Source organism: Megascapheus bottae, chromosome 15 (genome assembly GCF_031878675.1).
Source record: "Megascapheus bottae isolate mThoBot1 chromosome 15, mThoBot2.hap1, whole genome shotgun sequence".
NCBI lineage: Eukaryota > Metazoa > Chordata > Mammalia > Rodentia > Geomyidae > Megascapheus > Megascapheus bottae.
Window position 1 is genome coordinate 43,070,790 of NC_143523.1, and position 262,172 is coordinate 43,332,961.

The following is a 262,172-nucleotide window of genomic DNA, read 5'->3' on the forward strand; positions in this document are numbered from 1 at the left end:
GGAATGCTAGCAGGAATAAAGGCTGACAGAACTGTTCAAGCTATAAAGAGCTCCAGTGGAGAGTTTCAGGCAAACTTCCCATGCATGTGTGGGAGCCCTGGAAGCTCATATGGCTGGTCAATATCACAGCAGGCATTGGCTCTCTGTACTGTATGTGTTCAGTGGCTTGCCTGACAGAAGGACTCATCTGGTCCTCCAGACATCTGAAGGGGCTTGGAGAATGTTCTAGTTTGAACACTAGCTTAATGCTAGGGTCCCCAAGGTTCTGGAATTAGCCAATTGGGACTGCTGCCTTGCTCCCAGTGTTTACCAGGAGGTGGCGCTATGCACCCAGTTGCCATAAGCTTCCAGGAAAGGGACCAGTTACTGCTATCTAGATGTAATTGGGTCTGAGGAAGGCCTTCGAGACCATCTTCCAACCCTTTCCTCTTTGGCATCCTTTTGCTTGGGCACCAAGGGACAGAGGAGAAGCTATAAGCCCCGAATTGAGTCCCTTGGGTTCCAAACCCTTTGTGTGGCCGGTGGACTGGCCCCCAGAGTGTAACTACTTATTCATCTTGGATGAATGGTAGAGATGGAGCACATATAAGAATGGGTAGCATCAACTGCAAAAGATACCACCTGAGCCTCTTTGCCCAACCCTTCCCCCTCCCCCCCAGGCACACATGGCACTTCAGAGGTTTTTCTCAGACCTTCTCTCTTCTACCTCCTCTGTCTGTCTATCTCCATTTTCCCCCTCCTGTCTTCTCCCTTCCCTCTTATCTCCAACAACCCCACATCTCATGTCTCTTTCCTGATTTTTTTCATCCCCACCCCCAACCTGGCAGAGCTAGCTCCACCCCAACATCTCATCTGCAAAAGCAAATAGGGACCAATATCAGAGGGTCTCTGGGATGTGGTTTCCATGGCAACGGTGCATCCTCTGACTCCCTGGTGCTTAGGCCTAGGCAGGTTGCCGTGGAGACTCACCTTATTGAAGAGTGATTTGTGGGACTCGGTGTGTGTGTGTGTGTGTGTGTGTGTGTGTGTGCTGCCAGCCCCAATGGCTCTTCCGCACACCTGATCAGCCTAGGAGCCTCCTCCAAAAGTCCTTCTCTATTCTTGTGAAGGTGTGGAAAACATTTTGCCAACAGGTCTAAGTATAACCTCCCCTCCTCACTGGGTTTGTGAGATAACCCTAAAGAATGGCTGAGGGGCAACGGGTGGGCACAGAGAAACAAGTCACAGCTGACTCAGTTTCCCCTTGAACACAATGCATCTACAACAGCCTATACAATCCATGAGCAGCCACTCATCTTTGGGGTCCAAATGGATTCAGAGAGAGGAATGGGAGATAGTGGGTAGAGAAAAGGCAGCAAACCCAGAAAGATAGATTAAAATAGAAGGCAAGGGGCCGGGAGTTTGGCCTAGTGGTAGAGTGCTTGCCTAGCATGCACGAAGACCCGCGTTCGATTCCTTGGTACCACATACATAGAAAAAAAGCTTGAAGTGGTGCTGAGGCTCAGGTGGTAGAGCTCTAGCCTTGAGAAAGTCCAAGGACAGTGCTCAGGCCCTGAGCCCAAGCCCAGGACTGGCAAAAAAAAAAAAAAAGAAAGAAAAAGAATAGAAGGCAAGCCAGATGCCTGTGTCTCCTACCTGTAATCCTAGCTACTAAAGTGGCTGAGGTCTGAGGATCTCAGCTTAAAGGCAGCTTGGGCAGGAAAGCCCATGAGACTCATCACCTTTGAACACCAAAAGCCAGAAGTGGAGCTGTGGCTTACATGGTAAAGAACTAGACTTGAATGGAAAAAGCTGAGGCACAGCGCTTAGGCCCAGTATCAGCACAAAACAAACAAACCCCAAACCTAGGAGGCTCTGGGGGAAGGGGAAAGGGAGGCAAAGAGACTGGGGAGCTTAAAGGAGAGGAAGAGGTAGAGATGAGAGCTAAGTCAGAAGGAAAGCTCAGCAGGAGTTTTCTCTGGTACAAATACCCTGTATAAATCACTCTGCAGCCCCAAACCCAAAACAGGCCTCCTCTTTCTCTGCCAAGCAGAAAATGTGTGTGTCGACATAAAAACATATTAAGCACATGGTAGCCCTGTTTTCCTCCAAGTTGAAAGCCATTACAATAATTAATTAAGGCAGGAGATTAATTAGTCATTGTCTTCCATCTTCCCTAATAGATCGGTCAGGGGTGGAGGAACATGTGCTGGCTGCAGACAGAAGCAGGGGGCTCTGGAGGAAACCAAGGGGGCAGGGAGTCATTGACAGGCACAGCTGGACACAAAACACAGGGCTGCCAGTGAGACCCCAGGGGGCTGGGAGAGCTTGTGGGACTCCCAGCGGCCTGCAATTGGCTTCCTCTGCAGGTTTTCACAGCAGGAGGGTCTCGGTTACCATGGAAACCAGGCAAAAGAAAGACAGAAACAAATACTAGTCCTGAATTCTCTGTGACTGTGTGCCAGTCCCATGGGACTGCTTTCCAGGTGAGCATTGTCTTTCTGTGGTAAATACGGGGTGAGGGCTACTCCACTGTCCCAGCCTAAAATAAACTGCCAGCAGCAGCATCCTAACTGACCACCAACCCAAAGGCACCTCATTGGCACAGCCTCACCTCACCAGGCCCCACCAGGAGGCAGGGTAGCTGGGTCCCGTGGGAGAGCTGAGGGCACCTTCAACACAGCTTTCTCCAGCTTGAGGTCTCGGTGATTCCCTTCCCCCCTCTCCCCCCTCCCCGCCCACTCCTTCTACTTCCTTTTCCTTCCTTTCTTCCATTCCCCTCCTTTCCTCTCTCCCTCCTCATTTCATTTTTATATAAAGATTTTATTAACATTGATTTTTTAATAGGTATTTCAAATGTCAAGTTTAACAGATAAGTCTTCAAGAATGGGATCTCTATATGCAATCGCTGGCACATAAATTTAAGAACAAAACTAAAATTAAGCTGAGAGTTTGTATGTCATAGATACATATCGATCTGTACAATATAACATTATGCCTATAGAGTATGTACCCCATTATAGGTTTTTATGTCGATGTAGTTACATCTCTAAGATCCTGGGGGGAGTTCATACCTGAGGAGCGGCATGCTTCATCATGGCTGGGAAGTAAAAGGAAGAGAGAAACCTGGTGCTGGTGGCTCACGCCTATAATTCTAGCTACTCAAGAGGCTGAGATCTGAGGATCCAGGTTCAAAGCCAGCCGGGGCAGGAAAGTTTGTGAGACCATTTCTAATGAGCCATCCAGCCCCCCCCAAAAAAGCTGGAAGTAGAGGTATAGTTCAAGTGGTAGAGCATTAGAATTGAGCAAAAAATGCTAAGGAAGAATACAAGGCCTTAAGTTCAAGCCTCAGGACTGGCATACACACAGACAAAGACACACAGACACACGCACAGCAAGAGAGGAAGGGACCAGGGTCTTAACATTCCCCATGACTAAAGACACTGCAAGCTGGAAACTGAGACTTCCACACAGGAACAAATCCAAACCAAAACACCGGCTGGAACCCTCTCTCCCACCAGCCCTTTCTCTGCTGGCCAAACAGCCTAGAAGGAGCTAGACATCCTGAAGCTGGCCCCCACCTTGGGGCAGTGCCTTAGCTGTTCTTCTGAGCTGAGCTGGGTGGGGAGGGGATGGAGGCCATGCTGCCTTCATGGGCAGCAGTATGTCTCAGGCTGTGTGGCCTGATTCCCTGATGCTGTCTTGTGCTCTGACCCAGTTTTTACCAGCAACCCCTGGGGGTGCAGGTTTACACAGCTGGTTTACAAAAGCCAGGGCTGGAAAGTGGCCTCATGACAGGTCGCCAAGGACACGTGACCATGTGCAGTGGTTATTTTTAGGTCCTGGGAGCCAATCTGTCACAGGTCACCGGCCCTGTGACAGGCCTAATGAAGCCAACGGGGGAGTGGCCCAGCTGCTGGCACAGCTGGAACCCTGGGGATTAGACACAGAGTACAGCAAAGGAGATGGTGCAGTTTGCCTAAGGGGTGCCTTTAAGTCTGGAGACCCCAGCCCTTCTGATGTAGGGTGCCATGGTCCTGCCCTGGGCTTTCCTGGGGGCAGGGACAGGAAGAAACTTTGATCCTCACCCAAGGCTGACTTCAGCTCGAAGTCCAATTCCGTGAACTGTCCCACAGTTTCCTGTGGCAGTCCTACAGTCGCAGGGCCTGGGATGCTGTGACTGGGTTGCAAGGGAACACACTTATGTCTAACCTGGCCCCAGCAGGAAGTGCAGGCGACAACAGGGCACCTACAGCCCACTTCCTAGAGTCACAGAGCTATTCTCTCAGCCCTAGGGAATTAATGTGCTGTTTCCTAAATGAACAGGGCAGGCCAGAAACACACACACACACACACACACACACACACACACACACACACACACACACACTCTGCCTTTTAGGGCAGACACACATCTGTCCTATGAGAGTCCTGCTCTGTCCATCATTAAGCAGATACTACCTGATCCCATCCAACTTTGAGGGGAACACAACTCCTGGGAAGAAAGGGGTGTTCTCAGGAGGAAGGATTCCGAAACTGGGTCAGAGTTATCACCTTGAATCCTGTTCAGCTTGGAAGAGCCAGATCTGAGGAAAGTCTCTATTCTCCCGTTATTCAGAACTTCAGGATGGTATGGCACTCTAGTGTGCCAGCTTCTAGAACACCCAGAAGCTGGCTCTGTCTCTATTTCTCGATACTCGGGGATGGTGTGGTCTACTTTTGGCACAGTTCAAGGCTGGCCTAGGAAGGAGTGTAGGAACACAGTCCCTGCAGCCAGGCGGAGTGACAATCCTGGGGTCCTGGGCAGGTCACTGAACTTTTCTGGGCTTCAGCCTCTTCTTTAAAGTGGGGATGATAGCAGAACCACTATGGGCCCAACAGTGAGATGTAAATGGCTTAGCCCAGGGTCTGGCCCACAGTCAGGTTCCCCGGGGGGACTGGCTATTGGGAGTAAAGTGAATATTTGTCTCCAACTTTCCAGATCATACTGGGTGAAGAGGGGCCTCTCCAGACTTCCCTTCTCAGGTCCAGCCTCACAGGAGAGCCATTTGGAAAGCAGGCCAGATCCTGAGATCTGTTCCCCCTCCACAGCAGGCCAGAGGATGTCCTCACCTGGAGAAACCTAATCCCCAAACCATCTCTAGCATCTTGCCATTGTGGTAGACAAAGCTCCACCTGTGCTCAGATGACCACTAAGCCATCCTCCTACAGCGCTGTGCAGAAGGGGGCCTGTGTTGTCGTCAGGGCCCAGGTAATGCAGCAGGCCTGCCTAGGAGTGAGCCTGGTTTGCCTCCCCGCCCCTCAAGCACTCATAAGAGCTGGGGGAGTGGAGAAGCCAGAGGATCCTCAAATGGTCTCCACAGCCCTCCCTAGATCAACTGTGGTAGGGGTTAAGCATTAGAACCACTTGGGAGAACCTGGCTGGGACACTTAGCTGAGCTCTGGCAGGCATGCTTGCCTCAGGAGGGGAACCCTGGGCCCAGAAGTGCCTTTCCCTCCCATCCTCTGGCCTGGCTTCCAGGTCAGTAGTCCAGTTGGGGGTCTGTTTGGGGGGACAAGGAGCTGGATTCCCTGTCTCAGGCTCTGTGCTGAACATATCTACTGTTAAACTGAGCCTCTTTTGGTGTATGTGAGTAGCCCTGGACTATGCCAACCACAGTGACTGAATGTTGAGCAGGCTCTGTATCATGGATGGCCTCTAGCTGACCCAGTCATCTCTGGTCTCTGCCCCTTCCCCCGCGTCCCTCCCCCCATCTTCCTCCCCTCCCCTCCCCCAGTCTCAATTTAGACACGTTGGAAAAAATAGCAAACAAGCCTGAATTCCAGGAGGCACAGGACAAATGTATGACCTTGGAGTGTTTGCTTTTTTTAAACATAAAAAACACACACTTTTAATTTTTATCATGAAGACAATTGTATTTCTAGAATTTCCAGGCGATCCAGAGGTCTCAGCCAGTTCCTCCTTCCAGCTGCCTCTCTAGAGAGAAAAGAGGCAAGATACAAAGAGCTGAGGGAACAATGGCTTGAGGTTATATTTAAGGCCGCATGCCTCGGCCCCTCCTATCTGAGTGCTCACCTTCCTGTCCTTCTGTCTGGGCTCCTGTGGTCACCCCACCACCCACACTTCACTGTCTCCAGTTGTTGGCACCCTAAATGGGTCACTGGTGGAAATCCAGACATGCCTCTTCCAAGAGGCATGGGAACAAACTATCCTGTCTGCCCAACCCAGGCTTCCTCACACCCTTGTGACTTAGGTGACTGTCAGAGTGGAAAAGTGGGTATCGGCAGCACGAGAGACTCTGGGGGTGGAGGCCCTGGAAAGAGAGTCACTCCAGCCTCTGTGCTGCCATCAGCCCTCAGAGATACTGATCCCCATGCTCATTGACTGTGCCCCTGCCTGTGTCTTGGTTAGTCCTCACAGTATGTTTTGAAGCCAGCCCATTTCACAGATGGGAAACTGAGTCTTAGCAACATTGAGGGAGTGAATTGCAGAGTTGTCATGAGTTATAAGAGTCTGTTGTTTTTGCCTTTTAAAACATTTTTTGGACAAGTCAGCCACCTTGGGGTTCAGGTCTCAGTGACCCCAGGGAGTAAGGAGCACACAGCCTGCTCTTGACAATGGTCCCAGCTCAGTTCCAGCCTCTGGGAAAGGCTGAGTAGGACCAGGAGGTCTTGGAGCACTAACAGGCCAGAAGCGCAGACCCCAGCCCCAGTCTTGGCTCTGCCATGGAATGGAGCGCAACCTCTGCCAGAGCCTGAACATTCACCAACATCTCTCTCTGTCTGTGTCATTGGAAGAAGGTCTTTTCTGTAGCTCAGGCTAGCTTCAAATTCTCAATCCTCCAGTGTTGAACTCTTGTGTCCTGGGATCACTGGAGTGTACCACCCCACGAGGCAACAGGGGCTCTTTTTTTAACTGCCTGGTGTTCTAAGTCTTTGATGGTGGAGGTGTGGGAATGGCGGTTGGGGTAAGGGTCAGTGGACAATGACGCGATGGGGCTGTGGAGGGGAGGGAGGCTGAGGCCATGCTGGGGTGGACAGGTGTGATCAACTAGAGGAGGGATTGATTGAGCAGGAAATCTGCTGGGTCAGATCAGAATCTAGTGATGATGGTTAACAGAGTTGGGGAGGGGAGGGGCGGGGCATTCTGTCCCATGTGATGTGGTGTCCCTGTGGACACTACAGTTCTATGCCCTCTCCGGGGAAGCCACACTGCTGTGCCACAACTACTGAAGGAAGTGAAGATGACAGGGAGAACGTATGGATTGGGGCCTCCCAGGGTGAAGTCAGCAGAGGAGCCCCTCAAACTGCCCATGTGGGTCTCTGGGTCCAGGAGGATATAGCCTCTTAAACTCTCAGTCTACCCATCTCCAGGGACAGTAGGAAGGGTGCCTGAGAACAGACCCAGAAACCCAGAGAGTAACTTCACAAAAAAAAACCCCAAAACACAAAACCCCCCTACAAAACCTGAAAAATGGCTCAGCAAACAAGCCCCAGGCAGACTCCACCCACAGACTCCTCCCGAAGCATGGAGGAGTCCACACCTGGGTGGACTTAGCCCTCTCTACTCACTTAGAGGTACCCGCACTCCCACTCCAGCATCCTCAGCCTGGGTCTAATAGCAGCATCTTGGCTTCTGCTCCAGGGGCTTTGTAGATATGACCTAAGGAGAAAGGAGGGAGGGGAGAGTTGGGTGGGGCAGGGGTTCCCTTCATCAATAGGATGACCTGGGCAGGACAAATCAGTGCAGGCAGTGTGGATGCTGGGGTCTTGGCTTGGAAGCAAGGGTTCCCTTGACCTGACATTGGACCACAGAGAAGCAGGCTTGGGGAAGGGTCCTCACCTGGGCCCTGCTTGCCTTCTCTGGATGACCCAGGCTTGATGAACTCAACTGCAGAGTTTCTGCTCTGTCCTCTGGTTTGGGCTCAGAGCTGATGTTGAAGCCATGAGATTTCCATCTTCCTATCTTCTCTCTGTCACTGCCACTGGTTTTGAGTCTCCAGAGATGGTGAATATCTCTCCCATTCTGTCCTGGTGTTCCACAGAGTCCTGCAGTGTGCTGCAGGCGAGCTGGAGGAGGGAGAGCAGGAGCAGACCCATCTAAGATGGTTTCCTGAGACCTAAAGGTGAGGACATCTGACAAGCATGGTCAGAGATGGGCTCCAGGCTTCTTATCCCTTTAGAGGTGTGGGCCAACGATCCTGGCCAAGGGAGGGAAGGGCATGTATGGAGACCGAGCCCACAGGGAGCCTGTCTGTGTTGCTGGGACAGAAGAAAGACCCAGAAGACATAAGCTAGGGCCTATAGAAGAAAGACCCAGGGAGAGATAGGGCCAGTGTGTAGCTAGATGGCTGGGTCCTATCCCAGTCTACCAATCAGAACGGGGCCTGCTTCCCTCTCCTGCCTCTGTGAATGGTCTCCATATGCCTGCCTTGAATGCTGCCCACCCTGGGGCTAGCATTACTCCCTCTACAGATGGGATGTCTGTGAGTGAACACCGTGTAATCTCCTCGGATGCTTCCAGGTGACACGGAGCTTCACCAAGACGACTCTGGGAGCACCTGGGCAGCAAGAGGCTGTTTGATTTTAACCAAAAGGATCCCTAAGGCACAGTTACAACGTAACTGTAACCACAATTTCCCTTGTTCCCACTGAAGGCTTGGCTCTGGGGAGTCAGAGCTGGTGACCCAGGAAGGTGGTGATGCTATCACTAAATTTAGACAGAAAAGTCAATGGAGAACCATGGAAGGTTCTGGAATGAGGGCAGATGAAACTGGTGTTGGATGTCGACTCTATGGGGATGGAAGGAGAGGAGTGAGACTAGAGGAAGAGAGGCCAAGAAAAAGTTAAAGCCAGAAACAATATAAGCTGGAAAGAAAGAGAGGAGGGTGATGAGGCCCCGGGACAGGAAACTCTGATAAGTGGTAATTGCTACCATCCGTAGACCGTATTTCACCAAGCTGCTGTGCACACACTTTATCTCATTTGTGTGGATCCTCTAGGCAGGCCAGTGGAGCAATGCTGGTCACTGGAGATTGCTGCACCCGGTTCTGTGCCAGGTACTTCATGTACACTTCCTGCCGTGCTGTCAACAGCTGCAGAGGGTGCATTTCAGTACCCTTCCCTGCTACAGAAAGAAGAAACACACCCAGAGCCTGCAGTGCAGACCATCTGGCTCCACCACCTCATTTCAACTTTTATAGATGGGGGACTGAGGCTCCAGGAGGGTTCCACAGAACCCTTGATGGCCGCAACCTTAGGGTCCCTTTCAGAAGCAGCTGTTCCAGATGTTTGAAGTAGGCCCACTATAAAGCCCGGAGACTTATGGGAGCTGGTGGTAATCCTAGCTACTCAGAATGCTGCGATCTGAGGATCAGTTTCCTACCACCCCAGGAAGGAAAGTCTATGAGACTTTTCTTTCTTTTTGCCTATCCTGGGGCTTGAACTCAAGGCCTGAGTACTGTCTTTGGGCTTTCTCAAGGCTAGCACTCTACCACTTGGGGTTACAGCACCACTTCCAGCATTTTCTGTGTACATGGTACTGAGAATCGAACCCATGGCTTTGTGCATGCTAGGCAGGCACTCTACCACTAGGCCATGTACCAGGCCCCATCAGACTCTTATCTGTAATTAGCTATCAGAAAATTGGAAGTGGAGCTATGGCTCCAAGTAGCTGAATGCTAGCCTTGAGCAAAAATGCTCAGGGATAGTGCCTAGGCCCTGAGTTTAAAAGAAAAGGGCCTGACCAAAACAAAAGGGCCTGGGTGGTAGACAACTTTCCTGTCTTGCCACATGAGCACCAGAGCTCCTGCATGTAAGGGTTGGGGTTCTTCACTGGGTTTCAAGCTGAAATGCAGAGAAGTTCTCAGGAACACAGACAGCAAGAAACAAGGCAGTGGTGGTGACGGGGGGAGAGCACATGGCCAGGCCCCCAAATCTGGTCATGATCATGAGGGAGAGAGAGAGAGAGAGAGAGAGAGAGAGAGAGAGAGAGAGAGAGAGAGAGAGAGAGAGAGAGAGAGAGAGAGAGAGAGAGAGAGAAAGAGAGAGGGAATAGACAGATAGGGAGACACAGTAGCCCTGGCAGAGACAATGCTCTGAGAACCCTGATGCAGATGTGCGCAGGGGCCAGGCACTCCTCCCCTTGGGTGAGGTGGGCAGCAAGCCAGCCAGACACCGCAACAACTGAGATGCTCCCAAAAGCACAGAAAGTGGGGAGCCTATGTGACCCCAAGTGGACTCCTAATTTCCAGATTCTCCTTGCTCTCTCACCCGGAGAAGCCTGTATTCTCCTCCCCCTCCTCCTTGTCCACAGAGCAGGTGAACAAGACCTCATAAAGCATGAGGTGGCCCTTCCAGTCAGGAGTCCTATTTGGGGGCTTGTACACGCTGCCAGTAGCCAAGAGGCCATCTGCACTCTCCCTAGAGTCTTCACTTCTAAAGAAATGTTACCTCTGCTCCCACTTTTCCTGGCTCATAATCATTTGATAAAGAGAAGAAAGGACCTAAGATGGTATCTGGAGGTGGAATAGGCAGTGGCAGCAGCCCGGATCATATTAGGGACCAAGCAGTCCATAGGCCATTTTGGAGGGCACCGCCAGTATCAGCCCCACATAGCCATCAGGTTCTGGCAGCCACTTATCTGCCCTTCCAGTTGCCTTTCCTGGCTACCGTGTGGGATTCCTTCCCCCTCCCCTGAAGGCAGAGGTGTGTGATCTTGAACCACAGGTATCTTCTTAGCAGGCAATGCAGAAACTGTTGGGGGGAGGGCTGAGTGTCTCTGAGGGTCCTGGCTTTGAGTTTGTCCATTAGGATCTGGAATCTGATGGGAGGGAGGGAGGCAGGCAAGCTGGCTCACAGGGGCTGCTTGGGGCCTGCTCCCCTGGCCATTCCGCCTTGAGCCTGAGCTTTATACACAGAGCTTCCAGGCTGTGCTGTGCATTCACATAGCAGAGATCAGGAGGCTGTTTTGGTTTAGTCTCTTCACTTGGGCCTCCAGGTACCCACTAGGCAACTAAAAGCAGCTTAAGACTTGTCATCTTGTAGATGTTCTTTACTTTGGGTCAGATTCCTGCTCAGTTCACAAGGACAAGTTAGTAATTTAAGGAAGATTTCATCTAACCCTGGCAATTCTTCTTTCCTGGTGTTTTGGCCAAGTTGATGGTTTAGAGAAGACATTTCAAATCATTGTGCAAGGACTTTTGGGGGGGAGGCTGGGGGTGGTGGGCAGGAGAGTGATGATACTGGGATTTGAACTCAAGGCTTTGTGCTTGCTAGAAATGTGCTTTAGCATTTGAGCCATGCCCAGCCTTTCCAAATTTCTCATAGGCCCATATAGTTGTTTTACCTGCTTTTTTTGGTGGTGGGGGGGAGGTCGGTTGTAGGGCATGAACTCTGGGCCTGTGTGCTTTCCCTGAGCTTTGACTTTTCTACCCAGGGTAACTTCCAACTGTGCTCCTCAGACCTCATCCTCCTGAGGCATGAGCCATCAGTGCCTGGCTTGTTCAGTTTTTGAGTTAGTAGTTGACACTTAAGTTGAGAATCTTATATATAAATGCACATTTCCAATTTCTCCAAAGAATTAGATGTCCTGGCGACAGTGGGCTGGAACTGAGTCTAGGGTGCCACTTTGAGCCCCTCAGTCTCCTTTGCTCACAGCCGGTCATCTGGAAACTGATATGGGGGAGGCCCATAGGGGCTGGTCAAGAGGTGGGGTGAGGGCTGTGTGTGTGTGTGTGTGTGTGTGTGTGTGTGTGTGTGTGTGTGTGTATGAGAGACAGAGACAGAGAGGAGATAGGGACAAAGAGAGACAAAGAGAGAGGAGAGACACAGAGATAGACAAAGACAGAGAGAAGGGGGAGGGTGGCTGGGGCCAGAGGCAAGTGTATGTATAGCTGGCCTGGGAGTAGAAACCTCCAGAAGGACCTATAAGGTACCTACTGAGGTGAGGTGTGGCTTGTGAGGGACAAATCCTCTTTGGTGGAGTGATAGCTTTCTCAAAATCAACACACAGCTAAGTGCTAGCCTGAGAAGGAAGGAAGGTTATTCTCAGGTACCTGGATCAGTATGGAGGCCAGCAGGAATTCCCAATTCTAGATTCACAGAACCAAGGCCCTGGGGTGGTAGGAGGCCCCTGTCAGCTGTACATGTGAGGCCTTGGGGACATCTGAGGGGCTCAGGCAGTAACCCCAACTTCCCTGCCTACCACGCCCCTCCTTGGCACAGCCACCTGGGTTTCCCAAAGGGAGGCTAAAGGGAGGGGGAGGGGGACGATGAAGGGAAAGAGGAAGCTGAGCCTCAGTTTGAAGCATGGTCAGGGCTCCCCAGTTGTTAGGAACTTTCTTCTGTACTAGCCAGGGATCCCAGGAGCCCCACATCTGTTTCTCCAAGGGTGGCAGAAGCCCCAGGGACACAGGAGGGGTGTCCCATGAGGCCCATTCTGCTGGTTGGTTTCAGTGCCGCCCTCTGCCCGTGAACCGCGGCAGGAACCTCAGAATACTTTCCTCACTGGACTGCTGGGAGATGACAACTAATCGTTGCTCTTATTTACTTTATTGATTACTGGCTGCGCACCAGGCAGGAAGTTGCTGTCAGTCTAAACATCTGCTCTTTAAGAAAAATGGCATGTTAGCACCTGGGAGCCAAGAGCTGGACCAGGTGTGCCCCTGGGCTTCTAGGACAAAGGCACCTAGAGCAGCTGGGAACAAAGAGGTCAGCAGGAACTGGGGTGACCAGAGGCCCCTTGGTCCTGCAATCACTGCCCAGTTGCTGCCTATTTACAGCCTAAGGGCAAGGAGGAAGTAGAGCCTGGGGTTAGGGACAGCTAGACAAGGCACCAAGTTCAAATGTAAGTAGCACCCTTCCAAGGCCTTGGCTGCATTGCTTGCTCTCAGTAAGCCTCAGTTTCTACATCTACAACACTGGCAGAGTGGTGGGATTTATGCCCCAGTGTCGGGGGTGCGGTTCAATGAAACACTGTCTGATCTGTGCATTTTGTTAAAAAAAAAAAAATCATCTGATCTCCTTTCCTCTATGTCATTCTTTCCTTCCGACCCTTTCCCTCTTCCTGTCCCCAGGCCTTTCGGTGCCCCTTGATGTAGGATAAGGGCATGATAGAGTGGGACAATGAGAAATACAAGGAATCGCTTTCTGACTTCCATTCACAAGGCCTTGATTTTAGGGAAAGCTGCAAAGATGGTAGATTTAGGGGAAAACAACCCAGCCAGACTAAGAATTTCCCCTAGACTCTGCCAACTGGAAAAGTCCTCTCTGGTGGAAAAGGGGAGAGAAGGGAAGAAAGAGAGAGGCGAAGGCCATTCTACTTGGGGTCTGGATCTGGAGCAGACACCTCAGGACCTAGGGAAAGGAAAGGTCTGCACAGGGTGACAGACCCGAAGGCCTTAGACAGCTCCTGTGTGGCCTCTTCCGGTCCATCAGGCTGTGGAGGCTACACATGGTCCCTGCTGCCACAGTGCCCAGATGAGAAGAGTCTCCCTCTCACCTCCCAGACTGAATAGCCACGCAGACAGGATCATGGGACGCCTCTGTGGGGACCAAGTGGACACATGACACGTGTCTCATTGGGTCCCCATCTCTTTTTTTTTTTTTTGCTGGTCCTGGGCTTGGGCTCAGGGCCTGAGCACTGTCCTTGGACTTTCTCAAGGCTAGAGCTCTACCACTTGAGCCTCAGCACCACTTCCGGCTTTTTTTTCTATATATGTGGTACCAAGGAATCAAACCCGGGTCTTCGTGCATGCTAGGCAAGTACTTTAACCACTAGGCCAAACTCCACTAGGCCTGGGTCCCCATCTCTTTAACATCCACTTCCACCAATGGGTGTCCAGCCACCCTCCTAGCCAGAAAGATGGAAAACTCCTGATCTCAGCCTGAGATAAGCCTGCCACTGGCTAGCGGATGGAAAAGGTAGACAGAGCTGATTCACAGATAATGCCAAAGTCCAGTGACTCACTCACCTAGGTCAGTGGATAGAGATTTGTGCTTGCTACACATCCATGGGAAGGAATTAGCACAGTATTTGGGACCAGGCAGGTCCTGGCTTCCAAAGTTCAGGTGCTGTCATAGGCCTGGAGCTGCCGCCTATAAGCTTCCAGCCACCTTCCCTGCTCAGGTGGGCAGCTGACCTCCAGGAAGTGACTACTGAGCCCCGGGACTCCCCAGTCTCTCTGAAATCGGAATGTGACACTCTTCCCACTACAATCCCTTATTCTTCTCTCTCCATCTCCTCCAGCCCTTTGGACTTTGAGGTGGTGCCAGCCTCTCTCCTGTGACTTTCCTGCTGTTCCCTCAAGAGCTCTTACGGTTTTTCCTTCTAGGACCTAAGTGTGTTGGGAAGAGCCCGGTTTAGCACAATTACTGGCAGATGATTGCAGACTGTTGTGGGTTCAGGACAAATGAAAGATACCCAGCCATCACGGAGTCAGTGAGACACACAAGGAGCTCCACACGGGAGATGAACTTGACTCACACAGCCATTGCCACCTTCGCAGCCAGCATTGTCATCCGGGTTGGTTTTTGTGGGTTTTTGTTTTTGTTGTTGTTGTTGTTTGTTTGTTTTCAACTTCAAAGTGATATACAGCAAAAAAAAAAATACAGAACACTCTTAGAACATTGTAAATATTGAGTTCCAAAAGCCAGATTTCCATCTTCATGAAAGCCTTCTATCACTGGCTTGCTATATAGTCCAGTTCAATGAGCGAACGCATCACTCAACCTTTACTACATTCCCACTATAAAATTCAAATGAACATGCCACCCATGCCTATCTGTTAGCTCTTGGAATATGAGTAAAGTATTATTGCCTACGTTCAAAAGCAGAACAGAATATACTACATCTGGCTATTGTCTTGCTCTAAGTTTGCCTCTACCTGCTTGGTCACTTAGACCCTCAACATCCTCGTCTCTGCCTCCTTTGATGAGAAGGAATGCCAATTTTACCCTCTGGGGGTTATTTTGAGAATCAAATACAGAAATGTACACTTCTTTGAAAAAATATGAGTCATCCAGAATTATTGTTGCTTGCCAGTCTTGGATTTCCTTCCACTGATGTGTCACAGTGAACCTCTCTCACGCAGGAGGCTGTGATGGCTATTTGCCTGTGACTGTGACTTTTGTCCGGCACACTGTATTCTGAGGAAAATGCTCCAGTAACTCTCACAAGCTCTTCCTGTGCTCAGGGCAAAGAGCTATATTTCAAATTAGCAGTTGAAGCATTACTAGAAGGTACCAAACATAGTTGCTTATTAAAAGAGCAACAAGGAGCCGAACGTGGTGGCTCACGCCTGTAATCCTAGCTACTCTGGAGGCTGAGATCTGAGGATCACGGTTCAAAGCCAGCCCAGGCACTGTGGTACTATCTCCAGTCAACTACAAGAAAACAGGAAGTGGGGCTGAGGCTCAAGGGGTAGGGTGGTAGCCTTAAGCTGTAGAGCTCAGGGACAGTGCCCATGCTCAGAATTCAAGCCCCATGACCCACACATACACACAAAAATCCATTCCATTTTTTTCCTTTCCTGTTTCCTTTCATTTTATGTTTCTTTGCCAGGCCTTGGCATCCCACTTTATACATGTGCAAACTGAGGTTAAAGTAGTTTCTAGTGACATCTGCAGCGGGCAAATAGTGGAGCTTAGCCTTGAACTTCTGAATTTCCAATCTGCTCTCAAAACGACAGCATGAACTATTTTTGTGCTTCTAAGATTCTTCCCTCTCCCCCAGTCAGCCCCTATAAGATGTGAAAGTGCTGAATAAATAATTGTAGATTGCCTTTTAAGACAAGTAGCCATGACTGATCGATACCGCACAGGAAAATCTTTGCAGCCAAGTCTCACTTCCGGAAATCAGATAGGTCACCCTCTAGTACTGACAACCCCTTGGTCTCCCAGATTCAGGGAAGCGGGGGAGGAGGGCTGGCTGCATTTCTAGCCACCTCAGGACATTGCTCCTGACAAGGTCCCTTGCTTCCTGGCAAATACAGATGCAGAAAGTTCTCCAATCAGAGCAACGGGACTCATAAAGTCCAGGTTATGAAGTGTCACTATGTCTGAAACAAATGCTACTTTATTGCATGAGCACACACCAGGCATCTGTTCATTTCTGGGCAGTGGCTGATGGAAAAAGGAAAACATTGTCCATGTATTTATTATGTGAAATGTAACATATGGGAGAGATGCATAGTGATGGGTAATTAGACATAAAACAAGCCAGACTTGAAGAATGGCCAAACTCTGTGACAGGATAATGCAACTGCTTTGAGTGCTATTGTGTGTTGCACAATCCTTCCTTGCAACCCCCTGCCCCAGTAACCTGTTAAATGGTGGTGGGGCAGCCTTTGGAAACACAGAGCTGGGACTTCTCTGGGTGCTGGAGTGATACCTGCCAGGCACCATCTTCGATTAGTTCCTGAGCCAATGCAAGCATGTATTCACCCTGAGGCCCTGGCTGCCAAGGAGCCAGTGTAAGAGTGTGGAAGTAGATGGTACCAGGCAACATGACCACCCCGGTGGCAACATGTCCCCTGGCTCAGAATGGGCAGGACTTGCTTTTCACATCAGTTCTGTGGCGATCTTGCAACAGGGCCTTTCCAGATCACCAGAATTCCCTGGCCTCAGTTTCCTCTTCTTCAGGATGGGGAAGACCCACGACCCACTCAAGAAACCCAGAGCAGATCAGTGGTGACCGCAATGAGGAGATGATTCTGCTCTCGTGGCTCTTCCCTGATGACTCCATGACAACTAAACAACCAATGGAAAGAGAATCTTCAAAGAGTAAATACCTCTATCTGGGCATACCTAGCCTCACAATCAGAGAGTATGGGTGTGTAATAAGCTGTGTCCTATTCAAGGAGGTCAAGGCAAAGAGAAGGTTTTAAGTATAAAGTAGAGAAGGTAATTAAGTTATTTGAAACAGTTATGTTGGCTCTCCAAATCAATAGAAAGCGTGGCACCAGACCAGATTGACTAGGCAGGGTTACCCAAATGTCCTTGCAAGTTTTGTTGGTCTTGGGGTTTAAACTCAGGACTTGGGCGATGTCCCTGAACCTGTTTCTTTGTGTTCAAGGCTAGTACTCTACCACTTGAACCACAGTACTACTTCTGGTTTTTGAGTGGTTAATTGGAGATAAGAGCCTCATGGTGACTTTTCTGCCCAGGCTGGCTTCAAACCATGCTCCTCAGATCCCAGTCTCCTGAGTAGCTAGGATTACAGGCATGAGCCACTGGTACTAAGCTGCAAATGTCTTTTTTTTTCTACTTTTTTTTTGTGCGCTGGTACTGGGGCTTGAACTCAGAGCTTAGCACTGCCCCTTAGCTTTCATACTTAAGACTAGTACTCTGCCACTTGAGCCACAGCTCCACTTGCAGCCTTTTCATGGTTAATTAGAGGTGAGTCTTACAGACTTTCCTGCACAGACTGGCTTCAAACCTCCATCCTCAGACCTCAGCCTCCTGAGTAGCTAAGATTACAGGTGTGAGCCACTGGCACCCACTAGAAGTTTCTTGAGTGTCAGACTATAGTTGTCTTTGTTCATGGTTGGTCTGGCAGAGTCTTTGGTGGCTACCAGGCACACATGCATGTGCGTTCTTCTGTCACAACCTCTTGGCCTGATTCCTTTTGTGCAGTGCTGCACACTGACTCTGTTTTGATGTTGCTACTTTCTCCACCTGTCTAGCTTGTCATTCTTCACCACAGGTGCATCTCAAGCCTTTCCAATTAAAAACATGCCAGAGCAGGCCCGTGGGGGTAGTTTATTTTTACATTAACTTTGAAGGTCTCCGACATGTGCCCTGTCACTTAGCAGGTACCCAAGATCAGCTTGGCCCTTGAAAATCACAATTGGCAAAATTCGTGGCTGCAGCCCATTAATTAATTAATTAATTAATTTTTATGGCTTGTAGGGCTTGAACTCAGGGCCTGGGTGCTGTCCCTGAGCAGTTTTTCTCAAGACAAGCTCTCTACCACTTTGAACCACAGCTTCCAAGTTTTCTGGGGGTTAATTAGAAATAAAAGTCTGCCCAGGCTGGCTTTGAACTGTGCTCCTCAGATCTCAGCCTCCTGAGTAGCTGGGATTATAGGCATGAGCCACCAGTACTCAGCCACCTCTTTTTCAAACCATCCCGACCAACCACTGTAGTCTGGCAGGACAGTGAGCTATCTCTGTGCCTCCTCTCGCATCCTCTTTGTCCTGGCCTGAGTCCCCAAACTCTGGCTTCTGAGCACCCCTACTCTTGGTGCCGTGTGTTTGCAGGTGCCATGGATGGCTCCAAAGGAGATCTAAGGGCTGGACCTCGCTCTGTCCTCTTTCTGGGTCATGTTTTGGGGGTGGTGGCACCTCCAGAGGTCTGGTGGCTTCTGCCGGCCATCCCTCCCACCTTTGCCAGCTCCAGCAATGGGGTTTCCGGCTCTTGCCTACTGTTAGGAATTTCAGAGCCTGGGGTGTGGTGGGGGCGGGGGCTTCCATTATTTTTTCTCCCCTTCCATAAGCACTGAGGTTATTTGTACATGAACAGAGCCCCTAATCAAATGGGATTCCCCCAGAACCTTGAGTACAGATGCTGGATCTGGTTGCATGCATGACTCCCAGTGCACACCTCAAGCCATACCTCCTCTGTGCCTCCCACCATCTACGGTCAGTATTAGGGTGGCATTTCTACTTCATTTGCTCAGCTCTGGTCCCCTTCCTCTGCTGTGATCATTCCCTGGCAGGACAAGCTGTTCTCTCCAAACACAATCCCCACCACTCTGGTCTTCCCCAAATCTCCCCAGCTCCAAATCTCCTTCAAGGCCCCCTCCTCCATAAAGCCTGTGTCTCCTTCCAGATGAAGCAAGGCTCCCCCATCTCACCTCCCAGGAGATATTAGGTTTCTCTCTTGGTCACTAATCCTTCCTCAACTTGAATTAGAAGAGTTGATATACAAGCCACATCTTCCCCAGTGGCCTATAAATTCTGACCATGCTGCTTTCATCTTGCCATGGATCGTTATTAACCATGTGGACTCTGGGGCCAGTGCTTGGCTCTGCTGTTTTCTGACCACACGAACTTGGCCCATGTCTGCTATCTCATTGTTCCTTTGTAATGTGAGGGATAGGATGAAGTCAACACCTGTCTGATAGAGGTTTGGAAGATCACTTGCGTTAGTACATAGAAAGCACCTTGCTAGGGGCCATTAGCTCATACCTGTAATCCTAGCTACTCAGGAGGCTGAAGTCTGAGATTGTGATTCCAAGGCAACCTTGGCTGAAAAATCCAGAGACTCTTATCTCCAACAAACCAGCAATGTGCTAGAAGTGGAGGTGTATTTCAAGCAGTAGAGTATCAGCCATGAGTAAAAAAAGGTAAGCAAGCGAGTCCCTGAGTCCAAGCCCCAGTACTGGCATACACAGAGGGTAGGGGAGAAAGCACTTCAAATGGGGCAATACATGTATCTTCTTCTTAGTATTCTAAGCACTACATGGATATGGTGTATGTGCTGTCAGAGATAGATAGTAAGAGAGTAGATGGACTTGTTGGAGATTTTGAATGACTTTTTTTTTTTGGTCATGGAACCCAAAGACCATGGCCAGGTAGGCAGGGATCAGGTGAGAGAATTCAGAGGGGAGGGTCATGTGTCTTAGCCACCAAGAGCACAGGGCAGGGAGATCTGGGAAGAGAGAGACTCCGGGGCCGGGTAGTTGGTGATGTAGCAGCAGTATTGGGATGGGCAGCAAAGAAAGCTATAGCCCAGCCTGGCACTCCTGCCTCGCTGCCTTCTGAATATTCTAGAAAGTTTCTCCAACCCATCAAGGATGTTACCTCATCTTTAAAATGGAGTATTCGACATCTGTTCCTGTTTGCTAATGAGAGAAAGTGAACAGATGGGGGGCTTGGAGAGTGGAATAGATTCAAATTCTGGGGTTACCACTTAATGCTGTGTGTCCTTGAGAAACCAACTGTGGGTTTCCTTATTTTCTTTACAAAGTGATACGTGGCAATGTCTGGCACTGTATCTACTGCCATTACTAGCAAAGCAGAGTAAAGACTCAGTAAATGTTTAGTGAATGGATGCTGTGCCGAAACTATTTGGAAATGACCAAGGCCCATGCACAAGCAAAGTGTTACTCTCACATCCAGACAGCCAGGTGATTCAAGGTAGCAGGTGGAGGCTTTCATATTTGGGGTACTTCCAGCATTCTTAACACCTCAGATTGGTGCTTCATCTGGACTAGAAGGCTGTGCAGCGACTTTTCTTTGGAAGGGAGAAGGCCCCACAGGTATGTGGGTCCCCACACTCAATCCGAATATTGAGAATATTCAGATATTCCAGAATATTCAGTGGTAGGAACCAGAACCACTTGGTACGCTGCCATTAGGGAGACACTAAAATAGGTAACCCCCCATGTCTACCTCCTGACACAGTCTTCTGACTTCCACTCATTGGAGCCCCTGTCACTCCTGTGGGAGATAGGAAAGATGATCAGGACACAAAGGTGACAAAACCCAACTCTGGCCATGGCCACCACACACATAGTGACTTCTGTCTGTGTGGAGACACAGACTCATTCTGAGGGATTATTTATGAAACCTCTGGAGGGCTCTGGCATTATAAATATGAATCACATTCTATCCCAGCAAATTTGTACTCTGGAACTTCAACAACATGATGGTGAGTGTTTCCTCTTCTATGAACAAAGCCAAGAGAGTTCTGGAGAGACATATAGTCTGCTGAGAGAATCTGGGAGGGCCTTAAAGAAGAGGTGCTATTTGAGCTGGGTGCTGAAGGATGAGAGAGTTAAGGTGAGCAAGTCAGACACTTGTTAGGTGGTGACTGCTCCAGGAAGTCTCTTTTTTTCCCTGCCCTGCTTAGCTGACAGATGTATATGGGGGTCTCTGATGTTGATAAGTTTTGCATGTCTCAGCCTCTGTGATCCAGTAAGGGCAGGGCCTGTGTCTTGTGCCTTTTGCTTCTGAGTGCTAAATAAGCACAGATAGGAAGGAGGCATATGTCAGAGTGCAGCATATGCTGAGGTATACTGGGTTACAGAAGGGCATGGCTAACCGTGGCAGCCCTCTGCCCTCTCTTAATACAGAAGAGCTCACTCAAGAGGCAGGGATGAACAGTCCTTGTATGTATATTCTCCCAGGCTTGCCTTACCTACCATCCTGAAGAAGACTAGCAAGGCCAATGTTACCAGGAGAATGGCTCAAGGTCAGGAACAGGGCCTTGTTCTTCCATTGCCATTGTCCACTGGCCTAGAGACTGGTGATTCCAGAAGAGATGTTACGGCGATGGCTTTTCTTGCCCTGTTTCCCTCTGCAGGTGAGAGAGCCAAGCTGGCTGTGAGTGAGACTTGTAGGTAAGGTGGGGACTCAGCCCTGTCCCTGGGTCTGCCCTTCAAGCCCCCTCGCACGATTTCCTGTTGTTTAGTCTGGGTCTCACAAGTGTTCCTCATCTGGCCAATTTAGGGCAAAAGCACTTGAGGCTCAGAAACGCAAGAAACAGCAACTACTTTCAACTAACTTCTCAGTCAAACCAGGGAGGAATCCAATTAGGTGGGTTGAAAAGTTGGAAAAGTCAGATGACATCCGACTTTGGTGAAAACGTCTGCAAAATCCATCAGAATCAGTCAGTTCATCTCCAAGTCCTGGGAATCTAGACACAAGTTCAGACTTCACAGGGACTGTGGTAGTTAGAAATTTGGTGAGGTTGATTCAAAATTCAGCAAGGTCAATCCAAAGACCAGGTCAGTTCAGAGTTCAGGCAAACATACAAGCATTGTAGTAAAAGTATTAAAGTTGGATCTGTCTTCTCATCGGCCCCATCAGTTGGCATCACCAAGCCCCACACCAGGTGTGGGGCTGAGCCTGTGCCAGGCAGACAGAGGCAAGAGCACTGGCCATGTGTGTGGGCTGGGGAGCCAGAGCAGAAACTGAATTGTACTGCCTGAGGGTTTCTGGAAACATCTCTCCCAGCAGCAAAGGAAATGACAAGGCTGATATGAGTGTCAGTCGCAGACAAGCCCCTGCCTCAAGGGTCCCCCTCCTTTGACCCCAGTGACCCTGCTGAGCTGACAGGCCTTCTAAAGTCAGCCCCCCCCCAGACATCAGCCACTGGGCAGTCAGCCAGCCAACGTGTCCTTGCCGGAAGGACACTGACAGCATGCACACACGTAGCACACACTTGTCCCCACACGGCCAGCCTGCCTGTTCTCCCAGCCTCTTTCCCCCTCTTAGGCCAGATCCAAACAGGCAGGCAGAGAGCTGTCGGGGCGGGGGGGGAGGGGCCCAGCCTGTGGAGGTGTAGCTGGGCTCTGACCCAGCGCCTCAAACAGGTTCCATATGGCCCCTCTGGCCGCCCTCTTTCCCTGTCTCCACCTGAGCTGCTCCTGGGATGAAAATCATCTCCTGATTGTCAGTGAGTAGCCACGGGAGGAGCTGCAGGGCCGGGTCACCTATGAGGCTGAGTGGTGTGGAATTCTCAGGGGATCCAGGAGAAGAGACATGGAGGAGACACATGGCCAGAGCATGGGAGTCACCCGAAATATAAAGGAAACCCCAGAACACAGGTGAAGATGGACAGCTCTCTAGATCTCCCTGATTTCTCTGTAAGACACAGAATATCCTCTGCAGTGGAAACAGCCATAATGAAAGCGAAACAAGAGATAGCTGGGATGAGAAGGGACTGGGGGGCAGTGTACCCTTAAATGTAACCACCAGTGACCCTGACCAATAAACAGGGATGCCAGTGGAAAAGGCTACCCCTGATGAGCCAAATATCCACTCATGGGTTGCAGGGGCCATGGGAAAGTCTTGGGACTCCTGGAATACTAGGGTGGGATGAACATGAGAGATGCTGCTGTACTCGGGATAGCAGCTTCTTACTCTTGGTATGGAAGTGTTTTAGTAATTTTGCACCAGCCCTAGAACTGTCAGCCATGGTTGGTCCTTCATAGCAATCTCTGCTCCATTCCACCTTCTTTTCTGAAAAGAACACACCTGCTGTATTGAAACACACTCTGTCCGTCTGGGTGACCTCTTTGGGCACCCAGCACTTCTAAATATGAGGAACCCCATCTTTCTGTGGCCCCCTTCCCCTTGTACTTTGCTATCCTGCATCTCCTCTCAGTCCCTCCAAGTCCAGAGATGCATCCAGACACAGGGACACAGCTGATCCGCCTGAGCCCCTGGCTGAGCTGTGTCCTGGGCTTCTTAATGCTTATCCCCCTTCTATCCTGTTACAGGCCCTGCCAGTGAGCCAGCCCTGTATCTGAGACTCAGGGCATTGGAAGGCTCCCCATTTGAATGTTCTTCCAGTCTCTAGCCGTTGCCCTGTGAAGATCAAAGCAGAATCTGCCGCTGTTTTCTGTGATGGTGCCTGGCTGCAGCAGGTGGGGGCTTAGAGTCTCAGCACTGGCAGAGCCTAGGGACCTCTGTCCTGCCGCTGGCACATTTCCCCCACCCCCACTCCACCCCCAGCCTCAATGGAGATAGAAAGGGGCAAAAGGCACTGAGGTGTGGCCTTTCACCAGCAGAATCCTCATGAACTAAGCGAGAAAGGAGGCAAAGAGAGTTAGCTTAGCCAGGACGTTTCCCTCCTCTTTGAGCAAATCGTGGGTGGAGGGAGGAAAGTCCTCCTCAGAAATGGATGTCTAGGGACTCATATCGTGCTCATGCCCATGTGTCTGCCACCTCTCTGAATCCACACAAGGTTCCAGGGCTTCATGATGCTTCAGGGACTCCAAGATGCGGCAGAACAATTTCAAGAGCTTCAAGAAGCAGGATCTATAAGGCACTCAGAACAAAGGAAAGGTCCTGGATAGAGGGCCCTAGATCTCCGCAGTCTACCTTCTTCTTACCTCCTCTTTAGTTGTCAAAGCTGCTGCCAGATATATAGAGAGAAGGCAAATTTACTGGTTTCTCCTTTGAGGGTGGAACTGGAAAGTCTGGGGCTAAGGAGGGAACAATCATGGCTACAGTTGGCCTTTGTGACTATCAAGGAGTGAAGTCTGACTTTTCATTGCTCACCCCCAGGTGTCGATCTTTCCAGAAGCCCTTTCTGGCAGGCCACCTGCTCATGTTCCAGCTCTTATCTGAATGGGAAACCCTGACCTGTCCTGGCTCTGTCCATCTTCCCACTTTAGGGCCCTGCTCATCAATTTCTCCTCCTAAGACATCTTTTCAGAGGCCTCCCCATCCTTCCAGTCCTGCTTGACATCACTGGGGGCCCCTGCTTTGCTGAACTACTAGCCACAGTGAATGAGGCAGGATACTCCTGCCAGGCATGTGAGCAGCTATTCTTCCTCAGGAGATCTGCACTATCTCCTCCACCCCTCCCTCTAACCTAGAAGCCTGAAATTAGGAAGAGGAGTAGGGAACATGTGTGTGTGTGTGTGTGTGTGTGTGTGGTGTATCAGTCTTTTGGCTTTGGATCCTCACACCCTAGTTATCAGAAGAAATGAAAGGGTATGGAAAGGAGTCTGCAAGAATAGGCTTTGAGCTGGAGGGGGGTGGGGTGGAGATGGGGATTCCTCAGGGAGTCCTGGGAGAACGCAAGGCTCTGGGGAGAGCCCACAGGCCTGACTGACTTCCCATGCCCAGTGAGGTCTAGACCTGAGATGTGGCTCTCAGAAGGATTATTAATCCCACTCCCTCAGGAAGCCATTTTGGAAGGGGCAGCTTGCTTTGCTCTGGCCAAAAAGGCCTTGATATCCTCCAACTCTGTAGACAGGCTTAGGATATTTGCTTTCTCCCTTTAGAAAGCCTGAGATTTGTGTATCAGGGCTCCTAGCGCAGTTATAATCAAGTATTTCTCCAGTACCTGTCCTTCTTCTTGATGAGGATAGGGTCCCCATCTGTCCGATTAACCATGTGTTCTCAGACCAATTCCTGAACATATGGTCTTGTGGCTCATCCACTCACTCTGATGGGTGCCTTGAAGACAATCAGCTACCGGGACACAGTAGACTGGTGTCACAGGCTTCACAGGTGTAGACTTGGACAGGAACCTGGAGAGGTTGATTCAGGAAGTAATCAGCCTTCTGTCCTGGGAGGAGAGAAAGCTCAGGCAGAATACCTCCACTGCAGAGGGAACCTGAGTTTCCGGAATGGAATGAGTGCTTCAATTGATTGAGCACAGCATGCTTGAGGAGTGACCACCACTTGAAGAAGATGTACACAGTTGTCTGGAGACACCAGGATGCTACACGCGCATTCTCCACAACACAGGTTCCCACGTGGTGTCATGGCCATTAAAAACATTATTCGTGTTTCCTCGATGCCACGCATAAAGTTTCCACTGATTACGAAGTGAAATGAAAACAGCTCCGTGTGTATTTCTGTCTTAACAACTTTGCAGCCTTCAACACAAAATTAATAGGATAAATGGAAGGAAAAACATTTTTCTCTCTCTCCATTCTTAACCAGAATTATTTGCTAATAGGATATGTGCTGGGCACTGCACAACTTCTCAAACTTTGGACTTGTATCAGACACCATCACCTCATTTCTTGTACTGCAATGGTTTGCACATGATGTTTGCTTTTTATCACAGCAACCACCAAAAGAAAAAGAAATAAAAGCTTTTAAGAGTGATGACATCCTTGGAAGGAATGCAGAGGACTCTGTGTCTGGACCTCCAGAGCCAGCAGTTCTTGAAACACCCAACAGATGTCGCTGTATTTCCCACAGTAGGGAAGCCATTTGGAGAATGGGTTGTAGAGCAGTAGGGCAACTTGAGGCACTGTTTGGAAGCCACGATGTATTAGTCTGCTCATTGTGGTTGTGTTCAGGGGGTTGAATTTTGGATAACTTTACTCCTTTCCCTCTCCCTTCTCTCCCTACATCTCTTATCTAACACTTATAAAAGCAGTATCAGAGAGACACAATGTGAATGTGAAGTTACCAAATATCCATACTGATCACATTTGTGTTTCATTTATTATTATTATTATTATTATTATTATTTACCACAAAATCTCTCTCTCTCTCCCTTTTTTTTGTGGGTCATGGGGCTTGAACTCGGCCTGGGCACTGTCCCTGAGCTCTTCAGCTCAAGGCTACCACCTTATCCTTGGGCCTGGGCACTGTCCCGGAGCTCTTTAGCTCAAGGCTACCACCCTACCCTTGAGCCTTGAGCCAAGCCCCACTTCCCTTTTTCTAGAGGTTAATTGGAAATAAGAGTCTCAGGTCCTTTTGTGCCCGGGCTGGCTTTGAACCTTGATCCTCAGATCTCACCCTCCTGAGTAGCTAGGATTACAGGCATGAGCCACCGTGCCCGGCCACAAATATCTCTTTTTAAAAATCAAGGGAAAAAACCCTCAAAGAATCACATTTCTGAACACTGTAAGCTCCTTCAGGGATGTTGGGTGAGAAAGGTCTGCAAGTTAGAGTATTACAGGGTACCTCATAGAAACCTCAGCCCTCTGCCTGCTTCCCTGGAAAAAGGGGTCTGCCCCCAAACCTTCCCACCACACAGCATTCCCCCATTTTCCATAGAAGAAGGGTTCACTGCCATCCACTGACCTTGTTGCTGGGGTCCTGCAGGCCATGCTCAGGAGGAGAGGGGAGGAGGCAAGCGAGGTGGTGGGTGGCCAGTGGTCTCCCCATGCCACACGATAGAGGCGGGGCCTCTCAAACACACGCTCCCATTACCCATGCTCCACTTGTCTCAGGCATCCCCCAAGGCCACGCAGAGGAGATGGGGGCTGGCTCTGTGTGTGGTAGAGTGTGCACACCTGCCCTAAGAAGCTGCCCTGCACCTTCCTTTGCTGGATCTCCAAGCCTGTGTCTGGACTGCTCACTACCCAGAGAGAGAAGTGGGCCAGGAACAAGCAGCCACTAAGCCCATCCAGACAGAGGCACAGGACAGGGACACAGAGCAAGAGATGATGATCTTAGCACAGTGCCACCTGCTTCTTGGATCTGCTTCCTTTCCAGTCTGGGGACAGGTTCCTTCTATCTCTCAGTTTCTAGGAGGAGGGAGAGCCGGGGCTGCTTGCCTGGCTATTGCAGATGGAGACACCCGTAGGAGGAGAGTGTTCCTGCAGGGATGGAGAAGCTCAGATTGGGGGTGGGTGAGCCAGGTGGGGTCTAGCCCCAACTTAGAAAATAAAATCATGGCTGTCAGTGATTTCAGTTAATCTCGTAGGTTTCCCCAACTAACACATAGCTGAATATTTTATTGAAAAAAAAATAGCCGTTACCAAGTCATAGTTATAATGTGGTGGTCAAGGGCCTAGGCTAGAACGCTGGTTCCGCCTCTTGTGTAATGGTGGGTGAGTTACCGGGCCTCCCTGTGCTCCAGTTTCATCACGTATGAAGTGGAGATCACAGAGTCGTCAGGGCAGGTACACTGCCAGACTTAGTTTCCTTTAACCCTAGCTTCAATAGTTCTCAAACTTTTTAGGATGAAAAATGAGAACCAAAGTACAGGTTCAAAATGCTTTTATTTATATGCACCATGGTTACTAATAGTCATCATTTTAGAATTTAATTTTAATCAATTAAAGCAATGTCTGGGTGTGATGGTACATGCTTGTAATTCCAACATTAAGGGAGGCTCAGGCAGGAGGATCATGAGTCTGAAGCCAGCTTGAGCTACAGTGAGTTCAAGGACAGTCCAAGCTATATAGTAAGTCCTGCCTCAAAAAACACAAACAGGCCAGGAGTTTGGCCTAGTGGTAGAGTGCTTGCCTAGCTTGCTCAAAGACCTGGGTTCAATTCCTCGGTTCCACATACATAGAAATAAAAAAGCTGGAAGTGGTGCTGATGCTCAAGTGGCAGAGCTCTAGCCTTGAGAAAGTCCAAGGACAGTGCTCAGGCCCTGAGCCCAAGCCCAGGACTGGCAAAAAAACCCCAAAAGACAAGAAAAACCCACAAACAAAACAAGTGTCTTAAAACCCCCAAAATGGCTCTAATGTTATTTCATGACTTCACTGAAAACTAACAAACTAATACATGTTAGCATAAATAATGTATTTTTGTGAGAAATACCTACAGTTTTCAAAATATAAACATCAGTGGGAAGAGTGACATTGTTTTACATTTTGACAAATCTCTTAAGTCCAAGTTAGGATGTGGAGCTGTGGACCAAATGGCTGCAACTGGATTTCTCATACTGGTTTTGGCAGCTAAATGGTTCCTATACATTATTTTTGGTTGAAGTGAATGATCAAAGGTAGTGGCTTGGATCTTTGTGTGTTTGGTAATGTTTGATTGTGAGTTCATGTATTGTTAAACTTAACCTTTGGTCATGATGGGGTTGGGATTGCCTCCATTCAGAGAGGACTTGTTTGTGAGTCAGAGAAGTTATTTCTGAGTTGGGATCAGCTGTGTGTGTGTGTGTGTGTGTGTGTGTGCGTGTGTGGGTGCGTTTTCTTCCACACACACGTGCATGTTTCTCTGAATAGTCATCATTGTGTACGCTCAGAAATGTGCGAGTGTCGTAACTATCTAGAATCTAGTTCTTTAGGAAGAGATTGTCTATCATCTCATCCTTTCTTTCCTCTATCCATCTTTGGCTCTGATTTATTCCTTATCCCTCTTCCTTTAGTCCAGTCCCCACAAGATACTTCAAAGAAAAGTCTCCCCCTTTTAGAAAAAAAAAATCTCTAACACACCTACCTTCCTTTAGAAAGCTCCTTCCCCTCCTGCCTGCTCCCTCTCCCTTCCCCCCACCACTCTTGCCCAGCTCTGTTCTAACCTTGCCTCTCAGGACCACTGGGCAAATTGCCCCAGAGAGGGGAAAATTCCTTGCTGGCTTCACACCTTGATCTGCACCTATGTGGGCCTGGGGCCATTCAGGGCCTGAAGTTGATGAGGCTATAGGAAAGGGGGCAGAGGCAGAGGTGTGGGCACTGGGTGGAGGGCCCCCCCAATCCGGAATATATGAGTCTTGAAACCAAATCAGCAGGTGCAGCTGGGACCAGAGTAGCCCTGGGAACATATGTTCCCCCGCTCCCAGAACAAGCTTTGCTTTTTAAAGGAGCAAAACAAAGCAGCCCATCTTTCTCTGAGGGGAGCTCACATAGCTTTGAAGAGCGGTGGCTCGTGGAGGGTCCTGGAGGCGGCTGACACTTCGTGTGTTTGGTCAGGCTGCCTGCCAGCTCATGCCTGTGTCCTGCGCCCCTTGGTCCTGTGTTTGCAGCAATAAATCATCCACATGCTCCCGCCAGGGTGCAAGAAGCATGGGGTGTCCTGGGCTGCACAGAGAGAAGCCTCCCAGGGTCTCCAGCAGCCTCTGAAAGGATTTGGGAGAGGGTGGAGGGGAGGGGGTAGATGGGAGGTGTCATTTCTGCTCCCTGGCCCCTCCCCACCGGTGGCTTGAGGCCCAGACAGGATAGAGATCCTCTCAGCTAGATAAAGGAAGGGTTGATCCCACCTTGAAACTAGAGGTCTGTGGCTAACTAATTTGCACTCAGGGGAATGGCTGGAAAAGGCTTCATTTCTTGCTTTCCCTAGATATCTTTCCACAGTAGGTGGGATGTGGGAGGGGGGTGGGGAGCTGTGTTTTGCTGCAAAGGACTGACAGTGGCAGAACTCCAAGGAGAAAAAAAAATGATGGTCACACTTGATCCAAATGCAATGCTATCCTGTTGCAGCAATTTCATGCCTCTGGCCTCGGTGTCTTTGCTCAGAATTCCCAGAAGGCCTGGAGTTTCCATTGCTCTAGAAGGTTCTTGTCCTCCTCACATCTCATCTGAGTGGAAGAGGCAGCTGGGAGCCCCCACCAGTGACCCAGAGCTGTGGCTGAGGACGGTGGGAATGAGGTGCTAATGCCCAGACTTGAGGAGGTTTCCCCAAAGGCCCACACATCTGGTTCCCATTTTCCTCTGCAACAGGCCCAACCCAGTAGACTCTTTCTCTTCGTATTTCTCCAGACATCTTGTCAAAGGGTTGGGTTGAGGCCATCTCCATCCCCAGTCCACCGAACCTTTCTTCAGAGATCCTCCGCTGCTCTTTTGCAGGGGAGCATACGGGGGAGGCCAGGTAGGTGAGGGGGTCAGAGGGAGGTGTGTGTTGGGGTGGGAAGAATTGATTGCTTGGGAAGGAATCTTATGTGGCTGGGGCCACATAAGAAGGCAGGCATTTGGGGAACAAGGGGGAACTAGCTTTTCCAACACCAAGTACTATGAGGAGGCGCTTGTCCCTGGAAGAGCCATTCAGAAGTCCCCTGCTTGTCATAAAGATGACAAAATTAACATGCTCACCGTCTGGAGGATCCACCAGAACCCCGTGTTATGAGGCAGTGATGTGGTGGTAAGAGTATTGGCTCTGGGAGTTCTCGTAGACCTAGGCCAAATACTGACCCTGATACCCCAGGTGAGTCATGAAAGCTGCTTGAGCTAATTGACTACACAAATTAGAAGCAATAAAGGAAAAACAACTGGATTAACACAAGCAAAGCACTTTCCTCGCATTAGCCTAGGACCATTAATAAATGACGCCTGACAGCTATTATCTAATTATAGCCCATTCACTCCCACACACATTCACCTATTGGATAATCCATCCATCTATTCATCTATCTACCCATCTATCCACTCATCTACCCATTGAAGATTCTACCCATACATCCACCCACTGACTAATCTACCTAGTTAGTCATCCACCTTTTGAATTCCCTTCCCTCCCTTCCATTTTCCTTCCTCCCTTCCTTCCTCCCTTCCTTCCTTCCTTCCTTCCTTCCTTCCTTCCTTCCTTCCTTCCTTCCTTCCTTCCTTCCTTCCTTCCTTCCTTCCTTCCTTCCTTCCTTCCTGAACTCTCCCTCGGGGCCCTAATTGATGGAGTTCATGGTGGGGCTCAGGGCCCTGCAAGGTTGACCCGCCTCCTGCTCCTCAGATGCGTATCAAGAAAAACTCACCTCACTCTGTCAAGCAGGACACTGAGGCAGAAGAGTGACTGCCTTAGGCATGTGACCTGGTAAACCTCACAGCTAGGGACCCTGTCTGGGCTCTGCCTGCTCCCCCTCCACTGTCTCAGTGAGTGTGATGGTTAGGAGTGAGTGTGACTGAGAGGCCCTGAGTGACACTGGCAACCCTCCCACCCCCCTGCCCTGACTCCCACCCTGAGCCTGTCGGGGACTAAGGATTTATTCCTCAGCACCAGCTTTCCACCCTTTATTTCCTGCTTTATTTATGTCCCTTGCCTTTCATCTCCCGCCTGGCTGGACCACAAGACCCATTATGTCTTGTTGGCTATGGCCACATCAATCTCAGCCCCGGGAGCTGCGCCCCCTCCCTACCGTACATCCTTATTATTTATTTCCCAGGTCCCCCTCAGGCCCAGTAGCAGCTGTTGGGGTGCGTGGATGGCCCGGCTGGCGTTCCCCTTAGAGAGAGCCATTGTGAGGATGTCTTGGGAACATTAGGTCATGGGCCGTGGGCGGCTTGTCTGGGGCCCAGGACCTTTTAGGAAGTTGAAGGACAGGAAGGACAGTGGCCTGGCTGTCAGGACCTCATGGCCCTGGCCTATAGGCCAGGCCAGTGACATCCTGGGTGACTAGGATTTCGACGCTCCACTAGTAGCCTTTACCTTAAAGATGGGGGGCAAGACAATCCTAAAAGTTTCTTCAAGGACTCCCCAAACTGTGTGTTTAAACTAATAAAACACTCTTGACAAAGGTGGGAACACAGTTCCATATGTTCCAAGTTTGAGAGATTCTGAGTTGACCAGAGGTGGAGGGAGTTGAATGCTGTCTGGGACGCCTGTGACCTGTAAAAGTATCTTCTTAAACACAACCAAGTCAAGGATCTCAGGATGCGAGCATCCTGGATTGAGATGAGTGACACGCAAGGATGGAGGGCTGAGAGGAGAGAGCTAGCCAAGCCAGAGTCCAACAGACAGGGGTCATGCGGCCTGAAGCCACAGGATGTCTTCTAGTGTCTGAAGGGATTGGAAAGATTTCTCTTCTCCTCCTGGGCCTTCAGAGGAAGCATAGCGCTGCCACATCCTTGATTTGGCCCTCTGGCTTCCAGATTTGTTAGAATCACTTCCTTGTTGTTTCAAGTCTGGTGATTTATTATGGCAGCACTGGGGAAGTAATACAAGACGACTACTGCTTTCTTCACTGCAGGGCTTGTGATGCATCTGAGTGGCTACCATGCATGAGGAAGGGAGGGGAGCAGAGGGGAAGGGAGAGGGCAAAAGGACAAATGAGGAGAGGAGAGGAGGGGAGAGGAGAGGAGGAAAGGAGAGGGGAGGGGAGGGGGGAGGAGAGGAGAGGGGAGGGGAGGGGAGGACAGGACAGGACAGGACAGGACAGGAGAGATATTTTAGGAGTCTAGGCAAGGGAAGTTGCCATGCTGCTAGAACCACTTCTAGCAAGGTTTGGGTTGTAGGGTTGTAATGAGGGGCTGCTGAAGGACCATCTCTACTGACCCCCCCTTCCAGCCTACAGACAGAGCAGGCCACTCCTGTCCTGACTTCCTCTTATACCTGCCAGAGTTGTGTGTGGGGTGATTCATGCTCCCTAGATTCTGCACTCTGATGAGTCAGACATAGTAAGTAGCCCAGGGAGCTAAGGATTAACGATAATTTTAGTGATGATCCCAGTGGCACTATATAGACCTTGCTAAGGGTCAGGCCCTGTGCTGAGTTCTTACGTTTATTGATTAATTTGTTTCACAGTACTCTATTGGCCCATTTACAAGTGAGGTATGAATAGCTTCAGTTCCACAATGAATAAATGGGAGGCCTGGGATTCAAACCTAAGTTGTCCGATTACTTCTAATGATGTCACAACATCTTTCCCCCAAGTCTAGGGCTCTGGGAGCGAGAAAGGATGGGTATGAGTGAATTCCTTCCTTCCTTCCTTCCTTCACTTATTCATCTATTCAACATCCTGGTCTGCCTTTGTCTACTAGTGGCTGAGCTGATCTTAGCCCTCAGCCGGGAGCCTGGAAGCCCCAGGCCTAGAGAGCCCTTCCTTCTGCAGGCTGGTGGGGAAGGTGGCTAGCATACCAGAGATGGCAGTCTCTGGCAGTATTTGTGTGGACAATGGGCACAGGCTGTTAGCAGGGACTTCTAATCTATCCTGAGTACCTAGGGACTAGGTTCCAGAGTGCAGTTTCTGTTTTACTAGCTGAGCTAGGTTTTCAAGGACAAATAGGAGCCAGCCCAGCAGGAGGGAGGTTCCAGATGGAAGAAGTCTTTGACCTGAAGCTGGTGCCATCTTCCAGGCACTGGGTCCACTTGCCCAGGCTAGGGCAGAGAGGCTGGAAGGAGTTAGACATAGCACTCTGAGCCACGGCAAGAGGCAGGCTGGGAGTCTGACTGGAGTCAGGTGACACACCCTGACTCCAATCTCAAGGCTCCTCCCCTCACATGGGTCTCTGTCCTGGCCACAGCTCCATGAATCCACCCCACTGTTTACCAGACATTGTGCTAAGCAGGCCATAGAAGTCATTTCACGTAATCCTTCTGAAAACTCTGATGATGCAGCAGGGTCAACTCCATTCAGCATGGGGGAAGGAAGCTACCTGTGACTACTCCCTTTGACTACACTCACTCTGTGGGGTGCATGTGGTCTGTTCCACCAAGATCTTTCACCATGAGGTGTTCAACATGTGAATGCAGGGATTTCAGGGACTCTGATCTGTCAGTTAAGCTGCTTCCAAGGAGCCTGTTCGATGTATGCTTCAGGCCAAAAAATACCCTTAGAATTATATTGCAGAAAGAGCAAGTGTCCCCCCAAAGTAGCTATTCCTTTTCCCATGACTGGGTTCATGTCTACTCGGTGTAGGATTATGGGGTCACTTTGGTTCCATATGGTCCTACATTCTCTTCCATATACAGTTCTCAGGACTTCAATCTTTTGGTCAGTTGTGGGACTTGAACTTGGGGTCTGAATGCTGTCTCTGAACTATTTTGTTCAAGGCTACCACTGTGAGCCACAGCTCTGCTTCCAGTTTTCTAGTGGTTAATTGGAGATAAGAGTCTTACAGGCACGAGCCACCAGTGCTTGGCTTCAGAACTTTGATTTACAGGGCATTCTGGTGTTCAAGAATCTTCAATGGCTCCTAGGTGTGTGCAGTAAAACCCCACTTCTGCCTGACCTTTGGCAATCCCTGCTGGCTCTAGTCTTCCTCTGCAGGTGGGTTCCTTTCCCTCTCTCACAGCAGGCCCATCTCTAGGCTGCTTCCTCTCTCTGTCCCCAACATGTCACGTGTGCCCCTGCCCAGAGCTAAGCTGCTCCCCTCCTGAAATATCTCCTCATCCTCTTCATGGGACCATCCTCATGCCTGCTAAAGCTACTTCCACCCAGAGGTAGATGGCTCTACTTCAGAGCCCACCACCCCTCAATCATCCAGTTCCAAGTCCTGCCACCAATATCTTACAGCACCCAGGAAAGGCAGCTGAGCCCGTCAGAAAGCACGGGGCGCCCTCTGCTGGGACATTGGCACAATCTCCCCCCCTGATTCCCAGGAGGGAAGAGACTTGATTCAGAGGGTAGGAGTAGGAAGGGGTGCTGGTACCTCTTGTCTTCCTGGAAACAAGGAATATCAGGGGAGGAGATGACAGAAAAGACTGTCCTGTGTCTGCAGATTCCAGGCTCCAGAGAACTGGAAGCTAGGTCAGACAAAGTGTCACAAGGTTGCCACTTGGCATTCAGCTGTTTTTTATTTTATTATTATTTTCTTAAATATTTTAATTTAACTTGTCAACTCATAATAGCATGTGCTCAGAGGAATTAGACCAGATGGTAGCTTTGCTACACCCCCCAGGAAGGCTCAGCTGCTCTGAGTACCCACAGTACTCTTTCTGGTCTCCTTTGTGATGTACCATACACCAGGGTCTCTGTGGATTTGGTGTTGGCAGGTAGTTGGTAGTTGTGATGGGCTCACCATGCAGCCTGGGGCTAGGGCGGGGCTCATTCTAATGGGAGCAAGCCTAATGGGTCCACAGTCCAATCACCAGTGGGCAGGTCCATTTCCCTGAAGGCCAAGGTCCTGTAACTGCCCACTGTTAAGAAGGCTGCGCAGAGAGCCCCGGTAGTAAAGGAACACAGAGAAAGTGGAGGCTGTTTGCTTCTCAGCTCCCTGGGGCAACTACTCCAAGCCTTTACAATGCTTCCAGGCTCATGGTGCAGGGGCAGCTCGCAGGGATGGAAGTCAGCCCTTGGGGTTGGCTTCACAAGGTCTCAGTCCTAGAGCGGCAAGTTTTTGTAATCTACTGCATTTCTTGGGCCTCCTTTGTCCTCACCCATAAACAGGACCAAGTGAAAGGGGGCAATAATCTGCACAGTTAGCAACCCATTCTCCTACAGAACATGTGAGTGAAAGTTGGGGTTTATCAGGTCTCTGTTGTGGGGTGTTCCCAAATCCACCTAGGTCTGTGTGAGCTACGTATGTCCATCGTTCCCGTCAGATCAAAGGCTCTTAACCAAGAAGACGTCAAGCACTGAGAATCCTTGCCTAACCCATTCTAAATTTTCAGGATACTTTCAAAAGCTTTCTTTTTTAAAGGCAGAACTGATAAACCATGTGTATTTTGAATGTACAATTTGACAAATTTTGACATGTCTGGGGAGTGGTCTCCACGATCAAGATAATGACACTATCACTCTCAGAAATGGATCTGTTCTACTGCCTCTATAGAAGAGTTTGTGCTTTCTAGAATAGTCCATGAATGGGACTCAGTAGCGTGTAATCTAGGGTGTCTGATTTTTTTTTTCACCCAGTCTAGTTATTTTGATAGTCATCTAGGTCACTGTGGCCCACAAATAGTTGATTTTTTTTTTATAGCCGAATGACATTTCATTGTGTGGGAATGCTACAATTTGCACAGCCATTTGTCTATCCAGTCTAGGGCTCTTACACAGGAATCTACTAAGAACCTTCATACATGCATATGCCTTCTTTGTGTGTGTGCATAAATGCCTCGGGGTGGAAAAAACTGTCATACAGTTGCTTTACAGGCTGGTAAGTATTTGGCATGGTTAATCTTCTGGCATCCTACTGTGCGTTTAATTGATGCTGGCCAGCTTTTTAAATGTTTATCTATGTGTGTATGTTCCTTTTAGGTGAACCGTCTGCTCACACAACCCAATTTGAAAGTTGGGTTGTTTTTTGTGTCCTTGAGTTGTAAAAGTTCTTTATATAGTTTTGATGCAAGACTTGGGATGAGTATGATTGCACATATCTCCTCTGGTGTGTGGTTTACCCCTTCATTTGTTTGTTTGTTTGTTTGGTCATAGGGGTTTAACTCTGGGCCTGGATGCTGTCTCTGAGCTCTTCAGCTCAAGGCTAGTGGCCCAATACTTGAGCCACATTGTCACTTCCGGTTTTCTGGTGGTTAATTAGAGATAAGAGTCTCACAGTCTTTCTTGCCCAGGTTGGTTTTGAACCATGATCCTCAGATCTCAGCCTCCTGAGTAGATAAGATTACAGGTATGATGGGGCCGGGAGTTTGGTCTAGTGGTTAAAGTGCTTGCCTAGCATGCATGAAGACCCGGGTTCGATTCCTCGGTACCACATACATAGAAAAAAGCCGGAAGTGGTGCTGAGGCTCAAGTGGTAGAGCTCTAGCCTTGAGAAAGTCCAAGGACAGTGCTCAGGCCCTGAGCTCAAGCCCAGGACTGGCAAAAAAAGAAAAAAAAAAAAAGATTACAGGTATGAGCCACTGGCACCCGGCTTCCCCTTTCTTTTTATGACCACATGTATTGAAGAACAAACTTTTAAATTTTTATGAGGTCTAATTTATCCTTTTTCTTTCATAGTTTGTGCTCCCCGCACCCTGCGCCCACGTTGTATATACAAAGTCTTTGATAAAACTCAAAGTCACTAAGAGTTCTCCCATGTTTTCTTCTAGCAGTTTTATAAATTTAGTACCTCTGTTTAAGTCTATGATCCACTGAGCTAATTTTTATACATAGGTCAAGTTGTGAATTCAAGTTTGTTTTTATTTTCCCTCTCTACCTATTTTTTCTCTCCCTTTCTTTTTCTCTGTCATTCCTTGCCTTATCTCACCTTACCTTTTACAGATGAGCATCTAATTGATTTAGCACCATTTGTTAAACACATTATCTTTTACTCACTGTCTGGTACTTCCATCAAAAAATCAGTTAACCAGCACTGCCAGCATTGCTCAAATGTTAGTGCACTTGCCTAGGAAGTGTGAGGTTCTGAGCTCAGAAAGCCCAAACAAATAAACAAATGAAAACAAACAGAAACAAATCCACATGTGCAAAAATCCTACTGTGAAGCCTGATGAGATTGGATTTGGGGAGGCAGAAAGAAGGTGAGAGAGAGTGACAGAGGGGTGGGTCTGATTAAGGTACATCGTATGCAGATGTGGACATGGCCAAACAAACTCCTTTGTACCACCAACCAATAAAAAGGTAAAATAATCCATTATCCATTTATGCATGGATCTACCTGTGGAATCCTCATTCGTTTTCATTGATCACTTTGTCTTTATTACAATGCCATATGGCCTCCTTATAACTCTGTAATAAGTCATAGTGTCAGAATAAATCTTTCCATTGCGCTCATCTTTTTCAAAATTGTTTTGACTATTCTGCTTTTTGAATTGCCATGAAATTTAGAGTCTATTTGTAAATGTCTGCACAAAACAACCTGTTAGAACTCTGGCTGAGAGTTCATTAATTTTAGGAAAAGTCGAAATCTTTACAATCCCGAGTTTTCACTTATTTGGTCTTTAATTTTTTCATCAAATGCTTCATGGTCTTAAGTGTATAAGTCTTACAAATCTGCTGTCAGATTTATCCCTAAATATTTTATTTTATTTGTCAGTGTTGGGGCTTGAACTCAAGGCTTGAACATTGTCCTGGGGCTTTCTCAAGGCTAGAGCTCTACCACTTGAGCCACAGCATCACTTCCAGCTTTTTCCATGTATGTGGTACCAAGGAATCAAACCCTGATCTTCGTGCATGCTAGGCAAGCACTCTACCACTAGGCCAAACTCCCAGCCTCCCTAAATATTTTACACACAGTTGATCATGCCTGTAATCCTAGTTACTTAGGAGGCTGAGATCTAAGAATTGTGATTCAAAGCTACTATAATAGGAAAGTCCCTTAGACTGTTATCTCCAATTAACTACTAGAAAACTAAAAGTGGCACTGTGGCTGGCCTTGAATACGAGCCTTGAGTAAAATAGCTCAGGGACAGCACTCAGGTCTTGAGTTCAAGCCTCATAACCAACAAAAAAATTACATATATATATGTGTGTGTGTATGTGTATACATATCACATTTTCATACTGTTGTAAATGGTAGTGCTTTCATAATTTCTGGAATTGTTTCCTTATATAAACAAACACACATATACATATATACTATATATATGTTTTTTAATCTTGATTCAAGAATTCACTCAGTAACTCTGGTAGCTTGTTGGAGATGCTACAAGATTATCTATACGGACTATCACGATATCTGAACATAATGGCAGTCACCTCTTGCTTTCCAATCTAGATGCTATGTATTTTCTGGATTCATTTCATTTTCTTGTCTTATTGCTCTGGCCACAACCCCAGTGCTATGCCAGATAGGAAGAATGGACATCCTTCCCTGTTTCTACTCATGGGGAACCAGTTGTATTTTCAGTATTCCTCTCATCTCTGGCTTCTATCCACCTTGGTATGCTCTAAGCCTTTAGACCTGGTAGGAGAACCTGGAGCATGAGCTGAATGTTTCGTGTTCATTTTTCTGTTGTTTTGCTGTGATCAACAGATTTCCAATGCCTTGAGGGCAGGGATAGTCCATTTCTCACTGCACCTGGCACAGTGCTCAACACAACAAATTCTACTTTCTCCCAGAAGAGGATCTGTCCCTTTGTCCCCAATCTTCTACTTTCCTCCAGGACCAGAGGCAGTCCAGCTTCCCTCCTTGCCTTCTTTCCCCTTTCAGAAACCTGAATGGAAGGAAACATGAAAGAAAAGGGCTCTGCTTTCCACCGCATCAGGTTACCTCAGCAGTGTCCCCATTCAAAAATAAACCTGAAGGGATAAGGAGGGGGTGGGGGGCAGGGTGAGAGAGACAGGAGGGAGCTGTTAGCATAGCTCTGCTTCCAGGCTGTATTTTTAGGGCTGGTATTTAGGCTTGGCCTGGGGACAAGGGGCTGGAAAATGCAAGGCATTTCCTCTTCCTGTCCGTTGAGACACTGTGTGTGTGTGTGTGTGTGTGTGTGTGTGTGTGTGTGTGTGTGGTGTGAGAGCACAGAGCACAGGGCCCTGCTACCTTCCCATTTAGCACCTTCAGAATAGCAAACAGCCTTTACTCATGTTTTTAAGCCCGCCCCCTCCCTACCGCACTGGCTACCACCATTCATCTCAGGACCACTGAGTATGCTGATTCTTCTGGGAAAGGAGACCCTTGCTCCCTTGGGTAAATGCACTGTTGACATATGAGAGGCTGCCCTGGGCATGCTCTGGAGATTTTAGGAGGAATCCTTAGTAACATACCAGGCTGATCAGCTCCTCATATAGTCATGGCTAGCTGTGTGTAACATGTCACATGTGAGTTATTTAACCTTTCTGCGTCTTGGTTTTCCAGCTCAGGTGCAGACTTAGGTCTGCCCTTGAGAACTATAAATTCTCCACATGTCCCAGGGTGAAAAGTCTCCTTTCCCTGCAACAAGGTGACCAGAGACACAGGAGGGTATTGGTGATGTGGACATTTTGTGGGAGACTGGCTGGTGTGGCTTCTTAATTGTGAAATGATTTCATTTTCTTGATTTGTAAACTGAGAGGAAGAATATACATAATGAGGGAGGAAGGTTAAGAAAGAGCAGCAGAGGTAAATATGATCAGTTTGTTCTATGCATTATGCAAGCACCAAGGTAAAAACAATTTGTACAGTTAGTGTAGGCTGACTTAAAAAAGAAAAGAAAAGGAATAAAACAAGAAAGAAGTAAGGAATATAGGAAGAAAGAAAGAAAGAAAGAAAGAAAGAAAGAAAGAAAGAAAGAAAGAAAGAGAATGTTAGTTGTGGACATGACTCAAGCCATGGCTGGAGGCAGAGTGTCTGAATAGCACACTGGAAGCCCTGCCTTCATACTCCAGTATGATACCCCCAAAACAAAGCAAAACCCAGCAACAACAAAAGAAAAAGAAAAAAAATGCAATCCAACATCAGGACCTCAGGAGGCTGAGATCTGAGAAATACTGTTCAAGCCAGCCCAGGCATAAAAGCTCATGAGACTGTTTCCCCCTGATTAACCACCCAAAAGCTGGAAGTGGAGCTGTGACTCAAAGGGTAGAGTGAGAGCCTTCAGTGAAAAAGTGAAGTGAGAATATGAGTCCCTTAGTTCAAACCCCAACACCACAAAAAGTGAATGAACAAACAAGCAAACACCACACAAGACAAAAATACACAAGAAGTTTACCCTGCACTGACAAATGAATTCTACATTCATTTCAAAATGGTTAATGATGAATATATTTTATTATTGTCATTCTGCTTATTTGAGTTTTGGAATTGTATAATCCGTGTGTGTGTGTGTGTGTGTGTGTGTGTGTGTGTGTGTGTGTTGGTACTGGGGCTTAAACTCAGGGCCTGGGCATTGTTCCTTAGCCATTTTTTTCCCCTCAAGGCTGACATTCTACCACTTGAGACAGAGCTCTGTGTCCAGCTTTTTGGGGATTTATATGAGATAAGAATTTCACAGGCTTTCCTGTCCGAGTTGGCTTCCAGCCACTATCCTCAGATCTCTTGAATAGTTAAGATTGCAGGTGTAAACTACCGGTGCCAAAAATATGTGATCATTTTTGTGTGATCATCAAGTCTCAAGATAAAAAACAAAAGTAGAAAGGAACTGCAATACATGAAAATCAAAAGGGCATATCTAGTGAAACATTTCTCAGCTTCTTGTCATGGTTTTTTCACTCAGTGCTGGAGCTCTATCATATAAGCCCCAGCCGGATGAAGTTTTTACTAACTTTTGCATTTTAACTTCTATTGTTATTATAACATACATTGTGACATACAGAGAAGTCACAGTTATCTAAGTTAGGTAATGAGTACAATTCTTTAAAATACAATATCATTGCTATTATTCAGGACTTGAACAGGGGAGTTCAACCGTTTCATAAGTCAGATAATGAGTGAATTTCTAGTTTGGACAATGGTACCCCATCCTTCACTTCCTTCCAGTTTCCTCCTCTGCCCCACCCACCAGTTGCACAGTTCATTTTCCACATAGTGGAAACTAAATAGCATGACCGTATTTGTCCTTGCATGTTGTTCTTACATGGGGAAAAGAGTTGTGGAGACAGATGATGGTGATAGATGTGCCTTGTGATATATAGGTACAATATACACGCTCAAAAGTTATTATTCTGATAATTTCATTATGGGTATTTTGCCACAATTTAAAAAAATTAGGAACAAATGAATAGGAGAATTGTTAAAAATGGATGACCATCCAGATCTATGCCAACTCTTTCTTCTAAGAACTGAATCGCTCTCTTCTTTCCGAATCTTCTCCTCTCTGATCACATAAGTGTCGTGGCTGCCTGCTCAGGCGCCCAGCTTGTACACTGTGTAACTCCAGGGCACGCTGTTCTCCAAGATGCTCATATGATGGCAGCTCCTGCAGGCAGGCAGCACCCACCAGGCTCGCTCAGCTTCATAGCAATTGGCTGTTGATCTGGTCAGAAGACAGATTTCCTAGCATCCCATCTCCTGAGTTTATACAAAAAGAAAAATTATCCATTATCAAATATGGATAGGGATTAAAACAGATTCACCTGACCTTTGGAGCTTGTCCTGCAGTTAGTCTTTTTTTTTTTTTGACAGTCCGGAGGCTTGTACTCAGCCTGAGCACTGTCCTTGAGCTTTCTCAAGGCTGATGCTCTATCACTTGAGCAACAACATCACTTCCGGCTTTTTCTATGTATGTGGTACTGAGGAATCAAACTTCGGTCTTCATGCATGCTAGGCAAGCACTCTATCACTAGGCCAAAGTCCCAGCCCTAGTTAGTGCCTTTTATTTAAGACTTAACATGCACCTTTTCACGTTCTTGGCCATTTATTAAATATGCACAACAGGTTAGGCACTACTGAAATGCCAGGACGTGGCTGAGGGATGGGGTTCTTACATGAAGCAGTTTGAGGAGACAAGAATCAGGCAAAAAGAAAAACAGACAGAACGACAGACAGACAGATAGAAAGAAAGAAAAAAAGAAAGAAAGAAAAGATTGGCAAAGCCGTTGTCTATGAGTGTTATATGCCATGTCGACAGTCCCAGAGGAGGTGGGCTGGGTGGTGTGTGGGGTGGTTTCAACCTGTGCCAGTCCTCTCTTGGAAGGTGATAGTAGAGTTGTCATGCAATGAGCTGCCAGTGTCATGGACAGAGTCCTCCCAGGTCCCCAGCCTAAGGTCTAGAAGGAAGGTGAAGTTTCTGCGTTTCCTCCTCCTCTCTCCACCATTGCTTGCTTGTTCTCTGCACTGCCTCTACCTCCTCTGCTTAGGAGGCGCCCTGCAGCCTTCTACTGGCTGCCAAAGAAGACTTTCTAGGTAGAGGTTCACACATCTTCTTTCAGACCAGAAGTTACCCTCATCAGCGGAGCCTAGCAGGTGTTCGGAGTGGGTCTCCCCATTTATCCAGCAATCACATGGATATTTGAGGGGCACCAGAAGAGAGGAAGCCCTCCTACTAGAAGGCCACCTGGGAAAACTGGGATTGGTAGGTTGGGCTGGTGAATTAGAGAAGCCAAGAACTCAAGATGGGAGCACAGATGTTAGAGCCCGGTGAATGTCAGTTCAAAGCCTGTTTTACTCAGTCTTTTCTGGTTGGGGTTTTGGGGAAGGCACTTAGCTACTTTGTAGCTATTTTCACACTCACAATAAGGGGTGAGAATAATGGCCTCTGCCTCTACTGGGGGCTGTGAACAGCACATTCACAATGTCTGCTGGACGAACCCATCTATTTTCTTTCTTTCCTCCCTCCCTCCGTCCCTCCTTCCCTCCCTCCCTCTCTTCCTTCCTCCCTCCCTCTCTCCCTTCCTTCCTTCCTTCCTTCCTTCCTTCCTTCCTTCCTTCCTTCCTTCCTTCCTTCCTTCCTTCTCCCATCTGTCAGTCAGTCCACAATCCATCCATCCATCCATCCATCCTCTGTCCATCATTCAACCTCTATCCACCTGTCTATCTGTTCATCCATCCATTCATTCTCTGTCCTTCCACTGCTCCATCCACTTAACATTTTCTAGAATCTACTTTTGCTGAGTGCTAGTTTGTAAATGTGAGTAGCTCAGCCTGTGTCCCCTGGAAACAAAATTTGCAGCCTTAGACTCTAGGGCTTCCTTGTGGGACAACACTAGGAAGTAGTGGGAAGCAAAAGGCAGGAGGGATAAGAGGAAAGGAAGTGGAAGAGGCTTGATTTGAGGGCTCTGTCAGGTCCTGTCTCAAGCCCCTCCCCTCACGGCTTCATTTAGCTCAGCTTCCTTGAGTCCAGCCTTGTTCTCCATGGGGATTTCTTTTCCTTTATCTTTTAAAAGTATCTTGAAATAAACATTACCATTTTAGCTTTGCAAGTACACAGCTTCCACATGACAATGCGTACATTCATGTTATCATGCAACCATCACTGTTCTCCACCTCCAGAACTTTTGACATCTTGTTGAATTTCCCTCTGCTTCCTCCCTGCTCCCCAAGTCCCTGGCATGCCTTGTCCCTGGGCGCCAGTGACCCTAGCCACTACTTTACAGAAGAGAAACCACATGGGGTTTGGTTTAGCATCATGTCCTCTAGGTTGTGTACACTTTGACTTTTGCTGGATTTCCTTCCTTGGTAAGGCGAACTCGTATTCCACTGGTTGTTTTAGCCACAGTGGGACACTCCCCCTCTTGGAGTGGGTGAGTGTGCACGTCTGTGGGTCCCTGCATTCCGTCCATTCGTGTGCACACACCAAGTGGGATCTGCTGATCACCTAGTGAGTGTATATTTAATTTTTAAAAAAGAAACAGATCCTATTTTCCCCAGAGGCTGTACTGTTTCACCCTCTGTGGGGCTTTCTTTCAACCAGAGGCTGGATTGTGAATGTCAGATTTCCCTCCTCTTCCTCACCCCCAAAGAAGAACCTGCCACACACACCTAGTTTCCTTCCTTCCTGCCTGTAGTGGCGTAGGGCCATTCCTATGCTCATTACCTGTTGCCATGCTGACTGTGAGGTGGTATCATTATCCCCTGTTTATAGGCCATCCAGCCCCAGTGTCTATGGTAAACAGCTGCTGCTCTGACTGCCCCGCCTCCACTCACCTTCTGGCTGCAGCTCCTATTTCCCACTGGAAGCCACTATTTCCCCATTGCCAGGGCACACTGGGCCAAGAAGGCCAACCCTAGTCCTTGGCTCCAGGGACAAAGCAGACATCCCTTTCCCCTGGACATGATGACCTAGCTTCTGGACATGAGCTTTTAGGTAGCCATTTCTGCCACCCTTTGTAGACTGACCACATCTGAGCATAAAGCCAACCTGAAAACATGGAGCCAAGAGGTGAAAAGAGGTAGACTCCAGGCCAGGTTAACTGTACCTGAAGCTGTTAGATCTGCTTATGGATTTTTCAGTTATAAGAACCAGTAAAAAAGAATTTAAAAAAAATCTTTTTTAGCTGGAATAATGGAGGTGAGATGCTTTTATACTCGAAAGGAATTCTGACCAATTTGGAGAAAATAAGAAATATGCCCCAGACGAGTCAGGAAATAGTAGTACCCCAAACTCAAATCTCCAAATGAGAGCTGATTAGATCTGGATCCCAACTTAGGATCAAGATCTCTTGGAATGAACTCTCTTTTAAGATTCTGAGATGGGCATTTTGGGACAGGAATGAAATTGAGGAACCCCTGAATTTCCATTGGAGTTGACCAATTAGAGCTCGAGGTAAGTTCAACCCACTTCCTGGTTTTTGTCCAGCCTACCAAGTGAAGAGGGCTTTCTACAGTTTTAAATGGTTGAGGGAAAAAACAATCAGAAGAAGTCTATTTTGAGGCATGTGAAAAATTACATGAAATCACATTGCACCGTCCATAAATAACATTTTATTGGATCACAGCCATATTTCTTCATTTGCATATTGCCCAATTCTGTTTTTCACACGGCAATGGCAGAACTGAGCAGCTGCCAAAGACCGCCTAAAATATTTACTATCGGATCTATTTAGAAACACTTTGCCCATGGCTGCCACAGCCCTTAGCTTCCTGTGGCTCTCTTTCCAAGTTGCTCCTTCTGTCCTTTCCTGCTTTCCCTTTGGCCAAGCCTGGGTACTTTACAGAAGCAGGACCTCCATAAAACCAGCAAGTGCACAGATGCTGCAGCATGCAGGCCTACTCAGAAAGTGTGCCCTGACTCAGTTGTTAAACATAGATATGGCGGCTCTGTGTCCTGTCTCCACTCACTTCCTGTGTGACCTTGGGCTAGTTGTTTCACCTCTCTGGCCTCCGTTGCTTCCTGCAAAATAGAAATAATAATAGTACCTACACTCCTCCCCTTGTCTCTACCCCCTACCGCCCATGGTGTTCTTGTGAAAATTAAATTAGTCATTTCACAAAATGGGCTTCAAAGAGTGCCTGGCATAGCAAACACGAGATAGAGTCTTACTTGTTGTTCACATTGGCTTCATCTCTTTGGAAGATACTGGGATCTGCTTAAAATTGAATCTGGCCTTTTTTTTTGTTCCCGGGTCCCCCACAAGGACAAGGCAGTGCCAAGGGTTGAGAACTGACCTCCTGCCGTGGTGGTTCAGTTCGGGATTCATGATTGGGCTGAGATGAAGTCTTAAAGGTGGGAAATTCTGAGCTTGCCCCTCACCAACAAATGGCGTGTGTGTGTGTGTGTGTGTGTGTGTGTGTGTGTGTGTGTTCATGCAGCTTCTCAAGGAATTCATTTGGGGAAAATAAAGAGCAAGTAGGTCCGTTCCAGGATGGCTATCACACCAGATGGTGGGCACGTTCCATGCTTGAGAAAACCATGGAGCTGCCATGTGCCTTCGCCTCTACCTGGGGGGCAGGAAACAGTACTGCTTCTGCTGGCACTTTGCTCTGCCCACTGCTGGTCTGGCATTCCAGGGACTCTGTGGTGGACCATGGCCCAGGACAATCAGCCAAGAGGAGCCAGGCTCCCTCCCCCCAACTTGTGTCTCAACCTGCGGGAAGAAAGCCAGAGAGAGATGGCAAGGGCCATATGAGTAATGGAAACAAGGGGCTCCCAAGATGCTCCCTTTTCTCCCAGGTCACGTAGGCCCAAGAGTAGGTTGAATGGAAAGGAGTGGAATTGAAAGTCTGCCCAGCCATCAGGTTGCCCTGAAGTTCTGGAGGTCCTAGGGAAGGAGGTCAAGATCTCTGTGAACCTGCTGCCTCCCCTGTGCTAGCTGCATCCCACAGGTAGAAGGGGCAGATATGGCAGTGTCCTCCAGGAAGCACTGTAAGGTGACAAAGGAGCAGTGAGCATTGAAGATCCCAAACTTGGATGTTAATTTTGTGCATGTGGGTGTGCATGCGCGCACACACACACACACACACACACACGCACACGCACACAACACTGATGACATACTTGCACTCTCCTCTGTCTGTCTCTCTCTTTCTTTCTGTCTCTCTCTGTCTCTCTGTCTGTCTGTCTGTCTCTCTCTCTCTCTCTCTCTCTCTCTCTCTCTCTCTCTCTCTCTCTCACACACACACACACATATAATACAACACACACTCCACACTCATAAACAGAGCCTTTAGCTCCAAACCTCCCTCTTGTACTCCTCTCCCCACCCCCAAACACAATGTCACCACAGGGAAGCTGTCACACTACTCCCCAACAGCTGGAGGAGGCTAAAGTCAGGCTCAGGAGTGGCTGAAAAGAAGCCCCCAACTCCTGATCCCCCTAAAGGGCAGGAGGTTCTCCCCACTGCCATGCCTGTAGGTGCATCTTAGTGTCTTTCATGTAAAATTCCCAGAACCAGTTCCCAGCTGTCTGGGGAGGGTTTGGATAGCAGATAAGAGGGCTGGGACTTAACACACCTTCCAAGAGCTGATTAAGCTCAACCCCCTGGCTACTCAGGAAGGGAGGAAGAGCTCCTCGATAGCTTCCTAACAAAGGAACTCGTGGGTCTCAGTTCCCCTGCCTCGAAGGCAGTGCTGTGGAGCAGAGGCTGGGGAGGAGGTCCCCTCCTCCATGTGGAGGGCCTGTTGGGAGGCCCACCATAGGGAAAGGCAGACTGACTTCTCCACAATCACAGATGTTCACGGCCACATCCGCGCCCCACCCCACTCCTGGGGAGGCCGGAAAGGGGGTCCACACACCGCCCAAACATCTGGACTCGACAGAAAGCCAAGACACATCAGGCAGATGTTTTCAAAGCGTGGCGCTGGGTGTTTGCAGAGAACAGACATCTGGGTGCATGTTGGTGTTTGTGGCGAAGGGGATAGGACCAAGTGGAGGTGCTGGAGCAAAGCTGAGGCAAGGCAGGCGGCCGCCCTCACCTGGCTGACTTACAGAGTTGAGATTCAGACTCCAAGAGTGGCAGTCAGGTGGCCCTGACAATAGCTACCATTAAAGCAATTATTTTGATGCTAGTACTAGGTCTAGAATTCATGGCCTGGGTATTGTCCTTTAGCTTTTTCACTCAAGGCCAACCTTCTACCACTTGAACCACCCCTTCCCTCCACTGCCAGGTTTTTGATGGCTAATTGGAGCGTAAGCGTCTCAATGAACTTTCTTTCCCAGGCTGGCTTTGGATCATACTGGTCAGATCTCAGCTTCATGAGGAGCTAGGATGACGGGTGTGAGCCACTGGTGCCTAAGAATAACTGCCATTTGTAGAGCAGCCACCATCTTTGCCAGGCCTTGTTGTGCGTTGTGCATACATTAGCTCTCACAGCAACAATACTGTGCATACCTTTAACTTTAACAACAATCTGACCGGCAGATACCACTTCTGACCCACCCTCCAGGGGACTGAAACACAAGAAGACCATGTTATGGATCCCAGCTATCTAGTGAGCTGGAGAAGTACCAGCTCATACAAGCCCATGTAGGCCACTCACTGTACAGCCCTGCCCCATCTCATCAGCACCTGCGATGTTTTCTGGGAACTGATTCTGGATATGCTCACTCCCTCAACATCATGTGCACAAGGGGAATTTTGTATGGAGAAATGCGCTTCTAGGAGCGTGGGTTTTCCTCTGCCAGAGCCTGGGAGGAAAGGGGTTGTTGTGGAAGCCACACCAGGCCCTCCTCCCAGGTCAGTGGGTGGGTGGAGGTTGCCAGTTCTCCCATGGCTTCCAAGACCACAGGCTGCTGCTTCCTGAAGGAAAAGTGAGCTCCCTGCCACAGAGGCTGACTGTGGCCAGAAGGGCTATTTATTTTTCTGTCCCTAAGCCTTTAAGTCATCTGTTTATACAAGGAAGACAAGAAGCTGGGCCATGTCCCTGCCCAGTGCTCTTTCTCTCCCAGTCTGGGTCTCACAGGCTGAGTTAGGGACTCCAAGAGCCAGTGGTGGTAGTAGCACCTGGTAGTCTGGCACCTGACCTCCTAGGGCTAGGATGTGGAGTGGGCCTGACTCCTGCATCCCCAGACTCCGGGAGATATCCTCAGGCTTCGTGGCTGGGCTGAAGCCATGCTGTGGCTGTCACTTTCTGTACCACCTCTCACAGTGCCCACAGCTTTCCTTGCAGGCATCCAGGCTCTGTCTCTCCCCTTTCCTCATCCCAACTCAATAGAGACAGGAATCAGCCATTTATGGCCTGAAGAAAATGCTTGCCAGCTAAGCTCATTCTTCCTTTCCCTTCCCCTGACAAGAAAGGTCGTGTCCTCATGTCAGAGGCCATCAAAGAGCCTTGGTCTGCACATGGATGGAGCCAGGAATGGGATCGGGGGAGCTTTCTAAGCTCTGAGCAACGCATAGAGACCGGCTGTGCTGCTGTGTGCATTCTACCGATGGATATTCCAAGCAGAAGGGGCAGCGTGAGCGACGGTCCTGAGGTGGGCAGGAACTTGCTGGGTTCAGGCTGGAGGAACTGTACAGACAGCACTCCTCAGCTGGGGCACCAGTGGAGACAAAGAAAGATCTCTAAGGCCCTGAGATACAGCATTTCCAGATCCTGCAGCCTCTCTACCCGGAAATGCTGGGTAGAGAGTAGAAACAGAGTGATCAATTAGGGTTGAGAGGTGCTTCCCCTGGCACATGGGCTCTTCTCTCTTTCTGGGTTCTGTTCCAGGGAGAGGAGGGTGACTATAAGAGGGAGCTGTCTACTGAGGACACTGGGTGTGCCTGTCCAGGCTCTCCCACTCCCTGGCGTGGGCTTCTGCATGCCCTACCTCATTTCTGGTGTGTTTTGAGCCACATGAGGTCAGTGCCGGGCCCTGTGTTCTGTTAGAATGACCTCCTGCTGCTGGAGAGCCTCCCATGTGGCTATGCACGTGGTTGCCTTGGCCCAGGCCCAGTTTCTCCCTCACCAGGCCTGGTCCCCTGGACAGGCTATATGGAGGGAGCTGGGATCCAGGATCTGTGACATCATAGTGGCTTTCACCTGACTGGAAGTAAATCTCTGTCCCTGTGTGGCACCCCTTGACCTTCAACTTGTGGGAGGAGTCAGCCAGCCTTTGCTAACCCAGATCTTGAAAGAACCATGGATCCACAGGGCTCAGGCTGTGTCTTCCAAAGCATTCTGGGCAATAGGAAAGGAGGGAGAGAAGAAAGGGGGGAGTCTTATCTTTTCTGGAAGGTAGCCCCTTCTGTGGGCTTTACTCTGGGGACTGTAGCCTGGCCTTCAGGGATTCCAGTTGTCCCCTAAAGTGACAGCTCACCAGTCTGACCCATTTCCACCAGTTCAAGAAGGCTGAGGCCTAGAACATTCCAGCTCCATGAGTCCTGCAGTGCAGGTCTGGGGCCAAGGAGACAGTGCTGCTTCAAGAAGGTAGTTGAATTACAATACAAAATAGATGAAAAAAATAAAAAGGTGGCAAGCCCCACCTTCTCCAGGGCCTAAAGGGAGCGTGGAACAGAGGGAGCAGCAGGGAGGGGGACAGAGGTTCTACCTCATCTCCTCCAGCCCCTGGGAACTGTCCAGCTAGCAAGACTGCAGGAATTTGGCGCCCAAGGCTCAGTTCTGATTCATTGGGGGACCTCAGAGAGGCACTTACACCCTCTCTCTGCCCTGTCTGTCTCTGTCTCTGTCTTTGTCTCTCTGCCTTCTTGAAAAAGTTGCAAGAAGAATTCTTGGCTTTCTATTTTCACTTTAAAGGGAAGGAGAAAGGACAGGCTTTCTGGTCCATTCTTTTTATGGAGCGAATGATGACACGTTACAGATGCTGCAGGGCAGAGATGGAGGCAACACCCCCCGATCCTCCTCAGAAGCCAAGAACACTTATGCACATGCTTATGAATGCATACCACATAAACACAAAACACAGACACACACACACTCACGTGTGTACACACAGACCGAAGCACAGAGCCAGGCATTCCCGTGTGGGGGCAGTGGTATAGGTTCAGGTAACTGACAATGTTAGTCATGGAGCTAATAAAAGTTGTGGTCTTAAGGCTCCAGTAATCAGCTCATTTTTAAAGTCCTAATGTGTGTTTATATGCCCATTCTTGTTCTTAAACTCAGGGCCTGGAACTGTTCCTTAGATTTTTTTTTTGCTTAAGGTTAGTGCCGTCGAGTCATAAGTTTACTCCTGGCCTTTTGGTAGTTAATTGGAGAAAAGAGTTCTATGGACTATCCTGCCCTGACTGGCTTAGAACTGTGATCCTCACATTTCAGCCTCCCGAGTAGCTAGGATCACAAGTATGAGCCACCCCTAACCCTTTTCTCCTAATGGAAGGAGCCTTTTCTTAATTTGTGAGTGGAAGGGTGGATCACCGGTCCAAGTGTTGCAGTTGGTTTGGGAGAAACAAGCCTGGCTGGTGCCTTTCCCTGACTCAGCTTCTCCTTACCCAGATGTCCGATTGAGACAATCTGAAGCCGGCTCATCAGATTCAGGGTCTAGCAAGTTGGGGATAGCAGACAGACCCAGAGGAGGAAGTGGCTGGAAGCAGAGGGGCTGCAGAGTGAGCTAGTGGCAGTCCTCAGTGGCTGTGCACTTGGTGGTCCCTGGAGTCAGGCCAGCGGAGCAGTTATGGTCTGAGAGCTTGCCTTGCCTCTTACCTAAATGCCTGCAGGCTGGCAGGCTGGCAGGCTCTGGGCTTCTTCTCTGTTAGCCAACCCCCCCCCCACCCTTGCAGCACTATGAGGCTATCCTCATCAGCACAGCGGATACCCAGGCCTTCTTAAAGTGAAAGGGCCCAGCCACAGACTGTCCAACTGTCTCTCTGCTGCCCTGTGGTCAGCCCATAGTAGTCTGATGTCCCCATTCGGCCACCTGGCAGCCCTAGGGAGCAGGGGCATGGCATGAGCTTTCTTTCTTCCTTAGCCTCTAATAGCAGGAGACACCCCATTAAGAACTGTTCATTCTTTTCCCATCCTCCTCCCTCTCACACTTCTCTTCCATGTGCGAGGCAGTGCATACTGGGAGCAGAGGGGCTCTTCCTGATGCAGACCAGCATCCAGCTCTTTGCTGGGACTATTTTTTTTTTTTTTTTGCCAGTCCTGGGCTTGAGCTCAGAGCCTGAGCACTGTCCTTGGACTTTCTCAAGGCTAGAACTCTACCACTTGAGCCTCAGCACCACTTCCGGGTTTTTTCTATGTATATGGTACCAAGGAATGGAACCCGGGTCTTCATGCATGCTAGGCAAGCACTTTAACCACTAGGCCAAACTCCCGGCCCCTTGCTGGGACTATTAAACCGATGAGTACAGCTTGGTACTTGTGGCTTCTGCCTATAATCCTAGCTATTCAGGAGGTTGAGATCTGGCTGGGCAGATAAACCCTAAAGACTCTTATCTCCTATGAACCATCAAAAAGCCCAAAGTGGAGATGTGACTCAAATGGTAGAGCACCTAACTTGAGTGAAAAAGCTAAGGGATAGTACCCACACTCCAAGTTCAGGCCTCAGCGCGCGCACACACACACACACACACACACACACACACACACACACACACACACACACACCACTTCATGTATTCTTTTTATTTTTTTTGCCAGTCCTGGGCTTGAGCTCAGGGCCTGAGCAGTGACCTTGGACTTTCTCAAGGCTATATGGTACCGAGGAATCGAACCCAGGTTTTCGTGCATGCTAGGCAAGCACTCTGCCACTAGGCCAAACTCCCAGCCTCATGTACTCTTATTGTGTGTCTCAGTTCTTCAGTGACAAGTCAACACCAGCCAGGCTGTCCTGGTTGTGGCTGAGATCCTCTTGTAAAGCAAGCAGACAACTGAAGACCCCAGGAGATGCCACAGGCAGGTGGCTGAGTGACAGGAATGCTGGCATGTCTGTCCTCTTGGTCTTGGTGAACTAGAAACAATTTTAGCTCATTCCTGTGCCACTGACCAGTTCTTGGTTACTCTTCCTAGAACCTCCACACATCTCTGAGTGATTTTCAGAATCCCGTGGGGCATGGGGTATTATCCTCATTTCTTGGCTAGGGAAAAAAAGGGCTGGTTGAGGTTTAGATGCCAGCAGTGGGCTGTGCAGTCCTATCTCAAGCATTCATTTACTTTTGAGGGCTGGTATGGGGTTCCTGGGTGCAATCTACCTGTGTAGCTAGGATAACAGGTGGCACCCCTGTGCCCAGGTCTTCAATGAGAAGGGAATCTTGTGAACATTGCTTTGTCCACTGGCCTCAAGTTGTGATCCTTCCTATCTCAGCCTCCCAAGTGGCTGGGCTTGCAAACATGAGCTACTGGCACCCAGCTCTGCCTGCAAACTTCTCTGCACACTGAGGTAGTGTGACAGCTTGTTAGGAGCCTGTTCTGTCTTGATTTGGCTCCTCAAACACTTCCTGCACAAAAATCCTATTCAAGCCCAGGTAGATATCCAAACTGTTGGCCTCCCTGCCACGCCCTGCCCCTCGCTCCTCCCACTGCTTCATCCAGTCTTCCCATTCCTCCCTCCTCTGCTGGAGTCCTGGCAGCCAGGGCCAGTACAGATCTGCAGGGCACAGTGCCACCCTCCCTGTGGAAAGCCACCCGCTGTGGCTTCTCCCTCTCTTCCTTCTCCCCAAACAGCTGAGCCCGTGCAATGTGAGAGGGCATGGGCTTGCCAGAGGTTTCCGGACAGCATTCAGAGGTCAGTCTGAATGGCCAGCCCTGACCACCACTCTGAATAGCCCCTGCCCTGGCACTCTCAGCAGCCTTGGATGAGGCTAGCTGCTGGGTCTGAAGCTGGTTTGCTACTGCAGGAGGCCACCAGAAAGTGGGGCATTTGACTCAGTAGCTGCCAAACACCAAATGCCAAAGGGGGGATGGAGTGGGGACCCGTATTCTTCATGGCTTCTCACTAGCCAGCTTTCCTAACCTCTCAGCCCTGACCCCCACATGGCCAGTCCTTGGTCCAACCAGTATTGGCAGCAATGCCCAGGACCTTCTCCCCCTTCACACCCGCCTTGCTCGCTTCAAGCCACCTTCCTTCCTCCAGTCAGCAATACCCCACTCATGCCTGACATGACATCCAGTCACTGATTGCTCCTTTATGCAGCAGTCATGGGTCTATTGGAGCTTACTCAGCTCGTGTGTCTCTGGCTACACCCTCTCTTGCCTTCATTTCCTCTCTTGTACATGGCTGATGGGCATCAGGGGAGGGAAGAGGAAGGAAGTTAAGAAGGGCAAATCGGATCCAAGGAAGGTGGAGAGTAGTAAGACCGGGTCTCCCCTAGAAAGCTCAGGCCAGCACCCAGGGGTCTGCAACAAAGCTAGTCCCAGCTCACAGCCCCAGGTGCTGAATGTATGCTACCCATTGGGCCTGGTTGGGCCATTCCTGTATTGCTGCTGCTGCTGTGTGCGTGCGCACACACACACAAACACACAAGCACATGTGTACTTGCAAATGTGGGGGTCATACTGCACAGTCCCCCCGCTGCAATATCCCCAGGGGGTAGAGTTTCAGCTCAGCCTATAGACCAGTCTTCGCATTTCCATTGTAAGAGGCCACTTTATCCAAGAAGCAAGTAGTCCAACTGCCTGGGTGTCAATCCTGGCTCTTCCAATGTCTGACCATGAAGCTTTGGGACAAAAGTTTCCCCACCAGATAAATGGGGTACTGGTAAATCTGGGGACAAAGGAGCCATAGTGTCTATAAAGCAGGCCCTTGGTGCCTTTCTGCTCTCCTTACACTAAACAATGGGGTCGCCCCTCGGCCAGATGGGGAGGGCAAGGGCTGGAGGAAAGACCCATTTCCCAAAAATATTGACTTCAACCTTGAACCCAAGCATCTGGTCAGAGCTGTGGCCACTTCCTGGGGCTGTTTATGTAGTTGTCCTTGTAAACACAAAGGATGGAAAATAAACCCCGAAAATATTTAAAAATAAATGAAGCAAGAATTGTTTGTGGGTGGCATGAACAGGGCGGGGACAGATGGGGCAGCCATTGGCTTTATGCTGGGGGTTAAGTGCTGGGGGCGGGGAGCTGGCTGGAGAGATCTTCCGGGTCAAGCTTCCCGTTTCAGCTCCTTGTCTGTTCCTGTCTTCCAGAAGAGGCTGAATCTTATAGTACTGTTACTTGGTCACCTCTGTAGAGAAAGCGAAATAGTCTCAGCCTGAAAGTGGTCCAGCTCTGCCTGTCTTTCTGTATGCCCTGGAGCAACTCATATTTCCTCTCTGGGCTGGGTTTCTAAGGATGTGTAGCACCCCTTCCAGCACTGACATTCTGAGGTTCTCTTCTGCTCAGAGAGATCACGAGTTCTTTGAAAGCAGTCTCACCAGGAGATACTTGTTAACACAGGTTGCTTGGAGTTGGGTGTGGGGGAGTAAGGGGATAGCTCTTTCCCATGGCTACTGAAGAAGAATCTTGAAAAAATTTGTGAACTTTCTGTTTAAGGATTATTTGGGCCGTAGCTGAATCTGGATATACTCTGAAATACTTCCTGTGATCTGTGCAAAGAAGAGAGGGTATGCTCGCCTCCTGCCGCAAGGCAGGTGATATGTCCTACCCAAAGAATGGTCCTGGCCCTGCCTTTCTGTCGTTTTTTTTGGGGGGGAGGTGGGGATACAGACTCAGTGCTTGGGAAGTCCTGCCTGTGGCCTCTGGTCTGTCCTGGACCAGAGCAGATCCAATAGCATCTCAGTACGCTTACGTTGAAAATGGAGAGCCCATTGAGGGGATAGAGGCTTTCATTCACTCTACTCAGCTTTGTGGGTGAGGTGAGCATAAGGCCAACAGGGCAGCAGAGAATGGGAAACTAGCAGACCCAGACTCACCACAAGTCCTTGGACTGGTGGGCCTCAGCATTTCCCTGACCTTCATTGCTGAGCATCTGCCTGGTGCCAGGTGCCTGTCAGTGCCGTAAGTACATTGGTAAGAAAGCTTTACCTCAAAGGAGATCACAAAGGAATGACTGCTTCGCTGTTGCACTGGCATTTCTTTCTCTACTTCTATACTCACTGCAGACATCACTAATCAATCACAGCACTGAGTCTCACCACAACCTCAGAATCTCTGCTTCTAATCAACTTCCACCAAATGGAGGCCACCTCCTGCCATGCCTTCTTCACAGGAGTCCTATAGAAAACGAAAGACCTTGTTCAAAATCAAGTGCCACTGTGGTCTGTTCCTGAGTCATCTAAATGTGTAGAGCTTCAGATAAGGCAGGAGGGGGCTCCCTCCCCCAAATATCCTTGAGAATTAAACCAAAGAGCCAGGAGCAGATACATGTGAGGACCATGCCATCCCCCAGAGTCAGACACATGTGACACACACAGCCAGTTCCATAAGCACTGGAGGATAAATGAGCACACTTCATTTTTTTTTTCTCCTGCACGGCAAGGAGGCCATGGTTTCCTTCCTTCCCCAACTCTTCTGGACAAAGTCAGCCCAGGCTAAAGGCTCCCAGGAAGCAGCAATCAGACAGGCAGCTCTTTAGATGGCAGATAAGGCCCCTGCACAGGCAAAGAACAGCACTCAAACCCCTGCAGGCCTCTTCCTTCCGTCCTTGGCCAGAGCTTCCTGGGGTAAAATCAGCTTTAGCAAGTGGGCGTCGCCACTTGATGCTTTCTCCCTCCCACTCACCAGCTAGATCTCTCGGCTGAGAGTGGGAGCCCCCAGGGCGTCTGGGACCTGAGGCTGCTCCCAGAATGTGACAACGCCTGTGCATTAATGGAAGGGAAGGCGGATGCTCTCCAGCCCCCATTGGCCGGGGTTTTCCTAGCCTGTTCTTTTCCAAGGCAGACAGGTGAGGATCACAGAGGTGGTGTCCCCAGAGGGGAAATGGAGTCTGGGTTTGGCAGCCTGGGCTCTGTGTGTTTATCAAGTGGAATCTCACACGGGAGTCTGGCTGAGCAGATTTTTCAACACCTTCTCTCATCCTGTGGTTGATGTGAACTCCATAAAGCCTTAGCCAGAAAGGCCCTGAAACATGGTTGCTTTTCTCTGCCTAGGGGCAAACTGGCTCAGAGAGATGAAGCAACTCATCCTTTCAAGACTGACAGCATATCCATCAGGGCTGCAGAGAAGCCTGAAGGTGTCCAGGGTCTGTGGTCACAAGTCGTTGTCTGCAGGGAGCAGCTGAGAGCGCGGGGCAGCGGTCCATAGCCCGGGGTCAGGCTGTCTGGACCGGAACCACCGATTCTCAACACCTTCAACCTTCAGATCTCTGACACGTGACTTTATCCTCTGGAGACACACTCTCCTCATTTTGAAAAGTGGGGAAAATATTACCACTTCATCATGGTTTGGGGAGTTACACACAGAAAGCATAGCTACAAGGAATAATTTGCTCCAACTGCCCTTGAACTTGAAGCCTACACACAGGTTTCAAATGCAAGGCAGTAGGGGCCCTGATCCACTGCTCTAGAGGTGCTGAGGAAGAAGAACCCAATTGTGGGATAGGAGTTGAAAATGAAGGTGTTGAAGGATGTATAGGAGTTGTCCAGATTGACTCTGTGGAAGGGCATTTGGGGGAGGGGAACCACCTTGGAGAGACATAGAGCCATGGAAGACAGGATGGCATGCACACACAACGGTGATGCTTGGTGTAACTGATACATGATCTTTACTATGGAGAGGGGGCTGGGAAGTTGTGGGGCCAGAGCACGTGTAGTGCTTTGCAGCTGGCTAGGTCTGGAGATGGTGGAAGTGTTCCTGCAGGTGTGTGTATGGGTGTATGTGGGGGAAGAGAGTAAACTGGGATATTCCCATTGGGCCAATGGCTGCTGCAGAGATGCTGGTGTTATTAAGACAGCAAAGAGACCAGCTGGCCAGAGAAAAGACCTAGAACGAGTGCCTGATCTGGGGGATCAGACCACTTGGAGAAGACTGAGGGAAAGAGAGTAGTTTCAGAGCATACCAAACAGAAATGGAAAAGAAAGAAGGAGAGGAGGCTGTGGGTCCCAGAGACAAGTGGGGCAACCAAATTGGGTCTGCACATGGGGAATGACATGGGGAACAGACACTCAGGGCCCTCAGGTCCAGGTCTCAAGCTGCTCAGAATTGGGAAGCCAGTAGGAGAGGCAATCCATCCTTCCTACTTCCATCTCAAGGTATCGACTTCTAGGCATCTGCAGGGTGCTGGTGGTTCAGTCTGTAATCCTAGCTACTAAGGAGGCCGAGATCTGAGGATCCTGATTTAAAGCCAGCCTGGGCAGAAAAGTTTGTGAGACTCTTACCTCCCATTAACTATCAAAAAGCTAGAAATGGAGCTATGAGACAAGTGATAGAGTGTTAGCCTTCAGGAAAAAATAAAAACAAACAAACAACTCAGCAAGCGTGTAAGACTCTGAGTTCAACTGCCAATGCTGGAACAAAAACAACAAAGTATTTAATATTTAAGAAGACTCTTCCAGATCACATTGTTCCATGTGGGTTTTCTGTAATGGGTGAGTGAAACCAGTTTTAAACACACAAAATAAACTAGAACATCAATGTTCGTTGCTTATAGTTAGGTTCCGTGTTTTGTGGCATTTGCTTAGGTGTGTTTTCCTGGTTTTCTGAGTGGCAGAGTTGTTTCTTGCTTTGGATTGTAGTACAGAGGTCCTGTAGTCAAGTTTTGGGGTCTGGGTTGCATGTGAACAGTCTCAGGTGGCTTCCCTGGGCTTCAGGCTCCATAAATCCTCCAAGGGTGCAATAGTTCGAGAGGTGTTCCTGACACCCTCACGGGGCTACTCCTTTCTCCAGCCCTACCCACTGGGGGTTCCCAGCTGGGCAGCCCAGGCCTTTGTTGCTTTCAGGTAATACTCCAGTCATTGTGCAGACCCAATTTGATTGCCCCACTTCTCTCTGGGACCCACAGTCTTCTCTCTCCTTCTTTTTTTTCCCCCATTTCTGTTTGGTTTGCCCTGAAACTACTCTCTTTCCAAGTGGCCAGACAGAGAGTCTTGGAGAATGGAGGCAGGTCCCATGAAACTACTAGTGGGAGGATATCTGCCAGGCTGGACTGGCTATCAACAACCAGCCATGTTGAGTTTCCATCCCACTCTGCCTCCATGATGTCGGGTAAATCACAGGTTTTCAAGTTGCAGTTTCTCTATAAAAATCAGTTAGCCCCATCCAGCTTTGCTCACTGCAGACAGCAGATGGAGGTAAGTTGGATGTTCAAGGTCATTGTCTTGGATACTAGCTGTTTACACCTGACCGGCATCTTTCTCTTCTCTCCTCCCATCTAGTTTTCCTCTGAGGAACCACTTCCGTCTCTGTCGGCCTGGGAGGTAGGTATGATTGCACTGATCTGGGCTTCACAAATCAGCACATTGCATTCTCCTGGCCTAGTGATGCAGGCAATGAGCCCACAAAACAATAAGGCGGAGCCCTGAGCTGCAGTCAGTTCCTACTGTCTGGGCAGCGGAGCTTGTACAGGAGCCACAGCCAGCAAGATCCATCGTCTGGAGAATCAGCTCACCAAGAGGTCCAGAGAGAGTGAGAGAGTTGACATGGTTCCGGCCTGTCAATGCAGACAGACCAAACCAAACTCCACCTGGCCCTTCCAGCTCTTAAAGCCAGTGGTTCTCCTCACAGTTAAGTTAGCTAGGCTTGAGTTTCTTCCATTGGCAGCTGGAAGCCTGACAGTGGCCAAAACATACTGCTAATAAAAGGTACATTTCCCCCACTGGGGCCTCTTTGGCTCTTTACATGATGTCTCCTGCCCTTTGTGGAAGGCATTTCCTTTCTTTGTCCTCCCTTAAGCATTCTGGTGGGGGAAAGACCAGCCTCCCCTCTCCTGTGAACCTATCTGGACAGACTGGAAGAGAACAGGGCCATTTACTGGCTGGAGTTCAGTTGGTCATTGATTTCCTAAGGCAGGTCCCCCCACCACCAGCTTGGCACCATGTTGACTTCATGCCTTTTTTGGGAAGCCCAGCAGGCCTGCAGTCCTCTATGACCGTCTCAATTATGCAATGTCTACACACTACTGAGGAAATTCCTTCCAGTCTCTAAGATGCCCCTGTGTGTGCTCTGTTCCAGTCTTGTCCCATGTCCTCCCACCTGCTTCCTTTCTCTCCCTGATAGTTGGAATCTGTCCCCTGATTCTTGCTGACTCCATTCTGGCCAAGCTTCTTCTTGGCTTTTGGAGGCATGTCAATGAATTCCATATGGCATTCTGTCCTCGCTGTAGGTGATCGGGCCTCCAGTCCTACTCTGGCTCCTAGGACACTGTTTCCATCTCTCCTGGGTGACGGCTGTCAGGCATTGTCTTCACACTGAATTCTTTCTGGTGACACCAGTGTGGACAGTGATTCAGGCTGAGGAGGTGGGGTACTCTCCTCAACACCTCCATCCTGAGGACAGGAGCTCTGTTCCAATGACAGGGAAAGGCTAGTGCTCAAAGCCAGTCATGCTGCCCGCAAGGGATGTGGGCCTGTAGTCTTAGGTCAGCATCAGTTTGAGCTATGGGAATGGGTAAGACGAAAAAGTTCAGTTGAAACTGAATTATAAATAAATGTCAGATGATGATGATGATGATGATGATGATGATGATGATGATGATGATGATGTACTGGGGCTTGAACTCAGGGTCTGGGTGGACTCCTGTAGGTGTTTTACTCAAGGTTGGCACTTCACATGTTGTGCCACTGCCCTACTTTTTTTCTGCTGGCTAATTGGAGATAAATAATTTCATGGACTCTCCTGCCCAGGCTGGCTTCAAACCTTGAGCCTCAAAGCTCAGCTTCCTGAGAAGCTAAGATTATAGGATTATACTTGGTTCAAATATTTTTAAGTATAAATATATCCCATGCCATAGTTTGGGATGTACGGAGAAATGTTGCTGATGTTTTTGAAATGAAAAATCTTACTGGGAGTCCTGTGATTGTGTGTCTGCTTTGACTAAGTCTGAAAAGTCTTAGTGAGGTTATAGGAACTCATAGGAGGAGCCACAAACCCAGGACAGGGCCTGTGGCATTTCCACCCCTGTAGAACTTAAAAGAGAATAAAGAGCATTGCATGTGGGTAGCACATACCTGAAATACCAGTTACCCAGGAGATGGAGGCAGAAGACAGAAAGTTTGAGACCAGCCTGGCAAAGTGAATGAAATACTATCTCAGTAACCAAAGGACTTGGACATAGCTTAAGAGATGTGTGATCCTGGGCTCAAAACAACAATCATGGAAAAGAATACTTATTTTAGAAAACAGATTAGTTCTGTTTGGAGGTGAGTGAGCTCTAGTTCTCTGAGGTGATAACTCCAGGCTCCCCTGTACCTGTACCTATGCCTTGGAGCTCTGGTTGCATTGGCAGTGTCCTTTATACTGAATCCTCCTCAAATTATTTGTGTCTTGGGTTGATCTGGGCCTCATTCTTGTCTGTCAGCTCCAGGAAGCAACTGAAATAGTTGAAGGTCCAAAGGGCCTGGAAAATGAGCAGGGTGGAGGGATGATGGGACTAGAGGTTGGCAGGAAGGGAAATCAACTTGAGCATTCTTTTCTACGCATTGAATCCTAATTTGTCACTGACTTGGTGAAATTAGACATAAATTCCTTTGGAGGGAAAGTTTTTTATTCCAAGGAATGAATGACAATGAAATAACATTTCCCCCAAAGAGCTAAATTATACATTTAAAAGAAAACTATTTTCCAGCATCCTAATGGTAAGATTCAAAATAAGCTGCCAAGCATAAACATAATCATTACAAGTGTGTTTATGTGTTTGGCACATTGTTTTCTAAATATCCAGCGACAGCTTAATTGAGCAGAACGCCAGAGCTCAGCCACCGTGTTTCTCACAGCAGCAGACCTGGCTGTGTTTATTAGCTGTTTGAGTCTCATTTCAGGACACACGGGTAGCTGCTGAGGTTAAGTCATAGGATGCGTGTTTCTTGAGTGTTGGATAGATGTGACAGCTCAACAGGCAAGCAGTGGTTAGAAGGATTGAGATGGCAGAGGTAGAGGGACACATTTCAGACAAGGAATATTTTTATGGAAAGTATAGTTGTTGGGAAATATTCCCATGGAATAATCTAGAAGGTGGATCTCTAGTGTAACCTTAGTATTTTTTTTTCCAGTCCTGAGCTTTGAACTCAGGGCCTGGGCACTCTCCTTGGCTTCCTCAAGGTCAGCACTCTACCACTTGAGCCACAGCACCACTTCCAGCTTCTTCCTATATTTGTGGTACCAAGGAATCAAACCCGGGTCTTTGTGCACGCTAGGCAAGCACTAGGCCAAACTGCTGGCCCTAACCCTAATTTTTGTAATGAGATCTAGCCTCTAGGTAGAATCAAATAAGGCCCAGTTCGATTCATTATCTTTCTACATTTGGGGGTGCGTGTAAAATGGAAGAACAGAGCAGGAAGCCATGGCTTCTGGAAAAGAATCTGCTGGCACCTGGCAGACCCAGACCCTGTAAGACAGTGTGGGAAGTCACATTCCAAGGCCCAGCCAGCACAGGGGTGCAGAGGGAAGCAGAGGCGCAGACAGGCAGCATTGGCTGTGATTGTTGATATTTGCAAGTTTGGACCACAGTGTGTTTTCTCCATTTCTCTCTGGCCCCACCCTACCTGGCTGTCACACCCAATTTCCCCCACTTTCTCTACTTCACCCTCTGTTTCCAGCAGGCCAAGGCAGGGGTGTATCCTGGGCTAGACACTCCCCTTGGCTCTGGTTCCTGTGGTGTGTGGGGTGGGTGGACTGGGGGTGAGGGGCGTGGCTCATGAGGATGGAATTCTTCTCCCCCAGTTTGAAATATTAGTCCCCTGTGTGGGTTGCTAGGCTATTTCTCCAACACGACATACTGCAAAGGCACTAGGATCTTGACTTGACAGGAGGAAGGGTCAGGTGGAGATTTGGGGGAAGGGGTTCAAGCCTCTCCTCTCATTGTAAAGTAAATAACACCTCAAGAAAGAGGGAGGCTGGAGGGGTTTAGACCAAGCCCCACAACTGAGCACAAAGGTGTGAATAAATGAATCAATTCGGAAGAATTCTTGGAGGGAGGGAGAGGGAGGATGTGAGAGAGCTTAGAAGCTTTTGGAGAAAGATAGGAGCTTGGGATTTTGGAGGGAGGGAAGAGGAGAGAGCAGGAGAGGGGGAGATGCCAGGAAGGGAGGCTTCAGGACAGTGGAATGTGAGGTCTGGGTCATGATAGGGCAGTCTCCTGAAGACAGCTCATGTTTATAAGAGGAGAGAAGCTTCCCCTAGACCCGAGTTTTAAAGGCCAGCATACAGGCTTGGTGAAACCCCTTGGTCTGTGGCTTGGACTCAGTTTTTCATTCATGCTTTCTACCTTTCATTCACCACATTTCTACTGAACATCTACTATGTGTGGATCTTGACGCTTCCTGGCTGCAGGAAGCTCCATTTGGCAGAGTCTCCTCTATGCATCCATCTATCCATCTGCACATCTACATATCCACGCACCCATCTATCTCCTCATCTAGCCAGTCATCTATCTATCTATCCCACATCAACCCATTTGTCCATCCACCCATCATCCATCCATCCATCCATCCACCCACCCACCTATCTATCCATCTACCCATTCATCTACCTACTATTTTGGATGAGTATCCCCCAAAGGCCCATATATTAAAGCCTTGGTTCCCAGCTAGTACTGTTGGGAGGTAGGGGAGCCTTGAGAAGGCAGAATCTAGTGGAGGACTTAAGGTCATTGGACGTATTCCTTGCCAGGGATTTTAACACCACAGCCCCTTTTCCTTTCTCCCTGTTGCTTTCCAATCATCCACTGCGGAGTTTTGCAGTGCCAGCTACTCCTATGGTGATGTGCCTTTTCTCTTTATAAGTTGATTATCTTTAGTATTTGTTATAGTTATGGAAAATGATCTAATACTGCCTATCTGCCAATCTACCAATCTCTATCATTTTTCTACCTGCTTACCTAACAATAATCCTACCATCTATTTACCAACCTATCTCTTTCACTCTGTCTGTCTCTGTCTGTCTGTCTGTCTGTCTGTCTGTCTGTCTGTCTCTGGCTTATGTTGAGTGAAAGATTCACCATGACAAAACAACATAGAGTAAAACCTGAGCACTCACTATTTGGAACTGGGCTGATTTCTTTCTAGATTTTTCACTTTGTATGTGCAAACATCTCAAGTATCTATCCATCAGCACTCCTCTATAGTCTTTTCAAAGTTGGGGCCACTTTTTCAGAGTGAGCAGGGCTTTACCCTGAGAGCTGGGGAGCCAGGAGAAGCACCCCATGCTTAAGAGAAGGCCCAAGACACAGGGTTAGTCTTTCTCTGGAGGCAGAGCCAGGACTTTCAGCACGTACGCCTGGTGTTTTCTGGGAGGAGTATAGGTCTGGCTGAATGCAGGTGCCTAGCGCTCCGAAGGGCTCTGTCTATCCAGAGGATTCTGGGTTAGCCAGCTACCACTGCCTTTCCATGAGACAACCAACGCACACAGACCAGCAGGGTCTGCTGAATTAGCCATTTTATACTCATTGTTTACCTCCACCCCCACCAGCCTAGTTGTCCATGTTTTCTGGCTTTGGGCCGAGACTCATTTTCCTCCTAGTCTTGGCTGCAGTGACCGGAGAGGGAGAGGGCATGTCATAGCCCCAGGCACATCCGTAGAGTTACTGGGTAACCCAGCCTTTGCTTTCTGTCCTCTTCCCACCCTGCCCCTCCTCAGTACCCCCATCCTCCTGCAATTGAACCCAGATGCCAGGAAATATCTTGGTTGTATGGCTGAAGTGAAAACACATGGGGAGGGTGAGCACTCCTCAGTTACAGCCTCATTACTGTCCTCCCAGGAAGCTGGCAGATGGACGGGGAGACCTCAGAGCCCAGCGTCTGGTGCTATGTGTGCAGGAGTGCAGCTGAAGCAGACATGGCGGCACACACATGGCCTTGGGCAGAACCAAGGAGTTCTCACCGGCTGCCTGGAATCTTCTTGTGAGGAACAGACAGAAGGTCCTTCACCTCATTGTGGGCTCTATTCTTGTTTCCTTACCACGATACACTGGCCTGTAGACCCTATTCTTGCCTCCTTTTCAAGACGTTTAGGATCCCAGATCCTAGTCCTCCTCCCTCTGCACTCACTGGCTATGTGACTTCAAGCTAATGGCTTCACTTGACGGAACATCATCTTTGAACCTATAAAGTAGTGATTAAAAATGCCTTCTTAAGCCAGGAACGGTGTCAATACCTGTAACCCGAGCTACCCAGGAGGAGGCTGAGATCTGACGATCATGGTTTAAAGCCAGCCTGGGCAGAAAAGTTCTTATCTACCTAACCATCAGAAAGCCAGAAGTGGAGGTGCAAAGCTCTAGCCTTGAGTGAAAAAGCTAATGGATAGTGTCTAGGACCTGCCCTCTGTTCAAGCCCCACTACTAGCACACACACACACACACACACACACACACACACACACACACACACACACACACACGTACTTTATGGAACAGTTGTAGGTCTACCAAAGATATTTTGGGGAATGGAAAAGTAAAAGAGGGGCACAAGGGATTACAGAAGAGACACACAGCCAAGTGCTGGTGGCTCAAGCCTATAATCCTAGCTACTGAGGAGGTTGAGATCTAAGGATGATGGTTCAAAGCCAGCCTGGGCAGGAAAGTCCAGGAGATTATTTTCTTATCTCCAATTAACCACCAGAAAACCAGAAGTGGAGCTGTGGCTCAAAGTGGTAGAATGTTAGCCTTGAGCAAAAGACCTCAGGGACAAATCCAGGCCCTGAATTCAAGCCTTACAACTGACACATACACAAAAAGACCCATAACTCCTGATTCACATTCCCAAACCCCTAGAGCTCTGGGAATCAAAGCGTTTTCAGCTTATTGGACAGGAAAGCTAAGCGGAGCTGCCAGTGAGACTGTTTTCTACATTTCTTTATCCTCCTTAGAGCAAATATTCATATGTTTTGTTGAGAAAGTGTCAGCACGTAGGCTTGCATGGCGCTGTTCCAGACCTCACTCCAGGATAGATGCCTGTCTATATATACATCTCAGATTTTAGTATCTCTGCCTCAAGGGGAGAAGGGCATAGGCAGTGTACAATCTGGTTTGGGAAACCAAGTGGAAGCTTGCCTGATGTCTAAGTTGCACTGGATTTGAGGCCATTATAAAAACTGTACCCTGCCTGATGTCAGCTATGACCCAGGAGTACTGGAGCAATGCTTGTGTATCAGGCATGTTGAGTGTAGGGAGAATTGAAAGGATGGCACACCAACAATCTCTACCGAAACCTCCCAGCAGCCCCACAGAGGTGCAGGGGGTTCAGTGCTCCCTAAGTCCCAGGAACTGGAGAGTGAAGAAGGATCTCTCCCAGCCAGGGTCCTCTGCCAAGCTCCCGACTCTGGTGCTCAGGGCTGGGGCAGCTGAAGGACTTTCTTTTGAAGTTCAGACTGCACCCTTTCCCACCTGTCTCTACCCAACACCTGCTTCCTTTCCCCTTCTGTGGAGTTATGCACTCCCAGATTTACCCTGATTCTGCCCTGTTGGCTGTGACTCTAAGTTGCCTCATCCACTGTAGTGTCCATGAGCCTTATTTGGACAAGCCAAACAAGGGCTCCCAGAGGTCCACACGCCTGCTCCGCCGGAGGTGCCGCAGAGCCTGGCTGCCATGCTCAGTAGCTGCCCTGGGGAGCGGCAGGTAGATGTTTTACTAGGTCCTCCAAGGACTCAACTGACCACTGGATCATTGCGGCCACCACTGGCTGCGCCAGAAGCTCAAGGGGTTCATCCTCGCTGCTGAAGACTCCTTATCCTTCCTAAGGCCAGCCTGAGCCTTCGTGGCAGCTTTGGTTTTTAAAACCATGCATGACAGGAAGAAGAAGAAGAAGGAAGAGGAGGAGGAGGAGGAGGAGGAGGAGGAGGAGGAGGAGGAGGAGGAGGAGGAGGAGGAGGAAAAGGAGGAGGAGGAGGAGGAGGGGGGAAGGGGAAGGGGAAGGGGAAGAAATAAGGAGAAGGAGAGGGAGAAGGAGAAGCAGCAGAAGCAGCACACACAGCTACATACCAGTGGCTCACACCTATAATCCTAGTTACTTAGGATGCTGGGATCTGAGGACCACAGTTCGAAACTTTTCCAGGCAGGTAAGAATGTGAGATTCTTATTCCAATTAAGCAGCAAGAAGCCAGAAGTAGAGCTATGGCTCTACTTGTGCCTTGAGCACAAAAGCTCAGGGACAATGAGTTCAAGCCCTAGGACAGGCACAAAAAATAAATAAAAGAAGGAAAAAGAGGAAATGAAGCACGCAGTGGAGATCCTGCTTCACCTGACCTCTCCTTGGGTCTCCCTGCTGTTCACTGGAAAGTGTGTCCCATTGTAGTCAATTTCCTTAGTGCTTATTTATTTATGTATATCACTTGGCATTTACTTATCTGTGTACATCACTTGGATTTGTTTTGGGGTGTTTTACATATGCACCTCACATAGTGTTCTGCAGCTTGCCTTTTTGTTGCCCCCCCCCACCCCTCCTGCTCTCCATATGTCTTGGAGAGCTTCCCGTGTGTAAGCATGTCTCATATCCATTTCAACTGCTGCCTCTGGACACTGGGGGATGTGAGGACTTACAGAGCCACGCCCCTCTGCCTGACGAGCACACATCAGTCACACCCACAGAGTGTAGCCTGCATATCTGTGCATGTGTGTGCCTACTGTGCCCCCTCAGTGAGCACTCCTGACCATGTGTCCTGGCTCCTCATGCAGGTTAAGGAAGGAGAGCGCTTATGGCACTTTTTATTTTCACTCCTGCCGTGTTGCTCTTTGGAAGGTTGAATTCTGGGGCAGCAGTTCTAGGAGCTGGAGGTCCAGGTGGTTCCAAGTTGATGGAGATCCATCTTCCCTGGATCAATGTGGAAGGAGCATTCTGGAGTGAGCATGGGTCAGGTGCAGACGTTGGTAGAGGGATCAAATACTGCACTGGTGCAAAGCAGGGGTTTGAGTCCTGGCACCACCACCACAGCCAGAAGCTGTATATCTCGGCAAATTGGCTTTTTACCAACTCTTCATCTAAAAAACAGGAATGGCAATCATGAAGCCCTTCATGCAAACAGTGAAAGGGAATATGTAAAAAAGGAAAAAACATACGATCACGACTATGATTTTCTCAATGTGAATGATGACAGTGACGGTGGTAGAGGTTGATAGGAGATTGACATCCTGTTTGCAGATGCACAGTCCTCCTTTTCTCCGGAGGAAAAGTCTTTTCACCAGCCCTCAGCCCTGTGGGCCCAGCTCTGGTTGGCAGGTTGGTGGCTGTCTCACCATGTCTGTGTGTGCAGAGGTCAGAGCCCTAGGGGGATGGGTGATAGTGCCCAGGGGGCAGGACCTGCAGCTCTGGCCTCCTGGCTGGAAGTGTAGACAGGATGCAGCAGGATAAACAGCAGTAAACAGAGGTAGGAAGTCTTACAAACAGCAGCTCATGCCAGGGCAGCTTCTCCCAGATAAACATCACAGAGCCAAGCCACCAGGTGGGAGCGGAGGGAGCCAGGCAGATGCAATGGGAGGGGGTTGAAGGTGGAGGCAGAAGCAGCAAGAATGAGTGAAGTCAGTCCAATGGCGGGGGTTGGATATAGAGGGAGGAGAGAGAGCAGAGGCAGAGTGACAGGGTGCTAACAAGGTGGCTGTGCTACTGGTAGCTGGCATTGGGGAGATAGGATTCTCTGATGGGGCTGACCGTAGGAGTCCTCAGTTTAAATCCCTGCTCTGGCCTTAGGCAAATCCTCCTGCTTGTCTGGTTTGGGCATGTGTAAGATGTGTAAAACACGGCTGGATTGTCAGGGTGCTGTATCTGGAATTTCTCCCGACCTCTGACATGGGTTCTCTTGTCCTGAATCTCAGTCTCCATGGCCCCCATGGAGACCATTCCAACGCGCCATGCCATGGGGAACAGTTCACAAGCTCCTTCCCTCGTCCCTTTCTGCCTCGGAGACCTGGAAGCAGGTGCAGTTGAGATTTAAATCCCATTTTATGACAAGGGACCTGGAGATCACAGGTGAAATGACTTCCTGAATTCCTGAGGCGGGGTGGGGGTGAAGGTTACTGGTGGCCAGTGGCCACTCCTGCACAGGAGCTCTCTCTGCACTCCTGAGCTCCCCACACTGGGCCACAGAGGGCCCCTCACCCTATGATGGTGGCCAGGCCCTAGTCACACCCTCCAGGCAGGAGGGAGGCGAGTCTTACAGAGGCTCTACTACTTAACCAACATTAGCCAGCTAGTGGGACTTGCCAAGACCACACAGGCACCTCCCCTCCCTATGCTTGTATCTGGACCAGCTTGTGCTCTCCCATACACTTGAGAGCCCCTCACCAATCCCATTTTAACCCAACTCCAAGGCCAAGTGTCCTTGTAACTTCCTCCAGGAAGCCCTCTGTCCACTGAAGCCACTATCAAACACTTGTCCTTTCCTGCTCTCACTCCTAAGACCTTCCCATCTGGGTTTCCTGTGACTTTTGTCACACACACACACACACACACACACACACACACACACACACACACACACACGGCTCGGGAGGAAACACACTGTGTTTCCACCATGGGTCTTCCTCTAACCACCACGAGTTTAATGTAATGGCAAAGGGAATATGTGCATATCTTAAGAATGACAAAACGGCAGCATCTTAAGAGGCTACAGCTCCCTCCCCCGCTCTGTTAGTCTTGGATGAACTCAGAGCCTGGATGCCATCCCTAAGGTTTTGTTTGTTTGTTTCTGCTCCAGGTTATTGCTCTATCACTTGAGCAACACGTCTACTGCTGTAGTGGTTTTGGTGGTTAATTGGCCATAAGAGTCTCATGAACGTTGGGCACCAGAGGCTCAAGCCTGGATGAGATTTGAAGATCACAGTTTGGACAGGAAAGTCCAAGAGACTCTTATCTCCAATTGATCACTTAAACATTGGACATAAAACCAGAAATGGTATTATGGCTCCAAGGGGTAAAGCACTAGCCTTGAACAAAGAAGCTCAAGGACAGTGACCAAGCTCCACGACCAACGAAAACAACAATGAAAGAGTCTTGTGAATTTCCCTGCTGACTGGCTTTGAACCATGATCCTCAGATCTCAGCCTCCTAAGTAGCTAGTACTTTATTTTTTTTTATTTTTTATTTTTTTTGCCGTACCTGGGCTTGAGCTCAGGGCCTGAGCACTGTCCTTGGACTTTCTCAAGGCTAGAACTCTACCACTTGAGCCTCAGCACCACTTCCGGCTTTTTTTCTATGTATGTGGTACCGAGGAATCGAACCCGGGTCTTCGTACATGCTAGGCAAACACTCTACCACTAGGCCAAACTCCCGGCCCGTAGCTAGTACTTTAGATGTGAGCTACTGACACCCAGCTACAGCTTGTGTTCTATTACCTCACAGTCTGGTATAGAACCAGGCCTTCTGCAGATAAGAAGTGCTGGCCTACGTTGGCATCTCCAGCTGTAGATTCAGACAGTAGGATTTGAACTCCATCTCATCAGCAGATTTTGGAGTCAAGAGGAAAGGCACCTAGAAGGGAGGCAAGCTGGATTACCGTTTCCTTCTATCTTCTCAACCTTCTGCATCAGTCAGTCAATCGTTACTGGGGTTTGAACTCAGGGTCTACACACTGTCCTTGAGCTCTTTTTGCTCAAGGCTAAGCACTCTACCACTTGAGCCACAGCTCCACTTCTGTTGTTATTTTTTAGTGGTTAATTGGAAAGGAGAGTTGCATGGACTTCTCCTGACCAGCTGTCAGCCTGGAGACTCTCATGGAGGAAAGCGGGAGTCTTCTTCTGGCCCACTTACCGGTGGTCCTGTTGACACGGCTTAGTCTGCAGGCAACTCACACAGCTGTATAGCTGTCAGACTCCCTGGAAGCTCCCTGGGTGGAGAGAATGTTCCAGAACAGCTTGGAGTCATTAGGCACTCTCTGCTCGTTGCCTCTGATGACAGCTGGGTTTCGGACCCACAGCCTCTTCTGCTGCCCCCGCTCTTCTCATTACCCTGCATAGCTGGTGACCTGTGCAGTCCTGTCAGGGAGGAGGCAGGGATGCCATGTGTCACCATCAGCTTGGCATTGCTGTACTTCCTCAGTTGTTTCTCCCTACTGCTCTGATGGCAAGGAGCCACTATGGGCCCTGGAAGGCAATGAAAAGAAATCTGGGCGCTGGCTGGGCATCGCTGTGTGACTTGGAGTGGATCATGTAACCTCTCTGGGCATCTGTGTATTTTGCTTGTCAGCAGGAACTCCTGGTGGCTGCCCTCCTCCTGCCTGGTGGAGATGAGCAAAGCGTGTCTGAAGAACACTGACATGGGAAAGCAGATGCTCACGGAGGCCGGAATACATGTCATGGTGGAGGAGGCGGTCAGCCTGCGGTCATCACAGAGGACACGAGTGCGGAGTTGCGTGGAGATTCAGGAGCATACAGAGATGCCACCTCACCTTAAAGGTGGGGAAACTGAGGCTCAGTCAGGGATTGAGAATGCTGGGGTTGGAGGTCGGCCTTCCCTCCCCTGCACTGCCTGGTCCTTTGATGGGAGTCACAGAGAGCACTGATTTAAGGAGCATTTGCCGGCCTGCACTGCCCCCAGCACTCTCTCTTCACCCTGAGCTGGTGGGTGCAGTGACACAAAGCACGGGGGACTGGAATGGCAGCTGACACACTAGGTTTGGTTTGCCTAAACAGTAGTGCTTTCTGGGTCTTAGAAATCTAAGGAAAGATGATCTGGAAGAACCTTGCTATCCCACTGTGTGACATATAACATAGGGACACTTGGAGCCCAAGGCCAGTCTGTCTGGGGGTCTCCGTGTGTTTGGGGTAGGGACATGAGGTGGGGGCATTTCTCCTATATTCCCCCTCAGCTTGGGTTGGGAGTGGGGAGTGTGGAGCAGGACAAGGGAGCCTCAGGAATAGGACAAGAAGTGGGCTTGGGTTTGAATCCCAGCTCCACCAGTCACTAGCTTTTCTTTTCTTGGTTTTTGTATGGGATTCAAACTTGATACCTGATGTCTTAGTTCATGAGCATTAGTTCATGCCCTACCTTTCAACCTTGGATGCTACAGGGTTTTGCCCTTGGTTTCCCTACTGGTAAATTAATGTCAATAAACAGGCAAGGGTTTGAAAACAAAACCCCATGGGAAACACTGGATCTGGTGAGCCTGAATTCATGATGGTAGAACAGAGAAAAGCAGGTGTGTGTGTGGGGGGGCATATATGAATATGTAAAGCGTGTCAATGTGTATATGTGTATATGTGATTGTGAGTTAAAGTGTGTGTGCTTCTGTGGGTATATGTGAATGTGTTGATATCTATGCATGTGTGATTGTGGGTTTAAAGGTGACTGTGTGTGTGTGCTCATACCAAGGAAGGAAGCAAGCAGTCAGGGCCAGCTGGGAAGAGGGCAGTCTCCCCACACCCCTTGGGCAGAGCTGGCCACTGCTTGGACTCCTCTTGGCTGGAGGATCCTGGAGGTGCAGGTCCAGCCCAGCTCAGTCACATAGGCTCTGACAGAGACCCGCCCTCTCCTCCAAACATTGCTTCCCCAGCCAAGGACAGCAAGAGGCAGCCAGGGAGCTGACAGATCAGGGAGCGTTATCCTGGCTCTGTTCCCATGCCTTCCACATTGGGGTTCACCCTCATGTCTGCCCTGGGCTGTGCGTCTGTGCAGTACCCTGAAAGCAACATCCCTCCAGCGGTCATGCTGGCAGTGGGGACGCAGCAGCCCTGGTGGCACTGGGCATCCTGTGCTGACACTAAAGGGGTTACAGAGTGATGGGACTACTCACATTTTCAGGCAGAGGGCTCCAGCCCAGTGTCGCCCTAACGGAACAGGGACAATGGCTGAGCTCCCCATCCCCAACCACCTCCAAGGGTCTAAGGACCAGTGCACTTCCCAGTGTGGCATATGAGAGCAAGTAAGTGTGAGCACGTGAATGCGTGGCCCTGGATGCCTGTCTGGATTTGATGTACGTGTGTGTGTGTGTGTGTGTGTGTGTGTGTGTGCATCCATGCATGTGTGTCTCTACATGGATGCAGAGGGATCTGGAAGACCACAATGGCAGGGGGTTGGTGGTGGCAATAGCAAGCTGAAAGTCATGGGTGGGCTATCCTCCACCCCAAGCCACCGAATCCTAGAGCCTGTCACTGTTGAGGGCACCCCAGAGACCGTGTGAGGACAGTGCCCCCATCTCTTGCCTCTTGAAATTATATGCTGTTGAGGAGAGACTGGAGGATGCACCATAAAGATGACGTTGGTGGATGAGGATGGGAAGGGAAGGAAGCAGGCTGAAGTGGGGGCGCTCTCTCTCTCCTGCCTACCGCTGTCTGACTTGGGGAAAGCAACATGTCATGAAAAAGAGGGGTAAGAGGGAAGACTCACACAACACTTAGAAGCCCTACCAATCACCCAGCCATGGAGCCTGGTGGTCTCGAATCTCCCCCCTCCTCCCCCTCCCCCCAAACAGGGCATCTGACAGCAAGGGTTCTCTGCTTTCCACTTCAGAGTCTGGAAAGCTTGTTGCTTGGGGTGGGGGTGGAGAAAAGAAGAAAGAAGGAGAAGACTTCATTTCCACACTTTGGCTAATGCCCAAACCTGTCTCACTCTTTTCTTCCCTTCCTCCCCCTCGCTTCCCTTCCCTCTTATCCCCTTATCTTCCTTCTCCCTTTCCCTGCACTTCTCTTTTCCTTTTTTTTTTTTTTTTTTGGTCAGTCTTGGGGCTTGAACTGTTAACCTGGGTGCTGCCCCTGAGCCTCTTTACACTCAAGGCTTGCACTCTACCACCTGAGCCACAGCAATACGTCTGGTTTTTGAATAGTTAATTGGAGATAAGAGTCTCACGAGGACTTTTCTACCTAGACTGGCTTCAAACCAGATCTCAGCCTCCTGAGTAGCTAGGATTATAGGCGTGAGCCAGCAGTGCACAGCTTCTCTTTTCCTTTTTAAAGTGTAGAATGTAGACAACCAGGATTCAGCATGTGTCTTAGAAGGTGGGAGCTGACCAGAGTGACAAAGCTTCAAGGCCAGCTGAGGAGGAGCTGGAGTCAGGGCTGTCCTGGGGAGCTCGTGGGACAATTGCCTCTTGAGATCCACATGCCAACAGAAGAAAAGGCTGAAGAGGCCAGAAGAGAGGACCGAGGCTACAGAGCTTGACTGCTCACTGTGTCCCGAGAGAGACACTGGGCTCTGGGGTATGCGTGTACACATGTGTGCCTTTCTAACAAGCAGGTGTTGAAGAGGAGTGTGGGCCGTGTTCTGGGAGTTTTGGTCCCTTCAGAAGGTCCCTTGGATCCATAAATGGCTCCCTTGTTTCTGTCCAGAAGCCCTAAGGACCACCCTAAACACAGCCCACTGTTGCCTTGTTTCATTCTCAGTGGGATACCTGCCCTATCTCACCTCCAGCAAGGAGCGGGGCTCATTGTACCAGTCATCTGAGATGAGCCTGGATCACAGGAGTGAAGACCCAGAAAAGGCACCATTCTGACACCAGATGTCAGGGTGGAGCTGGCACCTTCCTGAAGGAGAAGGCTTTGAAAGGCTGGGAAGGCTGGGATACATCAGAGTCCAGACAGTTTCTTTTCTCCTCCAGTGAACTCTGTGGACTCCACTATAGCTGAGGTTCCCAGTCTACACGGGGCGACCCTGTGCAACTGTCTGTGATGGTCCCAATTGCCTATGCATCTCCCTAACATGCCACTGCAAGTTACAAGGGCCCCTGGAGTGGAACAAGTGAGAGATTAGGCCACCTTGGGACAGTGTAGGGCCCTGCAGAGGCTGGCATCACATCACTCACCATCAATCAACATCTGTCCCTCCTCCACCTCTCCTAGCTTATGTGCTTGAGCCCTCTCCAGAGTCCAGCACAGAGAGGGCTGGGTTAGACCCCACCCATCAGCTTGGTTTCAGGGATTTCGTTTTCCTTCTATAAGGTCTGGAGTTCTTTGACTGTGGAGAGGGACAGAAATAGGCTAGGGGAAAATAAATTGCAGCTCTACCTTGAGAAGCTGTGTGGCCATGAGCAAGCTGCTGAGCCTGGGTCTCCATTTCCTCATCTGTAAATGGAGGGAGCAGGATGACTGTGAGGTTGACATGAGCCATGTAGAGGTGCTACATCCAGAGACTGGCACATGTTGAGGGCTGGATCATTCTCTCATAGGCATGAACCAGGCCAACCCCAGCTCTACTCCTGGACTTGAGACCTAGAAGGACTTTCCAGACCAGTACGCCTACATGGCCATTTGATAGAATGGAAGAGGGAAACTCAGGTATATGAAGTAGCTTGCAAAGGTTATTATAGGTTGCTAATACAATGTGAAGTTAAGATCAAAATTAGGGTATGCTGGGGCCGGGAGTTTATTCTAAAGGTAGAGTGCTTGCCTAGCATGCACAAAGACCTGGGTTTGGTTCCTCAGTACCAGAGGCAGGTGCAGTGGCTACTCAGGAGGCTGAGATCTGAGGATCAAGGTTCAAAGCTAGCCCATGCACAAAAGGACCTGAGACTCTTATCTCCAGTTAACCTCTAGAAAACGGGAAGTGGGGCTTGGCTCAAGGGTAGGTCAGTAGCCTTGAGCTAAAGAGCTCAGGCGTAGGCCCAGTTCAAGCCCCATGACCTACAAAAAAAAAGGAAAGAAAGAAAAAGAAAAAAAAAACAACCCAGAAGTGGTGCTGTGGCTCATCTGGTAGAGGGCTTGAGAAAGCCCAAGGACAGTGCTCAGGCCCTGAGTTCAAGCCCCAGACTGGCATTAAAAAAAAAACAAAATAGGGTGCGCTGACTCTCCAACTGATTTTCTTTCTTCTCTCCAATCTATCTGGTAAGGAGAACTCAGAAACTTCTTTGGCCCCAGCCTCAGCTTCCCTTCCCTTCCAGCTTGAGACACAATGGGAAGATAGGGCAGTTGCTCTTCAGTGAGTCTCAGAAGTTACCTCCTTCCCAAGAGGAAGTCTGACTGGTGACAGGTGCCTCTCCAGGCCCTGAAGCAAAGCATCAACAAGACAAAGACATCTAAGAGAAGTTGCCTCTGTCACAGCGGCTCCCCCGTTTCCCAAGTCTCCCTCCACCCAGTTCTTTTGTCATCTGTGCTGGGATACTGGGGTGGCCAAAAATCATGACTATAGGCCAGGCAGACACTGGGTCTCCAGAACTTGAGAACAAACTTATTTCTTGAGATCAAGCTATGGAAGCTGGCCCACAGCCTGGGGTCTGGACTGCAGGGGTGGGGGTGGGTGGGTGGAGGGTGATATCCACATCATGGGACATTTAGCATTGATGGAGATGTGGATATAGACAAAACATCCCCCCCTTGCATCTGGAGCATGTCAAGCTGAACCTTCTTCCTTCCTCGCCTTCCTGCTTCTTCTTCCCCCCTTATTGCTACCTCTGCTACCTCTCGTTTGACAAAATTCCAGCAAGATGTCATGCAATTCACATGCGTGGCGCCAAGGGGAAGCAGAGCAAGACGTGGTTAGCATCGACTGATCGTGAGGCATGGGGAAGCAGCAGAAACACTGAGTGCTATCCTAAGCTGCACCAGGAATTCCCTGGGTTAGCCTGGGGAAAGTCACAGCGCCGTTCCTCTGTCAGCCTGTCTATTATCTGTCTTTCTTCCTTTTGTACCAGTTCTGGGGCTAGAACTCAGGGCCTGGGTAATGTCCCTGAGCGTTTGTGTTCAAGCCTAGTGCACTATCACTTTAAGCCACAGCTCCATTTCTGGATTTTCTTTTCTTTTATAGGAGGGGCAGGGGAAGTTATAGACTTTGATACTCAGGTGAATTCTGAACCTTGATCCTCAGATCTCAGCTTCCTGAATAGCTAGGATTACAGGCGTGAACACCGATGCCCAGCTCATCTGTTTGAAGGGCTCTCTGTTCTGACATTCTTTTATGATGTTAGTCAGGCTTAGTCAATATCCAAGTAGTGAGCTCCCTACAAAGGACAAGTGTATCAGTTACCAGTGTCATAAAAAGATTAACTTCATTTGCCAGGAGGCTGCCTGAGGCTCAGCTGAATCTAGGTTAGGCTTAGCTAGTTTGTTCTGCCTCAGGTTATTTCCTACTGCAGCTCTGTGGGTCCCAGAGACAAGGTGTCTCTTCCCATCCCAGGAAAAGGAGTGACTGGCCTACATTCCTCTAATGGCAGCAATAGAGGCACAGAGTCACATCCAGAGTAGGGAGGCAGAGAGACACAGCCCACCATGATAGGGCTGTGGCAGAGTGCGGGATCCATAGTGAAGAATCCAGGCCAGTCTCTAGTCTGCTCTGCCTCATAGAAGCAATCCAGTCTTTTTTGTGTGTGGGGGGGGTCATGGGGTGCTTGAACTTGGCCTGGGAGCTGTATCTGAGCTCCTCAGCTCAAGGCTACCACCCTACCCTTCAGCCAAGCCCCACTTCCCATTTTCTAGGGGTTAATTGGAGGTAAGAGTCCCAGGTCCTTTTGTGCCTAGGCTGGCTTTGAACCTTGATCCTCAGATCTCAGCCTCCTGAGTAGCTAGGATTACAGGCATGAACCACTGCACCGGGCACAATCCAGTGTTTTAATCTGGAGACAAAGCCCTTCCTTCTTGCAGTGTTTCTCTTCTCTACTCCCCACTGCCCGCACCTTCCACTCTGCTTTGTATCTACCCCTCCTGATGAGGGCAGATTCGGGTTCTGACAGTCTCATGCTCCTGGACACCAGCCCAGGATGGCTGTGCCATAACTGTTTAGTGACTGAATGAATTACCAACTAAATCCCTTACCACAGGGCAGGAGTGTGTGTGTGTGTGTGTGTGTGTGTGTGTGTGTGTGTGTGTGTGTGTGTGTGTGTGTGTGTAGGGGGTGGGAGGAGTTACAGAACATCATGCTTGCTTAGTGATTACCCCTCTTGAGTAAGTGGATTAGCTAAAAAAAGAATAAACCATCCTTCCTTAAAAGAAAAATCATTTTCCACCAGCCATTTCCGTTAATTAGCACAACCAGGGAAGGTTGAGTATTTGTGGCGGGGTTTCCACAGCAGCTCTCCCGGAAGGTATATTAGGTTTCCTGAAGCAAAGTATCATGGCTTAGGAAGAAAAAAAATATGAAAAGAACTTGACATGCCCCCAAGTAGCGGCTGGAAGTCTTGCCCAGGCCATGACAATCAGGATTGGCCATGGTGTCATAAAGGGGTGACTGTGAGAGGAGTGACTTGGTATCTGATTGGCCCTTATCCAGTTGCCATTCTTATCAGAATTCTACCATTAGAGATTCCTTTCTTTAACTGTTCCCTTCCTGGGGAATTCTCACAAACCAAATTTCCTGTGGAAGGAAGGTCCTCTCTCCTTCCAGGGATGGTTTCTTCTGTCTGGAAAATGCTGCCCTTCCTATCTTTCTACCTCGATTTTCCTTGTTCTTTGAAAGGGAGATAACATCCCTTTCTTCCCAGGAAATCCCTCATAGATCTGTTCTGAGCTGGCTTATGACTTCCCTTGAGATCAGGAACCACATCTCACTCAAAACGGGTCACTGAGGCTAGCATGGGGTGGGCACTAAGTATTGAAAGGCACCGGCTCAAAGTCCCTCAGAGCACAGACACTTTTCCATTCTGTTACATTCTAGAAGCTTCTGTCAGTGGTGGTTCTTTGGTGCCCTGGTAAGTTCAGTCTCCTGCCTGTGGCAAGTCCTATGCCATTCTCCTGACTGGATACAGGCACGTGTGCCTGGCTGGGTGGTGTGTTCCAACCAGGGGATGCTGTGAGCTTGCCCTCTTGGTCTCCTGTGGGGTGAGGGAGAAGTTTCTCAGGGGATCAGATGGTGAAAAGAACACTCTGGCCCATGGCATGGGGATGACATTTGTACTCCTTTTCTTCCCCTTCCTACAAATGAGACCCACTGCTTCTGGGCTCCTGGAGCTGGTGATGGAATTCTCATGCAGGGTCTCTGAGAGGGGCTGGGCAAAGCCAATGGGTGACAGGGTGGGGTTTCTCTCCGATCTGATTCACTCACTAGGGGTTACCGTAATATCCTAGGTCTGGCTCAATGATGGCCTTTGCTCAGGCAGTGGCGATTTCTTCAAGGGCTACCTCAGAGAAGTAGCTCCTGGACTATCAAACATGCTCCTCAATGTGGTCATGTGACTTGTTGAGCACTCTCCCAACATTCGGGCCCCCAACCTCCCTCATTTACATTGTTCACACAGCCTATGACCTTGGACAACAGGAAATTCTTCCTCACTCACCCTTTTCACAAACCCTGGGCTCAAACACTGTTCTCCTCAAGTGCTTCCACTTCTTGGCCCATCTACTCTTCCACACAGGAAGACCCACTTCCATTGCGTTGAATGCCACAGATTAGAAGCTCTCTCTACAATGGGCTCAGCATGTTTGCAGGCCAGAACAGGTAAATGGAGGCCAAGAAAACCATGAGGCTGCTGTGGAATGAGAGGACGAGCAGTGGCAGTAGAAGAAGCTGGAGAAGGCAGTTCAAACCTTTTCCTTAGAGTCTGGACTTCATCCCATAAATGAAGAGGGCACCAAGAGGCTCCGATCAGGGGATTGCTGTGGTCAGAGCCAATGTGAAAGTAGATTGAGGCTGCAAAGAAAGTCAGGCATCGGCTGGCAGGATGGATAATATAGCAAGAGCTAGGTTCTCCATCATCTAAGGATGCACCCTGCACCAGCCAGAAGGGAGAGGTCAGGCAGGGAGGGCCTCAGGTAGTGCCAGGGAGAGGAGCTGCATTTGAAAAAACAGCAAGACCTGGTTTTTTATGGGTAGGAGGAAGAGGAGAGGAGTGAGAATTCTAGAATGACTGCCACACTTACCGCTTAGGTTTTAGGTATATGGTGATTCACCTAACTGCCCCCCACCACCTCCCCCCACCCACACACATCCTTGCAACTGTGATTGAGAATTTTGAAGAAGTACCATTGATCAAGCTGCTCTGTACTCATAAACCGACATGTTATGCTGTAACCCCTTCGTACAACTACTTAAAGACAATACAATTATAGCAAAAGAAAAAAAAAAGAGTGTTGAAGGAAGATAGTTTAGAGAGAGACAAAAATTTGCCAGTTTGGATGTTGAGCTTAAGGAGCCAGTAAGTGTGCAAACTTCAGGGTCTCCCATCTATAATCCTAGCTACTCAGGAGGCTGAGATCTGAGCGTCGTGATTTGAAGCCAGCCCAGGCAGGAAAATCCCCGTGAGACTCCAATTAACCACCAGAAGGCCAGCAGTGGAGCCATGGCTCCTGGTATAGTGCCAACATTGAGTAAAATACTACAAGGCCTGAGTTCAAGCTCAAGACTGGCACCAAGAAAAAGGAGGGCATTTATTTCACTTATTATTTGTGCTTGGATTCTGACTTCTCCCTCATCTTAATGTGTGTTAAGGACCAATGTTCAGCCACTTGAGTTCATCCCACGGATACAGCCTGCAGTACCATAGAGGATACACATGGTACCCAGCGGAAAGAGTTGGGAAACAATTGGTTAATAGATGCCATGCTTGTCTTTGTCTGTGTTTGGCAAGACACACAGAAATGGATTAGGCTTAATAAAAGAATTGGCTAGTTCGCAAGCAAGAATGAGAGGAAATTAAATATCCACTAATTAGTTCTTATGAGGTTGGAAGAAACAACAAATTCTTTTTTTCTTTTTTTATTTAATGCATTTTATTGTTATTATGTAAGTCAGATAAAGAGTACATTCCTTTCTGAGCAAGTCTCTCCTTTCCTTGCATCTCCCAGTCCTTCCCTTTTATTTATAGTGATGCATGAGTTATCACATGTTCTATGTTGATATTTATTTTGAAATTTCACCAGAAATTTTAATTCTCATGAAATTCATTTTTTTTACAGGACAGGGTATCTTTTATTAAATTTTGACATAAGAAGGAAAAAGTACACAGGGCATTAATGATAAGTAACAGCACAATAAATCAGGCACCTTCCCTCTGTAAAGAACAGGCAAGCAACCCATCATTTTAGCAACATTTTTTTTCTTGGTCTTTCACTTTCAGGATCCTCTTTTCTTGATTTCTGGTTACTGAAAGCACTGCTTTAACAGAATCAGGTGATGGAATAATATTAGTAGATCTATATTGTGATGTGGCTGCAACTGAATCTTCAGCTGAACTTGTCAGGATTGAGTGAATTGGAGACTTCTTAGGAGAAATGAAGGAACGAGTAGTTGAGTTTTTCACAGATGGGCATACTGTAGATGGGAATGTGAAGCAAGTAGGTGGATTTTCCAGGTCTCCTGTGTATAATGTGACCGTCTATCATTTCTCACAGTGGTTCCCTTTGAGAGGAAAACAACAAATTCTTAACCCTAAATGGTAAAAGGTAAAACTGAGAACCACTTCCAGTGAGAGAAGCTGGGTCTGTGTGGACTTTTATAACCGCTTTGGGACCAGTCTCCAGCCACCATAAGCACATAGAAAACACAATAAACTACATGGAATATCCATTTTCAGATAGTGGATAATGGGAAGAACAAGGCTGTTCTTCCTCCCTGAGAAAAGAGAAACAAGAGGAGCTCTATGACTAGACTAGCCAGACTCTGCTACAGGCTCTGACCATGCAGAGCAAGAAGTCTTAGTGCTTTAGGAAACAGAGATGCAAATTCTGAGGTGATGACACTGAGGTTTGCAGAGCTGAAAACTGGGAAGAAGGGAGCTATGCAGAGAAAGAACTTTCAAAAACTGCACACAAGTTATTTTGTGTCTCTGGCTAGACCCTAAGGTATGCATGTGGGGGATGATATGGAGTCAAAGAACCAGAGCTGAAGAAAGAAAGATTCCTGGAAGGCTGTAAGCTGAACCATATTTTGTGCTCAAACAATAGGATATATTCATACATTTAGGGCCATAAGAGTAGAGACATCACTGGGCATCCGGACTACTCAGTGGCAGGCTTAGCAAGCCAAACCTTAGCAGTAGAACTAAACTATGAAGTCCTGGAGTTAAGGCTATTCTAGATCCAAAGTCTAAACAAAGTCTAAAGCTTGTTTCTTGAAAAAAAAAATCAAGCTCATGTCTGAGTAAATTGCTGTAACAAAATTCCATACTCTTTCAAGAAAGATAATAAAATCCAGTATTCAATAAGACCTTCCAATCAATAATTACTAAGATGTAAGAAACAAAGAAATGATATCCATAACCAAGCCGAGCAATAAAAATAGGTCCAGATCCGGGGGCAATGTGGCTCAAGTGGCAGTATTTTCATAGTAAGGACAAACCTGAGTTCAAATCTCAGTAATAGGGGAAAAAATCCTCAGTACCCAAAAACTAAATGAGAAAAGCAAGCCCAGAGACAACAGATAAGTTACTGACAAGATCTTTAAAAAAGGTATTTTAAATAGATGAGTAAAGGAAAACATGGCTATAATATTTGTATAAAGGAACCAATAAAAGCCTTGAAAACAGAAAAATACAGTGTATGACATAAAAGTTTCCCTGGCAGGCCAAATAGCAAATTAGACATGGCAGAAAGAATAATGACCTTGAAGACAAATAGGCAGAAAATGAGGAGGGAGGAGGTATGCTAGGTGCATAGAACATGCTTATAATCCCAGCCCACAAGAGGCTGAAGCAGTAGGATAGTGAGTTCAAGGATAGCCTGGGCTACATAGTAGCCTGTCTCAAGCAAAATGAGACAAAACAAAAACAGAAGCCAGTAGTTCTCACTTGTGATCCTAGCTCCTCAGGATACTAGATCCGAGGATCAAGGTGCAAGGCCAACCCAGACAGGAAAGTCCGTGAGACTCAGCTCCAATGAACCACCAGAAAACCACAAATGGAGTTGTGGCTCAAAGTGGTAGAGTGTTAGCCTTAAGGAAAATAGCTCAGGGACAGCATCCAGGCCCCAAGTTCAAGCCCCACAACTGAAAAATAAATAAATAAAAAGTAACAGAAAAGAAAGAAAGAAAATCTAATAAAAACATTAACAGAACATCAGCAACTCTGCTGGATACATACAAGTAAGTAAGAGTGCCAGAGAAAGAATAGGAGAGTGCAAATATTTGGTCAGGGAGGGCAGGGAGCCAGGATTTCCCATAGGTTCAAAATACTCACCAAAATACTCAGTGGATTTCAATCAAGAAAAGCACAAAGAAAAACCACACTAAGGTACTTTACAGTCAAACCATAGAAAACCATTGATGAAGCAAAAACCTAAAATGTAGCCAGAGAAAGATCCTAGCCTTTGTGGCCAGGATCAAATTACAGTGAGGCCATCATAGCCCTTGTTGAAGGCTCTGAATGGACTAAGGCGTGTCTTTCCTATCAGACATATTGGGGAGGAAAAACGTGAATGAACAAACCTCACACCTAAGCCTGATATGTCGGATTAATTACCCCCAAATATAGCAGCTTAACAGAAATGGGTGTCAATGAGGAAAGAGAGAAAATCGGAACATTTTAAGTCTGTATCTAAAACAAAACCCAAGAAGGTGGCTTATTGATACATGGAGTTGTTCAGGATCATACAGATAGGATCAAATACATCGTTAGGTTAATTATACTGGAAAAAAAGTTACAACCTTGGGTTTAAAAGCCTTTCTTCAAGGCTTAACTTTAGTTGGAAACAGGCTGAGAAAAGTTCTCAGAACCAAGAAATGCCTGCTCTGCAGTGATCACTTTTGATGGGCCCAAGGAGGACAACAGGGGAAATGTGGTACCCAGAACAGCCAAAGCTGTAGCTCCAAGCATCATACTTTGCATGTGGCATATAAAAGACGAAAGGTGAAAGGAAATCTCACTAATCTCCCTCGTTTTGTTGGAGAGAGGAACTTTAGTTAAACATCCGGTCAGTTATCACTCGACCTATTGGCTGAGACTGGATTTTATGCTGTACTCTAAGAGAAGCTGGTCACAGGCGTGTCTGATAATTCCAACCTCCTCTATGCAAGGGAGATTTTTTTCAGCAAAGGAGAGATGGGGTGAGTTGGGGTGATTTTTGGACACTCCATAGTGTTTCCTTTACTCCAGGAATGCTAACAGCAGAAAAAAGTGACCCAGGGTAGAGTTCTCTGGAACATAAATGTTTCAAGGATCTTGATGTATGAGTCAAGCCAAGGGAATCTGACTTGTTTCTGATTACCAAGTTTCCTTTCTTAGTTAAAACAATCCCCCCACCTCCTCCTCTTCCTTCTCCTCTTCTTCCTCCTCTTCCTTTTCCATTTTTTTTTTACTTCTCTTCTTCCCCACTTCCCTCTCTCTTGGCCTTCCTCCATTTTTACTACTTCTCTTTAGTCTTTTTGAGACTAGGGACTAGGATCTTGCTATGTATTCCAGTTTAGCCGTGAACTGACAATCCCCCTGCTTTATCCAAGTGCTGGGATTACAGATGTGACCTATGCTTGCCTATTTTCTCATAAATTCTGAGAGCAAGGAATCTGGGAACAGCTTAACTTGATGGTAGTGTGATCACTGACAGAGAGATCAATCACGATATGGCCATAAAACTGATGAGTGGGGCCACAGCCACCCCATCTGAGGGAGGATACCCTTTCAATAGGGTCCATTCACAAGGCTCTAGGCTAGAGATCTTAATTCCTCACTGGCTTGTAGAAGGAAGATTTCCTTACCAAGCGGTCCTCTCTGAAGGCTGTGGAAGTTCCTCAGTGTATCAGCTGGCTTCTCCAAGGGCACACGATCTATAAGACAGAATGAGAAAGAGACCAAGATGGAAATTCTGTCTTATCTCTTAACCTTGGAGTGCCATGCCATCTCTTCCACCATGCTCTACTAATCCCATTCTCCAAGTCAGTACAATATGGGACATGATCATGAAAAGGTAATTCCAGGAGGTGAGCACGTGGGGGCTGTCCTGGTAACCAGCTATCACACAGCCCTTGAAGAAGACAGAGAAGAAGATCTGAAGGACACTACAGGGCTCAACATCACAGGGACCGAAGAAGCGTTTAGAAGACAAGTGTTCAGTAGTTTTCAAGGCAACAGTGAGGAGCAGCTAAGGATTGAGAAAGACCATTGGGCATCAGTCAGGGTTATCATGAAGAGCAACTTCTTTTGACCAGTTTGCAGCACAGTGAGATCTGAATGGCTGATGTGCACATGGAGAACAAGGGTGGAATGAGAGGGAGAAAAGGGATTTTTGGATAGAAGCTAGAGGAAATATGAGGGGGAGGATTTGGGCCTTGGTTACAAGAAGGCTGGGTGCGTGATGGGGTAGCAGGAAAGCAGCCCGTGGACTGGGAGAGGTGAAGATACAAGAGAGGGAGGGATGACTGATGAGGTAGCCTTGTGGAGGAGACAGGAGAACTGAAGGTCAAAGACACAGGTGGGCTGGCTGGCTTTGAACGGAGACATGTCATCCTCTGGGGCCGCAGTGAGGGAGGCAGGATGAGTTTGGCAGAGCCAAGTCCCAAGCATGAGGATGCCTGGGAATTGAAAACTCATACCTGATGGCCTCAATTTTCTTGGAAAGAGGGGGAGGCAAGGTGGCAGTGGGATGAGTGAAGACTGATGTCGATTACCAGGGTGATTGCTTACATATGAAGGGAGGCTTGGAAATAGCCCGTTCTCACGGGCCAGGAAGCCCTCCCGTGTGATCTCTTGTCCACTTACTTCTCCCTCTCAGCACACTCATTTTTCATAGTTGGTAATGTCTTCAGACAGCCCTTGCACTGCCACAAGGAATGAGCTAGTGGAACTGAAACGAAGGAGGGGTGGGGGTGGAAGACATGGCAAATAAGGAAGATGAAGACTCATGGCCTTTGCCTCTGGCTCCACCATCCATCCTATGGACGCCAGGGACTCACTGAAAGTAGGGAGCCCACTGTCGGGGAGCTCATGTTCTCTGCAGCGATCTCCCCATTTTCATACCAATTCTGAATATCTTCCTGTATATGTGGGTCTTACAGGGAATCCCAGAACAAACCTTCCCCTGCCTGACAGCTCATCAGCCATGAGTAGATGTTCTAGTTGGTTCTATTCCTCCACTCCCTCCTATGAAAGGGTTTTGTGACTCCTTGCCAGAATTCTATCTTTCCCAGATTTTCCACAAGGCAATGATGGTCCTCAAGCTTCCACCATGATTTGGCTCCCCTGCCTCCTTTGGTGCTCTTCCTTGGTGCTTGGAGTGGCAGGGAAAAGCCACTCCATGCCTATATGTCACTGATGGGAACTTGCTCACCCAGATGTCATGACTAGACAGGCTGGCTTGCCGTTCTCCTCATCCTCCATCCAGATGTGTGGGCTCTCCTGGTATGTGTGCCATCCACACGTTTATCCCAGACCCCAGTGCTCTTTACATTCCAGGGCCAAGTTCCCTTCCTGAGTCATATCCTGTATCTGGGCATGAGGATCAAGCTCCACATCGCATTTTTGGATCTGTCTATGTTCTCTTTACAGGTTCCCTATGAGTTTCAGAGAAACCAAATCTCACGTCAGGCTAGTGTTTTGAAATGCTAGTCAATATTTTATTTGTTTTGATTTTTGCCAGATGCTCTTTTTCTTCCTCCTCACCCCTACCCCAACCCTGTCCAGAGCTCATGGTCTCAGGGAGGGGAGGAGTTGCAGAAGACTGAGGAAGGTGTCCCCTGACCTCTACTTGAAGTGTAGGGCCCACAAGGTAGCAGAAAGAACCCATGAATAACAATTTGGAGAGAATCCAAGCAAGGGCAGTATTTCCACCTTGGAGTTTTGCTAGAAGCCCCCTTCTGTGTTGTGGGACAGTGTAGGAAGAGCAGAAAGGCTAGAAGCTACAGGAACCTGGTCATGGTGGCTCAGAGACCATCCCGGAGAAGTTTCGAGGATCCGAGAGCACTGGAGACCTGGTACTCATAGTCTAGAGAGTTCTGAGAAGTGGTATAACCCTAGAGAAGGCATCATGGAATATTCTAGCAGCAAAGCTCAGCAAGCCAAGCAGAGATTTCACAAAGGACAGAACAAGCCAGTACTCTTGAGATCAGTGTGGACAGCAAGGGTCTATGAGGCACACAGGTCATTTCCACAGCAACCTGCTGGGAATGAATGAGGACAAGCGTGGTGATGAACATTGCAAATGGTATTGTAGTAACAGACGCGGACACCATGTAAGCCTCCAGGAAGCTAGCTGCCACCGTGAACAAGGAAAAGGGCTGCAAACTGACCATGATCGCAACACCACAATGAGGCTTTGGGATACAAATTGAGTTGGTTCCTTTGCTATCATGCCTGGCTGGGTGCACTGCTATTGAGTCCTAGTTGCACTGTGCCTACCTTTCACTCTACTCCCACAAGGCCCTGCACCAAGGAGCCTGGAGGTTGCTCTGGAGTCTACAGCCCAGGCAGGAGGAAGTAGATGCACCATACAAGGCTATCAGACACACAGGTCGCAGCCAAGGAATGAGGTGAGACACAGAACACAGGGCCCAGCCATGGCAGGTGGGCTAAGGATGTGCTAGTGAGAGTCCCTGGTTCTCTAGAGGTTGGACCTTTCCCCATAGGAGGAGCTGAGGGTAAGGGAGTCCAGGGTCTAACTCAGAGGTCAAGGCTATTGGGACAGAGGGAAAATGGCAGGTGAGGGTCAAGCTTCTTTAACCCCAGCCTTCTTCTTTTGTGGCCCCCTCCCTTACCTCAGGTCACTTCTCCAAGTGATCCCAGCCCTGACCCAGATACAACAGAGGCCAAGGATTGGGCTATTTTCAAGGAGGCCATTATCTAAGGACCTGTTTGCCTTTCCTCCGAGCTAGAAGGCTGCCCATTTCCTCTTCTGCAGAAGCACTTTTGTGCTGAGCACACCTGACCGCATCTGCACAGATGTCTGTACTGCAAAGTAGCCAGATGTTGGCCCTAGTGGATGCTTGGTTACTTTCTCTACTCCTGCCCCCTACTACTGGGGTGAAGGCAACAAGGGATTCCATTCCACATCCTCCTTTCTATTCCCTTCTGTCTGCACAGAGATGATTCAGGACCTCAAAGTAGGGTCATGGTCAGTCAAGGGGATGCCAACAAACCTTCCCATTCCTACCTCACACAAGGCCTGGTGATCTGGCCTTGACAAAGCAGAGCCACTGGCTCCCACTGGTCTGTTAGTAAAATTAGAAAAAGACACCCCTCTAGATTGAGCAGGGCTATGATGTCACAACTTGCTAAGTGGAGCCTCGATGCATTCACCTTGGGCCAAACAGACACACGTGTGCAATCAGTTTCCAAGATGGTACCCAGTGACCTGGCATCCTCATGTGCATGCCTTTGGCAGTCCCCTCCACACAGACTCAGGGCTGGCCTGGGTCACCAATGGTGACGTGCCAAAGGGAGGATGCATCTGCCAAGGAAGGATTGTGGAAAGTCTTGCAGCCTCCCCAGGAGCTTGTGAATTGCTTGCATTGGAAGAGTTGGAAGCCTGAGATGAGGCTGCTGGCAGCTTATGGAGAGAGTCACATGGTGAGACGCTACTTCTGGCCACTGGAAGCCACTGAACCATATCAGAAGTGAATCCTCCAGCCCCTGTCCAGCCAGTAGATGAGTATAATTCCCACTAACATCTGACCACAGCTCTCCACCCCTCCCTGAGGACACACACACACACACACACACACACACACACACACACTTAGAGCTCAGTCTCTCTCACATTCTTGATGTGAGAGACCTAGAAATGATGAATAAATATAGTTGTTTAAACCTGTAGGCTTTGGGCAATTCGTTATGCAGCATCACTAATACATTGCCTTGCCTCTTAAATGAAACACAGAGATTGAGGAGCAGTCCCAAGTCATACAGCGAAGTTATTAAACTTCAGTATAATACTAGCTTTATGCCACCATGTGGAGGCCGTGGATCAGCAATACCTCTCTATGGAACACTCTCTAGATCACCTCTTCATTGAACCCTGTCCCCCTACTCCACCCCCTAACATAGTCTCTTGGGAGCAGATTTACTCCCTCCTTCTCAAATTCTTTATGTTCACATCCAGCCCTCCTTATCCATGTAAGGGTGGCAGATAAGGTTTGTCACACACACACACACACACACACACACACACACACCCATTTGCCAGAGGGTTCTCATGGAGTAGGCTGGCTCAGAATGTGCAGTGATGCCACGTGACGTTCAGTTCTTGGCTGTGCTTGGAGCTTGTCAGATTGGCCCTAAGAAAGGAGACTCCTGCCCAGAAGAGAAAGAACTTTATTAATTAAGGATAATGTGATCACACAGGCTGTTTCCATCATTAAGCCCCGAGTGTGATGCTTTCTACAGTTAACCCCTTAGTGTTCCAGAGGCAAAAGCCCAGCCAGTAAAGCAATGCAAGGAAGATGGAGGACAGAATGAGTACATGGCCTTGATTCCTCCCATCAACTCTGCTCCTGTGACTCCTCTAGCTCAGACTGCCTGCCAGCCTCTCCGGAGTGAAGCTGACTTGGCACTGGCAGGTAAACCCCAGGTTGGGACTCCATGGATCCTACCATGACCCCACTGTTCTCACATCATCAGATTCCAAATCCCCCAAATCCAAGCTGCCCCTGTTTCTCTCTGCCTTCTACAACCACATATCTTTCCCCCATCCTTCTTTCCCCAGTTCTTTGAGAAGCAAGAGTTCTATGGAACAACCCTGGATATCAGGGTTCACAGAGGGCCTGACCAGACCTGGTCCCACCTGGAGAAGATGCTGAGACGTCTGCTGATGGGACACAATCAAGCTATACAGTGAGAGAGTGGTGGGATTCTTTCCACTTCCGTTCCACTGGAAGAAGGCTTCCATTGGGTTAAACTCAGCTGGGACAGCCGTGCAGGGCAAATGGCCTGTGCAATGAGAAATACATAGCAAAGGCTGTCAGACGATTTAGCCATTTGAGGAAGGGCCTGAGTGCAGCCAAGCTATGCACATTCTCTTGGGAAATATTCCCAACAGCTCAGATTAATTTCCCCAGGGAACAACCAACGTAGTATCCTCTGGAATGTCTTCCTCAGGGGGTGACCTTGCCAGCCTTTCTCTTCTTCCTCCTTTTAGCATCTCCTTCTCCAGCTATTTGCATGCAAGACCCTTGCTTCTCCCTCGCTAGGACAGATCGCCTGAAAAATGTGGTTTTGACCATTACAGACAACTGTTTTTGTTCTTCATGGGCCATTTCAACACTCCACAGCAGAAACATTTGGCAGAGAAACAGCTTCCTCGCTGAGTGCCTGGGCTCGGCATGAGATGAATCAGGAGTTGTAGGCCCGGGCGAGGTGCGGGTGGGGGACTCTAATACCCCTTCTCCTGTTTAGAACTCTGGATTGCCAGGGACTGAATACCCAGTATATGGGGCTTGAGCTAAAAGCAAATGCACTAGAATACATTCCTGAACCATCCAGTATAGTATTGCCTTCAGGTACAGCTTGTTCCAGCTTGAAAAAGTGTCATCAGGGAATAGACTGGGGCTATTTCTTAGCCTTGTTCTCTTCTACTCATCTGCCTTTGTTGTACTAAGACAGCTGAGCTCTGTTCCAAACTACATTTTTCCAGATTCAATTTCAGCAGAAAATGGATTCCAAAGATTGAGTACTCCTATAATGACAGAAAATAAATCTCTAGACTTGACCTAGGAGATGCTCATTGGCTCAGAGGTGATCATGAGTCTGTCTCAGAGCCAATCACTGAAGCCAAGAGAGTAGAATGCACCAACTAGCTAATCCAAGGTCACATGGCTCCATTCAAATAATAAGGGTAATAAATGAGAGGAGTGGCCTGTTCTCCAAAGGAAATATGGGGTACCAGTGTCATAAGCCAAGTGATGAGTCTGTAAGTTGTATAAAAACCAGCACCTGCTAGATGCCTGTAATCCTAGCTACCCAGGAGGCTGAGAGCTGAGGATCATGGTTCAAAGCCAGCCCAGGCACAAAAGTGCCTCTCATGAGACTCTTATCTTTAATTAACCACCAGAAAACTGGAAGTGGCACTGTTGCTCAATGTAGGTAGAGAGTGCTAGATTTAAGCTGAAGAGCTTAGGCCCAGAGTTCAAGCCCCAAGACTGACAAAACAAAAAACTAACAAACAAACAAAAAACCAAAACAAAACTGGGGGAAAGCAAAGAAAGGGTGACATTGTCCAAAAAAAGAAATGTACTCATTACTTGACTCATGAAATGGTAACCCCAGCAGCACCTTAAAAATAACAAAACTATATTTTAAAACAACACCACCAAGAAGCACAGGGCATGGGTGGCTCATACCAGTAATCCTAACTAGTTAGGAGGCTGAGATCTGAGGGTTAAGGTTCAAGGCCAGTTGGCCTAGGCAGGAAAGCCCATGAGACTCTTACCTCCAAATACTCCCAGAAATCCAGAAGTGAAGCTGTGGCTCCAGGGCAGACAGAATCTCATCAGGACCCACTCCCACAACTCAAGGTGAGGAATCACAAAGCTGTGCACTTTGTGATTCTTGGAGCACACTGATTTTACGGATAAAGAATTATAGACTCCACATCCCCATGAAGCATCGGGACATTCGCTGGTTTCCTCTGCCTAGTGGTTCTGTTTTCTGAGTATAGTCACTCAGAATGGTGGGTCCCATCAGCAGTCCATGACAGGGGTCAGGAGAAAGGTTGGGGAGCCAGTGAACATGGCCCCTCCTTCTGCCCATTCCGATCTGTCTAAGTGGTCTTGTGACCTGACATATTCCAATCAGAATGACTCTCAGGCCTGTTGATAAGGAGCCAGATGTGAATGTAGTTCTGGAAGCTATGTGCAGTCATCTTGGGACCATAGGAAAGGGAGGCTAATGCTGCCATACTGAAAGAAACAGGGAAAGGGTAGGAAGGAAAAAAGGAAGAAAAGGAAGGAAGGAAGGAAAGAAGGAAAAACTAGAAAAAGAGTGAAAGAGGGAGGAAGCAAGGAAAGAAGGAGCCAAGAAGAAGAGAAAAGAGGAAATTGAGTCTTTAGTGACACCGTCTAGATAAAACAACAGCTGAGCCAGCCTGCCTCTGGGTTTTTCAGTAGATGAGTTCAGTGACTTCATATTGTTTGAATTACTTCCAAATCTGAGCAGCCCACAGAGTGCTATGTACAAGAATGTATAATGCAGGTGCTGGGACAGATGAAAGGTGGAGGCGGCCTCTCAGAAGGAGAGGCAGGGCTTCCACTCAGGACCCTCAAGCTCCTGGCACTGAGAGGATGCTCCTCTAAGGTCTGTTGATCTGGTAAAAGGGTTAGATTACTTTACTGGTTACCCGTGCACCTGCATCCAAGGTATCCTGTGGGTGGAGTACCTGGACTCAGATGAGGACAGTGGGAGGAGCTAAGCTGCCTGGTTCTTGTTTTCTTGGTTACACAAGTGGCTTCTAAGAGTCAGGTGTGTGCAACCCAGGTATGAGAGCTCTGCCAGAGACTGGAGCTTTTCATGAAGGGTTAGCTTCTGCCATGTCCACCTACTGAAGGGCCAACTTTAACCTTGGAGCAGTAGATACTGGGACAAACCATCTGTCTCCTCCTCTGGGATGGCTCACAGGAGCTGGAAGAGAGTATGACTGCATCCAAGACCAGGCTGTCTTCCTGGTGTCATCCTCACCCCAGGACTGGTGCTGGAGCAAAGGGAACAGAGGCTACCCCTGTGTTTGTATGACTCTGTGTGTGTGTGTGTGTGTGTGTGTGTGTGTGTGTGTGTGTGTGTGTGTGTGTGTACTGGTACTAGGCTTGAATTCAGGGCTTTATGCTCTCACTTGATTTGTTTGTTTAAGACTGGCATTCTACCAGTTGAGCCATACCACTACAACTCTGGGCTACTCTATAGGGCATCAAGGTCTGAGTCCCCCCACAAGGCTGAGGTCTTTCTTGCTACTGTTTTATAATCAAACTTCAGCTTTGTTATGGTCCTGCTCCCATTCCTAGTGCTCCTGTGTATACCCCCTTAAAAACCTGGGCCACAAACTCAGGTGAGCAGATGGGGAGATCAGAGGCCTGAGTGCAATTGTGTCACTAAGTGGTGGAGATATGTCCTGAGAACTGTTGTCAAGTGACTTCCTCATCATGAAAACATCACAAAATGTGATGAAGACACCTGGGACGTCACATATGAAGTGATCCCGTGGGACCACTGCCACGCCATATGTGTGGTTTGTCATTGACCATTGTACTTGGCACGAGTCCTTTTCCTAGATTCACAGGAATTTTGCTCCGCAAGGAAGTGGTTGAGAAGCAAAGACATCTTGCTTCCATTTTAGTTAAAATTGGAAGAAAGCCAGATGTAGGTGGTTCCTACTTGTAACCTTAGATATTCAGGAGACTGAAATCTAGAGGATTATGGTTTGAGAAAAATTTTGCTAGACTTCATCAAACTAGCCAGCCTGGAGGCATTGTTCAAGTGATAAGAGTGTCAGCCTAGCAAGTGAAAGGCCCTGAGTCCAAACCTCAGTACTGCTGTAATATGTGTATGTGCTATATATTATATAATATGTATTATATATATATATATGGAGAGAGAGAGAGAGAGAGAGAGAGAGAGAGAGAGAGAGAGAGAGAGAGAGAGAGAGAGAGAGAGAGAGAGAGCGCCCCTGTCTTCTGACTTTAGATTCAAAGCTTTTCTCCCAGCACTCCTGACCAAGAGGTTGATTTCAGAGTGTCTGAGTACCTGCTTTGGTGGGGCAGAGGGTGTGGGCCTGGAGGAAAGTTCCTAGGCCAGAAACCTTTTTTTCTAGTGCTGGCCCTGCTGTTTCCTTGCTGGTTGACCTTAGACAAGTATTTTCACATAGAAGAGGCCTCTTTGCAGGGTCTATGGGCAACATCATGAAAAGTGGTCAGAATTCTGAAGTGCAATGTCTATAACTGCCTGAGGGGGCGCCACTGCAAAGAAGAAAACAAGGTGGGGAAGTGGCACATCCCTCCCTCAACAAAAGCCAGTATTCCTACAGTAGACCCAGAGTACTGCCAGGGGCACTGTGGAGGGGCCTCTTGGGGCCACAGAAGCCTCTAGCAAAGCCAGAGCCATAGTAGGGTGGGGCCAAGAGCTGGAACCTGGTGTGTCTGAGTAAAGGGCTTAATTTATCTTTCTCAGTTCTCTTTGGCCAAGGGAGATGACAGGAGAATGTTTTACTTTCTTTCTTTTTTTTTAAAGAAAAACTTTCCATTGTGGAAATGGCATGTGTTTATTTTTAAAAATCCAGCCACAGGCTATGTAAGTTTGCAGAGGGGTGTGGGGAAAGCTCAGGGGCCAATACTGAAACTCCTGCCTAAAGTTGGGTCTGAGTTGTTTTAACCATTTGATTCTTTCCTCCTAGGCCCATCTTCTTCCAGGGAAACAGAAATCATGTTAATTGATGAGGAGAATGACAGAGAAAGAGACTTGAGATCCAGGAGGTTAAAATGCCATTACAATAAACATGGCAGGTATTTACCACTTCTCAGGCAATGAGTTAGGTTCTATATACACTGAATGTTCATCGTCTGGGAAACAGGTATTAAGGTCTGCATATTGCAAACAACCCAGTCCCAGAGAAATAGTTACCAGCCCAATGTGGTGAGGTGACAAATACAAACAGGTTTGACTCATCCAAAGCCATAGTGTGTCATCTGACATTATGGTAGAAGCTTGGCATTTTGCCCTCACTACTGCAGGTAGGAGTCCTCTATGCAGAAGGAAGGACCAGATCCAAGGAAGGAGGGTGCTTCCCCAATAACCAAGGCCTTCTGGATATTCTTTTCACAGGAGGAGGCCAAAAGGACATAGCTTCTTCTATAGGACAGACGCAGATTCAACTTTTTCTTTCTGGAAAATTCTTTTGGGTAGAAGAGGATCAAAAAGGAGGCACTGGCCAGGAGTCGTGGCTCATACCTGTAATCCTAACTGCTCAGGAGCCTGAGATTTGAGGATCGCAGTTCAAAGCCAGCCCAGGCACTAAAGACTATGAGACTCTTATCTCCAATGAATCACCAGAAAACTAGAAATGGTGCTGTGGCTCAAGGGTAGGGTGGTAGTCCTAAGCTGAAGAGCTCAGGGACAGTGCCCAGGCCCTGGGGTAGGGCTGTAGCTTTGAGCTGAAGAGCTCAGGGACAGCACCCAGACCTAGAGTCCAAGCCCCATGACTGACCAAAAAAAAAGAAGGAAAGAAAGAAAGGAGGAAAGAAAGAAAGAAAGAAAGAAAGAAAGAAAGAAAGAAAGAAAGAAAGAGAAAAGGAGGCACTTAGGGAAGGGGCTGGATGATGAGGAACTGTGATGAGCTGGGGATTGAATCCAGAGCCCAGACCAAGACACCACCCCTTCCTAACAGTGTGTAAATTGTGCAGCCCCTGGGTTTCCTGGCCTGTAATAGGGGAATAGAACTCTCACACCCGCTGTTGTGAGAGTTCTATTGTGTGCAATAGTACTTGTATATAACACATTTAGAACAGTGCATGGCACGTAGCAAACACTTCCCCCAAACTCACTATTGTTATTTTCCAGAGTTGACTCATTCTCACCCAGCACACCACAGCAAGCATGCATGCACAGATACGCATGGCTGAAGTACAAATGGTCAGACCCAGACACGGTGCTCTTTTATGTTTGCTTTCCCACTGGCTGACGAGGCAGCTCCTACCCCAGCTCCTACCCCTCATTCATCTCTGATGTCTGAACTTGGCTGGAGGCCCTTGGGATTCTCAAAAGGCTCCATTATGGGAGGGAGACCCCCAAGTCTCTCTGTTTCCAATCCAGTTTGAAAGTTTGATGGAGTATCCTCTCTTACCTCTCTCCCCTCCCCTCCTGCTAGGACCAGATTCAGCTAAGTGTAATCAGCCAAGGAAAAGGGCAGTAGTTGATGTTCTAGAAGCATTTGATCTCTCTGTCACCCAAAGACCCTTTTCTGATGATCCTTGTCTGGGTCTCTGGGGCCTTGGTTGGCAAGGATGTCTTCATGGCTATCTCTGTCCATCACATGATCTCTGCCATCCCACTACCACCCTATCCTACTCTGCATCCCCATCTTATCTAAACCTAATTACATCCTGAAATCTCCCTCACCCGTGTGCCCTCCGTGTTTTCATCATCCTGGCCACCGTCCTCACTGCTGAGGCCCCACACACAGTCGTCACCACACTTCCTCCTGCGGCTACAGCCAGTCACACCCGTGCGTGGCAAGAGATGAAAACCCACGCCAATCAACTAAGAGCAGAAGCCACCAGAGCTGTGACTCACACTCCCAAAATGGGAAGGGAAGACAAGCTCAAGGGTCTCAACGTCCAACCCCAACAGGAAGCAGGCTTTCTCCCGGTGCCCCATCCCTTCTCGCCACTATTTACTTCATTTTCCCCAGGGGACAGCCCCATCCACAAACTTCACAGATTCATATGCTGCCTGTGCAGTGATCCACAAGCGAAAGCATTTCCACCTCTCAAGTTCAAACAGAAAACTCCCAAGGAAGGCCCTCGACTGATTTTAGCAACGAGGGAAAGCTTGATGACCATGCCATCATCCTAGGTTGTGTCCACCACCCCTACCACCACCACCACCACCACCACCATAATGATATCACCTCACTACCACCACTGGCAGCACTATCACCATCACCACTACCAATACATCACCATCATCACCACCACTATCACTGCTACCCTCCTCACATCACAACCACCATCATCATTTCACCAAAACGGCTACGTTACCATGATCGTGGCTCTACAACCATACCAACGGCCACCATCCCCATTGTTACCACTAACACCACCACCACCACCATCCCCACCTGCGTTCACTGTCATCCTACTGCCACATTTACCACCACCTTCACTATCTCCACCACCCTGCGTAACCCGCAGCCTCACTCCTTTGCTAAGAACTCTAATGAGCTCATCCTGAGCCTCTCCGTTGGAGCTACAGCAGAACTGAATTTGATGAGGTCTCCAGACCTGCAGTGAGTGTCTCTGGGAAATGCAGTTGGCCTGTTCAAGAAGACAGACACTCACCCTGGACCCCAGGACCAGAGTACAAAGGGAGGCTATGGACACAGGAGACAAGGTCTGTCCCCTGATCCCTGGGCAGTAAGAGTTGTTGAGAACCATCAGGACTGTTATCTGAGGGCCAGGTCATTTGGCAAACTTCAGCCAGTGTCTGGAACAGGAGCCATCCTTCCTAGATGACCATCTCCCATACCAGCCTGTCACTTCAGGCCTACCACAGTCCTTCTCACAGTGTTTGGAGGGGGAGGGGGACGTCGGGGCCTGTTGTTGGCTCCATGCCTTCTGCTCCTGCTCCATCTCCATCTGTTTCCAGATGTTGTCCCAGACCCTTACAAAGTTGAAGAAAGACCTAAGTTATTTATCTACAGCAGACTTGCCTATTGGCGGCAAGTTAATGTCAGGAACGGATCACTGGAAGAAAGCAAGACCCTCATTTCCTGATGGGGGTGGAGTGTGCAGGCAAAACAAACAAGGCAGCGCCCCCTCCCTCCCTTTAGAAATGACCTTAACAAAACAACCACCTTCAGGAAGAGAGAAGGGTGAGAGATGGGGAAGGGGGGCGCGAAGGGGAAAAAGAGGAGGGGGGGCTTTGTGATGAAGCATAGAGGAATGAATGTTCTAGACTTTTAGCTACTGCTCAGGAAATGAAGGAAGAGGAAGAGAGATTCATTAGCCATTCTATAGTTCAGATCCCAAGCTGGGCTTAAACTTGTTGGCATTCTCTATGCTCAGCTTCTGTAGATGACACATAGAATGTATCTAAAGGGAACAGCTCCTAAGAGGAGACCAGAAAGAAGGAAAGAAAGAAAGAAAGAAAGAAAGAAAGAAAGAAAGAAAGAAAGAAAGAAAGAAAGAAAGAGAAAAGGAGGCACTTAGGGAAGGGGCTGGATGATGAGGAACTGTGATGAGCTGGGGATTGAATCCAGAGCCCAGACCAAGACACCACCCCTTCCTAACAGTGTGTAAATTGTGCAGCCCCTGGGTTTCCTGGCCTGTAATAGGGGAATAGAACTCTCACACCCGCTGTTGTGAGAGTTCTATTGTGTGCCATAGTACTTGTATATAACACATTTAGAGCAGTGCATGGCACGTAGCAAACACTTCCCCCAAACTCACTATTGTTATTTTCCAGAGTTGACTCATTCTCACCCAGCACACCACAGCAAGCATGCATGCACAGATACGCATGGCTGAAGTACAAATGGTCAGACCCAGACACGGTGCTCTTTTATGTTTGCTTTCACCCCCAAGGTTCTTGCACAGGAGCTCTGTCTCTTAGGGTGGGCACTCCACTCACCTCTCAGCTCTTAACATCCCAAGCCTAGTACAGGCTCCTCTTCTTCGATGTGCATGCCCCCACTTTTTTCTGTGTTGTAGTACTTAACTGTGCCAAACTGCCTGGTAGGTACTTTGTGTCCCCGGACACCGGTTCAGAGTTCAGCACCAGAAAGGACTCCACAGAGATCAGTTGAATGAGTAGCCTTTTGAGCTAGGAAGACTTTTATTCTTTCTATCACTCCCTATCACTCCCTTCCTTCCTTGTCCATCTATGTCTTACATGCTTCATAAAAGGAAGTAGAGGAACAGTGCTAGTGAAGTACAGAGATGAGAAAAAGAGAGCCAGAACTCAAATCCAGCCCTCCATCCATTCATTTCCCTGCTCACTCATTCCCACCACCATTTCCTGGGCATCCCACATGCTGGCAAGCAGGATCTACACTGGTAAACCAATCAGGCTTTTCATTATCTGTCTGTTGTCAACCCAAACCATCTGTCTCTTAACCCACAATTGCCTGTCACCTAGTACTCCCATCACAGGCTTCCTCTTTGAGCACATGTTTGGGGATGTCCCTTCACTGCCTCTGTGCTGAGGCCCAGATTCCAAATTGATTCCTGTTTCTCCAGGCTGACAGCTCTGAAGGTCAGAGTCTCACTTCTCACTCCTCAGCTGACTGTTCTGCCTAAAAAAAAAATGAAAATGGGGTCCTAATGGATGCATTTGTTTGTGGTTCCTGACATCTGGTTGCAGTGTGACCAACCTATGTTTTCTTCTGCATTTTGTGTTTTATTAGGGTCTCGCACACATGATCTCATTTGAAGGTTTCAGTATTTCCCTGAATAGCAATTATATTCCCCTTCCCCAAACAGGAGACTGTATTCCAGAAAAGTTAGGACCTTAGCTGAAAGGCACATAGCTGTAGCTGGAAAGACCAGAACTTAGAGCTTCTGGGTACTGCTTTTCAAACTCAATTTGGGTCAGCAAAATGGTTTTATGTTCACTGTGTGTGTATTTGTGTGTGTATTTGTGTGTGTGTGTGTGTGTGTGTGTGTGCGTGCATGTGTGTGTGTGTGTATGTGTATGCACATCAAGAGCAGTATTGACTAATTATGTCTGCCAATAGTGCAGAAATAGGAGTGTTTTTGGTATGTGTGCCAAGCATGTCCAGACCATCCCACCTGAAAAGGGAGAGAAGTAGGAGTAATGGTTGCGATCATTAAGTATCCGGAGATTATTCGATACAATCTGAGGAGAATAAGACACAAAGGCATCGAACATCTGCTCTATTTTCCCAGTAGTCTACTCCAACTGCATCCTGCCCTGCTGTAAGGGCTCAACTCAGGACTCCAACTCCATGTCTTTACTGGTTTCCTGTTCCCTTCTCCAAGGGTCAAGGTCTTAGCCCTCTGCTGCCTGATTGGCAGTCCATGCTGTGAGTGACTCCTCTCTCTTTTCTGCATACTTAAGTCCTCACAGAGGAACTGAGGACCAAGAACCCTTGGGAAGCCAGCCCTCAGCTTGGCACCACCAGGAGCTCTGTAACAGAAGTTTGTGGTGAGTGACAGTCCCCCTCTTAGCAGCACTTGTTTGGTCTTTGCCTCTTGTGAGCTTTGTCACATGCTCAGCTCTGTTGCAGTCATTCTAAGGGTGGACTAAGCACAGATTGAACCATCACTCGGCATGTAACGTAGTTTCCAGTCCTCCCAGAGAAAGGAATTGTTTTCCTCACAGCTCTCATCGTCAAATTAGATGCAGAGACATCTGTTAAATTGCCCCCTGTCACACAAATAGTACCCAGGGGGACAGCACCCAAACCTACTCGAAACAGCTTCCAGGTGAATAGAAAGTGAATCCAGAACTATGCATGCCTGCTCTTCCAGCAAGGCTGAGTAGGAGCTTCCTCTAAAATCTCCATCCACTTGGGATTCAAGGGGTAGGGGGCTGTTTGGAGCCTCCAAGCTGCTCCTGGAAGAAGTCACAAAAAGAGAGCTGGTGTTCAAGCTCTAGAGAAGGCCTGAGGCTGATGTTGCGCATGGTTTTTGCTAATGACATTTCCCCAATCCTATGTTTCAGGATCAAATGATCTTCCAGACAGATCCACCAGCCCACCCCCTCAGTTAGTCCTTCCTCTGTGAGGTAAATATACCATGGCCTCTAATCCTGATATCAGCAACTTTGGCTGGTTCTCAGCTTGGTCATGTGACTTGTTTGGGTCAGTGAGACAAAGTGTTACCCATACAGAGGCTTGGTAAGCACCCTTGGGACTTTCCCTTTGAAAGCCAGTCTCCAACCAGCACAGAACTCTCAAGAGGGCCTGCAGAATGTTCAGAGGTGACCCAGAGTATCCCCTGGAGGACTGGAGGCCACCATGGCCATCCTGGACCCCAGCCAAGCTCCCCAGTCCCCAAAGTCCCACAATGCCTCCAACGAATGACTGAGAGCAGAACAACCGCTCTGCTGAGCCCTGTCAACTCACAGCAGTAAAGAAATAAGAAAAAAACATAAGCCTCTACATTTTGGAAGTGCTTTCTCTAGCGCTGTCAATGACTGACACTGTGACTCTCCTTATTGCCTTTGCCATTTTCAGTCATGACTGGGTCCTGACCATTCAAAAGCCTGTATACATTCTTTTTTTTTTTTTTTTTTTGCCAGTCCTGGGCTTGAGCTCAGGGCCTGAGCACTGTCCTTGGACTTTCTCAAGGCTAGAGCTCTACCACTTGAGCCTCAGCACCACTTCCGGCTTTTTTCTATGTATGTGGTACCGAGGAATCGAACCCGGGTATTCATGCATGCTAGGCAAGCACTTTAACCACTAGGCCAAACTCCTGGTCAAGCCTGTACACATTCTTGCATAGCCATCTAGATTATGCACATCCTTTCTGAGTGCATCTATGGGCACACTCCCCAACATGCACACACTCACACACACACACACTCACCCTCTCTTTTACACACACACACACACACACACACACACACACACACTTCCATACATATATGTGCTCTGTAATGCACCTTGGTCACTTAGGATACTTGCACTCCCTTGCATGTGCCTGCTTATAGATACAGGCAGAAACGTGCGTGCTTTGGTGTACCCCCAAACACCAGAGCAAATAAAAGCAACCACACACAGTGATAATCTAAATAAATGACATCTGAGGGACACACACACACACACACACACACACACACGAGTCACTCTTGTCTGAAGCAATAAACACCCTAACTCTTCCAAGCCCTTGGGCCTGCTGACAGGGGTCCCAAAGGTGTTCTCACTAGCATATTCTCCATACTTGGCTCCATTCTTAACTTACAGAGTTTTGTTTGGCCCCAGTTAATGGGGGCAGGCCCTAACCTCCACATCTGCAGTCCCTACTCCTCTACCTCAAGCTGCTCTGCAAGACCACAGCCAGTGATGTCCTTGTGGAATAGGGGAACCATATGAGAAGAGGTGAGAGATAGGAGAAAACATCTCCAAATCTTTGGAGTACAGTGCCAGCTAGGAGCCTCGGCTGGCCATGAGGCACCGAAGTGCTTTCCCCAGAGGCATGTCCACTCCCGTTGCCAGGCTGGGGACAAGCGTGTACCGAGAACACCTGTCTTAATGGGCCTTACAGAGACACGTGCCTTGTGTGCATCAGGGCCTCAGCCCTGGTTCTCAGGGATCTGCAGCTTCCCACATCTAGCACAGGAGTAAAATGCGGTTGATGTTCTCAGGACAAAGTCCCAAGCTCTTAATCATGTCCCTTTTCTTTCGCACATTTCAGCAATGTGGAATCACCCAGGCTCTCCAAAGCACCTTGCATTCTCTCACCCCCAAGGTTCTTGCACAGGAGCTCTGTCTCTTAGGGTGGGCACTCCACTCACCTCTCAGCTCTTATATCCCAAGCCTAGTACAGGCTCCTCTTCTTCAATGTGCATGTCCCCACTTTTTCCTGTGTTGTAGTACTTAACTGTGCCAACCTGCCTGGTAGGTACTTTGTGCCCCCCCAACACCGGTTCAGAGTTCAACACCAGAAAGGACTCCACAGAGATCAGTTGAATGAGTGGCCTTTTGAGCTAGGAAGACTTTTATTCTTTCTATCACTCCCTATCACTCCCTTTCTTCCTTGTCCATCTATGTCTTATATGCTTCATAAGAGGAAGTAGAGGAACAGTGCTAGTGAAGTTCAGAGTTGAGAAAAAGAGAGCCAGAACTCAAATCCAGCCCTCCATCCATTCATTTCCCTGCTCACTCATTCCCACCACCATTTCCTAGGCATCAACACAGGCAAATCCCTGAGGGTGCAGAGGTGGGCCCAGGCAACCCTGTTCTCTATAAGCTAGCTCCCAGTCTCAGAGGGGACAGACATAGGACCAGTTAGGACAGAATGAGGCCACATATGCAGACCTGGATGAAAACAGTGGCTCCACCGAGCTAGGCAATTTCTCACTCATGTAAAAGTCTAGGCTCGTTGGGGAACTTGATTCTAGGAAACCACCGGGTCCCTGACCCCTTTTACCTTGTTGCTGGCCGCTGTGGGCGTTGGAGCAAAGCTGGAAACCTGCTTGATGAAGTTTTGGTGTGTCCCTAGCCCCAGCGGCCTCAGGTCAAGTTTTCTAGTTGTGGCTGCTATGTGGGAGGTTGGATGTTTGTCAAGCTGTGGGAGCAGTGTGGAGAAATCTGGGGCAGGACCCTTTCATAACTGAAGTCTGACTTGTCACAAGCTGCCTTCCCTCTCCGCCTCCCCTCCCCATTTCCCCAGCCACCAGCTGACCTGAAAGCTAACTCTGACTTATTTGCATTTTCCTGAGATCTAGATTGCAATTCTCTCACCCCCCCTCCCCATTCCACAACTGGAAAGCCAGAGTGACTAGGTACCCCAGTGCTAATGTGCATAGCATTTATAGACCACCTACTATGTGCCACATACTATGTGAGTACTTTACATGTATCACCTCAGTTACCGCTCCCAAACAGCCAGGTGTTTTCCTTAGACGCACATAAGGAAGCTGAGGTTCAGAGATGGTAAATCTAGGATTGGTACCTGGGTTTTTCTGATTCCAGGACTCTGGGAAAGCTGTGGGTTTGAACACATTTCCAATGCTGTCAGATCAGGCAGCCACTAAAACCTCAATCACAAAAAGGCTACAGATCCAAACTTCTTCAGGCTTGCTGTTTTAGCATTCATCAGGTCCCCTGGTGCCCTGAAAGGGGAAAAAAATCAGTTTGCAGCATAAGGAAGGAATGAAAGGAACTACCTACTGCAATTCTTCTGTTCAGAGGCCTTGGATGCGTTCCTGGCTGGTACCTCTTACTAAGCAACTCTTTGGCACCCCCTTGTGGTCATTAATGCTACCGTGTCCTGTGGATACTCTTGTCAATGCAACAGCCAAGAACCACTACAGCTGAGATTTGAACCCAGAACTCGGGTCCATGGGCCCTTTCTGCAGCATTGCTTTCTCTCCCTGTAGTCCTCCAGGGTAGTTGACTGACCAAGCAATGTTACATTTCTTAAGTCTAAGAGCTATATTACAATTTCAATACCTTCTATTAAATGTGCCATATTTATTAGATGTGTGTCATATATTAAGCTCACTCTGATCCATCAATACACAAAAGGTAAAATTTCCAGTGCCTTATTATTAGAAAATCGAGCCCCATTACCCCTGTCTCTCCCATTTACAGCTACATCTCAAGTGCCAGACTTTTTTCCCTAGCTTGCGCTTCCTGAGTGGCAGGCTTTCTCCAAAAGACTTGATCCCACCCCCTTATTTTCAGGAAGGCCAAGAGGCTTGGGGAGAGAGTCTCTTGGGACACAAATGTTACTTAAAGTGGGGGAAGGTGACCAAGAAGAAACTGCAGATGCAAAATGTCCTCAGGTCAGGTCACCGGCTTTTCTCTGGAATAGAAAATGACCCCAGGAGGGAGCAGGGTTAGATCAGAGGTGTACCGCACAGGGATGGAAGGCAAGTGCAGGTGACTCGCCTGTGCCCGCAGGGATGCTGCAACAGGTCTAAGGGAGGAGAGATGGACAGACTCCATCTCGGATCCGTGCATGCAAGGCCTGGCCTGTCCCCCCAGATATCCAGGAAGAAACTCCGGCAAGAGGGCTGGCAGAAGCCGGCTCTGTTTCTCTTCCTCTGTACCTTGTGAATATTTGATCCTGAAAGAAAGGGGCGCCAGTTCTGCTTTCCCCCCACACAGGGTTATCTTTTCACCCTCCGTTGGCAAAGCCTCAAGACTAGGAGCAGAGAGCCCACGGCTGGGGTGAGAAGTCAGCAGGAGTGCAATGGTGGCAGACTTTCAGATCATTCTGTTCTGGGGGGGCCGAGGGAGGTTCACGAAGGCGCCCTGACCGTCGCTCAGCCGAGCGCCCCGTGGTGGTGCCAAGAGCCGGCTGGCTTTGCCCGCTCATGGGCGCAAGGTGTCATGACTTTGCCAAAGACGAACCGGGCCCTTGGTGTGAATTTGGGGAAAGGGGGAGAAGCGCAGCCCCCACTTTTTACTCCACCCCCCTTCCTGCCTATAAATAACCCCCATGTCAGTTCAAAGAGGATTGAGAGAGCTGGAGAGGGGCTCCCGGGCGGCGAGCTGGGGCCTCTGCCCCCCCACACCACGCCCCCACCCATGGCGAGTTTGCATAAATAAACAAATCCAAGCGCGCCCCCCCCCCCTGCCGCGCCGTCCTCCTCCCACGGGAGGCGGAGGAGGGGTGGGGAGGAGGGAGAGGAGGAGGAGGAGGAGGGAGGGGGCGGGAGAGATTAGTTTGGGAAGTAGCACGAATTGCTCATCCGATCCGAGCAGCCGCAGCGGGTGTGTCAAGTTACACAGGCGCCGGAATCGGCCGGGCGCTGCTCCGCCGCGGCCACGACCCACCTCGGCCCATGGGGCCCTCCACGCGCGCCCCGCCGCCCGGGGACTGAAGCCGGCTGGCCGCGGACACGCGAGACACCCCGAAGGCCCGACTTTGCGACGCCCGCTCCGGGACCCCGCGGACACGCCAAGGGAGAGCCGGGCGGAGAGCGGGCCAGATTTCCCCTGACTTCCCCGGACTTTGGAACGGTCTTCGAAATAACTTTTTTTTTTTCCCGCTTCACTTTCGTGTACCCCGATTACAGCTGACTGTGATTTGGAGGGAGGGCTTTCCCCACCCTCCTCCAGACTCCTGAGATTTTTTTTTTCGGTGCTCTTTGCGGGGAGTAAAGGAAAGGGGGGCGTTTTCCAGCCATCCAAGCCCTCTTTTCCCTCCTCAGTTGGGATCGCACCCTTTGGCGGCGGCTTGCGCCTTTATTTATTCTATTTATTTATTTATTGGTCCTCCCGAAGCGAGGGGATGGTGGCGGAGCGCGCCCGCGGCCCCGGGGAGCCGGGCGCGCCCGGGGCGGCGGCGGCGCGGGCGGAGCGCTGCGCGGGGCTGCCCAGCCCGGGGTCGTGCGGGTTCCTGGCGCTGGCCCTGTGCGCGCTGGCGCTCAGCCTGCTCGCCCACTTTCGGACCGCGGAGCTGCAGGCCCGGGTGCTGCGCCTGGAAGCGGAGCGCGGGGAGCGGCAAATGGAGACGGCTATTTTGGGACGAGTCAACCAACTGCTGGATGAGGTCTGTGGCTCTTTGTTGCTGGCTTTGATCCCTCCCCGCGGCGCCCCCTCGCGCAGCCTCCAGATTCTCTCTACCATCAGCCCCGGTGCCCACGGGCGCCCCCACGCCCCGCGCCGCCCGGCGCGCCCAGGCCTCGCACGGGTAGTCTACGGGAGGTGCGGGAGTCCAAACCCACGCCGGGCCCAAGACCCCGAGCGCCAGGTCCGGCTGCGTGTGACCACTTGGCGACGCTGCCTCCAGCGCTGGGAGCAGGGCGTCCTGGGTGCGCTGGGCAGGTGGAAGAAGGCCACGTGCTCCGAGGTGCGAGCGCGGATGGGCTACGCTTAATGCTCCTTGGTGTGGCTCAAGTGGGGTGAGAGACCCTCGGTGTCCAAGTGGAGGAAAGCAGACCTGGAGTCCTGGGACCAAGGCTGGCGGAGCCTAGCTGGTCTTTCCCCGCTGTCTCATGAGCTTTTATGGCTCCATTGAGAAGAGGGGTGAGAGATGGAGAGCCATCCTAGGTCTCTGGGGACCCGAGAAGGCTGTTCTTACAGGTGTGGGGGGGGGGAGGGATGGTGTCCTGGTCACTGGTGCGCATTGATCCAGGCCTCTAAAACCCATGAATGGGTTCCCTGGCTCTGCAGTCCTAGCCTGCACTTTTAAACTAGGCTTTCTCACACAGGGGCCTCTAGAACAGCCCCCAACATTTTTGTTCTGGGAAAAGGACACTGAGTCCTCTCCCACTCACCACGGTTCCTTGATCCCAGGTACACTAAGAGCTACTAACGGGTCTCTGAGCCATGACGATATTAGAATTCATGAGGAGATGGTGTCCTCCCCAGAAAGAAAGGATGCTCTGACACCCTCCAGGGGAAAGGCTGGGTCTAGAGGGGCACAGGCTGGAGATTTCCTGAATTTGAATAACACAGATGACCAGGGTCCAGGGAGGAAGGACAGGTGGCCAGAGTGGCAGAAATCTGTGAACTGGTCCTGGCCATGGAAGTTGTCCTGGAGAGACTTGGAATAGAGTCTGTTACTTTGCACAAGGAGTATGAAGTTCCCAGCCCTAGGTTCTATTGGGGCCTTCCGTGCTGTGCCACTGGACCAAATACTCTAACCCCTCTGGGCAGGAGAATGACAGCAGCAGCTCCAAAAATTAGAGTCTATTTCCAGTGGTGCTGGGTGCAACAGCTAGTTTAACAGGGAGCTGCCGTTTCCTCTCCAGTGCCATTCCTCTGCCAGGGCAGTTCCCTGGGGGTGGTCTGGGAGGGTGAGAATCACGGGCCAAAGCAGAGAGGTCAGTCCCAGAGCAGATCGCTGGTACTGGTGATGCCCCGTGCCTGCTGCTGTCTGCTCATTCCCACACTTCTCCAGGCTCCAGGGAATCCACAGGGCTGGGTCAGGCTGTTCATAGTCCCCTGGGCCTGGGACAGTCTCTGGGCTCCGCTATAGCATCAAGGAGCTTTTGATGACTGGCTGAGTGTGCAGAAGGCACTGGCTGAGTAGTAGGAGGGCATCAGACACTTTCCCAGGTACCCCCTGACTCCTGGCTGCTACAGGAACAGTGGCTGCTCGGTGTCACCTAAGCTTCCTCACTCTGCGTGCTATCTTCCTTCCGCTGTGTTCTGCCATCATTTCCTGAGAGCCAGTTATGGGTTGGGCATCACAGGAGATACATTTCTACCTAGCCCATTGTAATGGGAAATGAGCAGAGGAAAAAAATAACTCTAAAATAATCTGCATATCTTGCTGGCAGTGGGGTCTGATGGTGGTAGCAGTCGTGGTGGGCTTCCCGAGAAAGTGATTTTTAAGTAAAGATTTGAAGAGTGACTAGGAATTTGCTAGGAGAAATTGGGGAGCCGGGTGAATGTGGGGCATTGCACTGAGGAGCCAGAGGGCAGCTTCTGAAGCTGGAGCCAGAGGGAGGGGTTTGTGTGGGGAACTGAAGGAAGTCCAAGCCCCTGGCTGAAGAAGGATGTGGCTGAAGAGAGATAGACAGCCCACATCAAGAGCACACTTTAGGACAGATCTACATATGGGCAATGGAAGCCATCAAAGAATATTGAGGGGCATACTTATATCCCTAGAGTGAGAGGTACCTGCGGGTAATCCCAGCACTCAGGAGGCTGAGGTAGAAGAATCATGAGTTCTAGACCAACCTAAGCAACTCAGCCAGACCTTGTCTTGGGGTACAAGTTATAAAGATAAAGCTATGAAGCCAGAGATGTGGGCCAAATAGTAGAGTGCTTGCCACTGTACAGAAAAGATCCCAGTTTCCATCTCCACCATTGCAAAAGGGGAGGGATGTTCTCAAGAAGGCAGCTGGGATCTGCCTAGGGGGAGCAAGCCTAGATTCTCATGTGGCCTTATGCACACTGGGCCATCCTGACACACTTCTGGCTTCCCTGTGAAGCCCAGGCCTACCTCCCTTCTGGGATCATGGTGACATCTGTGTGGATGACAGAGGAGGAAGAGATGCTAAGAAGCATTACCACCATTGACCATGGACCAGAGAGTGCTTAGGGAGGGCTTTGGGCTAGGGAAGCCATCCTTAGGGCACATGAACCTGAGTATACCTTGAAGGAAGAAGGAGGCATTGGAAAGGACCAGGATGGGAAGGTGCCACCTGTGCAATGTTCTGAAGGCAGGAATCCTGGCACACAAGCACACTGAGGGCAGAGCTGGTATCTGCACAAGAAGACAGTGCTGGGAGGGAACATTAAGCTAAGAGGACCCTAGTAGGTCAGGGGGTCTGAGGTGGACAAGCCAGAGGTGGATCTGAAGGGCCAGACTGCTGGGTGCATGGATCAGAGCCCAGAGAGGAGGACGGGGGAACTGAAGTGTGGTTTCCAGACTTCAGCTGACTCTCCCTCCCATCAGTGCGTCTCTCCTGCTCTGGGACCCTTAATGAGCTCTCCAGCTGCCTGTTATTTGATTTTCTTGCTGTGAAGAATGAAGCTGGAATGTCCCAAATGTAGAAAATCAGATGACACCTAGGACTGGGCAGTGGGGGTAGAGAGGGAAGAAGGAATAGGGTCAGAAATAGCGGGGTCCATGTTGAAGTCCTGTGGGGAGCCGCAGAGGGCCTCCGAGGGGAATTCAGGGGTGCCAAGCAGACTCCCATCCTTGATGACAACGATGCAGCTATAATGAGAATGTTGCGCTTGCTAATCAGGTCCATCTTCCAGGGGTCAAGGCCACAGGTGGTTCCAGGATTGCTCTCTCAATCCTCACTACTGTCCCAAAAGACTGGCGTGCTTGTTATCCCATTTTACAGATAAGGAGACTGATGTCACTGTTCCTCCCTTCCACCATCTGACATTAATTCTTCTGGACATTGAGCGGCCCCTAGGAAAGGAAGTAGTTGACATTTCTAGGCTAAGATGTTGATGGACTTCTGCCAGATGAACCCCCTATCTCTAGAAAGGAGAGAGGATAGGAACATCTTGCATCTATAAGATGTACACAGGCCCTTTCATGGGATCTGAAGGGAGAGATCAAAGCAGGAACTGCAAACGAGCAGAGGGAGGCAAGAGGCTGCTGGCAGCCAGTGCCTCTGGGCAATCAAAGAACAAGAGCAAACTGTACACCAAGGGACAGAACTGCCCCCTGAGAGGATGGGTCACTGGGCTCCTGTCCCCCGATCCCTGCCTGGAGGCTGCTGTAGCTAGAGTCCACTTGAGCTGGGCTTTTACTCCCTCCCATGGAGGCAACTTGGTCATGACCTCCGGATCGTCTTTTTCTCCTCGGTCTAGCTCCTGAGGTTCCTGGGTTCCTGGAGGCTTAGTGCTGGGGAGGTCCCAGCATGGCTCTGCCCTCTCCAGTCTCCCCTGTGCTGAGATCTGTGTATGGGGAGGAAGGGCTTTGGAGCCCACTCTGGCCCCAGCATCCCAGCCACAGCCCCGGTCCTCAGGCTCACATCCTCCTGCTGGAGAGCTTGCAGCTCTGTGAAGCTGGCAGCATCAGAGCCCCAGACGCTTCTCTATACTTACCATCCAATGTCCCCTGAGCAAGTCAAAGCACCTCAAAATCAGTGTGTCTGAAATGATTGTCCCAAGTCCGGCCTATACACACCCCTTGCTACATCTTCCAGCTACGCTCCCCTGCCCGCCCTCTGCCACACACACACACACACACACACACACACACACCTGTCCTTGCCCTTCATCAATGCCACTTATGCCTGTCTCTCTCCTCACCTGCTCCTGCCCACTCTGTCCCAACCCTCTTATCACCCCTGCAGCAGTCAGGGTGGCTTTTATACAGTCACACGTTCTTCCAGATTAAAACTACATGCTTTGGTAACTGGACATTGCCCTCAGACCAGAGTGGCATTTTATGATCTTTTTGATCTGTGGGGCTTGTGAAAGGCCCACTCTGCCATCCCCTCCAGCCTTTTACTGCACTGTAGCACAGTGCTACCCTGGTGTGGTGGGAGCCTAGATTTTGGAGCCAGGTTGCTGGGTTCAAATCTAGCTCTGTTAATTACTAGTTGTGGGACCTTGAGGAAGTTGTATGACCTGTTTCTGTGACCTCTCTGTCCCTCAGGTACTATTTAAAATAAGAGTGATGGTAATGAAAATATCTCATGCTATAAGAGTTGTGGGCAGAATTTCAAAAGTTAAAACAGAGCCTTTTAAGGGCCTGGTACTTGGGTTATAGATATTTTAACTTGGAAAGAGCCAAGCTCCATCTGTCACAGATATGGAACAGAGAGCAGAGACTACGGTCCTGGCTTTCTGGGTTCAAATCCTGCTTCTGGCTTTCCTGGATGGGTGCCATCTTGCAAGTTACTCCTTTCTTGCTTTGTGAAACAGGTTGCTCTGAGTGCTGAATGAACAGCTGTATGCAAGATGATTACCTGATTCCTAAGAAGGGCATTGGGATGCCAGCTTGGAGACATTCTCCTGTGCTCAGGCCCTCACCTGGTAGCTTGCCCTGCATCCTCAGTTCAGCTATCACTTCCCCCATGATGAGCCAAACGAGTAGTCTGTGCCCATGCTTGGCTCTCAGCCACAGTCCTGCCACCAGTGTCCACTTTACACTGGCATTGCTATGTGCTATGTACACTAGATTGCTATGTGCTACTCCCTAGAGTCTGAGCCAGCAAGGACAGCCTCCTGTCTCCTTCTCTTAGACACCTGTGTCCAGTGCTCTGCACTCTAGGCATGCAGCAGGTACTCCAGCCAGGGAAAGAACGAAAGGACAGAATCACCTTCCATGGGGAACTCTTGCCCTCCACACTCTCATCCAGACCCTGTCTCATCCAGCAGCAGATGCAGACATTTGCTCCATTGTCTGCAATCTCAAAGCTCCAGGGCCCAGAAAGAAGCAGGCTCTGGAGCAGCAGAGTCTCCGTCAAGCCAAGGCTGGGGTTCCCACAGAGCCAGGAGTCTCCTTTCTATGCCCTTTTTGAACTGTAGAGCTTGGGCCACGTCTGTGCCACGTCTGTCCAAGGTTCTGAAGAAGCAGGGAGGCCGAGGCAGCACACAGTATCCAGAGCACCCTCAGGCCTCTATTTCATGGCCCTGGGAGTCTGTGATCGGGTGCCAAGTCTATTGCACAAAGACAGCTGAAGAAGGGGCGGGAAGACTGAGCCCTGGGCCTTCCAGGCTTCTCTCCCAGCCCCCAGTGTTCAGGCCCCCAAGCAACCTAGAGTCCAGTCTGGGTGGGTGGGGATTGAATGTCTGAGTTTCCTCCGGTTTGATTTCACCCTACTGAGTTGTCTGTGCCCTGTGGCGGGTGTATCGGGTGGCAGCTTCTTGGTATGTTGCTTTAAAAAATACCTTCTGTGGGCCCAGCCCTCTTGGGTGGTCCCTAGGTTTGGCCAGCAGTACTGAGTAGCATGGTTTTGCCCCTGAGCTTTCTTTCCTTAACAGAAGACCCTCTCCTTATCTGAACCCAGCCAACTTCTGCCCAGATCCAACCAAAGCTCCAATTGTCCTGGTACCAAGCCTGGAGGGTAGACCTGAATGTGAGTGGCTCTGGTTCTCATGTGGACCAGAGACTCTGATCCCAGGCTCTGCCTCCCACAGTTGGCCTGGTTTCCAGCCTAGAAACACATACACCGAGAAGGGGGCTCTGGACGAAGGCATCAAGCTGAAAGGTCAGGCATGTGTGCAGGGCGCAGGCTCAGACATCTGCTGTGATGTGGTCAGGTCTATGGCCACCCCCTCTTCTTGCAGCTTCTAGCCCTTGTGGGTGTAATGCCTGGCTTCAGCTGGGTCCTCACTTGCCCTTCTATACTGGGGAAATAGTGAGGGACTAGGGTTCTCAGGAGTGTGTGGGGAGCAGGGTAGAAAATACAGGGCACTCACCCCCTTCTCTATGCTGGTGTGCCCAATGTCTCCAGGGAGCCTGGTCTGCGTCTCAGTGGCAGCTCAGGAACAGCAGTGGCCTTTGCCACACCCCAGGGAACACCACAGAAGCCAAGCAGGTGTTCATTCTTGCTCATGGCTGGAGTCTCTGCTTAAGTCTCTTCATTTAGTCTCCGACCTTCTTGCGTGGTCTAGGAAATGTTATTCCATTCATGTGGGTAAGAGGCATCCTGCCTCTTGCTTCACACAAAGCGAGGATGTTGCAATGAGACCACAAGGCTGAAGCCCTACCATGTTAGCTCAAGCTTCTGTAGCAGATACACACCTCCTCAGCTTGAGGGCAGGGGCCATCTGTACCAACACTCAATTCAGCCCCAAGGGCAGCTGAGTTCTAGTAAGGATCGTACCAAAAATTAATAGCCAGGCACTTGGGATCATAGGTGTAATCCTAGCTACTCAGGAGGCAGAGATTAGGTGGATCACAGTTTCAGACCAGCCTGGGCTAAAAGGTTGTGAGACCCGCCCCCCCACCCCATCTCAGCCAGTAAGAGCTGAGCATGACAATATGAAATTGTCATTCAAGTTATGCAAGAAAGTATAACTAGAAGGATTAAGATCCAGGCTGGCCCTGGGCAAAAATTGAGACCCTATCTCAAAAAATTCAGCGGAGCATAAAGGACAGAAGGCCATAGCTTGGGTGGTAGAGCATCTGCCTAACAATGATGAAGATCTGAATTCAAACTTGTGTGTTATCAAAAAATTAAATAATAATGCGTAGTATGATTGATCATTTCCCTAATACCCTTAGCACAGTGCCTAGTCTAGTGTGAGCTGTAGAGGTGGGCAGGGGGCACAACCCTAGGCTCCCCTGGAGGACAGGTGCCAGGCTCACCTGTGCTCTCCTTCTGAGCTCACAAGACTTGGACTCAGTCCATGGATAGTCGAGGCATAAAAGGGCAGCTGAGCTCCTTTAAGAGCTCTGAAGTTGGGACGAGGCGAGAGAGTGGCCCCTAAATCCTAGGACAGGCTGAATTCTCCGGTGGGGGTGGGGGCGGGCCGCGGGAGTGGCCACCACTGGCATTTTCTCTTTGATACTGATACAGGCATTTTAAGCTGCAAACCCATCAGGGGTGATGTGTCAGTCCTGGCCATTCCAGGAGGCCCTGGCTGCCAGCAGGGATCAGGAAATCTTCTCTGCTTAGTCTGGTGGGGTCCATCCTAGGACCACAAAAGGTCCCCCACCCACCAGCTCAGCCTCAGGGGTTGAGTTGTTAGCTGGAGCAGGTGATGTTGACACTGACGTCTCTTGCTTTGTAAACAGCAAAGCACCTACCATATAGCAGACCCTGTCCTAAGCAGGGGTGTGTAGCAGTGAATAAGACAGCATAGGATCTGGCTCCTTGTGGAACTTCCCTTCAGATGATCTAGGGAGGCAGCAAACAAGATAAACAAGAAAAAACAAGAACTGAGATGGAGAGGGGACGGGAAGTCTGGAGTTTGGGGACAAGAAACAAGGATGCCTCTCTCAGGAGACAATTAGGAAAAGAACAACCCAGACAGAGAGGCTGTGAGTGTGGGTTGACACAAGGGTGAGTGGTTGGCGTGGCTGCAGTGAGTGAGGATGGCAGCAGGATAGAGCAGAAGAGGATGGGAGTGTGCGCTGGAAGGTGTGGGAGTCACTGGGCCAGTGTTTGATTTTGTGCCAGTACTAAGACTTGAACTCAGAGTTTCAGGCTCTTGTTTAGTTTTATTGGTCAAGATGGACACTCTACTGCTTGGGCCATACCTCTTCAGCTGTGTGTGTGTGTGTGTATGAATAATTAGCCTCATGGGACTTTTCTGCTCAGGTTGGCTTGGAACCCCAATCCTCATATCACAGCCGCCTGAGTAGCTAAGATGACAGACGTGAGCCATGGGTTCCAGAAATTCAGGTTTTGAGTAACTGGAAGGTGCAGTTATGTCACCTGAGATGAAGTTGATGATGGGCAGTCAGGGTCATGGGACAGAAATTCAGATGGGCACACAACTGCTATCTGGACTAAAGCTGCATAGTGAGCTCCAGGCTGGAGAGCAAAGGTGGAGATAGCTTAGAAACCATAGGACCTGGTGAAATTGCCACATGGGCCCCAGCTGGGTCTAGAGGGGAATGCAGAGGCTTGTGACACAACATTTTAGCATCAAAAGACACCAATAGGGAACAGCCAGGGCCGTGGGAGATGGAGGAAGAGCGTGGGGTGTCCTGGGAGCCAAGCATGCAATGTTCATGGAGAAGGAGAAGACAGCAAAGAATGCTGCAAGCCAAGGAGGACAGGGACTGACTACCAGACTTAATAACAGGGCGCTGGTCACTGGAGGAGAGCCCTCTATGGGGTAGGAGGAGAGGGAAGGGGAAAAGAAAGGAGGGGAGAAGACGGCAGGGAAGGGAAGGAAGGGAGAGAAGAGGAGGAGAAAGGAGATGAGAGGAAGGGAGAGGAGAAAAGGGAAAGGGGAGATGAAGGGATTGAAGGAGAGGGGAGGGGAGGATAAAAAGTAAGGGAAAAGGAAGTGAGAAGCAAAGGAGAGGAGAGGAGAAGAAAGGAGATGAGAAGGGAGGGGAGGGGAGGAGAGGAGCTAGGGAGAAGGCTTGCATCCAGGAAGTTTGTCCAGGAAAAGCCCCACCCTCAGAGAGAAGCTATTTTCTTTCTCTTGAGGGGAGGACTGGCACATTTGCCCAGTGATTGCAGCAGGATGGGCAAACCACAGCTCAGCCCTTTGGAGCCTGTTTTACAAACCTCCTTTTATGGGACTGTGGCCACACTGATTTGTCTCTGAATCATCCGTGTCTGCCTTCACCTACCACAGAATAGTTGTGCAGTTGTAGCAGGAGCTGTGGAGCACACCGGGCCTAAAACACTTACCAGGAACCTGTAAGGGAAAACGGGAAAAGCGTGTGGTGACCCTGAAGGAGGAAACTGATCAAGCAGGAGGACTGAGGACTTGCTGTTGTGACAGCTCTAAATTCGTTTCTAAAGCCTGCAATCCACTCAAAAATAACTTTTTAACCATCTCTCAAAATTAAATGAAACACACTAAAGGTCAGTTGTAACTACGAGCCTTTGACTGCTTCACCTGAGTCCGGGAATGTGGGATCCATCCAGGTGCATCCTCTTCTTCCCGTGGCCTAGGTTGTCAGTCATCTCCTCTGGGTCCTCATCTGTACCACAGTTCAATAGCTGCCATTGTTCTGAGGCCTTCTAGGTGTCAGTCTCATCTTTTGTGTATATCAGCCTTGCTGGCTCTCTCAAGGTCATAACCACGATCAGCCAGGGTCTGAGCACCACGGGTGAAGCTGGGGGGAGCTGGCTCGGAAGTACCCTGTCAACCCTGTGCTAGTGGGCCACTTTTAAGCACACATCACCATGAAAGCACCATATGTAAGGCCCGCAGCCACACAGACATGCACACGCACGGCCCCCAGGTATGGCCACACAGCATGAACCTGCCCACCTGCCAAGCAGAAGGCTACATCCTTGTTCCAGGAGCCACCATCCAAGAAGGAAAACAATTAGCAGATTGCTGAGCCAAGTATGTGGTTGTGTGCCTGAGTGTGGGGTGCAGAAATGCGGTCACTGGTTTACAGGGCACCATGCTTTCTTTTTCTTTGTTTTTTAATTGTGTTTTATTGTTGGGGTAATGAATAGAGGGTTAGAGTTACATTCATCAGGTAGTGGGTGCATTACTTCTCTAACACTGATACTCCTCATGTTTTTGCCCCCCTTTCTCTCCCCCCACCCACGCTTTCTTTAAGAGCACCTCAAAAACATCACACACTGAAACTAACACTATAGGCCTGCTCTGCTTCTTATTATCCGGACGCCTGGTGGCCAACGGAGGGCCATTAACTGCAAGTCTTTGATCCAGGAGCTGTCCCCGCCAACCCCCCATGTGGCCCCTTCCCCTCTCCCCTGCTTCTCCACCAGCCCACACATGCTTTCGAGTGGATCTCAGTGTTTACCAGCTCCCTGATAGTGACTGGTTTTGTCTGTCTCTGTGCAGAAATGGAAGCTCCACTCGCGCAGACGCCGGGAAGCCCCAAAGATGTCTCCAGGATGTGACTGCCCACCAGGTAAGGAGGCCACAGTTGGATGAGGTTGACATTTGTAGGACAGGTACCGTGCACCAGAGGCCCTTGCCTGTTATATCTATACCCTACCGGGGACCCACTTCTCACTTGAAAGATGAGAATAACTATCTGTAGGGGCTACTTTCCAACACTCACACTGATGGGCCCATGCCTCCAGTCATCTGTCGTCCATCCATTCATCTATCCATCCATCCCCACCCATATCCAGCCATCCAGCCATCGCAAAGTCATTCAAGCATGTGTTCATCCATCCACTCCTTTACAAACCTTTCCTTGGGCCTGGCACTCTTTAAATCAGGTAATAGTGAAACCAGATAACTGGATGGATGTGGCTATGGTTTGAAAATCACAGCATGTTATATCCCACAAGAGTGGGGACCCAACTCACTGAGCTTACTATTGCACCCCACAGCCCCTGGCACATGTACAAAAATGTTATCTAAATGAATGAATGCTACTAAGATTTATCCACTCTAGTTAGCTAGATGCCTTAGGGTAATACCTGCTGGTCGTGTGGGCTACCTGCGCACATACACATGCCCTCACACAAGGGATAAAGCCATAGTTGACGATTTCCAAGTGATACCCTGTATCAAATAAATCCAGTCTAACATAGATTCAAATTCTGCTTTTGCCATTTCCTAGGCTTATCAGGGCAGATCCCTGAGTGGGCACGTCTGTAGTGCCCACTGTTTCATGCTCTGCTCCACAACTGTGCCTTTTCGTGTCTGCTCTGTTCTGGGTTCAAGTCTACAGCTAACATCATTGGTTCTGATGGCTCAGGACTTCCTGGTTTCTCTGGTTATTAAAAGCTGTGAGAATGGCAAGCTTTCTTGTCCACTTACTTGTTGTAGTGTTACCTTGGTAACAAGGTGTTGAGAGAAAAGGGCCTCCGATGTAGGGAGGGAGGAGTAGGGAGTAAAGCACTAACAAAGGGTTGAGGAGACAGGTAATATGCATGCTTACCTAATTGCAAAGAGTTTTGCCCCTCCCAGGGTCGCAGAATACAGGAGACTCAGAAGGTGGCCTCTTGATACCCACTGTGGGTGAATGGTCTTAGAATGACATTCAGTGGACTGGTTGGCAGGTCTTCCTCCATCCACAGGAGCTAAGGGCCCCTGGAAACTTCACACAGGTTCCCCAAGCCAGGAAAGAGGGGCTGACAGATGTTATGCATATGGGAAGGGGAGGGCTTCTTCCGAGGGATGTGAGCTGGCTGGGGTGGGAGGTGCAGTTCAGTCACCCTGGCCCTTGTGACATGCAGTTGTGAAGAGTGTCAGCTGGCCTTGTCAGATGTGGGTCATCCAGGTTAATTAAACGGGTGTCCAGAAGCCCTGGGAAGCTCCCCCTACACCCTGACTTCTCTATGCGCCCAGGGGATTGGACCCTGATGTCTGGGAAAACTTTCTGCCAGATTAATGAGACGCCAAGATTAATGAGACTAGATAGAGACCAGAGTAAGGTGACAGAATGTTTCTATGCATCTGGGTTCCAGGGGCTGCCCAATTTTCAAATCATGTCTGATGTCCCCATAACTCTGGGCAATTCCAGCTGGCTTTTGCTCCCAGGATAGAACGCTGTTTCAGGACAGGAGCTCTGGAGCCATGAAGGTGTTCCGCCTCTGATATCTATGAACTGCGTGACCATGAAAGTTTCTCAACCTATTATAGTTGGCTGCCTTGTCAACAGGTTGAGGTTCAGAGTTGTGACCCCAGATGACTTAGATTATAGGTACTGTGCCTCACCTGTATTGGATGCTATTATTACAAGTATTTCCTTAATTGCCTCTGGGACGTCAAAGTTGCACAGAATTCCTTTCTTCAGACCCCGCCTTCTGGTGTTCAGGACAATGTGGCTACATGTTCAGAGCCAGTCACAGGCTTTTCCTTCTTCCCCGTTCTGAATGGAGAAAGAACCACAGCTGGCTGGTGGCCCGTGGATATCCTGGCTACCTACCATCACAGTGGGCACCTGGCCAATCAGGCTCAGCTTTGTGCTTCAGAACGTCTGGCTCCCAAGAGGCGGAGCTGGAGAAGGAGGACTTGAAGAGAGGCCACATAAGGACTCAGGGGCCTTGGATGGTGAGGAAGGCAGAGGGTGGTGGAGCTCAAGGACATGTGTGGAGAGAAGCAGGGCCTCGAGGAAGGCCTCTCCGTGGGGAGGAGTGGAAGTGGGGCTGAAACGTATGGATGGGCACAGGAGGAGAGAAAGCAGGACAGAGACTCTGGAAACCAAGTATTTCCCAGCCGGCAGTTTGACCCAACAGATAGGTCAGAACCACAGAAAGACCCCAAATGAGACAGAATCAGAGAGAGACTCCTGGGTAGTTGGAAAGCTGGGCCATGGAGTAGAAAGGCCACAAGGAAGGCATCTCACACCATGGGACCTAAGAGCAAAATGTCTCTTCTAGGGTAGACTGAGCCGGGCCCACTGCAGCTTGGACCTGCTTCCCTCTGGCTAACCTGAAATATCTCACCCTGTAGCAAAGGAACTTTTGTGATACAAAACTGACCCATTGTCTCTAAGAGCCATTTTTGTCACAGGCCACCCATGAGCAATTACTGTGTGTTCTATGTTGCTGGCTGGCCTCTCTGAAAGCACTGGAAACAGGTAGGGGAGCTCTGGCATCCCAAAGTCCTCAAATGTATCTGTAAAGCACCCCAGCCAGAACATTCCTGATGACACTCTTAGGGTCAAAGTTCACAAACCACTCTATGGTTCTTGCAAGACTCGGCTACTGCAAAGTGCTGCATACAAATGCTAAGTGGCATTCACTATTGTCTTGCCAACACTGTTGTCCAGATAGATAGTAGTTGCTCAATGAATGTGACTTCATTAATCATTCCTGATGTTTGGATTCTTTCTGGAAGCCTCCATCTGTCATCTGATTGGCTTTAGGTGCTTTGTGCCCCTTCTCCCAAAGTCCCAGTGCTAGGGTCATCACCATTGGAACACAATAAATAAACACATATTCCCCACCCACTGTGACCTTCAGAATTACAACCCATGGCCTCAAACCCACGCTTGTCCCTTTTCCTTTGTGGCCAAGCAAAACTGAGGACAGAGTTCTGTGGTGGGTGTGCTCTTCCTTGTGGTTGTCCTGAGCCCCTGAGTGGCATCCAGAGGGCTGGGGACACATAGTCAGAGGCCGAAAACCTGCCTCCTTCCCTTCCTACACAGACCTCACCAGCATCCTCCTGGGATCCTCCCTGTCCCGAAATAGCCCTGTGCTGGCTGAGCACTGGCTACAGCCTACTGCCTGGCTTCCCACATTGTTCACCAGGGTAGGGATGGGCTTGTAGGACTGGGACAGGATGCCAAACGTCAAGCCTCAGTGAGGGGCCAGAGGAATAGGTGTGGGCCCTTTGTAAAGTCTGATGGGGAACCATATATATATATATATATATATATATATATTCACACAATACACACACACACAGACACACACACACAGACACACACACACACACACACACACACACACACACACACATACACACACACCCTGTGGGACTTCCTAGGCCACTTGAGGGTGAATAAAAAACTTAGGGAAATTAGCCCATTCTCTGTCCCTGTTCTTAATAACAAATGATGAGAGGGACAATATAGATTCCAGCTGAAAGGAAGTAGCTCCTTCAGGCTGGTCTTGCTGGAGCTGGGTGGGGATGGCCTAGGACCAGGGTCAGGCTGAGGCTGTCACACTGGGAGAGAAGCAGAGCCAGCCTCACTGGATGTGTTTGCATGAAGAGGAGAGGCCAGACACTGACCACCAGGCTGAAGGGCTTGAGCTGCCCTGTGCAAAGAGCAAGGATCTCATTGGCATCTGGGTGAATAATGGGTAGAAGGGAGGGCATTGTTTTAGCAGGCTAATGGGAGACACTGTGACTATCCTGTAGTTTAGAAATGCTGGCAAGGGGTGCTACACATGTTTCATTGAAGGGGGAACCTGGTGATCACCTTAGGGAGCCAGGAAGTAATCCCTGAATATAGAGATTCTCTTACTAAGCAGGCTAAGGGAGCATGGCCCAGGACTGGGAGGTGTCTCTGCCATCTTCATCTTCCTGGGCTTCAGACAGCTGCAGGATGTGAAAGGCAAAGGGACTAAGGGAAGTTGAACTTGAGAAATAAGGAATGACCAAAACTTAGCTACATTGCTTAACAAGTCCACAGGAAACCAGATGGAATTTTTTTGTAGGGGGATGGCTGGGTGGCCAAATGCCTGGGAAGTACTTTAGTACCATGAGAGATGGAGGAACAGATACTGGACACATCCAACAGTCAGCACACAAGCTTTCCAAGGACATGTCAAGGACAAAAGGATTGAGGAATAAGAATCAGGTAGGTGTGCTCCAAGACGACAAGCAGTTTAACGAACTTGGAGCTCAGAGTGGTGATACAAAATAGTGGACAGGGAAGAGGGTGAAAGAGTGTCAAGACTTTAAAGAGCCAGGCTCTCTCTGTTTGAATGGTGTTCCTACTGAGCGTGATTAGTAATGGCGTCTTGTGTCAGCTTCTGAGGCTGTATCCAGGCTTGGTAAAAAACGTGGAGATCACTTAGTGACGTCTGCCATTGCCTGTGCCCTGGCTGTGTTCACCTCACAGAACACGGTGACATAGGGCAGGTTTGGGAAATAGATATTCCAGAGCAACAATAACAGTGATATGGAGGATGCCTTCCTTGGGAGGGAAAACATCCCCTTCCATCAACAAAACCTATCACGCTGTAAGCTAGACTCTGTCTTCTCCTATTTGTGTTCTGGTGTGTCATAGCCTCTCTAGCTTGGTTTTCTTCCCTAGATGGTGGGAGCTGTCGCCTGCACATCCCAAACCCTTTCCTTTGGCTATCCTTGCCCTGTTTTTCCTGGCACTAGAGTTTGCCCCCAATAGCCTCATGACATTTACAAGGGCAGAGCCTGTGGCCAGGGCTTTGCTCTCCGCTGGACTCCTGTCACTTCCCTTGTGCAAGCCCATAGCCACGCACTCTTTCTCTTTGTGGTCCTCAGTTCAGACTCGCCTAACCCAGAAAAGGGAGGATCCCGTGTCCCATTAACAAAAAGGATGGTAGAGCTGATGTATATTTCAGGAAGAACACTTGAATTAACGAAATATTGCCTACAGGCAGCTCAGAAGCCCGGAGTCACTTGAAGGGTTATAGGTTACTTTTGAGTTCTCCTTAGAGGATTTTTTTTGGCCAGTCCTGGGGCTTGAACTCAGAGCCTGGGCACTGTCCTTGAGCTTTCTCAAGGCTAGCGCTTTACCACTTGAGCCACAGCACTTTTCTATGTACATGGCACTGAAGAATCAAACTAGCTTTTTCTGTGTATCTAATACTGAGGAATCAAACCCAGGGCTTCATGCATGCTCGGCAAACACTCTGCCACTAGCCCAGGCTCTTGGCCCCTGAAGGATTTTTTAAAGCAGTATCTCCAGTACTATTGTCGCTGATGTGAAAATTCTCATCTGTTCTGCTAACATCGCCAAGAGTACGCTTTTGCCTGCGATGACAGGCTCATCCCTCTTCGCCCCTATTCCTCTTCCTGTCTCTTCTTCTCCTGACCATGCAGTCCTGAGCAAGACCTATCTGATCTCCTGGCAGCTGGACTCAATACCACAGCAGCACTGGCAGTGTCTCCCTCACCCTTGCCTATTGTTGGATCTTGTCATTTCCTCTCTATTCTATTCGAATCCCAGTGACAGGACTACTATTTCTCCCTAGCCTCATCTGTGACCTGCTGCCTTCTGCGTCTCCTCTCTCTTCCTGCTGCTCCCACACCTTGGTTCTTCCTTTCTACCTATTGAATTCTTAATCTTCTCAGACTTGCTACATCATTCATCCCTGCAGGTCCCTCCATCCATGCTCTCTGTCTTCGGCCTTGTCCCTTAGTTCTGCTATTTGGTGCAGTGCTAACAGAGTACCTGGTAGATGCTCATTATATAAACCAAGCAAAAGCGCCTACCAGGACAGGCAACTCACCTCAAGTAAGAAGTACGAACAGACCCAGATGCGCCAGCAGAGCCCTCCTGCCTACAGACCTTGGCATACCACCTGCCTGTCTTACAGTTCACCCATCCTCACAGTGGATACTGAGCCAAATTCTGTCCCCTGTATCTGCCCTTTCCAACATTCCCCCTATCTGCCCACACCTAAGGTGGGTCCTAGATACTACATTTTCTCCTGTCCCAACACTTACTAGTTCCATGGGTTCTTCTCTCAATCCCTTCTCCCTCTCTCACAAGATCCCCCTCTACCTTCTCCCCCACCCCCTCTCAGCACCGAAGCCAAAAATGGGATTTTAACCCAGCACTTGAGTGCTTTGCTTCAGCCTTAGGCTAAAGGCCACCTGTCCAGTCCCTGGCCATTAATCTTTCTGAAGTCTTAGCTGGCTCCCTGGGGACACCAGTGGTCCCCTGATCACATTGGGAGGGAGGGGGTACCAAGGCTGTGGGTAAGGGCAGCCTTCGCCAAGGGAAATGGGGTGGTGATGGTGGTGGTGGTGGTGGTACCATGCTTTAGCCATCAACTAACTAGTCATCCATAAAGTTCAGACAGTAGCTCTAAAGAGGGTGCTCCCTTGCCCCTCCTAGCCCCTTCTCCACACTGCTGTCTCTAGAAAGGAGGTTCAGCCCCACCCATGCTCTAGTGCCATGGCAACCCACATTTGCTGGGAGGTCAGGAGCTGTCCAGCGGTGAGCACTGTGCCATCTGCCCCTGAAAGCGCTTCCTCATTCCAGACCCGCAGCCTGAATTTTAGGGTCACCCAGGCAGAGGGAATCCTCTGAAGCTAATTTCTTGCCCATTTCCTCTCTAAAGCACCCCTAGATCCCCAGCCCTCCTGGACAAGACTGACAATGCGTTTCTCCTAGATCAGCTCTGATAACATCCGGGTGGTCACAGAGACTTGTAGGGAAATAAGGAAGTGGAAGGTTCCAGAAAGGCTAGGAAAGCCCCAGAATGGAAATCAGTCCAGCCCCCTCCCCTGAAAGACTCTGATAAGTTTCTCTCCTCTCTCTGGACCCTCAAATCCACCCTTGCAGAAACAGATGGTGGAAAACTGTTTGGCAGTGTCTGATGAAGCTGAGATTTGCCCCACAAAGCACAGCCGAGAAAGCCAAGAGAGGCAGAGAGAGGGCTAGAGTGCTCAGGGCTGCGCAGTCTCCCCTCTATATCTGCCAGGAGGAGAGTGGACAGATACACCAGCAGGCATTGAACTCTATTACTTACATAGAAATCCTATCTGTAAGGAACACAAGTCAACTAGACTAGGACCAAGTTGTACCATGCAAGAAGAATCACATCCTGGGGCGGGGGTGGGGGTGGGGGGAGCAAATGGCAAGAGGGTATTTACAATACACAGAGCTAAAGACATAAAACAGCACCATGCACTGTTCAGGCCATAGAGACAGAAGTTATAAACACAAAGAAGTGCACGGAGCCCAGCACTGGTGGCTCACACCTGTAATCCTAGTTACTTAGGAGGCTGACACCTGAGGATCAAAAGATCCCCAGTCAGATTGGGCAAATAAATAAATAAAGTAAGTAAGTTCATGGAATTTGTGTCTCCAATTAATTGGCAAAAAGGCTGGCTCAGGTGGTAGAATGCCAGCTTTGAACAGAAAAAGCTAAGTGAGAATTTGAGGCTTAGTTCAGCTCCGGTACCAGTATATGTACAGAGAGAGGGGGAGAGAGAGGGAGAGAGAGAGAGAGAGAAAGAGAGAGAGAGAGAGAGAGAGAGAGAGAGAGAGAGAGAGAGAGAGAGAGAGAGAGAGAGAGAGGCAGAGAGACAGAGAGAGACAGAGACAGAGAGAGACAGAGAGAGACAGAGAGAGACAGAGAGAAAGAGACAGAGAGACAGAGAGAGAGAGACCCAGAGTAGCTAAATAAACACTTGTTTCCAACTCACCACACCAGTCTATCAGGAAAGGAAAGGGGCCTATGGCTAGATTCCTGCCTGCCTCTAAGCTGCTTCCACAAGCAGCGCTGCTGCAGTGCTGTGGGAACAAGGTGCTCAGATATGGCCATCCTGAGACATGTTAACCTGGCAGAGATGCCTCCTTCAAGAAATGCAAGGACAAGCCAGTCGCCAGTGGGGATGCCTGCTATCTCAACTACATGGTAAGCTAAGATTGGGAGAATCACAATTTGAGACCAGCTCAAGCAGAAAGGTCAGGAAAACTCCTTTCCATCTCATAGCTGGGTGTAGCAGTACATCCTAAGGCACATGGGATGCCAAGGTGTAGGCGGGTCATAGTTCAGCCCAGGGGCAGAAGAGTCCGTGAGACTTCATTTCAACAGAGGGAAGCTGGTTGAAATGATGCTTGCCTGTGACCCCCACAGGAACCTTAAAAAAGCAGACAGATTGCAGTCTAAGGATATGTCCAGTGAGGAAGTGAGACCCATCTTAAAAATAGCCAGCAAAACCCACACATGGTTCAAGTCATAGAGCAGCCTGCCTACCAGGTGTGAAGCCCTGAGTTCAAATCCCAGTACTGTCACAAACTAAAAAACAGAAACGGAATACAATAAGAGAAGTGGTTAGTCTTTCAGGAAGAATGGAGAAAGGCTTTATAAAAGAACAGCATCTGAAGCAGGCCCTGAAATGCAAGGAAGATGTCAACATATGAAAACTGGAAATGTGACTTTAGTGGTAGAGCATTTGCCCAGCATATGCAAAGTCCTAGGTTCAATTCCTAGTGCTGCTTTACACCGCTCCCCCCAAATCCCCTCTTCAAAAAATTACCGATAAGGACTTTTTCACAGGGAAATAATGTCATAAAGACTAGACTCCTAAAGGATCATGGCTTTTCCTCTCCTCCACTCGAGGAATGGAGGAATGACATAGACCGGTTAAAACAAATCCCGTGGAAGATGGAGCTAGAGATGAGACGGGGGAGGGAGGAAAAGCTGGAGGCTGGGGAAAAGAGGGCACAGAGGAAGATGGTCAGCCACATTTGGTGGGCAGTGGAATTCGTGGACGGTCTGTCTCTCAGAAGGGAGGTGACATGATCCAGCTGTGTGTGGTTGCAGTATAAAGGATGGATGAGAGGAGGGAGAGCCGCCAAGCCAAGGCTATGAGGTTCTGCCAAGAGAAGAGCATGGGAGGGGGACAGAAGAGTGACGAGGGACAGTTGGCAAATGCTGAACGCTCATTAGGTAACCAATTATGATCGTGACAAAGACATAATTAAAAGATGACCTCGTACCTACTGCTTAAATACAGGGTTGCTTACGTTTCACCCCAACACCCTGCCATGTCAGACAGAGCTAGTCTCTTTGCTGAGATGAAGAAACTGAGACTTGCAGACAGTTATAGATCATTCAAAGTCCACAACTGAGAGCCAGAGCCCAGGATTGGAGGCCAGGACTTGAATGGCAGTGCCTGGCCCTCAAGGCAAAGGGGAACTAGAAGGGGGGAAGTTTGGAAAGGAAGGACACTGAGCTCTATTTTGGAAAAGCTGAAGTAGGGGGTTGGGGGATACAGGAAGCCCCTGTGGAAGTGCTGGGAGCCCTGGAAGGGCTGGTCCCGGAGAGGTTTGAAGGTCAGCTCTGATCTGGCAGCCTCAGAGAAAAAAGGGCCTTCATTAGCCATTGTTGGACCAGCATCAGAGTTCTGAGTAGAGAAAGACAGGCGCATCTTACTAGAGAGCCAGCTGGAGGCCCGGAGACTGGAGATCTGCTCCAGGAGAGGCTCTGCTCCTGGTGGAAGACTCAAGGCTGTACCCATGGAGGGCTCTTTCACTCAGTCTCTCACTCACTGAACGGGGCTTATGCCTTGGCTGTGGGCCAGGCTCTGTTCTCAGGAAACAGGGAGACACACTCATAGCCTGGGGGGTGTGGGGTGTGGGATCTTTCCCAAGCTTCTGAAGCTAGGAGCTCTGTACCCTGATTCAGTGGGGGCTCCCTTGGCTCTGCCTGTCCTCAGAGTGGGTTCCCACGGTGATGCCACATTACAGAAGAGGGTCCAGGAAAAAGGAAGGCACCGGGGGGGCAGGGAGGCTGTCCTCTTGCACTTATAGGTGACTAGAAGGAGAGCATGGCTCACATGGAACAGCCCCCCAGCCCGCCCCCTAAAGCCAACTGGCTTCTCACCCTGGTGGCTCCCATCCTGTGAAGCTGTCAACGCAGCTGGGGTGGTCTCTGCTGGCAACCGTGCACTTTACCCTCACTTTCTGTATCTGCTCATCATCTCACAGAGATGACTTTTTAACCAAAGAAAATTGTGAGGCTCAATTGCGCGCTTGAGGGTACAGGGTTTGGAAACGATGGATCTGGACCAGAAACAAGCTCTGAGCAGGCACGGGTCACTGCTATTCTGTGACTTGAGAGCAACTCTGATGCAGGTTGTCAGATAAAGCAGGAGGACATTAAGGTGTGACACTCACTGCAGCCTGTATTGAATGCTGCCATTTAATACAAGGCTTGGTGGGCAGCACTTTATCACTCACCTCAGTGGATCCTCATCAGTACTTTATGTGGCAGGAACTGTGGCTCAATCCACATTATACCTGAGAAGATTGAGCTTTAAAGAGATCATACAATGTGGCCCAGACCACAGAGAAGCCAGAATTTCAATGCAAGTAGTCTGCACGTGGAGAGTGTAATTGTGAGCGGCTCTCGAGCATTGGCCCCAGGCCTTGCCCTATCCACAGGAAACAGAGAGGAACTTCCAGGCTAGATAAAGGGGTACACAAGGAATGTGGTCTCTGCTCCAGAGACTAAGGGTTCTGGTGTAGACTTGAGGGTACCCAGTGTGGGTTAAGGTCCGTGACACCCCACTCCCTGGACCTCCAGTATCCTGCCCCCCAAAAGGATGGCTAAAACTGAAGCATAGCCAGAGTCCTACATGTGGGCAAGCAGCTTGTGCCATTGGCATTTGTTACTAAGCTCTAGATCTGAGTTCAAAAGGGACCCAAGTCCCCCTCCCTGCCAGCCCAGTTGGCTAAGCTTCTTGGAGTAGAGTCCTTTAGTGCCTTGGGGAGCAAGGTGGGGAGGGAGGGAGAAAGCTAGGGTGGGGGCAGGGCAGGGAGGGGAGATGGCCAGGGGTCCAAGCCTCCAGTCGGTGAGTGGCAGCAAGGCTTATTCATTCTTCCTTTCTTTTTGAAAGTTCTTTTTAAGCCATTGTTGCAAAGGTGATAGAGAGAGAGAGGTCAGCCTGCTCATTCTTTTTTTTTTTTTTTTTTTTTTAGTTTTTTATTGTTATTATGAGAGGTCAACCTGCTCATTCTTCCCAGCTATCTTTACACATTGGATTTCAGCCTTGCTTTCCTCCCTGCCAGCTGCAGGTATGCCAGGCAAGAGTTGCAAGAATGTCCCTAGTGGGCTAGAGACTGAGGTCTGGAGCCTGCACAGTCAGAACTCCTCAACTTGATGCAGACACTTTGCAGAGCCCTCTAGAGCCTGGAATGGGAGCTGAATTTGGACAGGGGCTCCAGAAGTGCCTGTCCACCACTTTAAACCCTAGTTGGAGGAGGAAATGTGATGAGCTGGGTTGGCACAAAGCCATAGGAGACTGTCCAGCAGGCAGCGGGTGTATAAGTGGATACCAGCTCCCTACATAGTTATGTGAGCTGTCACCCAGTGGCCTGGCATAGACTGACAGGACATCAGGGCCAGCAGGGCAGGGTCCAGCCTGACAGCAGTAGACTGGCCACGTGGACCCCCAGATCAGCTCAAATTCTAGATCGGAAGGGTCTGTCTCCAGGCCCTGCCTCCAGGTTCCCCTCCATGAAGAATTTGTCTTTCAATCGGGTGCTTGTCTTTCAATTGGTGGACATCTCTGGGTCTTTACTGATGGACCCTGGCAGCTGCTGGTTGTGACAGAGGTTTCTCTGTGCAGTTCTAAACCCAAATACATGAGCGCAGCATCTGGCTTGTTGTCTTCTGCTGACTGACTCTCAAGAGGCATGGATGAGCTTGGGAGATTCTGAGTTACTTCAGGAGATAAGGATAAGGAAGAAACTTAATACTCTTAGGCAAAACACTGGAAGGTCAGAGAAAGCTTTTGAAAATCTCCATGATGCTACTACTATTTTGAAGTCTTGATCCCTCATCCACTCCCTTTTCTCCTAATAGTGGTTGTTTTATATAACCGAGTTCTTTTCTGGTTAGTAGAGGTTAGGTGTGTCTAGTGTTCCATAGAGCTTATTTTTATTTGATTGTTTATTCATTCATTTTGTGCGTGTGTGTGTGTGTGTGTGTGTGTGTGTGTGTGTGACGGTTTTAAGTCAAGGTTTTAGCATTGTCCCTCAGCTTTTGTGCTCAAGCTGGGGCTTTACCACTTGCACCGTAGCTCCACTTTCAGCTTTTTGTAGTTAACTGTAGGTAAGAGTCTCATGGATTTTCCTGCCCAGGCTGGCTTCAGCCATGATCTTCAGGTCTCAGCCTCCTGAGTAGCTAGGATTATAGGCTTGAGCCATTGTTGCTCTGCAGTAGACTTTATTTTTTTCTGAGATACAAATAATTTATTTATTTATTTTTGATATTTTTTATTGTAATTAATAAAAGGGTTACATGATATTTGTCAGATAGAAGGTGCATTAATTCCCATACATTGATACCCTTTCACATGTCTTGGTCCCCATTACCCTCCCCCCCACCCCCACCACTTGGTTTCCCCCCTTTTCTATCCAATTTCAAATAACCAAATAAAATATATCCGATATATCAGGTAACAAAGTGAGATACTGTAACAATATGAGATAACCAAGGGACAGCAAAAGAGCTGAGAGATAACATAGTACATTAAAGACAACAATCATTCATTATATGGCTTTTGTTTCTATATCCTAGAGGTCCTTTCAATTAGCGTCATACTGTTTCTTCTTCTCTGTGAATGTATGAGAGAGAATTTGACTTTGGAAAATCTATTCAACTATAGAAGAATCTAGATCCCATTTCTACCAATGATAGCACAGTGTCAACTCCCCAACTTACCTGAAGAAGGAGCAGGGATTGCCCCCCCCCCCACACCCTTGGTGATCTGCTAGGAGAGGAAGAGAGGACTTTAAACTATTCAGCAATGTTGGCTTCATTCTGGTTCTAAGTGACCACTTGAACCAGAAATGGAAGAGGGAGTTTCTGCCCCTTCCCACCCAAGTCCTGTGAGAGCCCAAGGTAGCACGGGCCTCTTCCTCACAGCAGTGTAATCGGGATTATGAACCCCGAAGAGACATCGCAGGTCTTCTCAGGCAGGGAGGGCAAGACAGGGAAGGCCATCCGGAGCTTTGCTTTGGGGTTAGTCCCACATGCAGTCCAATACATGATTTGCATCTGTGTAAAGGACAGCCTGAGCCAGGGCATAAGGAGAGGTAGAGTGCACGGTGCCCCGAGGGGATCCCACTGGAAACTCTCTCCAAGTACTCAAGAAACCACACATCAGCTGTGTCCACTCAATGGAAAACCCATGATGTCATCCACCCCCTGAATTGTACAACTGAGGCAAAGAGAAACTGCTGCAACCCACACAGCTCCTGTCACAAGGACAGAAGCACGAGCCAAGCTGGCCAGGGTCCTCTCACCCTGTCTTCCTCTGAATGGACCCCAAGCCACTACAGAGGCCATAGAGAGGTGGCATTTGATGGAAACTGAGGCCAGGTAAAGGGTGTAAAACAGCCCAGATGCAAAGTCAGCGAGTGCCAGGGGCCCCTGAAGGTCCTCAGGGCAAGGGCTTCAGCCAAGGCAGGCAGATGGTTCAGGATCCACCCTTAGACAGCATGTCCTTCCTACAAGTGACACCTGTGGTGACATAGAATCAAAGATGTTTCCACATCCTTAAAGCCCACTGGCCTGCAAAGCCACCACCCACCCACAGCCATTTCTAGGAATGAAGTCATGTCTAAGTCTTGACTACTACCTTGGGGCGTTTTCCCACTGTCCCATCTCCCTGTGTCTATGGGGCACAGCAGACTCTGCATTTGGCCTTGATCCCACTCTTCTCCATTCACCAGTCTCACCTGTGAGTGATCAATCATTCTGTAGAAAAATGGACTTTAAAAGATTCTGTTAGGCCCAGATGCCCAACCATAGGTGCAAGGATCAAAAAAAAAAATATGTATACACAATGCCATTGGCAGGGAAATCGATGGACCCAGAATGAATCATGCTAAGTGAGGTAAGCCAAACCCATAGAGACAAATAGCCCATATTTTCTCTCATATGCAGAGACTAGGCCTGATAAATTATGTGGGACTTTAGGCATTTACATATAGTGAGACCAGAGGAGGACAGTCTTAGGAGAGAAACATGAAGGCACAATGTCTATGTACCTCTGATCATATAATAATAATACTTATCAAAGCGAACTCCAGGAAATTGTTTATGTATCTCTCTTTGGGAGGGGAAAAAGGGGCAGAGAAATGGAGGGACAAAGGGCGAACAAATGCAGCAGTGATATTCACTAAACGCTGTATTGAAAATGAACTATACAACTTATGGATGGGGATGGGAGAGGAAGACTGGGAGAGAGCAAGGAAGGGGCAACACTACCCAAAAAACAAAACAAAAACAAACTATATTCATTATCTGACTTATGTAAGGGTAACCCCTCTGTACAATACCTTTATAACAACAATAAAAATTGTTAAAGATTCTGTTAGGAAAAATAAAGAGAATAGATACACGGAGAATGAACCAGATCTTATTATTCAAAGGAATCTCAGGTTGAGGTTCATTTTCTAGTGGGGCTGGATTTTCCTCAGAGCTATAAAAATCTCTCTGTGATATGAGTCTTTTTATTTCCCCCCAGTCCAGGGGTTTGAACTCACGGGCCTGGGTGCTGTCGCTGAGCCTTTCTGTGTTCAAGGCTAGCTAGCGCTCTACCACTTGTGCCATCGTGCCACTGCTGTCCTTTTCTGTTTAGGTGAGACTGAGGAATTGAACCTAGGACTTCATGCATGCTAGGCAAGCTCTCTACCACTAGGCCACATTCCCAGCCCCTAATGAGTCATTTTCTAAGTCTTGAGAAGCTCTTAGATCTCCCAGCCATGAATGACAAGACCTGGTCCTTGTCATCAAGCCAGCACAGGAGGTTAGGGCCCTGTAGGTTGGCTGTCTCTGGGCACTGCAGACAAAATGGAGTCCATCCCACTCCCAGGCATGGAGGGACCCCTCCTCTTGCTGGTAGGAGTCTCGGGAGCCAGCAGCAGCCACTTACTGCTCCCGTTCTTGCCCCACAGTGCCAGAGCTGGGCAGGCCTACATAGGGTCTGATAGAAACCTGAACTGCACAATCTAAAGCCCAGAGTAGGCAGGCAGCTTTATCCAAGTCACCCAGCTGCTCCTGAAAGTGCTGGGGTAATAAGCTGCAGGATGATCTATTGGCTGGATTCCAGGATCTGACTGAGTTACCATGGGTGAGTTGATCTCTCAGAGCCTCAGCTTCTTCAAATGTAAAATGTCATTATCTAATGACAACCTTGGCCTTACCCTGTCGTGGGGAGTGAGAAGATGCACAAAAGCGCTCAATATGGTGCCTGGCACCCAGAGTCCTTAGTACTAATGAAATACTACTAGTCATTAGTAAATGGTACCCAGCTAGTGATACCCGGATCTCAACCCAACCCACTGTTCTTTTGACCACACCTACCACCCCTCCTTGCAAGTCTCTGAAACATCATCGCTCAGGGGAGCAGCTCTTCCAGGGCAGAAGCAGCTCTGAGCTGCTGTTGGCTGCAGTTAATGCTGCTATCGCTCTGGGTTCCTGCTGAATACAGACCTAGGTAAAGGCTCAGATCATCCTGAGAGGTCTGGCTAAGCCTAAACTTTGTACACACGGTGGCCTCAACTCTCCAGGTCCCTCTTCCACATCTGTAAAGCAGGGCTAGCAAGGCTTCACGAAGGATCTGCCAGAGGCCAGAGAGTTCATGAGTGTGAAGCAACTTTGAAGGGTCTCAAGTGGTTTCTGTCAGGGACAAATGTGCCAGTTGTTATTTTTGTAGTTACATGATGATAGACAAGACCTGACCCCTGCCTTCTAGAAACCCTCCCTTGATTGGGCCTCTGAGCCATGTCCACAGGAAGTATCCTACCAGTTATAATCCTGTGGTCTGTACATGGCAGCTGTGGAATTTCAAGACTGCTGGTCTCCGAGGCCTCCCTGGGGCAGGTGACCCTTCGTTCATTCCCTTGGCAAGTGTTTATTGCCGCCTGCCAGCCTGTGAGCTCCAGAAACACAAGGGCCAATTTGACAAATAGACCTTTCCCTCTTGGAGCTTCCAGTCTACTGGGGAGACGGACAAAATGACACACAAAGATACAAAGAAGAAAGAAAACATGGTCGATTATTTTGGAAAAATATGAAGGAAGGGGAAAATTGGTTTAGTTACTTGGGTTTGAACTCAGGGTCTCACATTTGCTAGGTCAGTGCTGTACCACTTAAGCTATACTCTGGTCCTTTTGCGCATACAAGTGTGTGCGCGTGCGTGCGTGCGTGCGTGTGTGTGTGTGTGTGTGTGTGTGTGTGTGTGTGCGTGCCAGTCCCGGCCTAGGTGTTGTCCCTGAGCTTTGTGCTCAAGGCTAGCATTCTACCACTTGAGCTACAGCTCTACTTCTAGCTTTCTGCTAGACTCTCCTTCCAGATCTCAACCTCCTGATAGCCAGGATTACAGGCTTGAGCCACCAGCACCTGGCTTCTTTGCTTTTGTAGTGTGCTTTTCAGAGAGAATCTAGTGCTAACTTTGTCAGGGATAGCCTTAGACCTTGATCTTCCTACCTCTGCCTCCGCTGTAACTGGAATTACAGGTGTACAGCATCATGCATAGCCTGAAAGCATTTTTTTGTTTGCCTTACTGGTCCTCGTGCTTGCTAGGCAGGTACTCTAAATGCTAAGCCAAGCCTCCAGCCCTGCTTTCTGCTGTAGTTTTTGAGATACAATTCCAGTTTTACTTCCTGTCTAAGTGCTTAACTGAGTACAATCCAGCAATGTTAGGCTTCCTAGAAGCTAGGATAACTGAGAAGCACCGCTGTCCAGCTCTTCCTTGAGAAGGAGTTTCATGAACTCTTTCTGCCAACGCTGAGCTTGAACCACAACCTCAACAATCTTGGCCTCCTAAGAATTTAGAATTACAGATATCACCTGGTTCTATGATAGCTCTCCCCTCGCAAGCTTTATTGATGTAGAACTGATCAATAAAATTATATATATTTAAGGTTCATAACCAATCAAAGGGCTATTTCCCACAGGCCCTATGGGAGGCAGTGCTATATACACTGGCAGAAGTCAAGGAAGGCCTCTATGTGAAGGTGACATTTAGAATGACAAGCTGAGCCAACTAGGCAAAGAGTTAACAAGTGACTCAGGATATGACAGCCTGGCATGGAAGGAATTGCTGTTATTTTAAAGTGTCCATTAAGTAAGTTAGAGAAGGAAATCTGAAGATGCTATTTGCAGTCTGAGCAACGAGGTGATCAGAAACAGGTTGTGCAAAGACCCTATGGTAGGATAAACTTTGTGTGTGTGACAAGAAGAAAACAGTCAGATGAATGAGAGTCTGCAGCCCTCAGGGAAGTGAAGGGCTGCGCTGTGGCTCCCTGTGGAACCTTAGCTTGTGAAGCAGGAAAACTCTGGAAAGTTCTCAGGGAGTAGGGGTGTACCACTGGCTCTGGGTTCTGTTTCTTGTTCCTTTTTGGCTGGGTGGAGAGTAGACGAGAGGCAGAGTGGAGAGGTAGGGAGAGAAGAGAACAGATGCCTTTGGAGTATGGCTTGAGGTAGCGGTGGCTGGCCTTTACTGATAGCTGGCAGGAAGTTAGAGACAGTGACATGCTAGCAAAAATCAAGGCTTTTTGACTTAAGCCATTGGCTGGGCAGGGCGTGAAGGAACACAGCTGAGGAACACTTGAGGCCCCTGTGCTGGGAAGGCGCAGGTTTCCTGGGAGTGTGGACGGGTTGGAAGATGCTGCAGGTCCAGATAGTGATGCAGGAGAAGCTGGCGATTTAGGGGTCCTGTGAGTTACATCTCTGCTGTAGAGTTCCTTGCTAGAGAGAGAAATCAGCTGGTTGAAGGCTGGGGTTCACTTCCAGGTCATAAGCATGCCTGGCTTGGGAGCAAAAGGGAGCCGGGGCGCTGGGATGGAGGGCCGGCTGCCAGTCTGTGGTCCTGGTGGAAACATGACTTGTTGCTGTAGGACGGAGCGGGGTTCTGGAGCCAGCTGTCCTGAGATCCCCTTCCTACCTCGGCAGCTTGGGGGGCTCATTTCCTCATTCACGAAACCCTGAAGTGTTAGGATGAAACTTGAGTGAGGCGAGTTTAGGACACATGAAAGGAAGCGTTGCTTCTCACAGTGACTCCAGGCCTCTGGGGACCTGTTACCCTGAGTGGTGGTCCTGACTGGCAGTGACACAGGAGCCCTAAGGGAGCTGGGTAAAGGAAAAAAAAAAAATGAAGGGCTGTAAATGGCCCCTGGGAGGAAAGCTGGGATTTGTGTGCCCTTTAGGCTGACGTCAGGGAGGAAAATCAGTCTCCTGAGGCCTATGCTGGCAGCAAGGCAGAGCCATCCCGTCCTGCCTGGGGCTCTCAGACCCTGGGCGCCAGACTGACTATTTAGTCTTTTCCTTTTACCCAGGAGGACAGTCCTCTGTCAACCCTCTGCCTGAAACCTCGCAATGACACCAGGACTTCACACTTACAGCCAAACCGGCCCATCTACCCTTCCCTTGCCCAATAACTACCATGAGTCCTCCCCACAGCCCACATGTCCTGACCCTTATGAAGAGGGTTCTCTCGCTGCCTGGACTTTGTCCTCACTTTGCCCTCCTTTCCACCATCCATTCTTCATCTTTGCCTGTTAATTCTACTCACCCTTCAGTTTTAGTCTTAGCTGGCATCTCCTGGGTAGTGGCCCCTGATTTTCTGGCCTAACTCCCCAATTTCAGGATACTCACTACCAGTCCATCACACCTGAATCTATCCTTACCTACCCGGGCCATTGTGGCTCATTTATAATTTTGCCTACACAGCCCCTGTGACTCCCCCAGCATACTTTAAGTCTTGCTTCTGCTGAGCCTGTGACCCCCATGGAGAAATCGTGGCATGTCCAAGATAGAAGGAGAGATTGTCTCCCCTAGCACTCGCTGTCACAGCAGGGCAGGGACCCGAGACAGCAGAGACCCAGCTGCAGCACACTGCCCTGTGGGCAGAGCTCTCAGCCACCAGCTGCCCTGTAGCTGGCTGGTGATGTGAGGTCCCGTCAGTTCTATGGATGATCTAGAGGCCAGGAAAGGAGAATCAAGCACTATCATTCAAAATCAAACTTTTAGAGTGAGCAATACCCAAATCCTACCTTGGTCACTTGCCAACTTCAAGCTCCTCCTGAGAAAGGATGTTTTGTTTTATTGTTGTTGTTGTTTGTTTTTAAACATCTTGAGTCTTTCTTCACCTTTACTGGAATGTCTACTCTGGCTGCCACTATAGGCTCATGACTCACTATCTTTAAGTTAATTGAAATAAAATTTAAAGTTTAGTTCCTTAGTCACACTAGCTAGAATTCAAGTATTGCTGTGTCTTATGCCTATTGTATTGGACAGCGCATGTTTACAACATAGCCAGGATTGCAAGATGTCCTCTGGTTAGCTTCCATCTGCAAATGAAGATAATGAAGACTTATTCTTTCCCTCTCTCCCTTCCTCCCTTCCTTCCTTCTCTTCCTCTTCCTCTCTTTAAATTTAGTGGTACTGGTGTTTGAACTCGGGCCTCACACTTGCAGGCCAGCACTCTACCACTTTGGCCACACCCCTAGGCCCTTTACATTTTTTTTTTTAACTCCAGATAGTGTCTCATGCTAACGTTGCTAGATTTAGTCTTGGACTGCAATCTGCCCCAATAGTAGGAATTACAAGTATATGCCCCTAGTCCTGACTGTCTTCCAATGTCATTACTGCAAATGGGACATCCAGTCGGTGATAACCAAGTCCTATGCTGTAGTAAGAGCTTCTGGAATACCAAGATTTTCCAGAGGTTCTTTTCTGGAAAATGTCAACCAGTCCAGACTTCAGGCCTTCCCTGCAGCCTCCTGTGACATCCGGTTCCCAGGGACCTGCAGCCTGGAAAGAGGGAGGGTCACTCAGGGGCAGTCAGATGGAGGGGAACGATGTGCCATTCGCTGAAATAGCTGATGCCCTGGTCTTCAGGTCTCTGGAAGCCTCTGAGCTACCTTTAACCTTGTCCTTCACTGGCTACCTAGTACTTGGAGGCTAGATTAACAGCCCTAATGTTTTCCTCTAGGCTCATCCAGTCAGAGGTGTCCCTAGGTCTCTGTCTCACTGCCAAGCCCTTTTCTACTCTTTGGTTTAACATGACCCATCTCCCACCCCAAACGCTGCTATTTCTAATGCCCTCTTCCAATTAAGTCAGGCCCCATGAGTTCTAGATCTTGCTCAGTTCCAGACACAAAATAGGCCTTCAGTGTGAGGTGATTAAGTGTTGAATGATACGTTCTTGACCTTCAGTACATGTCCTATTTGGCTCTAAGTGGTCTGACAATGAGAGAAGATGAGGGGTCACATGTGCTCTGTTGAGGTAGGGTGCAGGCCAGGGGCAGAGGGGACAGAAGTAGGCAGAGTGTCCAAGTTTCTTTCAGTAAGACCTTGCCCCTCTGTGGGACTCAGTTTCCCCATCTGTAGGATAGTGTAGGGTACCTCTGAGTCCTCTGTGTCTGTTGATCCTTTCTGAGTCAGATCCAGGGTTGGGGGGCAAGTGGGGTCCCTGGTCATCCAGGCTATGCCCGCTGGCTTCTCCAGATTCCCACCGCAGACCACCTTTCTCCTTGAAATTCTAAATTCTCAGCTCATGCCTGAGATGCTGGGGGAGTCTCAAGCCTTGCTTCCCTACCTCCCACCAGCGCTCTAAGTGACTTTTGCAGCCTATTTCTGCTCCTTAGTGATTTCTTCGCACCTAATCACTCAGTTTCCATGGAGGTTTTGTTGTTATATCACAACATGGTAGATTGTCACCAGGACCTTTTTTTTTTTTAAATGACATGAAACAGAACAAAGAAAACAAATGGAGAGATATGAAGTGCATTGTATGTAGTCAAGGAACACCACTTTCTGTGCTGTGCCAGGCTGCCATTTTCTTATAGAAAGGCAAACATGGCAACACCATAGGTATAGCTTCACAATCTTCCATATTTTTCCCCTGCATCTAGATCTTCCATTGCCCATCTATACTGGAAGCTTTACCCACAGGGCTCCAAGCTACTGAGTGCAAATAAAAATGTGCCATTCAGGGGATATGAGGGGGGAGGGTAATGGGTACCAAGACATGTGAAAGGATATCAATGTATGTGAATTAATGCACCTTCTATCTGGCAAATATCATGTAACCCTTTTACTAATTACAATTAAAAAAATGTGCCATTCAGGGGCCAGGAGCTTGGCCCAAAGGTAGAGTGCTTGCCTAGTATGCACGAAGATCCAGGATTGATTACTTAGTAATTATAGAAAAATCATACATAGAAAAAACCAGAAGTAGTGCTGTGGCTCCAGTGATAGAGCACTAGCCTTGAGAAAACCCAAGGAAAGTGCTCACGCCTTGTGTGCAAGCCCAGGACTGGGAAAAAATCCTCATTCCTCCCCTGAACCAGCCTATGTTCCTACATCACAAGCCTCTCTCCCAACTAGAAACTCAGGGAACATTCTGAAACTTCCTCCTTCTCCTTCACCTGTCACCCGTGCCAGGTCCCCTACCCTGTGGCTTCCACCTTCTTGGTATCACCATGCCTGTCCCTACTTGCATCTCAGCCACCAACTCATTTCACCTACCAATAGCCTCCTTGCCTCAGCCTTGCCTCAGCCTCTTTACCCCTTCCTCGTCCATGCTGTCTCTCCACTATTCTCCATGGTTGGCTGCAGCTAGGACAGTCTTCCAAAATGCAAGTATGGCCCAGTCTTCCTTACTTTATGCACTGAATGGAGATCCATCCAAGAATGCATGTGCCCTTCTGCTCAGACTAGCCTTGTCATGCTCCCCAAAAGCCTGGAGCTGTGGTTACACCAAAAGAGGTGGCACTACAGCCAGGCTCCAGTGGCCCATGCCTATAATCCCAGCTACTCAGGACACTGAGATCGGAGAAACTTGGTTTGAATCCAGCCATGGCTGGAAAGCCCATGAGACTCTTATCTCTAATTAACCACCAAAAACTCAGAAGTGGAGGTATGACTCAAGTGGCAAACCAAAAGCTAAGCAGAAAAAAGTGGGGGAAAAAAAAAGAGGGACATCGCTCTGGTCCTGAGTTCAAGCCTTAGTATCAGTACAAAAAAATGGAGGGGGGAATCACCTGGCCCACCAGCCTGCCTCTCCTCTTCCTCCTCCTCTCCTTCCCCCTCTTCTTCTCCTACCACTGTCATCACTACCACCTAAGCAGGAAGCAGTTTCAGGGATCTTCCTGTAGAAAGGTTTCCTGTTCCCCACATGGTCTGCTGTCCATCTTAACTCTACATTTCAGACTCTCTCCAATTAACCCCAAAGCCTACCTGTGGTTACTTGCTCTGCTCAGAAATGCAAATGAGCTTGTTGGTGGTGGCTTATGCCTGTAATCCTAACTACTCAGGAAACTGAGATCCATGGAATATAGTTCAAAGCCAGTGTGTGCAGAAAGTTGGTGAAACCCTTTATCTCCGATTAACTACAACCACAAAAGCTCAGGGACAATGCCCAGGCATCCCAGGAGGACCAGCAAAGAAAATAATAATAATAATTCAGATGAGCAGGCTCCAACTCAGCCCTGTAACGTGGTAATCTCTAAAGCTGGGACTCTGCCTTTAGATCAGTGGTCCAGGTTATTCCTTCATCCACCAAGTAAAGAACACCAACATTGCGCGTTTCCTTCATCTATATACCTATCTCATCTCTTTCCCCCTTTGCACAGGAATCTCCTGGGGAGCAGAGGCTGGGGCAGATACAGGGATCATGCCTTGCTACCTAGAACTAGTGCCAGTGCCCGGGCAGCTCTGAATGAACCATTCCTGGACATGGCCCCATCCTCATGCTTGCAGTGTGTCCTTCCAGCCCATGTTGGAAATAACCTTTTATGGATGCTTTTGCATATGGTTTTTGTGATCTCTTTGGGAGGTAATAGAGGTTTCCCTCCATAGGGAAAGCCAAAGTGCCACCCAGCTCTGGGTGAAGAGGGGGTCTGAAGGAAATGGAGGGAATGGGGGAAGGGGTCCTGCTTTCTGGTCAACAGGAAATGCCCTCTTCCTCCAGGATCACTTTCCAGCCCAGCTGTTTGGGCAGAACCTGAGCTGGGGCCACAATGGGGGATGGGATAGGGTAAGCAGCAGCAATAGGCAGAGAGGCTGACAGAGATGCTAGCATCTGGACAGACAGCCGGTCCAGATGGCCTGCCAGGCTCCCACTTGTGCACCTCCAACGTCTGGGGAAGGTCTGCTCAGGGAGCAAGCACCCTCCTCTTCCCGCCCCAGCCAGCTCTCCTGGCCTCCTCTGCTCTCCCCCAAGCTCAGGGACATTCAATCCTTTCTTTGATGGACATCCAAGAAAAAACTTCTCCCACATCCGAAATTTGTTAACACCCGCTAATCATCTTAACCTCCCTCCCTCCTGGGCTCCTTAAAGACACCGGATGATATCCCCTCACCGCTTCTCAGCAGAGAGCCCCAGGGACCAAATCCCCACAGGGCACAGAAGATTCTCTTTGGAAATGCTTGCTGTGTGCAGTGGAGGCTGGTGGCCCCTCATGTTCAGAATCTGGAGTGGCAGCTGCCATGCTGCTTAAGCAGAAGGTCCTCCTTAGGGGTTCTGCTGGGCCATTGAAGTGGCCAAGCCAGGGCGAGCAGGCAGAGGATCTCCCCAGCTCAGAAGCCCTTTGAGGCTGTTATTTTAGCTTAACTTCTGCCTTTCCTCCGGCCTCTTCCTCCTCTACCTCCTCTGACTGCCTCCATCTATGAAATGCCCTATAATGAACGTACCGGGTGCAGTGCTAAAGCAGAGACAGCATCTTCAGAGCTCTAAACCGTTGGAATTCTTGGCCCCAATGTGCAGAGGAGAGAGCCAAGGCTCAGGGAAGAGGAATAGCGTGTTAGTGTATATCAAGTCAGCCCCTACCAGCCAAGCTGAGCTTACTGCTGATCATCACACCAGCCTGTCTCCAAAACATATGCTCGCACACGCGTATACATTCAGTCAGAGTCACTAATTGTGACCTGTTGAACAATGTCAGGCCACATGCATCTTGTTCAGAGACACACTCCTAACACATATGCATTCTTTCCCTTCATCCTGCGTCTCTCCCCTCTTCCCTCTCTTTCCCCTACACTTTATCCTTCCCTCCCTGCTCACAACCCAGGTGAGAAGAGCCAGGACAAGGAGAGAATGCTCTGTGGCCTCTGGACCTCATGCTGGCCCCGAGCCTTCAATAAATCACAGAGTCTGTGTTGAGCCTGGGTTCTGCAGCATCTCAGCCTGGAAGACAGGCACTTTGCTTTGCTAGCTGAGGGATTAGGAGTCCAGTGAGGCAGGGCCAGCAGCCCTTGCCAAAGCAGCAGGGGAGTGGTCTTCAACCACTCTTCCTTTCTCTCCTCCATCTGTGACGCATAAAGGCATGGCAGGCCCCACAAAATCAGCTAAGAAATCTAAAGGAAGTTCTCCACCTCAAGGACCTGACAGGGAAGGAAGTGGAATGGCCAAATGGGGGGGAAGGCAGGAGCTCCACAGGGTCTTTTCCCCTGCAGAGTGCTGGCCCCTGGCCCCAGGGAATGAGACACCAGTATGCTTGAAACTAAGGCAGGAAACAGCCCTGTTGTCCCCTGGTTCCACCCACTCTTCTCTTCCCAGCTTTTCTGGGTTCCCTTTGTGGAGTTATGTGGCCATGTGGAGTCTCAGTCTCTGGTCATTTGATGGGGCTCTGTAAGTCAGAGAGGTAGAGACTCCACAGGCCTACCTGAGACAGTCACCGTGAGGAAAGAAGAGCAGGAGAGAGGTGTCCAAGAGGAGGGATCAGATGGCTCCACAGTGTCACAAGGCAGTATAGCTGAAGTTGCTGGTGAAATGTAGCAAGCTGGAGGCCTGAAATGAATTACAGTCACCCTGAAGCAAACATCCTAGACCCACACAGCGGCAGGGACTCTAACAAGAAGCAAAGTTGCCACTTATGGTCTATTAAGTGCAGGACCCTTGCAGATGTGCAGATGCGCTGGCCTGGTAACTGTCCCAAAAACTGCTCAGTCCGTTTCCTCCCAGGGAGACAGAGGCTCTGTGATGCTACAGGAACCTGCCTGGTGTTCCAGCAGCTGGGGCTTGAGTTTAGGTCTGCTTGGTACCAAGCTCACATCCCAGGATTCCTCTGGCAGAAGAACCTCAGCTACAGTGCTAGGAGTGGTGCAGATGGAAAGCTACGTCCAAGCAATGGGAGCAGCCAGAGTCACACGTGGATGCTCTGCCCATTAGCTGTCACCTCTGTCACCCAGCTTCCCCACTCCAGATTCGGCTGTCTTTTGGAGGCACAGGGCCCAGATGTTTCACTTAAATAGAAAGGGGATGTCCCCCCCACCTCTACCCCATCACCACACACACACACACACACACACACACACACACACACACACACACACACACCTTAAGAACAAAGCCAAGCCTTCTTCACAAGGAGAGGACAGCCCAGGCACCACTGGTAGTCCCACCATCACCTCTGACAGTCCCCTCTGACAGCTTACCTTTTCCTTAGGGCCCTTTGTACAGCCCCAGGATTCCATTTCCAGCTACCATTTGCTCCTGGGGATTCCTAGGGGTTGCCTTTGTGGTGTTTTTTTTTTGTGTTTTTTTTTTGTGTTTTTTTTTGCCAGTTGTGGGGCTTGAACTCAGGGTCTGAGCACTGTCCTTGGACTTTTCTCAAGGCTAGTGATCTACCACCTGAGCCACAGCCCCACTTCCAGCTTTTTTCTATGTATGTGGTACCGAGGAATTGAACTTGGGTCTTCATGCATGCTAGGCAAGCACTCTACCACTAGGCCAAACTCCTGGCCCCTAGGGGTTGCCTTTGTACCCAGACATCTGGGTTATCACGATTCCTTTTTCTAATTTATCTCCATGTTCATGTCATAGAACTTTCCAAAGGTTCCACCTTACCGTGTTTACAGAAGGTAGTTTCTGATCCTAAGCCTGGGGAGGGGTGGTCCAGGTTCTCAGAGCTTCCCTTGGCCCATCAAAGATGGACAGAACAACCCTCTCCTTGACTCCCTTTTCCACTGCTCCTAGAGTCCCCTAGCCTGGTTCTGGAGGGAGGTTGTACTCACACTGGCCCCCCACCCTTGTTGTGTCCCACGATGCTGTCGTGGAGGCCCCTGGCCTGGTCCCAACTCGGCGACTCTCCTGCTCTGTCTTTGGGGAGGGCTGGGGTTTCATTTCCTCAAAGTGGCAGACTTTCACTTTTATTTGTTTTTGTTATAAGGAGGTATTTCTTTTCACATCGTCTTTTGATCTTGGTCCAGTTCTTCCCAGTCCCTAATTCTGCAGAACTTACTGACTCTGGTGGTATATGGAGCCTGTTTCTTTAGAAGTCAACTGATTAATAATCTTCTGTCAGGGGCTGGCAATAAGGATGGTGCCTCTTGCCCTCTTCCAGCTGTGCCTCCATCTGTCCCTAGGGAAATGGCTGTTGTGGCCACCAGAGACTCCACTTAGTGTAGTCACATGGTTGCTTGTCCAGGCTGAATTGTCCAAGTGACTTGTCCTACCCGCTGCTTCCTGAGATAGCAGGGGTCCTATGGCCAGCTTCTGGGTGAGGCCAGAGGTCAGGATTGATTGGCCACTGTCACCCTTTGGGACTATCAGCATATCACTGCCCTATTTGTTTGTAGAAGCTTATCTGTCATGCATTAGTGTTAGCTGATAGCCAGAGCCCAGCCATAACACTGCTAGGTGAGGTCGTTGGAGGAAGGAGGATCTCTCCTCAGTCGTGGACAACAACCAAGGTAGACGGTCCAAAACCCACCTCTCTAGCCACAGACTTCCTGTGTCTAGAGCTATCCTGAAGCTGGGGCTATGCAAGCCAGAGTAGAGGTGGGGGGGAGCGGGATTGGGAGACAGTGAGGCCTGGGTTTACATCCTCACTAAGTGAGTGACACCCTCTTGAGTCTATTCACCCAATGCAGTAGGCTCAGTGTGAGACTCCTTGGAGCCTTTCTAACAGTGACCCTCATTTTAAAGGGGGCTTCCTTCTTAGAGGTCCCTGCCAATCTGATCAGGGTCCTGCTTGGTCTAACCTTTCTCTTTCTTGAGTCCTGAAGTGTTTGCTACCCCACAGGGGCAGGCTCTGGCCCTCAGCATCACATTCTCAGGACACTCACTGTTATGCCAGGTACCGGTTTAAGAGTTCTTGGGTGTGATCTCACTTCATTCCTATGCTCCCACGAGATGAGATAAGTGCTGCTTCATCCCATTTGACAGATGGGGACACTGAGGCTCAGGCTGAACTGACCAAGGGAACAGACAGGTACCTGTCTATTCCCTCTGTAGTCTCATCACGACCTTAAAGGAGCTCCAGACACCTAAGCCAGGGATCCATGAGTCACCTTTGACTGAAACTGGCTCAGCTATAGCAGCGCTGAGATCTCAGGAGGTGGGAGGTGGGTAGAAGGGTGGGTAGGAGGCAAGGATGGGAAAGTGCAGGTGTGGCCTTCAAGCCCATCATCCTATTCTAGAGCCTCATCACAGTCTTCTTGGTATAGCTGAGCGGAGCTGGAACTGAGGGGGTTGCTCGGCCTGTTTATTGTGCTTTCCCAGTGCCTGGGGCAGACAGAGAGGGGAGCCAGTTTCCAGACCACCCAGCCTCTTCCTCTGTGGAGAGCTCTCACACCCACCTCCCCTTCCCTTCCAGAAAGAACCCCCCCTCTCTGTCCTGGATGTCCAGCTGTGGGGGTTGGAGGGTCCAGTATAAGGGTGGAGAGGGATAACTCGGAGGCTGGGAACTCCGTGGGAACCAGCTCTGATAACACAGCCTGCCTGCCCCTGTGTGGGGGGCCTACCATACCCCATATTCTCCTAATTAAAGAGCCATCTGGGAGGAGGGAAGCCACCAGAGAGGCTGTGGCCTCCTCTAGTGCTGTGACACATTTTCACCAATTCCTGTGCCCTGTTTCCCCATTTTCCAGGCTCTCCATGCACCCAGGCCTTGAAGGTCCAATAGAGCTTGGGATAAAGATACGTTAACTGCCAGCTCCAAAGGCTTCTTCTCCGCTGGATGACCTGGCAAGAGTGTCCTGGGCTTCCAGCCTCAGGGCCCTGTTGGGGAACAGGAGGAATGAGCCCTCCTGGTGGGGCTGTGGTGTTTGGAGAACCACTGTGCTCTGGAAACGCCCAGGAGTCCATGCATGTGAGGCAAAAAGCAAGTGTGAAAGGCTATCATGAAACCTGGGTGCCAGTGGCTCACACCTGTAATCCTAGTCACTTAGGAGATAGAAATAGGAAACATGGTGTTTCAAGAAAGGCTGGACAGCAAGCTCACCAGACCTATTCTCAGCCAGGAAAAAGCTATACACATGTTAGGCCTGTAATCCTAGCTACTCAAGAGGCTGAGATCTGAGGATCATGGTTCAAAGCTAAGCCAGGCAGAAAAGTCTGTGAGTGTCTTATCTCTGATTAACCACGAGGAAAAACTGGAAGTGGTGCTGTGGCTCAAAGTGGTAGAGATATAGCCTTGTGCAAAAGAGCTCAGGGAAAGTGCTCAGGTCTTGAGTTCAAGCTCCACAACCAACAAAAAAAGAAAAAAAAATTAAATGCTGGGTAGTGGGGGAAGCATGCACAGTGGCACAGATCCTACCTCAAAAAATAACCAGAGGGCTGGGAGTTTGACCTAGTGGTAGAGTGCTTGCCTAGCATGCACGAAGACCCAGGTTCGGTTCCTAGGTACCACATACATAGAAAAAAGAAAAAGCTGGAAGTGGTGCTGAGGCTCAAGTGCTAGAACTTTAGCCTTGAGAAAGTCCAAGGACAGTGCTGAGGCCCTGAGCTCAAGCCCAGGACTGGCAAATAAACAAAAAAACAAAACAGAAAATAACCAGAGAATAAAGGGCTAGAGTATGGCTTGAGAAATTGAGTTCAAATCCTACTATCAATCAACCAACCAACAAACAAAACAACCAACTCTTAACAGGGATCCTGCCACTCTCCTACACTGATTCATAAGTCCCTTTCCTTTACCTAAGGAAATAATTTATTAGAGAGGAGAGGAGATAATGGAAATTATGATGTGTGAGAGCCTGTGGGGGGGGGGTGGTCAGGATTGATACTTTTCTTCCACAAAATGTCCCTCAACATTCTTAACTGCTTTAACAATAAATAAATGTCAGCAAAACAAACCAATCTAAAAAAAGAAAGAAAAGCAAAGCCAAATGTAAGACACAGAGTTTTTCTCCTTCCTCAGTTCAGATGGACCCTGTGACACCCCAGCTGTATACAGATCCAACAGGAGGCCACACAGCCAGCTGTACCCCCTTGAGCCCAGCACCCACCCATCTGGCCCATGAACCACTGGAACCTCACCTCATCCCTACTTTCCTCTGCCCTTCCTTCCCCCACACACATAAGGCTTCTTCAGTGCAAAACACTGTTGAAAAGCCAGTGCCAAAAAAAAAGTTCCTGCCCACCCTACTGGCCACCAGATGCTGGTCAGGGCTTCTGTATCCTCAGTTTCAAAAATTCATCCACTTGTAGTTTATGTAGAAAAGTTGGCCAAAGGTGGCAAACACAACAAAATAAGTTTCTCACAGGATCCAGCTCTGATTGATTAGTTGTGGCTGCCCAAAGCACAAGACACAGCACAATAGACTAGTTATGTCTGCCATGGGTCCTGGATAGAGGTATTGGAATGTATCCTAGGTAAGAGCTATCCCAAAGTAGTCTGGTAGGGAAGGCAGGACTCTAATGTTTAAGCTTGTGGATCACAAGCCTTCTAGTACATTCTGGAGAATGGTGGGCACTGCACAGCTCAGTGCCATGGACCAGGCCAGAATCACTTACTGGTTATGTGATCTGTGATAATCTACCTTACCTCTGGGGTTTGGCATTTTCCATCTGAGAGGTCAATGCTTATAGGTCACTGGAGTTGCCAAGATGAAAAGTATTGAGTAGAAAGAGTCCAGGGTCTTTTGTGCAAGGAGGAGATGTTAGATGATGTAGGCCTTTTAGGGTACCCAGGACTTGGTGGTGCTTGAAGGGCAGGTGGTCAGGCAAAAGACCTAAAGAGGGACACCAGGATGGTGACATAGAGGCTGTATGGCAATTAGGTGCACTCACTTTGATCAAATTATATAGCTAGCTGCTTGAGGCACAGTTCAACTGAGAGGTAAAGGAGAAAACTTGACTATGAAACGGGAAGTTAAAATGCTGTACTGTAACCAAGTATTTATTATTATAAATAACGTACAATTGAAAGTAAGATCTAAAGAAAACACAATGACTATTCATTATTCTCTGTCTCTGATCTGAGTCACCCAGCTTTACCATCAGGCCTGAAGAAAATGCATTCTTCCAAGTCACGTGACACGCAGGGACTGTTCTGTGGCAGTCTTCAGCTCCAGTTCCCCACACCCAATTGGAAGGAGGGAGGAAGGATGGGGTATAAGCACATGGAAGGATGGAGGCAGAGCCAGACAGTTCCACTGTTGGGTCAGTCTAACTTTCAAGCCCAAGTTCAGTTTCCACATATTCTTAGGATATACTTCCTTCAAGTGGGAGTCGTGGGCCTGCCACTCCTCATCCACTCCTTAATTACTCCCTTGCGAAGTCATCAAGGGCTTACTACACACGCACACACGCGGTCTGGGCCAGAAATCTGCGCCAGAAGTTCTCCACTATGACACTGGAGGGGTTCAGGCCTGGGAGGCCCCTCCAGAGAACATGTGGAGAATGTGTGTTCTAAATTAGCAGCTTCCTCCTAGACTTTTGACTTGCAGAGTGGTTTTTGAAACATTATTAAATTAGCAGCAACATGTAGGAATCAGAATTTGCACAAAATACTCTACTTTTCTTGAATAGTTTCAATACTTGGTATAGAAGGTTGAGGCAGGAGGATCTCAGGCCCACCTGAGCTACAAAGCAAGATCCTATTTAAAAATGACAATAACAGCAGCAACAACGACCACAACAAAATCTGCCAGTAGCACGTCTGGTGCTGTCTGGCTGCAGATGAGCTGAAGTCAGTCCGTTGCAGGTGCACACAAGCAACCTCGTGGTACTTTGCCACAGTCCTCACCACCCCACTCCCAATGCTTGGTCTACTTTAGTCATTTGTGAGAGAATTCAGTGACCTTCCCCTTGCTCCTCCTGGAATGACTGAAGAATGAATGCCTGCAGCCATCATGAATCTCAGTCTAATGGGAAGGAAAGGAGGAAAACCTGGACTTGTCCCCCACATCGAAACAGGAATATAAGGAACAAGTGCATCAGTATCAGAGGCCACTGCCTGGAGAAGGGGGGGCGCTATGGTGTATACTCTGTCACCCTTGCAGAGGAACTGATTTTTGCCTCTTGAGTATGTACAAAAAGCCAAGGTTTGCACAACTGCTGACTTCCTGGAGAGGATTGAGGTAAGGGCAGGGGGTGAGACAGGAAGTCACTTTCCTTTGTGGGGCAGGGAGCAATCTTTCCAGGTCATGTGGGAGGATCTATCTGCTCCTGGGAGGTTCAGTCAAGGGTGACAAGTTCAAATTCAGAGATCCAGAAACTCCAGATACTTATCAGAGTAGAGTTAAAGAGTTAGAGGAGGCTGTCTAATGGGAGAGACAGAGAGAGAAGCAACTGTGATTCACGTGTGCATGGGACATAGGAGAAATGACTTGATCAGAGAGCCCGGCTGGCCCGCTGATCTCATTCCTGTGTCTGGTCTCCATGTGTGCTCAGCCAGCCCCTCAGCCCTGTGCAGAGGCCATGCAGGAAACAGCTCAGTCTGAGAACAATGCTTGCCCTTGGCCTGACGCTGCAGAACCTGCCTGTAATCTCTACTAGGGAGATCTACAGCAAGATTCCCACCCTACAGACCTCAGACTCTGACCCCAGCCTGGAAATGTCAGGGGCCCAAGGAAGCTAGAAAAGGCAGCGTGTCCCACCCGCCCAGAGTGTGACGCTAATCTGCTAATCCTCGCTGTTCATTCAGTGTTCATCCATCCTGCCCTGCTTATCTCGACTTCTCTTGGGCTGCCTACTTGTTTTCCGGTTTCCAGGGCTGGAGGTGGGGGAGGGGGGCGGGGATAGAAGGGGTTCAGGGAGTAGAGTGGGGCCTGAATCAACCTCCCCTGGGCAGATTGAAATCCCAACGGGATATAGTTTGTCTCCCTGCTTCAGTTTCCTCATGAGTAAAGTGAGAGTGATAACCCCGATGTCCACCCTATAAGGCTTAGGAGAGTAAACAAGGCATTATCTGTGGAAAGCCTCAACAGCAATGCCCATTGTGTGGGCTGGACACTTCACGTGTGAGTTGTTAGACTGCAGAGGAAGCTATCACCTGCTTCTGGGATTGGAGATCATTTTCCCCCCGCTTCGTAACCACAATGAAGGCCACCCATCTTTTGCTGCACACTGTAAGCCAGATACGGTGGAAACAGACTTGTATTTTCTCACCTGATCCCATGAATCCAGCAAAGTAGATACTACTATTAATCCTGCCCCATATACCCACATTTTACAGAGAAGGACACAGGAACTCAGACGGTCTAAGCAACTTGTCAAAGGTCACACAACTAGCAAGTTACAACATCAAAGCTCTAACCTGAGGCTTTGACTCCAAAGCCACTCCTTTGGGTCAGGAACCCAATTTCACTGCTCCTCTGTAAAGGCAGGGCAATGAGACAGGCCGAGTTGCTGGTTGTCCAGGGCCCTTCCTCTGAGGGGCCAAGTCTGGATAGAGCTCACAGTCAGCCCTCAGTGGGAGACTGGAGATCTGAAGTTGGCCCAGGGATGGGGTCCATGTGGTCTTCCAAGGGACTTGAAAGGACTTACTACAGATTTCCCTTCTGAACCTCCCCCCTACCCTTGTCTAAGTCTTGGTGGTTCTTAATTTGCTTTCACAGCTGAAGCAATAAATGTTGGGGTCAAGAGGGAAAGTTTTAGAACATAGCTGATTCCGAATGTTGGCTCTACCACTTACCAGCTGTGTGACCCCAGGCAAATTATTTAACTTCTCTGTGCTGCAGGAACCCTTCTTCAAGATGGAGCAATAAGAGCATGAATCCTCTCAGGACAGTGAAGTAAGACCAGGTACACCATACCTGGGCCCCAGCTGTGCAACTGCAGGCTGCAGGCTTAAACCTCAGTGATTCTGTGGTTCCATTTGTTCCATGTAGATAGCAGTAGTAGGAACTTACAGCCCTGTTGCAAAGAGGGAAAGAGACAGAGCAAGGCAGAGCTTTCAGTTATGCCAGTGTATATGGGAGTAGTGAAATACAAGGGCCCCAGAAAGAGGCTCTTCCCAGCAGCAGTGGATTGCAGGGCCTGCCAACACAGATCCCAAGTGAGATGGCCGAGCTGCCCCAGGCCAGGCCTCACACTGCAACCTTGGATGCTGTGGTAAGATCCGGTGTCAGGAAGCTACATGGGTCAGAGGTGGTGTTCCAGAAACTTGTCCTCTGCAGGAGCCAGTATGACACAGATGGAAGAAAGCTACCTCTGCCTCAGAGCCGGGGAGCTGGAGCTGGAGGTCAGGGGCTTTGCTGAGCCCACCCACCCTCCAGGGTCTGTGCTGGCCATGAGACCTGTGACCACAGGCAGGGAACTGTGGCAGGCTGGTGCCGGAGGAGACTGGGGCCCATGGGAATGCTCTAGAAGGTCTGGACAGCACCTTCCATCTGTACTCCCGCCCCAGTTCCCACTCCACCTTGCAGGGTTGTTTTGTAGCTCAAAGAGGCTAAGATAACATAAGAGCCCCCCCACACCCCAAGAAGGCAGAAAGACTGAATACAGATAAGCAGGTCCAGTCACAATGTGTGGGCATAAGGACTAAGCTGATGGGAGGGAAAGAACTCAGCATGGGCCTGAGGCCAGCAGCGACAGCAGCAGCCAGCCAGCAGAGCAGGAATCTGTCCCCAGAGGCAGAGGCAGAGGCAGAGGAGTGGATCAGGGGATTCTGCAAGCAGGGATGGGACCCGGGGAGGTGAGCCCTGCTCACTTCCCTTCCTCCCTATCCCTCTTTATTGTCAGACCTCCAGTGTAAGGGTCAGGGGTCAGGGTTCTTGGGCAGGCAGAACTCTGACATCCCCTAAGGACAGGGGCAGTGTCTGACTCTGTGCATCTAGCATCCGAGCCCTCACGTAGTGGGCACTGAGCACTAAGGACACAGCACCCCCCCCATCGTAGGAACACATGAAATCACCTTGGCCAGGAAGTGAGACCCTGTCTCAAAAAGAACTAGCTTGCTGACCACTAGAGGCTCATGCCTAGTAATCCTAGCTGCTCAGCAGGCTGAGATCTGAGGACTGAAGTTCCATGCTAGCCCAGGTAAGAAAGCCGTGAGACTCTTATTTCCACCAGAAAATGGGAAGTGGTACTGTGGCTAGAAGTGATAAAGCACTAGCCTTGAGTGGGAAAGCTCAGGGACAGCATTTAGGCCCTGAATTCAAGCCCCACAAACAATAACAATGACAAACAAACAAACAAAAAAAACCCCCAGCTAACCAGAGCAAAAGAAAAAAAAAAAAAGAAACAGGCTAGAAGTGTGCCTCCGTGACAAAGTATCTGCCTAGCAAGCGTGAGTCCTTGAGTTCAAACCCCAGTACCTACTCTCAAAAAAACCTCTTCCATCCTCAAAGCATAATGACCATTTATTATTCCCCTTTCGATAGCCCAAGCCCCAGCATAGTGATTGGCACACAGTACGCATTCCTTCGTGTTTGTTGAGTGAATGAATGAGTGCGTGAATTCCAGGGGTCCTCACTGCAGACTTGTCTGGTGAGAGTTGGCAGAAGATGATGGGGTTGGGGAAGACAGCAGTTGGATCCTCCAACAGGCCTAAGGATTTCCTAGGAGGCACTGTAGAAACGAGGATGACCTCACTGTTAACAGAAACATTTGTGATTAAAAACCCTTCCTGCGGCTCCCAAGTCCCTTCCCCTTCTCATAGCACAGGGTCTGCACATACAGCCTTTCTCCTTGCTGATACTCCTGTTAAGTAGCAGGTGGATGGTGGTGAATGAGTTGGGCATCCCAGGGAAAGAGGGTTAGGAGCACGCTGCCTGCAGGCCACTGGGATGGAGTGGCTGCTTTCTGAGTGAGAGCAAAGAGAGGCCCTGGCTGGCAGAGGCCAGGAGCACCACCAGGTACTAACAGTGTCCTAGGAGAATTGCTTGATCTTTCCCAGCAACCCAGGAATGTTAGACCCCATTTTATAATGGAGAACACTTACATCTGTGCCTGCTCTGCAGTGATGATGGTGGTAGTGATATGACCTTCCCTCTACCACACAGTAGCATTTATTTGTTTGTAGATTGGTTGGTCATGGGGCTTGAACTCAGGGCCTGGGTACTGTCCCTGAGCTCTTTTGCTCAAGGCTAGCTCTCTACCATTTTGAGCCACAGTGTCACTTCCTGTTTTCTGGCAGTTAATTGAAGGTAAGAGTCTCATGGACTTTCTTGCTTGGGCTGGCTTCATACCGCAATCCTCAGATCTCAGCCTCCTAAGATCTGTGGCATGAGCCACCACAGTGTTTATATCCTTCAGGCCAGACCCAGAGAACTGCTCTCCCAGGACCCAGTTGACTGACAGCTTGTGTCAGCTATCTGTGCAGTTGAGTGAGGCCATCTGACCATGGGCCTGTATCACCAGGGACCTCCTCCTACAAGGAGCCAGGAGCGTGACAGTCCCAGGAGGCCCAGGGTATCTTTCATCCATATGGCTCTACCATCCACAATTTGCCACAGGTTGCACTTGGCTATCAGTTCTCATACCAAAGACACATCTCCCAAGTCAGGAGGCCAGAAGTTCCTAGCCTTTCCCCCTCCTCAGTCTCCCTTACCCTGAGCAGGCAATACTCAGGAGATATTTTCAGTTTCTGGGTGACATTATCCTGCCCCTCAGCCTAAAAGGCACCACATGTTTCCCCTAGACATGCCACATGGTCACTGGCTTGTTCCTAACCCTGTGTGCAGGCTGCCCACACCAGCCTGTCAATGCAGTGCTTAACGTCCTTGTTGCTTTAATTGAAAACATTTTGTTCCCCTCTGACATGATGGCCTTCCTTCTGCATAGGGACGAAGACAGAGAGGCAGGCAGACAAAGGAGAAGGAAGCCAGTGGGTTTGAGAACAGGAGAAGCAAGGGAAACCATGAGCAGTCTTTATTGGCTAAGTACGAGAGAAACATAGGAGTGGCCAGTGAGTAGACACAGCCAGGTCACCAGGGGCTGGGCGGCTGGGAATCCCAGGGGCCCCGGCTCACCTGCTGCAGGAATGTCTTCTGGTTCTGATCTTTAGCTCTTTTGTTTCTCTGTCTTTCGTTCCCTCTCCCTCTACTCCTCCTCATGGGACCCCTGAATTTATCATTCTTGGGCCATTGCTAGTAATAAATGTGGCTGCTGTTAAGGTCCATGAGCAATCAGGAGAGTGACCCGGGAAGAGAAGCTATGAGAAGGGAGGGACCGGGGCATTAGGAGACCAGCAGTGGGCTACAGATCCAGGAGGGCAGGCTGCGTAACTCAGAGCCTAGCAGAAGACGTGGCAGCTAATAGAGGTCAGGCAGGGAACAGAGTGAGAAGCTCTGTTTGCCCTGCTCCCCGCCTGCCCCTTCTGCTGCCTTTGTATGGTGAATATGGGAAACTACCAACCATTCTGAACTCTCTGGGATCTGTAGTTGTGATCTCTGTCTGTGTGCCTTGGTATCCTCTGCTCTGCGCCATGTAAAGCAAACTGGAACATGAGTTCAAACAGGGAACAAAGATCTCATCAGAGGGCAGGAAACTTGAGGCTTGGGGATCCCTATTAGGTCCCCCAAAGGGCTGATCCTGGGGTTTCCCATCCAATAATAGAAATAAGAAAGCAAGAGCTTACACCAGTGAAAAGAGAGCTAGAAAGCCCTGTGCTGAAGAAGTCATGGGAGCTGCATCTAAGGTGGCCTCCCCACCCCTGCCCCCTCATTCCCCCTGCTGGCAGCAGTGACACTGACCAGGGCACTCTTTCTCTCTTTCAGGACCTCCTGTAAGTATGCTGTGGCCAGCCGGCTCGTGTCTGAAAAGCCTATGTCATCTACTGGTAACAGGGTCCTGGGTGGGACAATGACAGCCACCTTTGGCTGTCTTTTAGGGGATGCCTGTGCTGGCTGCTTTCGGGTTCCTTCTGGGTCACTTCTGGAAGTTCACATGGAGAAGGAGGTCCCCACTGTGCTTTGCACATAGCTCCTGGTACACAAATCAATGGCTGCCACAGGGCAAAGCAGGCCCCAGTTTCATTCTGAAAAATTGGTGTCCCCTTGTTGGATAAACTGCTTTGTCCCCCCACCCTCCCCTCCAAGAAGCAACTTCAATCAAAGAAGCAACAGGTATTAGAAAGGAGCTCCCTCTTGTTCAGTTTTACCTGCCCCCCTCTCTGCCTTGAAAGTCTCTACCCTGACAGAAAATCAGGTCAGGGTGTGGCTCTGTGTGTGTGTGTCCACACCCCTGCATGAGCAGCTCTGTTCTGATCAGGTCTCCTGGGATAGGTGGGGCCTATGGTGGTAGAGGTAGGCATGTCACCCACTCTTCTTCCCCGTCCTCACTCCCAGGGTGGGTGGGAAGCTGAGCCATCTCCAAAGAACCTGAGAAGAGCCAAGGAGCTGTCTCCCTGAGGTAATGGATCCAGAGAATTGTAGCACGTGCTTTTAGAGGGACAGCACCTGATATCCCAACAAAAGATGCAGAGGGCCCTGGGGGAGCTGGGGAGTGGAGATAAAAGGACTCAGCCTCGAATCAGATCTTTCTTAATGTTACAGAAATCCACCTCTTCCCATCCCTCACTCAGGGAAGTCATTTCCATAATTGACTTCCCCCCTCCTATACCTAGAGAGAGCAGCCTGGAATATTCAATAATGAGACCATTATTGAATATTCCACCAAACACCCTTGCACCCACAGAGGGTGGGTGCAAGGAAAGGCTTAAGTCTGACCTTAGGCACATTGTTCCTCATTGAAATATAAGCAGGCACTCACTGCACGGTGACCAACATGGGCTCTAGCCAGACCTCTTCCTGTGCCCAGTCCCTACCCTGTGGACTTGAAAATTCATTATTATTATTGTTGTTGTCGTTGTTGTTGTTGTTGTCACTAGTCATGGGCCTTGAACTCAGGGCCAGGGCATTTCTTCTCAAGGCTAGTGCCCTACCACTTTGGGCCACAGTTCTACTTCTGGTTTTCTAGTGGTTAATTGGAGGTAAGAATCTCACAGACTTTCCTACCCAGGCTGGCTTCAAACCTCAGTAGCTAGGATCACAGGCATGAACAACCAGTACCCAGCCTCAGCAAATTATTCATTCTTCCTGTGCCTCAGTAAAATGGAGTAGTAGTGCCTGCCTCACATGGTGTTGGAAAGAACGTATATGTAGATGAATTCTCTTTCTGTATATATTTTCTTAGAAAACATTAACTTGCCTCATCTTAGGAACACGTGGTCATAGATCATCCACAAGATTGGTATGAGCCTTTCATTTGGAGGAAGGTGACCTGGAGGCGTAGCTCAGTGGTAGAGTACCTGCCCAGCCAGCAAAAATAGACCTGATTTCAATCCACAGTAATTAAAGAGAAATTATATTCTGTGAGCTTTTGGTTACTTAATTTCATTTCTAGCCTTCCTCATTCCACAAAGAGGATTTTAAACTAGATAAGGAAGCAAGAATGGAGAATAGAGGATAGAGGCAGGAAAATTTGGCTTTGAGTTCCATGATGGTCAGAGCAAAGAGGAAAGCAGGGTTTTGCAAGACCCAAGCTACAAGAGCATACAGAACTCCAGTGCATTGTGCTTTGTCTATATTATTTCACTAGCCCTAGAAGACAGGTGATGATTATTCTGCCATTTTTCAAGAGGAGGAAACAGAGATGCAAGGAAATCAGAAGAGAGATGGTGCCTTAATATCAGTAAGATTGAGCAAAGTCAGGCTGACTCCAGCCTGGATTCATATGGCTGGAAGGTGCCATCTCTCTTCCTGTCCTGGACCCCAGTACCTCCTCTAGGCCAGGGCAGAGTCTCAGTTCCTGAAGGTCTCCGCAAGAGTCTCTCCTTTCTTTGCAAGGAGTTCATAATACCGCAGGAAATGGCTGTTTGGGCAGCTTCTCAGTCACCTCTTGGGCCAGATCTAAGTGGAAATCAGAATCCAGAGCTAAAAAGGCATGATGGCCAGGTGCTAGTGGTTCATGCCTCAGATCTCAGAAGGCTGAGATCTGAGGCTCTCAGTTCAGAGCCTGTGTGCCAGGCTCCAACCTCCCTGATTTCCCACCCTTCCCTTCCAAACCCACTCATGATGGAATGGGTGGTCCAACGCTGATCAGACACCCCACAAATGTCATTTTGCTTGTTTGTGAACTTTGGGGGATGAGCTCTCCACCTCCGTGGTCAGGAGCCGTCAGCTCAGATGTGGCAGCTCCATCAGTAACTTCCAGGGAACTGCCACACACCTCTGTCCTGCGTCATCCAGAGATGACTGAGTGAGACAGGGGACTCAGAGACAGGGGCGTGCTGCCCTCGGGATCACCGAGGCGTGAAGGGATCAAATCTATTTCCTCTACCTACAGCCCCCAGTGACCCATTATTTTGGATGGGTGGGTGGATGGATGGATGGATGCGTAATAGAAGAGAAGGAAAATCTACCTAGTGATCGTTTCTGTCATTAAGTGACAGAAATTCCTAATGTACAGGGAACCTGCCTGAGTTATTTGACACCGGAATTGACTTCATTCTTCACCCTTTATTTCAGGGCCCCACTGGAAGACCCGGACTCCCAGTAAGTAACTTCCCTCTCTCTTACATGCTTTGCTGGGGGATTTTCCCCCTCACACACTAGGTGACTGCTCTAGCTCTGGGCCACTCCACTTCCTCAGCTGCTTCTTCTCCACCTCAGGGATGTGGTGGGTTCTCCTTCAGCTATCTCTGGGCAAAGCCTCTCCCTGGAGTCTCTAACCCAAAGCTAAGAGTGAAGCCCACCCCAGCCCCTTGGCCCTGGATCCCTAGAGAACCCTGGGTGTTCCCAATGTTATCTTGGTGGTCCTCTGGTGGTAGACTGGAAGGACCAGCAAACCACTCTCAGATCCTCTTGCATCCCTCCCAGTAATCGCACAGACCACCGTCTTACCCCCTTTCTCCTCTGGCCTCTGCTCAGAGTGGACTGAAAACAGGTGTTATCCCCAGTTCCATTTCTGAATTCGAGCAAGACCAGGCCAAGTAACCATGAGAACACTGAGATAAAAGCAGATATAGTCACCTCTTACTGAAATTTTCATAGGTACCAAGCACTTGGGCTAATCATTCCTCTGGCTTGATTCGAGTTGAGGAAATCCGAAGTTCATAGAGATAAAATCCCTTGTCTAGCTGCCTGAGCTTCAGTGATAGCATTTCCTCCATTTCCCAAATGGTGTGACATGCCACACCTTCCACACTGGGACTTTTTGTAGCTCATACTTAACATTTGAGAGCCATCTTCTAGGAAGTTATTCTGTAACATGCAGCCCAGAGCTGAGTTTGAGTTCTCTGGGCCTTTGAATTGATAAGGAGCTATAGCCAGGGGGAGAGCCAAGATTGGGTATGGAAGGGGTCCTGGGGCAGCACCTGTCTTCCCTGTGTCTTTATTCAATATTTTATCCATGGGATTCCAGAGCCTTTTGTGCATCCCTCTTCCTCACTTCCTCCCCTTTTGGATGTAAATGGAGCCTTCTGACTACTCCAGCAGCATCCAGAGTTCACTGCAGCGGCAACTCTCTTAATGAAATGCATGTGGGACAATATTCAGCCTTAAAGTGGAAACTCTCAGTAAGAGTGAGCCCCGGTGCTCAGGAGGATGGGTGGACCAGACCCTTGAAACCCAAGGAGGGGAAAAAAATCAGATGCCTGAGGGGAACGTGGGCAGATTCTTTTTTTATTTTCTTACAACATGCACCTTTAAAAAGCATTTAGGGGGCAATTCACAGAGCAAAGACTGTAGCAGTTTCTAGTCTCAGGCCACGCCACACTTGTCCTTAACCCGAGCATTTTATAGGCAGGACTGCAAAGAACATTAGTTTAAAAAAAATGAAAAAGAATCCAAAAACACACATCCTGAAATACCATTCAGAAGCCCAAGAGTGAGTGAACCGTGGGGATGTCACAGCCAACAATCATGGTTAGCCTGGGGTTCTTAGCAGGAAGTGACCATCACAGACCCACACATTGCAGTCCTGTGCCAAAGGTGTGATGTACAACTCACCTGCCCAAGGCCAGGCTGAGTACCACAGATCTCACTGACCCAGCACTTTAACAGGAGCTGGGCACATGCTTTCCAGATATGCCATTGTGCAGGATCCTCTTGGCAAACCTGATATAGAAACTCCCACATTCCCCTGCAAAGGGGCTGATCTCAGAACCTTGCGGGTTATACCTGTGCCACTACCTTACCAAGAGCAAAGACATGGTACTTTTGCTCAAAGACACCATTGATCTTGACATGCCCCAGGAACCCTAATTTCAGAGCTGGCTGCTGTTTCTGATGTACCCCCACATACATCTTGGGATTCTCCTGTCCCTCAAGGCAGCTTGCTTCCATGAGATCAGCAGAGTTACCCCAGAAATGCCTACATCATTCAGAGGAGTGTCAGAATACAGTTCTCTCCTGCCCAGCCAACAGGACAAACATGATCTTATTTTCAGCACCCCATTGCTTCCCATCCTTTCAAACCCCACCCCAGGTTTTACGATGTCTGATGGTATAATTGCAAAAAAATATTTTCTACCAAAGGCTGGCGTGTGGTGGGTGTAGGGTGGGGAGGCGGGGGAGAACAGAAATTCATAAGCAGATTTCCAGAGTGAGAAGATGTCACCCCTGGCTACAAAACAAAGCATCTTCCTCAGAGCATCTGAAACTCATGATGTGGCTGAGTCCACGTGGCCCAGGGTCCTTTCTGTCCATGTTGGAGATGGCCATGAGGAGGGAGGGGAAGAGCAGGACTCCATCCACCCATAGCCTCTGCAGACGGGGCGGGGAGAACACGGTCACTGCTCCCAGATCTGGCAGACAGACCTAGAGTGTGTTTCACCCAGCTCACGTGGGAGCTGCCAGTCGCCTAGCTCTGTGCCTTGAAATTGAAGGCAATGAAGATTAGGCACATTCTGGCCATTGCTGGAATGGTCAGCTCAAGTTGAAGGGAGTGAAGTCCTTGGAAATACATAGAGAAACTGAAATCCAGGCAGGGGGACCTTGGAACTCACTGCAGAATAGCATGCCTGAGCGCAGGAAACGCTTAGATCACAGGGGCCGCCTGGGAAATGCATCCACTTGACACGTAGGCATCGTGCAAGATAGTCTCCCAGCTGTCCCATAGACAGTGGGCTAGCTGTGCCCTGATCCAGGTGCACAAATGGCCCACAGGACACACTGGCCTGCTCCAGTCACATCTGATTGTTTCTACCTCCTTTATCAGGGGAACAAAGGCTCCATTGGAATGCCTGGGCGTGTGGTGAGTTGGCCCAACTAGCCTGCTTGGGGGCCATTGCTTGTTTCTCCATGCCAGCTTGTCTTCCAACATGCCAAGGCTTTGCCCACCCCAGCCCCAAGAAGGAAGTGGCTTCAGGGAGAAACAAGGAAAGAAAAGCAAGACATTTTTTATTCCAGTCTCCAGGCCTCAGCATATGGCTTTACCCACAGCTGCTTCAGTTTCTGTGGTGAACCATACTCCAAAAATATTATGATACCGTATGATATTTAGGGAGAGACTATATTTGCACAAATATATATATATATATATTTAGAGAGAGAGAGAGAGAGAGAGAGAGAGAGAGAGAGAGAGAGAGAGAGAGAGAGAGAGAGAGAAGCCAGCCTGGGCAAGAAAATCTTTGAGACTCTTTGTATCTCCAATTAACCACCAAAAAACTGGTGGTAGCTGTAGCTCAAGTGGTAGAGCACTAGCCTTGAGCATAAAAACTCAGGGGATACCACCAGATCCTACTAAGTTCAAGCTTCAGGTGTGTGTGTGTGTGTGTGTGTGTGTGTATGTAGGAAAATTTCACTTGTATGCATTAAGACCTGGTACAATCCACAGTTTTTCTAGCATCCTCTGAGGGGTAAGCAAGGAAAGCCTAACCTATGAGATAGCGGCCATTGCAAAGGAGAAATTCCAGAAACATTGCACAAAGCTCATTGCTGATCTCTGTCCTTGGTAACAGGTGGGGTATGAGTCTAAGCACCTACACAACACTGCCAGGCCACTCACCCCGGGATTTCTCTCTGCTTCTGCTAGCATTTCCCTGTAGAGGGGAGTTTGCAGAGATGCTTTCTGTAGATAGAGACACACTCAAAGATGATGAAGACAGGGCTTGGTCCTAGGAGGGGCTTCCAGATTCTCCTGATGAGGTTCTGGAGGCCCCAGTGTGAAAACCCTTCATGTTTCCTGCTAAAAAGTAGAGCTGGATAAAGGGAGATGAGCAGAGTTGGGGGGAAGAGTATTTCTCAGAAATGGAAGGCTGGCTTCAAGTTTGATTTCAGCACCTGGGTTTCCCTAGCAGTCTCCAGAAGACTAGAAAGGCAGCAGCCCAAGGCAGGGATGGGCACATGCCAACTTTACCACAGCACACCAGGTCTAGGATGTGACCAGGCTTTTCTCCATCTGACTCCCACCAGTATTAACCTCTGCCTCCAGCTTGATTGCCAGCACCAGGCCCCTTCGATATCTTTCCTGGCTTTGCCTCTAATCTTGCATCCTGGTCTGGGGTTGTCCTTAGGCAAGGCTGCCACATCCAGAGGGAGAATGTGCCTGGTATGATTATAAACCCCTGGCACCTGAACATTCACCAAGCCCTGCCAGAGTTGACATCATGTGATGTTAAGGGCCTTTAACCATGAGGGGCCTCTGCCTGGCCTGGTCACTGGTCTGCACAGCAATCTCTGCCTGGTCCAGAGATTTTCCTGCACATATGCCCAAACTCTTTTCAGCCTCCACCATAGCCCATGAAGATCTGACTTCATGGGTGAGGATGTGAAACCACAACTTGCTCGTGAGGAGGGTAGGGCTGGGGATGGAACCCAAACAGACTGTGCCACGGTCTTTGCTCAGTTAGGTAGGCCTCAGGTTCTCTCCAAGCAGAAAAGCTGTAATGTATAAAGTCACACCTCCTGCTGCCTCCTATCTGCTCTCTACCTCAGACCCTCAGTTGTCCCCAGGAAGCTCCCGTCCATGTTTACTATGATTCTTGACAGTAAGGAGAGATAGGGGAGCCGCGGGAGGTTTCTGGCTTCCTTCTGAGAAAAAAATCACTTTCCAGCCTCAGCTGGACCATTTTAAATGTGACAATGGGTCCATTTGGCTCCCCACTAGGGGTCCTGGCATGAGCCACCTGATAAGGACCTAAATGACCAGGGGGTGTGAAATTCCCATGTCATTCCCATGTTTCACCAGAGGTGGCGCCACTGTCCTATTGGGAGCAGCGTGAATTGGAGCTATCCTTCCACTCGCTGTGATGACAAGAGAGCTTTAGCCAGATACTCAGTTTCTTTGCATCCTGACCCATTCTCTGTCCTTTCAGATATGGGTGTCCATCCTCTTATCTGTCCATCCATGTCCCTCTGCTCCTCCTGCTACCTGGCCTGGCTAGCCCTCACACCTAGACCTTCAAAACTCCTTCAGCTGTGCCTTCTACCAAGCATAGGCCCTGGGAAACTACCAGACCCCCCAGGCCCACCTGAGCTGTCTGGGTTTCTTGTCTCCTTTCTCTTGACTCCCTCCTCCAGTCTCTCTCTCTCTCTCTCTCTCTCTCTCTCTCTCTCTCTCTCTCTCTCTCTCTCTCTCACACACACACACACACACACACACACACACACACACACACACACACACATTCAGGGATTTCTACACCCCAGCCACTGTTCCTCTGTGAGTTATCCAAATGGCAGGCTTGGCTAGAAGCAGGGGGGTTACAGTAAGCTTTGCATGCTCTGCTTGCTGAAGTGGGATCTGTCACGTGTCTGCATCAGTGTTCCGTTGTGTTTCTTATTTCACGGTGATTTCTTTTGTTTGGTTGCTGTACCATTAACACGGATTCTTGTGTTGGTGCCTCTCTCATCCTGTCTTCTCTCTCTCTCCCACACTGTCTCCCACTCTCTCTTCCCTACACCCTGTGTCACTTCTGGCTGCTGCCCAGGGAGTCAAGGGCCAACCAGGCGAGAAGGTGAGTCTACACCTCCCCACCCCCACCCCCTCGTTGACCTAGAAGCTTGAGGAGAAGGAGAGTCCCCATTCCCCCCAGACCTCCCCAGCCATGGGAACTAGGCACAAGGCCTCCTGCTGTGCCTAAGTCCACTTCTGGCAGCTGGGTTCCTCACAACTTCCATGCCACAGGGCAGGAACCAGAATTTACATGCATGGCCCCAGCTGTTCTGGCTGAGTGGCTTGTTCGTGCCTTGTTTTGACCACATGGGCCTTGTGGCTCCCATCCTGGGTGTGGGCACACCCTTTCCTGAAGCCAGGAGACTAGAAATGCTCAGGGGACCTAGCATTAGAGAGAGCTCCCTGGGGTGGCCAGGAGGCCATCCTGAAGCCTCAGTTCAGGTGGGTTCTGGGAGATATTAAGAGCACAGCCTCTCTAACTGGCTCATCTGACACAAGAGTGCTGGCCTTGTCAAGCTCCCAGAGCCATAGTGATGAGCAGGGATCAGAGGCCAGACCTGTTGGCACCTAGCTGTTACTTCTTGCCTGCATGTGTCTAGTCTCCAAAATAACAATGTGGATCATCAGAGCAGCTACCAAGTGGCAAGCCATTTTAAGTATCACTGTCTCTTTTATCTCAGTGAACACTGACATCACCCTCCTAGGGAAACTTAAATACTTCCATGTACCTGAGACACACAGAGGCCAAGACACCAACAGCACACAGCTTGGAAGTGTCAGAGCTGGAGAAGAGCCTGCTGTATAAAACTTCAGGGCTGAGGTCACTGACTCCTTTTCTGGGTTTTCTCCATAGAAAATGAGTCTGTGAGTTCACTTTAACTGGGGCCAATACTGCCCAGGAGAAAGACAGATGACTCTTCTTCATGTCCCAGACATTGTTTTATACACCTTACAAGAATGAAATCTTTATGTGTGCCTAATGAGTGTCACTGTCCCTGACACATCTGAAGACCAGGACCAGGAGCGTTGAGCTGCTTGACCAATGTCACACAGCTAGTGGGGAGCAAGGCAGCCGCTTAGCCATTATGTATGCTACGCTGCCTCACCTGAAAACCACTGGCTTATTGAAGTTGTGTAAATGGTGACTAATTTGAAATCACCCCTGCCTTCGTGGAAGGGAAAACATTTTACAAAATATATTTCTGTCCCTTCCCTGTGAGGCCTGCAGAGCAAGCACTAAGCATCCTGTTACCTAGGTGGAAGTGTGGGGCTCTGAGAACTGCTATGACTTGACCTCGGGGCCCTGGGCCTTTTTACTCCCCTGCCTGCCTCATCTGAGGGAGGTGGTGTCCTCATAGGATGGACAGACAGCCCTCCACCCACCAGTCAGTGTTAGAACTGTTCTTCTCACTTCTGTCTGTTTCCCGTGCATCCTTCTTCTTCTTCTGTGACCTCCCTTTCACACACACACACACACGCGCGCACGCATGCACACGCACGCACGCACGCACAGAGGCACGCAGCCCTTATCTAGCTGGCTTAGCCAGCTGTAATGGCACTCAGAGCTCCTGGTCTGGCAGTGCCTGCCATCTTCCTGGGGTTTACCATTAGGCCTCAGCCCTCCTCAGTGGTATTTTTCAGGGCAGTCTGGGTAGACACAAAGCCCCCATAGCCAAAGCGCATCTCAGATCCCAGTAATTTTCACAACCTCACACTCAGTCCAGATAGCTTGCTGTTCATCATTATAGGGTGTGTGGCCAGATGGGTGCTGGAAGGAGACTCTGGGGGTGGGGTAGGAGTGCTTTGAGACCTGGGTGAAGCCTGGGGTTTGGGTATCTATTGTGGAGCCTCCCCTCCCCGCGTCTCCTCTTGCCCCATCCCTTGCATGAATCCTGCCTCTCCCCTTCTTCGGTTTCTGCATCTTATGACCTTGCTTGTATCCCTCCTGTCTTCATTCCTGCCTTTCTCCACCCTGCTGATATGTTCCATTTACTGCCTTCCCCTCACCTGCCACTCCTCTGGCCTCCCTCTGATCCCACCTCTGTCCCCTGCCAGCTCATCTCTTCCATTTCCTTTTCCCCCACCCCTACCTCTGCCCCATGTGCCCTCTGCTCCCTTTCTCTCCCCACAGGGTTCCCCTGGTGATGCCGGCCTGTCCATCATCGGTCCCCGAGGCCCCCCTGTAAGTCATTCTCCTTTGGGGGTGTGAGGGAGTGGAGGTGGATGAGAAGGATCTGGTGGGGAGGGGAGATGAGGGGTGGGCTTCTTGGCTGTGATTCTGGGTCTGGTAAAAGCATATATGTGGTCAGCCCTGCCTCCCTACGTCCCCATCCCTGTCCCCATGGCTGCTGTTGATGTTAGAGAAAGAGGCTGACTAAATATACCTAAATTACAGCCTGGGGGAGGGTTCCGGGCCTGGGCTTTAGCCACAGTCTCCAGTGGCTAGGAGGCATGCAGGAGGGGTGACGGGGATGGCTGGCTGTCCAGGGAGAAAGTGCTCCAGCCCCCTCCTCCTGGCGGCTCCAGCTTTCCTGGGAACAAACCTTTGTTTCTGGAAACCAGGGAGCAGATGGCCAAGTCCAGGTTCACCGACCCTAACACTCCCTCCTGGTCTTGATGGGGCTGCAACCCACTGGGGCTCCTCAATGTCTGCTTTCCATGTTGGCACTGGGTCCCCTGGTGACAGAGCTGGGAAAGTCAAAGCATCTTCCTTAGGGCCTGGAAGGGGACATGGGAGCGAGCGGGAGGGACACAGCAGCTACAGGTTTCCCCAGGCTATCCACCCATGCAGCTTCCACCAAGTCACCCAATGTCATAGTCCTGCACAGTTTTCTCAGAAGAGGAAACTGAGACCCAAGATGGAGAAAGGCTTGGCAAAGGGACCCATGCAGAGGCTGGAGCATGCTCCATATCTTGTCTGCACTTTCTCTGATCTGCCATGGGAGGAGACAGGGAAAGCCAAGGCTAGCCGAATGAATGGATGAAAGTCAACCTGCCCATTAGCCTATCTTCTGCAGAGCTCTCCTGAGGGAAGCAGAGGCCTCTCCCTCCTACTGTAAGGGGCAGAGGACAAGTTGCTAAGATATGTCCAAGGGCCAGGCCAGGCTGAGGAGTGAGCTAGGATATGGGACAGTTGGGGCTGCTCAGAGAGCAGGAAAGTGAGAGAAGGAGAAGGAAGGTGAGAGGATAAGCAGACACACTGGGAGCCAGGGAAAGCACAGAGGTCAGGAGCCTGGCCCTGGCGGCATTGAAACAATCCTGGGGTGCAGGCCCTTGGCACTGTCGGCATATTGTCCTCCTGGATTCGGACCACACAATGACACAGAGGACTGGTGCTTAGCCCCTTGTCTCCAGCTACCAGTATTCTGTGACTCTCACACAGACTAACTCCCTTAGTACACACACACACACACACACACACACACACACACACACATACACACGCACGCACGCGCACACACACACGCACACACATGCCAAGGAATAGATACTGGGTTCTTCATTTATTATTTTGGTGCCTATCCTAGGATTTGAACTCAGGACTTGGGCATTGTCCCTGAACTGTTTCGCTCAAGGCTAGCACTGAACCACTTGAGCCATAGTTCCAGAGGTGTGTGTGTGTGTGTGTGTGTGTGTGTGTGTGTGTGTGTGATTAACTGGAGATAAGAGCCTCATGGACTTTCCTGCCCCAACTGGTTTCAAAACTGTGATCCTCAGATCTCACTCTCCTGAGTAGCTAGGATTACAGGTGTGAGCCAGTAACATCTGGTTGATAGTTTTTACTTCCCTGTTACTGATGAGAAAACTAGGGCTCAGAGAGGCTGAACGACTTGCTCAAAGTCACAGAGCTCCACTGTGTTCACGCTGAAGGTGATTACCAGCCAGGCTACTGGGCTCCAGAATCTCTCTGAACCTGCTGCTGTAATGGCTCAGCCCAGCTGTCACATGTCCTTGTCACATGTGCTCCTGGGCTGAAAAGCTGCTGCCTTGATGGGTTTCAATCTTCTCTGTGTCCAGGGAGCCACGATGGGGAAGCCCTGAGCCCACAGGTTCCTGAACAAGGTGGTGATGGGAAAGTGCCTTCATCTCCCAGGCACTGACCATGCACTAGGCCTCCCCTCCACCCCACATGGAGGGAAAGTAGCCCTCCACCTGCCCGTCTCACAAGAAGAATCAGTCACGCAGACTAAAGCAGTCACCTAGCTAAGTGCTGAGCCTGAATTTTTGCCCAACAACCTCTTCCATGTTCAAAGCCCCACTGACAAAAGGTCTCCACCTTAGGAAGGCAGTGATTCCAGTGGGTACCCGCCTTGGGGCTAGGAAAAGCTTTTCTAGTGCCAGAATATTGACTAAGCTATGGGCCTCCAGTGTCCGCCTGTGTGGGTGACCACATCGTGGCTTGGACACCCAGGTTGAGCCCTCAGTCCACTGCAAGCCCACCCCTCACCTCCCCTGCTGCCCTGGCCTGGTAGGAGCCAGGGATTATGGGAACATATGGTTTTCTGTTCAGCCAGGAAGGATTCCACATAAATACTGCCAGTCAAAACTAGCCTTGCAGCTCACTGGGGCCATGTCCCCATGCTCCTAGAAGCGGATAAATGGTCAAGTGAAAGGAACCATCCAGGTACCTTTGAAGAAGGACAGCTTACGCTGCAATGATACAAGAAGCTGGAGGGCAGTGTTGAGCATGCTGACTGCTGGGGGAGCCCCATTAAACTGAGGGGAGAGAGGGAGCCCCCATTCCAGGACAGATCATCCCCTAGAATAGACAAGGCATCTCGGAGGGGCTATTCTCCTCCTGAGCTCCCCAACTGCTCAAAGGCCATCTTTCCCTATAGTCCCTTAACTCAAGGCCAGTGCAGAAAGGGAAGCCCCGCCACTTTCTGAAAATGGACTGCCGTGTTACTGCTTCCACTTTCTTCCTATCTGTGGTGCGGGCCAGCTGTACTGCCATAGACAGGAAGTTAGGAAGTTATCCATGAGGAACTACTCCATGTCAGGTAGATGACCCAAAGCATTCTGGGAAGAGAATGGAACCCTGAAGGCAGCCTGCTTGGCCCTGCAGGCCTGCATCTAGTAGAGAGAGACCAACATCCAAAACAGACAGAAATTGCTCAGAAGGGGACCCTCAGGCACTGGACTTGAGTCTGGGGCCAGGCAGAGATGGCTTCTGGGTGCAGGGAAAACTGAGCTTCACTAAAGAACTTATAGAGGTCACCAGGGAATGAGGCCTAGGAAAGGTGCTGGTCCCCCAAACCCGGAAAGGCCTCTAGGAGTTACTGAAGAATAGGGAAAGCCCTTTTAGGAAGAGTGGAAATGAAGCTGGAGAGATGAGCAAGGACCTGATTTGACCTAAAGTCCCCAGGGGCAGTGGGGAGCCCTTGGGTTGTGTGATGTTGATGAGTGGTTTACAAGGGGTGACCTCCTCCAGTAGGAACCCCATTTAGAGACCAGGAACTGGATGGAAGGAGTCTGCCATCACCACAGTCCTTACAGAAGCAGAGCCAGTGACCGGAGGGGAGGGCTGGACAATTTGAAGATGGAGGTGATAGAATTTAGTGATGGCAAACTGGAGGTAAAGTGGGGCTCAGGTGGCTGCAGGAGCTCAGAACTCCCCACACCTCCAACTTGAGCAACAGAGTACAGGGGGAAAGCCAAGGGAAAGGGAAATGTGTCAAAGTTCAGAGTGTCTCAGGATGTTCGAGGGGGACAATCCATCAGTGTGGTACACCCAAACCCATGAAACAGCTGACTGGACCTTCCCATTTCACTCTGTGACACCGTACTAACAGCTTACAGTCAGCCATGATGAGAGAACTGACACCACAGGCGCTGGCAGAGGCTGTGCAAGCAGGCTGTCTCCTCTCCCATCCAGCCAGTATTCAGGGCCCAGGCAGATACATGACAGTTCCTCTTTGGAACATCAAAGTAAAAAGAAAGGAGACTCCCTAACTTTCTGTCTATGGCAGTACAGCTGGCCCGAACCACAGATAGGAGGAAAGTGGAAGCAGTAACATGGCAGTCCATTTTCAGAAAGTGAGGGCTCCCTTTTCACACTGGCCTTGACTTAAGGGGGGTACAGGGAAAGATGGCAGAGATCAGCGGGTAGCTTGCCTCCTTCATTCTGGTATAGGACATCATATTAATCCATGAAGCAGTTCTTCAGGTAAATCTATCATCTATCAGTGGAATGTGCTTTAAATTCCAGTGAACTTTTTATGAGATTTTGGAGTCCAATAAAACATTGGCTTTCCTTCTGGAACAACAACAACCCCCCCCCAAAAAAAACTTGTAGACTGTCAGAGAAATTCTGAAAACCAGAGAAAGGGGGATAAGAAGATGGGACTAGTCAGTTTACTAAGAGGTACCAAAATGTTTTATAAACACAGGATATGTGGAGCTATCAAAGAGCTAGAATGGAGAAGCCATGTGCAATCAGAGTTTGTACCTGGGGAAAGTTTCTTTCCACAGTGTAAAGAGAAAGGCAGAGGGCCGGGAAATTAACTAGAGCAAAAAGTTTTATTATTATTTTTAATAGCTGAATCTCTATGCCATTCATTATATTAATATAATGTGAATAGAATGTTTAACTGTAAAACATGTAACCATAAAAGGAAATCACGACATGTGAGTGAGTGTTTTCTTATTCTATACTGGTGAAGGCCCCTTGGAAGCAGGGCCAACCTGCTGGTGCCAGTCCCAGATACAAGGGAAACATAGGTCCAGGGTTGGCCCCAGGAAAAGCACAAGGAGGCCTCATCCCCAAAAAATGAGCCAGAGACAAGTCTCAGTATTAGAGTGCCTATGTAGCAAGCACAAAGGCTTGAGTTCAAAAAATTAGGAACCAGAAAGAAAGAAGGAAGGAAGGAGAGAAGGAAGGAAGGAAGGAGAGAAGGAAGGAAGGAAGGAAGGAAGGAAAGAGAAAGAGAGACAGGGGAGGGAAAAAGAAACATGACATAAAACCCTAAAACCATGAGTAAACATTAATAAATTTATCTGTATAAATGTAAAACTTGGAAAGAAATAGACCATAGACAAAGTCAAAGTCAGTTTGAAATCATTTGGAACACATAAGGACCACTAGCTGTTGTTTTTGGTTAATAACTTAAATCAAAAGAAAAAGAAGGGGCTGGGAGTTCGGCCTAGTGGTAGAGTGCTTACCTAGCATGTACAAAGACTCAGGTTCGATTCCTCGGTACCACATACATCGGTACCACATACACCGGTACCACATACGTAGAATAAAGCCAGAAGTGGTGCTGAGGCTCAAGTAGTAGAGCTCTAGCCTTGAGAAAGTCCAAGGACAGTGCTCAGGCCCTGAGCTCAAGCCCAGGACTGGCAAAAAAATAAAAAATAAAAAAAGTTCAAGGATAGCCTCAGTTCCTGAGCTCAAGACACAGGACCAGCACCAAAAAAAGAAAAAGAAAACAGCCTAGTAGAAAATATATTAGGAAAACTGCTTGAGTCTAGGAGTTCAAGGCCAACCTGGGCAACATACTGAGGTATCAGTACAAACATAAATGACTGTGTGTACTCTTTACTACCATATACACCTGTAAAACATATATGCATCTTCACACATGCATATGTACGTAGATGTGTAATTGCTACCGTGTATGCTAACAGATACTACATATTGGTAGAGAGTGTACACCAGCAGCTCCCTGGGTTAGAACAAGGGCTGACCAACGAGCTTGGACCAGTAGCATTGGAAGGAATATTTAGGCTCAACACATAATTGAGATGTTGGTTAAGGAGGTGCAGTTGAAAGTTTCCCAAGTGCCTTCTCTACACCCAGTCTCTACAGGAAGTGGAGTTCCAGTTTCCATGTGGTCAGTGACAACACATCCCTCCCAAGTTCCCTGAAAAATCCCCAGTTAGCCCTGGGCTTGGCCCAGACTTGAACAGATGCACCCTGCTACCAGGACAGGCTCTGTAATTAGCAAACCGTGTGATTACCCTTCCCACGTAAACAGTAGCCCAAGTGGGCCTTGAAGATGTTTCTTGAAACTTTCCTCTCCTGACCTTTCTCCAGGCCTCTCTGCCTTCAGAGTAGCAAGCTTACACTGCAAGATTTTAGAGATTACATTGCTAGGTTTTCAGGGTTTCTCTTTCAGGCTATTTCTCTCTCTCTCTCTCTCTCTCTCTCTCTCTCTCTCTCTCTCTCTCTCTCTCTCTCTCTCTCTTTCTCTCTCTCTCTCTCTCTGTTCATTCTTTCATATATCTATTATTTTTAAATTATTTTTCTCATGTACTTTTTGTTGCTATAAAGGTGATGCACAGAGGGGTTACAGTTACATAAATCAGTTAAAGAGCACATTTCTTTTAATAATGCCCTTCCCCTTTCCTTGCTCTCTATCAGTTTTTCCTCCCATTCCCACACACAAGTGGTGTAGTTCATTTTCAGCAATGTCTAATGTGTATCACTGCTGCATTTGTTCACCCTTTGTCCCTCCATTTCTTTGCCCCTCTTACCTTCCCCAAGATAGATAAACAAACAAACAAGAGAAAAACAAAAGAAAAACAACAACAAAGAAAAAAAACACTTCTTGTTTCCCTCTCCTGGAGTTCATTTTGATAAATATTATTTTTTATGATCAGTTCTTGAGAGGAGAAAAAACACTGCACCGTAGCAAGACTTCAGCTTGTTCCTGGAAAGAACAAGTGACATAGCAGGGTCCTCAGATCATCTGGTAGCCGTAGCCCCTGGAACTCAGTCTGAGTACCTCTTTCCATCCCATTGAACCTCTGGGGAACCGGAACCCCCACAGATCCTAGGGGACCCCCTGGTGGGAGAAGCCTGCTGGTCAGGGTAAGGGGAATGAGCAGGCTGACCTGTTCCAACCTGAAAGCATACATTCGGAAGGCCAATATGCTATCAGCTGAGATCCAAACCACCCTTAGATAAGTGTCCATGAGCAAAGCCTGTGAATGAGTAGGGCACGTTGGCTCTGGGTCCAGAACTACAGCGCATTGTGAATACTGCGGGCTGATTCCTTGCTGACCTGGCTGTCCATTGGCCTATCATCTAGTTTCAAACCAAGCTACAGAGCAGCCACTGCAATGAGGAGCCACGTGTGTGGCCCATACAGGAGTGAGGGGTGGATATCCTTGCTCATCCTCACCGTCTGTATATTTTTTTCTCTTTTTCCAGGGCCAGCCGGGCACTCGAGGCTTCCCCGGATTTCCGGTACGTGGGGAGGGCTGAAGTTAGCTGTACCCAGGTGGGCCCTGGACCTGGTTGGTGAAGTTACATCCACCAAGGTCAAGCTCGATGCCATTCTTTTCCTTTCAAACCCTGGAGACCACTCTGGGCCAGGCTCTGAAGGACGCCCATCAGAAAAGTGGTGGTTAGAAAGCCATCTTAGGGCCCTATAATTCAAGTCCACAAGGCAGAACCAGGTTCTGCAGGACTTTGACCCCCCCACATCTTACTTGAGACAGTGACAGGGCCATCCATGGGGCTCTGTTCTGCCCTGGACACCTAGTCTGTAGCATTCTAGTATTTGTGTTTCTATCTTAGAACACTAACTTGAGGCTCACCTACCATCACCTAACAACCTGGTCAGTCGATGACCCTAGCTCTAATAGGGTGACATCTGACCCTGTGCCACTAACCCCTGGCCAGGCCACCTTTTGGTCAAGAGGTCTGCATTGTCCAGCTTCACAGCTACCTTTCTGTTTGCAGGGTCCCATTGGCCTGGATGGCAAACCGGTAAGTGGACTCACAGCCGAGCTCCTCCATCCAGCTCACTAACCCTGACTTGCTTGGTGCTCTGGAAAGACTTGGACCCTTTGGAAGATGCTTTTGACAAGAAACAATAAAAGGTGTCACTCATGGAGTAGGAAGGAGGGGCTATTTGAAGAAATCACCCCAATCTCAATGGCTTCTAAGGCACAAATCCTAATTGCCCAGGGCCTGAGATAAAAGCCATCCCTGCTTTGGTGACTCGGTGCCATTTCTAGAAGCATCCCAGGGCAGGGATGAAGCTGATAGGCTGTAGGGAGGGCAGGGGTGGAGCCCTGCAGGCTGACCTGAGAAAGAGCTGGCCATTCATTACACCCCAACCCTGGGCCCCAGCACCATCAAGGGGCTCCTGTGTCCCCAGCTCCTCCATTACTGAGGCACTGCATGACCTTAGTTCCACATGGGAGACTGAGTTCCTGTGACTCCTCACCCAGCTCCTCCCTCAGTTCATTTAACTCTCACATGAGTATTCTGGGGGAGAGGGGAAGAAGGCCCTACTCCATGCCTACGAAGGGGTGACCCTCCAAAGAAGACCCGCACAGGTTCAGGACAGAATAACCCTCTCAGTTCCTCAGATTGATCTAGAGAAGCTGTGTCTACTCAGGTGGGGCGCAGCCTTCTGCCCTGTAGGCCAGCAAGCTACGTGGAGGTCTTGGGGTTGTGTCTCGGCATCTCAGAAGACTAGACATGCCCTTGAAGCTATCATGGTGGGTGTGAATGGGGTAAGGACTGGCCAGGGAGACCACCCCTATCTCTGTTATCCTCAGAAGTGCAAGAAGCTGGTGGTAGGGCCCAGGAAAGGGCAGGGAGAGAATATCTGCCCTGGTCATCCAGCAGGTTAGGAACAGGATGGACAAGGGAGCTATGAGGTGACACGTGAGAAAGGAAGGACAGCACATGGCAGGGGTAGAGAGAGGTGGGAACTTCCACTTGACAAAAAAAAATGGACCTGAAATTCACCTCTTCTTCCAGGGCCACCCCGGACCAAAGGGGGAACCGGTAAGACACCTGCTTTTCAACCTTCCACAAATGGGGAAGGGTCACTGCCTAGTAAAGGGACAACAGGGATGGCTGCCCCCTATAGTCACTGCCCATTTGTGTCCACCTTACATCCTCGGCTTCTGCAGGGAGGGAAGGGGCAGGGCTTCTCCACCTTATACTAGACGACCAGGTGCAGAGTCACACCTAACTGGTGACATGCACAATGGTTGATTGGCTTAGCGCCCATGCTGCACTTTTGGGCCCCAAGACAAGAGCAGTCGTCAAACTCTCACAGAGGATATGTTCTATAGGAGATGGTGGCGCTTTGTCCTTAGCCTTATCCTCTTCCCCTAGCCTGCCCTGACTTGCCCTGGGGCCTTTAGTTACCCAGCCCCCTCAAGGGCTACACCTGGCCTCTGGAAATCCATTCTTAGATCTTGACCTGCCACAATTTTTTTTTTCTTTTCTTTTTGTTGTTGTCATGGGGCTTTAACTGTGAGTCTGGGCACTGTCCCTGAGCTCTTCAGCTCATGGCTATTGCTCTGCCACTTGAGCCACAGTACCACTTCCGGTTTTCTGGTGGTTAACTGGAGATAGGTGTCTCACTGACTTTAGTGTCTGAGCTGGCTTTAAACTGCGATCCTCAGATCTTAGCCTCCTGAGTAGCTAGGATTACAGACATGAGCCACCAGTGTCCAACTTTCTGCCACAATATCTTACCTGCACAGCCATGCATGGCTTAACCACAGTAAGGCGTTGGTGACCCCAACCCAGGTCCTTTTAAGACTCCTTTGACCAACATAGAAACAGAGGCTCAAAGCATACTTGTCTGAAGTTACCCAGCTAGGAAGCATTCCAAACAGGATCCAGACCCACTCTTAAAATTCCTCTCTTCTGGGCCAGGAGCATGGCTTAGTATGCATGAAGACCTGGGTTTCATTCCTTGGTTTCACGTACATGGAAAAAGCCAGGAGTGGTGCTGTGGCTCCAGTGGTAGAGCGTTAGCCTTGAGGAGAAAGACCAAGGACAGTACTCAAGCTCTGAGTTCAAGCCCCAGGACTGGCAAAAAAAAAAAAAAGTCCTCTCTTCCTTTGCACATGAGTGAAATAACAGAGACAAGGCCCCACTCCCATTGTTTGACAGGGAGAAGGGATTTGGTTATTAGAAGTTTGAGGTATTTGTCCCGTTCAACCTCTTCACCACATCCTTCTCCCTGGAAGATGCAGCTTAACCCTACCATAAAGGTGCCCCTGGCACCCTGGGAAGAATTATGTTCATCCAGTGTGCTCTGCTCCATAGTCCTCAGAAGAGCTTGACAAAAGGGGAGACTGAGGTAATGAGTGGCTAGACACATAGGTCACACAATTCCAAAATACCCAAACTGACATTCAGCTCTCCATTGTGTGTGTCCTTCGTCTTCAAGGCAAGAAGTTTCTACCACGGGTAAGGAACCTCTTTTCTGCCAAGGACCATTTGGACATCATCAGAACATTGTTCATGGGACATACAAAATTATCAATGCAGACAGCCGCTGAGAAGCACACATCTGTCCTGTCATGTCCCCTGCCCCTGCAGGTGGCAGCTTTCTTTTTTTTTAATTTTTATTGTAATTAATAGAAGGGTTACATTATATTCGCCAGATAGAAGGTGCATTACTTCATAAACATTGATACCCCTTCTCATGCTTTTGTCCCCATTTCCCCCCCCCCACGCCCTCCCCTAGCTTTCAATCATTCCTCCAGCCTCAGTCCTTTCCCCAGCATGCTGTGTAGGAGGCTGTATCGGGATGTCAGGTGGTGGTATACTCAGAGGGACCCAATCTCTTGGACCCTGTGAACCTCAGGACACTGGCAGGGCCTGGTGTTTGCCCTCCCAAGCCTCAAGGAAACATTTGGACAAGAGAATTTCAGGGGGCATGGGGGTGGGGTCAGGGCACTGCTGACCATGACCACTGAAGGTGAAGCAGCTGGGGTTGGGTGGGCAAGTCCAAACCACCTTGCATGCACTGGGCACAGGGAGACGTGGCTCATTCTAGTCTTCTGGAGCTCAGGACATTCTGAGAAGCCTCTGGAAGCCCAGCCCCAGCCCCACTCAGAGCCATGTCTCTGATCTGCCCATCCTCAGTCCACCCCCCTGACCTGTGTGTTTCTCCCCCCAGGGCCTGGCGGGACCTCGGGGACTGCCGGTTGGTACCAGCTTTTCATCTTCTCTAGAAGGCAGGGTGGCAGGGAGTTGGGGTCATCTTGTGTGTCTTGACACCTAACTCTCTCATTTCGGTCTCTCTGTAGGGCCCTCAAGGACAAAAAGGAGAAAAGGTGAGTACAGTGTGTTTCCCAGAACTCCCGTGGCAGACTTGGCCTTCCTACGGACGAATGGGGGCAGAATAGCCCTCTCACACTTGAATTTTTTTTTCTGTCTACAGAACCAGGATGTAAGAGACTCAGGGAAGCTGGCCTGGGTGACATTCTTTTCCTGAGGCCAACCAGCCCCTTCCTCAACCCCTCCCACTTCCATCACACCCTGTTCTCTGACCCTGAGCCTCTAGCATTTTGAGAGATCAACTTGTAAACACTGTTCTGGCCTCTAGCATTCCCTGTCATGTTGACAAGAGGAGAAGGCCTGGCCCTGGGTGGTGATGATGTGGGCTAGAACACTTGGTTCAGAGCAGATGTCCCTGGAGTGCTGCTGTCCCCATTCCAGAGCCATTGGATGCCTGTCCAGAGGCTTGATCCCAACCAGGCCTGGAGTATAACTCCAGACTTCACTTTCATGGCAGGTGGTGTGAATTCTGCCCTGTTGTCTCATGTAACCCCTTCCAGGCAGGCCCTGGAGGTTTCTTCCCCCATAAGCACTGGAGATGAGAGAGAACATTGATTTTCCTGCCTCTGAGGGCTCAGATCCAGACTAGAGCAGCAGGGCTGGTGGATGATGAGATTAATGCATCCAGTCCTCTCGGGGGTGCTCTTCAGGACAGGTTCCTCCAACAAGTGTCTAACACCCCTCTCCTCTCTTCTCCCCAGGGTCAGTGTGGCGAGTATCCTCACCGGGTAAGAGACTCTACAAACTGGGAGGGGCCCTCTGATCCCACCTGAGGACCACCCCCCCAGCCTCATCTTCTAGGATCTCTACCTAATAGAGCTGGGGAACCAGAGCCTGCAGTGCCCCCCCCTCCCGCCCCCATGTTCAGCAGCAGGAGAAGCTGGGGCAGTGGGGGGAGAGGCAGTATTCTTGACTGGTGCTGCCAACTGTCAGCATCAGGTTACCTGTGGCTCTGGATGTGTCTTCTCAGGAGGCTGTCTTCCTGCTGCCTGGGATGACTGTGTGTCTGGGGAGTTGTTGGGATGAATGTGCCTCACCCTTTCTGTTGGCCACAGGGCTGGGAGAGAAACCTTCTCTAGATAGATGGATAAAAGGGATTTGGGAATTAGTTGCTACTCAAATGACCCCAGCGTTAAAAGAAGAAGGATGGGGGCAGAAGGAGGGGCTGCACTGAGGGGGATGAAGTTCTCCTCTAGAGCACAGGGAGTGTTCCAGGCCAAGATGCCTCCTCCATTCCCACTTGGTCTCTCCTTTTCCTTGCTTCACTCCCAAAATATGGAAGCCAGAAGGCTTGGGTGGGGACTCTTTCCTTGGGCTCCTGCTCAGGACAGGAGAGGTGTTCCTGTGAATACTTTCTCCAACAAGGGCTCCAGAATTAATTGCCCTGTGTTCTAGCTCCTCTGTGCCCAGGACAGGAAAGCAAGCAAAGACAGACATCTTAGCCACCATCTCCTTGACCAGGGCCTCATTGTGCCCCCAGGCATATGTGTGACTTCCCTGGCTTTCTCATGGCTGCCATACTCATCCTAGGAGCAGGGATTTGGGGGCAGAGTCAGATTTACCTGCCAGTCTCTGATCTCCTGGGTCCTAGGTTGCAAGGAGGCCACAGTGGGCCTGGAATGTGGGAAGCAGAGATAGATTTGAAGCCCAGCTGGGCTAGGCCTGGGTCAGGAGTGCACAGACAGAGCTGGGTTGTGGGGTAATGAGTGGGGCAGGGCCCTGGTGTTCCAGCCGTAATGAGTGGGGCAGGGCCCTGGTGTTCCAGCCAGCCTGACCTTCATACAATAATAAAAGGTTAGCTGTAGTTTCTATGAAAAGATGGGCTCATAGACTTGTTAGATTATCCCAAAGACAGACCCCTGCCTGCACAGGGAAAACACAACCACAGATGCTGGGTGAAGTAGGCTCTGCCACTCAGCCCAACACAAGAACAGGGAAAGGAAGCGGAGCACGGTGGCTCATCCTGTAATCCTAGCTACGCAGGAAGCTGAGATCCAAGGATCTCGGTTCAAAGCCAACCTGGGCACTAAAGTCCTCAAGACTCTCATCTCCAATTAACCATCAGAAAACTGGAAGTGGCACTGTGGCTCAAGGAGTAGGGTGGTAAACCTGAGCTGAAGGGCTCAGGGACCTTGCCCAGGCCCAGAGTTCAAGCCCCACAACCAACAAAAAAAAAAAACAACAACAAACAAACAGGGAAAGGAGCAGTGGAAGGAGGTTCTAGAAGTACAGTCTAATTGTTGAGCAAGACAGTTTATTTAGAAAAAGGTCAAGACAGCAGGACATTCATTCATCTAGAAGCCTGTGGGGGTTCCTAGCCAAGGGGTGTGCAGGCATGATAGGGATGGCAGGTTCTCAGAGAGCCCTGCTGGTTCCTCTGGTCCAGTAGGGGAGAAGAGGGATGGGGAGTGGGTGGCATGGGGTCCCCTGGTACAGGGGTTTGTGAGCTCTCTTCCTCACTCACCCTGTTATGGTGTCTCTGTCACTCTCATCTCCCCTTCCTCAATCCAGGAGTCCCTGAGCGGCACTCTAGCAGCTCTACGCTCCAACCAGATAATTACCCTGAAGGTTTGTAGGTTCTGGAAGGCCTCTGGCCCTCTGCCTAGAGGCTTCCTGGACATGGAGCCTCACATTGCACATCCCCAGGCCCCAGCTCAGGAGTGTGAGGTTCTATGTATGGCAGCTGCCCGCACAGTCAGCCAGGGTGATCTAACAGGGCCAAAATTGTGCCAACTCTACAACAGGGCACATTCAAAGCCCATGGGGCAGCTGTCTCAGTGTTCCTCACAGGTGGCTCACACGAGTTCAGGCTGATTCTATGCCATCTTCATTTTCCATGGGGAGCCCTCCCCCACCTCCCTAAAGCAAGGATTGCTTTATCGTCCCTGGCAAGAGGAAAGCAACAAGAATTTCCAGAAATGGAAATCGCATTGGATAATGTGATTGCACATTGCCTGATCCCCCCAAAAAAGTGGTTGACCATTCTGGAGCCATCTTCCCCCCAGCCTCTTATTTTCCACACGTGCCAGGCCCAAAGTAAGACCTCAGCTGCATTTAATGGGGGCACACCCTTGGCCAGCTTGGCCTGGGAGCCAAGCCGTGACCATCGTGCTCAGATCCACTGACATCAGCCTTTCTCATCTTACCAAAAAAGAACCCGATGGGGACCGCACACCAGCCTGGCTCCAAGTACCAATTTAGCTAGTCCTGCGGCTCCTGAGGCAGAGCGGGGCCAGCAGAGCAATGTGATGCTGCATGCCAGGATACTGCCTCAGCCCAGCGTGGCTGCAGAGGCAGACCTGGCTGAGGAGGATCCCCAGCTCCACGGCTGGTGGCCGAGACCGCCTCCAGACTGAGGGTATCGCTTCTGGAGGATGGTTGCAATACCCCACAGCAAGTTCGGCACCGCACCCTACAAGCCAGAGAGGGTTCTGTCCACTCCCGTTTCCCTGCCCCAGACTCACGCTAACCTCTTTTCTTTCCTCCCTCTCTTCCTCTCTTCCCCACCGTCTTGGCTGCTTGGCTGCTTGGCTTTCCTGATGACTTTCCACATACATCCTTATGAATGCTGTGATCTCTCACCTTTGCCCTCTGGCCTTCGAACTCATCTTCCTCTCCAGCTGCTGCCTCTTCTCAATTCAGTGCGGCTGGCTCCACCTCCTGTCATTAAAAGGAGGACTTTCCAGGTAGACATCTTGCTTTGCCAGACTGTGGGTAACCAACTGGGGCTGTCTCTGAAGCCATAACGCTCCCCTGAGAGACTTAAATTGGACAAACAGGGCTAGGCCCTGAGAGGTTCACAGCTTCTACCACACCATAGCACTACAATAGCCACTGGCAGCTCTCCTGTCACCCATTTCACAAGCCTGATTTTTAGTTAATTCTCTCAATGGTGATGAATTAAGCATGATCATCTTGATTTCGCAGATGAAAGAATCAAGGCTCAGAGTCGTTAAGGAAATTGGCCAAGATCACATGGCTCATGCATTACAGAGCAGGGATTTATACTCAACTTTTCTGTTAACAGCTGGGTGATTTTAAGCAAGTGACTTGACCTCTCAGTGCCTCAGCTTTCTCCTCTGTAAAAATAAGGGTTACTAAGTGTCTAGTGCCACAGGGTAGATGGACGCGCAGAGCACTTGAAATCGTTCCAGGTACAGTTTATTTGTCATCATCACACTACTGTCTGTATTTTGGAGGCAGGGAAATCAAGGCTCAGAAAGGTCAACTGATTTGCTCGAAATCACACAAAGAGCCAGGGGAAAGACTGGAACTAGAAGCCAGGACTTAGCACTGTTCCTCTGACTGCCTCAGTGGAACCTACATCCTGTATTGCTTATACATGCAGGCTGCTGCTGGGAATGTCACTCAGTGACATAACCTGCATGAGGCCCTGAGTCCCATCCACACATTTCAAAAAGAAACAAGTACAGATTGCTTAGGATCCATTACTTATAGCCTGAGTTTGAGAACCGAGGACAATTATAGAGAAACATAGTCCACAATCAGCAAGTATAATCATTGCAAGAAACTGCTTCCTTCTTCCTGCCTTCCTAACCCAAGGAGGCTGGGCTACAGTAGATTATGAAAAATAAAGCAATCTTACCTTTGCTTTCTAAGAGGTCAGCAGCTGGGTCCCAAACCAGGATATCCACCTTGCCCCCTCACTTTGCTTACAATGCACTGAGGAGCCCCGAAGCACGGGGAACTGGAAGTGGCAAAGCATTGAGCTGCCCTCTGACAAGCTTATCTTGGGAGTCAGGAACCCAGAGGCTTGGATATTTGGGCTCTTGATTGAACAAGGCTAAAAATACAGAAGGACACGTGATGTACCCGCCACCCAAGCCTACAGTTGCATATCTCATTACTCCAGCTAAATCCTCGAGAGCCCCATGTGCTCACCCAGGAGCAGACTGCCCAGGAGGCTGGCTGGCAGCTCAGACTAGCAGCAAAGCTGCCCTGCTGCCATACACCCCTTCCTGTGCCAGGCCCCACGGGCCAGAGCTGAAGCAGCCCCAGCCTGGCACGCACAGCCACCTGACACACAGCTACCACATGACCTTGGCTGTGTTATCTGTCTACCAAGTCCTACTGAGGGGTTTCTTTGCTGCCCAGACCTAGAATGAAAAGCATATGGCCCCTGGGGAAAATTATCATTTAAAAGCAAGCCCAAGCTAGACACCCATGGTTCATACCTATAATCCTAGCTACTCAGGAGGCTGAGATCTGAGGATCAAGGTTTAAAGGCCTGTCTTTAAAGGCGGGCAATTCCATGAGACTCTTACTGTCAATTAGCCACCAAAAATGAAGCAGTGGCTCAAATGATAGTTTCCCAGAGTAAGGGTGTTACGCTATCGGCCATCCTGAGACATAGAAAGTCTTGTCCACTTCCTATCAAACCCCAATATTGCTTTCACAGGCTCCTCGAGATGTCTAAGCGTAGTTGAAAGAGGAAAGTGGATACAGGAGTGATGTGCTTAGCAGATGGTGCTGGGGGTCATCGGCAAAGCGCTCACAGTTGGGCGGCAAGCCCTGCCCAGCTCAACAGTGAGCCAAACACAATTCTGTGGCCTCCGACCTAGGAATCTCATTTGACCCTTGAGACCAAACAATCAAAAAGTGGAGACAGGAAACAAGAACTGAGAAGCCAGGCCTTAGACAATATGGCTTGCCCAGGTGACAAGGCGACAGAGGCAGATCCGGACCCTAGACACCTGGGCTGCCTGGACTGGAAGCAGGCCTGGGTCGGGCGGGGGTTGCCTCTGCCTCTGTCTTCACCACTGTCCTCTGCCCCGGGGCCTCGCTGCTCTAGGTCGCAAGTCTGCTCTGGAAGCCCCATTGCTTGGGGAGCCGATGTCTTGGCCCTCTTCTCACTGTCACCAGCCCCTGCATGCGGTCACTGCCACAGCAGCGTCACATCATGCCACCATCCACTCACCATCACCTCCATCTTCCAGCAGAAAGTGCATGCCACTTGGCAGGGGGGGAGGAAGAGTGGGCTACAGATGGGGGGGGTCTTCTCTCTAACCCTTGTCTCTACCAACCTCAGGGTGAGCAGGGCCAGGCTGGTGTCCAAGGACCACCAGGGCCACCAGGCCCCCCAGGACCAAGTGGACCACTGGGACACCCAGGACTGCCAGGGCCCATGGGGCCTCCAGTAAGTATCCCTTTCTCTCACTGATGAGTTGTCCAGAGAATCTCCAAGCCACGAATATACAGTGGGGACCTGGGTTCCCCTGAGAGAGATGCCTTGGCAAGAGCTTGGGCTGGAGCAAGCAGGGCCCAGACACGGAGCTGTGCACACCCGTCACCCTTCCGCTCTGAGAACCCTCCTGTGGGGCCGTGTCCACTCTGCTCACAGGGCAGCACGATGCAGTGGTCCCTTTCTCAGCCACCCCAGACAGGAGTGTAAAGAGGAAATCCCCAGCTTTCCCCGATCCTCCTGAGCTTAGACAAACCCAAGTCAGAGGAGGGGTTCAGGAAACACACAAGGGGCGTACCACCCGCTGACAGACTCACCTTTCTGGGTATGCTGGGCCACCTTCCAGCCAAACTAGGCCCTGCATAGAGCTGACAATGGGCAAGGCCTCTCCCCTCCCCTCCACTCTAAGCAACAGATTAAACAAGGGGCCACTCCCTTGCTCATCCTCAGGCTCTGGCGGAATCAGTAGCCTCCCGTGATGTCAATTTGTGTAATGTGTCAAATGCTATATGCTGGCAGCCTGGGTTCAGGAAACACATATTGGCGCCACACACATTGCTGGCTTCTCTTGGATAAAAGGGCTGATCAGTGTAATCCTGACACACAGCCCTCGGTATATCTGGCCACATTAAGGTCACCCAATTTCACCACTGGACCCCTCAGCTGCCCACCTGTCCATCTTGAGGCTGGACATCAGATCCCTCTGGCCCCTAGGGTCTTCAGCCAGGCAGACATGACAGATGCTTCCCCCTGCTCAGCTTGGCCCTTAACTGAATCTTAACTATTTCCCTCATTCCTAGCCAGGACTCAGGAGAAAGAGATTAGTCTCACTTCTCTCCACCTTGGGATAAGAAAATGGAAAACCTGAAAGGGAGTAAATTTAGCACACTGGGTCAAATCAAGCCGAGAAAACAAAAAGAGTGCTCAAAATGTGCTTTGCTCATGGCTCCCTCGTGCTCTGCCCATTGGGCTGTAGCTCATGGGACCCAAGCCAGGTGGTTTTTTTGTTGTTGTTTTTTTGTTTTTTTTTTTCTTTGTTAGGTTGTTTATAAAGAAAAGAAAAACAAGAACGCATTTTTTTTTCTAAAGCAACAGAACCAGAGTGGTTCTAGACAGCATGGCTTTTCCTAACCCACCTATGCTGCCCAGATCTCTGCCCAAGGCTGCAGTTTGCCAGCCACCCCTGGCCTTTCCCTCAGGCTCCCAGAAGCCCCTCGGTGCATCTCACCTTGCTATCTAGCTGCTGCACTCAGTGTCCTGGAAGGTGGGAGACACTGGGCCTCTCTGCAGGCGGGCCATGCCTAGGGGGCCTTGTTGAGCAGGGCAGGGTTTTGAGGAGGTGGGTGCGTGGGTGAAGACCTTGACAAAGCACATCATCAAGTCAGCCTGACACCACTGACCCACTTTCCACTGGGCAATCACAGCACAGTTGCCCAAAGGTACCCACATGGCTCCAAAGAGACTGTCCCCACATGCCCTCCCCTGGCTTCAGATATCCCTTCAGATACTCTGGAGCCATTCTAGCACAGGTAATGTCAGTTTCTTCTTGCTCCCACAGGGCTTACCTGGGCCTTCTGGACAGAAGGTAAGTAAGAGCACCTGCTGATGTGTTGAATGGCGCTGGGGGCTTGGGGCAGCGGGTGGGGGGAGGGAAGAGAAGAGGAGCACTGAAGATGACGAGGGAAGATTGAAAGAAGAACTGTGGCTCCTCTCCAAAGCCCCTTTTGCCCCCCTTAGAGACTGCTTTAATCCCAGACTCATTCCAGCACCTATGCTGACAAATGCACAGTCCCACCCACTGAGGTTCCCAAGATAGAAACCTATGACATTCTCAACTGTCTCAATGTTTTTTTAAAGCGGTCCATAAGTTGAGACTGCCAGGGTCATCCAGTGTCCTATGAAACCTTGCCCCCCCCAAGCCCACAATGACAAGAAAATTGTCACTTTGAAAGCCAGGGACCCCAGACTCTGGGAATCAGACAGCAGCTCTGCCTTTTTAATACACATATTTAAAGCGGAGTGTCCTGGGGGAAAGGGTCTGGTCCCGATTCAACAGAGTTGTTGGTAGAACCCAAGTGGACAGTCTGGTGTCCTGGGACCCATCAAACTAAGCCTTCCCAGCCCTCCTCAGTTCTGCTGGGCTTCAGGGCAATGTCTGCTGCCCTAGGGGTAGCGAGAGAGGGAGCTGAAGACTCAGGAGGGTCTGGAGTCATGGAAGGGACGGTGTGTGGAGAGGAATACCCAGTTTGATCTTGGAACACTACCTAAATGACTTTCCTGGTTTTCCTCCAGGGAGACCCAGGGATCCAAGGCTACCATGGCCGCAAGGTAAGGAGAGGGGCGGGGAGAAGCCTGCCTCTTTGGTGAGACCCCAGATGGGGCCTCACTACTGTGCACTCAGGGCTGTGTCCTGCACAGTGTATGTTTGCACCACCCAGCATAGCCTCATCACCCCTGCAGGGCTGGCTGAGCAGGGCTTAGCGTCTCTACTTAGGGAAAGAGGAGGACCAAAGGACTGGGACTGGTGAAGGTCAGGGGTCCACTTGGACCTCAGATCTAGGAGAGATCCTCTTGTCATCCTGCATGGCTGTGTCTGGACTGAGGTAGCCAGGTTCTCGTTGGCCCCTGAAGGTCTCACAAGTGGAAGCCATATTTGTGGAGGCCCTTGGGTGGATCTTCATGGGGGATTTGGGGGAGTAGGGGTATAACAAGCTCAGTCCTGCTCTCAAGACAGCTCCCATGCCTGATGATAAAGCCTTCCTGCACACCCTCCACCCTGGTAGAGAGAGATCATGTTAAGTACTACCACTGCAAAGCATCCTGTGAGGATGTGATGGAGACAGGGACCCCAGGTGGGAGGAATAGGGAAGTCTGCTGGGAGAAAGAAGACAACCAAGAGCTCAGCCCTGATACATGGGCAGATGTATTCTCTAGTGAGGGCTGTGTAACAAGTTATCCCAAACTTACTGGCTTAACACAATGATTTCTCATGACTCTGGACTGTTGGCCTAGTGTTGTTTCCCTCACCTGGGGTCTCCTCCTGCAATCACATATCAGATGATTAGTAGGGAGGATTGGGTGGAGCAAATTGACCTTCACATGTCTGGGAGGAAGGGAGGCCAGGACCTCTGTACTACACATCTTCCAGCAGGCAGATTCAGAGCAGCCAGTGGGACGAGATATGTTCTCTACAGTCTGATCAGAGGGATAGAAAGTCATTTGTGGCCATTATTAATGCACCACTGTGACTCTTTACCAGCAAATTGTTTTGCCAGTCCTGGGGCTTGAACTCAGGGCCTGGGCACTGTCCTTGGGCTTTCTGAAAGCTAGATCTCTTCCATTTGAGCCACAGCACCACTTTCGGCTTTTCCTATGTATGTGGCACCGAGGAATCGAACCTGGGTCTTCGTGCATGCTACGTAAGCACTCTACCACTAGTGCCAGACTCCCAGTCCCTTCACCAGCAAATTTGAAAGGGAAATGGTATTTTAGGCAGGGAACCCATTTGAGCAAAGGCCCAGAAGCAGTAATACAATAACTATCTCAGCATAATCATTTTTGCGTATGTCAGTTCTCAGGCTTAAACTCAGGGTCTAGACACTGTCTCTTAGCTTTTTTGCTCAAGGCTGGCACCCTACCACTTGAGCCATACCTCTTCTTGTGGCTTTTTTGTGTGTGGTTCATTGGAGATAAGAGTCTCATAGATTTTCTTGCCCCAGCTGGCTTTGCATGACAATCCTCAGATCTCAGCCTCCTGAGTAGCTAGGATTTCAGGCATGAGCCACAGGCTCCTGGAAATAGCATACTAATTTCAATAATAAGCACTACTTACTGCCACGAAACATGTTCCATCATTCAACACGAGCTGCATTATCGCTCATCCTAGGCCACTCTGTCTTGATCCTACTTAGCAAACAAGCAAACGGAAGCATCCGTGAGCCTCTTAGCTCAGAGGGAGCAGAATAGGAATTCCGGCAGGGTCTGTGTTCTTGCCCTGCAGCAGGGCTGTCCTCCCGGCGGGGAAGGCGCTAGAGTGGAGTAAGAGGCTCACTTGCTTCACACAGTACAGTCAGGCGGTTGCCATCACTCCCTTGTTTTACGGGTGAACTGGTGAGACCTGAGAGATCTTTAATTAGTTCTGCACAAACTGAGAAGTTTGTGTTGTGTCAGGAAGTGGAAATTATAGCCCCTGGGGTTGTCTCCATCCACTCAGGCAGACTCACAAAATTTACTGCCTCTTGGCGCAGCACAAGGTCGGTTTTCCCATTAGCTGCTGCAGGATTCTTTGTGAAGGGGCACAAGAGGGGTTCCTGGGGTTCAGGGTGGAGCTCTTGGCTGGTGTTGTATCCTGATGGGTGTCAGGCTTGCAACACACTCAAGTTTGCTTGCTCCATGGAGAAGTCTGAAAGTTGGTTGTCCTGGGACTGGAACAGCCTTATCCCAGGGCTGGTGACATGATGCTGGACAGCCTGAGTCCATGATGCACCAGCTCAACTCAGGAGCCATTCAGCCTTGGGGGAGGTGGGGAGGGCAGCTCCCCAGGCTGACGCTGGGAGGAGAAGAGTCTGGAAGAGAATCACACTGCTTTCCCATGGCCAGGGAAGGATTAATGGGGGTCCTTCCAGGGAATGCAATCCCAGCTCTGTTGGAGAGACCCTAATGTCAGGAGCCTGGAAGGATAGAGAGAGGGAGGCAAGGCATTCCTTTCCCATTGTGCTCAAGTAGTGTTCTGGGGTCCCAGCTAAATAGGGTCAGGCATTGTAGAGCATACCTATAGGACCCTGTCATGGCTAGTGACATACCATAGCTATTCAGATGGCAGAGACAGGAGGCTAGACTGGGTAAAAAGTTAACAGATCTCATCTCAACCAGCAACCTGGGTATGGAGCTGCTTACCTATGAGCACAACTATAAAGATAGAGGGGCCTACATGATCAGGAAAACAAATAACAACAGATGCTGGAGGGGATGTGGCCAGGAGGGATCACAACTACACTGTTGGTGGGAGTGCAGTGTGGCACTATGGAAAGCAGTGTGGCAGTGCCTCAAAAGGCTAAACATAGAACTCCCCTGTGACCCAGCAATTCCACTACTTGGCATTTACCCAACCATCCAGAAACAAGGACATACTAAATCCACTGCAATGTTCATTGCAGCACTATTCACCATAGCAAAGATATGGAACCAGCCTAGATGTCCCTCAGTTGATGAGTGGATCAACAAGTTGTGGTATTTGTACACAATGGAATTCTATGCTGCTGTCAGAAAAAATGACATCGCCCCATTTGTTAGGAAATGGAAAGTCTTAGAAAAAATCATATTAAGTGAAGTAAGCCAGACTCAAAGGAACTTAGGCTCAATGGTTTCCCTCATTTGTCATAATCAGTAGAAACCTTGGGCTCTACTAGCAGAGATCTGCAATAGAGCAAAACCTTGATACATAAGGCCATATAGTATGAAGCTAATTGAAAAGTCCTCCAGGATATTGAAACAAATGCCATATAATGAATGATTGTTGCCTTAATGTACTATGTTATCTCTCATCTCTTTTGCTGTCCCTTGGTTATCTCATATTGTTATAGTATCTCACTTTGTTATCTGATATATTGGATATATTTGTATTTGGTTATTTTGAAATTGGATAGGGAAGGGGGGAAAACCAAGACGGGGGGGGTGGAGGAGAGGGTAATGGGGACCAAGACATGTGAAAGGGTATCAATATATGTGAATTAATGTACCTTCTATCTGGCAAATATCATGTAACCCTCCTATTAATTACAATAAAAATTTTTTTTAAAAAGATAGAGGGGCCTAGATAGGAAGAGCTCAGTCTGATGCCCATCTCAGGCCAAAAAAAAAAAATCCACACACACACACACATTCCTCTCCCCCCAAAAATCACTAAAGAAGTGCAAAAGCTGGGAGACTAGGGATTTGGCTCCTGTGGGGCCTTGAATTCCAAACCCCAATTCTTGGCCCTTGTTCCCCATCCTCCAGGCATCTCGAGGGATGAGGCCCTGCTCCTCCTGCACTGCCTCTCTGGGTCCCTGCAAGGCCCCCCTACACCCCACTCCACCCCTACACCAGCCCCTGGGCCTGTAGGTGATATCAATACCTGCAGCACCTCACCCTATCTCATCCTCATGGGCTGAAGCCCCTGTCTTATCACAGCTCCCCAAGGCCTCCTAATCCACCAGGGACTGATGGTGAGCAGCAGAATACCAGCTGTTCCCACTGCCCAGCTCCATGGCATAGTGAGTGTCTTGGACCCCAGGTCCAGGCAGAACTTTGGCTTTTCACAATTCTGATGTGGAGTCATTGCTTGCCTTTGATGCCCCAAGATAAGAGCAGGCATATTTCATGCCTTTATCTTACCTATCTCATTCTGTTCTTTCTCTTTTTTTTGCCACTCCTGGGACTTGAACTCAGGGCCTAAGCATTGTCCTTGGGCTTTCTAAAGGCTAGAGCTCTACAACTTGAGCTACAGTGCCACTTCTAGCTTTTTCTGTGAGTGTGGTACCAAGGAATTGAACTCAGGGCTTTGTGCATGCTAGGCAAGCACTCTACCACTAGCCCATGCTCCCTGACGTTCTTACTATGGCCAGTGGTCAGGGCTCATCATCCCTACTGGACAGATGAGAAGCTCAGAGACATTAATACTTTGCCCAGGCTGCACAGTTGTTTAACAAGGCTGATATTAGAAGTTATATCATATGATGTCATCCTTCTGCACTTTCTCCCTCCCTTTTCCCCTCAGTCCTCCCTTGCCCCCCCTCTCATTCTCTCTCTCTCTCTTCCCCCTCCTCCTCTTCCTCCTCTTTCTCCTCCTCCTCTGTCTGGAATAAGGCACTCTAACTTGTACTGAGTTTGGGCACAGATGTTGAGAAGATGGCTTCGCTCCCACTCCAAGAAGTGGCCACCAGTGGGCGAAAATACTGAGCTGAGCCAGAGGCCACGTGGCTGCCCCTTGTGGTCAGAGTGTGAGGGGGACCCCGTAGCAGATGGCCCCTCCAGATGGGCTTTATTTGCTCTGTCCCCAAGACTGGATGGGATGCATGTGAAGAGAGTCTCTCTCGCAGCATCGGATAGAATTTAACTTCTCAGCCAGTGTAGTTTGCTAATGATTAGTTCTGTCCACTGAATCCCCTGCCAGCTGGACTGGGCCTGGCTTCATCTCAAAGGCCAGCCAGCTCCTAGAGATCAAAGCCCAGTGTGGCCAGCAACCTCATACACCCTCCCCCCACCAAACCCCGCATGCTCAGGACCAGCCTCCTGCCAAGACACTGCAAGTATTGTTGTGGGCCCATGTGGTACCTATTTGATCCAAATTTATGGCATGGATCGACTTTAAATATGTTGCAAGATGCAAAGTGTGTTTAAAACATTATGAGCTTGGCTCTCTTTCAAGAGGATTGATGAGTATTGTCAGGCTGGTGGGGTCACAAAACCGGACAGAAGCTTATCTCTAAGTGCATCGCTGCTTGTCTCCACAGTGGGCTGCATCTGACAGCCATGTTGGTGAGAAACACACACTGCTGTAGTTATACAGCTCCTGCAGGCTGAGGATTATAGTATCAAACCAGAGGGTGAGGAAGAGAAGGAAAAGCAGGAGGAGGAGGAGGAGGAGGAGGAGGAGGAGGAGGAGGAGGAGGAGGGGATAGTGGTGGTGGAGGGAGCAAGAGTCTAGTGCCTGAGCTGTAGTAACTGTCCTTAATCCTCCAGGACAGTCTCCACAGAGAATCACCCAGTGCAGGAGACTCGGTAGGTCTCTCTCAGTCCTTTGCTTAAAGACGTCATGGCAGAGACCCACACATGTGGAGGGCTTCATTTTACTTTCTAAGCCTCTTCTACATCCAGGCTGGGTACCAGGCTCTCCCAGGCATCTATTTGTCCCTTCTGTAACAGCCATGGTTAGCAGGGTTTACTCTTGTCCCAAGTTACAGCTGAGCAAAGAGAAGCTCATAAAGGCTTCCCTCAGTCCACCATGAGTCTTGTATACTCCAAAGCCCTGCTGGGAATGACTTCCCTCCCCATGTCTTTTGGGCCCAGGAGTCATGTGGTTGGCAGCCAGCTTGCCCCTCTTCACCTGCCCTAGAAGGAAGCAGGTAGGAGCTGAGCTGTTGTCCCTGTGCAGAAAAAGTTGCGGCCAGGCTCAGGCTCACCCAGAGTCTCCAGCCTTCTGGTAGCTCGCATCCTCAGGGCCTAAGGCAGAAAGCAGGACTGGGCATGGTGCTGGTTTCATGGAAGGACTGGAAAGCAAGATGCTTTGCCTGTGGTCACTAGGTTTGTGAAATGATTCCCCCAAGGAACTGCACTGGTCCCTGACTTACAACATTACTAAGTGGGGGTCTCTCAACCCCCACTGCAATCACTAAACTCTCTAAACATCCCCAGAGGGCCTGAACGACTCCAGGATGCCAGTGGGAAGCCAGTTCTGGGCCCAGAGGGGAGCCTGGCAAATAGGGTGGGGGAGGGGCGGGGGGACAGCGTTTGCTATCCAAGCCAGGAAATCCCAGAAGAGACATTCAAGCCATTTAAATTAAAGCATAGGCCCAGATCTGAGGCCTGGAGGGGGCTGACAGGACTCTAGCCCCCACCCTATGCTCCCTGAGCCCTGCTTCTTTTGCCCTCCAACGTCCTCAGATTAATTAGAGTTGACTTTTTCTTTTAGAACTAACTACAAGATCAACCGATCTCCAATTGAGATTACAAGCTAGCAGCCCTTCCAAAGCCGAGGCCTTGAATGGGGCAGCTAGACCCTGGTAATTCCCTGAATCACTTCCTGCCTGTCCTAATTACCGGAGGACCTGGGATTTCTGTGGTTCGGTCCTCACTCTGAGAACAGGAAGCTTGGTGGGGACGCAGGAACTGAATGGGCATTTTCCTGGAAGGGTGTCCTGGGATCTCTTCACTGACAGAAAGGCATGCCCATCCCCACCCTGGCTCAGCTTTTCCAGCCCAGGTCAGGGCCCTGATTTAGGTCTTTGCTGTGCCCTGCCCTCCATCTCCCACCCTCAAGACTGGCCTTCCCCTCCCCGCAGAGAACAAAGACTATGTGCATGGCCTCCTGCCCAGGGCCCCCCCACCCACCCAGATAGCCTGCAGTTAGGGGGATCCATTCATCTCTCCAGCCCTGCCTGACCTTTGTTTGGCTGGGGAGCTGCCCTGAAGCCCTGGTCTCCCTCTGGACTGTCTTCTTGCCAACTCTCTGTCCAGCTTGTTCAACAAACAGTAAATCACCAATTAAGAGGCCACTCCCACAGGGCCAGAACACTGAGGCAGGCTCCATGCTGTCATCTCTGTGAAGGATGGGCCTTCCCACCTGGAAGTTGTGCAGAATAGAGTTCTATGATTTCATATTGCTGCAGGGATTGCCCAGGTGCAGGGATCCCAGGGGGCTCCTGAATGACAACTCCTAAGTCACAGCTTGGGACAGATCTTCAAGGTCATTCAAGGCAAACCCTGGCTACCCACCTGTGCTCAATCCCCTTCTCCTTAGCCTCCTCCTTAGCAGCAGTCCACAACTAGGCCTTATTTCTTGTCTTAGAGGTGAGAAGCAACCTCCACGGGGATGGCTAGCTGCCTGGGCCATCTCTCAGTGCAGGATGGTCTACATGAGAGGTAAGGGCTCCTAGGGAAGCCTCTGGGTGCCTCTGAGGTCTCCACTGGGAGGTCCAGGGAGAAAGAAATCAGGACCCGGAGACTTGGTCAGATGGTGAGCACCAGATAGATCTCTGAAAACAAGCCAGTGAGTCTAAAGGAAGCACAATTCCTAACCTATGTCTTGGAAACAAAAAACTTAAGAAGGATAGTAGAAAAGAAAACTGCATGTCACAAAGACATGCCACATGGCATGGCTCCAGGAACAGAAGCAAGGCTGATGAAGAGTCTTTCTTCATCAGTGGCCACCCAGGGCCATCACTGTCTCCTACAAACAGGTCTTGGCCACAGAGCCCAGCATCCTGGTGCATGTTTATAGGCCCTCACACCTCACCCATAGTCCAGGAAGCAAGATTCTGCATCTAAGAGAAACCAGCCTTCCCAGGCTAAAGGTCAGGCAGGGCAAGCTTGCAGACTGGAGCCGGGAGCAGTGAAACTAATGAGAATAGAGTGAGCTGTGGGGTGGGATCAGCCAGGCGCCCCTACTTCCTGCCCAGTACATGCATGAGGGAGAGGGGGGTTCTGAGATAGGCATCAAGGGAGGCAGGGTCATGTGCAGAACTAAGAGATTGATCCAGAGGGGATGGAAAGGGCGGGGGTCAGCTTCCCTAGCAAGGAAGGCTCTCTCTGTCCTAGAGCCTTGCTTCCCTTGAGTGCAAGCTGTGCCCCGATAATCTCAGACCAAGGTGAACTGAAGACAACTCCAATTAGCCTAAAGACCCTCACAACAGCACCCGGAGACTTGGTCTTACAACAGCACTTCACTCTGAAATTTCTTCCGAGTACCACCAGATTCCAGTCTTTAGCTGCTGGGCTTTTCCTCTGTTGAAGCTTCCTGAGGCTTTCCTCTGTTGGCAGGATGAGAAGGCAGAGCCTGCTAAGACACTCCTAGAACTGAATTTTTAACCATAGCTAAGATGCCCTCCCCATCTTTTCTTCGAGCTGTCAATAGACCAATGTCACCTCTCCAGCTTTAGGCCTGAGGGCCACGGGGGGAGCAAGGACCAGGGATGGGGGATCAGGTTTATTGAATCTCACTATGCCCCCGAAAGAGAAAGTGGCTTAAGAATAGTCACACAGACACTTAGCCCAGCTCCCTTCCAGAGAGAGAGACCTAGGGAAAGGAGAAGAAGTAGCAGGTCAAACTGGAGTCCTCAAAACAGTAAGACTTCCTCCCCATCTTTCACGGGAGGATTCTCTCTGAAAAACTCCAGGCTGAGTCAGCCTAGTAGGGCCAGATGTAATGGTAGCAGAAGTCCTCGTCTTCCTAGGAAAAGTGTGATGGGGGGGGTGTGTGTGGAGGGAATACTCTTAGTTGTCCATCCTTTCCTTCAAAAGGCCTTGGAAATACTTGCAATGGCGGATTTCATGTCAGATCCTGTTGCGCCCTCTGCTGGCAGCAGAGCAGATCAGTGCATGAAGACCAGATCCTTCGAGGTTCACAGACTTCAGGCCTCAGTAGAGAGGGGCTCCTCCCTATTTCAGCCTACGGAGCTAGTCTGATGGAGGTGGATGGAAAAATCAGGATATCTGCTAAGGAACAGCCAAGAGAAATGAGTACCTGGATTTGGGCAGACATCAAAACTGATATTCCAAAGCCTATTCTGCACATCCCTGGCAGTCATCCTCTACCTCTCTAACCACTGTTTACAACCTGAGAGCCAGGAAGACCGTCTACTCCCAGCTAGAGGGAATGTGTGGCACAGAAAGCTGGAAGCACCAGAGACAGGGCAGCAGAGAATCTTGCCACTTGAGGAAACTTAAGAGCCAGGACAGACTCAGGCACCTTCTTTTGTGGTTACTTCCTGCTTTATCACCCCATCTGAGGGTCACTGGTAGGTCAGAGGGGAAGAAGGCTATGGGCCTCTGGAGCTAAAAACCTCCGGCCTTCTGCAGAATTCAGAAACAGAGCCCAAGGATGATAAAGGTGATTCAGTGTCTATGGCAGGCAGATGTGACCCTGCCTGTGCAAGACCCAGCACTGAGCCATGAGCACGGCAAAGGACATCATAGAAGGATGGCATGGAACCAGAGCCCTAGATAATGAATAGGGCTCTGCGTTGAACTAGCAGAAAGCAGAGTCATGAAAAGTGGGCAGTACATCCAGATCCAGGTGGGGAGATCAGGAAAGAGGCAGGCATCAGAATACCAGGTCCAGGAGCCTGGTTGCTTTTTCTGCAATCAGTGCTATAGAAATTGGACTTTATAATTCAGCCCGTGTGTTGGGAAGGACACAGCATGAAGGAAGAAGAAAGAAGCTGTATGGCTTTGGCCAGAAGAAAGGACCTGGACCTTCTGTAAAATGTCAGGGAAGGGAAGAGTAGACATTTGAAAAGCTGAGACCTTTCAGCCTTTGGTGATGCCAAGAACAGGGTCTTTCAGGGCTGTGTGCTTCCCACCGGTAGGAACAAACTTTCAGATGGAAGAAACTGCTGGAGGCTAGCAGCTGTCACCTGTCACTGGGCAAGGGCCTGTGGCAGCCTCAGACTTGTATCATGCAGGGTTCAGTGTGGAAGTCAACCGCTCTCCATCCTCCTTCATCTGGCTTGTTACCATCTTGGCTCTTCTGCTTCTGGCCTCATTTATAGCTGTCCTCTCCATCTCTGTGTGTGTCCTGTCCTTCTTTTTGGTCTTACCTCCCTCCCATAGATCTGGCATTTGGGGGGTGGGAGACCAAGGGGTTGAAGGTAAAGAGGGACAGTGCTGAGAAGCCAGAGCAAAACTTATGACACCTAGAAAGGCCATGGCTTGCTGAAAGGCAGGCAGAGCAATGGGCAGCCATAGACCCAGGATCACAGGCCCTTAGAAGTTATATGCAGGAGGAGCTAGAAGGAGAAGCATGCTCAGATGAAGACAGGTGGGGGGGAAGGTCCTGGGTGGCCCTGCCAATAAAATTAATGGAGTAAAGCAAGACCACAATGTCATGAGCAGGGCTGGAGAGAGAAAGCAGCCCCGTGGACTGTCCTTGTCTGGTCCTGCTCTACAGTGAGCTCCAGACCCAGAATGGCCACCAAATGGTGGTCGATCTTAAGAAAATTACCCACCTGACTAGATCACTTTCCACTGGTTGGGTCTCTGTCTGTCTGTCTGTCCCCCACCCCTCTTTTTTTCTCTCTACCTCTGGAACTGTGGCTTGGCTCTTCCTGCAGATTGATATGACAGGGAGTAACCCATGTGGCAGAGGCCTTGACAGGATCATCAGAGCTCACAGAGCACTGAATAACCGCGCACGCTTCCAGCCCAGGAGCTCCCGCTTCACCTGTGTACAAGCCATGGACCTGAATTTCATCATGTCTTATTTTTTTTCCTCCAGGGAGAGCGAGGCATGCCAGGGATGCCAGGCAAACATGGAACCAAGGTACCTTCCCTTCCGCACCCTCACAAAATCCCTAAGATTCCTCCCCAGGGCCCATCCCTCTCCCACTTCCTCCCTTACGCCCCATACTTGCCTGTCTTTCCAGGCAGGGTCAGAGCAGGGCTCACGTGTGGTCCTGAGCCATGTCTCCTCAGGAGCCCCCCAATGTGCACAGGCCTCCTCCTGGGGTCTCTGGATCATTAAAACGCCTTCTGGCGATAGTCAGAGACCCAAATAGGGAATGTGGGGCCCTTCAAAAATCACCTTCACCTGGGATTTACTCAGTGACACTTTAGGCAGCGTAGTCACCTCCAAGTATATAGCTTTGGGCTGATAGAAAAGTGGGGATCTCTCCCCAAACACTTAACCCATAATGGCAGAGATCCAGAGAGAGAGGTAACCCCATTCCACATTCAGGGTCCACAGTACTCATCAAACCAGGCCTTTTCACTTGTCTCCTGGGGAGCACCCCTTCCTAGGGCTCTAGATTGTACTCCCCAGTCTTCTCCTCCTCCTGATTCTGTGTCTAGTGAATCCCGCTCTGCCCCAGGATTGTCCTTTATCTATCTATGGGCCTGTGAGCTCCTCTGTGTCTCCCAGTGGAACCTGGAGATCTAGCAGCTGGGGGGTTGTGCCTGCACTCTGCCATTGCCCAACTCAGGGCCTTCCCTCTCTCCACCAAATTCTGCTGACTCCCAGCCAACAGAACCACTCTTCACACTCCATACCCCTCACCTCCACTCCCCACCCCAGGCTAGACTGCCTAGACTGCCATAAGTCTTCACGCTTCTTTTCTTTGTCCACCAGGGGGCGCCTGGGATCGCTGTGACTGGCATGAAGGTTAGTGGACGCTGTGATTTCACACATTAGGGGCAGCCTAGAGGGTGGGCTACCCAAGCTGACAGGGAGGGGTGGTGGGACAGAGGCCAGAGAGAGTGGCTGCTGTGCTAAGGAGAAGCTGGGAAGTAGGAAACATTGTTCTTAAAGGCAACACGTATGCCAAATGTGTGACCTGAGACAGATGTGTTCAGTCTCACAAGGAACAAAGGTTTACCTGTCTCAGAAAAGGCCCAGCTAGCTTGCCAGTAAGGAAAGCCTGCACTTCCCTGTGCACTCCAGAAGCTGGCAGCCACTGGCTTCCAAAGCTCTAGGGAGGAGGGCAGCCATCTTTCTACTGAACCCCCACTCTAAGCAAGCAGATGGACGGAGGCTCCTGGCAGAACAAGTGGTCAGTGTTCATCTTTATGGGTCTACTTCCCAGGGGCGCCACATGCCCATTCCTCCTTCCCCTCCTTCCTCTGGGATTGCCCACCTGGTTCCCACCTGCCGTGCTCCCACCAAGGGGCAGAGGAGCTTCTGAGGGCCAGCAGCCCAGAGGCCTCCTTTGCCTGGTGGTTTCTGCTGAGCAGAGGGGTGTGGATCAGCCACGTCAAAGTGGGCCCAGGCTCGTGGGTCATTCTCTCTCATCTCCTCACTGATCTCCTTTCTTTCCCCTCACAGGGCGAGCCAGGAACCCCAGGAGCCAAGGTACTGATGTAGAGGGGGTCCCTGGGCTGTCCAGGGAGGCCGGGGGGCTGCTGGTCCATGCTTGGCCCTTAGAGGCTGGTGAGGACTGGCTGAGCAAAGAAAGGAACACACCTGCCTGAATCCTGGCCTGCATCCGGTGACTTACTGTCCCCTGCGCCAACACTGAGTCCTTTCATGTCTAGCACAGTAACCACTGTAAAATGGAAAAAAAAAAAAAACAATTTTCATAGGCAAGTAAGCTGGAGAAATATTGGCATTAAAACACATATGTGTCTTTGCTGCAGGCCTTCACAGAACATTTAATAGACTCAGTATGCATTTAGATCTCCTAAAAAGGCAATATCTTATGCAGCCTTTGCAAAATATTTTTGACCAGAGCACCCTTTGCTTAGGAGGAGGTGCTTAAAGGGACAGTGTTCTAGGAACTCTGGTCTCTGCTGGCCCTTATCTCCCCCCCCCACAATCTTATCAGTGATTTCCTGTTAACCTCAAAGGGACATCCAGAAGCAGAATGGAATAGGGGCCCCCAGTTTACTAGGAAAGAAGCGACAGACCATTATTTGAGTGTATGAGCTCAGCCTGGCCTCGCTGGCCCCCATCCCCACCTCATGGCTGCTCTGGATACCAGGCTCTCGGAAGATAGGCATGTTGGCAGCCCCCAGAGCTGCAGAGACTGCTCAAGGAAGCAAGCTTCCTAGAAGATTAGGAGCTACTCGCTGCCAGGAAAATCCCCATCAAGGGGGAGCCCCTCCTCATCCTTGCTCCTTGAGGATGCTTGGAGGCAGGTCTAGCATTGGTGGCCCTTTATCCACCTGTCTCAGGATGTCCAGAAGCAGCCTGCATAGGCCGACAGTGGGGCTCTCCCTTTCTCCCAACTCTGGGCTTTTTCTCACTCTTCTCAACCCCATGGGTAGCCCACAGGCTTTTGTACCATCCAGTCTGTACCCAAGGCTGGGTGGTACAATGACCAAGTTATGGCCCACGTGTCCTTTGGATCCCATGTGAGAACTGCATTCTTCAGTTCCATGGAGGCAGGAGCTTCTCTTACCCACCAGAGACCACGGTGGGTACATTTAAGATGTGTTCCTGACCTTGGCAGCTGACACTGCTATAGACTGAACTCACTGAAGCCCTAACCCCCAAGATGACTATAGCAGAAGACTTTTAGGGGGGTAACTAAAGTGAGGTCACAAGAATGGGGCCTCACTCCAACAGGACTAGTGGCTGTATCAACAAAGGAAGACAGATCTCTCTTCTATATGAGGACACAGTGAGAAGGCAGCCATCTAAACGCTAAGGAAGAGACCTTCAGCAGACCCCACCATGTGGCATACCTAGCTCAGACTTGAGCCCCAGAACTGTGTAGAGACACCTGTGCCATCCTGTGAAGGCTAAGGCCATGGTGGACAGAACAGTGATGTGGCTGTCACAAGTGGAAAGTGGCCCATGGAAGCACCAGTCGAGGTAGAGGTTCCAGAGAAAGTTGTGCCATAAAGAAGGTCAGCTAGTCAGGGACAAGGAAAGCCAGGCACTGAGCTGGGGGGGAGGAGGCTGGTGTGCTGACAGGCTTCATGGAGAAGCAGACCCTAACCCTGCTCTCTCCGCCTCTTCCTGCAGGGTGAGAAGGGGGCTTCTGGCCCACCTGGACTCTCTGGGCTCCTGGGACAGAAGGTATGTGTGGACAAATCTGCTTAGAGGCTTCTCAGCCTCAGGGTCCAGACATTGTAGATGCCCCTCTCTTAGCTGAGGGAGGGTGCCTAAAGCAGAGTCAGGCTAGGGGAAGGGTGTTAGAAGACAGACCCTGACTGGTCCCCCCCCAAAAAAAAATGTCCCAGTTCAAAGAACAGAGTAACCTTGGCCTGACTGGATTTTTTAATATATGTTCTAAAAACCTGCCCTAAACCCTCAAGGCTTTGAAATGTAGTACATGTTAAGTCGTCTTTTCTTGAGTCTCTTTAAAAAGACTTGAGATTGACTAAATCTGGAGAGCAGCCTAACACAGACTCTTTCCCCCCACCCCCATGGATGGCCCTGGGGCTTCCCACCGAGGCCATAGCAGAGGAGCAAGCAAGGCTTCTCATTGCTCTGCACTGCTCAATATCACTCAGCCACCAACATGCATGTCACACTGCAAACTTCGCCAACCCACTCACAGACAGTGCTCAGCTATATACCTATCCCTGCACATCACCAGGGTCGCGCTCTCCTCAGTGCCACAGCCAGGCCAGGCCTGAGCAGGGTGTGGGGAACCCAGAAGACCATGGGCAGGGAAGGGAGGCTGCCTCTTTCCCCAGCCTCTGGGCTATGAGAGGCACAGGCAGCAAGCCAGCAGTCAACCAGATCCTCCTGGGATCAGAAGCTTGGCTCAGTGGGTAGAGCACCAGCCAACGAATCTAAGTGTCAGGTACTGAGTTTGAGTTCTGAGTTCAGACAGAAAATAAAATAATATTTAAAAAAAATTCTGCCTTCTACCCTCAGGGAGAGAAAGGTGATGCTGGCAACTCCATTGGAGGAAGCAGAGGGGAGCCTGGCCCCCCAGGACGCCCCGGGCCCCCGGGGCCAAAGGTATGTCTTCCAGGGATCAGTAGAAACAAGAGAGATACATGCCTATGTGCCTCTCGGACACTCTCAGTACTGGACCGCTGGCTTTCCATAGCCTTCTGTTCCACACACGTGGTTTCACCCAGTGGGTTCTGGAAAGATCATGTGACCCAGGCTCCTGCTTCCAGAAGCCACACCTCCCCAGGCAGATGGACTTCCCTGATGATTCAGAGGGCCAAGATGGACTGGAGTCAGAGACTGAGAGATGCTGGACCTTAGCACAACCAGGATGCCCCTCACCGTGGCTTTGGCTAGGCTTGCAGATCAGTGATCAGCTAAGCCCACCTGATGCAGACACACTTGGGGGTGGCAGCGATGGGGCAGCTGACGGTAGACTGCCCGCCTTCTCCTTTTACTGGAAACTGCCGTGGTGAGACACGGACTTCCCAGAGCTGATGCTCTTGTGCAGCTCCTGGGTTGCTGTGTTGGTTTCTGCGGTGCAGGGATGAGAAGGGTCTCTCTTAGCTCCAAGTATGACTTAGTCTCCACATTGTGAGCAAATGCTCTCATTCACTGCATCAGTGTTTAACAAGAGCCTGCTAGACCAGGCCCAGCCTGGGCAGTAGGGCTACAGAGGAGCTGACCTAAGACCCACAAGCCACAGGGGTACAGTGTAGGCCTCACAGGTAAAAGGAAATGACAAACAAAATGCCTAATAGGCAATGTTTGAAGCAGCCTTCTCCCACCTACCTCTCCCTGCTTCTCCCATCCTGAGAGTCCTAGAGCTCCCTCCCCAGATACCCAGGGCCTTTGCACACCCCTCTGTCACCCAAGCAAGACCCAATAAGGTATTGTCCCAAGTGTGCAAGCCACCTCCCCCCACCCCCGAAAAAAGAAGTCTGGTGGCAACCCAGTCCATTCAGATACCACACACTGGGCCTGGAAGGCAGCTGAATAGTAAGTAGTCAACACCCAGAACTCCAAAGGGGAAGGACTGGATGCAGAAGAGAGACATGCAGAAAGAGGAGCAATCTGGACCGGGCCCACAGGGCTTTTAGACTCTGCTGGGCGGGAGGCTTGGAAGAAACCAGCAGAATGGGAGAGAGACCATCGTCCCCACCCAGAGCATGCGTGACAAGACCATCTCCTGTTCCTCTAGCAGCAGTTCTAGCTGTCCTCAATTCACTTCTCTTCTTCCCAGGGAGAAGCTGGTGTGGATGGGCAGGCTGGGCCCCCGGGGCGACAAGGAGACAAGGTACAAAAGCCCAGAGCTACAGGATGGGGATCGTTTGAGAGTTCAAATCCCAGCTCACACACTGACCATCCCTAGACTGGATCCCAGGCCTGTACCCCAGGGCACATGAGTCCTAGCATCAGGGTTTCCTGGTGGACTTGGGCCTCAGAGAGCTGTCCACTGAAATGAAGTCACTTATACAAAAGCCAGCCCAGGGAGGTGCTACTTAGGCCGGGACTAATGCTAAGTCCTGACCTCTGGTAGCTTGCCAAGCCATCTGTGCAGGCAGGGCTCTCCCTTCCCTCCTACTACTCCCTACAAAGGGCTGCATGGCACCCATAGGTGCATGGCACCTGTGAGGTGGTGGGAAGTCCAGGAAGATCAGGGACTCCATGGGGCAATGCTGTAGCAGACACAATCATTAGAGCTGAGTTACACCAAAGCGTTCTTTCTTTCTTTGTCTCTTACTTTACTCTGTGTGTGTGTGTGTGTGTATGCTGGTCCTGGGGCTCAGGCCTTGATGTTGTCCCTTTGCATTTTCACTCAAGACTCGTGCTCTACCACTTGAACCACAGCTCCACTTCCAGCTTGGGTTTTATTGTTGTTATTGTTGAATGTGTGTGTTTAATTGGGGATGAGTCTCATGTTGGCTTCAAACCTCCATCTTCAGATCTCAGCTTCCTGAGTAGCTAGGATTACAAGTATAAGCCATTGGTGCCACCATCTTTTACTTTCTTGTTTTGGGGGGGAGCGTGTGTGTGTGTGTGTGTGTGTGTGTGTGTGTGTGTTTCTTTTGTCTTCAATACTAACATTACCCCCCAGAGGGAACTAGATGTAGGATTTGTTTTTCATAGTTAACATCACTGATTTGTTCTCCATCTCTTAGTCCTGCCTCCAATAAGCACCAGCCTCCCCTCACCCTCCCGTCCCCCTCCCCTCACCCCAGGTCTTACCCTGCCCGGGGTTGTCAGCATGCCTCCTCATGTTTTATCTGGAAGCTCAGCCTTTCCCTAGCCCCCAAAACCCCATATGATCCTTCTGTGGCAATTACTGAGAACCAGACAAGGAGCAAAAGGGAACTGAGTCCTTTCTCTCCATGCAGAATGGAAAGCAAAAGAAGCAAGGGCTGGGTCTCTGTGCCTAAGGAGGTGTGTGACATGGAGGCCTAGGGAGAGATGAGACAAAGGGGAGTCACTCACACCTAACAGAGCAGGAGGAATCTCACTATGGACTGAGAGGACTCAGAGAGAAGCGTTGCAGGGGTTTGGACCCCCTGAAGGGTCAGGACTTGGGCACTGCCATGCACAGGGAAATCTATGTCCTGTAGATCTAAGCTAAACTGGCCCTTCCATAGTCCCTATTGACCCAGTAAACCTCCTCTAGTTTGCTTACTTGATTAGTATGCTTAGTATGCTCTTCTCCTAGGCCACACTAGGGTAAAGACAGTAAATAATCAACTCCACCTCCCCCCCCTTCAGGGTGTGATGGCACTCCTTTGGGGAAGCTACAACCTTCAGGTTGTAAGAAGCCTACAAGACCCCTTATCTGCCACGTGGGCAGCATCCATTAATTTTTACCCACCATGAGAAAGTCCCTGGCTCACACATCCATAACTGGGTCCCCACCTCCTAGCCCCTGCTAGCATCTGTAGGTCACCACAGACAATAGCCAGCTCTTCTCTCTTGTGAGAAGGGGTCTTGCCAGCCCCTTTGTTGGCAATAACCCTTTCATTTGTTCTTTGTGCCTGGATGTCTGTGTGGTTTTCTGGCCAAGTCCAATTTTGTCTAACAGTGCCAAACATATGGCCCGTCTGGGGACATCAGATTCTCTCATACCTAGCTTTATCAGCACATTTCCTTCCCACAACAGGGGCAGCCAGGAGCAGCTGGAGAACAGGGACCGGCTGGCCCAAAGGTATGTTTCTGCAGTCATAACATGAAGCAGCTGGGGTCTTAAAAGGGAGGGAGAGGAAGGACAGGAAAGAGGCCTCCAAGGCCAGCCTTCCAGTGATTTTACTTAGCCTTGTCCAAGCCTGTCTTCATCCCAGTGGCTCAGGTGAGCAAGCCTGTCTAATCCCAGCTGCTCACTTGTTCTGGAACCCTGAGCATCCACTGAGAATGTCTGGAGTCCTGACAGGTGCAGCTGCTCTGGGGTGCCCTGCTTTGCAGGCAGGGGCAGCAAGTGCAGCCTGCAAGCCACAGGCTTCTCCTACTCCTAGCCCTCATTGAGATCTCATCTGCCTTCTAGGGCTCTAAGGGAGAACCTGGGAAAGGAGAGATGGTGGATTACAATGAAAATATCAATGAGGCTCTTCAGGTGAGTGGGCTCTAGTCCAGCGGCTGGGGATCTGGCGGGCCTCAGTCCTGACCTTCAATGTGGCAACTCTTGGCCCTGTGGCCAAGCCATTCTGCTGAACCTCCAGGAAAAAAAAATGTTGCTCCCTGGTTTTCCACCGTGGTGGGTTACGGGCAACTAAAAACCCTATTAGAAGAACCCAGGCACCCCACCACCTGCTCTACAGTCCTCTGATCCCCAGAGAGGGGCGCCTTACTCATCTCTTAGATACTCTGCAGTCCAGTCAAGTTGACAGAGATGTCCATTATCGTGCCTGTCTATGTTCACTGTGGACAGCCATAGCAGCACTGGCCTTCGGAGATGCCCAGCATACAGCATCTGGGAGGGTATGTCAGGCGCTAGGAGCCAGGAAGCTCTATGCTCTGCTTCAAGGGGCCATGACGGGACTGAGTAGACCTTCCCCATAGCCCCAGATTCATTCTTCCTCTAACTATATGGTGCTGTTTTCCAGGAGATACGAACGTTGGCCTTGATGGTGAGTCTCCTCCTTCTTCCCTCACTCCTCACTTCCAGTTGGTGTGGGGGAGGTACCAGGGTGCAGGGTTGGGCACAGAGAGCACAGTCTGAGAGTAAAGATGGGAACTCTCACCTCCACAAAGCACAAGCTGAACTTCTAGGCCATTCTGAGCAGAGGGTGAACTGAGCGTGGCAGAGCAGTACTGAAGTGTCTCAATGCAGCCATCATAATATAGGTCATGTCTGGGCACTGATAGCTCTTCATCGATCCAGCTGTGGTACAGTGGATATTGTAATTCTAGACTCTGCTTACAGTTATGTATGGTGAGGGAGGGGTTCTTTCTTTTTGTCTGGCCCCTTCTCTAAAACCAATCTGATGTTCTGCACTTGGAAACCCTAGGGTTCCATGCTTGGTTCTGCACATGTGCCTCTGGCCACAAGCTCCTAGGAAATATTTGTATTTAAATCAACCACCAAGTCCAGCTTCCATAAAGGAGAGAGGAGGTATGCCCATAGCCCTGAGAGTGTAGAAATCTCAGTTCATTTAACACTTTCTGTGGCTAAGCACAGAGAGCTGGCATACTATCTGTATCTCAGACATTGTTCTGGAATTAAATAAGTATCCTAGACTACTATATGAAATGATATGGGAGAAATGACAACTGTTTTCTTCTTTTATAATCAATTTTAGCTGTGTGCCAATGGCTCATGCTAATAACCCATTCAAGGAAACCAAGATCTGAAGGATTGAGACTCAAGGCCAGCCCAGGCCAAAAAACAAAAAAGGATATGAGACTCTGTCCCCAAAATAACCAGCAAAATAGCAGGGCTGGAGGCGTGGCTCAAATGGTAGAGCTTCAGCAGAGCAAACACAAGGCCCTGAGTTCAAACTGCAATTTCCCCCTACACACACACACACACACACACACACACACACACACACACACATTTTAAGTACAGAATTTGATGATTTTCACAATTATATATCCCATGCACACCAGTAACTGCTAAACACTGTGAACTGCGTCATTAATCCTACCTGGCCTGTCTCAGATCTGTAGCTCAGATGTGTCTTTTCTAGTGTAAAGCAATGGGCCCACACAGTGTACCTGTGTCTAGCTTCTTTGCACAGTATGATGTGTGTGACATTTGTCCCTGTGGTTGCTTGGCTCTTTTCTCCACCTAGTAGTATGTATGCCATTATTGGAACATTCCATGCCTTCACTTGTTGGTGAACATTCAGGTTTTCTCCTGGAGACATTAGTCATTGTCTGGGAAGGTCAGGTTTATCTCCCTGCAGGCTGAGGAGAGAAGAGAGAAGGTGTTGGCTGTGGCTCTCAGCCCACCCCACTCCAACCCACCTACAGTCAATAACTTACATGGCTGTGTTTTGAGGTTCCCTGTGTAATTTGTTTGGAAAGATAAAAACATTTGTACTATTGGGGAAATGTTTGAAAACAGCGGTATGGCCCTCTGTATGCCAGGCCATCCTTGTGTACTGCTCCATATGCCTTTCCTTTCTTTCCTAGGGTCCTCCTGGCCTTCCGGGGCAAATCGGCCCACCTGGAGCTCCAGGAAGCCCAGGCCAGAAGGTAAAACTTGCCTTGACCTGAGGAGGGAAGCGGAAAGCCTGCCAGGATGCTGTGTCCCTGAGCATGTCACCCCAGGGCCACCTCTCATCTGTGACCCTGTCATCTCCCCAGGGTCCCCCATACTCTGGCCATACTTCCATGGCCCATGGACCCTGTTACCCATACCTACCAGTCTTTCTCCCTAGCCCTGGGCTCCATCCACAGAGGAAGCATGAATAAGAGGGTTACTATCTAGGTTGACTCAGGCGTGATTCCACGTAAAAAGCAGAAAGGGATAGGGGTATAGTTCAACTAGTTGAGTGTCTAGCTGCCTGCCTACCATAAGACTCTGAGTTCAAACTCTAGTAACTACCATACTGCCCCCCCCCAAAAAAAAGTCAATAAATGTTTATCCCAGGACTGCAGTGAGACTAGAATGCCTGAGAATTAAATGTCTGAGCTAGGTGGAAATGCTTACAGAGTGCTGCCTGGCCCCAGAGAAGCACTCTGAAAATGAGAGGAAAGAGGGAAGGAAGGAAGGAAGGAAGGAAGGACGGAAGGAAGGAAGGAAAAAGAAAGAATACTGTTATCTGCTGTGAGGGTCACTTTTAGTTGTTCTGGCTGCAGGGGGAGATTGGACTGCCAGGCCCTCCAGGACACGATGGGGAAAAGGTAAGAAGAGGCTTCTCTAGCTGGACCTCTGAAAAATGTCCTGCCCTGAGGGCCCAGCAGGAAGGCTCTGGAGTAGAGAGCCCCATGGAGAAGGAAGGGGAGTGGAGGGGGTTTCTGTGCTGCTGGCCCCAGGAGGAAGGGCAGAGCCAGCCCAGAGAGTTCTCCTCACTAAGCAATCACGTGAAATCCTCCCCCCCCCCACATCTTTTTTGCCCTCTAGCCCTCTCCACTTCCCCACCCCTTCCCCCATGACTAAGAAGCACTATTCATGTTTTGTAAAGGGACCTCGAGGCAAGCCAGGAGACCTGGGTCCTGCAGGTCCCCAAGGACCCCCAGGAAAGGATGGACCTCCAGGAATGAAGGGAGAAACTGGACACCCAGGGAACCCTGGGGAGAAGGGAGAGAAAGGGGAGACGGGACAAGCAGGCTCACCGGTGAGTGGCAGGGCCACATCCTAGCTCTGCATGCGTCCAGCGGCTCCCGGAGTCAGGGACTCACTCAGTTACCCCCATAGCTCGAGGGTTCTCAGTCCTGTTCTGTCCTCACCTGTCTCTGCCCTTGGGAGCATTCCTGAGCCCCACAAGCCTCACTTTCCTCATACCTGAAGTGGGGCTAAGGACTCCTTCGCTGGGCACCCCTGTGGATATCTGGAAAGGGCTAGTCAGAAGTGAAAACTACCTTTTTAGAACCCCAACACCTGGAGAGGCTGCATGCATAAAAGAAGGGTGTTGGCCTGGTTCAGCTGGGCCACTGACTTGACCTGGAAGCCTTCCCTGGGCCTCAGTGGTTTCCATCTGTGAAATGGGCACCCTCCTGTACAATTCACCCTTAGAGGAAGGGAGCCAGGCCCGTGCGTGGTACCGATGATCCCAGATGCTCCACAGGATACCCTGGGCTTCACTAACAGAGATCTTTGTCGGTCTGTAGGGTCTAGACGGCCCAACTGGGGAGAAAGGAGAACCAGGTGACCAAGGGAGGCCCGGAGCGACAGGATTGCCAGGCCCGATTGGGCTTCCGGGATTTACAGTAAGGCGAGAGGACTGGGTGTTGAGGGTGTCCGCAGGAAGCTGAGGACACAGGAGCTAGGGCCTTCACTGAGGCCACCAACCTAGAGCAGCCCTGTAACAGGATACACTAACCTACCCACCTCCTGGCCTGTGGGCCTCTGGATTGCAGTGACTATGCTTGGTGCACACAGGGATCAAGTCTTCTCAGATCACAACACAATGCCACCGAGTTCAACAGTGCTGGACTCTGAGATTTGGAATCCTACCCCTCCCCCATCCCCGGAAGTAGAGCCTCAGAGGTCAGCCAGGCCCTTGGGTAACCCAGTACTGTCAGCCAGTTCAGACAGGCGCTCTCCCCACACGGCCACTCCAAGATGTAAGCAGCTGCTAGGTGTGTGGGGAAGCCTCAGCCTTCCTCCCCGCTCAGACGCTCTGCACCCTGGAACCACGCATTTCCTACAGTCACCACAGACTTACCAGCCTAAAACAACACGCATCCGTTATCATACATGCTTCTTGTGGGTCAGTAGGCCAGGCATATAGATTTAGATGTCAATCCAAGGTCTTACAAACTTGTGATCAAGAGGTCAGCCAGCAAGACAGACTAACGTGTGTGTGTGCATGCATGCATGGGTGCATCTATGTGTGTGAGAGAGAGATGTGTGATCTTAGCCTATGTTGTATGTTTTCACACATGTAGCACATATATGTGATGATCTGTAACCAAGCTCAGTGAGAGAAACAGCCACCACCTTTGCCACATGTCATTGGCAGAAACAAGTCACAGGTGCACCATGCTCTGTCCACTGCAGAAATCCTACCACGCACTGGCCCCTCCTCCCACTGCTAACACTCAGATCCCTGAAGATGGGGGCCACAGTGCCTGCCCACAGGCCCCTGTTCTGCAGGCTGGCTACCTGCGTAGCCTCGATAATATGTCTATGCCTGTGCCTGGAACAGCCTAGCCCCAGATGTGAGAGTAGACCTGTGTCCGGGCTCCTAGGCGCTGACCCTTATGCTCTGGTGGTTTGTGTCCACAGGGAGAGAAAGGAGAAGCTGGGAAGAAGGGCGATCCTGGAGCAGAGGTAGGTCGCAGCTACTCTTCCTGTTAGGTCACAAGCGATCATTTGTCAAGGAACTCGTCAGAAACAACAGTTCTCTAGGATTGCACAGCATCTCTATGCCTAGAATGAAAGGCAGCACCTGACCTGGGGAAGGCAGGAAGCTTTCAGAGCAAATATTGGCAAATATTGGGTGCTGAGTCCCCTGGCTGTCTACACTCTCGTGTTTAAGCATGAATGTTCACGGAGAGCTGGCACATGCTCTCTTCTGCTGCTTCAGCCTGGACATGGGAAAATAACCAACCATCCCTCAGCTGCCACTCAGGGATCCAGATGAGCATCCCAGGATATACGCCACTCAAGCAGTAGGGATGTCTTTGTGGGAGTTTGTCACAAAGTGTGGGAGGGAGGCTTTCCAAAAAGAGGCATGATTCTTTCTTTAAAAATCTTTTCTTGTAGTCATATTGTTTTTTGACTATTAATGAGGATGGACCTCTCTCTCTCTCTCTCTCTCTCTCTCTCTCTCTCTCTCTCTCTCTCTCTCTCTCTCTCTCTCTCTCTCTCTCTCTCTCTTTTGGTCAGTCCTGGGGTTTGAGCTCAGAGCCTGAGCACTTTCCTTGGGCTTTCTCAAGGCTAGACCACTACCATTTGAGCCACAGCACTTCTGGCTTTTTCTATGTGTATGGTACTGAGGAATCGAACCCAGGTCTTCCTGCAAGTTAGGAAAGCATTCTACCACTAGTCCAAGCTCCCAGCCCAGAGGCATGATACTTTGAGAAACATGGCAGAGGAGGGAAAAGGAGAGGTGGCAGAATGGGGAGTCAAGTGGGAAGGGGCTGTGCAGGAGATGAATGGCAACAGGCATATTTGGAAGCTCCGAAAGGAGCAGGCACCATAGACCAAAAAAAAAAAAACAAAAAACCAACAACAACAATAAAAAATCTGTGCATCAGAGACAGACTATATAAGGCACCAACCATCTCTGTAAGAGAACAAAGTAGCTGGATTCTTGGTCTGCCCCATCCAGTCTGATGGAATCTGTCCTCAAGGGTCAGAATTCCTTCTGTCTTGTCTGCTATAGGCAGGAGTAGAAGGACTTGAAAAACATTCCTCAGTGACATCTCAGCCTTCTTGCCAGTCCAGATGGTCCAGCTGAGCAACCCTAAGCCAAGGGTCTCAAACCCAAATGCCTACCAGGACCTGACAGATAGAAGGCCTTAGTTAAAGATAATGGGAAGTGATAGGGACTGGGATAAACTGAAGATCCATGGCCCACCCACCCTATGGGAAAGTTCTTATTCCCCTCCAAGAAATCATGAGCCTGCACAAGGATGGCATGTATCTAGTATTACTTGATAGCCTGTTTGTCTTTTTTTTTTTTTTTTTTTGCCAGTCCTGTGGCTTGAGCTCAGGGCCTGAGCATTGTCCTTGGGCTTTCTCAAGGCTAGCATTCTACCACTTAAGCCACAGCACCACTTCTGGCTTTTTCTATGTATGTAGGGTGCTGAGGAATCGAACCAGGTCTTCGTGCATGCTAGGCAAGCACTTTAACCACTAAGCCAAACTCCCAGCCCCCGGTTTGTCTTTTTTAATTGTGGTTGTTTTTTCCAGAAATATCCAGAAGAATCGATATTCTAGGGTTATTTCCTGCCAATGTCTTTGTTGTTGTTTGTTTTGTTTTATTGTCCAGCATTGCGCAGGCCAGTGGATTATAATGAGTTGAGTTTCTGCGTTGGGCTAAGCAGGGTGGAGAGGGTGGAGGCAGGGTAGGGGTTGCTGGGCTGCTTTCCATCCGCAGTTCTCCTGTGGTCTTGCAATCCCAGCTGAACACTGGTCTGTGTCAGGAGAGGAGACTGCAAAAGCATAACAGGAATTCTCTTTGGCCTCTAGGTTCCTGGGCCACCAGGGCCAGAGGGGCCTCCTGGACCTCCGGTAAGTTTGGAAAACTCATTGACACTTCAGTCCCCTGTGCTCAAGCCCCTCATGTCTCCTCCCCATTGATGGTCACTGGGTTTAACTCCAACCTTAGGCCACTGTCACCTCCTCCCCAAGAAAGGATTTCCTCATCCCTGGACTTTCCCTGCTCCTCTTCCCTCCCACAGAAAACACAGAGCCTCTGTGTTGTTGGGATGGAAACTGCACAGTGGCCTGGCAGTCCGGAGCTGGTCTTTCCAATGATAGTTACTCAATCTATTGACATCAGATACCTGCTCCTCCTCTTCCTCCTTTCTACTACCCCACCAGCAAGAAAGCTGGATTGAAATAGAAGTGATGTGTTTGCTGGGGTGCTAGTAGCTCACATCGATAATCCTAGCTACCCAGGAGGCTAAGATCCGGAGACCACAGTGGAAAGCCACCCCTGGCAGAAAAGTGTTTGAGACTCTTAGCTCCAATTAACCACCCAAAAGCCAGAGGCAGAGATATGGGTAGAGTGACAACACAAAGCTGAGTTCAAGCCTCAGTACCAACACACACACACACACACACACACACACACACACAGTAATGTACAGTAATGTATTGACACTAGTTCCTTGGGGTGGCTTTTTATGACTATGACCCCAAGACCCCTTTGCATCTCAACTAGAGGTCTTCACACACCCCGAGCAACCGATGCTGGTATCTGCCTCTCCCTGATCGGCCCTGGGTATCTCCCATTGTCACTGATAGAAGTTGAAGTAGCAATAGTGAGGATAACCAACATTTATTGAAACTTTCTATGTACCAGATTATTCTCTGCATATGTCTTTGTGTTTAAATTCTGTGGTTTCCTCAGTCTTCCCTTCATGAGATTTGGAGCCAGTCATGGGGACCACAGAGAGGTTTTCTATCGGCCCGTGGCTGGACAGGGCTCCCACAGCACATTGTACCCCAAGCTCCGGCCCTTCAGGAACCCAAGCTGTAGACATGAAAGTGAGCTGGAAATATAATTCTAATCTACCTTGTTTTGGTTCCAAATGCAGGGCCTCCAAGGTGTTCCCGGACCAAAGGTGAGAACAGCTCGTGTGCCAGGGGCTGGCAAGGGAGGGGGCAGGGCATATTAACCAGATCAGAAAAGGAGGACAGTGCTCCAGGCGGGTTAGCTTATCCCGCTCTCCAAATAGCACCATGTGACACTCCAGCCATTATAGTGCTACCAGGGCCTACCACCCCTTTATCTTCTAGCACTGACATGCAGTATGCTTAAGAAACAAGATATCATCTATCCATGTACCCCATCAGATGATAGGTTAAAGTCTCAGGAGAGGATGAAACCTTTTTCCCATCTCACTGTCTCAGACCCTTTACCACCCTGAAGTCTAGATGAGAGCCAATGACCTAGTATGGTCTCCCATTGAGAGAGCTAGGGCTCTCCCAATCTCTTCCAAAGTCTTGCTAGCAAGTAAAAAGGGCTGCTATGATGGTGGCCTTTGTTCCCTGCTCTGGCATCCTTCAGTAAACTTTGGGGACATTTCCTTTCCTAACTAGATTGTGAGCTTGCAGCTTAAGCATTTGCCAGCAGATCCTGCAGGGTCCCAAATGACCACCTATGTGACTTCCCATCTGTTGTCCCCACCTCAATCTCCTTTTCCCTCATCTTCAGAGTACCAGAAAAAATGTTAACTGAGACAGACTATTGACTCAGGAGCTAGTGAGGTCCCCACACTGCCAACCCTGGCCTAGCCCCTCAAGTCTCCCCTCTAGTTCCATCCCATCTTGTCCTGTGCCCCTCACCCTCACCCCCGCCCCATCTCCACTATCCTAGGACACCAGAGTGAGTTGTCTGGGCCAAACCCCTTCTGAGATCTCCTCTCTCCCTTTTGTCCAGGGAGAAGCAGGCCTAGATGGAGCAAAAGGAGAGAAGGGTGCCCAGGGAGAAAAAGGAGACCGAGGGCCTCTGGGATTACCGGTGAGTACCTCACAGCCACCTTACGGAGCTGTGTGGGGCTCTGACAGGCCAGGGATGCAGGGCAAGGAGGAGGGAAGATGCAGCTGGGAAACACTGGTCTAATGATCCTAGCACTGCAAAGCATCAGGTAGACTTCCTCTCCCACCTAGGTAGGACCAAAGGTGCTCAGGCTCCTTGAGGCCATCCTGGCCAAGCCTGGTCTTAGTACCGGAGAATGTGAAGCTAAGACCTCTTTTTCCAGTACACTCGGGTGGAGGGACAGAGCACCTGAAGTCAGCCTCAGGACCTGCTGGGGCCTAATTGGAGTGATTCGAGGGATCAGGAGCCATGGAACAGGACATTCTCTATCTCCCCTTATTTCCCGAAGAGAATCCAAGCTCTCTCCTCTTGAGCACACGCCACAGGGATGAAGCATGTAAAAAGCAGGATCCTGTGGTCCCAGCAGATTAAGCCTCTCCCACCTGGGACTCCTCAGGGACTGATGTCAGCCCTAAAGGGCTGCTCAGGAGGCATCTCCTTATCCACAAGTAGGGGTAGAGCTGGACACTCCCCTTTGCCCCAAGCTCCAGGGACCTCTTCACCGGTCTCCCTCCTGAGGCCAGTGCTCTTTCAGTTTCATATTCAAGGGCTAGAAGAGACTAACTCACCATGTGACTGTTGGCCATTTGAATTCACATATGAAGTTGGTGAGCCGAGGCCAGAGGCAGCTCATCCCTGCCTTGCAGTAAGGCTCTCTTTCGCCCCTTTGGACAGGCATCCTCTGTCCCCAGAGCAATGCCAGTCTGGAACTCAGGAAGACATTAAGAACAGGGAATCATAGGAAACCAACTTCCTGAGCGTGGCAGGGCTGGAAGGTCTGGTTACTGTAATCACGGCAACCTCACAGCCAAAGCAGAAGGTCCAGTTACACCCTCATTAGTGCAGCCAGTGTTGAAGGATTTAAGAAGCTGATTCACTTGACAGATTACAGAAAACTGATGACTTTAGCAGGCATTTTCCATGGCATAAGCTGGGTTCGGAATGATTAAGTACTCCTTCTTCTGGAAGTGACTTCCTGCCTCCTTCAGCCACGAATCTCCCTCCATCCACCTTCCTGGGCCCCAAACCCCAGGGAGCACTGCAGCATTTAGTTAGAAGTTGGCACTCAAATAGCACAGGAACTAGCAGGTGTACCAAGGGAAAGATCATATCTACATTTACTTCTCCAACTTTTGAAAAGAGAGATCTTCCATAGTTTCAAAATATCATTTCATCAGGTTCGGGTGGAGGCAGTGGAGACTGTTGAAAGACGTGACACTGACCAAGATGCATTGTATTTAAACTGCTTTGTTTAATGGCAAGACTTTTGTACAACTATTTAAACTATTTAAAAATAATTTAAAAAAAAAACAGTTTCACCAAACAAGGATGTGTGCAAAAGGCAATTCACATCAACTGGAGGGCCACAGTAGGAAGTGGTGGTGATTATAACCACTTGTGGTCCCTTACAGACGTGTAGCCCTTCTTATAGAGTATAGCTCCTTCTCAGCTCAGCTGCCTAATGCCTTGGGAAGAAGAAGGATCCAGCAGTTCTGAACCTTCTGATTTTTCAAAGGCAGCTGACACCTGCAAATTTAGAGGAAATGTCTTCATTTTCTAATATTAGATTAAAATTACATCACAGTAGATCAGACAAAATGTGCCAGGGGCCCACGGAAATCCTGAAAGTCCTGGGTTTGTGCCCTCTGCTCCAGGCCTCTCAAAACAACTAAATATTAAATGCTGTGTGGAGGAAATGTGTGGTGTTTAGCTCCCTTTCTATTTTTAGGCTACACCTGGGTGACTAACAGCTATTATGTAGCCTGGTTTTCCAGGCATTTCCTAATGACTTCCTCCCATCTGCCCTCCAGACGAGTTTCTCAATACCAGAAGCACGCTGGAGTCACCTAGGAGTTCCTCAAATACTGTGACCCGGGCCTCGCTCCTAGAGTCTGACTGACTGAGGTGGCCAGGAGGGGCCTGGCCATTCATGTAGTGAACACCCAGGAGATACTAATGTGCAGCCGGTTTGAGTCTCAGCTCTAGCATGTGAGCAAGGTCAAGGTCAGTGTCAGAATCAGTATTCTAACACTGAGGGACATGTACTCGTCAAACTCTCCTATTCCACCCTTTCCACAGGAGGAAGAGTTTTTCAACCTTCCTTTTTCTGGAGCTTTTTTCTCCCCACCCCGTTCCCCATACACATTTTAGGACTCATTTCGGAGGCTTAATTTTAAGGTTGGTTAGAAGCAGGGTGTTTGGGGGACTTTGTTTTTGTTTCATACCAGTCCTAAAACTTGAACTCAGGGCTTAGGCGTTATCCCTGAGCTTTTGTGCTCAAGGCTAGCACTCGACCACTTGAATCACACAGCTCCACTTCCAGGTTTGTTTTGCTGGTTAGCTGGAGATAAAGAGTCTCTCAGACCTTTCTGTCCAGACTGGCTTCAAATCTCAAGTCTCCTGTGTAGTGTGAGTCACCAGACCCAGGCTGGAAGCAGCTTTTAGGATGTCAGTCTTTGCTGGCTAGAGCACCCCTCTGTCTCCTCCCTGGTTTGTCCCATTGGAACAATGGAGCTGAGGAGGATGCAGGACACATGAAGCCAAGTAGCACTCCTGCCCTTGCCTCAGGAATACATGGCTGACACCCCTGGTCTGGTCAGCTGTCCCCTAAGCCTTTTGCTACATAAGGGTCCTGTCTATGAGCATATGAATGGATGGTGTTTGTATGAAGTTTTGCAAACTGTCAAATACCAGAGACAGTCATTAGTATTATCATTCAGGGGCCGCCTCCTCTCACCCAGGTGAAGTAGAGTAGGCCAGCCTCTCCCCAGGTTTCAAAACTGGGTGCTGAGGCCCAGGGTGGGGCTGGTGCAGCACAATCGGGTCTCCTCGGGTGTGCAAAGGAGTGTGGGAAGACCCCTCATACCCCTGTGTCCTTTTCATGTGAAGGATTTCTGGGGAGGGTGTACAGTTGAGATTCCAGGTCTTTCCCCAGGCATGCTTGTGGTGGAGCACTAGAGTCCCTGGGAGAGGGGCTTCTGAGAAGGGTCAAAGGGGAAGGGGGAGCAGGGCCTGCAGAGCCATCAGCGCTGTCCTCCGCCCCACCTGCTCAGCAGGGCGGCCACAGCATTCAGTGTTTCCATGTTCTCGTTGGTTTCCATGTAAATACCACCCCTGTCCTCCCAAGCTTATTTCTCCCATCGTGTTTGATTGCTAGCATTTATGTCTGTCCACAGTCATTGCTTTACTCACCTCTCCCCTCCCCTCTCCATTGTCCCCTTTTTCTCCCTCCCATTCCTCTCTTCCCCTTCTTTTGGTCAAACTGTGCCCTTCGTCCAGGGAGCTTCAGGTTTGGACGGCAGGCCTGGGCCACCGGTGAGTGTCGCTTCTCCATTACCCCTCCCACCCCACTCCACCCCGTGCCTGTGATCCCTCTTGTCTGTCCCGCTGTGGCTTCGTTTCCTCCCGTGAGTCCTGCCTTATCCCACGAGAGTTACCAAAATAGTCCAGCCAGGCTCCGGTCAGAGAGATGCTTTTTCAGGCCTCTTTCCCAAAGAGAGCTGGCTGGTCATCAAAACTCCCTCCCCTTCCCATAGTATGCACTCAAGGATCTCTGACCCTGGGAGTGCTGCCCCTTGGGTTTGGGCCAGGATGCATCCCCAACAATACAAGTGTCTATATGTGTCACGCTGTGTCGTCTTCCTTCTACAAACTCTGTTTATCACCTTGTGCCTGTGAGGGTGTCCCAGTCTTGTGCAGCCACCAGCCTGGCATGTGTGGGTAAGCAGCTCAGAGGGTGAGGCCAGGCATAATATATAGGAACACAGGGGCCAGTCCCAGCCTCACGCCCCATAGGCACCCTGTAACAGCACCTCACAGCTGTCCTGGGCCCAGCAAGAGGTCCATTATAGAACCAAACAACGTGCACTGAGATCCCCCTATCTCCATTCTAAACAAAAACAGCTCTCACCTCCTGACCAGAGAGTTCCAGCTCTTCTGCTTATGACACAAAGCCAAAGCCTAAGTGTCAACCCCCTCCATCTCCAGTCCCCAACCCAACCTCCAGGAGCAGGACTGGGGCTGCCCTGGCAGACACCCATTGCCTGTCATGGTGTTGGGATCACTCGCTGTCCAGGGGCAGGGGGCTGAACTTGCCTGCCCAGGAGTCACAAAGGTATATGCCCAGCAGCACCTTCGGCCAGTGAGGCTGGCACTTCATGTGCTACTTTTTTTTTTTTTTTTGCCAGTCCTGGGCTTGAGCTCAGGGCCTGAGCACTGTCCTTGGATTTTTCTCAAGGCTAGAACTCTACCACTTGAGCCTCAGCACCACCTTTGGCTTTTTTTCTATGTATGTGGTACCGAGGAATCGAACCCTGGTCTTCGTGCATGCTAGGCAAGCACTCTACCACTAGGCCAAACTCCCGACCCACTTCACGTGCTACTTTTAAGGGCACATAAACCTGTGGCCTTTCCAGACCAGAGTTCCAGGGAGCTAGCTGGAGCAACACTCATGGTGAGGGGTGAGAGAGAATTACAGGAGTCTCTTTGTGGATAGGGAGGAACGACAGACAGGGTAAAGGGATGTTGGTCTTCTAAGAGGGTCTTGGAGAGAACTTAACTAATGCCAGAGAAGCCTAGAGCTTTCAAAGGCACCGGGAGCGCCAGGTGATGCTGTCAGAGCCTTGTCTTATTTTGAATGCCTACTCTATGTCCTCATGAAGAAGAAGAGGTATACAGGGCCTAGTACTGCACATCTGCAATCCTGACATTCAAGAGGCTAAGGTGAAGCTCACTTGAGCACTTAGGTTCCAGATAGGCTGGAGTAATGTAGCTAGACTCCATCCCAAAGAGACAAAGCTTAGGTCTTTTCACTAGACGTCCCCCATCTCAATTTTTTTAAATGAGGTGATATGAATGAGGGTGAGCCCCTCCTCTCACACATTGATAAGATGAGGCTCTCCACCAGAGCACACACCGTATTCCAGGCATTTCTAAGGCCTTGTTTCTCCTCTACATCTCACCTTTATCCCCCTCACCTAGCACAGCACCACCTCATTTGGTGATAGGGCTAGGGCCTGGGGAAAGAGCTGCCTTTGGGATCACGGAGCCCACCTCGTGCTCCATAGTGGCCCTGATGCCCAAACAGGCTGAGGAACTCTAACATGGAGGTGTCTGGATGCTGTGAGGCAAGGCTGGAGCCTTGTTCTCAGCTGTCGCCTGGATCTGGCCTCTGAGTCCTTGTGTTCCTGTCATGGGTGCCCATAGCAACCCTTCTTCCTCGTAGTTGCGAAGGCAACATCCAGGGTGCCTCAAGGCTGGATTTTCATCAAAGTAAAGCAAAACAGCCATCTCCCCATCACTGTCCTGCCTTTCACAGCTATACTCAGAGCACCCCATGTCCCACATCCTCACCTGAGTAGGATACACTAACACTGAGGCAGAGAAACAGCAGCCAGCAAAGCAGACATGGCCTAGCTGGGGCTGCAAATGGGGAATCTGGGGAAGAGGCTTGATGAATGCAGCTTGTCTCTAAGCAAAATTCACAATGCCAATGCCCCAGCTCCCGTCAGCCTTGAGTTAGGGGCACTCCAGCATCTGCTGCAGGCCAGTGTGGTGCAGACACTCACTGATCCACTGCTACCCAGCCAAGTTACCAAGGCCGATGGGCTCTGCAGTGGGTCGGGTGGGGCCAGTGATGCTGAATGACCCCTCACACCTGCCTCTGTGTGTGTGTCTGCATTGGTCTCTGTGGCATGAAGACCCTCTCGCTGCATGTGGAGCTGTGACAGCAAAGGGGTCCCACTCCTGCCAAGGGGTCACCTTTCTCTCATGTGCTTCTGGGAGCAAACTAAGCAACTGTTCTACTGTTTTCAGCCTTGGCGAGCTTGGCTGTAATGAGAGTTTCTCTCATTGCAGAAATCTGGCTCTGAGACAAGGGAGGCACTCTCTCCTGAGAGATTCCCACTCCCCACAAAATGATCGCGACCAGTTAATGACCATGCTGAACAAACCTGGCCTCGCCAACCCTGAAAACGAAGCCTTGAGCCTCACTTATCTCCAGATACCTGGTGGGATTCCCAGGGATCCCCCAACCTCTGACAGCTCACCTTGGCTTTCTTTCATGTTCCCAGGGTACTCCAGGACCAATCGGAGTTCCAGGCCCAGCAGGACCAAAGGGCGAGAGGGTGAGGAGAGTTCAGAGATCAGGGAGCCTGGGTGGTCAGGAGGGCGGTAAGGAAGGAGGATAGCCTCTGAGACCTGGGACCCAGTGGAGCTACCACACCAGCCCTTCTCCCTGTCCTCAACCATCACTTTCAGCCATTCTCACAGCAGCGGGTGGGGCGGGGGAGGGGCATTGCTGAGCAGGCCTGGAGGAAGGGGAACCCACTTCCTAAGTGGATAGACTCAGAAAGGTGAGACAGGAAGCAGTCCCCACCTGCTGGTCACCTAGAACCTGTCTCCACTCGGTGTGGCAAGGCCTCGGGTACTACTTTATGATACAGCCAGAGCACTAGGTGCATGGCTCCTACAGTCCCTGTGGCTTTAGCAATGTCATGTGACACCTTCAAGTCCAGCCCCAACCCATGTGGAGCAGACATGCGCAGTCCAGGCGAGGGCAGTGGGAGGCCCTGTGACGGAGGTCAGAAAGTTGCTCCCAGGCACCCTTGCGCAGAGAGTGATTTCACTGGAGGGCAGGCTCCTGGTCCCCAGCAACATCTCTGGGCTCCTTTGTCTGCATGAGCAGCTCCCTCTCTCACCACCACCACCCTCTTTTCTGTCATGGGGGGGGTTAGGGACAGGAAGGGGGCACCTTCTGCAGAGAGTTTGGACTTTAGTAAGACTATTTATCACCGGGGGAAACCAGGATGGCTGCCCCAAATCTTTTCCTTTCTGTCCTCCCCTGATTCAGGCTAACCAGAACCCACAGGAGGGAAGCCAGATCTATGGAGGTGGGGTGCTGCAGGGACAGGCTCTGCTAGAGGGACAGGGAAAATCTCTTCCGGACAGAATCCGCACCAGCAGCACCCCACCTCCCACAGATCTTGCTTCCCAAGGCTCTTGGAGGGTTCCAGGGAGGTCTCATGGGCCCCCACATTGAAACCAAAAATGGCAGGGGCAAATGGTTGCCTTGGCAGAGAGGGTTCAAGGGCTTCTTTCTCTGGTTTCAGGGCAGCAAAGGAGATCCAGGGATGACAGGACCAACGGGAGCAGCTGGGCTTCCTGTGAGTCTCGTAAGATCAGAGCTTGTCTGCTACCCCTACCCAGACTAAAAAATGAAGCCACAACAGAGTACCCAGAGCCTGGTGCATAGATCTGGGGCCATGAATTTCTCTCTCTCTCTCTCTCTCTCTCTCTCTCTCTCTCTCTCTCTCTCTCTCTCTCTCTCTCTCTCTCTCTCTCTCTCTCTCATTACTTATATTTATTTTTTGGGTTGGTCATGGAGTTTGAACTCAGGGCCTGTCCCTAAACATTTCTGCTCAAGGCTAGCACTCCACCACTTTCAGCCACAACTCTACTTCTGGTGCTCTGGTGGTGGTTTATTGGAGATAAGAGTCTTAGTGACTCTTCTGGCTGGGCTGGCTTCAAACCACCATCCTCAGATCTCAGTCTTGAGTAGCTAGGATTACAGGCATGAGCCACTAATGCTGAGACTTCTCATTTCTATGACAGACAGAGAACGATGCCCAGGGACCACTGGTATTGTCCTAGATCTCCCTGACGACACTGAGGGGAACAGATGTAAGCCATGGGAACCATCTCCCGGGAGGTTACAATTTTTTCCAAGCTCCTGTATTAGATGCCACAGGGGTCTCCAGGTAAAAGTGCCAAGGCCCCTGCTCTCATGAAAGGAGAGAACCAAATCCAAATCACAGACCAGAGATGCTCCAAGCCAGGCAGCTTTCCTAAGGAAGATGGAATTGAGGAATGAATTTGGCTTTCCACATTTACCTATAGATTTTTTTTCCATTTGGCAGCACCGAGGTTTCAGCTCAAGGCCTTACACTTTCTAAGCAGGTGCTCTAATACTTAAGCCACATCTGCAACCATTTTTTGCTTTTATTTGTTATCAACAAGAATCTCAGACATGTATGTCCATCCGAGCCTCAACCACTATTCTCCTATTTGTGCTTTCTGTGGTTAATTGGAGATAAAAGTTTCATAGACTTCCCTGTCTGGGCTGGCTTCGAACCATCATCCTCAGATCTCAGCACCCTGAATAGCTAGGATTTCAGTTGTGAGCCACTGGTAGCTGTCTTTGAGGAGGCTTCTTGCTACCAAAAGCCTGATAGGAGAGCCAAGGGAATATTCCTCTACCCTACTAAGGACATTCTGTGCCAAGATGGATTGCTCAGAAGCCGCCACCCATCCACATGAGAGACCTGGAAAGGACGTCACACTAGAGGCCAGGACAGGCACTCCTGGCTTTTTACCTGTCATTCACCATTTGTCTCTAGGTGCAGTTCCTTGAAGGATTTGTTTCTTCATCTTCACCCACCCCAGTAATATGGGGGTAGTTAAGTGCATCTCCTGGGAAGCAGGCATCCGTGAAGAGCTTTCTGAGCCTGGAAGGAAAGAATGTATGACCGCTGTGTTTTCTCTCTAAGATGTCTTCCTTTCCCTGATTTATCACAGGGTTTACATGGACCACCCGGGGACAAAGGAAACCGGGTAAGTTTGCACGCTTGCACGTTGGCTCTGGTTACTAATGATTTCATGAAGGGTGGAATGACTGATTGTGGATTCCTGATCTACCATGGCAAAAACAGTTTTTCCTAATAAAGCATCCTAAATTGAAAGGCTTTCACAGTGAGGAACTGACTCAATGGCAGGCAGGGAGCCTGAGGCCTAATCCTGACGTGAAAGCATGACTTTTTCCACATTTTCAGAGGTGGCCAAATCCCACAGTGGCTAGCACTCCAGCACTGCCATTCCGTAACAGAGCCACACATCTTACTCTCTCCATGTGGGCCCAATCATAGACTCCTAAGTGATATCACGAGATCCATCATGGTTTCACCCTTGCCTCTTAAAGGCTAGTTTTCTCAGGCAATCCAGGCCAGCCCTAAGAACAAGCAGCCAGGTTTTGTAAGAAGCCAAGCCTTTAAGAAATTATCACAGCTGCTATTTCTCTCTGAAAGAGATGACCAGCTTACAATTAAGCTGCGCCTTCCAGTCCCTTTGTTTTCTGCCTTCGTTATCAGGACACCCTAAATATCTCCAGCATCAACAGCCATATGATAATGGAGGATGCATGCCTTGGACATCTGGCCTAAGAAGAACTAGTTACCTACAGTGGACCAAGAGATAACCCTGGGGTCCTTCCTAGAAGGTCTCTTCTGCTTCCTCCTTACAGAGGCACTCCCTACCTTGCATACCCCAGGGGTCTTGTAGTGCCTTATCAAATCAAAGGATCTTAGAAGAGAAGAAATGATAGGAACACATGGAGAAATTAGCATCCAGAACGCTAAAGGGAGGGTCATGAATTCTCCTAGAGAGCTAGCGGCAGAGTGTGCGGATTCCAGAACCCAGGGCTTGCGGTTAGTCTTTGAATACTGATAGACTATGTCCATAGATAGAAAGAGCCAGAATCTATCTGCTTGGTATCTGGTACCAATTTGTTTCCATTCTCTTCAACCTAAGAACTATTTCTTGAACATTTCTACATCCTTAAATACTCTTCACTGGAAGCTGCTCAGAAGCAATCAATTTTGTCCCACAAATAATAACAATGAGTGGGTATAGGCATTGCTACCTCTGTCAGATTGTCCTTGACAAGACTGAGTTAGATGAGCCAGTTGAACCCGCAGAACCGTCAAGATCCATGGCAACCTGTTAGATCTCTGCAACCATGGTCACTCTACCTCTTCATTGGCATCCTAACCTTCTCTCTAGCTTAGTTATAATAATAAGAATGGTTTTATTACATCACCTAATACTTTTTAAGCCTATTTCAAAGGCTTTTTCAGTTGGCTGGAATCACTGACCCATTTGAAGGTTGTAGAATCAGCCTCCAAGTGGTAGTTCCCATGTTACTCTGGAGATGGAGGCAGAGCCAGCGAGCTGCTCTTGACACAGAGGGTGGGAGGATGGGGAGATGGTCCAAGCCAGTGCTAAGCTCCGCTTCTAAAGGAGTCCGAGGGGTTGAATGATCCACTGAACCCCAGGTATCTATGGGATAATCTTTCCTTCCACTTCTCCTTCCTGGTATTCCAGACACTATTTCCCATTCCATCTATTAGGATATACCATTTGGCCAAAGTTGAGTTCAGAAAATTATAAAGTTGTACAAAGCTTTTTTGAGTGCACCATAAAAAGCTAATGGATGTATTCCAAACCAGATTTGAGAACCAAGGAACATCTTATAATCTTCATCCCAGAGTGTTTCTTACAGCTGAATATGCCAAATGAAACTACTAAACCTCACCTCCTCATTCAGATGCCCCCCTCCCTAATGGAATTTTGCAGGGACAGATACTGACATCCAACCTATGAGGGGGTAGGATCATTGCAAGAATGGCTAATACCACGTAGTGGTTAGAAGCGTCACATTCATGTGAAGGTGAAGCTAGAGTTGTCCAAAGCCCTCCTCACCTAAATTTTGGGCGGCTCCCTGCAGGGAAGTCCCAAACTTGGCCCTCTTCATACCTGAGGCATACCTTATAGTGAACCAAAATGCAGTCTTCCCGTTGGACTTCTCTGTTCTGCCCAAGGATATCCTCTGAGCTTCTTTCCAGTTCATAGAAACAGAAAGGTCCTTATAGCAGTGGGAAAAAGTTTAGAGCCCCAAACTGGGAGCTTGCTAAGGACACATGTGGAACTCTTGTCACAGAGGACGCCCCCTTTGTTTATAAAGAGCCCTGAAAATTTAGCCTAGGTGCCACAGTTAGGGGGGGGAAAAAAGCCCGATCAAAGATTATGAGGAAAGTTGGGTGTTACATGAACCCACAGAAAGCCAGCCAACTGCAAAGGTCCTAGCATGCCTCAGGGCTGCAACTCTGAGATGCCCACCTGTTCATATGCATGTGCATGAGTGGAACACTGTCTCCCTGCTTCCTCCTTCTCCACTCTTCTCTGTCCTGCACCTTCCTAAACTGTTTTCCTGCCCTCTGTGTTCATTCCATGGTAATTCCATTTCCATGATCCTTTCCCTTCTTCTCCCTACCTTTCTGATTTATTTTCTCTGAAATCAGTTTTATATATTGAATTGTATTGTCTAAGAAACCTGTATTTGTCCCTTCTGCATTTACCAGCTAGCATTCCCTTTCACAAGCCTTGCTGAGTATCCTTGGCCTGGAAGGCAGGTGTATGTAGATAAAACTACTAATACCTTCAAAGACACCTGATGTGGGGAGTCACTCAAGCCCTCAGAGCCCTACAATGTATGCCTTGCATAGGCCCCACCCTCCATTACCTCCAAGTCTCATAAGACTTAAGACCCTTTCCCCCTCCAAACAAACACACACTCTTTAGCAACCTAACCCACCCCTAGAGCACTGTGCTTCTGGCCCAAAGGGAAGGAAAGACCACATTCCTGAGACCACCAAGGCTTGTCCATCCAACAGCTGGTGGCTTTGTTTGCTCAGCATTTGGAAAAGACCCATGCTATGTCCTTCTCATTGGCAGACATGACTTGGAGCCAGTAGTATTATAGCCAACATACGTGCACACGTGTTTCCTCTTATATTCAGGTCCTTTGCTAAGGGTGTTTGGTTTAGAAAATTTCATTTAGAATAATACATTGGAGGAAGTGGAGCTGTGGCTCAAGGAGTAGAGCACTAGCCTTGATGAAAAAAGCCAAGCAAGAGCACAAGGCCCTGAATTCAAGCCCCAGTACCACCCCCCCACACACACACATACATACACACTCATGCATTGGCAATTGCAAATAACCTCTGGATTCAAGAACTTTGGGAGATTTCCAAGAACTTGGAGAAAACATCGAAAGTATTTTCAGCTCTAGCTCCTTCTAACAAACACCCCCTGCCACTGCAGGACACAGGAAGCAGCTGTCACTTACTGAGTGATGCTGTATTATTAGACCCTTGAAGGCTCAAAAGCCTTACAACAAAGGGGTGGAGCTCCTGTTAGTCTAATCATCTACTCATGAAGAAACGGAGACTCCGAGAGATTGCATAGCTTCCCTGCATCAGGCCGCTGATCACTGAAAACATCTGCTGTGACTCCAAGCCTTTGTTCTAGTATGCTGCCAGCTGCCAAGCTCTTGTCATCCAGGAGAGATACTGTGGAAGTCCCCAAGCATTAGACAACCAGCCCTCCAGATAAGATACTGCCTGGGAAGACTCCTTAGAGACACCCATGGTCCCTCCCACAAGGAAATATGACCTATGAAAATCCAAATTCAAATTTATTATTACAAGATGATTCTTCATACTTCTTTTTTTTTTCTTCTTCCATATGAGGGATTGGATTCAAGGCTTCATGCTAGCCAGGCCAGCCTTCTACCATTTGAATCATACCCTCCATCCTTTTTTGTTCTCATCCTTTAAAAAAAAACAAAAAAACAAAAAATTGTTTCTTCCTTTCTCTTTTTACACCAACTCCCTAACAAACTTTAATTTTTTTTCTTTTCTTTCTTTTTCTTTTTTTTTTTTTGGTGGGTCATGGGGCTTGAACTCTGGGCCTGGACATTGTCCCTGAGCTCCTCAGCTCAAGGCTACCACCCTACCCCTTGAGCCACACCACCACTTCCAGCTTTCTAGTGATTAAATGGACTTTTAGTGCCCAGCTGGCTTTGAGCCTCGATCCTCAGATCTCAGCTTCCTGAGAAGCTAGGATTACAGGTGTGAGCCACCACGCCCAGCTTGCTCTCATCATTTTTTAGACACAGGGTCAAGTGTATGCCTACAACTGGCCTGGTCCACAATCTTCCTACTGATGCCTCCCTCGTAGCTGAGATTACAGTATGACTACCATTTCTGGCTTATTGGTTGAGATGGAGGTGTCATAACTTTTTAATCCAGGTTAGCCTCAAACCACAGCCCTCCCAATCTCTGCCTCCCAACTAGCTGAAATTACAGGTGTGAGCCACCATTCTCAGCTAGATTTGTGATTTCAAGAATTGTCCACAGCCCTTCTTTAAATACCCCCTAACATTAAAAAAACTAGGACTTGATTTAGAAGAATATTTCCTGACGCTTTTTAGAAATAAGTGAATTCCCTGAACCAACATGTTCATACACACATGGCTGTCTGTAATAAAAACAAGATACATTATTTTAAAGGGGCTATCTGGAGGACATGACTGTGGAGCCCTAAGTTCAGGCCTGGATCCCACAAAACTAAATAAATAAATAGCTGTTACTTAAGACCAGGACGAACCAGAGACACATGTGGAATTAGAAGACTCAGCACAGAACACAAGCATACACGTATGCAGAGGCATGTGCATACATATGCCTCCACATGCTACATTCCCACACCCGTTTGCCCACACCCTGAGCTCTAAACAAAACCTCCATTCTTCCTCCATAGACTATCAGAAGGCTGGAAAAAGAGACAAAATGTTTCCAGCTCAGGGGCCTTTAACAGCAGACCCTCAAAAGCTAGGTGGCACCCCACTCCAACACCACCCCTCATCACAGACCCTCTGATCAGCAAAGCTGGGTAGAAGTACCTTCGAGGCTACAATTCCCTCTCTCTCCTCTTCCAGCTTCCCCCAGCCTCCAGCCTCCTGCCTCCCGCTCCTTTCTACCCTCTTGGCCTAATGCCCAGGTGTTTAAGAGGAGGAAGGTGGATAATGACCCCAGATTCTACTGGGGGTGGGGAGAAAATATTCTAATTAAGTGACTACTTCTCCCTCCTCTCTTTTTCTGTCTCTGACCTTAACACATGAATGATCCTAAAGTTTTGATGTTGTTTTTGTTTTTCTTGGACTAAACCATTATTTACAGGGGGAAAGGGGGAAGAAAGGCTCTAGAGGGCCAAAAGGGGATAAGGGAGACCAAGGAGCACCTGGATTAGATGCCCCCTGTCCGTTGGTATGTTCTCATTTCTCACTTGCATTGTTCTGGTTTTGTTCCCTGAGTGTTACAAGTTGTAAACAAAGAAGGCAAATAGACTAAAATGAAAACCAAATCACTGCACTGAGTCTCCCTGAGCTTTGGAAATTCTACCCTGCTGTGTGAGGGGCGGGGGAAAAGCCCTTAAAAACACAGCTGCAAGTAATTTTGCCCAAATCCTTTTCCTTTGAGGTTGCAGAACAATTGGTTCTTGGAAGTGGAGGAATCACAGGGAGCTGGCCTGAGCCCTAGCCCCAGGATTTGCCTTCTTCGTTCCATGGCCATTACTATTTGATCTGAACCTCACTTGGGCAGGATGCAGGACCGCAGAGTTGGTGTCTCTCAAGTGCCACTGAGGCTCCACACTGGACACAATGAGGCCAGCCAGGGCCTTTTCATACCCTGCCTTCAGCGTCTACCACACAGTTAAGACCTGGAGCAGGACATACAAAAACTCAGTAGACAGCTGGGTGCCAGTGGCTGATGCTTATAATCCTAGCTACTTAGGAGGCTGAGACCTGAGGATCAAAGTTCAAAGCCAGCCCAGGCAGGAAAGTCTATGAGACTCCAATGAACGGAAAGAAAAAAAAAAACCAGAGGTGAAGCTATGGCTCAAGTCAAAAAGTGTTAACTGTGAGCAACAAAAAGCTCAGGGAATAGTGCCTAGACCCTGAGGTTGAGCCTCTGACCTACACACACACACACACACACACAATCAGTAGACACCTCTACCATTACCTGGCAATACATTTATGCTTTGTGGCACATCTGCCAGGCTTCTCAAGTGCCTTGAAGTTGAAGGCCATCCGTGACGGTTCCATGGCAGTCTTTGAATGGAGAGGGGACAGGCTGTTGATGTTCCACGGCTGCAGTCTGCGCAGTGGTTGGTAGGTGGGTGGGGCCTTAGCCTTACTGGTAGTGCCTCAAGGGTCCTGCATCCTGGCCAGTGTGAATGTAGGCCTCTCCACTCTACAGTTGGAGCTGGCCATCTGTGACCTAAATAATCATCATGGTTGGTTTTGTGAACAGGGACACCGAGGTTTTAAAGGAGAGAAGGGGGAGCCGGGGTTACCAGGGCTGGACGGACTGGATGCCCCATGCCCATTGGTATGGCATCGCCCTCCCTTGCCTGATGGCCGATTTGGGCCACCCCACGTGTGCAGTTTGTGCCAGTGTGCCTCCATGCTCTTCCTGCTCCAGCCACCCTGTCTCCATCACCTGCATCTTCCCTCTGTCCATGCCAAGCATTTCCCTGCCTGGTGCTCTATGGTCTCAGCCATGCCACCCACCCTCTAGCATGCAGTTTGCAGGCAAAGCATTTTCTTGGCTTCCTCCGGAAGCTGTTTCTGGAAACCTTTACCTTGATGCAAGCCAGTCGAGACTGTCGCTGCTGCTTCTAGCTAACCCTGCCACCAGAACTCAAACTAAGGGAAGAGCTAGCTATCTCTGGTTTGGTTCTTAGGACAGCCTTCATTTACCTTTGTGCCATGCAATTAGCTCTAAAGGCACCACCAACCACCAAGCAAAGCGTGGAATCATACTTCGGAGTTGCCACTACAAAGAAGTACACAGTGACACTGAAGTGCAAGGAGATTTGGCTCACATTTCCCCACGGTTAGAGTTCGGGAAGCAATTTTCATGTCAAAATTCTAGCTTCCCATGCCCCACCTCCGTCCCAGGAATCACTCAGGAATTCCCATAAAATCCCTTGGAAGACACCAGGGACTTTTTTAGGCCTCGTACATATGATGTAAGCAAGCTCACAAAGTCCTCAAGAGCCCAGCATGCACCACGCATGGCATCCAAGGCTCCTCCACTAATCCCTGCCTTCCCTGAACCCAGCTCCTCCCTCCATCTGAGTCCCTTGAGGCCTACCTGCTCCTTTAAGCACTGCTTTCTGCTCTCTGCCTACCCCTCCCACTCCCATGCCAATGGGAATGCCAAGTGGCCCACAGAGGCCCGTCCCCTCCCAGAGTCTGCAGCGTGTCCCATGGTGGCATGGCGTGATGATCTAGGAAGGAGACAAAGAGAGTTACTATAAAACTGGAAGGTGCCACCTCCCTCCAGCTGTCCCCTCTCCAACCTAGAATAGGAAATGAAGATGGTGCTTATTTGAACCTTCACACAAAGGGATGTTTTCCTCAATGACCTCCCTAATGACATATCATTTGTCTATTGTCTGTGGATGTGTCCCACCCTGCCTGTGCCTCATTCTGCCTCTTATATTGTATTCTTATGGACTTGGGGGACACTCCAGTACAGGATTCCTAGACTTCTGCCTTCCTGCGAATGTCAGGTAATAGGAGGTCTCCACATCTGCTATAGTTGGGGCAAGTTGGTCACAGAAAACCCCCTTCAGCCTTCCTCAGGACTCGTCCCCAATGCCCTGCACCTGGCTCTGTCTCTACCCTGGAACTGCAGCTCTAAGATCTCTTAGACCTGGCCTGAGACTCAGAGCTTGCTCCTGCCTCGCCCCTACCCACCTCAGCAGCTCTGGAAGATGGCTAGATTTCCTCCCTGCCCCAGGAGTGTGCAGAAAGACCAGGATATTGTGCATGAGAAGACTCAGCAAGGTTCCATCCCAGAGACAGACCATCCTGAGGCTACAGGGAGCTCTGGGATTGCACCCTACAACGATACAACCTACCCTGCTATTGCATTGTACCCCAAATTCCCAGGGCTGGCTGAAGCTAGGCCAGAAATCCTTCTCCTATAGCTGAAGGCACCCTAGGGTCCTGTTTCAGTACCCTTGAGATTGCTTATCCCTTTGTGTGTACTCCCAGCCCCATTCAGGACTGTCTAAAATGCCTCTTCCTACATGAAAGACACGTGATCGGGAAGCGAGAGTGGCACTGCTCGCCTCTCCTCACCCATGCTCTGCAGAGGGCAATCTGTGGGTCCAGAGGGCAAGCTGAGTGTCTTAGTAGAACTAGATCAGAGACTCCTCTCAGACACCTGAGAGCATCAGTGCTTGCTGCTCCCATGGACAAGGACAGCCCCTCCTGTCATGGCATTGTAGTCACATGGCCTTGGCCAATGGAGAAATTGCCACATTTGTTTCCTACACCTGTCCAAAGTTCTGACTGAGAATATTGAAAAGAAATAGACAACAGTGGCCACAACACCATACACCTCCTGGTGTTTGTGGCCCTCGTTCCCCATACCCTGACTGCTGAGTGGACAGCCCTGAGAGTCTGAGCTCTCTGTCTCCCTTCCTCCTTGCAGGGTGAAGATGGCTTACCAGTCCAGGGCTGCTGGAACAAGGTAAGCTTCCCAGAGGCCCTGGGTAGCCTCAGGGGACTCAAGGTGTACTGAGCCCTCTTCCCAACAGTGCCTAGAAGCATGCACATTCCTTTCTACAGATGAGGCAGCAAGACACAGGTCAAGAAAGGCCAAAGCTAGGGTGCCCATTATACATCTAGGCACCGCACATACTTGTAGACATTGCGAATGTTTCTAAGGTGTCAGAACCCCAGTGTATGGAATTGCCACACAGCAACCAGATGACGTCTTTATACTTTATGTGTCATACCTGATCTCCCAGGAGCTCTAGGCCATGCCACTTGGTGGTAGTTATGGTTATCGTCTTTGTGGGACTTGAACTCAGGGCCTAGCCACTGTCCCTGAGCTCTTCTGCTCAAGGCTAGCACTGTACCACTTTGAGCCACAGCTCCACTTCTGATCTTCTGATGGTTAATTGGAGATCAGAGGCTCTTTCCTGCCCAGACTTGCTTCTAACCATGATCCTCAGATCTCAGCCCCTGGAGTAGCTAGGATTACAGGCATGAGCCACTAGCTCCTGGTTGGGCCAGGTCTTAGAAGACATTATCAAATAGCTACTTCAGCACTCACAGGAGGTCACTTAAGCCACATGATGACATAAGATGGCCGAATTGCTTAAGCTCTAAACTCACATGGCTTCTGTACCTTCTTATAAGGACTGTCAGGCTTCCCCGTGAGCTTTAGACATCAGAGCCTTGTGTTTGTATTAACCGATGGCTTGACCTCTTCTAGATTCCCAGAGCTCCTGCAGTGATTAGGTTCCCTAGTATTTGCTACCATTGAAATAGTCTGAAGCTACTAGTAGCTCATGCCTGTGACCCCAGCTATTTTAAAGGACAGTAGGGTGGACTGAAGATTGAGGCTAGCCCAGGCATACATTGAGACCCCTTCTCAACCAGTAGCCGGGCACAGTGATGTGCACCTGTCATTTCAGCTATGTGAGATGCTAAGATTGAGAGCATCATGGTTCCAGGGCAGCCTGGTCAGAAATGGTCCTAAGACTCCATCTCAAGTGGAAAAGCTGGATCATAGCACACATCTGTCATCCAATCAATGTTGAGAAGCATAAAATAGGCAGAAAGCAAGTCTCTGTCTCAAAATAACCAGAGCCTGTTATCCTAGCCACTCAGGAAGCTGAGATCTGAGGATCATGGCTCACACCAGGCATGGACAGAAAAGTCTGTGAGGTGCTTATCTCCAATTAACCAGCAAAGGGGGCAAAAGTGGAGATACGGTTCTAGTGATAGAGTGCCAACCTTGAATGGAAAAGCCAAGTAAGAATATAAGGCCCTAAATTCAAGATTTAGTACTAACATACATACACACACACACACACACACACACACACACACACACACACACACACACACACACACACAGGATCCTGCCTTTCAAGCAGTCTCATCTATTTTTGTTTGTAGAAGACTTAAAGTTCCACAGAAGCTAGACAGGGAGGTATATCCAAAGAAAAGGATTTTCTCCTAACTTGCTGCAGGTGGCCATGAGCACAAACATTTGGGCTTAGCAAGAGAACCACAACTGCTATCACCAGCTACACAGAGTCTTGGAGAAGTAAACAAGAGAGCCTCCAGTCTATTCCTCACACCATACCTTTCATGTGGGACCCTCCAGTAATGTGAGGCCTCCTAGACAGCATAGGAGCAGAGTGCCCTCTAGTGGCTGTGAAGGAAGTGGCTAGAAGGAGGAAATCTATGGGAGTTTATGGTTCCCCAGTTTTCCTCTGTAGAGCTCTACCAACCCAGGCCAGGATCTGCCTCCTTCCCCTTCCTACAAGGAAGTAAACAGCCCCAAACCCTGAGACTAACTGTGCACTGTTTGGTTTTTTTTTTTGCAGTGATACCTCTAACCTTGGATTGGCCTGTGTGTGTGTTTGTACATAGAATATTTATTTTTATACAGTTTTCACTTTTTGAAAATGCCGGAAGTATGATGCATCTTACAGATTATTAAAAGAGAGAGAAAAAACCTGCATATTTTGTACAGAAAATAACAACCTCTGCCCTTTGTTCACAAGCTGTTTTGTATAATTCTATGTCTCTAATACACATTCTGTTTGAGTATAGTCTTAATGCTTGCATGATGTTTGTGCACACCTATTAAGCCTTAAAGCCTAATTGAATGATTGTGGTTCAGTGTGGGAACGGGTGGGTCTGCCAGCACCAAGATGTTGCTATGTTATGGGAACACTCACACAAACATGAACATCCCAGGATATCTGCCAGACTCGATGTATTTGAGGATATTTTAAACTCTTATGGATTTTCATTACTTAAAAAATGCAACATGGCAATTCACAATCCTGATTAATCACCAAATTAAGTAGCTTCTTTCTTGTGTGAGCAGAAAGCATTAGAAGCAGGGGGTCCTCAGAATATGGAGTAATGTTGGATAAGCTAGCTTCGAAGAGGCAGCAGGAAGGGGATTCTGTTAGGCAACAGCTCTTGTAACATCCCAAAGTCATGACAAGGACATTTGCACAGTTAGGGTGCCAAGAGGCGGGGGCTCCCCAGAAATAGCTGTTTGCCATTGCTTTGGGGTTTTGGTGGAACTTTTGTTTGCTTGTTCTATTTTTTCTTTCCACCTTTGTGCTGTGGTCATTAGTAATAGGTACTGCAGAGCTGTTATTAGACTGATACAAATCTATGGATCCATTCACAACTTGTCAAGGAGGAACTTTGCCTCATGGGCCATTCTATTCCAACAAAGAAGCCAGAACCACCCACAGATCTGGGCCACCTGGGGTTCAGAATAACCACTAAGAAGCCAGAAGTAGAGCTGTGCTCAAGTGGTAGCCAACTCTTACAAAACAGCAAGACAAAGAATAAGCTAAGACAGTAGTACGCGCCAGGATCTCGACTCTGAGGGTGGGGGAGAGGGGTAACCATTATCCAAGGCCTGCCTGACAGAAAAATAAGACACCCTGACTTTCAAAAAGTAACTAACTCAAAAAGGGCTGAGGGTGTGGTTCAAGTGGTAGAGTACTCACTTGACAGGTACAGGACCGGAATTCAATCTCCAGTACCTAAAAGAGGAAAGAAGGGGACAGAGGAATTGTCATTCCTTCCATTTGTAGTATACTACTTGTAAAGTTCCCAAGAAACGTATTTCAATGACTAAGTATTTCTGTGGCATAGTATAGAGTGACTGGCTATCTTGCAACAAAATAGCCAGGGACTGGATTTGTTCTTGCACCACTATTTGTAAGGACCCAGGGAGTCAATGCAGCTGGTTCTCCTGAACCCATGTCCCTGTTCCTTTCAGGCCCTGGGGTAGCACTTGCACTCAGGATAATGTCCGAAAAAGAGTGATGCTGCACACGCACAGAGAGAGAGAGAGAGAGAGAGAGAGAGAGAGAGAGAGAGAGAGAGAGAGAGAGAGAGAGAGAAATGTGTAAAGATTAAGAAAAAAAGGACAGAGGAGACCGAGTGGCACAAGCCGTGTCTGGAAAGGAAGGCCCACTAACACTGAGAGGAAGCCCCACCTGTCACTTGGAGCTGCTACCAACCATGTCACACTGGCTTCCATCCACTGAGCGTTGGCCTGTGTACATGGCATTGTCTTGCAAAGTCACCGGACGCCACCATCTCCCAGTGCCCAAGTTTCTCCCTGCAGATCTTAACCTGGGGAGAAACCTGCAGGTTAGAAGAAGGATTTAGCAGCAGCTCCTGGTGAGAACCAGAGCCAGAGACACACCAGCCACACAGGGAAATGTTCCTCAGAAACTGTAAGCGCTGAGTCTTCAAGCCTTTGTCCCTCCTGGGCCCCCCGCTCCCATGCTCCCATGCTCCCTGCTCAGCCTCCCCACTGTTTGCCCAGAGACATGCAAACAGCTTAAAGACTGATCCTGAGCCCTGGGGCAACTGAGGAGGCCCCAGCAATAACTTTCCGAGGTTGGTGACATGTACTTCTAGTTATATGAGTTGAAGGGCCCCCATCACTAAAGGAAGGGCTGGCTTTCACAGCCTCCTCTCTGCCCTATCCTGTCTGCCTCCCTTCCTGGTACCCCAACTTCATTAGTGGTGTGACGGGCCTGGAGGGCTCAAGGTCAGCCCATCGGAGTCTGGAGACACCACTTCTGGTCCTTTCTCTACTGTGAACTATCACTCTGACTTCAGGTAATCCCTGGTCTGATTCCCAAGAATCCAAGGAGAAAGTTCAAGTTTGGTGACCTCCATGGATTCTTCTAGCTTCGACCCCCTGGAACCCTTCTAACAGCTCAGCTTTGGAAGGGGACCCCGGTCACTGGTGCATTGTGTGGCCCCTCTGCTCAGGGTTGCTTGGCTGCAAGGATTTGATGCATGGAGTCCGTGTTGCTAAATCGTATGGCACGTGTGTGATGATGTATAACCCTGAGGGACAAAAGGAAGGGGTCCGCATGGCATGGAAGTGAGAATGAACAGCTCCCCCAAAGCAGGAATGGCGGAAGGGATTGTGCTTCTCACTGGCCTCTACCCTGAGAGCTTTACAGGGGGTAGCAACACAGCTCAACCACCTGGCCCACCAGGGTTATAATTGCCTTTCTTATTAGTACCCTAGTTTTATATATTATCTCTCGAATGTTATCAGCAGAATTAACAACAGGCCCCTCACAAAAGTCAGGAGCACTGGCTGCCATGGTAAGAGTTGTCCTCCTGTATACACCCCGCACACTCCAGCATCCCGGCTTCTCCCCAGCCCTGGATGTTGATGTATCTTTAGGCAAGTTGAGACAGTGAGCACCAGAGAGGGCAACATTTCAAAAGAAAAGAAAGGCTCACACCTGTAATCCTAGCTACTTAGGAGGCGGAGGTTCAAAGCCAGCCCAGCAAGAAAGACTGAGACTCTTACTTCCAATTAACCACCAAAACACTAGACATGGAGCTGTGGCTCAAGTGGTAGAACACTAGTTGAGCAAAAAAGCTCAGGCAGCCAGGCGCTGGTGGCTCATACCTGCGATCCTAGCTACTCAAGAGGCCGAGATCTGAGAATCCTGGTTCAAAGGCAGCCTGGTCAGGGAAGTCCTATGATTCTTATCTCCAGTTAACCATCAGAAAACTGGAAGTGGCTCTGTGGCTCAAAGCGGTAGAGCACTAGCCTTGAGCAAAAAAGTTCAGGGGCAGTGCTCAGGCTCTGAGTTCAAGCCCTATGACCAACAAGGGAAAAAAAGCTCAGGGACTGTACCCTTGAGTTACATACAGTACCAGTACTGGCACATGCGTACAGCTGTGGACATGCTCAGGCAGACACACACACACACACACACGCACACTGAAAGAGGGCAGGCTCCTATTTGTGGCTCAGAGAAAAGGAGCCCTTACCATGGAAGAGAAAGAGGAGGGGTGCAAGGAAAGAAAGGACTAGAATCTTCTAGGGTCACAGCTGCTCCCCAGGAGGAAGAGATGGCACAAAGAGGGAGCTCCATCTCAGGTGCTCAACGAAAAGGCCACAAAGAGAATGGCCTAGAAAAACCAAGCCCCACAGAGGTGTCCAGGTGTCTGAGGAGAACACAGATGGTGACTGGGCTGCGTGGGGCCAAAGCCCTCAGCCCTTTTCCCCAAGAGCTCCACCTACCTTCCAGTGTCTGCCGCTGACCCAGCACTCACTCGTGTTGGGCCTTCCCCTGACAGTGCTCTATCCACCAGTTAAGACCCAGCTAAGAACTGTGACCATGGAAAGTCTCTCTGGATGCTGAACGAGTCTCTTCCCTCGTTGGAAAGCCAGCAACTCTTTACTTCCCCGACTTGCATTAGAGTTGGGGGAGGGGCTGCCACAGTAGATGTGGGAGCTGGGCACAGAGAGGCATCAGCCACAGACTCCCCAGAGACGCCCCTCAGTATCCCCAGGGATGGCTCCAGTAGGAAGGGGAACCAAACAGTGCCCTCCTGGGGCTAATGATACTCAGCAATGGCAGCACGCATGCGCCCTGAGCTCCATGTGCCTTGTTCAGCAAGGGCCTGGCTGTAAACCAAAGAGGGAGCAGCAGGTGCAAGGGTCCCCTCCTTGGTTTCAGGCTCCTTTCTGTGATAGAATATTCCAGCAAATGTGAGCCGAGGCCTCCCTTGCTTCTCACATCATGGGAGGATAATTGGTATTGCAGAGAAAGGAGTAGAGAGCCTAACTGTGAGGGGCTGGGAAGACAGGCCAGATAACACAAGGATGGTGAGCTCGTGCCCTCAAGAGGCTCCCGTTAAATGTGCCAGTCCCCAGCCAGCCTCCTTCTCAGACCCTTCCTTCTCTATACCTCCTCAAGGGCCAGAGTCCTTGGTTAGTGGCCAAGAAGTAAAGGCAGCCAGCCAGCCAGAGCGCCTTGCCATTGCAGGAGGATGAAGATGGAGGACTTGCCTTGGACAGAGGGTCAGCACGCAGTCACACCCTTCTCAAGGCCTGGTTTGAGGGGTTGGTCAGCAGGTAGGCAGGGGCTCTGCCCTCTCCGTGAGCAAGTTCCAGACCCACACCTGCTGCCTCCACTTCTTGGGCTTATGGAAATTGCACTGCTACTCACAGCCAGGCCTTTTTCCATGGCTGGCATAGCAAGGGCCCCAGACTCCGCCATCTCTTGAGAGCTATGGTTTGTGGTTTGTGAGGGCATCTCTGCAGGAAGGCTGTCGGGAGTGTCCTGCCTTGACCTTGGAAAGCCACCCAGGAGGCGGTGACCAGATACCTGTCACCTTTTCCAGCTAACCACAATTCCTGTGAGGTCCGTTGGTACCGCTATCATTAGCTGTTTCCATCCTGGGCTTTTGGAATGTACTAACTGAGCTGATCTGTGCACAGAGCCTTGGCCTCTGAGAGGAAGGAACACGATGTAGTAGAGGACAGAAGGCCTCAAGCAAGGCAGGGCCATGCTGTTAGCCACCTGCTCTGGCCCTCAGAGCAAAGAACCTCCCACGTCTCTCCCGACACCCTGGCACTTCCCAGCCACCACTGAGCCGACACCGATGGAGAAAGGTGGCAATCTGCACAGCTTCGGAGAGTCTGGAGTGAGCCTCATTCGTTTAGCAAAGCTGTTGAAGACAACGGATCCCCTTCTCCCTCTGTCATGATATCTGAACTTCTTCAGCCAGCGGGGTGGCAACCATTTTCCCTTGTCCAAACCAAGCCACCATCAGGAGAAGGATTGCCAGGCTTTATACGGTGACCTGGCAAACTGTGGGTCACACTGTGTGGCTCACGACCCGAAATTGAAGTCAGTCTCCACCTCCACACCTCCTCCCTCTTAGGGCCCCAGCCATCACCAAGGGCCTCTGAAAGCCCTGATCTGCCAGGTGGACACTGTGTGGGGAACAAAGAGGAACAGCCCAGCTGTCCCCTCTCCCACCCCTCCAGCAGAGAGAAAAGACCAAAACACAGAAGACCACCACCTTGGCAGAACAGTCCGAGGAAGCCATGAAAAAAGGAAGAGAGATCTTTGGGGATAAGCAGACATCTTAAAGGAATGACCCAAAGGTGGAGCAGTAAGGTCACCAGGACATTCTGGTCATTTGACTTCAACCGGGGTTCGGACTTCAAGTCCAAACAACCTCTTTCATCCACTGAGTGGTTAAAGAAAATGCAAGTTTAGGGTTTTCCCCATTTCTTATGCCTGATCCCACGAAGCTTGGCAGAGCCCCACACTGGTCTTCATTTGGTCATTTCACTGCCATGCCTTCCATGGGGACAGTGGCCACCTTAGGTGACTGCCCAGAAATGCAGACAGATCACTCAAGGCCACATACGCCTAACTGGGAATGGCAAGTCATAGCTAGTGGATGCAGGCATGCTGTGGGTCTCCACAAGTGAGCCGCTGTTCTACCCTCTGCCATCCTAGGTGAAATGGCATACAGGCGAGGGGGCTGGGGGTCTCCACATGATGGCAGGATCCTGGACAGCTGGACGCAGTCCTACAGTCTGTGTCACCTGTCCTGAACCAGCAACGGGGAAGACAAGCCATCTCCACTCCCTTCTCAGGGGAAACATCGGTTCTGTGCCCCCCCCCACCAGAAATTCTGTGAAACCGCTTGCTAAGAGACATTTTTCCCACACTCTACTCATTCCAAAGACAATGGTTTATTGGCAAATCTGCCAAAATAAATGTGCCTCAAACTCCCTCAGCCAAGGGCAAAGTGCTCCAGGCTGTGAGCTTGCCCTGACTACAGCTTGCTAGCTGGATGATCTTGGCCAAATAACGTCTCTCATACTCCCAGACCCTGCGTCCTTCTCTGTACAGGAGGCAGTGCCACTTTCCTCTGCGTGACACACCAAGCTACCCTTGCAAAAGTGCTGGGAATAGGAAAAGGCCTATGTTTCAAAGGGTGAACAACTTTATGGTTGGTGTTTGTACTCAGAAAAAGAAAAAAAAAAACCTCTTCTTTATAGACAACCCTCAATTACCTGGAACCACTTGAGGAATGGTTCATTATCATTTCTGAAATTAGTTTCAGAGATGCAGAGGTCTGGTTGAGAAATATGGAGGGTGTTAGAAATGGTAGCTGCTTTGGAGGTAGACATGCAGATGAGCTGATGGGTAAGAAGTTGCTTTTTTTTTAAGCTAAATTCATTCAGTGTTCATAGAGGTTTTTGTTTTTCAATTTTATTCTCCTAAAAGAGAAAAGTAAGCAAGTTAAAATGAAAACAAAAAAGTCTTGTTTTAAACTTTCAGTTACTCAGATTCCTGGTTAAACAAGGTTTTTTTCTCTTTTGCTGGCTCCAACCTGATCTATCCTACCTACACCGAGCCAGGCTCCTTCTCTAAAGCATCTTGCTGGCAATCACCTGTGCCCCTTTAGACACAGTGCCCTTAGCCACCTGTGCCCCTTTAAACACATGGCCAACTTCTGTGGCAACCCATCTAATGTCTTAAGCTTACCAACCATTACCTCAGTGCCTCCATAGAAAAAACTCTGTCATTGCATGTTGCAGTGAACTTTCATCTGGTTCACTGAGGGCTTTGTGTGTGTTTTTCTATTAAGCTGGGGAGAGCCTAGTTTTCAGGCTAGAACAAGGAAAGTCCACAGCTTATAGGGCTGGCTCTAAGGCTGAGTAGCAGGGAAGAAAGATTTTGAGAGCAACTCCTTCATGATGGAAGCATGCTCAACTGTGTTTCTGCTGGGAATATTTTTTATATAAAGACCTGTCTACACTTGCAGGCAGTGGGTTATTTCTACAAGAAGTAGAAGACATTAACTTGTATATGGTTTACTGATGGCTCAAGCTTTGTATGGTTTCTGTTTTGATGTATTAGCAAGCTATTTTTTTAACCTGTGACTTTAACGAAGTTATTTCAGCTGAACTCTCCTCTGCCTCAGAGGTGCTCATGGGGATACATCTGCTGCTACGCCCCCCCCACAGGCTGAGACACCCCTGCCTCCTCATCTATAGTGTCACATCCCCTTCGCCACCCTGTAAATTCCCCCAGAAAGCTCCTTTGTCAACATCCTGGCATTTTTCTGGGATAAGTAAGGGAGGGCAGGAAATCCATGGTCTTGTCAACTTGTTGGGACAAATTGTTTTCCCACCAGACAGTCATGGTGTCTTTCATTGAAAGATTCTTTTTTTTCTTTTTTTTTCATATATTTTTATTGTAATTAATAGAAGGGTTACATGATATTTACCAGATAGATGGTGCATTAATTCCCATACATTGATACCCTTTCACATGTCTTGGTCTCCATTTCCCTTCCCCCACCCCCACCCCTCATCTTGTTTTCCCCCCTTCCCTATCCAATTTCAAATAACCAAATACAAATATATCCGATATATCAGGTAAAAAATGAGATACTGTAACAATATGAGATAACCAAGGGACAGCAAAAGAGATGAGAGATAACATAGTACCTTAAGAACAACAATCACTCATTATATAACTTATGTTTCTATATCCTAGAGATCCTTTCATTTAGCATCCTACTATATGGCCTTTTGTATCAAGGTTTTGCTCTATTGCAAATCTCTGCTAGGAGAGCCCAAGGTTTCTACTGATTATGACAAATGAGGGAAACCATTGAGCCTAAGTTCCTTTGAGTCTGGCTTATTTCACTTAATATGATTTTTTCTAAGTCTTTCCATTTCCTAACAAATGGGGCAATGTCATTCTTTCTGACAGCAGCATAGAATTCCATTGTGTACAAATACCACATCTTGTTGATCCACTCATCAACTGAGGGACATCTAGGTTGGTTCCATATCTTTGCTATGGTAAATAGTGCTGCAATGAACATTGTTGTGCTAGTGGATTTAGTATGTCCTTGTTTCTGGATGATTGGGTAAATGCCAAGTAGTGGAATTGCTGGGTCATAGGGGAGCTCTATGTTTTTCCTTTTGAGGCACTGCCATACTGTTTTCCATAGTGGTTGAACGAATTTGCACTCCCACCAACAGTGCAGTAGTGATCCCTCCTGGCCACATCCCCTCCAGCATCTGTTGTTATTAGTTTTCTTGATCCTGGCCATTCTAACTGGAGTGAGGTGGAATCTTAGAGTTGTTTTGATTTGCATTTCTTTTATGACCAGAGATGTTGAGCATTTCTTCATGTGTCTATAGGCCATTTTTGTTTCTTCTTCAGAGAAGACTCTCTTTAAGTCTTTGGCCCATCTTTTAATGGGATGATTGTTACTTTGGAGATTAGTTTTGGATTGATTCAATTTTTGGAGCTATTGATATATTTTAGATATGAGGCCTTTGTCCGTTGTATGGTTGGTGAAGATCTTCTCCCACTCTGTAGGCTTCCTGATTAGTTTACTAGCTATGTCCTTTGCCATACAAAAGCTCTGCAGTTTAATGCAGTCCCACTTATCCAGCCTTGATCTGATTTGTTGTGATTCTTGGTCCTTATTAAGAAAGTTTTGACCAGTGCCAAGGAGGCCTAGTGTATCTCCTATTCCTTCTTGTAGAGTTTTCAGTGTGTCAGCTTTTACCTCCAGGTCTTTGATCCATTTGGAGTTAATTCTAGTGCAGGGTGACAAAGAAGGATCCAACTTTAGTTTTCTGCAGGTGCTTAACCAGTTCTGCCAGCACAACTTGTTGAAGAGGCTGTCTTTCTTCCATTCTATTTTTTTGGCTCCCTTGTCAAAGATTAGGTGGCATAGGTCTGTGGTTTAATATCTGGGTCCTCAGTTCTATTCCATTGGTCTTCAGGCCTGTTCTTGTGCCAGTACCAAGCTGTTTTGATAACTATAGCTCTATAAGAGTCTGAAGTTTGGTATTGAAATTCCTCCTGTGCTGTTCTTTCTGCTAAGAAGTGTTTTTGCTATACGGGGTCTTTTATTATTCCAGATGAAATTTTGGATTGCCTCTTCTATTTCTTTAAAGAATGATATTGGGATATTGATGGGTATTGCATTGAATTTGTAGATAGCCCTTGGCAAGATTGTCGTTTTCACAATACTAATTCTTCCAATCCAGAAGCATGGGAGGTTTTTCCATTTCCTCAGTTCTGCTTTAATTTCCTTTTTCAGGATTTTAAAGTTTTCATCAAAAAGGTCCTTTACATTCTTGGTTAAGGTAATTCCTAGGTACTTTATTTTCTTTGAGGCTATTGCAAAACGAGTTGCTTTCCTGATTGTTGCCTCATTCCTCTCACTGTTGGCGTAGAGGAAGGCAGTTGATTTTTGAGGGTTAATTTTATACCCTGCTACCCTTCCAAGAATCAAAGTTTTGAATCAGTTCAAGGAGCTTGGGAGTAGAGTCTATGAAAGAGATTCTTTTTTTTTTTTTTTTTGCCAGTCCTGGGCTTGAGCTCAGGGCTTGAGCACTGTCCTTGGACTTTCTCAAGGCTAGAGCTCTACCACTTGAGCCTCAGCACCACTTCTGGCTTTTTGCTATGTATGTGGGGTACCGAAGAATCGAACCCGGGTCTTCATGCATGCTAGGCAAGCACTTTAACCACTAGGCCAAACTCCCGGCCCCTATGAAAGAGATTCTTAAACAGACATATCTCATTATGTTTCCTACTACAAAGGGGAAAATGCACTTTTATTTGGTTTGATTTTTTTTCCATTTTAGTTTCTAACTTTGTAATTAAGGAAGGAATATTTGGCTTTTTCTTTGTTTTCTGGCTTCATGGCCATAAGCAAAGCTCTAAGATATTATGGGCTTTCAGCCAACTGTGTCAGCAAACTTCTCAGTAGAGGCCCATGACTGGCTACATCTCAGAAAAGAAAGGCAGCCCAGAGTTTAACTGGAAAGTGTAATACTAGATGGAATCGCCTATGGTTCTATAATTCAGTAACTTTTCTGCTGATTTCTGCAAATCTAAGACACTTTCTAAGGCCCTTCAGAGTCTCATTGTTTTGAACCATGAAGGTGTCTATTCTTTCTTGTTTAAAGAGGTGTCCTGGCTGAGGTCCAAATTGATGTCAGTCCTTCTTCTACTAAAGCTGGATGGAAAAAAAAATGGATGAAAGGCTCCCATAACCCCAGTGCTTGACAAACCCAGCCAAATTCTTCTAGGTGCATTCTTACTTTTTTCTTGGGGAAGCTCCCTGGTTTTCTTTCACTGTGTGGGTTGTGAGAATCTGAGATTAGGCCTTTCATAAAAGAGGAGATACACAACAAAACAGAGGTCCTAGTCTTTGGGGCAGAATACAAAACTAATCTTTTTCATTAAAAAAAATAAACAACAGCAACAACAAAACACCTCTTTGGTTTATGGCCCTTTAGCCCTCATCCATCAGGGATAGGGCAGAACCAGTGATTCTATTTGGCTTACAGCTACAGTGACCAGGAAGGGCTGAGTCTATGTCGGGCACAGCCTCCAGTTCCTTGCCCAAACATTAACTTAATCATAAACCAAAGATATCCCCACCAGGAAGGGTAAGACCTTTAGTTGTCTTTTGATCTGAAAAAAGACACTTGCCTGCGTGTCTTCAAAGGATATATGATTCCCAGCTCACTGACCATGGGAAGTCTTGGGAAGGGCCCAAACTTAGACCACTGTGCCCTCTGATCTGGATGGTAACACGCAGCTTGACTTTCGTGGATTTCCCATTCCTCTGAACTCCGACTTAGTCTCTACATATTAACAAAGGGACCCTGACTAGCATCACCCTTATGTCTCAGATCACAGTTTTTCTCCAACAACCCAGAGTTCCTAATCTGTCTAGTTGGACTTTATGAAACACAAAGCCACCAAATGGCCTTTAGTTAACTGCCCAAAAGGATTTGAATTATTCTGGGTGTTTAAAGCTTTTCTTATAAATAAGACTATAAAGTTAGATGCTGGTGGTTCATATCTATAATCCTAGCTACTTAGGAGGCTAACATCTGAGAATCCTAGTTTAAAGCCAGCTAGGCAGGAAAGCCCAAGACTCTGATCTCCAATTAACCAGACAAAACCTAGAAGTGGAGAACCAGCCTTGAGCAAAAGGCTAAGGGAGAGACCCTGACCCTGAGTTCTAAGCCCTAAAACTTCCCCTCCTCCAAATAATCTTATATCATATTTCAGTGGTTTAGTAAAAATGCCAATGTTGCCCAAACATACCATGAACAAGGTGCTCATTCCCTTTCACTAGCACTTCTTTCTACCCAGCAGACACCGTAGGTATTTACACCCCACATCCCAGATCGTTTACCAACCCTCTTAGCAAAACAACTAGTCTAGGCATTTGATCCTTTCATTCTTTCAGTTATACTTCTTGTTTTTGTTACTTGGTGCATTTGGTATACAATATTTAAAGGTATAATGTTTGCCTCCACAATGACCCTGATGAGGGCATAGAGTACCTCCTGCTTCTCTTAGCCTTCAAATAATTTCAAAAATGTTTAATGTGTCATACCCCTTTGATACATGTTGTGCCATCGCTGTTTTTATATGTGTAAATCCCTTTTGAGCCTAGTGTTCTGAGTTTTCTGTTACTGTTGTTGTTTTGTGATCACTATGATGATTCTGTTGTGCATCTTAAGTTTAGATGATTTTTCTGGTACACTTGATTTCTTTTAGTTACCTTGGAATTTTGAAGATGTTATTTTATTTATTTATTTATTTTTTGCCAGTCCTGGGCTTGAACTCCAGGCCTGAGCACTGTCCTTGCAGCTCCACTTCCAGCTTTTTTCTATGTATGTGGTACCAAGGAATCAAACCCGGGTCTTCATGCATGCTAGGCGAGCACTCTACCACTAGGCTAAACTCCCAGCCCTGACGGTGTTATTTTTATAAGTAGATAAGCAAGAATATGATTTGATTAAGCTGTAAACTCTTTGATGAGTGTGCCGACCTTAAAGATTGGCCCTTTTAAATGCTACCTATAGACGAGCACCAGAGGCTCATATCTGTAATCCTAGCTACCCAGGAAGCTGAGATTTGAGGATTATGATTCAAAGAAAGCCTAGGAATAAAAATTTGAAAAACTCGGGCCAGGAGTTTGGCCTAGTGGTAGAGTGCTTGCCTAGCATGAACGAAGACCAGGGTTCAATTCCTCAGTACCACATACATAGGAAAAAGCCAGAAGTGGTGCTGTGGCTCAAGTGGTAGAGCTCTAGCTTTGAGAAAACCCACAGATAGTGCTCAGACCCTGAGCCTAAGTCCAGGATTGGCAAAAAAAAAAAAATTGAAATCAAATCAACCAGCAAAACAACCAGCAAAAAGCCAGGCTGAAGGTGTGACTCAAGTGGAAGAGCACTAACTATGAGCAAGAAGCCAAGCAAAAAAGCCATGTGAACATGCAAAGCCTTGAGTTCAAGCCCTGGTACTGGCATCATAAAAAAAGAAAGCAAGAAAGAAAAGTAAGAAAGCAAGAAAATGTGCTACCTACAAAGTTTTCTTCTCATTAACAGGTGCTATTTTAACCAAATTGTTTCTCTTTGCTGAATTTTTCTGTCCTTCCTGTTTCCTAGTTAATATTTAGATGCCAGTGATTCAATTTGTCAGTGCCCAAATATATCAGGTCAAAGATAGCTGCGTAGGTCTCCAGGCAAGAGGGCCTTTTGTCCTTTCAATAACTTCGAAGCTAAAAGTGACTAGCGAGTAAAACACCTGCCCATGTGGCCAGAGTCAGCCTAAGTTTCCACTGACTCAGAGGGCTTAGTAAGTCTTCCACCAGTGTTTAGAAAATGGAGGACACAGTGCTCTCTAGCTAACCTACACCTCTTGTTTTCCACTTTTCTGCCTCTAAGTAGGCTTCAGCCTGAATCTCTGGACATATTTGGTGAGTCACAGGCCCTGCTTACAGTGATGCAGTGGGCAGAGAGGTCCACAGTGCAGCCTCAGTTCAGAAGAGACCTTCCGCTAACTCAGCCCGGGCAGTGTGACCTCAGGGGAAGGTGCCATGTGCGGAGATAATGGCTTAAGTTCTAATCTTGTGTCTGCCAGTGCTATACCAAGTGGCAGTCTTTCTGGCCTCAGTTCTAGAAAATACAGGGTCAGACTTTCTTCGCACTGGAATCTTCTTAATGAAAAGACTTAGCTGAACAATTCAGCCCATTTCTTGAACTGCAACTTTACTACTGCCCAGGGGTGAAGGACTCTGCCCCTTCCCAGACAACAGGGGCCAGCGACAGTGACATCACCAGGTGTCATCGAAATCAAGGAGAGTGATGTGGGAAAATCAGTCACTACTTACACTAACCAAAGGCTCTTTTGGCTAACCCTTTGAGTCAAGAGAGGAAACAATATCTGGCTAAATTAGCAAAATACAATTGTTAACCTAGTGCACTTTAACTTACAAGGAAAAAACTAGCCAGAAAATTCCTTGCTAAAACTGTGTTGCTGTCTATGTTGTCTGAGAGTTTCCTAACACTTTTTTTTAACTTATTCATGATGATGTAAATATTTTCCATTGTAAAAAATGTAAATATGAATTATATATTTTGCTCTTGTCTTTTCTAAAATGGAAGTTGACCCAAGCCACAGTAAAAATGTAAATATTAATTATTATACATTTTTTTCTTTCCTTTTCTAAAACAGAAATTGATCCAAGCAATAATAAAAATCTGTAAATGTTAAAATATATACTTTGCTCCTGTCTTCTAAAATGGAAGTTGATCCAAGAAGTGAATCACAAATCTTGTTCCTATTTTTTTTAATTTTAGAAATTACATATACTCCTACTCTGATATCTGTCAGAAGGGAAAGAGTTCCATGATTAAAGAGAGTCTTCATTCCTGACTAATGGAAGGAAGACAACAGGAATTAGTGGGTGAGGACCTGGCTTTAGTTCTGACTGTCACTGACAGGTGAGGGGCCCTGACAGAGCCACTTAACCTTTTAGAACTTCACCTAAAACTGAAAACAGCTGCTGCCATTGTTTATAAAACACAGCAAAGTAACTGAAGCAAAATACTTGAAAAGTAAAAAGTTGTACCCACAGGCAAGACATGGCTATAGCTTAACTGTCACGGAGCCCATTGGTTGGGGTTTGGGTATGTCACAGGTGGGGAATCTCTGTTTCGTATTTTATTTTGCTTGGCTTTTAAGATAAAACCAACAAGAAATGGAATTTAAAGTTAATTTCTCCTATTCATACTTCTAAAGAATCATGATAACTAAATGGGACAGAGGGCTACAAAAGAATGAGGAAGTAAGAAAGATGAAAGAATAAGGAAATAAAGATTGGGCACTAAATCTTTGTCACCAGGACCTTAAAGGAAACAGAAGGAAATCCACCAATCAAATAGCCATCTTCCAAGACTCTAGTTCTCCCTGATTAACCCAAGGCCAAGCTGGGTAAGGAAGAAGGTGGTGCAAGATGGCTGTGATGGGCTGAATGCCTATCTTCCTTGGCATGTGTATGCCACATGCTCTCTTTCTCTGACATACTTCTTCTCTAATAAACTTTGCTATCATGTTTACTATGTTCTTATCTTGCCTGAATTTGTTTTTATCCAGATGCAAGCACCCAAGATCAGCTTAGTTGCCCTAAATTTTTAGTACTACTGTTAGTACTTCTAGCTTTCCTGTTATAAAAAGCAGGGTTCCAGGCCTGGGTCCACCATTATAAAGACCTCCAGCCTTTCCTGCTCTGAAAATCCAGCATTCAGGCAAAGCATGTAAAAGCACTTTCTTTGGTTTCTTTCTCCTGAATTTTCCTCTTCTTCTGCCAGCATTGAACTTTATCACTTCCTTGAGGGAAAATTGGTAAAACAGGTAGTCATCTTACAATGCAGTTCTGTGGTTTCCAATGAATTAACCCCGCAATTCAGAAAATGGCATTTTTCAAAAGAATCCCAGCTGTGTTTGGCTTTAGATGACTGATGTTTAAAAGCTCCAGTTTCAAAGTCCCCAGAGAACTGATGTAGGTACCCAGGTCACTGAAAAACAAGGAACAGACATAGCTGAGTTTTTCCACAAATGTTAGGCTCTGGAAAAATGGTGCTAAACGACCATGTTCAGAAAAAGGTGAAACCCTCCTCCAATATAAACGAAACGAGAAAGAGGAACGAGAGCAAATGCACATGTGTTCAAGAGTTCATTTCATTCACGATGAGGGAAACAGAAAAAGAGTTTCACCAGTTCAGAAGAACAGTCCAAAAAAAGTATAACTTTATATGGAAAAAAGGAATGTGGAGATGAATTGCAAAGAAGACACAACATCAGTTATGACTGTCAGACAAGGACTGAATATACATACCCATCAGTAACCCACAATAAATAAAAGGCTTCGTACGGAAGAGCTCTAAGACTGAGACTAGGTCTCAAATCTGGTAGCCCTCAAGAGTATAATGTGCTACTATAGGCAAGGGCTAGTTTTCACTGAAATCCAAAATTAAATTCTACCATCCTACAGCAATATTTTGCTTTGATACCCAGGCCTGGTTCACAGACATTAAAACAAATCATCATTAATGCAGGCCACTGTGCAATCAGGGAGACTCTTTGGGCAGATATATTGATAGAGCTCTTTATGAGTGTTAACTTCCTGACCTCTGAGCCTTTCCTGGATCTCTGTTCACCGGCTCCCCGCTCCCCACACCACATAGCTTGAGGCCAAGAGTGCCACATAAATAATTCGCTATTGCAGGGCTGATCAAAAGCAGATGTGGTACAGGATGAAAAGTCTCCATCTCACAACATTCATCTCTGGCTGAACAATAAATCTCTAAGTTTATATGGTTGGAGTCTTTCCTCTGAATTAAATGCCTCTCACCCTTCACATTGGTGACTGTTAACTAGAAAGAGCCTCTTTGCCACTGTTTGCTTAGTTCCGTGTGCTGACAGTTAGAGTGCCCTTAAAGTAACGAATTGCAGCCTCTCTTGTTTGGCTTCCAAAAGGCCCATCTGATGTGACCTGATGTTTTCAGCTGAGCTGGCAGCATCACGGGCGTAGTCCTGGAAACACAAACCCTGTTTCCCGCCCTCCCTTCCTCATATGAGCAAATACGGCCATTCTTAAACAGTGGTTCCCTCAGCAATGCCGGATCGTTTCAAGTTTCATGAACAAATCAGAATATTAATTCAAGATGCCGTTGTGGTACTACGTTAAGAGGCCTTCACCAAGCCTGTATCTCCCATGGCCTGATTCAATCTTTTTCTAAAAGCGGAAAAAAAAAAAAAAAGCATCCCAGGATTAGAATGGACATTACCTGGGGACCTTACTCATCCTATGTCCTGCACCCCAATAAAGACATAAAAAAAATTCTCTCTGCGCTAGCATGATTATAGCAATGGCTGCTGATAATGGCAGCCACTGACATTTTCAATAGGATAATGAGTATTGCTGCTGCTACCAGCTGCCAGTATGGTGGAGAAAAAGGCAATGTACAATCTCTCAGACATAAGAGTTATAATGTGGGAACTGGGGAGAGATTGGCTTGGATAACTCCAACCCCTTGAAGAGTTCTCTCCTAGCTCATGCCCCACTGGAGAAAGCAATAAATTCTCTCCAGAAAAGGAGCTGTTGAATGGCATCTCAGGAATCTGAGCTTGAAGGGAACCGAAGGAATTGGAGGACTGGAAATTCCAGTAGCTAGTTGTTCATCTCTCCTGGCTTTTGAAAAGCAAGGACAGAAGATACCAGTTAAATCCAGTCCTATCCAGCCCTTCGGGACCACTGGATGGATATCAGAAGATAGTATCAGAGAGGCAAGAAAATCAAGCCTACACTCTTCAAAGCTATCAGTGTCATGAACAGACAAAGGAAAATTGAGGAACAAAAGTTCAAAGTAAGGACATCAACAAAAAAGATCAAAATGATGTCATAATTAAACAGATCCTGAGCCAGGAGAAAAATGTTATCAGTTTTCTGCATGGAGCTCCAAGCTAGCTCAACTTCCTGTTATATCACCACCACTCAGCTCCAGGGGCTGCCAGGCTGTTGGTTTTCTCACTGTCAGGGGACAGGGAAAATTCAAGAGGCATAAACTCTTGCTGCTCTCACCAAGGTTCGGTTTTCCTGAATAAATACACCTCAAGGGCTGTCTTTTATCAATGGTCAGAGTTGTAAGGAAGTTAATTATGACAATTTTTTATCATTGTATTGGTTAACCTTAGAATTTTGTTGATAGGCTAAAACCCACCCACTTTAGGCTCCTAAGAAGTAAATTTTGCTGAGCACAGATGGTTCATCTGAGAATTGTGATTTGAAGCTAGCCTGGACAGAAAAGCCCAACAGACTCTTATCTCCAACAAACAATCAAAAAGCCTGATATAAAGATATAGCTCAAGGGGTATAGTACTAGCGTGGGTAGAAAAAAAAAAACAAGTGAGAGTATGAGGTCCTAAACTCAAACTCCCGTACCAGAAAAAAAAAGGAATTTTACAATATGGGAGTGCTAATTCAATAAAAAATAACAAATGAATAATTTTAAAACATTCTTCAAAGAAAAGAAGAAATAGGACACAAGCCTTCCAAATAATTACAAGATCTATAACACCAGGTAAACTTAGACTAAAACAAAACACAAGAAAACTTTATAATACAAAATTAAAAGCTGGACATGGTAGCACACACTCGGAAACCCAGTCCCCAGGTGGTTAAAGCTGGAAGAACTGAAGTCCAAGGCCAGCCTGTGCTACAGAGCAAATATCCTGTCTCAAAAAACAATAACAAATGAAAAAAAAGCAAAAGCAAAAGTATTTTCAAATATGTAGGCAGTCTCTAACAATTAATGCATCAAGGGGCTGGGAAACCACACACACACACACACACATACACTACCCCAAATAAATATTGTTCAAAACAAAAATGCCTAAAATGAAAGAGGATCTGGGAAGGCTGAGAATAAATGAGAAATACATATATTACATATATATGTGCATATATATGCAAGAGGATAACTTAACAGAAAGAAAAGCAATGCAATAGAATTGCTAGAAGATATAAAAACTAAGATAGCTAGCTGCCAATGGCTCACACCTGTAATCCTAGCTACTCACAAGATATGAGGACCATGGTTCAAAACCAGCCTAAGCAGGAAAGTTTATGAGGCTCTTATTTTCCATTAACCACCAAAAGTTAGCTGGAAGTAGAGCTGTGGCTCATGTAGTAGAGTGGTAGCTTTTAGCACAAAAGCTCAGAAACAGCATCCAGGTCCTGAGCTGAAGCCCTAGCATGCGCACACACACCTGAGATAAAACATATTTAAAGGGATTGTCAAAACATTCCTTATTAATAGAGATTAAAAAGTTCAATGTAGAACACTACTAAATCTTTATGGTCAAGAAAGTGAATGGGAAAATTTTAAAATTCAAAATAATAGTGGGGCGATTTTTTTTTTTGCCAGTACTGGGGTTTAAAATCAGGTCTTTGAGCTAGCTAAGGCTCTACTGCTGAGCCATGCTTCCAGCTCTGGTATGTGGTGGGGGGGGGCAAGGAAGAGTGCATGCTCATGAGTGCTCAGTTGGCTTTTTGAACATGGCTGGCACTCGACCACTTGAGACATGCCTCCAGTGAGATATTTTTCATCTACGTCTCTTAGAAAAGATGGCAAAGAAAAAGTAATACAAACATAAGCTAAAATTTAATCAACAAGTTTCATCAATTTAATGAATAGGCATCATACTGCAAAAACAGAATATGACTTCTTTCAAAACCTGTGGAAGATTTAGAAAGGTTGGTCATACCTTACATCAGAAAGAAACACATTTATCAGAGAACACGGCAGGCACTGGTGGCTCACACCTGTAATCCTCGCGGCTCAGGAGGCTGAGATCTGAGGATGGTGTCCAAAGCCAGTCCATGCGACTCTTGTCTCCAGTTAACCACCAAAAAGCCAGAAGGGGAGCTCTGACTCGAATGGAAGAGCACTAGCCTTGAGTGAAAAAACTCAAGAAAGCAACCAGGCTCTGAGATTATGACCAGGTATGGCACACACACACACACACACACACACACACACACACACACACACACGCACGCGCGCACGTGCGCGCGTAGTCTAAAAATGATGTAATAACAGGTAGTGAGCTGAATGAACAAATATGTATAAGAAGTCATCAAAGATCTACCATAAGAAGCAACACTGTGCTCAGATATTTCTATAGAGAAATTCTGTCAAATTTCAAAGAAATAGATTATCATACTGCATCAAGCATAAAGGTATGTAGCTACAGATTTTAACATTCTAACCTTATTTCATAAAGTTAACAGATTTTTTTTCCAAAGAAGTTTCAAAGCCTAATACCGTAATGTATGATTTGCAGAGTTGGTTCCATTTGAATTCATATTTCATTCTATGGACCTCCAAAGGCATTTTTGTATATTTCAGTCTATGGTCTTCCAAAGGCATTTTTGTAACTGAGATTTTTTTTTTTTTTTTTTGCCAGTCCTGGGTTTGGGCTCAGGGCCTGAGCACTGTCCTGGGACTTTCTCAAGGCTTAGCACTCTACCACTTGAGCCTCAGCACCACTTCCAGCTTTTTTCTAGATATGTGGTACCAAGGAATCGAACCCAGGTCTTCGTGCATGCTAGGCAAGCACTCTACCACTAGGCCAAACTCCCGGCCTCTGTAACTGAGATTTTTTTGTTGTTGTTGGTCTTGGGACTAGGACTCTGGGCCTGAGCGCCATCCCTAAGCTCTTCAGTTCAGAGCTACCACCCTATCCCTGGAGCCACAGTGCCACTTCCAGTTTTCTAGTGGTTAATTGGAGATAAGAGCCTCAGGATCTTTAGTGCTCAAGCTGGCTTTGAGCCACAGTCCTCAGATCTCAGCCTCCTGAGTATCTAGGATTACAGGCATGAGCTACCACACCCGGCCTGAGATTCTTTTTTAATTTTTCTTATTTTGCACTATCAGATAACATGCCACAAACATCAGACACCATAAATTAGTGCATCTAAGTAGGTAAGGAGTACCAGGGTTGGTTTTTTGTTCCTCAACAGTATATGCAAGAATTGAAAGTAGCATAGGGAAGGGGGGAAAACAAGATGAGGGGAGGAGTGGGGGAGAGGGAAATGGGGACAAAAACATGAGAAGGGATATCAATATTTGTAAAGTAATGCACCTTCTATCTGGTGAAAAAAAATGTAACCCTTCTGTTAATTACAATAAAAATAGCAAAAAAAAATTGAAAGAGGCAAAAACTAAGGCAATTCTTGCTACAGAGAAAGAAGTACTATGCCCAGGTGGGAAAGAAAGATACGAAATACACAACAAATAAGCAGAAAAGAGGCAACTAGTCACTTTTGCAATAAGCAAAAGCCACTGCTCATTGTCACAGGGGAAACTGCAGAGTAGTGAACACTTTGTTGAGGTAATCTGAAAGCAGCGAGAACCTTGCCTTTGAAAAGCTGCTTTACAACCCTGCAAGTTAGAGATAACTGATATGGATGGAAAATAATTCCGGAGAAACATGAAAATAAATCACACCCAAGGAAGGACTTTCCTTCCACTGGGTAACAAGTCAGCTTTCCCTCTATTTCACATTTATTTTCATAGTCCCAATCTATAAATGTGTCTGTTTGAATTACTCACAACTGCTCGTAATCACTCATCATTTCCCTCACTTAAAACAAGTCAGCATGCTCATTTGTTGAAATGTTTTTTCTTGAAAGACACAGTAAAGTTAAAAACAAAGAACAAATATTTACAATACTTTTAAGAATGGAGAAAATTCTAGAATCTGTGAAGAATAGTTATTAAAATATGAAAGAAGGCCCAACACCTAACTGAAAAAAATAACCAAATAGTTTGAACAAGCAAGTCATAGTAAAGGAAAAATATAAACATCCGTGTGTTTAGAAAGTTTCATGTATTAAATTTGAAATAGGGGCAAGGTACTTTAAGGAAGAGATCTCAAAAGGCAGAGATTCAGTAAATAATGAAATCAGAGATTCAGTAAATAATGAAATCGATAGCTCTATCATGTAAGCTATGGGTTCTGCTTCCTGAACTACTGGCAATCATTTGAACTGGTGGAAAAACTCTGCCATTCTTACTGTATGGTCTTTAAAGAAAGAGGAAATGAGGAAGACCAAGATAAACACATCTTTTACTTTTTCTGGCATCTCATTGACCTGAACAAACTCACATAACCACAGCAAGCTTCACAGAAAGCTGGTCAATGTAGTTTTTAACTACTAAAAAGTGAAAGGTGACTGTTAGAGGGCAGTCTATGGAGCATGGTGGTACCTGCTTGTAATCCCAGCACTCAGAAAGCAGGACTGAGCTACATGACAAGATCCAAGGGAGAGAGAAACAGAGACAGAAAGATTAGTATACCACTAAAGAGTACAGTATAAAAAATGTTGTAGCGGGGCCGGGAGTTTGGCCTAGTGGTTAAAGTGCTTGCCTAGCATGCATGAAGACCAGGGTTCAATTCCTCGGTACCACATACATAGAAAAAAGCCGGAAGTGGTGCTGAGGCTCAAGTGGTAGAGCTCTAGCCTTGAGAAAGTCCAAGGACAGTGTTCAGGCCCTGAGCTCAAGCCCAGGACTGGCAAAAAAAAAAAAAAAATGTTGTAGCGTCTTAAGAATGTATTCATATGCTCTCCTCTTTTGAAGCAAGACAGGGAAAGAAAAGAAATCAAACTGGAGATGAATTATATTGTTCTCCAAAGAACAAAAGTGGAGGGAAATAACCCAATGGGAAACTAATTTTCCTCCTCCCTCTCCCCTGTCCCTTCTTCTCCTTCTCTTCCTTGACTTTCTCTTCCTCCTGCCAATTGGTTTTGGTTATCTCTGATCTGGACAGCAATCTCCTTGAACACCTGATATTTCTCTATCTTCATCCTGATAAGGAGCCAAGCGCTCTTGAATAGAAGCCCAAATGCCTGTGTGTCTTTGGGATACAGGGTGAGCATTTCTGATGCACTTTTGGGTGGTCTTCTCAAAGCAGTCAAGTAGAGTTGTTATTTTACCTTCTCAGAGTATGATGTTGATAAAAAGATGAAATATTGGTTATGTGTGGAAATGTTCTTCACAGTTTTAAGTGAAATTTAAAAAAAAAAACAACAGTAAACCACATTGTAAACTCTAATTCCATATGGACAAAATTAACTAAGGCAGCTCAAAGAAAATATGATTTGCAAATGTTTCTGAGGTAGAACAATAGAATTATGAATGAAATTTTTTATTTCTCCTTTTTTGGTCACTATTTCCTTTGTAATTGTTCCAAGAATATATAAAACTCCAAAAGGTGAAGTAAAAAACAGACAGAATATATGTGGAAACAATTTATGTGGAATACAAAGGTCTCTGTTGCTATAAAAACAGAGACCTTCTGACCAACGAATGGTTCCAGAAATTGACTTTGTTCAAGTATATATGACAACATCTCTTTCCTATTAAAAGTGTGGAATTGGAGAGGCATTTTCTTGGAACCAAATTTGAAGAAAGGAGCTTTACAAAGGTTTTTTAATCTCCTTCCTACAACATACTCAGATTAACCGGATAATTGCATCCCCAAAGGACCCAGTCAAACCTTTCCATTAAGAGAAGAATTAAAACCATCAGGCAGCCCTTTCCCCCTACCAAGATGGGGTGCTTTTTAATCATTGAAAATAACATCAATGCAGCAGGCAAACAATACAGAAAGTTACTCAAGAAAATGGATGGGGTGATTTACATAAAAATAAACCTCAGTTATTTGGAATACAGACAATCCTGTTTTATAGGCAAACTTTGAATCCTTCAAAGTAGTGAACATTAAGAATAGGAAACATAAGGGGCTGGGAGTTTGGCCTAGTGGTAGAGTGCTTGCCTAGCATGCATGAAGACCTGGGTTCGATTCCTTGGTACCACATACATAGAAAAAAAAACAGAAGTGGAGCTGTGGCTCAAGTGGTAGAGAGTGGTAGAGTTCTAGCCTTGAGAAAGCCCAAGGGCAGTGCTCAGGCCCTGAGCTCAGGCCCAGGACCGGCAAAAAAAAAATTAAAATTAAAAAAAAGAATAGGAAACATGAACTAATTCCTACATGAAGTAATTCCTACAAGACAAACTCAGGGCTCTCACTGAACAACATCCAAAAAAAAGTCTATTTCCCAAAAGATTGTCCATTCCTGGAATATTATTGGGAAGCTGGATCTCTCTATACATCAAGATCTCCAAGAGGCTCACTCCTGTAGTCCTAGATACTCAAGAGGCTAAGATCTGAGAATCGCGGTTCAAAGCCAGCCTGGGCAGGAAAGTCTATGAGACTCTTATCTCCAATTAACCACCAAAAAAACAGAAGTGGAACTGTAGCTCAAAGTGATAGTGCACTAGCCTTGAACAAAAGAGCTCAGAGATAGTGCCCAGGCCTTGAGTTCAAGCCCTATGACTGACAAAAAAAAAAAGACTCCAAGAGATCAAAGTACTTTTTATTGCTTTTTCCCCCTTAATGTAAATTAGTTACACAAAGGGATTTCTTCTTAACATTTCTTTACAGGCAAATGATGTATTTTGGTCTAATTCACTTCCTCTATTTTTCTTGCTGATCCCTCTCACATTTTTTCCCTCCTCCTTTGAACCAGCTTTGTTCATTATGGTATATCCATATATATCTATATATATATATATATCCATATATAATTATCATAATCATCATCTGAAGTCTATAGTCCACATATCAAAGAAGAATTGAAATGATTGTCTCTTTGAGATAGGCATATCTTGCTCCATGTAAGTCTGCATTGTCATCCATTTTCCTTCAAACAGCGTAATTTCATTCTTCTTTAAAACTAGTAATACTCCATAATGTGCACGCATATATGTGTATGTGTATATGCACATATACACATATATTGCATTATTTGTATTATTCATTCATAAATTGTGGGGTTCCTAGGCTCACTCAATAGCTTAACTATTGTGAATCGTGCTTCAATAACTATGAGTAGGGCCAGGAGTATGGCCTAGTGGTAGAATACTTGCCTACCATGCAGGAAGCCCTGGGTTCAATTCCTTCGTACCACATACACAGAAAAGTCAGAAATGGTTTTGTGGCTCAAGTGCTAGAAGCTGAAGCTCCCCACCCATACCAAAATAAAAAACATGAATATTCAATATCTTTATTGTATGTTGGCTTATACACTTTTAGAAACATGCTCAAAAGTGGCATAGGGGGGCCAAATTTTTTTGAAGAACTTCGACTAATTTCCATAGTGGCGTCACTAATTTTCATTCTTGTCACTGAGTCTGTGGGCTCCTACCTCCCCCAATCCTCACCAGCATTTATTGTTGTTTATTTTCTTGCTGATACCCCTTCTAACTAGGGTGAGATAGAATTGTATTGCCATTTTGATTTGCCTTTCCTTTATGGAAAAGGATGTTGGCTATTTCTTCATGCATTTATTGGCTATTTGTATTTCTTTTTCCGAGATCTGTTCAATTCATTTGTCAATCTAATAATTGTATTACTTTTTCTTTTGGCCTTCAGATATATTCTGGATATAAATCTTTTGTCCACTGAGTAGCTTACAAATATTTTCATCCATTCTGTACCTTGTCTCTTCATTCATTCTATTAATTGATTCTTTTGATATTAAAAAAACATTTGTCACAATTCCATTTGTCATTTTTTTGAGGGTGCCAGTCCTAGGGCTTGAATTCAGGAGTTGGATGCTGCTCCTGAGCTTTCTCTTATTCCTCAAGGCTAGCATTCTTGAACCAAAACTTCACTTCCAGCTCTTGGAGGTTAGTTACTTGCCTGCCCAAGTTGGCTTCAAGCAATCTTCAGATCTCAGTCTCCTGAATAGCTAAGATTGCAGAGCCACCAGCATTCAGCTCATTTCTTGCTCATATTTTCTGATGTATTTTCTCAATTCTGAAGATTCTTTGTTGATTATTTTTGGTCAGGATGACCTATCTATAGGTGAGAATAAGGTGTTGAAAGCAGCCACTATTATTGTGTTAGAGTCTATCTGTGTTTTTTGACCAGTAGTTTTGTTTTATGAAGTTGTATGCACCAGCATCCAGTGCTTATCTGTTTATAATTGCTGCCACCTCTTGATGGATTATTCCATTTGCCAATTTTGTAGTATGTATAATTTTTAAAGATTTTATTATCATTGAATTTTACAACATATTTCAAATGTCATGTTTAACAAGTATTCAAGAAGGGAATCTCTATATACAATCACTGGCACATAGATTTTAGAACATAATTAAAATTAAGCTGAGGGTTTATATGTCATAGATACATATTACTCTATGTAATAAAACATTATGTCTATAGTATATAGCCCATCATAGATTTTTATGTCTATATCTCCAAAACCATGTCCATAACCTTGGATACCCAAATATTGAGGTCATCACTCTTGTACTGTTTGGATCTAATATTCACATATCAAGGAGACCTTTTGTTCCTTTGGTCTTGACTTATCTCACTCAACATGATTTGCTCTAGTTTCGTCCACTTCCCAGTGAATGCCATTATTTTATCTTGTCTGTTGGCTATGTCGAATTCCACTATGTGTGTGTGTGTGTGTGTGTGTGTGTGTGTGTGTGTGTGTGTGTGTCACATTGTTTATATCCATTCATCTGGGTTGTTTCCATCGCTTGACTATTGTGAATAGTGCAGAGATGAACATAGCTGAGCAGGTGTCCTTATCATACCCTGGATTATGATGCTCAGGGTAGATGCCCAGGAGTGGTATGGCAGGATTGTAGGGAAGGTCTATTTTCAGTTTTTTAAGAAACCTCCAGACTGCCTTCTGGAGTGGCTGAAACTACTTTACATTCCCACCAGCAGTGCAGTAGGTTTCCTTTTTCTCCACAACCCCCTGCCAGCACTTGTCATTGTCTGAGTTCAGAATATTGGCCGTTCTAATTGAGGTAAGGTGGTATCTTAGGGTTGTTTTTATTTGCATTTCCTTTGTGACCATGGATGGTGAGCATTTTCTCATATATTTTTCTGCCATTTTAACCTCTTCTTTTGATAAATCTCTTTAATTCCCTTGCCCACTTAGTGATTGCCCATTTGCCAATTGTAAGTAATCTTTTTCTCTTCTAATTTTGCTTTAAATCTGCTTTGCCAGATATGAATATAACTACTTCTTGCTTTTGATCTTCATTTTCTTGGATTATCTTTTCCTGTCCTTTTACTTTAAGCTTGTATTTGTCTTTACCAGTGAGAAACATTTCTGTAGTTTTCTTTCAGTTATGGGGCTTAAACTCTGAAGCTGTCCCTGAGCTCTTCAGCTCATGGCTCGTGCTCTGTCATTTTGAACCACAGCACCACTTTCAGTTTTCTCTCATTAGAGATAAGAGTCTTACAGTCTTAGATGTCTCAGCTGGCTTTGAATCATGATGCTCAGATCTCAGCCTCCTGAGTGGCTAGAATTACAGGCAGAGCCACCAGGCACCTGGCTGTGAACATTTCTTACAGGCAACCAATGTTTGGGTCTTGTTTTTAGACCCACAAGTCTGTGTCTGTCCTTTAATTGGCATATTAAGATCATTAACCTTCTGTATCCAGCTCAGAAATCATTTCTTTTTATCACAAGTATACTAGTCAGAAATGACTTGATATACTTTTTTAAGGAAGGAAAGAAGGAAGGAAGAAAAGGAAGGGAGGTCGGAAAGAAAGAAAGTTCTCAATTTTGTCAGTTTTTTAGGACTCTGTCTCAAGTAATTGAGTACCAACCTTGGAGCTAAGGGATAGTATCCAGGCCCTGAGTTGAAGTCCTAGTACTGGCAGAAAAAATAAATATCAATGGTATGATTCTATTTGATAAAACTTATAGACGTGGAGCTAAACAAGGACACAAAACAAGGAACTGGTTATGATTGTTATATAGGTGATGAGATGAAGTATAATGACTAATTTTTCCCCATGTCTCCAAGAACTACCATTTATTTTCTAATCAAGAAAAATAACCAAAAGGAAATAATTTAGATGGAAATTCTTTGTACACAAATTGGATATATGTTTGTTGGGAAAAAATTCATACCTTTGGATGTAATTCAGTATCTTTGCTGTGATTACCTAAGTCCTATCAACTCCTGAATTGCTTTGTAAGACAAGAAACCAGATATAGTAAACATACATACTTATATGGGTGTATATATATATAAGTACATATGTGTAGGTATGCATATATGTATGTGTGTTTATATGTGTATGTTTATATGTGAAGAACTGGATTTGAGGCAGCTAAAATTACATTTCTAATTAGAACTGCTTGTTCTATTAATAATATTTGACTGAGAAATGGGAGGTGTAAAAGAATCGCTCTGAGCCAGAGTTGGCAGTTAGCTACCCTTGGGGTTTTGTTGGAAGAGTCTAGTGTGGTTCAGAAAATTCTGAAGTTGCTTTTGTAAGCAAGGAGACCAAGGTATATTTACAAATACCTTCGAAAGATCCTTGCACTTTCAATATTCTAAATAGAAAAACAGAGTGTCTCTAAATTTTATCAGACAGAAATCTTCTGTCAACATGATCTGTACCCAAAAAATGAGAACAGGCCTCAACATCACACAGCATCATCATCAGAACATTGAATCCCAAGGGAAGAGAAATCAGCACTGGGAAAACATCAAGCCTGGCTCAAAATCTGAGGACCTGAGAGAGACACAAGCTACTTCAAAGCTAATTGCTCACAGAGCAGGCAGAAAGGCCGAGAACATCTGTGTTTGTAAAGAACTAGGGTTGGGCCAAGTAAGATTAGCCACCTTGAATATCAGCTCTCCTGAGTTTCTCAAGAAAACATTTTAAATACCAACACCTAAATGAAAACAGATTACAAAAAAAAAATAAAATAAATTTACAAATGTGAGAAGAGTAGAGTGTCAATATATAAAATACCATAAACTCTCACTAAGTATAATGCAAGGCTTGTGCACAAAAACAGAATTCAAAAAAAAATGGAGGTTTTGTGTAACCTTTAAGAAATGGAGGAAAATCTGTCTATTTCTAGAAGAGGCATTGGGAGCTATATTAGCCAACTCATGAGTGAATCCACATAATCACTTTCAGGATACGTAATTATGAGCTAAAGGTTATCTGAATACGCACTCTGCTTGGGAAAATATTAAAATGTCTTATTACTCTACAGAGGTTATTCTTTTAAAAAATTGTTTCTTTAGGTTATATGCTATAATGTCTCCAATATAATTTTCCTTACAAAGGACCTTACAATGGGCTACCCCAGCAAACACACACATCACGGCGGCAGTCTGGGGTAACACAACAGTCTTTGAAGCCAGCTCACAGATGTATAACAGAACTGAAGCATTTCCTAGACAGAGGAGCAACAGCCCATCATAGCCCTGCTCCCAAGGGGCTCATGGAAAGCAGGAGTCCTGGAGGCTGCCTTGCAGCTGCCATGGGATGAAATAGCACTGCTGAGCAGAGCAGAGTAGCGTTGTTCAGCCCGGCTGGTTCTGAGCCAACGGATCCTAATCACAATGAGCAGTGGCTGTCACAGCCACTCTGCAGGGACGGCTTGTTGAAGTCTTTTAAGTCTTCATTGTGACCATCTTCTGATTCTAAGTCAGATTCCTCAAGCTCATCGAGCATATAATATGGGAGCAGCCAATTTCACCACCACACAGAACCAAGTGGAGAGTGATTTGATGAGCTGAGGAAAAGGAAAAGAGACCGAGAGAGGGAGGACAGAGACAGAAAGAGAGAGACAAAGCGACAGGAACAGAGAGTGGGAGACAGAGACACAGCACAACAGAGAAAGACAGAGAGAAGACACTGCATGGTGTATCTGAAAGAGAACCAGGTCTCCTGACAAAGCCTAAGGACAGGCTGCTGAGGTTTCCCACTGACCAGAGAATCTATCAGTAAAATATTCAATCCACCCTAACAATCTAGTAATATACGATAAGGATTTAGGCAGAGCTAATTAATACTCCTCTTTAAAGAAGATTGTTTAAATCTGTCCAGTTGCTGTAACACAATACTGTAGACATGTACTTTATAAGCTACCAAATTATAAACTACCAAGTTCATCGTTCTCACTGTTCTGGAGGCTAAGATGTCTACCTACATGTGGAAGAGAAGAGAAGCTCACCACCCCAGCCTCTTCCATGCAAGCATTAATCACTTTCTAAAGAACTCAGCCCCTCATACCATTGCATTAGGTTTCAACCTAATTAGTACAACACAAACAGTCAGACATTCGGGACTTAAAGGACAAGATGAGGAGACAGATTCTCTCTGAGGCCATGAAGTGAGCATGTACCTTATCTGAGATATTTTCAGTAAAAGCCGAAAGAAGGACAGAAGATGCATTTCTCATATGATCATTCCAAAGAGCCTCTCTGTGAAGCTGCCCTCTGGACCCCTAGTAACCCCAGCAGGGACACAGGTCATAACTCCAGCTGGCCCAGTTCCGGATTCTGCCTCTACTCTTGCTTCCCCATCTCCAGTTGCTGAAGTCCCACATGGCATGGAACCACGGAAAGGAGTAAGGAACCATACCAGCCTAAGAACAAAGGTCTGGAGTCATCACACAAGGGTGGGTATGCTTGTTCTGGGCAAGTTGCAACACCTCTGAAGCCTGGCTCTCCTCATCTGTACAGATGGGTAAGAATGGACCTCACCCCTACCAGGGCTTGCTGTCGGGAGCACAGGAGCTAACTTATACACAGCATATAGTAGGTATACAATAAGTGTTTTGTAGCCCCTAACACATGGGAAACATTTAATAAATTGTGGCTATTATTGTTACATGTAAATTAATGTATTTTAAAGCCAATACATAAAGACATAATTGCAAAGGTATAATGTGGTACCCTGGTCCCTCTGTCTTACCCACTATTGTCATTTTATAAACAAAGCAACTAAGGCTCACATTAACTCCATCACTCACCCAAGGTCACACAGTGAAGGAGCTGGGCTCACACTGCAACCTTAACCTCTTAATTCAACCTTTCCTGCATGAACAAGGCAAGTAAAAATGATATAAACTGGGGCCAAGAGCATGGCCAAATGATAGCGTTCTTACCTAGCATGCACAAAAAAACCCTAGATTCAATTCCTTGGTATCTCATACACAGAAAAAGGCAGAAATGGTTCTGCGATGTGAAAAAGCCCAAACACAGTGCCCACAACGTGGACAAGCCCCAGGACTGGTTTTAAAAAATGAAATAAACTATAAGGAAGACTGCTAATGGTTTCACATGTGAGACGTTTCTTCCTCCACTCATCACTCTTCTGTTTTCCTTAAGACAAAAAGAATTTTCATTTGGCATGTAATAGATTCCCAACATGGCAAGTTGAACACACACAATGGTTACCCTGGCTGCAGATTCTGCTCTTAGTGACATAAACAAGATGAAAGTTGAGTTTCCCCAATTTTTCCATGTATTTTTATTGTAATTAATAGAGGGGTTACAGTTATATTCATCAGGTGGAAGGAGCATTACTTCACACTCACTGATACCCCTTCTCATGTTTTTGTCCCCATTTCCCTCCCCCCCACCCTCTCCCCTCATCTTGTTTAGTTTCCTTAATTTTAACAAAGAGTAGTAGATCAGGTCCCAGGTAATGGGATAGAGAATTTGAACACTGGTGTCCCTTATCTTTGAGAGAATGACTGAAAGTTGCACACATTACATGTGCAGAACTGAAGGAGAGTATCATCTCTCACTGCAAGGGAGCCTGGGAAATGTAGCCTTTATTCTGTCTAAATAAATTTGGAGGATTCCATAAATAAAGAAGAAAAAAGAAAAGACATTGACGACATAGGTGACATTTAACCAACTCAATGCTCATTTTTACTTATCTGTGCAGAAGGCAAAAAAATAAAAAAAAGGCAACTCGATCACTGAGAATATGATGCTTAATCTGGATTGCCAATTGGTTTGGATTGAGAAGTATCTAGTTAGACACACTTCTTGATGTATCGGTGAGGGCTAAAAGGGAGACTAATCCCAAATATGGGTACCATTTGGTAGACTGGGTTCCCAGATGGGGAAAAAAAAAAGAGAATAAAAAGCTGAGTGTGCATACCTATGATCCCAATACTTAGAAGGCTGAATCAGAAGTGAGGAAAGTTCAAGGCCATCCTGGGGTGCATGGCAAATTTTCATTTTAATTTTAAAAGGGTAAGGCACGTCCGTAGCACAGGCATTCACTCTCTGCTTGCTGATCATCATGATGTGAGCTACGCTATCATGACCTCCCCACCATGACAGATCAAATCTGAACCTGTGCACCAAAGTAAGTCCCCTTTAAGTCAATCTTCTTAGACATCTGTCAGTGACAGAAATGTCATGATGGGAAACGTGACATTAAATGTTTCTGGCTGGATATTGTTGGTGTTAGGCCCGCCTGGAAGAAATGACTTCTTCCCTTGGCTCTTTCCCCCTGCACCCTGGAAATCTCCACCCAGCACCTGTAACCGTGGCAACTGGCATGCCTAGAGGCAGTGGGAGGTCCCCCAGTCTGAGGTATTTCCCTGCATCCTCCTCCGCTGTGGCCACACCACTCCCCCTATATAACCTCTCACTTCCCACAGTAACTGCCCTTGCTCTACTGACTCCATCTTGGGTGGCAGGTCTGCTCTTTCCTCACACAATAAACCCTCTTCTTCTGAACTGGGTGGAGTTTACTTTCGGCAAACCTTTCAGTTGGCTCATGCCTGTAATCCTAACTACTCAGGAGGCTGAGATCTGAGAATTGAGGCTCCTAGCCAGCGCAGGCAGAAAAGTGTATGAAACTCTTACCTCTTATCTCTAAGGAACCAGCAAAAAGCTGAAAGTGGTAATATGGCCCAAGTAGCAGAGTGCCAGCTTGAGAAGAAACAGCCAAGCAAAAGCACAAGGCCTTGAATTCAAGTCCAGTACCAGCACACACATGCACACACACACACACACACACACACACACACACAATTTTAATTAAAAAGTAGACAAAGAGTTGGGCTCCTGTGGCTCATGCTTGCAATCCTAGCTATTCAGGAGGCTGAGATCTGAGGATCACAGCTCAAAGCCAGCCCAGGCACTAAAGTCCATGAGACTCTTATCTACAATTAACTGCCAGAAAACCGGAAATGGCACTGTAACTCAAGTGGTAAAGCAATAGCCATGAGTTGAAATGCTCAGGGACAGCACCCAGGCCCAGAGTTCAAGCCTCAAGACCAACAAAAGAAAAAAAAATAGACAAAGGACATTAATACACATTTTTCCCAAAGAAAACTTAGAAATGATCAATAGATACATCAATCGGTGCTGAGCAGTTATTGGCAAATTGCCAATATCCTTAATCTCCCCATGACCTGGAACAGAGCCATTCAGGGGACAAGCATCCTTCCCCAGGGACAAGGCATATGCTGATGCAACCAGACTCCAGAACAGCTAAGAATCACCCAAAGAGGCAGAACGGGGCGCACCCACAAGTGCTACAAGCAGACCACTGATTTCCCGGGCCACGTCTCTCTTTCTGCCTCCAGACATTCATTCGGAGCGGCTTGTCAACTACTCTAGAAAATATCGAAGGGCTTGAGATCCACCCTAGGGTTCTCTCCTCACCCAGGAGGTAACTCATGATGGCTACTACAGTTTAACAAATGTTGTTATTTGGGTATTTTTTTCCCAAAAGGGAACATATTTCTCATGTAGCAATCTTAATGGATGCGACTGGGCTCCATTTCTTGGCTTCAAGGTAATAAAAAATTAATTGTTTTATGTTACAAGTAGTAGTTTCCACTCACAGCACTCCCTTAGAAGTAAATCTATCATAAGTAGTTACTATTATTCCAATGGCTGGTAGTTTGGGCAGTCTGTCGTCCATAAATCCTTCTCAACAGACATGTTATTTCTTCTGGAGGAACCAACAGATTTGTTTTAGATCAGAGAGTCAACTGACAGATGGCCTTTGTGAAAACACACCATTTGTATAAATAAATTATAGTTTTGTGGTGGTGTTCTGCATTCATAGATTTGGGAAATTGATTGCTCCCCTCCCCAGTTCTTTAGAATGGCCCTAAACTAGAAAGAGCAATTTTGTTTCAGTGCAAGGTCACATTGCATGATTTGTCAACACAGTTGCCAAGGTCTAAATTCTCTGGATGCTTTCTGTCACTTCCCATCACAATTGTTGCAGAGCTCTGCCTGGAGGTAACAGGATGAACTCCAATGAGCATCGCAGAGCTGAGCAAGATACCAACTGTCCCCTTTCCCCTTAGCTCTGGGCTCCATTGCCACTAAACTTAATAATACCATGTGCCTTATTTTCCTAACCCAAACTTTGCATAATTGGGACTGACAGTGTATCAAAGGCTGGAAATGCCTCCTTTTTTTTTTTACAATACAGTTCAGCAGTTAAATACTAAATATTTAGTGGATTGCTGTCAATCAAAGCAAGCCTTACTCTGAGCCTAATGTAATTCAGGCATTTCTCATCTTAGAACTATAATAT

General features: G+C 48.7%; 2 protein-coding genes across 2 annotated transcripts; both read left to right on the forward strand.

Annotated features, from left to right (window-relative positions):
• The first annotated feature begins 104,192 nt into the window (after positions 1–104,192).
• Positions 104,193–151,704, forward strand: LOC150054231 (collagen alpha-1(XIII) chain-like). Its single transcript, XM_090345533.1, is given in 4 exon segments — positions 104,193–104,974; positions 115,306–115,375; positions 115,378–115,418; positions 151,573–151,704. Coding segments are annotated over 4 exon segments (504 nt in total). The 5' UTR covers positions 104,193–104,713.
• Positions 151,705–155,278: 3,574 nt separating this feature from the next.
• Positions 155,279–228,600, forward strand: LOC150054232 (uncharacterized). Its single transcript, XM_090346470.1, has 38 exons — positions 155,279–155,285; positions 157,951–157,986; positions 160,664–160,690; positions 162,761–162,811; positions 169,784–169,819; positions 170,318–170,344; positions 171,350–171,376; positions 173,517–173,543; positions 173,647–173,673; positions 174,379–174,405; positions 176,189–176,245; positions 177,298–177,363; positions 179,727–179,834; positions 181,438–181,464; positions 182,172–182,207; positions 192,853–192,897; positions 193,702–193,734; positions 194,395–194,421; positions 196,039–196,092; positions 196,900–196,986; positions 198,164–198,217; positions 200,066–200,110; positions 200,444–200,512; positions 201,003–201,026; positions 202,537–202,599; positions 203,206–203,250; positions 203,532–203,684; positions 205,298–205,342; positions 207,209–207,250; positions 208,282–208,308; positions 209,127–209,207; positions 212,565–212,600; positions 215,357–215,410; positions 216,395–216,448; positions 217,860–217,895; positions 223,139–223,225; positions 226,472–226,510; positions 228,384–228,600. Exons 2-38 carry the CDS (start codon positions 157,972–157,974, stop codon positions 228,384–228,386), a joined length of 1,761 nt encoding a protein of 586 aa, XP_090202596.1. The 5' UTR covers positions 155,279–155,285; positions 157,951–157,971; the 3' UTR covers positions 228,387–228,600.
• Positions 228,601–262,172: the final 33,572 nt, after the last annotated feature.

Coding starts and splice junctions, on each gene's coding strand:
- LOC150054232 (XM_090346470.1), top strand. Junction 171,377..173,516: donor CCGGACCAAAGGGGGAACCG/GTAAGACACCTG, acceptor TTCTCCCCCCAG/GGCCTGGCGGGACCTCGGGG. Junction 208,309..209,126: donor AAGGTGTTCCCGGACCAAAG/GTGAGAACAGCT, acceptor CCTTTTGTCCAG/GGAGAAGCAGGCCTAGATGG.